Raw genomic sequence first — 243793 nt, forward strand, 5'->3', positions numbered from 1 at the left:
AGGTTTGTGTGTCCTCCCTGGGAGATAATTTCTTGCATTAACACACGTTGTCAAGTACTATCTCCTGCTTTAAGTGTTACTAATCCCTATGTGTACTCTCTTATGCCCAGTTACAGATCATGCTAAATAAATCATCTTTTTCCTCAGAGTTAATATCTCTCAAGTATTTGCAGATGATTTAGTTACCCTATAGCTGCCAGCTAACAAAAGCATACATATTTAGCTGTTTCATTCTTTCCTTCTGGATTTCCCAAAAGCTTTTCGCAGCTCTTATCCGAATTCCCTCTGGTGTTGCCGACAATGGACCAGTAAGGAGGTGTCCCAGCACCTTAGTTCTGAACACATGGGACACCTTGCCCCCTCCCAGGACAGGATACCTGTGCCTGTGCACTTCACCAACCCGCAGGGCTCAGGAGTAATTTACTACTAATGATTCCATCTTGTATTTCTCTCACCCTGCAGCTTGTTTACATCTTCCCAGGATGATTCATCTGGCTAATCTTTTAGAGCCTTTGGCTTACTTCTGCCTCTCATCACTGATTAAACAAAATGATATACACCTTCTGTTGAGAGGCTGGACACTGGGAATTTAGAAACTTCCTAGAAGATCTCTGGACAGTGGGACAGGCTCTTTGCACAAGGGGTAGCCTGCCCTCTTTCCTGGGCAAAAGGATCAATCAAAGGATTGGCAGCAACCATCTCTGGGAAAACAAAGCACCTATAACACCAGCACAGAAGAGCTGGATATCCATCCACCTTCCTGCCCTGTGATCATACCAGCAGAAGAGAAAATGCTGCCTCCACAGCTGTGCCCTAAAACACTTACCAAGAAATGGAAAATCGTTTGAATGCAGCAGATGTTTGATGCCACTTGGGTGTGTGATGCCAAACAACTCCCCTGCTTGTCCTTCCAAATTACACTGCAGATGACAGCACTGAAACATGGAGCTTACTTAGAAGGAGCACTTGTCTTGGGAGTCTGGGGTATTTATTCCTACACTGCAAGTATTTGTGAAATGAGAACATTTGAGATACTGTACTCATACCAAAACAAGACAAAGCAAAGAGATTATAATCCTCCAACCTCCAAACATTTCACTGAGTAACCCCTACAAACTTTTCTGCTGCAGTGTTGGTGTAAAATGCTTATATGTCAGAGAAAAAAGGTAACTCAGCCTGTGCTCTGTCAGTCATGCTTGTAAAGAGTCATTTCAAAAATCAGATTCTCTCTGCTCCATGCAATACAATAAGCATGAAGAGCTTCTGCAAATCAAGTTATTAGAAGTGCCCCAACCATTCCCAAGATTTTAAACACTTCAGGGCTACTTATCTGTGAAGTCACCTGGATCTAAAGGTAATCTCTTGGTGCTCATACAGAATATGCATCACAGTTTTATGGCTATTTATATTAATTGAGCAAAACCATTAGTCACCTCCTTCCTAATCACTGATGTGAGGCCAAAATCATTCCCACCACTTTCACAGAGGAAGAACAAGAAAACCATATAGATAAGAGGCTGAGAGTGTGCAACAATTTCAAAATCTTGCAATAAAAAGCCATAGTGAGACAGCTGGAAGAAGGGCCAGAGTAGTGCCAACCCCTCTGGAGGAGGGCCTCTCCTACTTGATTTGAACCTTATTCCTGCACCATTAGCAGATTCTTCCCCTATGCCAAGTCATCCAGCAGTGAGCAGAAGAGAGCTCAGATGACTGCAGCAAGGGCTGGAGAGCTGGAACATCCTATGCTCCCTCTAACAGTGCCCTTGTGCTCACAGCACGCTGCCTTCTAACGGAGCAAGGCACAGCAGGAGTGAAGAAGGCAGACCGTGTATTGAGAGGCACTTGTTGAATTAGCAGCAACCTGCCCTGTAAAAATACACCCTCCTGCAACACTGGAAGCCTGGCTGCATGCAGCCACACTGCCCCAACAGCTGCCATCTAAATGTGGCCTAAAGAAGAACCCTTAAACGCCATGTTTTTAAACAAGAAAGTATTAAAATAACTTCTTCTTGCCGAGCTCACTGCACAGCTTTTAGCACCTATTCTTAGCATCTTCACAAGTCCGTCCTCTAAGGACAAACCTGTGTCCGTCCGTCCTCTGCCATGGTGCAGAAACTCACCAGAGTGAGCACAGGTCAGAACTCGTGCTTGCTTAAGCTCGCTCTCTGAAAGACACCCTGGTTCCAGAGAGCTATCAAAAAAACCTGCTGTGAAAGGCCTGTAGCCAAAGGTCTGCCTCAAGCACGAATTTCCTAAAGGCCCAGCGGTCGAGCTGCTTCCTCTGTGCCACCCCAGATGCCCAGCACAGGATGGGGGCAGTCAGCACGAGGGTGCTCCATGCTCCGGGGCTCCACATGGATACCAGCCCCAAACAGTACCTGGGGAGCAGCAGCTGCTCTGCTGGGCCCAAAGTGGTCCCTGGGGGACATCAGAGATGGGGAAAGGTCAGCCATGGGCTGTTGCCATGTCTGTTCCCACCCCACAGGGAGTGAAGCTTACTTAACATTTTAGCTATATGATGGAATAACTCCTGTGGAGTAAAAGAAGGAAAACTGAGTTAGATGTGGTTAAAGCTGGGGGGGCGGGGGGGGGGGGGGGGAGGGTGGAAATAGTTCTTTTAAAAGGTGCGTGTCTTCTGCACTGGAAAACGCTACATTTAAAAATTCTCCGATCGGGTCAAATTCAGATCTCTATATGCCAAAGGAAAGCCAATAAAATCTCCTTCGCAAAGAGAGCCTGAGGGGAGTTTTATAATACTTTCTTACACAGTAAAAGGTGCACGGTGAGAGCACCTTCAAATTTCCCCTGAATTTTACATGGCAAACGTAGCTACTCTAGAGAGCGCGGCGAACCGGAGGGCGGTCGGGGGCAGGGGATGCCGGTGGAGCAGCACCCGGCCCGCGCCTTCCCGGGGGACGCGGAGAGGCGGAGGCGGCTCCGGGGGCGGCCCCCAGCCCTCCCCGCGTGTCGCGGACTCACCTGGGGGCGGCCCGAGGCGGCGGTGGCGGGCGGCTCCCGGCTCCCGGCTCCCGGCACTCAGCCCAGGGCTGCCGGGGCGGCGGGAGGCGGCGCGGGGCTGCTCCCGCCGAGCCCCGCAGCTGCCGGAGGAGCAGGCACAGCAAGAGCAGCAGCAGCAGGAGCAGGAGCAGGAACAGCGCCAGGTAGAGGAGCAGGTTGAGCTCCCACTCCATGCCGCCCGCGGCGCAGCTCGGCTCCCCGCGGACCGCTCGGTGCCGGTGCCGGTGGCGGCCGAGCCTCCTCCCCTGCGGCAGGAGAGGGGCACGGGCGCGGAGGGGCCGCGGAGCCCGTCCTGCCTTCACCCCCCGCCTCTGCGGCACCTCCCGCCGGGGCAGCCCCGGCGGCAGGGGGGCACCGGGGCACGGGGCGATGCGTGCAGGGGGCACCGGGGCTGCACCGCGCCCGTGCTCCGAGCTGGGGCGTCTTGTCCCTGCTCCTTAGGCACAGGTCCCCTGTCACAGGAACGATGCTCCTAGACCACCTGTCACCAGCAGGAGAAGCTCTTGGGGTGGCTGACTTCGAGTCTGAGCCTCCCATCCAGACTGAAATGCCCACATGTGCACCCATCCTCCCTGGTTCCCCGCTCCGCATTTCACACACCCGTCCATCAGCACAGGCCAAACACCTCCGAACTCCAGCGGTACCAGAAAATGTCTCTCTCCTCGAAGACGTTTAAGAATGACCCCCTTGGCCCTAAGCACAAACACTTATCAGGTATTGCCACGGCAGTAGGAAAGTTACAACGATTTTTGGCCGCTTGACTCAGATTTTGGTTAACGATACGATTGTGATGGACACACCATGAATTGTGCTTTTCATGGTACCATCTGTCCACTTGCCTGCATGATTTGTCTTGACTCAAGTCATATTCCCAAAGCTTCCCAAAGCTTCCCAAAGCTTCCCAAAGCTGATGGATATATTAGCCAGAGAAGTGAAATTTCACAGAGGGAACATTAGCACTGCTGCATATGCTGCACAAATTTTGTGAGGGCCAGAGAAAGTGTATTACTTACTGAACAAATGTATCACAAAAAAAGGCACATAAATTCTACTTCATCAAGCCTCCCAAATTCTTAACATAAGTATAGCCTTACCCCAAGTCTGAGCTAAGGAGACAAATACGCATTGAGTTATCATCTTACACCAAATCCTCTATCCTTATTGGACCTCTGAATAATACTTTACAATAAAGCTCAATATAACAATTTGAGGCAATTTGGGGGAAATGATCATCCACCTTTTCCTGAAGTAACAATACATCATTTGGACAACTTCATCAATACTGTAGCAAATATTACCTGGTGTAAAAAGGCAAGGCTAGCATCCATCATTCTCCAGTGCTCACACATCCCATCCTGGCTCTGTGTTCTCTGGCACAATAGTTAGCACTTTCCCATTTTGCTTTTATTATTACTATGAGGAATTCAACTACTCACTACAGAGTTTTCTTGTAAGCATTTCTTTGCAGGGAATGAAGAATTGGGATCTTTGGGAAATCTGGAGAGATTAAGACTTGCATGTGGTGCACAGAGAATGCTTCTTCATGTGAGACAGTCTGCTCTTGTGCATGAGACACTGGTGAGTGGCTGTTCTACACAACAGGATGCACTTCTCAACCACACTTTCAATCTTTTAACAACACCTGTGTTCTAAGATACAACTGTAAAAGCGAAATTTCATTTAAAATCAGTTGAATCAGCAAAAAGATGCATCTCCTGTTTTAAAAGGAGCATTTTAGTATCAAGATTTTGGGAGAGCTTGTCCATGCAGAACAAGAAAGATACTTGATTGAGAAAGATTATGACTTTCAGCATTTCAAGGCAGTCAAGATTAATTTCTGGTCTGTAACAGACACTTGGAAGCTGAATAAGCAGGAGAAATAATTGGAAAAAAGCCATTTTGATTTAATGGTTTAACATGATTATCTGATTATCCCCCAATTTTATTAAATGGGCTGTCATCTCTTATGGATCAGATGTGACCTATAAGCTTGTCAGTACTCTGGATTTCCTCTGTGTTGTTGGGGTATCAATATGTGGTATCGGCAAACATCTTCCATCACCTTTCCAACAGGAAAAAAAAACAGTTTCCAAACAGAAATTCACTTCATTTTCACACTCCTGAGTTCTTGTATCAAGCCAGTATTTAACCTGTTTGTCAAGCAGTATTTAAGATCAGGATAAGAGAATGTGCAGTTTTTGGCAACAATTTTGGTTAATTTTTGCTGATTCTCCATGAAAGGAAACTATAGTTTTTACTTTAACATGGACATTTGTTGCTTCTTAAGAGAATTTGAAGATGCTTCTAAAAGGTTGGAGAATCTTAAACAACACTAAAATCTGAACTCAGACATTGGTATTGTAGGTTCAGAACCTTTGACTCTAGCAGTAAGGATTCTGGCTTAGCATGACACTTAAGTCAGCAACTGGTTTCACTTGAATCCATAGAAATCATGGACACAGTTTGCCTGGAGACATGGAAATTGCAGGTTGTGGAGACAAAAAAAGAAGGGGTGTCATTTCTTCTCCTCTGACTTTGTTGCTTGCCTGGCATCCAGCCTTACAAACACTTCCCACTTTGCCAAAAGGATTGCTGAGAGCTGGGAAGTGCTGAATGCAGCACTGTCTAGAGGATCAAAATTTCTGGCAGGACCCTTTGGTGCAAAAAACTTCTTTCATGAGAGCAGTAAACCCCAGGAGATGATGTGAAGGCTTTGTGGAGGTGGAAACAGCAAGAATATTTTGGGGTTTACTGTGAAATCTAGTCTGTGGAAGATGATCAAGGAGGCATCCAGCAAGTAGATGAAGATGTTACTGCCAACTTGCCTTAAGCTGCTGTTTGGATGATTTGCTGGCAGTTCTGGGTCCCTTTTTTTGAACAAAATTACTTGAGCATATATACCAGGCAATCACTTTTCTAAATGTTAGCCTTGGAAGCTGTGACACATTCCTTCTAATCCGTAAGGAACAAAGGTACTTATCTGTGCTTCAGATAAAGAGCTTGTTTGAGTGCTTCCCTGGATCCTGGCCAGAATATCCCGTGCCTCATCACAGCAGGAGGTAGTGTTCATGCCTCACTTCTGCCAGCAGCATTGCTTGCAAGGATTGCCCATCCTCCCACCCCCCTGTGGAACTGTTAATCATAAAAACAAATTATAAATTACATTATTAATGTAATTTATACAGGTTCTATGCAGAGCCTTTCTTCCCAAATAATCTTATAAACTGGAATACTGTATGTTGTGCATGGATGTGTAAATGAGCAGGACTTGCAGCTAAGCAGCAAAGGCACATTGCAGTTAAGGCTGCCATGAAAAGATAAGGTCAATTTCTTATTTATTTTGATTAGGCCATAAAACGTGGTTGCTGGCAGCTTGCTGTCAAGATGCTGAGATTCTGATGCAGTTTGGTTTTCTTCTCCAGTCCTCAAATGAGATTTTCCCTCAAGGCTTGGTTCAGTAAGATAATCCAATTCAAGCATTTCAGCCCACAGAGCATTCAGCTCAAATGAAGAAACGCTTCCATGTGGGCACGGTAGATCATCAGGATCTTCTTTCTAAAAATTTCTGCTTCAGCCTAAGTGCCCGTGATTTATTCACTCATTTATTTACTCTGCAGGGTATGACACTCACTCCTTCCAAACACCCAGAGTATTTCCATTATTTCCTTACAGTTGTAACTCTGCCCTTCACTGTACAGAAACGCAGAAATTACTCAGCTTCTATTTCCTTAACCATTTATATTGACCTTATTTTCTATGTACCCTCCTCCTACAGATTTCCAGTGCTGTGGGTTTATGCATCCTTAACTGGTCCGTTAAATTTTTTGCCCTTCCTAGCACATGTGCAAGCGTTTGTGTGAAGATGACATGGATCCAAGGACACAGCTGATTTCCAGCTCCAATACATGACTTGTTTCCCCTGGAATAACATCCAGCTCCTCCTGAAGTTCACCATCACTTCTCTATTTTGGAAAGGGCATTTTGTCACCAGCCTGACGGATTGAGGTACATAACAGTTCACTGGGAGAGCTGGAACAGGAATTTTTCCCACTCTACCTCAAGCAGAAATTTCAACATATGCTCAAGTTGACTTTTTTGGTAATTGATGAAGAGTAATACAGTTTGGAAGACTCCCACACACAATAAAAACCCTTCCAAATTTGCTGATAGTAAATTGAAGAGTTAGAGAATTTAACCCCAAGTCTTCACTAATGAATATTGTCACCAAATTCACACAACAAAAAAGTAAAATCAGACAGAATTTCCACATAAAGATTGCCAGTAAAACTCCAAGGACTATTTGCTTATTTTTATCCTTGGAGAAAGAGTGTCCTCCTATAATCTCATCAATATTGCCGTATGCCAAATATTTGTGACGATATTCATTTATCCTAAACTGAAAATATAAATGGGAAAATCAGACAGCACTTGTCCTCACTAGCACAAACTTGGGAGTTTCAGAAACATGACTTACCTCATAGTTTGCACTAGAACTGCAGTGTGTTTACAAGGTTTGACCAGACAGCATAACTGAAATATTTCAACACTTGTTTGGAAAATGTCAGTGTCTGGGCTTTAATGTCGGTGGGAAGACAATCGATTTTCTCGTTTTAGCTCAAACTGAGCATAAAAGCCACTTGGAAAGGTCTTTTTACTTTCGGGCAACGTTTCAGAACACCAGGGAGGGATGTTCTGCCAGACTGGATGTCTTGGCTGCATTTTTGCCCGCAGCACTGATCGCCTTGTTCGTGCTACCAGCTCGGCTGTTTCCTGGGGGCTGCAGGGCATCCGCACCTTGAGGGCTGGGCACCACAATAATGTAAACTACTCGAAATGCCAGGCATGCATGTTTGTTTCTTTGCTTGTTTTAAATTCCAGATGGCTTTCCCGACGACTGGCACTCCGGCATCAGCCCTCGCAGCCTCTGTCCCTTATGTGCCGCCTCATGGCTGAGGTGCACACCCTGCAGTGGGGTGCGGCTTCTCCTCGGGTGCTGTGTGCAGTTTTGGGCACCACAACATGGAAAAGACATTGAGCTATTGGAGAGCACGAGGATGGTGAAGGGTCTGGAGGGGAAGCCGTGTGGGGAGCGGCTGAGGGCACTTGGTCTGTCCAGCTGGAGGAGACTGAGGGGAGACCTCGGCATCCTCAGGGCAAGGGAGCGGAAGGGCAGGTGCCGACCTCTGCACTCTGGTGACCAGGGACAGGACTCGAGGAAACAGCAAGAAGCTGAGACGCGGCAGGTTTGGGTCGGATAGCAGGAACAAGAGTTTTTCAAGCGGTGTTTGGGCACCGGAACGCGCTCACCGTGGAAGCGGCCGCCCTGAGGGGACACGCCCGAGGGCGGGAGCGCGGCGCGTGCGGGCTGGGCAGGCGCGGCGCGCGGCGATGACGCGCGCGCTCCCCGTCTCCGCGCGCTGCCCCCTCACGGCGCGGCCATGAAGGCGACGCCGCTCTCCAACTGCGAGCGGCGCTTCCTCCTGCGCGCCATCCAGGAGAAGAAGGTGCGGCGCCGGCGTCTCCCCTCCCTGCCCCTTTCCCTTTCCCGATCCCCTTCCCCGCCGTCCGGGGAGTGCGGCTGTCCCCGGGTCCGCCCCTCCCCGTCCCATCGCATGCCGGGCATGGCGCACTGACCCGCTCCATGTGCGTGTCCTTGTCTGTGTATTCCCGCAGCGCCTGGACGGGAGGCAATGCTACGACTATCGGAACATCCGCGTCTCCTTCGGCGCCGACCGCGGCTGCTGCATCGTGGAGCTGGGCAGGACCAGGTGAGCGCGGGGGCTCGGCCGCGGGCCCCGGGTTGAATAAAACCTGAGGTTCCCAAACCTGCAGAGATCACTGTAAACGGGTTGTGACCTTTCAAGCCTTAAAGTCGTAGTATTTCAAGGGTAGGAGCAAAGAGGAGACGATGGAAAGGAAGGAAGTGGGAAAGGGATGGGGTTTCCGTGATTTAAATTACAAATAATTTATAAAATGCAAAATTATTCCCAAGTTTTCATCCCTTTATTCACTGACCTCACATTTTGCATTCTTCCACTAACCAAACGACCCTTTATTGGCTGTGGAAAAGTGAAATACATGCACTTATATAAATATTTCATCACAGTTTCTCACATGTTCGAGTCAGTTTTTGGGCTTAAAAGACAGGAGTGTGTTCTAATTCCTACATTTGGTTCTTTCAGTGTTGACCAGAGTTTAAATGTGTATGACAGGCATTGAACAAGAGACTGTCAGGAGTGAGAATTACAAACTAAAACCCTAAACACACGCTTTTTTTCCCACATATGTGTTTCGTCTCTCGATTCTTCCTGATGCATTCTGTGACTTGGTGCTTTGTTTACCTTGGCAGGGTTCTTGCACAGGTCTCCTGTGAACTTGTTCCCCCCAAGCCCAATCGGCCCACGGAAGGTGTGCTCTTCTTTAATCTGGAGCTCTCACCCATGGCTGCACCTGGGCTGGAGCCTGGCAGGTAAAGTAGCTGTCTTAAAAGGACTAAACAAGGATGGCATAAAAGCGACTGTAACCGTGTTAAGTTTGGTTTAATTTCATTCCAACAGACAATCCGAGTTATTGGTGTCACTGAACAGACTATTGGAGCGATGCTTCAGAGATTCCAAATGCATTGACACTGAATCTCTCTGCGTTGTTGCTGGTGAAAAGGTAGGAAAACCTCATAATTCCTGGTAAAAGATACGTGTAGTCCAATTTTGGTCTGTTTCTTGTGTTGGAAAGAAGTGCTGATTTTAGGTTAAAGATCCACACATCTGCCTTGATGGGTATTTTTAACTTGCCATGTCTGAAGTACTTGGCTTTGTTGTCATGGCTTTCTGAAGTACCCAGGACCCTGCAGAATGATGCTTAAATCGTGCTGAAGTGCTACATATTTTGTCATAATTAAATCTGGCACAGTGGGTGTCTTGGAATATGCCGAGATCTCTCATCTTCTTAAGCAAAGACCTAAGGAATAGATGCTGCTTCTTTTTATGGCTCAAAAAAAAAAAATGAACTAGTTTTGAAAAAAAATTAACTTCTGTAGAACCAAGCAGTTTTGTAATTTTTGTATTTTTCTCAGGTTTGGCAAATTCGGCTGGACATGCACCTGTTAAACCATGATGGCAACATCACTGATGCTGCCAGCATAGCAGGGATTGTAGCTCTGTGTCATTTTCGCAGACCAGATGTGTCTGTGCAAGGAGAGGAAGTAACTGTGGTGAGTTGGTTTGGTTTTTTTTTTAATTTCCTCAAATTTCTTTGTCATTTTGAAATTAAACACGTTTCATAAATAACTGTATTCTGGGCCAATTCCTTTCCAAGTACACTCCTGAGGAACGTGATCCTGTCCCCCTGAGTATCCACCACATGCCCATTTGTGTCAGTTTTGCCTTCTTCCATCAAGGGTAAGATTTCGAGGTTTTATGTACCCATATAAGGGGTATGAGTCTTGTATACCCACAGTTACTAATATGCAAACCAACTCCTTTGTTTAATTAAGGGTAGTACGTTGCCTTGAATTTCTACTGTTGCCTATATTTCAAAACTTGATTCTAGGACCTATTTATTGGTGGATCCAACTGAACGTGAGGAGCGGGTGATGGATGGGCTCCTTGTAATTGCCATGAATAAACACCATGAAATTTGTACCATCCAGTCCAGTGGAGTGGTTATGCTGGTGCAGGATCAGGTAAACCTTTGCCTTGACCAGTCTTTCTGTGGTATATAAACTGGTTCCTGTGCTGCAGTCTTGATATGGAAATATCCATGGCATTTGGAAGCTAAGAAACCAATTAACTGTCTGATTTTATTGGAAAAGATGATGTAGGTTTAGTCCTAGTAGAAGAGCATAGTGTACCATGCTGCAGAAGGGATGTAGAAAATGCATAGTTTTTGGTATTTTTTTTCCCTGTGATTTAGCAGGGATTCTCCCTGTGAGAAAGCCTGCAAATTATTTCCACTTGTACTCTGAGGGAGAGCTGGAGGCTTGGATTAAGCTTTTGCATAACTCTAAGTGAATCCAGTCCCTCATAGTAAGGTGCCATACTTGGAGAGATTCCTGTGATTTAAATGTTTGTGATTCTTATGATGCTCTACAGCTTCAGTTAAAAACTTCATGCTTTCCTGGTTGTAAAACTGTTTTTTGTATGTGTAACAAACAGATTCTGAGATGCAGTAAAATAACAGCTGTTAAGGTTGCAGAAATAACAGAACTGATTCAGAAAGCCTTGGAAAATGACCAAAAAGCCAGGTGAGTGCTTTGGGAGCGGACAGAAATGGGTGCTTTTAAGAAACGTAGTAAAAACTAATGTCAGCTTGTGGTTTCAACAGCAAATTGTCTTCACTTGTATTTGTTTTGAATAGCAAGGATTTAAATTTGAACTTGGAAAGAGAAACCATTTTTGGGTTATTCTGAAATAGTGTCTGTCACTGAATGACCAGGAAAGAAGGCGGGAAGTTCGGCTTCGCAGAATCGATCCCCAACCAAAGGATCACTGCCTTCAAAATGGAGAGTGCTGCTGTGGACACCAATGACGTAGAAGAGCAAGCTGGAGAAATCATTGCTAAAGCTGACCCTCCTGCTGAAGTGTATCTTTTCCCGGGTATTACTCAGGAGAAAACCAGGCTAGACACACATCTAGGATTCCTCATACTTTAGGTAGCCATATATCCTTCAGAGGAAACATCATCATTATCATACTGGTTTTGGTTCTCTGTTTTAATTCCTTGCCTAAAGTGCAAAGCTGAGGTCAGACCTGTGATTATTACAGTGACTGGAGAAGTGGCACTCTGAACTCCCTGTTAGGGCTCTTCTCCCCCAGCTTAAAAACCACCTGGTTTGCTCAGAATACAAAGAATTTTACCAGCAAACACCAAGATTTTTCTTAACTCCTGCAGTTTTGCCAATCCAGTATTGCACACTCCTGGGACAGCCCAAATTGGGGAAGGAATAGAGAGCTCCTGGGGGGACCTTGAAGAATCTGAGAAGGAAGAAGCAGCAGAAGAGGAAGGTGACAGTGAGGCAGCTACTTTTGAATGTGAGAAAGTGGAAACTGAAGATACAAGTACAAGGAGGGAAACTAAGAATGGTAAGTATTTGTTTTTCTTAATATTGGATCTTAATATTAGATCTTGTTCAATAACAGTTTAGAATTAGAATGTGAAAGGTCCTGAGCAAGTAAAACCATGGTAGCCAATTTGCACATTTGCTAATTCACTTGACCTGGTAATTCTCTTAAAAACTTGATTGCTGTAGTATAGGGAGGGCTACAAATGAATCAGAAACCCCTCTGAATGTTTCTTTTAAAATACTGTGGTTATTAATTACAGGAGTCATTTGTACAAAACTGATCACTGGTTTGGGGGTGGTGGGGTTTGTGTGTTTTTTAGATGAACCCATTGTACTGTCTGACAGCGAGGAGGAAGAAGTTGTCATTCTGGAACCACAGGAACTACCAAGGAAGACAAGGTAATCAGCAAGTGGAATGAGGGGGGGAAAGGAGTTTGTAAGGAGTATTTCCAGGAAGGACAGGATATTGGCAAGGCCAGGAAAGGTTTCAGTTGATCAAAGGGAGTACAGATATAGCTGAGAACAAGGAAGTTTAAATCTAGGCTAAATCTCTGGCCTTCTGTCCTGGGAGGCCAGAGCCTGGCTAGTCTGCAGCTGTCTGAAATGGTTATGGGTATTTGACTCATTCTAGTCCTTCCAAAGGGAGTGAGAACATAAAAGTGGATCTCAATCAGTGGCTCCTTAGAGCTGCTGCAGAGATTCAATGTGCTGCACTAGAGCTGATGTTGAGTTCTCGCTCCAAGAAGCGCAATCTGCTGCTTTATCCCTGCACGAGCCATGGAAACCCTTGGCACCAAGTGTGGTGGGAGGTTGCCAAGTTATGGATAATCAGTCTGTGTTCTTTTGAAATAGTAAAGCTATTCAGTAAGTTTCTCTGATACAACTGTTTACTGACAGAACACAGACCAGCTCCAAACAAGAAAATCCAAGTAAGAAAGCATTTAACAAAAGGAGAAGAAAGAAGAGAACATCTCGTTAAAGCAGTCATCCCTCCTGCAGGAATGCTGTATAATACGGATTTTGGTGTATTATTACTGAGCTTATTTTTGTAGATAATTTTATTTCTTCCCCTTCCAGTATCTGGTTCTGCTTTTATATATATATGTTAAAACTATTGTACACAGATTTAAATAAAAAATGGTGCCTATAACTGAAATCCCAGCAGAACTGCAGAGAAACTCACCTAGTTCAGCTTTCTTTACAGGGGAAAAATCAAATGTGCTGTGATTAAAACCATCTTGCCTCTGTTACTCCACACCTTACCTTGTACTCAAACCGCTTCGTACGAAAATCACCAGAAATGCATGGACTTCACAAACTAGCACAGAACTGCAGTGGAGTTTGTTAAAAAGTTTAATTAAATATTACATGCAACAGACAGGAATGCTTCTCAAACTATATGCAAAGAGTTATGCTCTGAATTTAGGATCAGGCAAAACAAAGAGACAAGGAGGATTCCAAAATACCTGATCTGGGCGCTTTGTTTGCAAACAAGTGACACTGGAAACACACACATATTTACAGAGTGAAGCAGGGCTATTTTACAGGTGACCTCAGTGTTACATGAGCTGTGAACAGGAGAGAAGTTACTGTTGCAGATTTTTCGTTCCCCAAATCGGGTTAAGAACTTAATGTAAGAAAAAAACCCCATATATAATCAAATTGCTCCCAGCCAGGCAAAGCTTGAATCAAGTTGTGCTCTTTCAGAAAGGGACCAACACACAAAACCTCTTTTCTCCAGGAGCTAAACCAGTGCATTTTCTTAGTGTCAGTTCTTCCAACCCAAAGTCACTGTCCTGAGTACAAAAATGGGTGAAGATGCAGCTCCTTCTTAACTCTGTAGTACCACAAGACTGTAAACTTCTTCAGAAAATAGAACAGTATTTTTTTGTACTGCTCTTTCCCTCTTCCCACATAACATCTCATCCCTACATTCTTTAGAGCCTTTAGGTGGGAAGGCCTAGGAGTTAACCTGGATAGGCTTAACAGTAGTACAGTACAACGTGGGATATTTTGTTCAAAGCTTAGAAGGAAAAGCTGGAATTGTCCCATATTAACTTCGGAAAATTACAAGGTGGAAAAAGACAGTACTTATGAGCACAAGCAAGAGCTGCCCTGAGAAAGGAGGAACTTGCCGTGCTGGGCAGAGATGCCACCTCCTGACTGAAGATTTTTTGTTAGGCTGCAGAGGAAGTCATGTTGATAATGGTGAATATAAAGCTCAGGCAGCTTGGAAGAATTTTTCTCTGTGCTATGGGAACAGTAAGGGAACAACTTCCATTGAAACTTGAGCACAGCTCTTTGATTAAGCACTAAGTTAATACTAAAACCCACTGAAGTCCTTTCACCTAAGTATTGCTACTTTTTTTCTGGAGAAAATAATTAATAATCTTGCTTTAAATGACCCTCCAATGTTCATATTTCTCAGTGGTCTTGGAATACACAGAAAGGAAGGGGAAGGCAGAACCCAGTTTCCCAGGAAGAGCACTGTGGCCTGTTATCTTCAAGTAATAGCTGCCAGTCAGCAGTGCCAGTTACCCTTCCAAGGTCACGAACAGTGAAAAACACATTCCTCCCTGTATAAACTCCATCTCCTGCAAGGTTAAAGTGTTTCCAACCCCAAGCACCAGACATGATACACTGCACAGGCTGTCCCAAGTTGGTTTTAACATTTCAGTGGCAGCCTACTGAAATGAATCTAAATAAAGGCTGTTGGCCAATGAAATGTGGTTCTTCGCTGGCCATCAGACAATGCATAAAAGTCCAAGTGCATCCTGAGAAGCTCAGATTGGCCAAAAAGACCACTTCTGCTGCATATTTTGACCAGATTTTTGACCACCACTCAGCTCCATTGGTTTTGTAATTGAGGTGGTTCAGGGAAGGCTCCGGCAGCAGCACAAGGGTGGGGGCAGTGTAGTAACTTTGTAGTTGCTGCGGTGAGACACAGAGTTGTGTCTCAGTAACACCTGCTTCTCAGCCTGACAGATGAGGATTTTAAAGAAATTACTTCAAATAGCCCACACCCTAAGAGCTGTTGGACATCTGTGAGGAGCTTATACTGCTGGTTGCCCAGATAACCAGAGAGACAACATTGACTCAACTTCAAGTCAGAGGCACAGGTTTCACAGGGCAGCCCTTGCCAAAAGGCTTTAGAAATGAATGCCAGTTTAAGATGGCAGTACTACACCTCAGTGATTTTAAGCCATTGGCAAAACCATTAACATCATCAGATAAAAAACCTGTTTATTAGCCAACCTGGAAATGGCTTAATTCGGCCCACTTCTGTGCACTCGCTGCTTTACACACAAACAACAGCAGGTACAGGGCAGCATCACTCCATTTACACAGGCTGAAGGTAAACATTCACTTGATCTAATGCTGATTAAATGCCAGTTTGCTCATGTAACAGTTCCACAACTAAGGAAAAACATGGCACGTTTTTGTTGTGTGCCACAAGCTCCTCCCAAGCATGAGGGGTGTACAGAATTCATGCTGCTCTGCACACAGCCCATCCCTGCCAGAAGACATTCCGTGCCCTTGAGGACAGAGCAGCAGTCCACCCCTCTGAAGTTTAATCCCTCCACCACCCCTAAAGAGGTACGAGGCAAGCAGACTGAGGACTAATTTTCTCAGTAGGCATCAATGGACTTTTGGGACAGCCAACACATCAGTGGGAACTCTCCATGGGTTTTAGATTAGTATCAGTTTTACACTTGGACTAGAAAATACCGACAGCAAGACCATTTTCTGCGTAGCGGAAGTGCGAGGTATGAACTGGTGCAGGAGTTTTAAACTGTGCAGTTCCTGCAGCAGAGCATTCAGCCTTTCCCTGATGAAGAGCTGGCACTACATTATATAGCAATTGGGGCATGTCCTAAAGAGCCTCATGAGTCGGTTCCAGCAAGGAGTTCTCATGGCCATAGCTTCTTCCAGTTTTGTAGCCATTAAGGCACGTTTTGGATCTATGCTAAGTCTCAGTTTAAACTAGACAGTATAAAAATGCTACTGATACTCTGTGGAGTCCAAGTGTTTCTTATCCAGAAGGAGAAAAAGCCCTACTATAATAATGCACTGCTAATATTAACATTTAGTCTATAATTAGATAAGCAGTCTCAGACTTCATGTGGCCTGCATGGTTAATTCTGTGCCTGAAGAGAACATTTTGATAAAAACACAGCTAAAATGCTTAACAAGATTGCATGTACAGAAGATTTACATTAAAACCACATGAAACTAAACTTCATAATTGAAGTCATCAAAGTCTGTATTCATATTCTGAGTGATCATATCTAGAATCCTAAACCATGTTTAAAACTGTACATCATTTCCTGGTAATATACATCTGTTAAAAAGATCAGTCTCTTGATTATTACAATAAGTTTAGTGTGTCTGGTGGGTCAATGAGCGATACTCCGTGGTACCTAGAGAGGGAAAAAGAGAGGCAGGATGTCATCTTGCTCAAGTGCTCCCTGCCATGAAGAGCAGCATAACTCACGGCAGCGAAACACATTTCCCACCAGGCAGGAAACATTCTGGGGCTTGTTGGCTGCCATGCCCCACACAGATTTTTAGGAGCATTAGGTATCACCAACTGTAGGAATGTCAAGAAAATTCCTCCAGTTTCTACCCGACAGTTCAGACAGCCACAGAACACCAAGTACTGCTTTACAAACCACCGTGAAGAAACCCAGGGAGCCTTGTCCCCATTTCACTGAGGAGGTGGATTTGGTTAGTTAAGTCTGCCTGAAGACTCAAAAGATACACCCACACCCCGCCAGGCAGTTACACGTATGGACAACTCAGGTGTTAACATCTCCACAGATACTCACTTGGTACTCTTGTACTTTTCCCGTATGGACTGTTGTGTGTGCTGGGCTGCTCTGAGGTAGGTGTTGTGTAGGTCTATGAGGCAAGGCTTGATGTCTTCAAGGGTGTAGCCAGTTACTTTGCACAGGGATTCAGGCTAAGGGGAAAAAAGAAAGGGAGAGGGATATTTGAATGTTGCTGTTTGTTTATGCTGACAACCAGTGGTGGAGTTTTTAGCTTACTGTTGGAAACATATTACCCACCCATCCCATTTTTCAAATACCTCAGGGAGCAATCCCTAATTAACAGGCTAGAAGCACAGAGGGGCTGCAATTCCTGCAGCCCAGACCCAGCATTCAGGACTGTGTACGAATACACTGAACACACAGGGAGGCCTGTGAAGGCTCACACTGGAGTGCTACATACCCAGGTTTGTCCAGTGAGTGTGTAGTCTGCCAGATGGAATGCTGCAGCAGCAATAACTGATGGCAAGTATTTCAGGTAAGGATCAGCATCAATTAGACTCAGCTCTCCCAGGTACTACAAGGGAAATGAGAAGGGAATCATCTTCTACAAAAGTTAACAGTTGCATTAGAACCCCAACTTAAGCTTCCAATCCTGCCATCAGTTGGAAGGACAGCTTTTATTAGTTTACACCTACTTTCTCTTTAAGCATCTCCTGCTGTCAAACAGCATTCCACCACATACTTTACCAGCACATTTTATGTTTAGGGACACGTAACAACTAAAGGAAAGAGTGTGGTCAGGTCTGACCTTTGCACAGTGAGACAAAGGCTTCTGTTTAGGAGCTTTGGTACCTACCATACAGATAGGATCTATTATAACTTAAGATGAAATGTTATCTGTGCTCTGCTCTGGAAATTAGCCTCTGGATTTAGAACTTGCTGCTTGATGAGGGGAAAACCAAAACAAAAGTCCTTTTTTGCCAAAGTGTGTGGTGGGGTAGGTGTGGCAGCTATAGCTAAGAGAAAGGGAAACACCTATCCAGCAGTGTAACAACCCCCAATTTAAAGTTCATTATCTCTGCCTGCTCTGACCAAGGATGCATGCTTTAGCCGAGCAAAAGTGCCAGCCTCTGATAAGAATGGAGTATCTCAAGCAGAAAGTGGCAATAGGAGTATTAGTTTCCAGCAGTGGGGCACTACTTCTGGATAAGCACAGTTCATAAGGTGTATATATGTTATATATGTGTGTGTGTGCAATACATATCTGCAATAGAACTCTCTAATTACATGGGCTGAGCTAATAATTCTTACATACCATTGACAGGCTCTCCACTTTAGCATCTGTCTGCTGGTGTAGGAAGTACTGGGTGAGGAACTGGTTGATTGTTGGAGCCGCCAAGTCAAACGACAAAACCTTCAGAATTAAGTGCTCCATCCTTAGGACCTGCTTCTTGGTGTAGGTGTCATCTGTGATGTAGACAAACTCAGCTACTTCAGGAGGGTAGATCTCTTCAAACTTTCTGCCAGGAGAAAGATTTATGAGTAAATAACTGAGTACTAGAAAAGCAGATAACCACCAACACTTAATGAAATGCTCGTTTAAATTCTGATTTTGGAAGGAGCTGGGCACTGGTGCCAAACAAGTTTGCTGCAGTTGGTTCAGTAGCTCTTGAATCAGCAGAATTTGAATTTAGAGAGCTACAACAGCATGATAATTTAGGACTAAGGAATTTGGGACTTAGAGTTACTGAAACCCCAGAATAAGCCATTAACCTAGTAACTGGGGCAAGCACAGCTTTCTTTTCACATCCCTTATGCATATTCCCTCAAATACTCTTTAGATGCCAGCTGCTGCATCTGGAAATAGCGGATCCTCACTTTAGGGGCAAGCTACAAAGGTAAGTGCCAAGCTTTTAGGTGGATAACTCCTGATTTTTATCCCAGTATGAAGCCCTCCTGAGTCAGTCCTGCTCTAGGCAACAGAACAGCAACAGCCACAAGATTTTCATCTGTATGAAACCAGCAAGTGGAACTTGAAACGAAGCAATTTCACTTACGATGCGAGCAGCATAGCTGCAGTACCCACAAGCTGAAGTTTTCCTCTCAAAACAGACATGGAAGAAAGAAACCTATCAATGTAATTTACAGCTAAGTGCAGAGTTTCATTCTGTAATTTGTATTCTTCTCCAACTTCCACCAGCCAGTCCACAAGAATAGCCCGCATGTTGTTTGTGATATCAGGTTGCTTCTTCATGTAACCTATTTTGGGCTTGCATTTCACCTGTAGGTTTAGATGACAGATAAAGTTGAGTTTGGATCACATGCTGGTAGAGAAGCAACTGTTCAAATTCCATTTATCACAGCTTAACAAATCAGAAGTAAACACTGGTGAATTTAGGATCAGTAAGTTCTATTTCTGTAATCTTGCTTTCCAGCTTGCGCATGGCACAATCAACTTTATCACAAAAAACCAGTCCTGTGCTCTTATTTCTCCCTTTCTAGCAAGCTCTAATTTAGTCACTGTCATGATAACTCATGTTCAGATGCATTTCTCCACCCCAAACTCTTCCCCCATGGGCTGTATGCAAATAGGAAGACAGAAAGCAGCTCACCTCCATTTCCCTCAGGTACGTATGGATTTCGCTGATATAATCTGGCACGTTATTAACGTTTGGTGCTTTCTCTTCTGTTTCTGAGGTTATTGAAATATCCATAATACTTGGAGAATCTAAGCAGAGCATAACAGCCATGTTAAAATGGGCACCATCACACCACTCCCTCACAGCACAGGGAACCTTGTGCAGGCTCAGTCAGCTGGACTAGGAGTTGAGGAGGCTCTACAGAAGTCAAATATTACGGCAACAGGAAAGTTTCCCCTTCCCCCTTTCTCTTCTTCCCGCCAAGAATAAAGGGATGGAAAACTCCCTTGCAATTATGTAGTGCTCAGTAGACCCTGTGTTACCTTGTTACATAGATGCGGGTCCTGTAAGCTTAGACTGTGGTTTAAAACAGGGCTAGAATGCCAGAATTTTTTGTAGATCCTGCAGAAGTGGATCACAGTAAAATCACCCCTCAGACATTCACACGCATTACAGGAGATGGATCTGGCAGTTCTCTGGCAGTTCTAATTTTTCACATACTGGGAAGAGTTCAAAACACTTGCAACCACTACAGAGTATAACCCGGGAGAAAAACCTATTACATCTTGGGATCTGCCTGGGTAAGGCCCCCTTCTAACTCTGTAATGGCAGCAAAGGGTGAGGCTTTATGGGTTGCTCTTGTCTGTAATCTGGCTTCTCTCATGAGGTACTGATAGTTAAAGTTATAAAGAAAAAAACTGCCTAAAAGAGCAGGGGATAAGAACACAGCAGCTCAGCTGGATTGAAGAGCTGTTGTATCCTGGTGGCAGGCTCAAAGGAACCAAACCAGCCCATGTCCCAAACCACAGCCCTCCAGCTGGCTCTGGAAATCTGAAATTCCCTGGGTGAATTCCTCCACGCTTCCCGGGGGCAGGGCCCTGAGGGGGGAGCAGGTGGGACGCGGCCTACACGGCGCTCAGGGCCGGGCAGCGCTGCCGGGGTGTCACGTACCGAAGCTCAGCTCCATGGCGTTGCCCAGGGGGGCCAGGGGCCGCCGCTCCCCCAGGGCACACACGGCCGCACGCAGCCCCAGCGCCGCCTCCTCCTTCTGCCCCGCCGGGACGCCCCGCTGCCGCCGCGGCTCCCGCTGCCCATCGGGCTCGTCCACATGGATGGAGAAGGGCTGATGCTGCTGCAGCCCCGCCGCCGCTCCGTGGCCCTCGCAGCCGCCCCGCGCCGCCTGTGGGGAGAGCGGCCGTCAGCGCCCGGCCCCTGACAGCTCCCGCCGCGCCGAACCAGCGCTGCCCCTTCCACATCCCCCCGCGTCCCGCGGCTCCCCCCTCACCTGCAGCGGGATCCCGGCGCGGTGCTGCGCCCCCCGCAGCAGCCCCAGCGCCACGCGGGTGCCGGCGGCGGGCGGCGCCGCCGCCGCGGCTTTGCCGGCCGCCGGCGGGGGCACGTTCTCCTGGTTCTCCTGCTCCGCCAGCATGGCTGCAGGAGGAGCGGGGGGGCACAGCGGAGGGGACAGCGGGGCGACCGCGGGGCCGGAGCGGCGGGGCCGGGGACGGGCGCGCCTGGAGCCGCCCGCGCCGTTCAAGTAGCCCGCGACTCTTGAACCGCCCAATGGGCGCGCGCTGCGTCACGGCCGCGCCGGATGGGGCGGGCGCGGCACGGACGGGCGGACAGAGGGACGGACAGACAGACACGGGCGGACACGGAGGGCGGGGAACTTACGGGGAGGGAAGGCGGCTGCCTGGGACACCAGGCCCCGCGCCCGCCCGAGGGAGGGAGGGAGGGAGAGAAGCGCCTCAGGCCTTCCCGCCGGGAAACGTGTGTGGGAAGCGTGCTGGAGCTTGCCCAGCCGGGCTCGTGAACGCGTCCCGGCAGGAGCGGCTGAGGGAGAGGGGGGAGTTAGTCGGGAGAAAAGCTGGCTCGGCGGGGAGACCTCATCACTCTCTACGGCTCTCTAAAACGAGGATGTAGTGAGGTGCCCGTAGTGAGGGGACAAGAGGAAATGGCCTCCAGCTGAGACTGGGGAGATTTAGATTATCAAGGAATCACAGACCACAAAGCTAATCTTGTTCCCACCATCCTGCCATGGGCAGGGACACCTTCCACTAGACCGGGTTGCTCGGAGCCCATCCAACCTGGCCTTTAACACTTCGAGGGATGGGGCATCCACAGCTTCTTCGGGCAACCTGTGCCAGGGCCTCACCACCCTCAGATTAGACAATCAGGAAAAAAATTGTCACTGTTAGGGTGGAAGAGGTTGCCCAGGGAAGTGGTGGAGTCACCATCCCGGGAGGTGTTTAAGAGGTGTCTGGATCTGGTGCTGGGGGATGTGGTTTAGGGGTTATGGTGATAATGACAAGTTGATGGTGGAACTTGATGCTCTCAAAGGTCTCTTCCAGCCTGGTGGATGGTTCTATGCCATTTCAGTGGAGTTAGTCTTTTTTCCTTGTGAACAGATCCCTGCCTCCACAAGCTGCTTCATCTCTTCTAATTTTAAATAAAACCGAGTGAGAAGGTAAGTGGAGTTTTGAAATGAAGCACAAGGACACTGGGGAAGCATGGAGGAAGTTTAATGCCATCCATCCCTAAACAAGAGTTTAAATGCAGCTGTCTTCAGTCTAAATTTTAGAGTTCTTCCTCCTCTCTTCATACACCAGCTACATCAAGTCTGGTGACATTCTCATACCATATTCTCAACACAACAGGCAAAACTAAGTTAGGTACAGCTTGAACACACAGACGTCTCCCAAATCCATCCAAGTCTCTGGAAACCGGTTTCTTCATCCATTCTTGCAGCTGGGGAACAGGCTACTCCATGTAGTCTTAAACAGTAGTGAAAACATTTTTGCCAAAAGGATATTTGGTATTTACATCTGATTGTTCTTGAGCTATTAACACTGTACATAAAACCTCTGCACACAGTTAACATACACAACAGTTTATATGAAGTTTACTACTATATCCAATATGGTAATAAATATGAATAAAACCTAAGAGCTGACAGTACAACAAAAGACTGAAAGTGTTTTTCTTAAAAAGTGTTTTGGACTTGATACTGAAATGCCTTGGTTAAAACCAGAAAAATTACTCTGCTTTTTCCTTGTCAGGCAGCATCAAAAAAAGCGATCAATCCATCTTGATCACAGCCATCCAGAATTTCCAGAAGGAGAGGAACTTTGGTTTTCACATTGGTGCCTTTAAATTTAAATTTATCTATGAAGAGATCTGTGATCATACCTGCAAAGGTAAAATTCCAAAAATTATAATTTGCCTTGTTTTCAGTAGGAGGTATCTACTTTTAGCTCATGATTATGTACCAACTATTCCAGTTGTTAGAAGACTTCTTTAACCTCATGTTTTAAACAATGGTTTAATTGTAAACAAATCCAAACCATTTAACTTTTATACATTTTTAAATGCCATCCTGAATTTGAACACTATCTTTAACCATGTCCATAAAGACAAGAATCATCTAAATATAAGCAGCTGTCTATTTCAGGCATGTCTCTGGACATTAAACCCCATTTAAATAAAGCTGAATTATCAACAAACCATAAAGTCTCTCAAGATGTGCAGGTTGTCTCTTGTATTCCTCCAGCAGCTGATCTGCCTCTTCCAAAATGCTGCGGTATTTTGGGAGCAGGAAGTCCACGTTCCCTTCATGAACTTGTAATTCCTCAAAGACAGTTTAAAATGGTAAGAACTAACAGCAGGTAAGTCTCATAAGAGCAGGTAAGTGAGAAGAAATTAAGCTTAGATATGTCAGAAGGAAGTACTTCAAAGGGAAGACAATCCCCTTTAAACTATAAGTGTTATTTTCAGAGTGCCTCATTTTCTAGTCTTCTAATGAAATGCCAGATGTCACTTGTCACTTCATAGACTGGATTCTCAAAATCCTGTGAATCCTGTGTATTACAGCTTTCAGCTCTGAGCCAGAACAGGATCACACTGTACAGACTCAAGCCCTTGACCATACTTAGTCTAAAAATGAAGGTAAATTCCTAAAAAAGTGTAGCACATGCTGAAGTCTGAAGTAAAAGTAAACTCTGAAAGTATCACTCAATTTGTGACAGCAAGAAGTTTTGAAGGCCTCTTCTAAAATGCCAGCAGACCAGTGTGGGATGGTCGATAGTAGAGATCTTTTTATCCTCCAGAGAAAGACACTTCTGTTCTAGACAAGAGGTAATTATGTTGTGCACTGCCAGTCTGCTGGGATAACAGCTTTCATCAATCATTAGATTATTTTACTCCTGATCAATAAGTCATCATCCAAAAACTGAGTGACAAAATAATTTGTTGAAGATTTGCTCTCTAAAAAAAGCCTAAAACAAGCAAAATGTACAACACCATTATTATTGCACAAACACAGTATGCATTAAGAATAAATTCTCTAATATTGTTTACATCCCTGGTTTGCCAAACCAAGCCAAGTAAAAACCTTTTAGTGATAATAAAGATTCACACCGTTCTCCTTAGTAGCCAGCTTTCCTACTATCTAAATAATTCTGACAAGTATTTGCTGACCCCAAAAGGACAAGAGAGAACTGGTTGTCCATTTATCACCTCCCCTCCCATTAAATAAAAAATACCAACTTGATGATGGTGAGTTTTTAACAGCAAAATCCTAGTTGTTGGCAAAGAAGTCCAAGAACTGAGGCAAGCTGCCTAACTGGTACCTCCCAAAGACTGCTGAAGAGGGTATTAAGCAAAAGATGGAAAAGCAGATGATTCAGAAATTATGAGAGAATGGTATGAAGTTCCAAAGCAAAGGAGTTGCATCTGGCCTGGATGATCTAAAAAACTATAAATGTTAGTGGAAAGAGACAGAAGGAGATGGAAAATAACAGCGGGCTAGAAGAGAACATTAGATGATAAAGCTGGCTGCCCTCCTGCTGTCCAATTTAAGCATCTTCAGTAATCCTACATGTTATTCATTAGTTATATAGCAAAAAAGAATTTTCCTTCAAGAAATCTGTCTCCTGGACACTTAAAACACATGCTTTAATTTCATTTAAGGGAACAGAAAGGGAACAGATCCCCACACGACACACACCTGACTCGAGCCATGGTTTAGTACCTGACAGCATAATCCCCCATAAAAATCAAACCCCAGGAGTCCAGATACTTACTCTCAAAGCATCTATTAAGTGAACCTTCTTGGCCAGCAGCTGCTGATACTCTAATTTAGGGTGGATAAGCTTTAATGTGTGCCTCACAGATTCTTCATTTACATCTAGCAGGGAGTAAAAAAGAATCCCAACAAGCAAATGAGTACTACGTACTCCATTTATGGGAATATCAAATGAACGGAAGGACAACAAAATAGAGACTAAATTTTTACCATACGATATCTTGAGATTAATTTTCCTTTTAGTAGCCTCTTTGGAAAGCACATCTTTGAGGATGGATATTGTAGAGATGTTGTCAGATTTAAAATATCCCTCACCTTTTCTATAAAGGAAGAAAAATTTTACATGAACAAACTTAAACAAATATGCATGCATTACGTTTAGTAATTGTATTTTACCTGTAGGTAGTTTCAAGCTGTGTTCCCAGGAAGGTGTTCTGAAAATAAAAGGTGATGCACTCTCCAGCAGGAGTCTTTTCAGGCACCTCAGGCAAGCAAAACACAACCCAGGAGTGAATTTCAGCAAAACTGAACTGGCCTTTGAGCATCAGTGTATTCATGGGCCTATGACATTGTGAAATTAAAAGAAGAAAAAAAGATAGTTAAGAAGGAGGGACACTGTCCATGTAAAAAGTTTAGTTCCACATGGTGGTTTCCTTTTAATCAGCAGCCTGTAAAAAGTCAGGTCTCTCCCTAAGTACAGATACATATTGCAGACTACAGCTGTTTTTCTGTACTGCAAGATGCAAAGCTACATGCGCATTCAAGTTTTACCTCCCACCAGGCATGTCAGATCTGGAAAAAAAAACCAAGTTGGAAGTTTTTGATGTCCTGTTGCAAGTTGTTAAACCTGAAATTTAGGACAAAGGTGAATAACTGACAACAGCAAATATGGCTAAGACAGATCCTCAAAAGCCTCCCGTGCTGTAAACCTCAGACATAGCATTTTTATCAAGAACAAGGCACAGTGGAGCTCATTTGCACACTGAAGCTGTTGGAATCATCCCTTCAGTCTTTCAGTTTTGGTTGGAACAAGCATATCCTTGGAGGCAATACGAGATGTTAGCTGAGGGTGGGCAAAAATACATTAGAAATTGTGTAAAATACTAAATTCGTATAACACTGAGATAAAGGTAAAAAAAGTCTCGGCTCAGTTCTGGGGCCAAATTAGCTGTGAGAAAAAAGTTAGAGGAAAAGGGTGGAGCACAGAGTGAGGCTGAAACTGAAAAGACACAGTTACCTCCACAGGAGAGTTTCCTTTCTACCACACCCTCAGCTCTACACATGGGGCCGGACTATAACCCAGGGCAGCAAAATGAAAAATAACCCTAAAACAAGAATAAAGAATGGCAAAGAACCTATTTAATCCGTAATTTCTATTAAGAAACCCACAAAATGGAACTACAGGCTCAAAAGTGTAGTTTAGGGCTTAGAAATTCCATACTGAAGTTTACAGAGCAAATGTTTCAGCTGGACTGAGTCATTTTTTCCAAGCGAAAAAAGGCATTGATTTTTCTTTGCAAATACCTGTCCTGGTCAATAGAATGAGTTCTCTGGTGAAGTGAAAGTGGCTTAATTTGATATTGATGAACTTGACAGGTTTTTGGTTGAATTCTGGGAGTTACATACGCCTGAAGTGTCCCGTACTGTCCTTCAATCGAGCGAACCTGCAGAGAAAAGAAGGACCCACAGAAAAGAAGAAGAAGGAAAATATCATTTTATCACTGTTTGGAAATTTGGTGAATATTCAAAGTATGTTAAAGAATTACTGTAGCACTTCAAGAATATTTAGAGTATTATATTTACTTGGTAGTGTCAATATAAATAAAGGAGATGAGTCTTAAAACAAGATGAAGCAGTGTCCAATGAAGTGCTGCTGGATTAGATGAATCAAATATTAATAAAATAACACCCACTAACTAATTTTATGATATTCTAAAATAAAAAGCTTCAAAATTGAGAGTTTTACATAAACATGTATCAGATTAGCAGGCTGCAGTAAAAAAGAGAAAACCTCATGCCTGTGTGCACATTGAGGATTTTCTAGTCAGGATTTCCTTCACTACTTCCCCTGCTGGTTGCCATAAAATGTGTGAATTTGGTGGATCCTTAAAAATAAACTCCAAAACACCAACATGCCTTTAGTGTAATAAGCATGGAATGACACGATTTTCTTCCTCTCCAAAATACAAATTGAGTCTATATTCCCCTGTTAGTTCCCAATGTAACTTCCTTCAAACACTTCAAAGGATACACAGTGCCAGAGCTTTCTCTCCCACACCTCTCTCTGCTTTAAGTTCCACACATTGCTTTCAGTATTCTCCTAATCTGTGATGTCCCCACTGCTTTCATCTTAGGGACACTCAAAAGGACCCCAGGCTCTCCTCTGACATATTTTTAGAAGCCTTTAGAAACCCTAAGACAAAAAAGGAACACAAGCCCCAGGTTAGAAGGTTCTCAGGAAAGAACCAGAAGTAAAGACTGGACTGATCCAGGTAGAGAACTCTCCATTCCAGAGCAGGAATAACCATTAATTTATTGTGGAAGATATTTTTGAGCATTTTACCTTAAGTTCAAGTCTTGTTGTATTTGCTTGGCATCTGTAAGTTGCAAGAAGAAAGTTGCTATTTGGCTGTAAACAGGAAAAAAAACCCAGACAAATAGGAAAATAATACAAAACAGGCCTGTGGATTCACAAAATTTCTACTGGTCTATTTTAACCGTAGACATGTTACAGTAAAGTTTTTGCTATGCATGTACAGCTATTTACAAGGGTTAAATACAAAAAAGCAATCCTTTGTTCCTCTGAATGTTCCAATTAGTTTTAATTATGGTAGAGTTTAAAAAAATTAAATCTCTCTATAAGGAGAATACAACTAAAGCCTCTTACACTCTTTAGTATCTCTATGAAGATTACATAGATACCTACTTTTCATCTGAAAAATGCATGTCAGCCTGCCCCACTCATCTGCAAAATTAGTTCAACATTCAAAAACTAAAGCAGGATCAGTAAGAAAATACACCAGAAAAAGTGCCAAATTAATCATCATAAATGGCAAGAAACTTAAAATAAAAAGCTGATTTCTGGGAGCTCCAGGGCAGAACAATGATGTGCAAATTCAGTTCTTAAAACTAAAATAAAGGACTGTTAGAAGGAAAAAGATTTTACAGAAGATTTTCATAAATTGTAAAGTAGTTTCTGGATTTTCCCCCCTGGCCCTCAGTGTCAATAGTAATTCCATAGCTATTCAGGTCTGTAGTTATTATATATTAAAAAAGCATGCAAACATTTGACTTCCCACACAGCAGAATTGTCACATTCTAAAGATGTTTTTTAGAAATTAACTAAGTAACACTCTTCACCTAAATTGCTTGGAAGTAAATGTACGTGATCCTATGATACACAGAGAAGAGAGCAATACTGAATGTGTCTCTCACAATCCTCCTCAGGAACAAAAAAAAAAGGAAGAGAGCAGATATTTTTGCACATACTTAGGTTTTCCTTACATCAGGATGTGCTACTAACTCCTAATTCTGCAGTATCTCTAATGAAGCTGAGCTCTCCACAATTACCAGATGAGTAGTTTAACTGAATGTTAAACTACTCATCTACTAAATGTCCTCCAAGTTCTACTTTTACTACACAGTACTCAGTGTTTTCACCATGTAATCTCTACAAACATCATCTCTGTTTCACTCACCTCAGAATCACAGCTGCTAAAACTAACAACGGCAGAATTTTTATCCACATCCAGCAAGTCTAGGGGGGCATCACTCTGCAGCACACAAGAGAAAGGAAAAATAAAGAGCTTACGTTTCTGAGTAGCTCCAAGTGCATTTATCCTCTATCTGTCATCAATGTTTTTAATAAGGGAGAGGCAAGAAGATTGCTTCATCTGAGAGGCAAAAGCCTAACAGACATGCAGTTTACTACTTAATCCTGGAGTAACATGATGATCTTTCTCTTATTCCCTTACAGAGTCCTGAACTCCTGGGGGGCTGGCTTACCACAACTTCAGTGTAAAATCTGTAACTATCTTTCAGACATGAAAGGTAGATTAAACAATTTCGTTATTCCCCATTTAGCTATGGAAACATCAGATATTATAGAGTGGCAAATTAGCTGTAGCTTAGCATTGCTCTGTAACATCCTTAATAAAAAAAGGATTTTTATTAAGAAGTGAAAAATAAAATCCTACAGCAGTTCTTTCCCATTTGTTGTAGCAAACTCGCCTCATAAATTCCTCCTTGTCACATTTTACTCCTCATGCATTTCCCAAAAGAAGGTAATTCAGTACTGCTACTCTTTCTGACAACCAAAGATGACATTAATTTCAGCTGATACAGTAGGAGGAATAATTAACCAAGGTTGCTGTGATGGGCCGGAATATTTCTCCCCAGCTGCACACAAATCAGATGCTGATCCACACTGAAAGTGCAAAGGTGGCCCATAAGACTCTGAAATTAATTTTCCACTACAGAGAGTACTTACCTGGCAAGTGAGAATGTGCACCTCATTTAATTGGTGTTTAAATAAGGACATGCAAAAGCAAACACAAAGTTACAAAGAAATCTTCTGTTACAGCAGGCACTGTGGTTTATTTTGGTAATGTAACATTGCTCTGCTCACTAAGAGTTTGTTGTATTTGTTGCCTAACAAGCATTTACAGCAGTTAGTTCAATACTGCACCATTCAACACTTCAGCTCCCGCTTGCAAAAATTCAGACTTTTAAAAAACCAAGTACTTAAGGTGCTATAACTTGGCTTTTTGAACTAGAAAGTGTCTGAGTGTTTTATTTATGCATCAAGAAAGCCAACAAGAACAAAGCCCCACTGACCTGCACCAGGACATTATCTATGGCTGTCTGCACCTCCAAGATGAGGCTGTAGCTGGCATCATCCTTGTTCAACGTGAACTTGTCATTCACACTGAATGCAGGTACTGAGGAAACTGCAGTGCTGGACTGAGAGGACTGCTGGTATTTCTCCCGTTCCTGAAGTACTTTTATTTGCAGTTGTTCCAATTCATTCCTAGAAAAGGGAAACCACTCTAACGTCTTTAGAAAAGGCAACTATAAAAGCTACCCTAGAAATTAGGTAGATTAAACTTGCAAGACAATCATGTTTATCTCCTGTCCTCAATTTTCCAGCCAGAAGTGACTGATGACTCCCCTTCCACATACTTAGCAGAGATAAAATATAAACTCTATCACATGGACATGTAGATTTTACATGCTCCTTGACTAAAAAGCTTTCCTGAGACACAGGAAAGGACAATCTTTCTCCTTCAAGAATACAATGCATTTTGAATAATATGATAGTGACTTCTTTCCTGCCATCATTTAGAAGCTATAGAGCAGCACAGAAGAAAGGAATCTTGCTGATACTGAGGCAGAAAGTATTAAGATACCATCATGTGAAGGCAAGATAGAAAAAGAAAAGGAGGCTGCTATTCATTTCTGCTTTGAAAAGGTTTGATTCTACTTCTAGGTATATTAATGACAAAGAAAATCCAGTGAGATAGGAAGGAGAGATGACATTTCAACTTTTAACATTTCAATTCTTCCATTTAAATTTCTTTCTAGTGGAATTACCTTAAGGATGAAATCTTGCTCTGCATTTCTTGACTTAATTTTAGTTCTTCCCCTGATCCACCTTCTCTATGGACAGGTTCTGTAGTCAGTCCTGTCAGCCAGCCTAAACCAATATATGAAGTTTATATTCCTTATAAGCTAAAAAGAAAAGTCTACACTCAGCTGTTGAATGCATGGAGGGATGTTTTTTCCACACACTGGGTAGAGAGAACTGAGCCTAATTTAATCCTTTTTTGTAGGATTAATCCTAGACTCTGAGCATCATTTTTTATGGGTTTCATTCTTAAACTGGAAAACATTAGTTATTCTTTTTCATTAAGTACTTTGAGCAATAAATCCCTCTACGACAGTTTTTAACTGAGCACTTTGATTTTTTCTCACCTCTCTTTTTCTGACAAAACCTTGAATTATTGGCAGTACTATAGCTGGAAACAAAACAAAAGCTGTGCAATGTGTTTATAGCAAACTGTATGCTGCTCAGTGAGCTTAGAGACTGAATGCTGCTGCTTGAAAAAAGTTATACTTTTGCTTACTAAATTACATTTATTTATAAAAGTAAATACTAGTTGTTTACATTCTGATACTTCAGGCATGATATGCAGACATGCCAAAATCAGTCTAGTGCACATCCTACCAGAATTCACCTTTGAAAGCTCACAGGGGAACACAGGCTTTCACTTTTTCCCTTTCTTCTATGATCCATGGATCTTTACAACGTTCCCACTAAAAGCCACAAAGGACTTAGGCTGCAACAGTACTGTGGCCAATCCCACCAAAACAATTCATATGAGGTCAGGTGTAAGAGTCTTTTGATCACCCAAAAATGTTTAAAAGAGCTACTTGGAACACCATTATTTCTCAGTAACTGACTGAGGATTGTATCTTGCCAAATGACATGATTTTCATTACAAGAAGTTTTAACAGGTTAAATTTTAGAACTGAAGGTAACTAAAGAGAGAGAATTAGCAATATTTTAGCTCCCAGCAGCTGACATATGCAGCATGTTTATCATGGCCTCTGTTACAATCAGGCTAATACCTCAAGTCTCACAGAGGAGCTGCTGAGATGCCACACGTGGGGGAGCTTTATTTTCTACTGAAAGCAAAATCAACCCCATTTAAAGCCCTGTGAAGCTGAAAAGGAACAAGATTTTGTAAAAGATATGAAAACAGAAGAAAAACATGCTTGTCTATCAACATTTTTAATATATATTAGAAAATCATAAATAAATCCTTCAGACATAACATACTCAGTATTTCATCACAGTGAGGCAGCAGTTTACACCAAAGTATAGCCAGTCACTGTGCTACACATGATGAATATCTTAAAACATAAAATCCCCATAGTTTAAGAAACATTTTCTTTAAGAGTAAATATTAAATCAGAAGAGATCTTTTCAACAAAACGTTGTTCTGGTTCCGATCAGAACACAAAATTTTAAGAGATGTGAGCTGCACTAACAACATAACCTGCTTCATTTTATCACCTCACCACACATGGCATTTATTGTGTCAGTGATATGAAGCTTACCTGAGTATGTTGCTGCTAAAATTTCATCATAGCCATCTTTTCCCACACAGCCACCCTGGATTGATGCAATGCTCTCTGATAAAGCCTTCAAATAAACACATTCAAGCAGAGGGAAATATCACTGCACTCATTTTAGAAGTTTTTAGAAGATTCTACTCCACATAACGAACACATTATGAAATTGAAAGCAAAACACTGATAGACAATGTTTTTCCAGCAGGAATTAGCACTCTGACTGAAATGAAATGATCACTCTGGATCCAATTACTATTTTAAGCAATTCATAACCAAAGTAATTATGCTCAGTGAAGTCTTGAAGCTTCCATTTATTAATCTGTAAATTACACACTGTACACAACACTCTCAATTTTTTCACTGAGAGAGCAGCTCTGTATTAGGTTACACCCAGCAGTCAACTGAGCCAAAATTTTAGCACACACTCTCTACATTATCTTGATTTTTGCTCAAATCAGCACTACTTCACTTTCTGGCTCTTACATTGTTGCTATACTGATTTCAAGTTCATATTGTCAATGTTTCAAACCTCTTAAATTAAAAACAAACCACATATTTTAGCAGTAATGATCATGAGAGTTTTTAAATACAGATTATTGTTTTTAATTAATGTCTTCTTCCAGCAGAGTATGAAAGATGTAGACTTACATAATCATGTCGAAGGACAGGATCATCAGCACTCTCAAAGTTATAGATCTCTATCATTCCATCATCTCGTCCAACGAGTAATTCCTTAACTCCATCTCCCAGAATGTCAAAACTATCAATACACAGAATACCTAACAAAGAAGAAAACAAAGCCATTTGCTTCATCTTTTTTAGTTTATGACACAATAATACACAGGTCATGCTCAGTTACATGGAAAGAGACTCCTGGCCAGCTTTTAAGGTGTTAATAATGAGATTTCTGGATGAGACCTCAAGAGAGCTGAAGTCCCTCCCCTGTACTTCAGGTTCAACGTTAACTTTTATGGCTCCATATTTCATAGAAAGACTACGGACATATGAGGAAGCATTTAAAGAAAATAATGTGGTGATAACTCTTATAATTAAATAAAAATATATTTATACATTCCATTCACGATCTTCTCTTTTACAAAGAAGTATGGGCTCACAGATGCTGCAGAAGCAGCACACCAAGGGTAAAACTGGGTAAGTTTTCATCAGTTAGACCTTACTGTGGAGACATTCCACCTTCAGCCAAAACCCCTTATTGTGACTCTTTAGAGCCCTTGAAACCATTGAACATCTGATAAATCTGGCAGGTAAATTTGCCAAATATGCACACTTAGAAAAATGATAAACATCTCAATCAATCATATTTGAATCAACACTGTTTTACAGACGCCACTTTAAAAATAGTGTAAAAACAAAAGTATGCTAAAATACTGGAAATAATACGAACACAAGACCCAAAGCAAGACAAACTGATTAAAAGTATTTGTCAGAAAATCAGAAGAGTGAAAGAGACCTTAGTCATAATAGTATCATATACTGACATAATCACAATATGCCTCCAAAGTTAGCTGTGAAGAAGATTTCCTGATTATCCTACTTGTAACAAATCCTCAGGTATGCTGGGTAACTAAAGAGGGAGAGATTGAGACACATACCTCCTCTCTTCTTTTCATTTCCAATTTCCCACTTTGGTATTGCCTTGGTACCAGTAATCTGGGTGAGACCCAGCTTCCCATCAGAAGTTCCATACACAATTTCTTCCCCAGAATCACCTAAACACAGAAACTGAACTTAGAATCGATAAAGTCATGTACACTGATTTTAAAATGTTGTGTAGTTACACTCTACAGCGAATGGGAAAAGAAAACACTAAATCAGTGATGTGCAACAGGCTTTGAACGAAAAAACAAATCCATGAAAGCTGCACCCATCCCAATCATTTCCTCATGGCTATCACTATTCTGTGTATGGCTGCACCCCTGCACTGAAGTTCTGCCTAAAAACCACTCAAAAGCCAATACTTTATATTTCAGCAAAGTTGGGCTATTCAATGGCCTTTACAGGAGAAAAACAGAGAAATCCTTTCAGAACACACACCCACTATTGAATGTTGTGCCAAAATTTCAGCAATTAAGAACTACTTTTCCAAATCAGCTCTGGATGTTTGTCACACAGTCTAAGTGAAACTAAATTAAGCACCAGATTAACACCCTAAAGCGATTGCTATGAGGTTAGAGCAGATTAGCAAGAAGGATAATCAAACTATTTTAAGTTTGAACCTTCCAGTCTTAGTTTATGCCAGCTCTACTCAATATTCTCAGCCACCCATGTATTCCAGTTATGGAAGGCCATGTGTAGGAGAAACACAAACCCAAAACCTGGACATGGCCCCCAAAAGTCCAACGTGTATTTACACAGTGAGACCCCTCAGATCTCACTGCTGTTGTAAGAGGCTTTCAACTGAACATGAATATAATTCAGAACTGTCTAAAAGAGTCATATCTATGTGTCTATATTTAATGCAATGTAGAAAAATTACTTCACATAGTTTCCTGCTGAATTTATAACATCAGCTTAAAAATCAAGACAAAATAATTAACAGAGACAAGCTATAAACCTTGAAAACGTACTAAAATAACATTATTTAATTATGTGTGTATTCAAAATCTTGTTACCCCCATTTCCATTGCTCAGAGCAAGAACAGTAGGTGGTCCAGGAACTTCTACTTCATAGAGCAAATCAGATCCCTGAAGACAAAGAGAACAATCTTGAATGAATTTGTTTAAAAAACCAAAAAAAACACAAGCAAAACAACAAAAAAGGAACAACCCCAAAACACCAGCCACAAACCAAACCAAAGCTTCACAATGACAAAATTATTATGGATCATACTAATAGGTAAGATTTACTTATTCAAACCCTTATGGGAGAACCACTTCTAAGCCAAAAACAGGGTGAAGTTTGTAGAAATAAAACATAGGACTCTTGAAACGTGTTGTTATCATTAAAAATGATCCAGGAACTCATCTGGCAATTTAATTTGTTAAACCACTTAGCATCACTCAGACTTGTCACAAGAGTAATTTATGAGAGCCAGAATTCCCAAAGTGATAAAGACTTAAGGAAATTAAATGTGTATGTGAGTACTTTTAGTTAGAAGGGACCAATTTGTCATCTGATGTAGGAACCCAGAGTGCAGAGAATACTTCTCTGCACTCTGGGTTCCCACAATCTACTTCCACCTATGAATTCCAAAGCCTGTTTATAGTGGTTTCATTAATCCTTATTTTTTGCAAGTTTATGATAATGATTTTCCTTTAAAAAAACAGAAGAAAAAGATAAGGGAATGCACCAGCAGCAACACTGCCAAGTAAGGCACAATACACTGATCCTTATGATGTTTAAGCCATGCTGATATACTGATTCCCTTAATAATGAGCCCAATTCCATAGCATCAATACATAAAACACAAAGAAGGAAGCATTTTAACCTGTAACACCCTGAGGACTCTGTCCTGACACGCAAGCACCGGTGTGATGCAGTTCACTTTGTCTACAGGGAGGCAGAGAACATCACTGATTTTATCTCCTGATAGGAAGTAGTGCTGGTCCTTGCAGTCACAGTAATGGTTATAGATGTAGCTTGCACAGAGGAAGAGATCTGCTCCTGAAATGTACCTGAGGAAAAGAAAACACTTTCCTGTAGCATTTGATGCAGCAACAGTCTTTTATGCTTTTATGCCTTACTATGCTTGCACCTCCAAGGTATTATGGGGCCCTGCAAGCTATTCCAGCTTTAAAAGCCCCTTATAAATATTAAAACTACATGGTTTCTGTAGCTCTCACATTTCTACTTTGTCTTCAGGTAAATTCCTAAGAATATCTTTATAGAAATTTCATTACTGTATTTTTTATTATATTAATTCTTCTCAAGCTGATTTGTCTATTGCAGCATCTTATAACTCAATCCAAAAAAGATTTTGCTCCAGGAGGTATGTGGAAAGGACACACTGTGGCAACAACCCCAGCTCTGCTCACTTGGATTTTGCACTGCTGCGAGTGCCTCCAGACCCTGCCCAGTTCCCCCTACACTTCCAAAATTTCTCCATGATACTCCAAATTCCTGCTACAGGTCGCAGCACAAGCTGAAGCTGGACTGGCACTTAGTGTCACCTACACAATATGCTTAAAATCATTTCACACAATCATAAACTAACAGTCTGCTACAGCTCTCAAAAAAAAATGCAAAATATCATACTTACATAGCTTTGATGCTTTCAGTAAGGTTAGTTTCAAATGAAAGAAACTGCTTCCCTCTTTTTGTGAAACCTCTGACTTCTGATCCTATAGCCACAAAAATTTTCTCTTGTGGTGTGTTAAGAGCTCCTCCCAGCTCCAGTCTTGAGATTTTTTGTCCTGGCAGCGTCTTGAACACTGGCTGTAAACAGAAAAGCAATTTTCATCATCACAATATCATATTTATGGTAATTTTTTAACATAAAGGATAAGAAATTTACTTTACAATTTCTGGCAAAACTAAGATGCAATGGGTTGTACACAGACAAAAATAATCTGTACATTTATCTTCAGAATCACAGTCCAGTCAAGCATTTTATAAGTAAAGAAATATTAAAAGCTTTAAAATATAATAAATTAAGACTTCATTACTTCAGTGTTATTTATTCCTCCATGGGAAAAATTCAGCACTACTGTCAGCTGTTTTGTTTGTGGTTCGTTTTGTATTTTAAAGAACAACACACACACTTCCCTCTCTCTTACACATTACATTCTTATTCCAGAAGTCTACACAGACTTATTTGTACTGCTACAGGATCCTTATGAACTAACAATGAACTTCCTGAAGGGGAAAAGAAAACCCATGAAAGAAAATAATATTTTTTTATTGAGCTGGGCATAAAAAGCAATCAGTTTGTCCAAATCCCTAAGGTGATTTAAATGAATCTCTGCAGCTGTTTGTCCTGTTACAGTAACTGTGTATGTGTACAGGCTTAAGCCCAACTTAACTGAAGTGCAAAAGATGTGGAAATTACTTTTTTCCTGATGATCCACATTAGTGTCTCACTCTGTAACTGTGGAGGACCCTGTGTATGACCAGGCACGAGATCAGAATGCCCTCACCACAGTTACGTATCAGTCCACAGCTCTACCCAGACACCTTCCACAGGTATCTTATTTGCCGTGTCGATAAAAAAGGGACTTTCAAAGTTCACTGGGAAGAATATTTCAAAAACAAATTTTTAAATGGAACATTTCCACTTACCACAGCTTCCCCCTTTTTTATGCCAAAGCATGTAACGACCCCATCCTGATCTCCAACAACCACCTTCAAAAGTATAATACATTGTTATTTTTTATTACACACACAACTGTGTTCTTAAATAATGCTTTTCCTGTATTCACAGAATCACAGAATGGTTTGGATTGGAAGAGACCTTAAAGATCACTCAGTTCCAACCCCCTGCCATGGGCAGGGACACCTTCCACTAGACCAGGTCGCTCAGAGCCTTGTCCAACCTGGCCTTGAACACTGCCATGGATGAGGCATCCACAACATCTCTGGGCAACCTGCGCCAGGGCCTCACCACCCTCACAGGGAGCAGTTTCTTCCTAATATCTAATCTAAACCTACTCTCTGTCAGCTTGAAACCATTGCCCCTTGTCCTGTCACTACACGATATTGTAAGTAGTCCCTCTATTATAAAATTATTTATATTTTTATATATTTAAGGACTCAAAACTCTAGACTACTTAATTACATATGGGACTGTAGTTCAGAAATCTGTATAAAGTGCTATAGATAGGATATTGAACAGCAGTTCAACTAAAGGCATTTACAATCTCTTTCCTGTTTCTACTTGTGAACACTGGCAACCATGAGGTGAAGGAGTATTTGGGAAGAGCTGTATTTTCATACTGAGACTTTATTACTGAAAGAAAAAAAATGCATTGTTATTTTTATTGAGTTTCCCTGACTAGGTTTCCTTAATTTGAACTTATATTAAGAAAAACTTAAAAAGAAATATTTCATAGAATCATCAAGGTTGGAAGCGACCTTTAAGAGCATCATGTCCAACCATCAAGTTGTCAATATTACTGTAACCCCTAAACCACATCACCCAGCACCACATCCAGACACCTCTTAAACACCTCCAGGGACGGTGAGTGACTCCACCACCTCCTTGGGAAGCCTATTCCGATGCTTGACCATCCTAACAGTAAAATATTTTTTCTAATATCTAGTCTGATTCTCCTGTTTCAGCTTCAGGCCATTTCCTCTAGTCCTAAAGTGTTAGTAAAACTAAAATAGAGAAATATGGAAGAACTCCCTTGTGGTTTCAGCAATGCTGTAAACTACAAAAATTCCTTCCTGGTTCTGAAAGCTTTCCAATCACAAATTCAGATTTATTTTTCTATTTTTTTCCAAAAAAAAGCTTTTCCAAAGGCCCAAAATAGGCTTGCACAGTCTTTCCCTATGACATCCTATAGCCAAGGAAACTCTGGAGATGATTAACGATAGGATGAGGCATAGGACAGGAGAGGCAGCGAAGCCTTGCGCGGGAGCCCGCGGCACCAGGCGGTACCTTCTGCGTGGCCTTCTTCCCGGAGGCGGGCAGCAGCCTCATCGTCTTCTGCGCCGTGACTCCCACCTGTGGAAGAGACGCTCCTGAGCAGGGCCCGGAGCACCGGGACGCGCCTCGGGCCGCTCGCAGGCCCCGCCGCGCCGCCGCCCCTCGGTCCCGGGCGGGCCGTGCCGCCTCGCCCCGCTGCCGGGGCGCTGTCGGGGGGGCTGCCGGGGCACTGCCGGGCCCACCTGCAGGTAATCCACGCGTGCCAGGCTCGGCTCCATCGCTCCCGCGGGACGCGCGTCCCTCCCGCGGGCACGGCGCGACCGCCGCCCGTCACCGCGGCAACCTCCCCGCGGAGCCGGCCTCCCATTGGCTGGGCTGGCGGCCGGGGGGCGGGACCGCGGGCAGGCGGGCGCCGCGATTGGCCGGAATGCGCCGGGGGCGGGGCGAGGGGCGGGCAGAGCCGGGAGCGCCCCGGAGCGGCAGCGGCGGCTCCGCCGGGAACGTCCCTGAGGGGGATCCCGGGCTCGGTGCCGAAGCACCGGGACGCATCCATACAGTAGGAATGCTTTAATTAACAACGAAGCCAAAAATAGCAGCCCTGCACGGAGTCTGAGTTAAAAAAAAAGAAAAATCCTTACTTTTCCCAGAGTAAATACCCTGAATTAAGAAAGGGTCGGTGCGGGTACGTGTATACACAGACAAGTTAAACAGTGCTGCTGCCATTAGATTCGCACTTACCTGGTTCTCAGCAACTCCTTGTGGTCATAACCATGAGTTCTGGGCTTACACGCGTTACTAGCACCACTAATAAAGAACAAAGATTTCACGTAATCCTCCACTCATCTCTAGTTGGTTTATTGTAGTATGAAAAATCCTATTTTGTACCTGGACACTGCAAGGAACAGAGTATTACGCTGTATCTGTTAATTTTTTGTCTTGCAAATTTAGTGCAAAGAATTCTCCATATGTAGTCATAAACCTGTTAAAATATCAGCAATCAATACCATACCTTTTTAATGCATAAATGCAAAAAAAAAAAGTTATGATCGTTCTTGCTTTTAGACAATTGAACTGAAGAGAGCAATCTTTTTGTGGTGAGTTAATAAAAGTTCCTAAGACTAAATTCCAGAGAAGCTGTACATAAAGTTATTTAGTGCTAAAAATCTACAATACATTATTTTCAAGTATAAGATACTGAAATATTATTGCCAATAAATAGTTGTGCTGTAGTCGAAGCCACGGTTCCGTTGTTGAATCATTCACACCTCAGCATATTAGGATTTAGTTTCTCACTGAGTTTATGTATTAAAATTGCCAACTCTTCTGTTGCTTGGGACTTATCCTCCAACAGTTCGTAGCGAAGACTGGAGATGTCCTGTTTGATTTCCTTTAATTCACCTGTATTAATAATAGAAAGAAACACTTGTTAGCAAAGTTTAACATTCAGTCAATACTCTTCTGTTAAGTCACATCAGTGCCTATTTCAGGTTATCATCCCAAAATGTTCATGAGAGCAGGTACAGGATGGGTCAGGAGGATTTACCTCTTCTTCATTCTCAGTGAGACATGTCTCCATCCCTAAATAGTACCAAAGGAATTTTAACAGTCCATTGAGGTGTCACATTGTGCTCCACATGTATACAGAACACCAAAGGTTCACAAAGGGCTATACAAAGGTTAATGAATTAATCACACCAACATTGCTGAACAGATGGTAAATATTAGTATCTCCTTTTTAGAGAGAAAAGGAAAAGAGGTTTTTTTCTGAAGAGATGTGCCAAAATCACAAAGGAAAAGTGTGGCAGAGCTGGCAGTAAAACTCACAGCTTCTGAGTCTCTCTCCTCTTCCTTACCAACATCCTTGGAATTAGAAAAAGTCAACCAATTTAACATTATGTTACAATTTGACACAAATACAAAAAACACATTTAAACAAAGACAGCTGTCAAGTCCAGGCTTGTAATAAGCAGCACCATGTTTTCCATTGTAGGATATTCAGTTCAAGAGCAAAAGCTTTTTAAAATGTTCAAGTACATTTCTTCCAGCAAGTGTGAGGGATGTGAATTCTTACACAGTATCTGGAAATTATTTGTCATGTATGAAATACAAGAGTATGAAGAAGCACCTAAGTTCTCTAGTGATGCAGGACAGGGAAAAATCCCTAGACTTTTGTAAAAGCAGTTGTAGTACATAGAAATGCCAATGTTTTCTATTTAGGGTACAGCAGACTTCAAAAATTGTGTCTTCAGAGGCTGGGTCTGTACTTTGGGTACCAATGAGATGCTCAGGACACAGAGCACTGGTTTGGCTGTACAGCTGAAGAATAAACATCAAGGGTTACCTGCCCTGCTCAAAGTGGACTGTCCTCTACAGAATCTGGTGCCAAAGCCAGAACCATGATGTCAGCAAACCCTGATTCTTCTGCACTGTCTTGCTAATTTGAACACATCTCTGCCAACACCAAAGCAGCATCAGAGACCTGGAAAGGGCTGGCACTACTGGTGACAGAACAGTCTTTTCATCAGTCACTGGGTAGATGATTTCCTACATTACAGAGCAGGAGCAGGAGGAAGCAGTGGGAATTCAGGAGAGCAGAACACTGAGAGGATTCACTTTTAGGAGCCTTTCTGCTTTTGTCACTGACAATCACAGCTCTGTACAGACACACAGGATGGGGAAGTGTCAGGATAACAGTCAGTGCACAATGCTGCCTTTCGAAGGCACAGAGGGGGATTTAATTTAATCTTTTTTGCTCCCTGCTTCTTGCTGCAGAGAGTTATAGGTAAGCAGAGAGCAACTAAGGAGAAAAACAGAAGCTTTATTGCCTTAGCTGAGAGCTGAGCAGCCCTTTTAGGCCCCTCACATCACACATGCACACAGCTGCCTGATGCTGCCATGACAATAAAAGATCTGACCTCAGGCTGTCCATCACTGCATCACTCTATTGATAACATTCTATCTAGAGTTCTTGTCTGGGGATCTGCCCAGAGCACAAGAGTTTCCCTGCTGGACTGCAGGCCTGTGTTTCATTCCTGGAAGGCTGAAGGAAGGAGGACAACATCTGCCTTAATCTCATCCCAATGGTGAGTTAGGGTGTGCTCCTGGAGCATGCACCTCTCTCTCACAGGTGCCAGGGAGCTTAGATCCATTGTTTCTTAAAAGATCTCCCACTAAAATAGTGGTTACATTTGCCATTTTTTATCACCATGCAGCTGACTGTAGAGCTTTGTTTTATGATGGACAGCTTCACGGATGATTATTCCTCACAGCTTTATGAAGGAAGGCAAGATAAGTAGTTCATGGTGTGAAGTGGTAAATTGTGTGTAATTGTGTGTTCAGATGAATGAAACAGAGAGAAAGATCCTGCAGCTTTGATTAGGACTCTGGAAGTGTGAATATAGTTAGTGGCTCCTTCACAGATTTCCTCTGTGCATTATGTCTGTGCTCTCATTTTCTATCTGTAAAATAGGGCCGATAATATTTCTCAGTTCTACTTCTTTAGTCCTACTTTTCCATTTTTTTGATGACATGGGCATACTTCTATTACTATCTGAGCCTTAGTGCATGTGCAATAGAAATAATCCCTCTTTTCACTCAAAACCTCCATGCATCACTGTAATACTGGTTCCTAATACAATGAATTTTTTCCTAATGAAAAAAATTGTCTCTGAATATTGCAGACAGTCTTTCTTCTTACCTTCATTGACTTCATCATTTTCTTTGTCCACTTGTGCTTTCAGAACATAACGTTTTATCAGTCTCTTCATTATTTGCTGCCAGATTAAAACAGTTATATAATCAGGTGAGATTATATAATTAAACACCGTTCATTTTTCTTTCTTAGCTCTCTCTGTCCCATCTGCCTAAGAGAAAGAATGAACAGCCCCAGATGAAGCAGTTGCCTCACGTGGGCTTTTCTGGGAGCATGCTGAGAAAGAAAGGGAAGCAGCCAACCTAGTCAGCTTTCACGTCCTCTCCCCAGAAACCAATTTCAGATGTTTGCTCCTCATGCTTTCCCAACTGGGACATCAAAGACCAATTTTAAGTACTGTATGAACTAGTTTTGAAATGCTTCAAATAATGGGGCTTGAACACAGTAACTGTCTTTTTCTTCAAGGAGCATCCTAGAGTTGGATCTCTACAGCAGGTTTTCTTTATCCGGTGAAGGCAAAATGGACTTGAAACACAAAATTCTGCTAGAACCTTGTCACAGTTCTATTACTCAGGACAGTGATCCCTGTATGTAGTTACCTGATAGCGTGTTGGCTGATTGAGAATGCTGTTAAAACTGTGGGATTCAAAAACTCTGGAGTTCGACTGAGTGAAAAGGTTTAACTAGGAAGAAACAAGACAAAATTAAAATAAATTATGGAATTCACAGTTAGAATTCAGCTCCATTATTCTTTTTCTTTAGACATGTTGGGGATGTTTCCATCTTTTACTATATCAGAATATTATTTTTTTAGAAACTGAGATTGCCTTGAATTATATGTTGATTTTGTTTCGGTTTTTTTCAATGCTGATAATTTTAGCCATCCTGTTCTGAGGAAATAGCGATAACTTGGAGGCAGGGATGAGTGGCCAGAGCAAAAAGAGACCCTCTAAACTGGCTTTAACAAAGAGCTGTTGTGGATCTGCACCCTTGAGCACACTTTTACTACAAATACATGCTCAAATCAGCTCTGCTTAGTTGAAAGGGGTTTGCCAAAGAACCATTTTCAAGAATAGCAGTACAATTTTTAAAATTGATCACAACTGATCACAAAGACATCTGATATCAGATAATTTAGGGGTTTTGTAGAAGTGAGCTAGAAACAGAAGAGAAAAAGAAAAGCCACCTTGGCATTGTGACCAATGCAGAAGGTTTGTTACCTCCAAATCAGGGACCTCCCTCTTCTCTCAGATACACTGGTGGGGGTGAAGTAAAAAAAGTGTATCTATAGATTCAGCCCACTAATGTGAACCTGTCATTAATTTTGTGTGGCCAATTAGAAGTCACCAAATCACTTTCTGTTCATTTATAGCAAAACAAACACAAATTATTTTCAAAGTACTGCTTTCAGTCCTGGCAATACAAAGGGCCTTGAGCCTAACTTACAAAAAAAGCCACATGTATCCTCTTTAATCTGTCTATGCCCCAGTTTGCCATCAGTAAAATGAGTGGAATTGTTACCTAATTCTCACAAGGGCATTGAGACACTGCATTCCATTCATATTTGTAAAGAACATTTAGATCCCCAAATTTAGAATGTCATGGAAATGCTGAAGATTGCTAATCTGGCCTCCTTCCAGTTGGCTTCAGCTTGGAACAAGCTTTGACAGCAGGAAGTGAATTATCACACAGACCACACTTTTCCTTTCACTAGAACAGGAATAGGAGGAAGTTTTCCCTCCTTAACCCTCCCCCATTTTTTACCCTGAGCTAAAACATCTTCTGATGAAGGCTTAAAGCATCTTGATTCAATATTCAAGTAACTCCTTGTGGGAAGTGCTTGCATCTTTGAATACTCATCAATTTTTTGTTTTAATTATGTTTTCCCAGGCATTGGATTTTGTGTTCTAATAAAATTTATAGTGATTTTTTGTTTTATGCAGTATGTTTAGGCAGTCTGAAATAGAGATCTATTGATATAAATGATTATGTACTGTACTATCATCAGAAGCTTGGATTATAGACTAAACCTAAAAAGAAAACATGACTGCTGGAATGGACACACAATTCTTCATTGCAATGAAAAGATCTCAGAACCTACTCTAGATTTGGAGTTGCCCATTCCCATTTCAATGTCCTTCTGTAGCCGTCTCCTCCTGCACTTCGAAAAGTTAATGATCCTCATGATGAAATAGAAAAAAGATTTGGGGCTTGGTACAAGACTGAAGGGTGGAGGTAATGTTTTTCCATCATCAAAATATGACAGCCAAAGTTTAGAACGAGCAAACTTCCACTCTACATCACTGTCATCCTGTGTTAGGAAATAAAAAGAGATTATGTTCTTGGTTTCTATGAAATGCAAAGCTTCTTTCAAATGAAACTTCTTTTAAACATCTTTCTGTTTTTACATAAAATATTATTTTCTTGCTAGTAAGACTTCCAGCAGCTCTGCAAAAATGCAGCCATTTTACTTAGTCTATTTCGACTGAATTTCAGTTGTCTCTTTATGGCAACATTTCATTGAGAATACTTAGTTCCAGCACATGAAGCATTTAAACAAGCGTAATTTTTGCACTGAGTAAAAGCCAACATATAAACTCCTTGCTATTTAAAGTGGAGCTTTCAGGGGTTTTTCAAGTCTTGTTTTTCTTATTAAAGTGGTCACATGAGTTTGGTACTTGCACAAGTATTGAAGTACTAGACTCAAGGCAAAAAATGGCTTAAAATGGTAGTGCTCACAGCTTTTTACATAACCAGGACAAGTAACTCTGATTTATAATGGACTATAGAAAATACAAACTTCGTGATCATGAAGAAATTGTGTTAAATACTGACAAACTTATTTTGTCCTAATACATTCTTACAGAAGTATTCCAAGGCTGGATTATAACTAGCTTTCTCCTGCCGAATTCCCTAACATTTCCCAGAACTCATGGAAAAGACTGGGAATGACATATCCATTTGTGCACTATGTCTTAGATAATCCTTCTTCCTGTTTGTGTGGGTATGTGCCTGCATCTGTATGAATGCAGTACTCTTTGAACCCATGGTCTGGAAAGCTGGCACTATAAATACACTTTTACTTTCATTTCAGCAACCTGAGATTTATTTTTGAAATGCGAGAGTATCTTCATTACTCCACATTTTCTGATTTTTTTTTTAATTGAAGTTGGATGCCAAATATAATGTGTACATGGCACAAGATAAACTACTTTAGAACCCGTGAGGTTCTGCAGCTTGGCTGAGTTGTTAGATAAAGTCAGCCCTATTTTATACATTTTGTGATATCCTTTACTGTGGTAATCTCTTCTTTGTACTTCTGCATATCACTGAAATAATTCCTATTAACTCTACCCTTTTTTCAGCATAACAGAAGAGAATAACTTGAGAACAGAGCCCACCTCAATTTCTTGATATGAACTGTTGATCATGGCAATCAGCATGTTGAGCAGAACCACCACCATTGTGACATTGTATATGCCATAAAGAACATAACCAATGTTCTCGATGAACTTATGATCGTATTTGAGGACAACAGAGGTTACTTCAGACAAGCCAAATATTGACCAAAATAAGGTCTTGAAACTTTCTTCCACTCTACAGGAAAAAAAAAAAGAGGAAGGCATTGTTACTAACTACACAAATAAATATATAAGTTGTGTTTACAATGACTGATAAACAATCTCAATTAATTTTCCTGTGAATCAGGTTTGTAGAGCACTGATCAAAACAGCAAATATGCAAGGAAGCTTTTTTCACAGCAGTTTCCATTTCTCCCCTGTGCTCTACCTATCCATCAGAGCTAACAGAACAACAGGAACTAGAAAGGTGTTTTATATCAAGTAATATTCTCTTACAATTGGTTGCCCACAAGTCTGCGTGATTGAAATATATACAGGTGAAGTTATTTTAGGCTGAAATGAAAGCTTCCATTATACAAACAGGGAACAATTGGTCTTTTGTGTTCTGCTTTTTAAGGTCTTCAGTTTTATTTTAATGCTAAGAGAGAGCACACAGCATCTCACAGACTTTGGTACCTTAGTGAAAAACCTGAAAGTTTCATACTGGCTTTTTACTTACACTGAAACTTCATACTTACGTTGTAAAGGCTGGGTTTAGTTTAGCTCCAAGGTAGTAGGAGTACAGTATGAACATTCCAATCATAAATGCAAGAAATACCATAATGAAAAGGACCATAAACTTGAAGATGTCCTTAACAGTCCTTCCAAGTGAGATCTGCAAGGGCCCAAAACTCTCATTTGCAGGCAGGATATATGCAATCCGAGAAAAGCTGAGAACAACAGCAATTGCATAAAGGCCTTCAGATATTATCTGGGGATCAGATGGGAGCCATTTATCTCTAGCTGGAAGATACGAAATACAGGGGTTACTCATTTATCACAACATTGAAGAATAAACCTTGCTAGGATTTTTCCACTAACATGTCTGAATTTAGTTGAGACAAATATTTGAAGAGTCTAATAGTTGCTGCTCTATTCCTATTTCATTTGAGTCACAAATGATGAATATGAGTTGCATTACCTTCTGTTAGAAGAAAAGTGACTTGAAGAAACATGACATTTTCTTCTGCAGTTTGCATTTTAACCTGAACTAGAGAGTAATTCCTTATTGCTTTTCTTAACATGCCTGTATTAGCTATCTTAACAAGCACCATGCTAGAGCTGGAAAATTTATTCCTATTTGGTGTTTTACTGATGGGAAGTTAAGTGTTGCCTGATGAACAATTTCATTTATTAGTTACACCAAGCTTTTGCTTTTTGCAGGATATAACCTAGTTCCCATAGTGATCATAAAGATTTTTGCCAATTACCTTGAAAGAAATAGGATTGTGGGTTTTACACACAATGTGCACAGAAGCAATTGAGTTATACAGAAATTCATAAATTACTATGTGAATTCATGCACCATCTTAGCAGAGCAACACTGAATTAAAGTGTGTTTCATATCAAAATCCCATGTGTTTCTAAATGTGTATTTACGTATGCACAAGTTCAGATAGGTTATATTGCAATTAAGGTAAGTAACAAAACCAAGTCTGATGTTAAAAGATATTGAAGCCCATAAAACACATCCTAAAATACACTGTCAGCAGCATTTTCTTGTGTTGCAAATACAGACACACACCTTTATTGACAATCTCTGCACTGCAATAAGTATTTAGTACTTTTATTCTACTTAAGCAGACCTTCACAGGGCCACCATCCTTCCCTCAGGAGGAAATGTTGATAGATGTTGAGGAATATTAATAACTATCAAACAACTGAACAACAACAACAAAAAAATCACATCAACATTTTATCTGTTATGAAATTAGCCAAGAATAAAATATAACTTCCAAATGTTTAAAATCAAGGGGGTCAAATTTAACTCTAGGGTAAAGCGAGACTTCTAAATGCATCCTTCAACTTTCCTATGTTCAAAATGTTTCGTAGATAAACTAAGCTCACCATAAGTAAAATATTCAATTTCTGGAGGAAGTGTGACCTCAGAGAGGTCATTCTCCTCAATGTAGTTGTCCACATACTGTTGTGCTTTTGTGGCCTGAAGGAATGCCAGGAGCCTGGCTGTAAAAGCGGCAATGAAAATGGACAGCATCCCGAAATCCAGAACATTCCACAACTGCAAGATGTATTCCCTGGGTCCTTCCAGCCACAGCTCTTTGCATTCTGACCACATCATACCTGCAACAAGAAATGAAAAAGCACAGCAATGTTTGCCAAACAGTTTTCATTTAAATTCCCTGCATTCTCCCGTTTCATGGAAGTGGTTGATACCAGTGGAGCAGAGATTCACTTATTTGCAGTATCACAGCATCATTGTCCCCTTGACTAAGGTTATACTCTCTTGGTTTCAACAGGGTTGGTGGAATAGCAAGGTATTAATTGAGATTAATTAATGTAAATTTAGTTCAGACATCACAAGAGAGGGTAGCGTAGAGCCTTGACTTCACAGTGAAAGTATTGTGGCCTAACAACAAAACTTCTGTAATTCCAAAGGAGGAAAAATAAAGTGTGGGGAAAAAATGTCCTCTTACTTTCTTACCATTTACATTCCTAAACCACTTCTGAATTAGAGGGTTTAATTTTTCCACAGGAACACAACTACCCAACAACACAGATAACCAAATATAAAGGGTACAATTATACTACTGTTTTTCCACTTTGCAGAATAAGATGCTTTTCAGCATGCAAAGTGGAATTTGGCTATGTGTAATTCGGTTTTCTTACTCAAACTTCTCCTCAGAAATTAATTTATGTGGATTCAATCCAGATCACAGCCTCACCATAACCTTGAGATGTAGTTGTTGTCAATCAAGACTTTTTCCTTGATTCAAAGAAGTTTCTATGGGAAAATAAAAACCCAACAAATAACAACATCACAACCCCACAACTTTTTGTCCTTTTTTCCCTGGCTGTGTAATTCAGAGGGGCTGCTGCTGCCATCCCAACCACAGTCAGAGTAGCCACACACTGGATTGGAAGATCCCAGTCCCTGCCTTCTGCCAAATAAAGAGGCTCCTCCCCATGAGTATAAGCTGGGACTCCCAAAGGGCAGCTCATCTCCCTACCCTGACACAGTTTAAGACAAAGCAGTGCTTCAACCAGGAGATACAAATGATTAAAAATCTGTTCTAATGCCCTGTTTATTAGGTTTATCAGGGTTTATTAGTTGCTGCACACAGCAGCTGGATCAAAGGCTTGGGACCTGGGGTTCTCTCTCCCCTTTCAAAATTTCTATTTGCAGGAAAGAAAGTGACAGTAACATGATGGGGCAATATACCTACCAAGAACCCACACCATGATCAGCATTTCTGTCCAGGTGAACTGGGTGGTCTTCACCCTAAAGATCTGCTTGGGGTAATCAGTGACAGTGACATTCGGCAGTGTCGTTATGCCCTCAAATCTGTCTGAAGCATTGAACACAAGCAGGCCTAGGAAAATAATGAAGGAGGCTGCATGTGCCACAAATTTCATAAATGGGCTTCGAAGAATTCTTCCAAGCTGCAAAGGCAGAATGAAAGCAGTCACTCAGTTTTCTCAAAGAAACATCAGGCATTCCAGAAGCATAAATGGGCACTCAAAGCTCAGTACAGCCAGAAACCTTATTCCTAAAGGATATTCTTCCAAGAGCACTCAACTGTGATGCTTTGCCATGTCATACAAAAGCCTCCACAGGGAGCCTCACGGAGTATGCTGTCCTGTTAGGGAGTGCTCATGTTATTCCATAAACTCTAGATGGCAATGTTTGAGGGGAAACACTCCAAGGAATTGCAAATGAACTATGGCAGTGACCAGAAAGAGTTTGTAAAGCAAGCCCAGGGAAAGATAAATTATTAAAATCTCCAACAAGCAAAACATTTTCCCTACCAACAGGAGCTTGTCTGTGACTACAGCTCTAGGAAAAATTGTTTTCTTATCTCTGGCTACTATATTCCATCCACAGGACGTGTTCAGAGCTCTAAGTGCCAAATAAGTACCTGTGCCTATTAAAAATAATGACTGTTCCACAAAATGGACTAAGAAAAATAAGATCAGAAATACTAGTGATTTTTAAATAAATCCAGCAGGTTTAATTCACATCTGCACCTGGTAAAAGAACAAAACAGCAGCAGCAGGGGCAGTCTGTCTGCACCAGAAGAGAGGACCAGCTGCTTCCAGAAGACCATGTGAGCTTTCTTATGTCAAGGAATTGTTTTCCTTGAAATTTGGGTCAGCTACTAAGAACTAAGCAGACCAGCTCACATTAAACTGCATTTACTACCTGGGCAAACAATCTCAGGTTCCCTTCCTGCTCCTGGCCTTTAGAAAGCATTTTGTAATTGCAGTATCCAACAACTGACCTGAATGTATAGCACTTTTATTTGATATGAGCACTGAGGAAAAACATCAGATGTTTCTGCTACTGGGAATTAGAGCTCAAAGACAAATGTCACTTTTCCATATTAGACACCAGTTAAAAATATATTAATATGTTCCTATTATATGGAACTGCGAGGAATGTATTTACTAAAGATATTAATGGAAAGTGACATTTCAGAGGATAATGAGAGTAACAGTTACACTATTTTCATAAAGCTTTATCTTTAAAGTAAATAAACATTTAACCCAGAGGAAAGACCAGGTTCCCTTCAAATATGTAGGAAATGAGAAAAACCTTATCCTCTCTGAGATGAACTAAAATAATGAAATATAAAAAACCCTCACATTTCCTTGCTTTACACTTGTTAAGGAAATAAAATTGAAATACCACATTCACCACAAGAGTAAATGTACTTAAATTTTTGAAAAATGCTAATGCAACAAAGAAATCTTCCTTCAGCTGATTTACCAAAGATCTATCAATACACCTGATTTGCAAACAATTCACTTGCTACAGACTATCAGGATTTCAAAGAAACTGCTGTTCCTTTCCTTGTGAGATCATCAGGAAAGGTAAGAGCACCCTTACACTTTCACGTATTTTTAAGAAGGTAAGGGTTTACAGCTATGCTCTTTTACAAATACACCCCACTACATGGTTGGAATGATGCATTTAATTTAATTTCTGTTCTGTGGTTCAGCTGGCAAACAGACCTCCTAGGGCTGGGATAACAAATACTTTACTTAAAATTAAGTTCCACATCAGTAAAGTCAACAGATGTTCTGCTAATGGTTTATATGGGAACAGCATGAGACCTGAAGATGCCACCAGACGAGACTCAATAAAGAATCTGAGTGGTGACTTTCAAAAAATCCATGTTACTAATACAAATAAATTGCACAGCAGAGACTGTGAGGTGAGCACAACCTAGGGAAATTTCAAAAAGAAAAAAAACTCTTAGAGAAGGTTATTTTTCTTTCCTTCAGCTTAATGCTAATTTATATTCATACTTCATCATTGTGGTCCCCTCTTTACAGTGCAAATAAAAAAACCCCCATAGCATCTTTTGGCCCAAGATTAGAGATTGCTAAAAATATCATTAATTAGTTAAAATTTGGAAGTAGCAGAAATTGCATGTTGACCGCCGGAAAAGGAAAAGCAGCTCCCAGAACAGCACAAGACACATAATTTATAAAATTCAGTACCCTGCTACATGGTGCAATCCAATAACCAATGGCTAGAAAGGGAAGGCCCAATGCCACAACCAGCACAACCAGACACTTGATAGCAATGGTCTGCTCCCGTAATCCTGAGAGATTTTCATACCAGATTGTCAGTAGCTGTTGCTGACAGTTTGGATGGGCCACAAACTGCAAAGAAAAAAGAAAGAAAACCAAGACATGCTGTCATTAATAAGAAAAGTTGTATAACTGCTACATACACAATTGTGATCACCTTAAGGTCGAAAGTAACACCAGATGTTTAAGAACCATGTTTTTTTCTCATTTCCTTTAAAACAAAGGTTAATAAATAAAGAAGAAACTGCCACATCACAAGAGCATGTGGGACACCAGTTAAGTGCAAGGATGGACAGCCTGGTTTTCACAGCAGTTTGAAGAAATGTGGTAATACACTTGTCAATAACTAGTGAATCAGAATAAAGAAAGCTAGGTGTTTCACAAAAAAGGGTTTGAAAATAAATCTGATAACTGATAATTTGTGTTGGCTTAAGAGGGAGATTTGCTATCAGTTGGTTATGCTCTGGAGAAAAGAATAAAAATACTGTAAACCTTGGATACCCATTTTATTATCCCTTGTACTCTGCAGAGATCATTATGTACTACATATACTGTTGTTTGCCAGGGCTTTCTTGCAAAACTCTATTAATATTCCAAATCTCATTAAAAAGTGCATAGAGTAGTACAGCAGGACAGACTTCTTAAATAAAATCAAATTAAATCATTGGCAATGAAAACAGGGAACCTTAAACCTCTCAAGAAGAGCAACCTGAAACTGCTGCATGAAATTTAGAAAGGGAGAAAATCTTCATACTTTAATCTGCTTTGCTGTAAAATTAAAGTCCCTAAGCATTTTGGTGTGTGATGCATTAAGCAGTTAGTTCACATATTAATGCAGTTTGTACATAAAGTGGAGTGTCCAAGAGAAATAAATAAAGAGGTTGTAAAAAAGTCTTTTAAGAAATTAATGTTGACTCAAACTGCTTCTGTTCTTTTTATTAGGCTGTCATCTTTGAAGCTTATGCACCATAAAAACTGCCAGCCTGGCCCATTTGAGAAGAGGAGATTGGGTTTTTGTGTGTTTGTGCATTCTGACATATGCCCCCAGCCTCTTCTTTTGCTAAGATAAATTTCATTGTCAACTCAGGACATCAAAGGGACAAATCCCGCAGCAGATTAGCTGTGGACAAAGGCAGGAAAGTAAATAATTATTTCAAATTACAAAGACATTTTTAAAATCAGGCTTAAAACTGTAGGGAAGAGGAGAGAAGAAACACCCACATCATTCCTTCTGTTACCACAGGGAATGGGAAGAAACAGTAAAGGAACAGCTTTAAGGAAGTTTACCCAGGGCTGGGAATCAGCCCACGGGCCCTGTGGCACCTCATCCAGAGCTCTGTGCTGGTTTATTCCCCTGGTCTATCAACATTTTGATCTGACACTAAGAGGAGATCTGCTATAATTAAAAAAAAAAAAAAAAACAGGAAGATTTAGTGAATAAGATGCCAAGGGTTATGGGCAAGTTCTTCTCTGGCAGTGAGTCTAAAGGCTCTTGAGAGGATCTTAGCAACTTATTTAACTGCTGGCAACTGCACAATGTGCACCACTTCCAAGCCCTTGGAGCAAGTTGTGTCACTTCTCATCCATAAAAGCTCTGAAATTCATCCCTCCTCTCTCAGTCTTTACTGAAATACTTCAACTTATGATTGTGTTGGTTTTATTTTCAGCAACTTTAACATACTGCCCACCCCTGCTGGGTGTGTGTCTGTGTTACCTGTATTTGCCTGCAGCTTCATCTCCTCTAAGGACAGTAAGTTCACATCACATTTTACCTACTGCTCACAACATCCTACAGCCTTGTTCTTCCTGCATTTCTCCTCTCATTCTGTTTTCCATGCAGTTTCTTACTTTTCATTACATATGTTGAATTTATTATCACACATACCTAATACTTGCAGCTCCAGTCCTAACTCAAGTGAACAAAAATGCATGAGAACAGTATCTGGTCACTAAAAGAAAAAACATGCCAATTTTAATGTAGCTGCTTTTCCAAGCATAATTGACGGTAACACTTCTGATGTTTTCAGTTTCATGACTGTGAACCAAGTCATCAGTATGTAAATATTTTTCTGTATGACTCAGAGTGATTATGTTATTTATTTCTACCATCATAATGGCTGGGTTTAGATGGAGCAAGAACAGATCCTGGCACACTCTGATACACAAGCACACAACATACAAAGAGAATTTTGCATCTTCTTTCTTGTCTACCAATTCAAAACTTCAGGGTTTGAAAATTAACTCCTGTGATTTTATTCCAGCTCTTATTGATTTCACTTGGAAATTCCATCCTGATTTTTGTCTCAGCAAGAACTACATATTAGTTGGCCCAAAGTCGGCTCTTCTCTGGAATTTTGTTGGCCATCTAAAGACAGAGTTGAGACACAAAACTGAAAGCACTACTACAGCAGTAACTCAGCATACAGAGCAAGATTAATTCCTTCTTTATGTTTTGGTTTTTTTCCTTAATTCCCTTAGTCCTTCAGTTTTGGGGATGCAGTTTCAGTCTGAACCTCAGCTTCAAAATCACATCATGTTTAAAAGATGGGCTCCACTTCGGTGCAGTACCTAGGGCATTAAGTGCAAGAGTTTCTTTACTAATAGAATTAAAAACTCCTCCCTAGCAGTGAAGTTCTGAACACGTTTGGTACTTGTCACATATTTTTTCCTGCCTCTCCTTCCTCTGGAAAGGGCATACAGCTCATTAACTATTTCATGGACCGGCAGCTCTGTTTGACTGCACTGACTACACAGGGAACTGACCTTGATGGACCTGACCTGGAAGCACAGCTAGAAATATGGAAAGCTAAGGAAATAGGCCACATCCTTTTCTGCTTCCTATAGTTAGAAGGTTGAAATAACTCCATGTGGAGTTCCCACATCTGAATCTGTTCCAGTCAGGATATCACTAGAATCTGTCACAGGTCTGACAGAGCAAATCCCAGCATTGAAGGACCACCATGGCAGAGACATTTCCATCCTTGCCATGCCCTGTGTAATGGCCACTTACAGGGAAATGCACATGTATGAATATGGTAACAACTCTGCACCATCTATTTCCTCTCAACAAGATCATTACTCTTGTAGGTTCTGAACTGTTTGTCATGAACTGGAGCTAGCTCTCTGAGTTTCTCTCTTGCAAGAGAAGAGAAGAAGTTTGCTATGAGGAATTCTCTCTTCTTTTTTTGCACTATTTAGATTTCTGTTATTCTTAACAGATCTGTGTGGCCCTTTGCTCAGCAGTGAATTTCACCAGTGACAAGAAACTCATAAAAGAAAACCACAGCCTTCAGCATGAAAGCTGAGTCACAAGTCTCAACAAAGTTTTGGTACACATTAAACTGCAATAGCATAAAGAATGTATATGATATTTAGACACTAGAGCATGCTTATGCACTTCGATTTCTTCCCCCTGTTCCATTCTTTTAAATTAATTTAATGCCTGTATATATTTACCTTGATTTATTTGTAATTAATATGCATTTATCTGCTGTAGACCAGTTCTCTACTGGAAATGATGATTTGCTGCTTGGGATCTGTGTTTACAATTTTTGTGATCAATCTTTTGGGGCCATCATAAACACCAGCAATCCTCAGTTGTTCTGGCAGGGTGCTTACAATTCGTTTTATATGGCAGATTGGCTCAAGAGGTGGTCACAGAACACAGGGTTATTTATTCTGAGAGACACAAGGCTCCTTGTGGAGATGATGAAACTACAATGGCTGTAAGGAATGGAAGTGATACTAATCACGTAAATAGGTAGCTGTAAATAATACATAGGCACTGCTGTATTTCCTGGCTCCTCTCACAACAGGACACAGTATTAATTATTTTGTGTGCTAGGCTAGTGTGGGATCTTGAGGAGAACAACACAGCAATACAATAAAAACTGCAACTAAAGAATATGTATTTATGTCAAATATGTGATGCACAGCTCTGTTTTCCAACGCTTAACATCAATTCACAAAATACAAACTACTTTGAGAGAGGCATCCACTGAAAATACTTGCCAAAACACCAATAAACACAGCTACAAAGATGAAGAACTGAAATGAATTGATCAAGCAGCCACAGGTATATTCCACGCATTTCCAGGGCTGAGTTATAAAATATTTTTTAAAGGAACAAACACAGTAAATCATGTGGAATTTCTCACTATGACACACAGTTGCAGATGAGCTACTTATGGGTTGAAACCAGCACTTTCACCAACACAGCCTTCTCTTTGGATTAGGTATTATGACATTGACTGACAGGAAGAGGCAGCCCGAGTGTCACTGAGTGAAAATCTGGCTCCACGGAAATACCTTTTGGGTTAATCAGGAGAAGGATCTGACCAACTGTGCAAAGCCTTCTAGCACATCTGATTTATGTCATTAAAATCTCCTGCCACTTCTCAGCAGTGGGAAGTAGATTAAACTAAACTCCTTCATAGTCCCCTTCTGCCTTGTGAGAAAGTCTTGATTACTCACACCATGTCTCAGTTGTGCATCTGACCACGGGTTCACAACACCTGCAGAAGGAGGAGGTGGCACTGCCCTCCCACCACAGTGTCTGCGAGCTGTGAGGAGTTACCTTTTTGACTTCGTACTTAATGGCCAGCTTCACACGGCTCAGTGACGCTCGGTGTCTCTGCGCTTCCACCGGCTCCGCGTTCAAATCCCCGTTCAGAATGGCCTCCACCTCTTCCGAGTCCCGGCACAGATCCAGGACACCAACCACGAAGTCCTTGCACTGCATGGACAGCTTGCGATAGTCATTCTGGAACAGAAGGGGTACAGAAAACGGCCCGTGACAAACGTGCTTGAGGGTCAATGGTGAGGGAAAAAGGACTCGTATAAGTTGCTAAAAATGAAGTGTTTAAATTTTACTGTGTTAAGTTAGGAGTGTATCAGACATTACAGAATTTTTGTACAGCGGAATCGTTCATTCTCTGACACAAGATGAACACCTAACAGCAGCTGTTTAACAGAGCATGGGAACATGACATAGTAGTGGGATGAAAACAACCTGGATGGGCAACAAGGGGCAGCTGAAAATATAAGAATTGCACAAACAAAGCAGGACCAGCACTATCAAAAAGTAACCTCACTCTTGTAAAAACTTTGCGGATAACTAATGAAATAATTGCCTCCCAGGCTACAAATATATTTCAGCTCTTTCTACACTGCTAAAGTGGCTAATTACTCATTACTCTGATGTATACCAGATACATTTCCCTCTTTTTCCTTTCCTACCCTCTGCTTCCCACTTATCCTTGGAACCTCTCACACCCAACAATTGGTACAGTGGGTTACCAATGTAACTGCAGGACAAATTTGGACACCAATGTTGTGTGCAAAAATACCCCAAATTTCCCGTAAGTTAACACAGGAACCAGCTTCTTGAAAGGCCAGTTCAAAGATACCAGGCTCCTGGGTCATCTCTAAGAGACCTTTCCACTGTTAACACTGCTGAACTAACACAGACACACTTCTGAAAACCTGGATCCTTTTCTGTAAGAGCTCTGTCCACCTTTCCCTTCCTGCCCTTCATTTCCACCTGTAACATTCTGTTTATGACTATTACTTTTATCTCCATCCTGTTTGCTCTCACTCCATCAAGCTTTCTCTTCCATTATTGCTGAAATCAACAGCTCTGCTGGTGTTACCTTCTGAAAGCACACAAAGCACCCACTTGGTTTTTTGTTATTAAAAACATCCCCTTCCTTCAAGTCAGATTCTTTTCAGAACTAGTCTTGACTCTCTATCTTTCCTCAGCCTCCTTCAACCCTTTAACACTCAACACAGTTTATGTCCTATCTTTGAGGTGCTACCTTTAAACATCTCAGTTGCTCAATATACGTCATCAAATATTTGCAACTCTGTAATCTCCTTCCTCCTCTGACAAAACATTTGTGGCTACATTTCAGAATTTTTAGCTAACTTTGTAAAGCATGAATGTCTGAAACTTTGTTTGTACTTTTGTTTATACTTGTAAATGTCTTCCACCACCTCTGTGACATTGCCTATAAACTCTTATCTCGATCTCTGCTTCAGCAGATACCTTGGTCTTCATTTTTGTATCCATGTCCTCTCAGACAGATTTCTAGATCTGAGATTTCATATCTGAGATGTGCCCTCTGATTTCCTCACATGAGGCTATAGCTGGAGGAGGAAACTTGACTGAATCTGCCAATTTTACCTTCAGTGCCCATCTAGAAACAGCACAGCCACCATTTTCAATTACTCCACAGCTTTTCTACACTTTTTTTTCTCCGCACCAGGCCACCAAAACTTTAAATTGAGCCCTCTGACTATCCATTTTTGTGTGGTTTACTGTTCATTTACAGACACTGCCTTTTCAAAATCACTTTTTGAGGTTACAGATTTTCCCTCAGAGGTGCCTGTCTTCTCAAAAATGCTTCCTTACTGCTTCTGCTCTCATAATTTTCTCATTTAATTTCTTTTTTTTTTCTGAAACACTCACTTCTTCCTCCTTTCCTAAGTAATTTTACCTCCTTGCACTGGTAGTTCCGCTAAATTTTCAACTTAGCATCTATATAATGGGACAGAGAAACTAATGTGCTGCTCTCAGTAGTTTCAAATTATTTTGGGAAATGATGGGAAAAGAGGCTGCATCGGGTAAGTGCAAGAACCAGCCATCAATCCCATAGGTCAGATTCAGATATGAATCAAAATGAAATAGTACTGGAGACAAATAAATGCTACTAGAAGTTGTGTTATTACACAAGACTAACATCCCAGATACAGACTTGGAAACAACCAGTCCTAATCATGGACCTTAAACAGGATCCTGTTATTTCCTTTGGTCATAGAGGACAAATTAATTCAGTTGTCAGTGAACCAACAGGATGTAAGGTTATTTTAGATTTGTTTTTGGTAACCAAGGAGAACAGGACAGAAGAGCCAATTATAAAAGTAATACTGGGATGCGTGGTTAAATTCAGTGAAGGGATAAGCAAGCTTATGTATGACCAAGATTTAGGACTTTGAGAAAAGGCAAAGTCTCATAAAAAAGTTAATCAAGGGAGTGAAATATACTTGCAAGCATGGAGGTCTGAATGCAGATAAAGCTTTTAAGTGAAATGTGATTAGATCTCAGACACTACAAAAATAAAAACCTGGCAAAGGAAGACTCCAGGATGGTGGCTAGAATAGCAGCAGTCAAAAAAAAAACAAAAACCAAACCAACAAAACAACAAAGAGGAACAGTCTTTCATGACAGCCTAGTCAAGAAAGAGCTTCATCACAGAGGCCAAACTGTAAGTATAAGCTGCTAGAATTCAGGTTATGGACAATATTAAGCAAAACACAGAGGTAAGACAATGTAAAAAGAAGATGGGGATTTTATTCACTGAAAACCAAGGAGTGACTGAAGACAATCTAATAAAGCTAAAAACAATACCATGCCTTCAGTTTACTCAAGTCCTATGTTGTTTATATTGTTTCCACAACAGAGTTCTTACATATCTGTGAGAGCTCGAACACTCTTCCTCAAGATCCCATTTCAAGCAAGAGTTGCTCAGACACTTCACTACAGCTAAAGGAAGTATTTACTAAAGGAGATGGCTGAGCAAAAACCATGCTAATCATCAGGCACGGCTTAACATTAATTCAACAGGAATAAGACTGATAATCAACTTTTCACTAACAATTCAAAGTAGCTGTAAATACGCTATTCAAAGTGCATGGGAGGATACGCTTACTGCAGTGACTTCAGTAATAACACAGCGTAACTGAAAGAGAAACTACATTCTTTCTCCCCTGAATTTGCAGGCACTTTTAACTTTAACAAGAAAAAAAGGAAGTATTTGTTTTACTATTATTCATACCTAACCTACAGTCAAAAGTAGTATCTTATTAAGGTTTAATAAAGTTTAGTTTAGATGGTTTTGTATTATTCAAGTGGTTTATGACATAACACAACCCAAATTTTGTCCTTTTATTAATGAACATGGGCTGTCTAGTTGCAGGGAGAGGCTTCAATTACAAGTGTTTTCTCATTCTTTTGCTAATTGTGAGGAAATAGAAGAAGAAACAGTGGATTTCTAATAGGAAATAACAAGAGTTATTTCCATGCATTGCATGTTTGCCTACTACACAGGAGTTACCCAGATTTCTTCTAATTACAGTAGAATAACAGTAGGAACATGAATAACATGTTTCTTCATTGGTAGATACACCACTTGCTTATAAAAGTTATGCTTATTGCCAGGTAAGACTAATGATATAATGGATGAGGTTTTATTCTGTCAAATTTAAGGATTAAATACAGCCTACATTACTCACAGATGCTGTTATGAGAACGGAAAACCAGTATGTGCATTCTTAAAATCCCACTCTGGCTTTGAATCTTACAGCAGGAAAACTTGTCAGATTTCCCTCTCCAGGTCTTTATTTACCTACGTATTAGCAAATCAAATTTATCCCAGCCTATGTGATTGCTTTACAGAATTAAACAGACAAACACTACCCGATTCTCAAACAACCTTCTACCTCTAGGGTGTTGTGTGAATATCAGAAATCTCAGTCTGTGGTCCCAGTCATCCAAATCACCTCTGCTCACTCCTGAGAACATACAAATGAAGCCACCAGATCACCACTAACAGTTGCACAAGCATCTTTGTAACATCAAAAAAATATCAGCCTACACCCCGTGTTTCCCAGGTTCTGCAGCTGACTCCAACACATACAGGGCAACCGATGATGACTGGAATTGCAAAGCTGGGTCTCACAAGCAGTTTCGGAGGACTCTGGCACACATCAGCAGCTGGATCTCAGCCTGCCCAACTGTGTGTGTTCTGTTCTCACTCATAATGTCAAGCACTGTCTTGTGAATTATTCTAGAATCTTTACAAAGAACATAATGGTCTGTGTGCACAGAACGAAGCACATGAACAGAAAACCTTTGGCTGATTTCACACAAGATTTGCAAAGGAACCACTGCAAAGGAAATTTATACTGAGCAGTCACATGCAGTCCAACAAAATGCAGGGATCTGTGTCTGTTACAGGAGCCACACTCCTGTAAGCAGTTCACGAGTGCTCCCAAATGCATAAGTAGTTCACACTCGTAATACTGGATTAGAAATTTATCTGGAATATTATCTGGTAGATGGCCACTTTGAAATCACACACATGGTGAGTGTGCACATGTAACTGTATATGCAAATCAGGCACATAATTGCACTAATGATTATGGATCTGGGCCCTCTCCTTTCAAAAGCTGAGCCTAAACCTAGATTAAGCTTGAACACTCTTTGTTAGTTCAGCTGAGATAACACTATGTAAATTTACTTGGAACACTGACAGATTCCGCTTTTAGATGCACGTCCACATCTTCCGTTGGTTTAGTAGGAGCTTTCAGCAAAACTGGGAACAGGGATTTATCCTATAGAAGGCAGGAACACAACCTTTTTGACCCTTACCAGTGCAATTTCAGCTGGGAGAACTGAGCTTGATTACACAGGCCAGTATTTAGCTGAAAGCTGGTGTAAAGAGATAATCACGGGGCTTTTTAGCTACCTTGTCCTCTCTCTTCCTATGGTGACTCCAAAGGAAAGTTCCATCGGCTGTTCTGACTGCCAGAAATCCTCCCTTCCCTAGGCAGTTACAGCCCTAAAGCTCTCAGGGAGGAGGGTGAATATCAATTAACTTTAGGAACCCAGAGCAGCCGCAGTGGCCAGGATCTGCTAAAAATAGGAGAACAGGAAAACACAAAAATTGGGAATATTTGTATTGCAAAATATTTTGTGGTGCTACTGGACAGGAAAAGATAATTCTCCAACTCTTGTAATGATCACTTATTTACACTAAGACAAGATACGGTTCCAGTTTTTACAATTTGGTAGCAGTCTTGGCTGAGATCAAACTGAAATTTCTGATGTCATCTGAAATCCTGCAGGCAATCCCTGGAATTAGGAAACTAGCGGGACTAGGATTACAAGTAAAGTAAGAGAAATACTGTACTCCCTGCCCTGGCCATGAGAGAATTGAATAGAAGAATACAAGAGGATGAAAAGATCAAAAAGGAGTAAAAGTGTCAAGAAGAAATAAATAAAATAGATGAAGAAGAGTAAAAGAACAAACAGCAGGTTGAAATAAGGATTTCACAAGCAGAAGTAAGGAAGCTTGAAGATTAAAGGAGTACAGTGAAATGGTCTTTAGGGCTCCAGTTTCCTCATCTATTTTTATTAATTTTCAGTACTTTTTTTGGCTGTATTGCATCTTCCAAGAAAAATCAAGGTTCTGTGATTTCTTTGAATCTTTTCTCCTTACTTCTAAAAGGAAAATAAAACAAAACCCTAAAAATCATTAACCAGGTTTTTAACTAGTGTAATTAACCAGGTTATCTTGAGGAACTGTCTGTCATGAATGAATGTCCTAAGTCACCTTCCCACATTTCTAATTTGCTTGTGCAAACCCTGGTTTGTGCATTAGAATTGCTTAGTGTAAATGGTAAGCAAGAGGTGCAGACTGGACTTTGTATATGCAATGGACATTAAGATCAATTTAACAAGCATTTACCAGGAAACTTGGCCCTCAGGTGTTTTTAAACAGGTTCAACCTATGTTCTTTCTCTGTGGGAAAACCATACAGAACAGTATATTCTGTAGGAGTGCTCTGCATCTGGAAGCAGAGCATGCACAGGAAACGTTAATATTCCATGGATACTGAGAATAAATCATGATTTAAACAGATTTGTCCAATTTTTTTTGTTGTGAGAGAGATGAAGTATTTTCCCCATTTTTCTTCACACTGAAGCAATTCTGCTCAGTGCTGTGCTACAGATTGAATTTGAGTGGAATACTTGAGCATTTCCAGTGATGATCCTAGAGGAGAGTGCAGCAGAAGTCTGCAGGAATGCAAATGCTGGATTAGAAGCCTTCTCCTCTGGGATGTGACAAAGCACACAAGTTATCAGCCAAACACATTCAGATGACACATCTATAGGAAAGAAAGCACTGAAAAGACAGTTATGGATGGGAGGGACTCCAGGAAAACACTCAGCTCTCCTACCAGGCTTGATAGAAACAGAAGGAAAAAAAAAAGAGATGTGACATCAATGAGGAGAGTAATTATTTCACTGGAATGCTTTGACATTCATGAGAAGCTGGAATTTCCATGCCAGCAAGGAGTCAGGAACAATTTTTACTGTAGGTGCCAAAACTGAATCATCTGATATACCTGGCAAGGTTAGTAGCAATGTAAGTGCTATCCAATAATACTGAAATCTGTGAAAACAGTGAATTTCTCAGGGTTTTAGACATCCCAAAATAGCAGGGAATTACCATTTTAAAAACTGAAATAATTTTTTTAAGTTCTGGTTTGAAATGAGAAGCCCAGTCAAAGAACTTCACCTCTTCTTCTCCAAAATTTCAAGCTACATTTTTTTCTGATGCAATTTGTATGCATGGTATTAGTACCTGTGAGATGGGAGTCTCCCATGGATTTCTATTTCCACTGTAATTTTTCTATGCAGTTCTAATCATCTACATCCTTGCCTAACAAAAACACAAAGTAGCTTGCCCTAATTTAGCTTTTGGTGGCAGGGTACCTTTTCATCTGAGGAAAAAGAAAAATCTGACATTTTTCCCTGAATAAATTCATCGAGGAAGTATTCAATTAATTTGCCGGATTACACAATACACAGCATGGTATGAGCGAGTTCCTTCAGCAAAGAAAGGAGAGGAAAGGTTTAAACTGACTTTTACACTTCGTTAATGTGTGTTATAATATATTAATCCTCCTCACCACCAAACCGTTCTTTTTAAATTATATTTTAACCCACTCAGCCATATCTGGAGCTATTCTTTCTCAGGAGTCTAAAAAGATTTCTTCCTCTTCTGTTAAATTTCACTTTATTAATTTCTCCCTGTATTTTTCCATGTTGTTGTATATTCTGAGTACTCCACAGGGTAAGCACTGCTTGCTGTTGTTTGGAGAGGTTAATGCATTTTTGTCTCTCTCAGATCATTTTTGAAGATATGAACAAGCAAGTGGTACCCAACACTGGCCTTGCAGAACCCCAATAAATTTGCTGTTACATGCAGAGACAATGCTGTGAATATCACTACTCACTGAGAACAATCTGTCATTTCCCAAGCCGAGCTTTCCTCTTTACAAGCAGTCTACTGGGGTTTGATTTTTTATGGGGTTTGGCTGCAGGGGGAGAAGGGTGGACAAGAGGAAAGGCAGCTGTTATGGTCCTTTCCAAGGTATCCAACAGAGCTGAAAAATCATTAAAAAAAGCAGTGGGCACCAGTTAACTAAGCCATTAATTGTCTGATGGAGAAGCTGAAATATATCAAGAAGTCAGGGCACTGACATACGAAACCAGATACAGCTGAAAACCAGGTAAGAGGACCAACATCTGTAATAAGTTTAACAGCTGGTTTTGAACATGTGACATTCCTAAAAGGTGTGTCAAAAAAAACCTGCTTTGGGTATTCTTAACAATTTGGAGACATCGGTCAAATTAGTACAAATTAAAAAGAGGGAATAAGGTCAGTGCTGCAGTACCTCAAGAACAGCACAATGTTTCTGCTTTTTGCACTCATATTACTCAGCATTTATAACTAAGAACAATCCTTGTGTGCTGCAGCAACCAGAATTGTTTTCCATCTACTGAAAGGTTATCAGAACGCACACTTTTTCCAGTTGCCAATTTTTTTCTGAACACAGCAGGTCCAAAAGCAATTTCATTCTATTAAAAATTCCTTTTAAAGGCTTATGTATCAAGAACAAAAGAGACAATAAGATGAGAGTATTTGTAATTGAAAAAGTAAAGGCACAGGGAATCATTTCAGCATCTAAGGACAACATGAAGTAGCAGCAACTTTAAAACAATAACAAAGACAGAGAACCACAAAAACACCATTACCTTGAATTCTTTTTCAATGTTGGCCAACTTGGCAAGTTCATTGCTGAGTTCTAGAGCAGTGAGCACTGGATCTTCACTGGACAGGGACAGATAAGCCGGACTGGCCAGTCCTTTGTACGCGTTTATTCTTGACCTAGAGTGACTGAAAGAATCATGTTTTTGCTTCTCTGTACAGTCATTACATTTGCAGAAATAATCATGAGGTCTTTCTATCCTTGCTCCTTTCATCAACAGCATGTGCACGACTTCGTATTTTTGGCAGTGGGCAGCTAAAATTATGGGAGTGATGTCTGGAGAAAAGCGGGTACCGTCTTCGTCATAGGAATAAAAATCATCATCCTGGAGCTCCTGCTCACAAGGGCTCAGAGTCAGTCGCTTATTTACTGAAAACCCAGGATGATTCAAAATTGCTTCCACTATCCTAATGTAACCCTTGCTGATTGCAAGCAGCAGGGCATCTCCAATCCGTGCCAAGTTCTCTTTTTTTAACAGAAGTTCTGTCACTTCCAAATGTTCGTTCCCTACAGCAAGCTGCAAGGCGTTTTGGCCCATGTAGTCAACGCAGTTGACATTCAGTGTCTTTGACTCCTCCAGCATTTTGCGCACCACAGGGATGTTCCCGTACTCGGCAGCATCCAGGAATCGCTCCTCCTCGGCCGTCAGGCTCGTGCCCCTGTTGTTGAACATGAAGGCAGGGCCCCTAATGGCCTGTCGCCTTCCCTTCTCCCTCATCATGGTCATACGCCTCAGAGACGGACTCTCTTCGATGTACCTAAGGAGAAAGCAAGGAAAAGGTAACATATTTTCACTATGGTGGTAATTTGTAACTTCCAATGCTGTGGCCAAACCAATTTATTTTGTCCCTTGTCCTTTGCCCCTCTACTGACAAGCAGTATCCTGCATTGGGATCACTCTTGCTTGTCTGCAATCTAAAGGCACTCACAGGCCCAGTGCCTCAGGCCATTGCTGTTCTCTTAGCATGGTCAAGATTTATTAACATTTTTTCAATCTTTTTTAAGACACCAGCCCTCTTTAGAAATCCCTGCCAGCTCACTTAGCACATATATAAAATGAAAACATATCTGCTGTTCTACTTTCAGTAGTAATTAATTATTATCCACCACAGGCATTCAAGCTGATGGTGTAAGTAAGGCAATACTTAATGCTTACCATGTTGTAGATCACATAAGAGTGAGGTGAAAGCACATTTTCTTCAGGATGTCTTGCCAAGCAACACATGGTGAAGCCTGAACTCACAGCTTCTCGTGTTACTACTAGAAATGTTAAACCTGGAAGCTTCTACTCACAAGTCACTTTGGTCAAATTATAAATTTTTGAAAAACGATAGTACATGCACATTCAGCAGACTTTCTGCAACTAAACTGCTCACATGTTCCAGACACCAGGAGTCACCCAGTATAGACTGGGATCAGCTCTCACTTCAGTGGACTCCTGCAATGCTGTGGGTTATGTTGGGCCTGTTTCTACACCTACCATTTCAGGAGCTGAGAGGGTCTGTGTATACATTCTTGTACCACAATTAAAAAAAATGGGAAAGTCAAAGAGTTAATGAATGAAAATTTGGATAACAGGCTGCACTAGAAAAAGCAATCCTGGGTGTAGGAAAGTGAGATGTTTTAAAGGAGACTGAGAACCAGGGAACCTGTGAACTCTCCACAGAAACCAGTTGCAAAAGCAGAAAGAAGGAGAAAAGTGAAGGGTAACAGGTGAAAAGAATGGGTGAGCAAGCTAATTTGGCAAACACAGAAACTGGAATTATGAACCAGTGGATGTACTGGCTAAGAGAACAGGCAGATTGGATGCTGAGCTGGATCTAGCAAGGTAAGGAAACTAGAGAGGGGCGAGGAGGTTCAGAGCAGCGAGACTGGATAGAAATTGCAAAGAAAACGGAGCTGGGATGAGAGGTGGAGGAACAGACACTGCCTAGCTGGGGAAAACAACAGCAGGAGACAACTGCATGGCAAAGTCTGAAACAACAGAATGGATGGGATCAGGCTGAAGTGCTCACAGCTGGTGGAAGAACAGAAGCATTTGTGCCTGCCAGAGCAGAGGCCAAAGGCCTGAAAAGGTACTCGCGGTACCCTAACCTTCCTTCAGCATCATCTGAAAATAAACATGAAACCAATCTCCCTCTCCTTTTCTAGCCCAGCTTGATATTGAGAAAGGCTGCTATCAGTTAATCCAGTAGCTCAAGGGATAGAGATCACTTGAGATGATTTGATGGGCATGGAGACACCAAGTGCTGCTGATAAACAATATGATTTAATGGAGGGTGTGCTTTGAATACATATAACACACTATATATATATCTCTCTATATATATATACACACTACATAGAGATAAAGAGGTCTTTTAAGTTCCAAATTTGTTTCTTAGGTCCTACGTGCCTCTGTTCCTCATCTTTTGAAAAAGAACAGTTGGCTCCCATCTTACAGGAGCATTGTGAAAATTAATTTTTTTCACTTTGCTGAAAATCTCAGACACAGGAGTAAAAGGCTAGACAGAAAAACTGAAGAGGAAATTAATCCTTCTACCCTCAGTGCATTAAAAGAGATGTGAGTCCATGTAATGAATGCCAAGGGCAAACCAAAATATTAAACAGCCCTTTTTAAGCAAACCCTGTCAGTCTGCAAAAAGGACAGAACCAAGGGAAAAATGCCACATGCACTTTTGGGCACGGAAGGCTCTGCATTAAAGTGGACACAGTGGCATGGGCACCTCCAAAAGCTAAATATCCAAATTGGTGCAGGTTCAAATCCACAGACAGAGAAACAGCCTCCTAAGTGCCTGTGGGGGTTGCTTTCTGCGCGCGTGATGTTGCAACAATGAGCTTTGCTATATTACCGCTGCACAAAATACAACTGCTGCCATCACCGGATGCAGCACTGTCAGCCCTAAGAGTTTTCACTGGGCATAACTAATTCCATTCAGGTTGTAAGGATATGCAAGGATATGCCTGCCCTTCCAGCTATCTGCATCAGTTGTAATAAATTCAGCAAAATGTAAAATCTTAATCGCTTTATCACAGCTACAAACATCCTGAAACCCAGTTCAAGCCCTGAGCATTTCAGCTAACACAAATGGGCAGCTCAGTTGCACATCAAGTGATACTCATTAGCAAGGGCAGGTCTCTCCTGGGATGAAGCATTTGGTCTTTCTACCTTTTTATCTGTGGCTGGCATTTCTGGAATACCTGAAATAGCCTGAGTGGCACTGCAGTATAAGGAATGCTAACTACTATTTACTTTTTGAAAGATGTGGCAAAACTGCTTTGGCAAACATGACACGATCCATTCTTTCTTTTTTCATTTCTGTACCGCTTTTTTTAAACCTATAAAAAAGGCTGCATAACAGAGAGGATTTGTAACTCTGTTAAACACAGAATTGATTTAATGTCTTAAACCTCAGGCATATTTCCCACTTAGGAGTACTCAGAAATAAAGATTTGAGCCCGGAGTGCACATTGTGAACAGCCACAGTGAGCTGCTATCTTATTCCCCAACAAAATCGGAAGTAAAACCAGATACACTGTCTTCTCATAGTTTCTTTTTAAACAAGACCTTACTGCCTTCTGTGCTGTTACACTTCCATTCCTCCTCCACATCCAAAACTACACAGGAACAGAAATGTAGTGTTTACTGTAATGTTAGCAAGAAAAAAAATATAGCTATTAAAAATGTAACAAAGACAAAACAAATTGACTCATGCTGACTTCTTGCTTTAAGAAGACTCTAAACCGCCACTTTGAATCTCATTTATCTTTTATGAAATACACAATACATTTGTCCTTATATATTCCATTTAACTTTTCAGCGTATTTTGAAAGGTGACATTTATTTTCATTTTATCTATCTTCCATTTAAAACCCACTATCTGGGTGATCACTGAGGTGATTCATCTGACTTCCGTAGAGAGACACATGTCCTTTCAAAAGTGTCCTTTCAAGAGTGTCTTCGTAATAAGGAAGATATCCTTAACTGTAAACCTTGTGACAGAAATGATGTATCTGAAGTGACTGCAATACCTTCTCAAAATAAAGATGCACGATGCTTGGTGTTTTAATGACTAAAATATTGTCAAGACATCCCCAAATAAATGAAAAGCAAAAAATCTTGTGCAGCACCAGAGGGCCATAAGGCTGTTGTGTTCATCCACATCTCTCCCCTCTTTTCTTCCACTTTTCCCTCAGCAAATTCAAAGACCTTGAAGCCAGCATAGCTCTGGTCAGACTAGTGCATGCAAGAAGAATCAGGTACACAGTCTCCTATTCCATTTTCTGCTTTCCTTTTCTTACATCTAATATTTGTAGCTATCCCAAAGTATGAATAAAATAGTTAGAATTTTAGTTTTAGGTGTTCGACCATTTTCAGCGTATTTTATATGTATTATGTGCTGTCTGAAATAATCAAACCAGCAAAATCTCAAGTTGCATCTCTCAACATCATTAGACTGGCTTAAAAATAGTATTAAAATAGAACTAAGTGTGGATTAATTGCTTGTGTTCTATTACCAAAGCCTCTGAAGCTCAGATACTCAACCCTGTCTCTGTAAGGTGCTGACAACCTACATTAAAAGATGGAAGGAGAGGTGGAAATCATGAGGCTCCTTTTCCCAACTGTTCCAAATAGTTGAAAGAACTCACACAAAAAAATATAAAGATATCTGTAGAATGCATGGCAAAAAACCTCACAAAAGCACCAAGTAGGAAAAATGCCCAATTATTCTGTATTAATTTGTCAGTAGAGATAAAGAAGGATGGAATGGGAGATCAGTCATGTTAACTGAAGCACACCTGTCCCACCACATCTGGACATGTTTCACTTGGCCCTGAGCCTGCTTCAGTTAAGCAGCTGTTTTGAGGAACTGAAAAACTTCACTGGAAAGAAGGAAGAACTTCAGGAACTGCACACCAACCTTCAGAATCATCCGTTCATCAGCTCTGCTTTGCAGCAGAACTCCCACATCAATGAGGCCAAGGCTCCCAAAGGAGCACATCCCCTTTCAACACCTTTACCCAGTGATAAATATCACAGGCTCTCAGAGCAATGCTATGTGCACCCTGAACAATTAACTGGTTCATTACATACCTGGTAAATAAGACACAAAAACCTATGCTACATTATAACATGTTTATGCTTATCTTAAATATTTTCATCTAAAATGTATGACCTTCGTATGGGAAATAAAAAATAAAAAATTCTGCTGAGCAATCAATGCTCATTTATCTCTTGTTTTCTGCACATATCGCATTTACTGTGACCTTACATCGCATCATATCCTTGCCTGGTCAAAGATATTCCTACAAGGAATGTACAAGGCAAGACATTTGAGCAGCACAGCAACTGCAAAGGGCTGGAGAAAGCACAGCAATCCCTCTGCTTCCACCACGGGCTGTTTCAATTACAGATTTCTACTCTGTCACTCTACCTCTCCCTTTTCATGTTCAATCTAGAACTGCAGCAGAAAAGACGCGTGGGACGAAGAGTTGACCCGAGAATTCCTTTTTCCTTATCCAGCTCATTATCTACAGCAATCCAAAAGATTTATAATCTTGTTTCTAAGTCTACTTTTTAACACTGCACACGGCATAAGCAATTTTAAAGAAAAGGAGAAACAGAGTTTTCATTCTGGGCCTTCCCAGATCCATAGAGCAATTTGTGCTGGAGAACAGGCTGTTACTCTCCCTGAACTATTACATGCAATAAAAGACGGCATCAACAATTTACAAGCAGTTTACCCCCTGCTAAACTACAGTACATTAGTGATCCTGATTCCGTTCTAGCCCTGAAAAGGAAATGCAGTCCAGTGGTAACAGACAGATCTGAGAAGTACATCATGCCAACAGCGTTTAAAAGCAGCAACACTGGAGTCAGCCGAGCAGGAGATGCAGATTGTGCCTCTTATTCTGCCAAAAGTCACCTCTGAGGTCCCAGTTTTAAAATTAAAGACTGGTAATTGCCTTACAAAAGTAAGTGCTCAGACATGCACATACATTAGAGCAGCATTGTAGCTAATGACTCCTGATACCTCTCAAACTAAATGATTTCAAAGATTTTATTTGTTGCTGTTATAGAAAAAGACAGTTCTTGCATGTGAGGAAGCAGCTCCTGGCTCTGAGCAGGGCCACAAGAAATGTTGGAGGGGCAACCCCCCAGCCCCACTGCCTCTCCCAAAGGAAGGCTTTCCCATCCCTCCAAGCTCTGCTACAGCCATGCGTCAGAATGGGACACTGGTAAGTTTGTTTCTTCACCACTAAAACCAGTGTCTCCTGTATGTATGTTTGGTCATGTTCCAAAAAAATTGGGAGTCCCTGCACCAAATCTGAAATGGATTAAATGAGAGCTTCCTTTTCCCTTCTGCAAGCTACTGCCTGGGCTTTCCAGAAGAGGGAGGCTGAACAGCAGAACATAAATGACGCCAGCTGCAAGATCTGACTGAGGTCTATACTCTCCCACTGGTCTGAAACAACATAATCCATCATCCAAAACGCCCTCATGTCATCTCACAGAAGTTCTAGCTCCAAACTGGAAAGATTTAGTCCAAAAAAACAGAAAAGAAATTACAATGAGATATCAGGAGGAGGTGTACACACACTTAGGGGATGAAACAAATTCCTGCCCCATAAACTACGCAAAGCTTTTTTTGACAATTACTCTTCACTAACTCCTCAAAGGAAAATACCAACCATCTGAATTCCTGTGGGAAAAAAAGGACTATATATTGATGGCAGGAGGGCACCTATACACACACAGAACAAGGCAAATATCTCACCAGGAAAGAAGCAAGTTAACAGGTTAACTTGCACCAACAAAGAATTTTAAAGCTCCTTTGAAACTTAGTCCTTTCTTTGTGTTCTGTCACTCCAGCCAGAAAACTATGCTGTGATTGTCAGAGAGACTCAGGAAGTCAGGTATCTGATGCCTACTACATTTAATTTACAGGTTTTGTCCACCTTTTTCCCACTGGGGCATAGAGTACCCTGTGAAACAAGTATTACATCCAGTCTGCAATCTTAGTAGGAATCTGAGGTTAATTACTTTTTTTCCAGCAATATTTGGCACAGGAGGGAGCCAGCTGTACACTGATAGGCACCTTGCACAGGCTGCTTTCAGAGATTTCAAAACCCAACAGTGTCTGCCTTCTTTTGTGCAAACTACTTCACATCTTCCTGCCTCTTTCCCCTCACACCTTGTGCTGAATATTTAGACTACAAATCCTTCCAGCCAAGGATTCTCACTCTGTGCCTGCTAAAGCCTGACCTGTGTCAATCTGAGTGCATCAGGAGCAAGCTGATACTCATCTTTACTTCACTAACATGCACAATGATTTTAGGCATTAGCACCAAACACACAATGTTACTCCAGGAGAAAAATCCCATTGCTATGCCAAGGGTGACCACAGGCACATAACAAGAAAAATACAGTTCTGGGTGTTTTGCCTCACTGCCCCAGTAGTTCAATACAGTCCTACGACATTAATCCATGTCAGCCCTTTTGTCACTCCATTGGGCTCACAGACTCCCAGGATAGGGCCACAAGAATTATTCTACCAGGGAGCAATTCCAAGAGACAGAGCTCACTCCAGGCTCAAACACCTATAGCTGTGTAAACTGAACTCCAGTTTGATCCTCCCATGGTACAATATCCATTTCTTAAACACAGGAATATGCCAACCTTTCTAGAAGGACACTTGGGATCCAGGAGCTGAGGACTCACAGCTTCAACTCTGAGCCAGCTTCAACTGTCTAAAAATAACATGTCCAAGTCTCTTTTTATGGCAGATAAAGACAGGCACCTCCAAAAAAGAAGATAAATGACTATGCTTCCTTTCCCACTGCTATTTCCTCTCCCTTTCCATCATCTATCTACATGGGAGTCTAGACAAGTAGCTCAAGCACAGCTAACTTTCTGACAGCTGAAGACATGTGAAAGACTGATTCACTCAAAGGGCAGATTGCTAGGCACAGAGTATTTGTGAAGAATTTCTGCACAGGGATGGCAAACCCCGCTTTTATTTGTGGTTGTCCCATTCTAAGCACTACCCTAATTATTTCTGTATTTTACAGCTGTCTCTGGGGCGATTTTAATTAAGGCTTCTACAAATGCTGAATATCTTATCTTAAAACTCAGTGTTTGCTATCTGGTAATTAAAATATTTAATTAGGAACTAAACGTTGTCCTGAAAACATAAAATAGTCAAGCAATCCTCTGAGGTTAAGTCTACCTAAACTGCAGTGTGTTATAAAAATTAGTGAATAATTCATGGACAACCTACATTTTGCAAGTCAGGGAAAGAAAGTTAACATCCCTACTAGTAAAATTGAATGCATTTATCTTGCAGTAAGTCTAATCATAGTCAGCATCTCTTTATATACCTAAATAGACAGATAGATGTTTATGACTGCATCTTTGAAAATAAACTAAAATTTTGGAAGAGCACATCCAAACAGGATAAGGTGCATCTCCAGAACTACGGCTTTTCTGCACAGGTGCCCTACATTTCTGTGGGGAATCTGCTTTTATCCCAGCACAGATTAAAAAAAATATACAGGGATAAAGGGGATACTTTAGCAATGGGTTCTCTAAACCTTAGCTGAGCCAATAATTGGGCAATTTCTCGGCAGCTACGCTTGTATCCAGGGGGAAAAAAAAGAGGGGGGGGAAAAAAGGAAGGGATGGAATCCCCTCCGCCCCGGCATACACCTGTCCCCGCCTGACGCTGAAGAGGCAAAGCCGCGGGGCTGGGGAGGGGGGCCGAGGGCAGGCAGGGGCCGGACGATGCGCGCAGAGCACTTTGTGCGAAGTGCCCGCGGCCGGACGGCGCGGAGCGGCCGCTCTGTCTCCTGCCCGCGCTGCGCGGGGCCGGCCGGGACGGGGCGGCCGCGCCCCCGGCCCCAAAACTCGCCGGGAGCCGCATCCCTGCTCCGGGGAAGTTGCCGGGCGGCCCCCTCCAAACACCACCCCGGGCCCCACTTACATGGTGCTGGCAAAAGGAGGGGGCGGGTAGTATCCGTAGGGCTCCCGGAGGGTTTTGACAGCCCTTTGCGGCGGCGGAGGGGGCTCCGGCCCCCCATTGACACCTCTCCAGCCGCGGCGCCGGCGCTGCTGCTCCTCTTCCTCTGCCCCTTCCTCCTCCTCCTCCTCCTGCTGCGGGGGGAAGGTCACTCTCCCCTGCTCCTTGCTCTTCCTGATCTTGCTCGACATGGTCAGGGTCCCTTCAGGCGGCCGCGGTGGCGGCGGCTGCTCCCTCTCCCGGCCGGCCTCGTCCGGCAGCGTGTGCGGCGGGGAAGGCGGCAGGAGGAGGAGGTGGAAGACACAAGCCCTGCCCGGCGGGGGACAGAGCACCTGGAGAGGACAAACCCCTCACCACAAAACCACGGCCACCCCGTCGCCCGTCGGGAAGGCGGCGCGATGCGCAGCCCGCCAGCAGGAGCCTGGAAGTGCCGGGGAGGCGAGCAAGAGACAGGGCTCCCGGCGGCGGCGGCTCTGCCCTCCTCCTCCTCCTCTGCCTGTCATCATCCCTTGCTAGGACGGCATCGTCACGGAGGCAGCGGGGCCACGGACAGCGCACCCGCCTCCCGCAGCGGGCGCTCCGGAGAGGAGGGGACGCTCCCGTCCCACCTCCGCCCCTCACGGCCCGGGGGGGGGGGGGGGCGTGAGGGGGAGGCGGGCGCTCTGCCACAGGAGCGCTACAAATGTCCCTCAGCCGCCCGCGGCCGCCGCTGGCCTGAGGTAAATCCTGTTCCCGCCAAGCTGGGCGTGAGGGGAGCCCTCAGGAGGTTCCCGCCGAGCCGGCACCCAGCCCTGAGGGAGCCCGGGATGGTTGGCCCCGGTAACAACGGGAGGTGGTGGGCTGCCAGCAGCAAGGTAATTCTCGGCAGAGTGGCTCAAAAGCGGCCAACAGCCCGGCCAAATCCGCACAGAGCTCGGCAGGTACTCTGAGAAATATCCAGCCCCACACTGGAAACAGTTGAAGTTGAGATTTTCAGGTAAAAAAGAGGCACTTCTGACTGACTTACCGAGCGAGCCAAGGTTCCCCGAAGTGTTCCAGATGTCTCTGCTTTAGGCTTGACTACTTTAATTCTGCGTGGTGCCAAGCTGAAAAACAGTGGGAGGATGCTGAGACGCCCATGGCATGTTATCAGGACTAATTATGCTCTGTAGATCCCAGTCACAAAGATTCCTGCGGTACAGAGATGTATTACCTCTTCCAATATTATGAGGTGGTTTGGTTTGGTTTTTTTTGTGCATTATTTCACAGGGAATATTATTCTACGACAGAAGTGCAACCCCTTTAAAATCAAGGCAGAGCCTGTGTGCTTTTGTATGCAGAACATACAGAACAGTAGGTACATATAGAGTACATGCAACAGTTTATATATTAAAGATATTACTTTGTCTACATGCTGCTGAGATGCCATTTTTCTCTCGCTTTAAACATTTTGGAGTAGCATGTGGCTATCGGTATAAATTTGCACAAGCCTGCATTCCAAATCTGTATTCAGGTGCTGCTGAAATTAAAATTTATGTAAGCTTTCCAATTACTTCAGAGAAAGTGGTCTTTCAAACCACATATCACCACTAAGATGAAATTCTCGTTTGTATCATCAAGTAGTCTCAGTGTAAAACACTTATTAGCTCACGCTGTTTTCAGTGTTGTCCATGGTTTTGCCATTGTTTTCTGTATGGACAAAGTTTGTCCTCGTGAAGCACAGGAAAAGCCAACCAAGAGTTTCACAGAGATAATTTACTCTGCTACAGCTTGGAAGGAAGAATTGGGCTTTGTTTTTGTCAGTTTAATTAACTTGCATCTTGAACTGTTTAGGGAAGTGGTTTTTTATGTCTTTCATCACATGCAAAAGCCCTTTGAGCTTCAGTGGCATTACGTGCACAATAGAGCAAATTTTGCTCTCTAAGAAACGGATATATTGTGTAGCTACTGTAACTCTGAAGTGCTTGGGGTTATTAATTTAAGACCGTCTAGGTGTCTAACCTAATTGTACACCTGTATCAGTATTACAAATTTTAGAGCACAGCCATGCAGCAGTCTGTCTGCATCAACTTTGTATTCTTGTAGGGGTCCTTTGACTCAAAAAATGGTAGTGCCCATATTGTGTTCCTTTTATTAAAAAAGGTCCTCTGTTATTACAGGGGGATACAGGAATGGACTTTCAATTGCCTTGAGTATTTCCCTGGAGAACAAAACATAAAAGTACAGCTGAAAGTCAATGAGAAATGCTCTTGCCTCACAAATGTATGCTGAGAGCAAGGCTTTTGCACATCAAGGTTTGTTGGCTTGGGGTATTTTTTTTCAGAAATAGGTAGGAAATGGTTTTAATATTAGTTCTTTGTTTTGGGGAAGTCCCATTCTTGCTTTCTCCATTGCACCTCCCATCACTAATTTGAATTATGTCTTCTGTGAGCTGTGTTTTTCATAATTTGAGTATTGTGTAGTAGAGATTGGTTTGCTGTTCCTATAATGAAAGGTAATGTCCACTATTTTGTTATCCAGGTCACTGATAATATCTTGGAATTCATCCTTGGAAGGATGATTTGGAAGTCATCCTCGCAGAAGCCTTCCCGATATGTCTCTCCCTTTCAAGGGGTAAGATGATAACTCCATGAGTAATCTTAATACTGAAGGACAAGGGTGATGTAAAAAAGAGTTTACCAAATCCTTTTCTCTGTCTCACCATACTGCTACAAAGCCACCAAGCTGTAATACATGGTTCCTAATATGTATTTAGATTAAGTGTAATATTCCCCTTTGTTTCTTTCCATGAGATCCAACCTAAAACCAGCCAACACGGCAACAAAAGAATCCATTGCAAATTTCAAACATACTTTGTATGGTTATAGTGTTAGAAAGGATCCATATTTCTAATTGGAATGTGTAGGGTAATAATCTTGGTCACAGTAGAACGGTTTATAGCAAATTTACAGTAGTTTGAAGTGTCAGGCTGCTATCATTGGAAAAGGGATGTGAGAATTCTCCTATGATTAAACTTCAGCCATCACTGCCTTACCTGACAGTAAGAATTTAATAATCATTGCTGTGCTTTGGTGGTATGGTTGAGGCTCTGAAGTGCCAGATTCAGACAAATAAAATGCATGAAGCTGCACTTTTGAAACAGCAGAACAAGTGAGAAGTCTAAGAGTAGTGAAATTGTACCTACAAAATCCTGGTCAGGGCTGAATGTACCAGAAAACTGATTTCTGTTCATGGCTCATGTTTTTGGAAACATCTATAATGTCATTAATTCCAATGTTCTAAATGCTTACTCTTAAAAATATTTCACGTTATCATAGTATCAGATAGATGTCAACATAGCCAAGTTGCAGAAAGTGAGGAAGAAAGAATGAGTAGATTGGAAATACCAGGCAGAGCAAGGCGGGCAAGCTTGGGCTGGCTGTTGGTTCAGCCAGGTAAAGGCTTTACAGCCAAAGGCTGCCAATCCAGTACGTTTTGTGAATGCTGACTTGAATTTACAGGGTTTGGAAGTGATGTCATTTTAATCTAGAAAAATGCTTCCTGGAAGTTGCTCAGACAGGAGTGAAATAATGAAAGGAATACTACTCTGAGGACAGAGCAGGAGCAGAAAAGCCCCAAAGATTTACAGCAAACAGGGAAATATAACAGGTATGGTATTATATTACTAAAGGTGCTACATTATTCATAATTTTCTTCTAGAACATGGATTTAATGCCATAACTATTTCATTTTTGATTTGGAATAACAATCAAAATACAGTCCCTCATTCTTTTCACCAGACTGACTTGATCAAGACAGGGTGGAAATTGGAGTGGGACAGGGCTTTGTTTATATGGATCAATTACCCTCTGGCAGAATTTTTGTGTCCTCCTCAAAATTATGAGAAATACACAATTCAGATATCAAAATTCCCCTCGGCAGTGTTCTTCAACTGGAAGGGAGTGATCAAGAAATGTCTTTTCTAAATTGCAACAAAGTGTCTCTTAAGAGCCCACAGCAATACATTTCCTTGAAATATTGTCAGAAACATAAGTTTTGTATTTCTCTCTCCCACTCTTTTTCAGCTTCTTTAAGCTGAATGAATGAAGTAAAGGTCTGAAATATGAAAACAGCACAGCTAGCATTTATTATAATAAAATATCAGGAAATATATTCAGGTTCTTAGACTAACCTACCATAGCAGTAAGACCTTGCAGATCTATTCTTCCACAATCTATGAAGCACCTAAATGGGTAGATATGCACTTAAGTAAGACTGGGAAAAGTGATGGGGAAAAAGATCATTTAGGGAATTATGCCCTGGGGTTATCCCTTACCAGAACTTCTCTGACAGGTGCATTAACACTGTTAATTTGAAAATAAATCTAACCTGTTTGTTGAAAATTGGATTGGAGCCACTAAGACCTCCTTGTTGAAACCAAGCGGTTTAGATTGAAGAAACTTCTAGTAACAATTTCCCTTGTGGAACAACTTTGTATGTTACATGCCAAATTATTGTTTTCTGGCTTTATTAAAAGAAAAAGGAAGAGTACCTTCCCTCAAGAGACAAAACTGGTTTTTATTTGCTTGAAGTGATGGGTGAAGAGAAGCAAAAAGACACTCATGGTGATGCTAGAAATAGAATCCAGGTCGTGCAGTACATTGAACCCTTCTCTAACGTGTGTGTACTACTTTCACAAAAATTGGGAAGTTGGTGGGAATAGCAACAGTGTAATGAAAGCAAAATTGGCCTTCTTTGCCTCATACTGGGAATTTGCCTACTTGCCAAGAACCCAGTGTTTTCAAGGACATTTAGCTCCTACATCAAGGACTTCTATGAAAGTCTAAACAGGTTAAATCAGCATGAAGAAAAAAGGAGTGATGTGATGTCACTGATCTGTAAGCAGATCTCAGCCTCAGAACTAATATTATGGTTTAAGGGTTTTTACATGAGATGAAAAGACACATTCCTGAGATTTGAGCCTGTAATTTCAGGCACCCTGTGCAGCCATTCAGGCCCATGTGAAGTGAGTGGGTATAAAATGCTGTCAAATCACCTACTGCAAACCAGTCCCTCAGAGCTGTGCATTGCATGTGGTCTACTTTATAATAATAGAAGGCTACTGAAGTGCCAATGGTACCATTAGATAGACATTGGCTACATTTTCAAAGAGAGAATGGACAAACACTCTTTCTTTTTGGCATTAAGTGGCAACTATATGTACATTTACATATTTACACCTAATAGTTCCTTTTTTCCTAAGGCAAGCAAGGTAAGTCTTAGATAAATCCAATCTACTTTTGAACAAATCCACAGGATCCTGAGACCGTGCCAATTAAGTTTTATTCCTCTCTTTTCAGTCCTACTAGTAGAAATCAGAGATTAGCAGATATGCCCCTAGGAAAGGGAATACAGAATCAATTCCCTCATCTCTGCATTGCCCTGGGGACTGTATGTATCTTACAACCTCTAAAAAGTCTATGTTCCTAAGATTTGCCTATCATTTATATATAAGGGCTGGATTTTTTCCCTTAGATTGCTTTCCCTGTCCCTGTGTCAGCCAATACTCCTAGAAAATGTAAACATGAACCTTAGCCTACAGCTGAGTGCTGGGAACCATGTGATAAGTAAATTTATCATCACAAGCCAACATCTTTAACAAATAATTTTTCTTTTTGACAGTGATTCAAATATGGGTGGGTGAGTGCAATGTGCCTGTCTGTCCCCTTGCTGGTTGATAGCAAAAGTTATTGCATGGATATTTCCAGTGTTTCAACTAATGAGGCTGCAGGTTGCAATGGATGTATGGAGTACAGAGTAGCTCTTATTTTAGAAAGTTATCAATGATTTCCATCCTGTGCAAGTACTTAAGTCTGAGTATTTTTGGACACAGTTTGATCTTTCTCTAATTGGGGGATTTGAGTCACTGTGGGGATCAGAACAGGGGAAGCAGGACATAACAAAAATAATAGCAAGAGGCAAAAAGGTCAAGCAATGAATTAAAACAGTTCACGGTGAATTTTAAATCCAGAAACAAGGGGCTTTTTCATGCTGTTTTGTGAATTGTAATATATTTTAATTTGTAGACACATTCTCACTTGTGACACCTTAGCAGAAAGAACTTTAAACAGCAGCTCACTGGTATGAAAGACAAATCTGAGTGACAGGCATGGCTCCCTGTGGCGGAAAAATCCTTCATCCTGGTTTGCACTATTCCAAGCTCCCTTGTCCAGGGTGCCTGGGAGTTTTGACTGAAAGACTGCCTGATTCTGTCATAGTTCAGAGCCTACTTTCCTTAAATCTCATCAGAACCCTTGGATAAATACCATCTGGTCCTAGCTACCTGCCATACCTCAGAGCATTAAACATGTCTGGTTGGAAGAGGAGTAAATACCCCAGTGCACAGTATTGATTGAAAATGTAATCTCTCCTTCCACGGGCTGCTGTGGAATAGGTGATAACAGTCCACCAGAGGTGCTCACTGTTTGAGTGACAGCAACTCAGGGGGTCATCCCAAACCCCTGCTTTCCATCCTGCATCAGAGGGATGGACAGCTACAAAGGGGGAGGAGATCAAAGGAAGATCCTGCCGAGCACTGTAGCTATGCTACAGTGGGAGCACCTCCTGTGCAGCTCCGGAGTAATTTGGGGCCAAGTGAAAAAATGCCTCATTATCTGGTACAGCAAAAATCATGTTTCCAGCTCTACCAAATAATTCTTACCCTTGAGATGCTGTTCAGTGCAGAGTGAAGGGCTGAGCACTTTGAATATCATCATTCCCAGGGGAGCAGGAGATGATACTGGCAACTGGTGGGTTAGTCTTAAGCCTCCTGATAGTAAACTTCTTATGAAGAAGCCACATCTCAACTCTGAACCAAGATGCAGAGACATTCCTTAGGAATTAATCAGAATTGATAGCAGAGGCACAGTGAAGCCTGAAGTCTGATTAAAGCAGCCACAGGTGCCAACACCCCGCTTTTCCATAGCATAGAACATGTTTAACTCATGCCAAGTTGAGGTGTTCTTTAAGGTTGGGGATCCCATATTCTGTGTCATGAAAAGAAACCCAAATTTATATATACTTCTGTTGCAGTTTTTCTGCCCTGTATGTAAGAAAAACCACTTTTTAGAAAAAGGAGTGAGAAAATGCTGAAGTTTCTAGCAATTGAGAGGTGCTCAATAATAAAAAGAAAGAAGATAATCCCAAACAAACAGGATACTTGGAAAGAGACTGTTCCTGTTACACTTACTGGTAACAATCTTCAAAGCAACTGACAGAGAAGATGAGAAAGTGTGGGAAAAGGGAGATATGACATTACTATAAATTATTCCCTGCAGGCAATTTAGAATATACTGAAGATACAATATCTTTTGCCATGAAAATTAGAATAACTCTTATGTTGTCAATAACAGGTAGATGTCCAATTGAATTAATATGTGTTTTGGGAAGGAAGAGTTTTGTAGAGGTGAAAATAAGGAAAAAGAACCTCAGCACTCCTGTCTTTCACTGGTACCCCAGCATGTGACCTGGTGCTGACACAGAGGTATGGACATCACATTTCCCACTTCACTTTCCAAATTAAGGAAAGCAAAAAAGCTTTAAGGATCTTGTTCCCTTTTTTTTTTTTGGCTAATTCAGGTCAATTCCATCAATCACATTGCAATCACTTTTAGTGAAGTTTGAGATTCATATTTGGCTTTTAATAGAAACAGTAACCCCTGAAAAGCTGGGAGAAATTTTCCTAGGGTTTTAGAACAGAGCCAAATCCAGCTCTACTGGTACCTCAGACAAATTAAGGAGAAAAGGTAAAACTCAGGAGACCCTCACAGGTTGCTTTAATTTTTAAAACACCCATGTCCTGGTTTTTAGGAGTAAACTGTAACTGCAGCTCCCATTAAAACTCATAAGATGAGACCAGAGATGCTTATTCAGCAAAGAGCTTCAGTAGAAGGCAGAGTATTTGTGATAACATGACAGACAGACACAAGGAAGTGTCTTTCATGCAGAAAGCATTTATATGCCTATAATAGAGGTATTTCCATCTCCCTCTATATTTTTCATTACATTACCAGAGCTACTGTGTGGAAGCTGCCTGCAACAATGAGGGCTTTGTCTAGGAATCCCACCCTCTCGGCTTCCAGGTTCAGCTAGCAGGGATTTCTTACCAATAGAGAGCTCAAAGGAAATTCATCTGTATAACCAGAGGTAGAGTAAACCCTGAAAAATTGAAATCCTAAGCATCAAAATTAGTCCACAAAGGAAAAGCGATACAAACGGTTTCCTTATCAGATGGAACAGCTGTTGACAGAAATATGTGCCTGGCAAGTCAGAGATTTTGGAAGTCTGGGAATCTGCACATTGTGGACTTTGATGTGGGCATAGAATTCATTTGAAGAGATCCAAAGGTTATTCAAGGGCTTGTTAAAATCAGATGAGCAAATATACACTAAGTATACATCCTGTGTGTAAAACCAATATGTGAAAAGATTTACAGAAGTATTTAAAAAATTTGCATTTGGCCAAAATCGGGTCCTCAAATCAATAAAATCCCTTTTACACATGTAAAAAAATTAACTAACCTGCAGTATTAGATTCAGAAAAGAAAACTTCAAGAGCCTCACACACTTAAACTTTCAAACATTTGCATTTGCATTGTAAAAAGGGAAGGGTGAAAATTATTGTGAACACAAGCAAAGTTGTAAAAAGGCCAAGAGTGATACACTGACTTGTCCCAAAACGAGTGAGATTGTGAGATACATAGGAAATGATTGAAAATATTTTGGGGAGGAGGCAAGAGTTTGTTTCAGCCATCTTCAGAGATGACATTACCACAGAAAGGAGGAAGATACTGAGATGGAATGCAAGGAAGGTAGTGTGAGTGTATCAGCATTTCTGCCCTTTTCTCCCTGTGGCGTGCTCACAATTAAGACAACACAGCTCATTAGATCCTGAAAGGACTGCTAGCCACTGTCCCGGGCAGTGTCTCCCTGTAGCCCTATTAGATTAGATATGCTGAGCCAATTAAATAACCAGCATCCAGTTTTGTGGAAACCACAAATAAAATCCAGATACAAGGCACAAGGATGCCCTTGACTTGCAGGAACTGAAAGACCCCTGTCACACACTGAGATGTTAAACTTGACTGTACATTCCACAAAGACAAATAAGTAGGAAATTTTATGAACATAAAGCTTGCTTGTTCCCATACAAGTTCCCTACTTATACTCCTTTATTTTACCCATCTTTCCTCTTTTCCCTCTGCTGCCATCGCCCCCACAGTGCAGCAATGACTGTCAGTAGTTCTTACTGAGGCATCTGGACCCAGCTCAGCAGCAACAGAATATGATTCAAATGAAGGAAATTCAGTGGAGCACTCCTGCAAGGCTCTGATCAGTGCATCCTGTTTGTTACATTAAGTAGCTGTCTAATAGAAATATCTTCTAATGTCTATTTAAAATCAGAAGTGATTTTTTTAATACTGGGAAAAAATTGTGGAGATTTGTGAATACTATTGATTTATTCAGCTGCTGAATTGAAGTAGAAATGGGAGAGGTAATGAGAATGAATGTGGGCAGCATTGTGCACAAAAACAATTGACAGTTCAAGAGAACCAGACCCAACCAGAGCATAAACACAGCCTTAAATGTTATTAAAATATTAAACCAGTACATTGGGTCATTCATGCCATTTGATTACTTTAACATTTGCAACCACATGGGAGAAGGACTTGACATGAAGGATGGAGTGGCTTTTGCACAATGGACTATTCAAATTGAAAAACTGGCCAAGTGCATGACGGACAATTTGCCTTCCTTTGAAGCATCTTGCATTTGCCAAGCAGAGGGGACAATATTGGACTTGATGGATCATGGACTTAATGGAGCATGGCAGATCCTATGTTTCTATTAAAACTGACTGGCAGAGGGCATTGTTCCAGACACAAATTTGAGATTGAAAGTAAATGTATATATTCTTCTGAACCCTCCCTAGATAAAAAAAATTACAAGTTGCATTATTTCTCTTAAAACTTATTAATTTTACATAGCTCCATTTTTTAGTTCATCACTCTGATTTACAGATTTCTGAGACTCACGATTTAACATTATTATTATATTATAATAATGTAAGGTGTTAAAATTTGTGTAGCTGAGAGTGTGGTGGCCTTGTGACAGAAGTACTTCTAGTTAAAATGAAGGGAATAGTCTTGGGAAACCAGAGATACAATTCAGTGATGGCTATCTTTATAACCTTTCAGCCAGTGTAATGCAACGAACCTACCTAGCCCACAGCCATAAAACCTTTTATCAGAATTAAGCCAGAATTAAGAAATAAAAAAAAAAACATTTAAACCTTTTTACAGGCAAAGGCAGGGCTGGAATAGATAAGTATCTCAGAATGACATCATCTTCTTTGTGGCAGGTCCACACCCTTAGAAAAAGGACAAGGCAGGGTATCTGGTGTGGTTGCCTGGCCGCCCATTAGTGCTGCAAAATGCTCTCCCTAAATCTAAAGGGACTTTTCTTGAAAGTAATTAGGTGTTTTACCTGCTTGTCTCTTGTCCTTGGTAAGAAAGCTACTCTAGAACCTTTCATCTTTGTCCAAGTAACTCATTTTCCATGGCTGAACACCACTGCTGTTGTCTAGGGACTACATGCAGCAACACAGTGGATTTGTGCATGTCATTTTTTCAAGCTAGAAAACTATGGCAGTATTAAAGGCAAAGAGCCTTTAAAATCCATCTCCATGCAATGTACATCATAATTATGAAATTGCCTCGGAGCTCAGGTGAACATCCTGCAGTGAGCAGTGGTGGGAGCAGAGAAGACTTTCACACTGTTTGCCTTCCTACCTTCTTTATGTATCAGTAGAGAAAAGGAGCAGCTCTTCCAGACCGTCACTCGAAATGCCTGCATTAGCAAATGCAGCAAGGGAATCTAACTGGCTTTCCAGTTTAGCCACCTACATTTGGTCCCTGAGGTCAGGTGGTGCATTTTGGTCAGAGAGGGGAAGCTCTGGAAGGGATTGCTTTACCAGCTGTATCTAAGTTTTTCTGTATTATCACAGGCACATTAGAGGCATGTTAAGAGCTTTGAGACATCAGCTCTACCAGAACCCACTGCTGGAAGTGAGGCTTTAAATGCCAAAAGGGTTACTGCAAGATTTCTTCGGATTCCTATCAGACTTGGACATTTCCTTGGGGAAGGATGCAAGGAAAACACAGGTAGAGGACATGAGGGAGAAGGTGAAAATGTCCCAAGTACAAAAGCTACCTTGGCTTTCTATTCAAAGCTTGCAGGGTTCAGCTTCCTCCATCCTGGTAATCCCAACTCATCCAAAGAGTTTCACTTGTGAGGAATGATGTGAACACGACAAGTGGACACTGCTTAGCAGGGCCCGTGGGCAAAGTGCAGAAAGGAGATCTGAGTACCCCTGAATTTCATGCTTCTTAAAAGTGTTTTCATTTTAGACCTTTCAGCGTTGCGCAAGCACTCGCTTGGGAACGGTCATGTTGCTATATGAACAGATGCTTAATGCTTACAGAGTGCTTCATTTTTTCAAAGAGCTTAAAGAACATAAATAATTGCTATGGTGTACCCACTACTCACAGTGTTAAGTTCATAACAAGTTTAGGGCCAGATCATCTGCCTGCACCTCAGAAAAGGTTTGAAAGTGCTTTCAAAAGCACTCATAGCTGGCAGCTATAAAGAGATGATGATAATTTCTTCGCTTTACAGCAGCCAGAGAAGACACTGAAAAGGCATAAGCTGTCACAAATAACAACTTCCCTGTCACAAGACAGGCAGGATTTTGTGAGAGCTGGAAAATGATGAGCCAGGTAGTAGTTTTTCATGCTGATGACAGCTTGGGCACAAACTGAAGTCATCTCTGAGAACCCTGAAAGTGGAGGTAACAAAGAAGATTGTGGGTAATAAGCCAAGACAGTTATAAGAAGAGGTTTCTTCTCAAGTTTCCTGGGTTGGTGATTTCTGCTGCTTTCTGAACGTGTTTCTTTGGAGCATGGAGGTAAACAGGTATGTCCCTTGATGCTGCATATGCCTGCAAATGCCTCCTGGCTTCCAAAACACAGTAAAACCTAAGTTTTACTACATCTTTCAGCTTGAAGGGATTTATGAGAAGCTTGCCCTCATCTGTGCAGCTCTGTGCAGCCAGGGAATATGAGGTCTCAAGGGCTTTCCTTTTTATTAGAACAAACCCATTAGTTTTATGAGCTTTTAAGTAAAGCATTGGCAAAAAGCAAAAAATAGTAGTTGATATAAAAGATGCATACATCTTTATCTGTGCATGAGAAATTAAATAATTTTCATTAATTTTCAGGGATAAAAAAGGACTTTGACATACATCTAAAATCGGGCCAGGCTGGGGATAAGGCAAATAAAACATTCTGTGCGAGAGCTGCTCCCAACCAACCAAAATGTTCATTTCTCATTCACTAAGTCACAGCTCAGGCAAATATATTTGGATCATTGCCCAGCTCCTTTGCCCTGAATTTGGATTGGCCATCTTGCTGCTGTATTAGCAGTCACTGTGCTCTATTCCAGAGAATGCTTCTGGGAATACATTTTTATGTTGTGATTGCTGTAACAGTAAATACAACTGGTCTTTCAGATTATGAAATACTGAGCATGTACAGGTCACTCCACTTAGTCTGGCTGCTTCTGAAGTGCATTTCCTCTCCTGCCTTTTGAGACAGCAAGGTCAATAGGTTGGCCAAATGTGATGAGAGTTTCTTACTCAGGTTGTGGAAAATGTGTATCCATATGCATCCATTACTAGTGTACTGAACAACTTACAAATTATGTATTGAGCTTTCTTACCTAGAAAACCATTAAGGTAATAATATAATATGGCAGGGGTTGATTAGAGGATACCACATTTAAATGAAGATCTACTTTGCTACAATAGAGGTCTGTGTAACCACACATATGTAGGGCTGGGTGTAATCCCAGCCATAAATTCTGTTCTCTGGGATCAGGTGTAGTAACTCACACAGATATTTGTATAGCCTATTCTTAGGCACGCCCAGCAATGCAGATTGCACAAATTCTGTAAATTATCTCCTTATTTCTTAGTTAGAAAGTTAGTCAGAATTTTTAAAATTATTTTTCCCTTGCCATGAAAAAGTAGACTTAGTTGACAAAATGAGCACTCTGTAATTTGTTCTCTTGATGCACTCAGGGCCCTGACTATGGTTGGCTCTTGCTAACTTGTTTCCCTACTCTTCCCCTTATTATTTTAATTTTTAATTTCATAGAGCAATGTGAAGATAAAAAATGGATTTTTTGACCATTCTAACCCAATTTGACCTATTCTGAGTGCAGCCATGGCATCTTAATAACACAGTCTTAGGCTTCAAGGACAGTTTCCCTACAAAGAGCTCACACTGGGAGTGCTTTATCCACTTATTTCCATGGGCTGGTATATAAATAATTACCGATTTACTATTATATTTCTATTTTCCAGATAGAGTGCTACAGCTTCTACATGTAAAAAAAAGATATTTTTCAGAGAATCATGGAATAATATGGTTTGGAAGGGACCTTAAAGATCACCTTGTTCCAACCTCCTGCCATGGGCAGGAACAGCTTCCTCTAGACCAGGTTGCTCCAAGCCCTGTCCAACCCAGCCTTGAACTCTTCCAGGGATGGGACATCCATTTATAAGTCTCCGTTTTTCTTCCCCAGTTACCCCTTGCCTTCAACTCATCTCATAAGTAAGGGAAGTATCAGGCTGCCTCAGTATCTTTAGACAGATAGAACAGAGAGGTTGTGCACGTTCTTAAGAATAATAAAACAATTTTTGTAGCCATTAATAACAACTAAATAATGTTGAATTGGTAAAAATAGAAGATCTAGCCTATTTTTAAGCATTATTTTTAAGGGATTATAGTTCTAGCAGCATGGTATTGGACCGCTTTGCTTTTGTATATGGATTTATCAACATTTCTGGAGGTAACATCACTGCTTTAGCAAGAAAAATACTGTATGTTTTCACTGGCAGGTTGCAACGTTTTTTCACTAAAGTGAGGAGCACATCACCAGGCATGGGGTTGAATGTACAAACTAAATTAACAGGATAACTTCGCCATCTGATAAAGCCTGCAGGCCCTCATCTCCTAACCAGCCAGCTGAGGGAGATGCAAAATACTTGGCCAGACAGAATGTGTGCACATCCTTTACAGAAACACGTGAAATAAATTTTGATTAAAACAGCATTTCTGTAGAACCTGTTGTGGAAGAGGAGCCTGCCTGCTGTTCATGCTCTACCTGCCCATGAAGGGGTGGACTGGACCTATTTCCAGAACTATCAGTCAGTGTTTTCAGAACTAGGGTATCCTCTTCTTCCCTTTTCTGAGAAAAGGTGTTTGCTGAGGAATTGCAGCTTTCCCTCATTCTTTCTCCTTGTTCTGCCACAAGTCTTGGTGATGGGCTGAAATAATGTCAGTTGTCATGATAATAAGAAATGCTGATTTCCTTGCTGCTGTGAAGTAAAACAATAAGTTGCTTGACGATAATATTTGCCTCAAACCACACTTAGACAATGCTCTGAATTCCCCCTGAGAGGCTAAACTAATGCTTTAAACTCAGCTCCATGGGTTATTTATAGATCCTCTGCTGGCTGGTGATAATGATCCTCCTCAGGCTTAAGTCACAGGCAGAATAATCCCCTGAATTGGAGACCTTTTATTAATTGTTCCTGTAATTTTGCTTTGTAGGAGGAGAGCTACGTCCTACCTGCGTGCTTGGATGCTATTAACAAAACACCTCAAAGAGCATATTGTACTGTTCCAAAGGAGCCTTACCTCAGAGAACAGGGACCTGCAGTACCCTGGCTCACAATCCCAAGAAACTGCCCAAACCTTATCCTGAGAAAGATAAAATTCTCAGTCTTTATCCTGAGAATTTGCTTACTCCAAACCGTGATAAGTGCAGCATCCTCCACATGCCCACAGCAGCAAGAGCCAAGAGTAGTTGTCCCAAACCACACAGCCAAGCAGCTGTGTTGTCCAAGGTATTCAACACTGTAGAATGCTAAAATAATTATTGCCCCCCTTTTTTTTCTTTAATTTTTAATTAATTTGGAATGTAGCAAACCCTAATCAGATAAAAGAAATGACCACTCATTACTCAGAAAGAAACAGACACAGAACAAATGCTCCCTCTTCTTTAATGTGCCTCTGGGAACAAAGAAGCAGGAAAATTGGAAAATTGAAATTGGAGCAGAGAGTCTTAGAGTCTCTATAAGGCAGGAATGATGTAGCCTTTGCTATACAGTTCCTTTGACCTCCTTCACTCAAGTTTCTTCCATGATGTCCTCGCTAATGGTGCAGGTCTTGCAGAGGTACTTGGGAGCAGGAGGGGTTAATAAAATAATTCTCTGCTTTTATTCATCCCCCTAAGCCATGTGTAAGTTTGGGGAGGGAAAGAATATTCTTTATGCTGGTATATAGAAAAAGAATGCATTCTTTGGGATTTGTCATAATGTTTAGGAAGATTTTATTTTCATGTGAATGTCAGTCTGGCAAACAGGTATTTTCTGAAGTGATAAAATTCTTTTCATCATGATTTTATTTCCTTCACCAGATTTTACCCAGTTTTCTGCATGTGTATGTGTAGAAAAAGAAAACACATTCCATGAAAACCTTGAAAAAGACGGGAGCACTTGAAAAATCATTGGCATTACAGATTTTCTACCAGCAATTCCGCTTAAGTGTACAGTGAGAAAGCACATGGCAGATAATTTCCTCTCACTTTTCATGCTTCCAAAAGAGTTAGAGGTGAGAAGTAATATCATAATGAAGTCAGTAAAGACAAGTTTTACACTGCCCAACAAATTAAGAAGGGTCAAAACTTTGTTAGAGGATCAGGTCCTACACAAAAGGAAAAATAATTGTCTAATCAGACAGTTCACTGGTGACACAATGGAGCATTACTTGCACCACCAATAGAATGCAGCTCCATTCAGGAAAATGTTTTAAATTAATTTCTAATAGACCATGCTTGCTACACAAGAACAGGCAACCAGTTCTCATGAGATTTCTTCAGAGAAACATCTTACTGAGGGACCTGAGGAGAAATCGCTGGGAAAACTCTTTAAACTTGCTTTTAAAATTAGAATGTTGTACTACCAGATAAAAAGACAAAGTTAAAAGTGCTGCAGATTTGCTGATACGAAGAGTACCTACTGAAATTTCTTTGTAGTCTCCCATAAAAGTTGAAAATACACTTATTTCAAATGTTGAGGAACTGGTCTCTGTCAATCTGCTTCAGTATTTCAAGCAATGTCAACCCAGAAAGAATAAATTGCTCAAATCAGGGTTATGTGAACAACGTGGGTTAATTCTCAGAAGAAGAAATGCAGATACTGCAAAGTCAGGAACTGCCCAAAGAATGGGAGGAATATTCAGAAAAACTAAACAAGGAATACTGATAATGTTTGACTAGCTAATCCTTCACAGTATTTTGTATAAACTACACAGCATTACAGCACTGCACAGATATGTGCAACAGTTTGACCAGATGCTTATGCTTAGAAACAATTGTTATAAAAGGTAATTAAAAAATCATATTTTAACCACATTTGCTGTATCCATGTTAGCTTCCTGAGGCTCCACTGGTAAATATGAAAAGGAGCCCCATAACCAGCTGCCCCATTTGATTTCAAAGAACTAAGCTAGTAGCAATAGAGTAAACACAAAATATATTACTTCGTCACAGTTTTGCAAAACATCTGCAAAATAAGTAAATAAACAAAACCCCAGAGATTTTTTCAAAAATTCTTCAAATGAGCCTACAAAACAACACTTACCACGGAACTTCATTAAAGAAAATTAATGACATAATCTCTCTGTGTGTTTACCTCTTCAGAAAAATTACTTGAGGCAGGAAATCTTTAGATAAAAACCTTTAATGATGCTAAGTCTCCTATCTAACCTCCTTCCCGAAAACATTACAGTTAATGATGACAAATTCTTTCCTTTTATATCATAATAAAATTCAGTCTTTGTATGTGGTTCAATAAGAACAAAAGACAATTTGCCCTCCTTCTTTCTGATTATAGATTGAAACTGGTAATTACGAGGAGTTTAAAAAGGTGGAAAAAAAGGTTTTCTTCCTTTGTCACTGCAGTTTTTATTTGCTGTGAACTTGCAAACAGATCAATTTAATGAAGGACCATCAAATTTGGGAGTTCTGGGGTACAGTGAATGAAGGACTCTGCATTTGCTTTTCTCTGTCATAGGCTGCAGAGAGAATGAGATGAACCTACAGGATGCTGTCAGAGCAGATAAGAAGGATAAAAGTATAGTTGCACATGGAAGAAAGACTACCTGGTGATGTGTATGATCCTGTGAAAGTCAGGAGCTGTGAGAAGAATTTACAAACCAGAAAAATGGAAGGGAAAACAAATGCTGCCAGCCTGGAGTGTGGTATGATGTACTGTGGTGGGAAAGCTCATTTCCTGGTAGTTCTATCTAAGGGGCACATGCTGCTTGGGAGCACAAAAGTGCCAGCAGACCTGCTTACCTACTTATACTGCTAAATATATTGGGAGTTTATCACAAGTTTTCAGTTATTATGCAAAAAATGAACTTGGGCCAGTTCTGTTTGTATCTAATGAGAAAAGAGTCAGTTTTGCAGAAGAAATTATGGAGCTAGGGATTATGCAAAGAGGACTGCAGGCTTGTTCTTCAGTTTAATTATGATTTTGCATCTGAGTCTACAATAAGTGCTGTCAGTGGTGCTAGAGGCAATGAGTCCTCTGTTACTCAGAGGATTTGCAGAAACCTTTTGCCCTTTAAAGTACTCACCATCAGGGACATGCATGTAGAAAAGGCTCTGGAAAATGCTGGTACTTTGATGACATCATGTACTCCTGAGAAGGTGATAGCTAGGTTTAAATCCCAACAATAACTTAAGCATTTCCTATACTAAGGCTGTGTTCTGACAATCATTGCTGGGAAGGTGGTGGCAGCTTTAGACACATCTGTCCAGAGCTGCTTGTTACTGCTCTGCCAGAGCTCACGCTGGCAGTTCAGATGGGGGAATTGATCATTGGAGCACTCCTCATCAACACTGCCACAGAAATCAGCCCATCTACTTTGTGCTGCTGCTGTGGCTACCTGAAGTCACTCAGCTGATCTAACACTGGAGTGGCTGAGGAGAGCTCATGTAGTCTGTTGCCTGGCTGAACTCTGGGGATGGGACTGCCCTCAAGCAGCTGCTGCTGACAAATAGGAGAGACAGTGCACAGATCATCTGAAGGACACCTAATGCTGCTGCCAGTGCTACCTTTGGCAGGCTGGAATCAATACCAGTTGCTTTAGAGACTCCTTATCTGTCTGGGTAAAGCCAGAGACTCTACAGAAGCAGCATCTTAAAAGCTTGAAAAGCATAAAAGCATAAAGCTGATGTTTGAGGCAATGTAGGTCCACAGTAGTTTATTAAGAAAGCTCTTACTGAAACAGTAAATGAAATTGTCTGAGCAATTGTCCCTTAGCATTGCACATGCAAAAGAAAAAGAAATGTGCTTAATTCAACATTGCATGTCTTTGTCTTTTACAGGAGCTGGGTAACAGTAAGGCATTGGTAAAGTTCAATCAGGAACTTTAGGAAGTTCTTAGCTGAACAGAAGGTTCTGGTAGGCACTTTGTTACTGGAGCTGGGCCAGGGGAGTTGAGGAAGGACTCCCACAGCTCAGAGAATTGCTGATACTTTCTTGTAGGTCCAACACAGAATGTAAAACAATACATGATAATCTTTTGAAGTACTTGCTGGAGTTTCCACTTTTTGAATTTAAAATACACAGCACTGCAGTTCAGGCAAGGAAACAAAACAGCACACACAGGAGTGGACTCCCTTGCCTGAGTCTAAAATGTAAACAAAGCACACACCCTCAAACAAATATCCACCATAACCCCCAAACCCAAACAGCAGCCTTTCTGAGTATACTGAATTCTGCTCTTACCTACAGCTGTTACCAGCTTTTACTACCTCCTTCTCTCACTAAAAGTAAAATCATGCTCAATTTCAACTCTCAAATCACTGTATTTTCCAGGCAGAAAGAAAACACCTTTCCCAGAGGGAAACACCCAAAGAAGAACTCTGTTTTAAAGTGATTTTCCATCTTTGTGGGTGCTGGGGCTGTGCTGAGGCAGAGGTGACCATCAGAAGTGACTGGGGAACTAGGAAAGAAGCTCAGTGCTCATTTTCTCAAGGTGATTAGGTCTCAAAAAGAGATCAAGGTCTGTGCTGTGTGTGCTCACACCTCATCCCAGTTGTGTACCAGACACAGCCTTTCTGGGAAGGAGGCTGGGGTATTTTGCTCAGAGATGAGCCCAGCACTCCTGATGATAACCTCAGTTGGGACTGATAGATCAGACCTGCAAGTTTTCACCACATACCCCTGCTAGGCAGAGCAGGCATTACCTCTAAGTCCCTGGCAGAGCCACACTGAGGCCAGTGTGTCCTGGGAGCTGGAAAACTGTTAATACCACTGAAAGGCTGTGTCAAGGTCCCAGTCTGGGGCTGTTTGTTTAGAAGACAGATCAACAACACAGCTGGAAAATGCCCAGATACAGCTTCCAAGCCCTTTCCAAGCTCCCTGCCCTCATCATAACTCTTCTTCTCTATTATCTTGGTGTATCCACCTTGGATAGGGGAGCCAGAGCTGCCAAGTCACCCTGTCAGAAGCTCACTGCTCTAGCGGTGTGCAATTTCTCCTTGTCCCTGCTCTCCCTGTCTTTTTGCAGTTTGTCAGCATCAAGCTCTTCCATCCCCTTGCATATGATGACAAACACCCAGGGCTCTGGAGCTTGGGAGGGGCAGGTGGGAGATGCAGCAGCAACTATCAAAGAGGGAAACGTAGAAAATTGAGAACAAATAGTAAAAAAATAAATCAGTATTCAGGAGGATTTTGTGTTTGCAGATAATTATACTAAATCCATCACTTCTGTCATCATTATCAGGGCCCTGTGACACAGCCTGTCCTCACTGGTTTTAGTGGGCTTCAGATTAGATCTGTAATCAATATAAAGTATTAAAAGACCTGATTAAGAAATAGCTCCAGGAGTTTGGCTGGTCAGAAGCCATTTTGGTGCTTGAATGATACCTCCTGCTCAGCAGTCAGCTGCATCACTCCTGGGCCCTTTGCTTTCAGAGGATGTCTGTGGGTGACAGTGACAAAGAGAAATACATCTAGGAGACACCATTTGATCCAGGGCTGCTCCCTGCCAGAAGGGCTGACTCTGGACTGACAAAGATGCTTGTTCTTAGATTGAAATACTAAGCTGGCATCTCCATTGCACTAGGCCAAAAGAGAGTAGGCTTGCTCCAGTGGGAGTGCTGGTGCTAAAGCCAGCAGTTTTCCTTTTTGCTAAGTCTGCAAAAGCAATGACCAATATGGTCAAAGTCAAAGGAATACTGTCAGTTTAGCAGAAGCACTGTTTCTAAAGATTTTGAAGTCTCACTTGTAAAGTCTGGTAGGAGCAGAGTTTCTTACACTGCACAGTTAATACTGAAAACACTTTCCATAGTAAGTTTGATTTTCAGTTTCCTTCCCTGCCTCTTGCACATGTAAATTGCATAAAAATAAAAATGTAAACTCTGTAAACACATTTCAAAGGAAAAAATCTAAAATTCCCCAGAACTCCCTAGAACCTCATGGCACATCTTGTCCTCTGGTAGTGCTTCTAAGGGAAGCTTGCTTTAGGAAGTCATCAAAGACATTAGGAAATAAACCTGCAGACTTTTGAACAGTTTTCTACCGTTTTTTGATTCATGGAAAATACAGTATATTGTTGCTACTTGTCTGAAAAGCTGAAGTTTTCTTGTCTTGGCTCAAAAATGAGTAAAAACTCTTCTTCCTTAGCTAACAATTGGGCACCTTGGGGAAGATGTGTATTAAAAACATTAATGTTTGTCAAATTAACTGTCACATTTCCTACAATGCAGTGCTGGCTAAAGCTCAAAGAAAATATCTCTGGAAAGAATACAGTGATTTAGTGGCACACATGGCCACATGGTAGATCTGCTCATGAGAACTCACACATGTTTCTGAAGAAAGAGGTGTAGGAAAACTCACAGACAGACCCCCCTCCTTTTACAAAGCACCTGGGTTGATGCTATGCTTGTTTCATAAAACATTCTGTGTATTTCTTGGAAAAAAGCACAAACAGTTCCTGAAAAGGCACTTAGAGCAACACTTTCCAAAGTGATACTGACTCTGTCCTAGCTTAAAAGAAAGCTTTCTGGCCATCCCAGGGAGAAGGGAAGGGAGTAAGTCTATCCTATCAACAAACTCTTTCCTGTGCACGTGTCGAGCCAGGGAATTTGGATAACTGCAGCCTGAAAGGGAAACTGTGCAGCTCCTTCTGCTAGAAGATAGTGCTTCCCTATCTCCCCCATTCTGGCCACTGCCACAGGAAGCGTCCAGGATTTCAGATAACAGCTTTTGAGGGGGCACAGAAATGGTGACCAGTGTTCTCTTTTCAACACCAACAGTTTCAGTAACTTTGACCCTTAGTTCAAGGGCACTTGCTGGTGGTGACTGTTTTCAAGGATGGCTCAGGTAGACAGAGAGGACACACTGTGCAAACAGAAAATGTTGAGCTGTAATTTGCCAGCTATCCATGAGATGGGAAAAAATGAAGAGCTGACTTTTTTTGAAGGCAAAAACCACCTCAGTCTTACAGGGTGGCAAATGGCAGAATAGTCAGAATATAATCAGGGAAGCTGCTTAGTTTAATGAATGCAAATGTGATAAATTGCTTGTTTATAAATTACTTACTGCTTGTAAATAATTTGTGAAGTATTTATTAGTTAAAATTAGCAAAATCATATGTCTCCAAGGTTGTGATCTGTGTATTAGCAAAGCTAAGTGTTACCTCCAGCCAGTTTTCATCATCACATTTTATTGCCAATAACAATATATTTATTTGCACTGCTTTGTGCACTACCCAGGCTAGGTGGGATCTGAAGTGATTACACTGTGAAAGTGTCAGTAACACTTCCTCTGGGTCTCTGGGGAATATTAATGGCATGCACCCTGCCTCCATGGATGTCGTGGTCAAAAGTTCCAGTGATTTCACTGAGAACAGAACCAAGCCTTACATTTGCTGCTCTCTCCTGGCATGATCCCATTCTCCAAGCTCAGGGCTTGGGAGCTCTCCATGGGCCAGAGCTCCATGGTCAATCCTGACACCTCATTAATTAATTCTCTGGATGCAGTATGTCTTGAAGCCTTACCTCTTCTATTTCTGCTTGTTATTTTAGCAATGTTTTTAAAGTCACCTTGCTCACCCTGAAGTGTTGTGAGCATGGAAGGTAAGATGCAGTATCTTTGCAATTTGACACTCTAGCCTTTGGAAGTGGAGGTATCCACAGTGAATTAAGATGCTGCCCTTACAGCTCTGCCAATGCTATAGTTTTCCCATTTATCCTGGAAAACACAGGAGACCTGGAAAATATGTGTAAAGAAGTCACTTCATCTGTTCATAGGAGCAGGCACTCTTCTAGCTGAGTGTGGTCACCTCTGTGGCCTCAAAGTAATTCAACCAAGCAGCTATCCACAAATGATTGGAAAAAGATGATGTTAGAGATGTATCATGTGCCAGAGGATCTCCTAGACAACTTCCAATGCCCTTGGTCACTTAGGGCACAAGCATTTCAAGTGCTGAACACAGGTAAGCTGCATTGCACAGTAATTTACAATAATAAATCATCACTGTTTCCTGTGTTTAATAGCTCTCCATGAGCACAATTTTGACAGCCCTTGGTCTGGTTTTTATGCCACAATTATTACCTTTACATCTCTTCTTTCACCTCTAAATCATTTTCCTAAAATCTGCACTTAAGCACCATTATTCCCTCAGTGGCACAATTATATCACCCTTTAAAAATCATGTTATATTTGTGCATGAAGAATTCACTGTTGGATTCCTCCATCCTTTTTACTTTTAAACCAAAAAATGAACAAGTAATGAAAGGAATAAACTCCCACAAAGTCTCAGTATGATCCTGCCACACAGCAGTCATTGAGTCGCCAAGTGAAAAGTAGCCTCTTCAACAAAAACATTGGAGGAGGTTGAAAAGAAATGTAGGTGGATATTTGTTATTTAAAAAGGCTTATTGTACAGAGCTGGTATTAAACATGGGGTGATATCCCTGTGTCTGTCTTTATACACCCAAACTTCAAGTCTGTGGGAATTTCCAAAGTGCAAGGAACATGGAGTATAAGCCAGAATTATTTGTAAACATGGGATAGCTGAGATTTATATAACAGGCTACTGCAGATTTATGAATCCAGGAAAGGAAATAATTACAAAGGAAATTAAAGTTAAAAATAGTCATGAACCACCAAAAAGAATGTGCATGCACCTCTTTCTCTGGCAACAGAGTGTAACACCCACTTGCTGTGTGGCAGTTCATTCTTCTAGATAATTAGTAGTGCCAGGAATGGGGTCTCCAGTTTAAAAAAGAAACTTTACTTGGTAAATACTTCTCATTATATGTTCAAAATGGGTTTTAGATTGCCTAGACAAAAGGCTTATACTATATGCCTGTGCATCTAGCACAAAAAGTCTAATAATAGTGTGTTTCAGTATAATGCACTTCTTTTGAGAGCTGGAATAACTAAAAATAAGAGAAGTTTTAAAGCCTAAAGCTAACCTACCATCTGACGACATTTATTACCAGCAGAACAGCATAAAACACACTGTATGAAATGTAAGATATGAACACTGAAGGAGGAATGGACACAGCTGCTTCTAGTTACCCTGCAGATAACTATTTATAGGGCTGGAGACAAACAATAAAATCCAGTATAAATCAAAAATGCAACTGGCCAGAACCAAAATGGGGACAAAGAGCTCTATGATGCTGGATATTGCTGTCACCTGTGGTACATACAGTGGCACTGGGGCCACGTCAGGGAGCTGGGAGGATGTCCAGGACCTGTAAGGGTTTCCAAATACTGCCCTGAAGCCAGGCACAGGTTTTTAGTGGGTTCAGTGAACAGATCATAGGAAAACACAACAGCAACCATTTTCTTAAGAGTATGGAAGTTAAAATCCATACCAAAAAATCCATACTGTAAAAAGGAAGCAGTAACACAATTAAGCTCCACATGTGCACATCCAGCAAGTGATGTGGGGGACAGGTGAGAAAGGTGGGTTTCTAAATAGTAAATGAAGGATTTTGTGAAAAAACTTGTGCAGGTGCAACACAAGGCCACTCAAGTGTGTTTTAGTGATTGCCAAGACACAGCAATGGGATCTCATGGAATCCCTACCTGTTCACTTGTTTTCACCTGTCATTTTCTGAAATTAAAAGTACCAATTTTTCACAGAAATAGGATGTTTAGTGCTGTCTGAAAACAGTTTTGATAGATGAATTTTAGCAAGTTTGTGGTTTCTACAAGCCATACCCTAGGTTTGCTGAAATCACTGTTCATTTTGTATGGTTTGATGCCTGTTGCCTCACATGATAATGTGTATGCAATAGGTCTGAGTGAGAGGAACTATAAAAGCCTGAGAATCTGGCTAAACAATACTCACATCTAAAATGCAGATTTTATTATCAGTGTTGGTTTACCATCACACTCATTAATCACATCAGAAGGAAAGAGTTTACAGAAGTGATAGTTTGAAGAAACTAATAAAAAACCAAACATGTTTTGTTAGTATTCTCATATTCTACTCTGCTCATCAAAGTGAAAATGATATTGCTTAGTTTGGAGGAATATGACTGCATAACCTTTATGCAGGGTAAGTTATATTTTGCTTCACATTTTGTTTAGGGATTGAATGAAGAATAACTTGATCCTTCCACATTTTTCTTATATTCATGTAAGATCTGGTTGCACAGATCCAGACACCAATAAACTACTCTCAGAGCAAGGATGATTTCTTCAGCTAACCTGTTTGGGAATCAGTTTTTGGGTGCACCATAAGATGGGGAACTCCTTTTAAAAACGAGCAACATTCATGTAAAACTCCTTGAATGAACATGCTTTGGAAGTTAAAAAGACACTGTGAGTATTGAAAGGTCAAGTATGGAATAAATTAATTCTGTAATTGATAACAAGCGACTTCCAGCTCTGGCAAATTATGTACTTAAAACAAGTTATTAATATTTGTTTGTTTTCTGAACTGTCTGTTTTTATCCTCAGATGAAAGAACCAAGGAATCTAATATTTTTCCCCGAAGTTAAAGGATGTGGGTGTTTTGACCCAGCAGCTTCTGGCTTGTTGAAGTAAGTTTTCACCATGTTGTGAATATTTTGCATAAGGAATATTTATATTTATTTATCTCTAAGCTCAGCGTTTGTTTGCTTTTAATGTAATCTAGAATGAACTCTTATAGTAAATACTGATGTTATTTAGAGGAAGCATAAACCAGCCATTGATATCCTCACAGCTCCAGCAACTTCAAACCCCTCACTAAAGCAGAGCTGAAGAGAGAATTAAGTTTCATAACACACAGACTGGTAGTAATGTGCTTTTTTCTATCTTATCTATTTGCAATTGTTGTCTCAGAGCTGTGAGAAAGAGGGAAATATTTCAAATTCTGAGTTGATTACCATGCTGCTCTTGGTCCACCCAAGGTGTGAGAAGCCCATGTCTGCACTCTGCCGCCTCCTTTGATACCAAATGCAGCATCAGGAAAAGAATTGATTTTCTTTTCTGGTATTCTTAGAGAACTCCCTGCAAGAGGATTGCCTGACAAGGGCTTTTCAATCTGATAAGGCTATGGAAGGGCTCTTTACAGCCTCTTGATTAAATGAATTGTCTCCTAAAGTAACTGATGCCAGTGAATCAGCTTCCAGCTCCACGATGGTGAATGCCTGATTCTGCTTACTGGGCTGTTGCAGGATTTTTAGAGGGGTCATACCTGTGAGTGTCATTTAATGCCAGTTGGGCAGTGACTGCTCCATTCCCCTGGAAAATGCCAGGGCTGCCCTAACAAGGTAAATGGTTTAAGTCCCAGAAATGAGTAGGAATATTCACAGTCACATTTTGCTTTTGTTAATGGTGTCATGTACCCAGCAGCTTCTGGTTCTGTCTGAACAAATTCTGGAAGCCTTGACATCAGCTTGTCTGTGACCCTTGGATGGCATCACCCAAAGATAAAGCAATGAACAAATGACTTGGGAGCTTTTAGGACGATGTTCAGAGAAACATCTTCCACTGCAAAGCAGAAGAGGCATAAATAATTTAAAGACAGTGCTTTTACTCAACGACTCCTCTTTGCTTACAAAGAAAGTCTTGGAATTTCAGGCATGAAAGTAAACATACTGAGGTAAATGGGAATGCCACCCAATGTAAAACAAGTTAGAGCGTAGAGGATGATGGGGTTGTAATTTTCCTTAACTTGAAAGTTATATGATGAGACAACACTTATAAAATCTCTTTTCAGTTGCCATGCTGATAACTTGAGATGCAATGTCATATGCTGGAAAGAATTAAGGATGAAATATTTGTGAAATATCTGTTTTCTAGACCATGAGAAAAATTTGGGCAAGATTGAAAAGTTATGCCCTAGAGACAACATTCAAGCCTGGGCCATTTGTGCCGTGTGAAAGTACGTAACACCATCAGAAGCTGCCAGTTTTCCCCCAAAAAGGAAATGAGCCTCTGGTGTGTTACAGAGCAGACAGGAGTGGAAGAACCCCCTGACTTAGCCCCACCCTGCAAAATGTGAATCTAGATATTACAATCATTTTGTTACTCTGCTTTAAAGATATTGAATTGTATTGCAGTGCATTATATTTCATCTGTTAATCTCCAGCTGCCTCGAGAATAGTTCTATGTGTCAGGAGAGGCTTTCCTGGTGCTTCAGATCTGAATCATCAACTGGATTACAGAAGACAAAGGTAATTAATCAATTAATTTCTCTTATGACTTGAGCTTTTAGATTTATGTGGGTAACGTATCTTGAAGCTTTGATTATTAGTTTACCCTTTTAAAAGTAATTTCTACAAATAAATTTCAAATGCCAAATATATCTTATTGTCTGGAATCAGCATACAGAAGGAAAGGCTGAGAAAAGGAATTCAGCATCATTCCTTATTGGAAAGAAAATAAGGAAAAACTCCTTTAAGAAGAGAGAGAATGAAAAGAAAGCAGGGGGAAAATATCAGGAGCTAATTTGTAGACACTCCCCCAAAAGGTCATAGGAGGCAATGGAAGGAATGAAACTGGTGATGGAAATCAGCATCAGAGGCAAACATCCCAAAAATGCAATCTTCAAAAAAGCAGCAGGCAATCAGGCAGGGGTGCTGTGAGAATCCACAAAGCTCACGTCAGCACTAACCTACAGCAGCCACCAGCTCCAGTCCTCGTCACACCCAGGCAACACCGCTGCTTCCAGGGAGCTGCACTCAGGGGTCAGAAACTTGGACATAACACCAAGAGCCCACCTAAAAAGAGAAAATCCTGGCACCCACTTTCCATGGCCCTGGGCTTGGATGCAGTGTCTCCCTGCATTGTCCATGTGCAAGGCATGCTGAGAGCCTGAGAAGAACCAATTTGCTTGGACAGAATAAAATGATGCTGACAAAATAATTCTCAGGTGTAAGAGTAGAGGGATCTGAAAACTGAACAAATCTAAAAATTATGGAAATTGTTGGAAATAATTGCTAAAATTACTCTTTGTTACTGGTTTTGGAAATAGTTCTTATTCTTGCTGCATTAACAAAGGGACAAAGACATAGGAAACTGCAGTGCTGCTGGCTGTCCTAAGGCAAAGTGAAGCTGTTAAACTGCAGGTTACAAATACACACAGGGACTCATTTTTATATAGACATTTTGGATTTAAGCTGATCTTTGCTTAAAAATATTGCATGGAATTAACTTCTGTGCTTGAATTTATCTGTTGTGCAACGAGACTTAAAGCCTCTCCATTTCCTGCCCACCAACGAAACTGGGATAAGTCCCAGAATTTTGGCTATCCCGTCTTTTCTATTTCAATCCTGGTAACTTTAAGTTGTGGTATTACACTAAGAATAGAAATCATTTCTCCCTCTGCCTTATTTTGGTTGTTCTGGGACACATTCTGCTCAGTATTGATAGGAGTTTAAAAATAAGTCTAGTCAAACATAAAAATATTTTTGTGAGAAGAAAGTGCACGTTTCTTTTACAGAGAATGTAAATATTAGTGTCCTTTATGAAACAAATAAGTTCAAAGGTGTAGAGGGGTAAATATTTTTCCTCATGTTAATCCCATATTTCAGTTTTCTAGCCAGGCATAATGTATCAGCATTAAAGCTTTTACTTCCATCTCTTACAGCAGGCACAGGTCCACCTTCCCCAAGTTCTAGTGATAGCTTTGAGCTAAAATTTCTCCATGTGACTTATCTGTGTGGACCTCATTAAAGCCTTCAGGCACCATGTGGATAAAAACATTTGGAAGAGCCTCCCAAGACTCCATCCCTTCAGCACAGCAGGTCAGAGGAGAGTGCTGGAGTGCACAGCTCTAGCAACAGCAGGGAAGGAGGTGGAAAGGGGGGCTTCAATATGAAAACCAGGAATACTTAATATTTTTCTTACTATGTTTAGTATGATGGGAATGTAATAAAAAACAGCGAGGATAAACCTCGTTAGATAACACTTGCTTTGATGGTGGTTCATCTGCTGGGTGGAGGATGCCTGGAGCTGCTCTGAGCACGGCACTGTCCAGCAGGATGCTGGAGGGCACCTGGGGTCAGGGTTCACCTGTGGTTTGTGGCACTGCTCAAGGGATAATCCTGCCAGTGCCTTTCTGTGCCAGGTTAAGAGCCCTTGCCAGGCCCCCGGGGGTATCCATGCCCTTGTGCAGAGAGCAGGACCATGCTCTCTGCTGATCCAGCTGAAAGTTGGCTCTGCTTGGGAAACCATGTGGAACGCTTGAGCAGACATGAGGCGGGAGGCAAGAACATGTTCCTCCTCACAGAGAGGACCCACGAGCCCTCTGCTCAACTGGGCTCAGTTTCACTTTGGCCCAAGCAAATCCAGGCAGCCCACAGACAGGGCTCACTGTCAGGCCAGGGAAAGCAGCACCCTGGTTTAGGGAATTTGTGCTTCTCACCCACAGGATTTATTTTGCAGGTACCAAATGGTACGATCAGCCTTTTAATCCAGGTGCCCAAGGATGGGCACCCCTCGGGAGACACGGTGTGGTGCAGCTTCTGGAAACCTTGGGGGCATTGAGGAAACATGGAGCTCAGCACCAGAGTTGACAGTGTGCAAGGATCACATGATAAAAGGTACCTATACACACACAGAGGCACTGTTTTGGTTTTCTCTAGTGTGCTACTGAAAGTAGTAGGATGCACGCCTGGGTGATTTTAAGAAATTTAGGTATTCTATTATGCCTGGGTGATTCTAAAGAAATGTGTTTGTCTTACTTGGCTACACCTGGCAGTCAAGTCACGGCCACCCGTGCTCAAAAATGTCTAAGAATTCACTTTTTATCTGGCTTTTGGGGGCCGGTTTTCTTCACCTGCTTTGGAGGGCACAAAAAACGGGCGGGAAAACGAACAGCCCGTTACCGGGCGACTCGGCCAGCAAACCCCTCCGGTGCTTCGCAGTTAAGCGCTGCGAGGACAAGGGCGAGCGGCAGGTACCGCGGGCGCGCAGGCGCTCGCTCTCCCAGCCGTCGGCGGGCGGGCAGCACCCCTTCTCCCGACGTAAGGGGGCAACTCCATTAGCGAGACTCCAATTTCGGGGCCGTGTGTCCGCCAGCCCCACGAGGTACCAGCGCCGGCCACGACCGCGGCCGCCACCGCGCCGAGCACATCTGGCGGCTCCAGCTGTGCCCGCGCCTGCGCGCGCCGCGGAGGGGCGGGCGCGGCTCCCCGCACACACACACGGGGCAGGCGCCGCCCCTCGCGATTGGCGGAGCGGCACCTTGGTCCCGCCCCCGGGGGGGCGGACGGCCTCGCCATTGGCCGCGCGGTCCAGCGGCGCCTTTCTATTGGCTGTGGCGGCGCCGTGGGCGGGGCCGCGCCCTACCGTGAGGTGCGGGAGGACCCCAGCCGCTGCCGCCGCCGCCGGTTCCGGGTCCGCGGGGGGAGAAGCCGCGCAGGGCCATGGCGTAAGTGCGGGGGGGAGCCGGAACCGGGCTGCGCTCCGCTTCCCACCGGGATGGGCCCAGCGCGGACGGGTCGGCCCTGCCGCTCGCCCTGGGCCTGCCGGGAACACGCAGCCGCCTCCGCGCCGGGAGGAGTCGCGGTTCGGCGTGGGGCTCTGCCAGGCCGGGACGGGGAGGAGGTCTGGTGCCCATCCGTCCGCCCCGGAGGGCGGTGTGCTCACCTCCGGGTGCTGGTCCCGCCTTGCTTCCCGTGGTCCCGGCCGCTTCCTGGGGGAGCGATGCCGGGGGAAGCCCCTCCGGTGCCGGGGGTTCCGTGTTTTCCCTTTGGAGTGGGTTAACGCCGTCCAGAAAGGGTGTGAGACCAGGGGGTGGGAGCTCAGGCGCCTCCGGTTGTGTTTGGCCTGAGAGGGAAGTTTCCCTGTGCTGGTCCCTGGGCAGTGAAAGGCAGTCTCTGCCAATGGCTCTGGTCCTGAGAGCGTTTGACACGCACATAGGGATTTAACACGACGTGCACCTGCTTTTTGGTGTGTCTGAAGCTGTCATGGTAATAATGCGTAATTATGTTATCATAACGTGCTTGCACTTTGAATTATCAATAAAAAACACGATGTAATTATCAATGTAACATGTGCACGACAGATATACTACATGACATAACAGTGGTACGGTGGAGGTGTGTTTTGGAGGTGGCCATGTAGCAAATATCCTAATCACAATTTCTATCTGGATTGGTTTCCCATCTTAAGACACATCTCCCCAGCAGCCTTTACTCAACTTTGTGAAAACTTCCGAAGTTGGTAGTTTGCTGCAACATGTAACTTTATCAGGTTTAATATTCAAAAGGCCACAATTGTTGCCATGTGAGTTTTTCTGTTGTGTCACTTAATCCATTAATTCTGCTTTTCTGGCTTGTTCTTTTTATTGCAGCCGTGCAGGGTTTCCCCTCCCCCCTGCTTTTTACCAGCTAAACAATGGGGCCAGATATTTTGGCAACTGAGAAGAAAAACTGGAGTGTAGGAGTATTCCTCTTGTTTGTAAAAGTATGTTAATAGGTTATTCAAGCAGTCATTGATAAAAACAGTATTGAGTGTCCAGTTAGGCAGTTGGCTCTGAATGGATGTTCAGGGATGTTTGTTTAGGATCATGGCCTGGACTTGCACGTTTTCACAGTGTTCATGAATAGGTTTTGCTTGTGGTGGATCATCTGGAGTTGATTGTGCAAAGGTATGGACACATTTAGGGAGAGCTCTTACCCTTGTGCATGGCGTGCTGAAGTCACTCACCCTTTTGGGAATGCTGTTAGAGAACTTTGGCATGTGAAATGTGCATCAGCTGCTGTTTGGTGATTGTTCTTTTGCACCATTTTATCCTGTGGGAAATAGGCAAGAGGTCAATGCTTTTGTTTAGCAGTGTGCAGTTATCCTGTGTTTACTGTGAAGTGTAATACCTTCTCCTAGTAACTTCTTATCTTCTCTTATCACTTATCCTAGCACTTGTTGCTGCACCAAAATCGTTGTAGTGACTCCAGGCTGGGATGAACCAATACATAGTTCCCTTAAGGATGATGGTATATGTAGCTACAAGACTGATTCTTAGTTTGATTTATGGCAGGCTTCCCCTTTCCCCAAGTTGTGGTGATGTGTCAGAGGAGAAGTTTAGAGGAAGATTACTTCTTGAAAAATTCGTAGGTATGGAGTAGATGACTTAGTTTCATAGAGTATTTCAAAGGTACACTGCTGTAGCTCAAATTGGAAGTGGGGAGGAAAACAAAAGTTATTGCCTTGTCGTTAAGACCAACAGCAAAGGCTCCAAAGGCAATATTTTGATTTTTCTCCCTAAGTTGAGGAGTGTGCATGAGGGAAATTCTTATTTATTTCTACTGTTGTGAGCCTCTAGGTTCTATTGTTTGTGAGTTTTGGGCTTGGGGTGTTTTTTTGTTTTGTTTTATCCCTTTTTTCCCTCTGCAGTGTCAAAACCTGGCAATGTAAGCAGGAAAAGAACCAGCTCCCCTGAACAAGTCTGGGAGGCAAGGTTAAGAAGTATATCTTTACTTTTTAGAAGTTAAATGAACAATCATCCCAATTCAATCAGGGATTCCTAGGCTAGCAGTGGAAGTAGTGTATGTTGGTTGCCATGGCAGGAGTTTTCCTTTGATTTCCTCTGTAGGGAAACTCATGTCCTATACCATTAAAAATAGATAAATAAAAGATACCACTTGTGCTGTGAACCTCTACCTCACTGGGTAGGCTATTGTGAGAATGATTTTTATCTTACACTGACAGTTCCTTTGAGTATGCTTCAATCTCAATTTAATTAATTTTGAAGTAGACCTGTTATTTACTAAGCTACTGTAGTGCAAATTTTGTTTGACTAAGGGTGTCTACACACCAGCTCAACCAGGTGTGGCTGTGCTGGGCTCTGCTTTCAGTTCAGCTCTTTCTGCTGGAGGTTGTAGTAGGATTTCATTAGTATAATTAAAGCTCTAGTTTATTTTGTTTACAGTTTACCGCTAGTGGGACTCCAAGCACTGGCAGACAGGGAGGAAAATAGACCTGAATCTTTTTTCTTAAAAAAGCCCAGAGGTGCTAATTTTAATTTGGTACCAGTTATGAAGGCGATGCAATGTGTCCTGTGGCAGAATTGCTCTACGGGTGTTGTCACTTCCCTCGGTTTTTTGTGTGGGTTTTTTTTTTGAGAACAACTTTCCTTCTCTTCCTTCCTTTTTCCTTTGCTTGTTGACTGAAGAGTAGCTGAGTTTCCTAAGCTGTGCTGGGATGGGTTTGAAGTGTTTGACCTAGCTGGAGCATTTTGGGAGAGGTGCCAAGGTTGGCAGCTTTTTGTTTTGTGAGATGTGCCTAATGTGCCTCTGGGTGCTGACAGTGTAAGAATACCCTGAGAGGAAAATTCAGTCCAGTTATGTCTACATTTGTGAGCCTCCTTTATAATATCATTTACTTATCTAAAGCTCTGGTTTCATAACAGAAGTGCTAGAGACCCTTTGAAAGGCAGTGATGGAGTGGGTAATGCAAAAATGCCTTTTCTTTCCATTAAGGAATTGCCTTGGGTATGGCTTCTTTTTTGGAGATGTGAAGCATCCAGACATATTATCTACATACATTTATTGAGACCATGGGGATTTGCCTCCTGTCATTTAATGTGTCACTTTGGGTGTAATTGTAACTCCACTGATTTGTAATTGCTGTGGAAGTTGGGACTTGAGTATCTTCGGAATGGTAGTTAACCTCTAATAACGCCAATTAACATGTATTTGATAAACACTTGATTTCTGTGAACATCTGAGGGATATGTCTGGCAAATTTAAACTCCTAGTTTATTCCCCCCGTGAATTCCAGCAGTAATAAGGGAGTTGGCAATGTCCATTATCTCCCTACCCACTTCATGACCATATAAAAGTTTTTTTTCTCAATATGAAATTATATTTTTTCCCCTTTTATTCAGCTGTTTCTACAAGGGCATGCCAGGAAAACAGTGTTACAAAGGATGTGGTAGACAGACATTTCTTTTTCTTTCTCCTTTTCTTGCCCAGATCAAGACCCATGTTACCCTAATGCTCCCAGGCACTGAGTAAAACATTTATTGCCTTTGTCTTCAGCAGGACAAACCTTTTACAGGTGCTTGCAGCTGCCAAGTGACTGCACTCTGGTGAGGAGAGCCCAGTCATTGAGCTTGTGGTTCCTATCCTGCCAGCTCTTGCATATATGCATGCCTCCTGTAAATTTTTAACGACTTAGCTCAAGCAGAGGTTTGTTCTTGGCGTTGAGTTAATTTGCCAGGCTGAGGTTAAAACGAGTTTACCTATCTGATGTGATTGAAATGAGTTTATAAATATTGGGAGCAGCTGCTTTTGGGTATTTGGCTTTTTAGGGATTGAATATTTGTGATGAAAATTGGATTGGGCTTGTAACACTGGAAGCAGGCTGAAAATGAAGTGCATCCCCCCAGGATTATAACTTCCCTTGCATCTTTTTTGTACTGTGAAGAATGGATTAATGTGTGACACAAGTAATTAAAAGTCACTTTTTAAAGTCTGTTAAGTGTGTGTTTTTGCTATAAAGACAGCCTGGCTGACCATGAGGTCCAACTTTACAGTAATATCAAACCCTCGCATCTTCATGCCAGTCCACTGTCTGCTCTGAGTCTGCTAAGTGCTCCAAACATGCACAACCTGAAAAGCAGGCCCTGAGTATTTCAGTTTGGGCATCATAAATAAGGGATTTGGCCTTTATCTCTCCTTGCTTCAGATACTCATTTGCAGAAAGACAACTACACGATGCCCTAAAGGACTTCTGGAAAGATAAAATGAGTATAAGTGTTCTATCACCTCAGTGCCACAGAATATTCCTTTTCTCCTGTCTTCTTCCCAGGAGAAAGCTAATACATTTTGTATTTATTAACGTGGTATGTGGTAAATGAGAGCCACAAGTGACACAATGAATAGTAAAAATAAGGCAGGAGGGAAGGCAAATAAATCCAAACACTTACCATGGTTTTGAACTATATTTCAGTATGCTGACTGAGCTGTTCATCACAGAACATCAGAAACCTTGAGAGAAGATTATAATTAAACGCAGAGATACAAATGTGAAGTTCTGGGTTTCTGTTCCTCTTCGTTACATTTTCTTTTGTGTATTTGCATGGTTGGCAAGAGTCAGTTTCACACCCTTGAGTCTTATCCTTCCAAGAGTAGTTCCTTAATATTTGTAGAGTTCAGAAGAATACGGCAGGCAGCATGAAAGAACATTCCAGGCTCAGCAACCTATGGATCACTTTTCCTGGGGAGTGCAACAGTTTGGTCTGATTGCAAGTGAACATTGCACACAGGAGTAAATGTAGCAGAGTGTGGGCAGTGAGAAGCCTGCAGGAGTCAAACCTATGGTTACAGTGTATAGGATGTGGAAGGTGCAGGACTGTTGTCAGAAGGAAATGCTGGTTACTGAAAGTAGCAAATATCTGTCCTGGAAAGACTGCGTCTCTTCCTTTAAGCAATCCTGGTGATCCAGATCTTGTCCCTGTATCCTCTGGGCCTTATAAATGCACAGGGACCTTATGAACAGTGTGTACTCCTGAAGTCTCTGCTTGCATCCCCTTTCTATTACATTACACAGAATCACCAGGTTGGAAGAGACCTCTAAGATCATTGAATCCAACCCATGCTCTAACACCTCAGCTAAACCATGGCCCCAAGTGCCACATCCAGTCTTTTTTTAAACGCTTCCAGGGTGGTGGTTCCACCACCTCCCCGGGTAGACAATTCCAGTACTTCATCACTCTTTCTGTGAAAAACTTTTTCCTGATATCCAACCTATATTTCCCCTGGTGCAGCTTAAGACTGTGTCCTCTTGTTCTGTCAGCTGCTGCTTGGAGGAAGAGACCAACCCCCACCTGACTAGAGCCACCTTTGAGGAAGTTGTAGAGAGAGATAAGGTCACCTCTGAGTCGCCTTTTCTCCAGGCTAAACAACCCCAGCTCCCTCAATTGTTCCTCATAGGGCTTGTGTTCCAAGCCCCTCACCAGCCTTGTTGCCCTCCTCTGGATGTGTTCAAGCGTCTCAATGTCCTTCCTGAACTGAGGGGCCCAGAACTGGACACAGCACTCAAGGTGTGGCCTCACCAGTGCTGAGTACAGGGGAAGAATGACTTCCTTGGGGTTCTGCTGGCCACACTGTTTCTGATACAGGTCAGGATGCCATTGGCCTTCTTGGCCACCAGGGCACACCGCTGGCTCATGTTCAATCGGCTGTCGACCAGTACCCCCAGCGCCCTTTCTGCCTGGGCACTGTTATAGATTTATGATTAATTCATAATCTAAGTGGATTATTAAGCACCTGATTCCTCTGAGAGGTGTGTTGAGAGCTCACATCCAGTGCAGGCGTTGCAACTGCCTGGTTTTGGGTGGTTACACTTTGATTGCCAGCATCCTCTTCCTCAGGGGACTTGATCAAGGGCAAAGACTACCCTAACAAAAGAGGGAAAAAAAAAAAAAAAGTGGGACAGGTTGTTAAAGGGTCATCTTTGAAGCTCCAAAATGATATACTGTCACATGATGGCTGATGGGGGGTTCCTGAATTTATTTGCATGGAGGTACCAAATGCATCCCCCAAAAAAATTCAAAGTATGTGCAGTTTATGGTTAGTGATGACAAAAAAATGATGACCATTGTCTTTATTTAAGTAGCTAAGTATCAAGATTCAATACTTTCAGCCTCCAAGTTGTCTTGCCACAGTCCTATTTCATGGTTTTTAATGTCCTGTCTAAGTGTCATGTAATGCTGGGTGACAATTTCTTAGGAAAAAGCCACGGTTTGCTTCCTTGAGGAGTTCAATATTAGTGGTTGAGGCAATAGATAGGCGGTCCTCACCTATTGACAGCATTTCCATGGTGGTTTTGATCACAGCAGAGTGATCCTGTTGTCCCTTGGTAAGAAAAGGAAAGAAGTTCTGTCCTTTTATGCTGGAAGTGTTGATTTGGGTTTCTCCCTTTACCCTGTGATTCAGGGGTTAAAGGCTCCTGGAGGCTGCCTGCAGAGGCATCATCTGCTTCATCATACAAACTGACATGTGGCTTCTTTATTAAGGTACTGTGGATGTCTTAAAGCAAATCACAGTGCCATTATGTGATTTAATTTGCTGTTCTAAAGTCCCTTCTGAACCAGTAGCTCCTTTTTTAAAGTTTGTGTATGTGTGTGTGATGCTTATTTCTGCCCCCCCCCCCCCTTGTAGGGGAGTAAGTTGGTAGCTTTTTTATCATCCCTGCTGGAAACTGGTGTTGGTTCATTGTTTTTTTGTTGTTTCTCTTTTTGTCTTTGTCGCTCTCATATTCTTTCCTCCCCATTCTATTCCTTCTTACAGAAAGGGTAATGAACAAATTTTTAGCACTTATTCTTGGGACTGTACTCCTATTTTAGTTCTAAACACAGGCTGTTGGTTCAGAATACAACAGGAGAAACAAGTGCATTAAAGGCAGTTTTTTCCCAAATTCTTTCAGTTAAAATTATGAGAGTAGTATGAGTATTAAAGGAAAAAACAGATGAATTGCTATGTTTATTGCTAACATTTGCAAATACTGACTGTTCCAAAGCTGTTATGCTGCTGAAAAACCAAGGACTCGCCAGTGTTACTTAGGTTTATGTTCTAGAGCCTTGATGGGAGACCATCAGAGACTTCATAACAAAGGGGAATAAAGTCTACTCACTTTTTTTGAGGGTTGAATACTGTCAGGAAGACAGGCTGCCAGGAGCTGGAATGTGTTAGAGAATAGAAAAAAGAAACAGCAGAATTAATGCCTCTCTTTTTGTAAGAAGATTTGACAGATAACATCCGAGGGAGAAGACTTCAAATGAAACCAATGCAACAAAAATACTGCTGTATAATTACAGATGTTGCTGAGTTGAGCAGTTCCCTGCTAATCACATTTAATTAATATAACCCAGTTGCAAGGTAATTTATGGGTGGTTTGAATAAAGGTGTAAGATTGGAAAGACTCGTTTTCTGTTCTCTGTAACAGATCAACCAGGTAGTCAGTTTTTATAGGATGATGCAAATCCATCCTAAAGCAGAGTTAATGGACACAGTGGATCAGGAAGTTTTGGGAATTTTCCATAATTCCTGGAAGTGTCTGCTTTGGCCTTTTCTTCTGCAAGGGCAGGGGTTTAGTCTCATGTTGCATTTTTGCATGTCAGTAGACTTAATACAGCCTCATTTTTACTTGTATGTTCAGTTGCCTTTTGACTGCTGTGACACAACAGATTTAGACATTTATTTGCTTTTCTATGCTGTACAGGGCATCCAGGGTACTAAATTTGGAGAGCATATTCTGGTATTTTGTTGATATGTAATTTGTTTGGGGCAGTCATGTGCCTGGAAACTGTTCCAGCAGAGATGAGTGGAAGTGTTTCTGGAGCTCTAGAGTAGAAGAGGTAGCTGAGAATCATGAAGTTGTTACTGAAGGAATAAAACAAGTACATTCGTATTTGCATGAAACAGACTGCTGGAGATGATTTAACATGGTATATAGTCAGTTTTTTCCAAACTGTTCTGTGCTTGTTACTCATTTTGGCTTTGATATGGTTTTCTTTTTCCTTCAGTTCTATAGGTGCTGATGCAAAAACAGTGTAGCAATGGATCAAAGAAAAAATGATAGTTTTGTCCCAAGTATCACGCAGCTGGAAGACTTCCTGACTGAACATGACTCCAATGTGGTTTGGCTGTTAGTAGGTAAGGTTAACCTCTTTTGTTCCGGTTGAATTTCTTTTATGATACTTTACAAAGGATTAGCATGATAGTCAGCTACAATAACTTCCTTATGCCAGTATGTACCTACCTGCCATTTAATATGATGTAGTTTGGAAGGTGATCTAAAGACCATTGTGTTTAATGACACAGCTTCCAGACTAAATTGTGTGCCACAATGAGCCTTTAAGCCCAGCTGTCATGTCATTAGTTATGAGCTCGATTTGTAAACATGCCTGATTTAGGTATGCTGGCTTTCTTTTTCCTAGCAATAGTGCTATTGCTTATATTTGTGTAGGTGCTTTTATTTTCTCAGTCTATGAACAGGTGGATCAAGGACAGCAAAATAAATATGAAGTTGTACTCAGGTCCATGTAAGAATACTGAAAGTGTGCAATGAATTCAGACCTTTTCCAAAGGTAGAGAATGCCTGCTTTTCAGCCTTGACTTTTGGACTCAGAGCAACACGAGAACAACAACTTTATTTTTTCCCTTTCACTTCTGACAAGTTAAAGCAGTCTGTTGGCTATTGACATACTGGAATTATTTCTCAATAGGCCAAATTAAATAGAAAGGACATAGGTAAATTAGCTGAGGATGCTTCCTGGTTGTTACTTATTTCACTTTTAGTGTGAGTGGAAAGTTTGTACTCAACATAGAGTTCTCTGTGTAGTCAAGATGAAAATAGGGGAAGTCACTGGTAGTAGCTCACGGTAAAACGTGGAACAGATGCAAATAGATCTGAAAATTTTGTCTTCAAAAGCTTTGACTTGCTTCCTGTTATGAAGTTTGGATAGAAACATATTCAAGTGATGTTTATTAACTGACCCAGTTTCAAGCAGGCTTTCCTTCTTTGCTTTTATCTGCTGACCTATGGCATCATGTTATAAGAGAACATAAAAAGATATCACTAATTTCCTCATCTGAATGCTGAAAGAGCTAACTATTGGTCTCAGTAACAGGTGATGAATTCCAGAAATGAACATGCTCCTCAAAGAGCTGTTGCTCACTTTTGGAATAATTTCTAAAAATCACATGCAGTAAAACTTTGGAAATGTCATTTCCAAAACTTGATTTCAGTGAAGAGGCTTTAAAATGAAGAATGTAATAATGAAATGAGTGGAGTTTATGGGATTTGGTAAAGGAAAAGCCTACAATTTGTGGCAGAGGTGAGACTAGTGGTGAAGGCAGTGGATCAGGACTGGAAACTCCACTGGTTTCCCGATTTTTCTCAGTATGTGTCACCTTAAGAGGTCACCTTCTTGACTTCAGCTATCTAGCAGTGTCTAGTTAAACTTTAGTCTCAAATTAAGCATTATGGCCAGAATGGACCCTTAGTGCTTGAGTCATCCCACCTTTCTCCCTCCCCACAGAGGACCAGCAGTGAGGAGCTTACTCATCTGAAAGTGGGGGAGGTGAACACTGTCCTTGGAGTGTGCCTTCCCTCAATACCAGCTGGAGTTTCTTTCCTGGGATGTAGCTTCCACCCTCCCTGCTCTTTCCTGTATAATCACCCACACAGATTTGGTTTGTTTACCATGTCAAGCAGCTTATTGCCCAAGGGTATGAGCTGCTTGAATTTTGGTCACACTGGATCCATTTTCCAGCAAGGAAACAACAAAGTCATGGGAGTCTTTTTCACCTTCTCTTTCTCTTTCAACAAAGTATTGTTATTAAGCAGTGGAGTATCCCACTAAAAAATAAAAAATGAACAGTAAAAGAACAGATTCTTTTTGTAAATTTTTTTTTTTATTATTATTATTTATCATCTGAACTCTCTTCAAAGTGAAGGTGCCATGCCCCTATGCCTTTCTGCACTTCAGATTTTTCCATGAAAGTACAATAAACCTGTGATTTTTAGCATAAATGAGAAACTTCTGTTAATAAAGCTCAGGTTTTTTCCCCTACTCTGCTTTGGGTGAAACAGAATGGTAATTATCAGTAAAGTGAATTAGAACTAGTCCATTCCTTGGCAGTGCCATTCCTTTTGGGTTTGTCCTTCTGGAAGCTTTGAGAACCCTTGTAGTCAGAAATAGGTTACTAGCTCTTAATCAACTAAAGTAAAAATTACTTTAGGGATTAACAGACCTAATTATTTTTTTTTAAAAAAACATGCTTCTCATTGGATTGATATTTCCTATTGCTATTTCCTTTCCTTTTTTTCTATCAAATTCCATGCTTGAACCGTTGAGAGATTGCTTCTAACCCGAGGGCTGGTACGTTTCTCTCAGGATGCAGCATCGTAGGAATTGGTTCCATATATGATAACGTTTCCTGTGGTAATCCTGAAAGACTAGAAATTTAAGTTACAGTTCATAATTTGGAGAAGAGTAGGGAAGGCATGTAGTATGACTTTGGTGGTGGTGGGGTTTTTTAGGGTATTCTGAAATAAATGTCCATGTGGGACAGTGCACGTTACGATTCAATCTATAAAATTTCACTTCTTAGATGGTAAGTGATGTAATGAAATAATGTGATGCCTTCTGCAGGTCCTCTGGGAGGACAGGTTTTTTTTATATTGGGAAAAGGAAGAGCAGTGAAGAGTCTATATTTTTCTGGACTTCCCGTTTCCCCTTCCCTCCCAACTCTTCACGCCCTTTTCACACCATTTCTCTGAAAACACTCCTTAAAGTGTCCCATCAGTTTCAGATTTTTTGGAGAGCAGGAAGAACACTGTTGTGCCTTGTAGTTCTAATAGGTAAGGTTTTTATCTGGGTCAGGGTACTTTCAAAAAATGCTTTAATTCATTGTAATCTTTCAACAGCAACAATATTGTCCTGTGGATGGATTATCTACCTAACTTACTATAATTCCCGGAACATTGGACTCATTTTAACATTGGTTCTTAACAGATTATATAAACATGGCTACATCCATATTGGTAAGTTATGATTAATGTAATGCCACTCTTTGTCTGCTGCTTTTTATTATACCTCAGTTTGCTAAAAACTTACATAAACTCAGTGTTCCTTTGTTAGAGTGATTTGAAAACGATCAGTATGGAGCGGACTCATAACAGAGACTCAAGCCTTGAGTCCCGTTCCAGCACTGGCCTTGCTTTCTAAATAAGCTGTCAGAACAACTAATGACAAGTTGATCCATACTGGGACTGTGATATGTAGAATTGATACTGGCTAGAACATTTTGCATCAAAATCCATTAACTTTTTATTAAAATATTTTAAACATTTTTGAATTAAACAGGTCAGTACAAATCACTTGGGTACTCACCCACTTACAAAAATATCTGGTGCTGAGTCACAGAGGGCTGTAGCCCACAGCCTCACTGATCACACTTTTAATTTTCTTTCACTTACTCCTCTGCCTTCCTCTGTCTGCTTCACAGAACAGCAATGACTTTAGTTCTGGACTTTTTTTGCAACTATTCATCATAACTGTAGTGAAAACTTAAAGCCAAAAAATCCCAATCACACTTGGCCTGCCAGAGACACCCTTGCCATTCATTTGCAGGACATTTGCTTATGTCCTCAAGAATCTAAGAACCTTATTTCAAACCATCTTCAAATCCAGCTTTTTTTGAAGAGCAAAATAGATAAAATATTTTCTGGCTGCTACACTTGACCTATAGACTTTTATTAAAATTTCTCTGTGAAAGTGCCATTAAGTAAGGACAGCTGATATGGCTGGCCAAATACATGGTATTCTTTATAAAGCTCATCAATAAGCAGAACATAACAGTAATTAAATCCCATGATTTACAGCTTGGTTTCAGTTGTTTAATCTGATTTTTATTTTTTTTTAAATTACAGTGCACTTAACTTTCTGTGGGTGAGGTGAAAAGCCTTAGGAAAAATCTGGGCTATTGCATTAGCTGCTGGTCTTTTCAAGCTTATTAAACCTTCCTGCTGTAAACATAATTTGTCATAATAATTGGACTGAAATCCTTATAGCCATTTAAAATTTTTAAAAATAGTCCATCAGGAATCTTTATTTCTCTGATTACAGTGTTGCACACAATGGCTTGAAACTCTAAATGTTCAAAACAGCTTTTCTAACTCTTTTCACAAGCTTTGCCAGGCACCTGGATGTTTCTGAGTGACTCGTGCCTCAGGAGCTTGGTTGTATTGTTGGATGGTGCCAACCCAGCATCCTTTAGTTGTGTGCTTTGTCTTCTGTATTCTCAGTCTCTGACTTCCCTTCAAAAAGGGAAGCTCAACATACCCAGTTAACCCCTTTCAGATAGTTTAATGCTGTATTCTCTCTGTTCACAAAATCAACAACTTGAGGCTAATAAGCACTTTTTTTTAATAATTAGGTTCCTTTTCGTTCTCTGTGCTGTCTGGGAAAGTCATGGTGCGTGAAATCTATTTCATCACAGAGGATATGTCCATCAGGTACACATTTCCAAGGGAGTCCCCCTTCTAAATAAGGATTTTAAATACAGGTCTAAATAGCACAAATCAAAATGCAGCCTTCCAAATGAGCGGTGTATTTATAAGTGTTAGACTCTCTCTTTTGGTGCTGGTATTTAACACTCCTACGTACTTGTGAGCTCATTTGCTGCTTTAGTGTTATCGTTTGGAAGTGAGTGCTGGATAAGATTGTAGTTGTCTTTAATACCTGTCAAATAAACTGCTTTGGAGTGTGAAAGAAAACTGTTTTTTCATTTATGTCTTTGACTCCCTCATGTTCCTGCTCTTAAGTCTGGAAGATTCCTGTTGGCCAAGTAGTTGGCATTTATTTCCTGGGATTCAGAATAATTTGTTTCATAAACTGCATGCCAGCAAATAGTTTGTAGCTTTGATTCTTGCTGTCAAACTTGGAAAGCCCTGAGGAGGCAATGAATATGGGGTTTTTTACAAGTTTCAGCTAAAGCAGGAATTGTGTCATACACTGTGTGCTGTAATGCTTTGTGCTTTCATGTTGCTTGTACACTACTGCAGCTGCAGATCTCTGCACAAACTGCATGTAGGATGTGGGATTGTCTCTCTCTCAACTTCTGTTTTATTCCAATTTATTTGATGTAGAATTCAAGATGGATTTATCATATTTCGCTGGTGGAAGATGTACAACCCTAAGCAGAAGCAGCACGGTAGGTTTCCCAAAAAGGTTTCAAAGTTTAAATTTACAGGTAGCCTACAGAAACACTTCCTTTGCACAATCACAGGCGTGCAATTGCTTTGTTAATATGTACCTGAAGTACACTGGATCCTCAGAAGGTATGGATTTATTCACTGGTTGCAGAGTAGATGAAATAAATACAGGCTTCATTATCAGGGACATGAACCCTTCTTGATACAAACCATTCATCTTAATAGTAGCCCTCATTAACTGGAGTCCAGCCATAATTGTCTCTGTATTGAAGTTGATAACTATGATGAATAGAGATGTCTTATGTTCTGGAAGTGATTTTAGTTTTTGAGTTTCAGTGAGTGTTGTGCTTTCAGTATTTTAGCTAAAGTGTTGCGGTAAGGGATGTTCTTTAGTGTTTGACAAGCCTGTGTCTTGATGACATCTGTGATTACAGAAGTGGGGAAGTGTGAAAAATTCATTTATTTTTCTTCCTTATCTCTGGGTGAAGATGGATGATTAACACAGATGCAAGAGATTAATTGTATCAGCAGAAAACACAGTGAGAAAGCATAAGTAGCCTAGGGCTGTGTGCTTAATCACTTACAGGATTAGATTCTTGTTGGATGGGACTCGGGTCCTGCCCCTCTTGACTTTTGGAGCCATCACAGCTCCATTGCTTATTCAAGGAGGTCCAGAAATGTCAGCTATCTGCAGTTGAGATACACTAACTGAGAGGGTCATTGAACTCTGGAGGGCTTTTTTTTCCCACCTTGCCTTTGGAAGTGGCTTCTGCTGGTGTGAAGCCTCTTAGACTTGTCAGCAAGCTTGTAGAGCAGTTGCTGTGTCAGTACCAACTCAGCAGTGGCAGCAGTACTGCATGCAAAATCTGTCAGGTGAATGTGACACCACTCTGAGCAGTGATAGGAGTTTGGAAGAGCTGCTCACTTCTATTTACTGAGGCTGTGCTCACACTCTGAGGTGGTAGGGCACAATTCAAATTCTTTACACCATAAAAAAATCATTCAAAAAGTAGAACCTAGTCTTAGAGTTAATTAGATTTTCCAGCCACAGGTTATTGTCCAACAGGTTTTCATAGGATTGTCTTTGTCTGCCAGTTAAAACATATTTCTCTAGTGGCTCAGAGAATGAAAAAATGAATTGAATTTAATGCAGTGAAGATGGTTGTCTGTCCTCTATGGTGGCAGTTTTTGCTTGGCAGTATTGCAAGGCTTTAAGGTTTCCTCCTGGCATTTAAGGCCACATGATTAGTGGTCAGATAATCCAAGTAACCATAGAAGTTAGAGGTGTACATGTCTGACAACAAAGTAACATGACTAAAATGCTCTTTAAGTGTTAAATCATACTGGGGCTTTAGGTTTTGTACATACTTGAGAAATTATAGTGGTTTAGGAACAAAAGCTGGAGGATCATGTTGTGAATAGGGTACACCCCAATGACTTGGCTTAGGTGCTGCAGCACATTATCAATTTTCACATTGTGAAACAATCTGGTAGTTACTTGTACATAAACTACATAAATGTTTCTTTGAATCATTCAGTATTATAACATTCAGATTTGCTTGTCTCTTTTTCCTTGCCCCTTTTTTTTTTCTTTTCTAAAAATGTTTTAGGCAGCCAAATTGATGCGTGGAGGTTAAACCTTATTTTTGTTATTAGGAAAGAGATGTCTCTTTAAATCCCCTTCAAAGAAATGAATTAGTACATATGATTTCATTTAGTTAAGGAAGTCTAATGCTTGCCTCCAAGAATTGAAAAATTACATTTATTTGTGTTCTTGATGATATTGAGATCTCCCGGGTGAGCAATTGTGTATCCCGATCTTTGTCTATGTCATTCTTTGCCTGTGTCTTATTGATGCAAGTTAGCATTGGCAACAAATGGATTTCATGGTGTTTTTATGAAAACAGGAAGGAACTGAAGCTGGCTCATTAACTTTTCTCTGTCTCCTGTTCAAGAAAACTGTGATGTCAATGTGCTCTGGAAACTTACTTTCTATATGTATATATTTTTATAATTATATGGAAATTTCTGGTACTGTAGGTGTGATGGGGGAAAAGTGGATTGCTGTTGTTGGGACAGTGTTGCAGAGATGTGTGATTTTGGGGGACAGATGAGTTTTCTATCAAATTGGGTGCATTTAATCAAACAGGTATCTTTAAGCCTTGGCTCTTGGGCGTCTGCATTACTTCTTTTGACCCTGACCACAAGTGTTTGCTCTGAGTTTTTAATTTCTCCTGTCTTTGGGAAATGCTGCCTTCAGTTTGTACCCCTGAGTTACAGATTGGGGACTGCTATAATAACCATTGATTCTTCAGCTGCCTGAAATCTGTTTGATTTAGAAAGACCAGATGAGGTTTTTAGAGCAGCTCAGGTCTCTTGAGTCAATGTGTAATGGGCGCTCTTTCAACTGGGTAATTAGGGGGAAGTGGTGCAAGCATTTCCCTCACATTAACTGCATAATTAGGTCACACTTTCTGAGGCAAAAGTATGTCAAAGTATGTCACAATCAGCTCTCTATATGATCAGCAGATGTTAAAATAGGTTTTAAGGATCAGAGAGTCAAGATGATATAACAGTTGAAATTTTAAATTTGTGTAAATGTCAGCTGATTGTGCAAAATGAGTATGATCCTGTTAGTTCTGCATATTAATGTTTTCTGTTTCTCTGTAAAAGAAGGCTTTTTCCCACTTCAGGCATGCTGTAGCAGAGAGCCTGGCTAGAAAACAGTTTGGGTTTTGAGATTGAATTCATCTCAGTGATATCTGTGCTAAAAAGCAGAAATTTTCACCAAGGCTTCTGTTCTATGCATCAAGAGGGATATTTGTTTGTTTGTTTTCATACAGGAGACTGAAAAACTTCATTTACCATTTTGTGCAGTTTCTGTTTGGATTTATTTTTGGACTGTGACCTAGGGGTGAAATGCCTTTCAGATTTAATATTTTGTATGCAGCTGTCTTATTTGCCAAGTTTTACTGATTTGCTTAGAATGCTGTAATTATTTTGTGGAGTTTTTTACTGCTTTTTAATATGTACTTCAGCAGCTGTTCAGTACCATGTGGATTGGTTTTGCAAAATGTGAGTATTTGAGAAACTGTAAATATTCCAAGGGAATGTTGAAACAGAGTTAGAAGCTCTTTTCCTACTGTTTGGTTAGATCCAAAGGCAGAAACTCGACTGTATATTATGGTGAATGACTTTGAATTTCACGTGTACAACCGCTCTGAGCTTTATGGACAACTTCAAGAACTGTTTGGCTTGGATCCCACAATAATTCCAGCGAAGAAAGATGATGAGAGAGCACAAGTGAATGGGAGGCAGAGAACACACACCAATCTTGAAAGGTAAATAATTACTCATTTTGCTGCTTTGTCGATGCTTTGTTCTGCAAAGTGCTGAACTAATTGGGTAATGTTTTGTTAACATGTGCTCTGGAGGCCAAAAGAGGGAAGCACAGCTGAGAGGAATTGCACTGACAAGCCTGACAGTCTGAATCTTTTCCCTTTCCTCAGACTTCCTACCAATAATAATTAAAAAACACAACCAAACAAACCAAGCATTCTTATTTAATGATCAGAGATGGGCTGAACAATCTGTATGAAATACAGTGTGGAGAGGAAGCATGTGTTGAAGAGGATTATGCTGGCAGAATAATAATGGTTTTGCTCAGTAGAGCAGCTGCTCAAGACATTGAATAGGCAAAATGTGAGGATCTGTATGGTCTTGTGTACAGCTACACAAAATGTCTTCTGTTAATTTCTCTTTTTGGGATACCCCAGAAAACACGGTGTGGGTATGTAAGGAGTTTTACATGGCTTATGTGCAGTGCAGTCAGATGTTCAGTAATCAGCCTCTCTTTGGGCAGAACCACACCAGACTATTTACTGTCAGGAGCAGAGAAGATCTAATGAGTCTTGAGTCCTTCCATTGCTGCTGGCCAGTTACTAAATTACAGAGTGGGCAGCTGCAGGATGCTGTGGCAGTCCTGAGTTTGAGTAAAGGCTGTGCCTCCCAGCCAGTCTCTTTGGGTTTTTATCTCAAGCCTTTATTGACAGGCACAGGAAGGATTTCTGTCTTTGAGGAGGATGTGTCTTGGGAAATGAAAAATCCCATGCCTCTGTAGGAGTATTTAGAACAGGCCAAGATTCCCTGAGGAAGATTTATTTAGCTATTGCTCTGAGTTAAACAAGGCATGCTTGTTTCCTACCTGTGTCAGCACCCAGGCTTGGGAAGCCTGGCAAGTAGTCTGCTGGCAGGTCCCTTGCAGGAGGCACCCCTCTGGGGAAGGAGTGTTCCCCAGGATCTGTGCCCTGAAGGCCCCTAGAAGAAAGGTTTGGTTGGTTCTTCTGCAGAAAAGACAAAATAATGACCACCCTTTTTTTTTTTTTTTTTTAGTGTTAAAGTGAAAACAGAATCTCAAGACCCCTCTTCTTCGTGGAGATCACTTATTCCGGTCATTAAAGTCAATGTGAGCACGGTGAGTAAAAGAACCCCGATCAGGAAAATATTTATCAGTATTTGCTTAAAAATGACACCTGCCATTCATTTTTCTTACACTTTCTATTTGAGGTTTTTGTTTGCCTTCATGCTTTAAAAAAGTTAAAATTACACCATCAGCACACCCCTGACACAGCCACAAATCCTACTGGTGCCGTTGGAAATACAGTTATGTTCTAACTTTGGGGAAATACTTGTGTCTTAGACTTGTAATGATTTCCAGAATATCAGCAAGTAAGTAAATTGCGGGTGTTGTACAGTACGGGGTGTGCTGGGTTTTTGGCAGGTGTTTGGGGTTGTTTTCTTAATTTTTTTTTTTCTTTCCTGCATGTTTTAATAGGGATGTTTGGAGACATTCTTTAAAAGTTGATGTTACATCCCAAAACCACACCACCCCTCAAAAAACCCAAATGGACAACAACAAAAAACCCCCAGGAAAACTGTTATTGAGGTGATAGGAGAAAAAAATGGACAGTTTAGTTTATAAGGCAGTACTTCTAGATCTGCACAGAATATGGCCAGGACTTTTGTCCACACTCTTTATTTGTACATGGCTGGTTCAACTGCATTTTTATAGGTAAATAGATACTTAAATATAATAGATCAGTGTGTAGTGAGTAATTTGGTTTGCTTTTTGATTTAGGGTCGCTTGGCATTTGGGAATCATTATCAGCCACAAACACTTTGCATTAACTTTGATGATGCCTTTTTGACGTACACCACAAAACCACCTTCAAGCCACCTTGATCAGTTCATGCACATTGTGAAGGGAAAATTGGAAAATGTCCGAGTCATGCTGGTTCCAAGTCCAAGATATGTTGGTCTTCAAAATGATGAGTAAGTTTGGGGTATTTTTATATCCATTTTATTTTATTATTTCTTTTAAGAACACAAAGAAGAGAATATTGGTTGTGCTTCCATGTCTTTATTTTACTCAGTGGGTTTAGACAGTTGGCATTTCTACCACTCTGTAAGTTTTAAGTTTTGGATCTTTGAAACAATCTCATGTAGGGAGAAAAGCCCTGATTTTCTATCTCATTGTAGATTTGTGTTTTTGTGTGTGTGTTTAAACACAGAGTAGTTTGGGTTGGAAAGGTTCTTTGAAGGCCATCCAGCTCAACCCCTCTGCAATGAGCAGGGACATCTGCAACCGGATCAGGTTGCTCAGAGCCCCATCCAGCCTGGCCTTGCATGTTTCTAGGGATGTGGCATCCTGTGTCCAAGGTCTGTTTTCCTTCTCTCATGGACTAGAGCTGTACCTAGGCTTTGCCAGCACTAAATTTCTGTCTGAAATGCAAAGTTTAAGGTGTTGACATCTGTAAAGCTGATTCATGGTTTGGGAAATACTTAAAAAAAAAACCCAAACTGGGCAAAAGCTGTGTAACACTTGGTAGAGGGGAAACCATGTTATCTTTTGGGGACAGATTGCTGATCCTTTTACCTCTGTGTATTTTGCATAAGCAGGGTTAGGCAGCTTGAACAAACTGAAGTAAGTCAAACACAAGCCTGAGTTCTTCCATGAAGTAATAAAATAAACTGTACATCATTTGTACCTAAATTGGCTTTTTATCAGCCAAATACTCCTGTTTATAATATGCCTTTATGTTTTTCAAAGAATATTCTGTGGCTGTGTACAGAATCTTACTCCTCCAACATGACGACAAAGGAAATTTCTGCAACTAATATTGAAAACAAACAAGATTAAAACAAAATAGGATTAAGATACTCAAACTATTAGCTTTTCCTCCTGCTTCCTCTAAGTATTTTCTTTTTATGCTCTTACCATCCCTGCAGTTTCTGATGGCTCAAGGATGGCATCTGTGCGCAAAATGTGCTCTGATTTACTGGGTAAATTCAAAAAATTGCCCAGTTCACTGGAAATGGAGAATGTTTGACTCTTCAGAGCCTGCCCTCTTCATACTGCTTTGGCTTAAAATTTAAGCTGGGTGTTTTAACTTCCAGAAATTCCTGCAGGTGGTGAATATATAAAAAACAGCCAAGTGACTTGATGAAATTTGTAACAGACTGACTAACCAATACAAAGATCAAAATTTCATCTTGAAAACTTACATTTTGTATTACAAATATCTATCTCAACACTTCCATCATGCTTTGCAAATAAGTCCTCCAAAGTCCAAGGAAAGAAAAAAAAAATTGTGCTTGGAAAAGCAGGTCAAAGCAGAACAAGTTTGGAGGCAGCAGGCTCAAGGTGGTAGTTCAGGATAGATATTAGGGAGTACTTTAATGATAATGATCTCATTTTCATTCATTGCCATTATCTAGTTTGTGTTAAAGTATTTGATCTTTCACTGCTGTCATTACTCTCAAAGTAAACTTAGTTTCAGAGTTCCTGCTCTATTGCTTTTGAAGAGTTTCTGGCAGTACGTGGTCTCTGCTCTGCTGTCTTCCATGTTTTCCAAGGTTTCCTGCCTTTGAAAATGAGCTGTGGTAAAATGGGCAGTGTGCTTCTAACAGGTCACCCTCTTAGACTGTGTTTCAGTCACAGGAATTGTTTTTTTTGTTAAGAAATGACAGTTTATGAAAGTGGCTGAAAAGCTGCAATAGTGTCTTCTGCAGTAAACCCAGAATTTTCATATTATAATATTACTACTTTAGAATCTATTAATATGTAAATTAACATGAGAAAGGGATTGTGATATACCAATATAATAGTGTTAGGAGAAACGTTTCATCTCTTAGTTTTATCACTTAGATCCTTTTATATTGAGGGAAGTGTTATTGAGGCAGAACAGGTTTTTTTTCTATTTTTAATTAACTAATGGTCTAATTACTGAATGTCTTGTCCCTTTGGTGTAGAGGGCTATTTTAGTAAGAAAACAATTAGCAGGTGAAAGAACTATATAGGACAAGGAGAAAGGAACTCTTGACTGAAAGAAACACTGAAAGTAAAACTTCAGTAGTAACTTCTGGTTTAGAATATCTGAGAAATACCTTTGTGGAGAGGAACCTGGTATCTTCATGCTTGAGTTAACTAAACGTTTAAGTTATTTGATGTAATGATTATAATAATAATAATAGCAACATTATGATCAAGGGTTTGGGTTTTTTCTCAAATCATTATGCAAATCCATTATGCTTAATATGTTGCATTTAAAATTACTTGAATTCATGAAGATCAACCTCAGCACGTGGATTTTTACTCTTTCTCTTTGCACTCTTTCTTTGCAGACCACCAAGGCTGATGGGTGAAGGCTTTGTTGTAATGCAGTCCAATGATGTTGATATCTACTACTATATGGATGAACCAGGTACATTCTGTTAAATACAAAGATAATTTATTTTTTTTTAATGGTGAAAAATCTTTATGCTAAGAGAGTTAGTGCAATATTTTGGAGCCAATAGAAGTACCACAAATATGCTTTTGCTCTTTTTGCCCTTGAAGTATTGCCTGAATCTTGAACAAAGATAACACATTAGATAATGGTGTATACTGATGTAGGATAGGTGCCATTTGGATCATTTTTGGTCATATTTCTTGGCCTTCCACTGGAAGTCTGCATTGAATTGTGTCTTTATATGATATTTGCATACTGTAGTGCTCTCAAGTAAAACTGACATCAGGACACTTTAATTGTCTTGTGCTTAAGCAAACATTTTTCATGCTAATTTGAAGCAGCTTCCTTTAATAATGTTTATTATTTTATGTCATACAGGTCTTGTACCAGAGGAGACAGAGGAGAGTAATGATGGAGAAGCCAGCAATGAAGACAGCAAATTACAGGATCTGCCACCATGCTGGGGTTTGGACATTGTGTGTGGAAAAGGGACAGACTTCAACTATGGGCCTTGGGCTGATAGGCAGAGGTATGACCAGGATTTACAGCTTTCATCTTTAATGTCCAGTATTACTGTGAACTTTCTAAAGTTTCCATTGTGTGATTGCTCAGGCTTAATTTGTGTGGGTTAGGGTAGACTAAGTCTGAAAGAGGAGTCCTGCCACAATGGTTTAAGATTAGTAAATTCATTGGTGTTTGTCTTGTTGGCCGTCCAAAATTAGGATCACTCTCATTAATAGATTATGTTCCCTTTTTGTAAGGAAAATATTTTTACCATTTTTCAACTGTTACAGACCTAAAGGTTTAACTTGTTAAGTGGTGATCTTTAGATTTACCAAGGTCCTGTTAGCTAATATGGGAATAAGCTGCATGTTGATGAGGAAATTTTAGGGAAGAACAAATCTGACTATGAAAATAATGAGGGAGGAATAATTTATCCCTGCTTAGCATAATCACCTGCTTGATGTTATCTCTAAAGTATTTATTATCTAGTTATTTTAATGCAAAATATTAGGCTAGAGTTCTACTGTTCTTCTCTTGACCCTGGATGTTTTGCACGTGGGTACTTCTGGTGAGGACAATAGGATTGTTTAGAGAGTAAAGGACTATTAAATAAAAGTGACATAATCAGTGCTTTCCCTCTTTCCCCTTATTAATTATAGGCTGATACTTGGCCTTCACTAATTCTCCTGTGAAACTGTTACAATTCACTCCTGTCTCTCAGGAGCGTGAGGATGGCAGCCCAAAGAGTAGTCATTAGATATGATAGAGCATTTAAGAGAAAATGTCACTTTTTAGAATCCTTTGCTAGAAACATGAGGTCAGTGAATCATTAATGATACTTTTAATACTCCAAAGAAAGCTTGCCCTGTAATGGAATGCTTTTTATAATCTTGACTGGCTCAGTAGAAAGCAGTTTAGTGCAGAGTGTGTAGAGTTCGTTGATACATACCAGGAACACTTTTACATCTTGCTATGGGTAGATCGTGTGATTTTGGAAACTTCTACAGCAGTCAGGTACTGGGTGCAGGAAGGACTTCCACTCCCTGAGACCTATGTAAGCTCTGCTGTCTGTGCTTCATCACTCTACCTTCCCTGTAGTGTATTTCATGGCATGTTCACCTATAAATCTGTAGAAATGTGGTTGCCATTCTGAGGTCCTAAAGTTTTGTATTTTCTTTATTTCTGGGCATTACATCAATTATTTATGCACAAACTGAAGAATGAATAGATGACTTCCTACTGTGCTTTTGTAGCCGGTTTTGTAAAGCAAGGATTAGAAATAAGAAGAAAAACATAGCTTGTTTGCCTTCTGAATTAAAATTTATGGCTTTTGTCCAAAAGTAACTTCTTGCCATTGACAATTTTGGAGATCTCCATAATGAGTTGGAAGGCTCCCATGATGAAGATTTTCAACAAACATTCTTCCTTATCACATCCACTGGTTGTCTAAAGAGTCAGTTAAGAGGAAAGTAGTTAAATGAACCAAGTAGATGCACAAATATACATATATACTTCTTCTGTGAACAAAAAAACAATTCTTTTTTTCTTCTTTTTCTTTCCCACTAGGGATTGCTTGTGGAAGTTCTTCTTCCCACCAGACTACCAAGTTATGAAAGTCTCAGAAATTGCTCAGCCTGGGAAACCAAGACAGATCCTTGCCTTTGAACTGAGGATGAATATCATTGCAGATGCCACCATTGATTTGCTTTTTACCAAGAACAGGGTAAATAATAAAATCTTATCAAGAGATTAACTTTGTCTACTGTGATTGCACTGTGCTTTTTAGTTGTGCATAGTTTTACTTGCCTCAGGTGTTTATTACAGAAATATGGTTTTAAAAGCTGGTAGATTTTTGACTTAGTCTTTTATAATTAGGAGCAAATCTTTGAAAAAGAAATATATTCTGAGAGGCATTATTTTAATTTTTTTTTTTTTTTTAGCTTTAAAGGTGTATTTTAAGCCATTCTAGCTCCTACAGTCCTGGGGCTTCGTGATCTGGACATGTCCTTTGCAATCTTAAATTCTGATAAAGCTCACTGTGATGGAAAAACAATTTCTTCTGATACTGAATGAAGAGATTATATTGGGGAGAACAAAACTTGTATGTGTAGGAATTTGGATTTTTCTTCTTCTTGTTGCTACTCTTCTAAATGGGATACAGCATCACTTAATAGTACACCTGTTTTGTTGTTTTTTTGGGGACTGAAAGGGTTAGAAATGTAGTGTTAGAAATGTAAATTAATCTACCCTCTCAGGCCTTGGATCAGAGTATCATATGCTGGTTCTCTAACTGGACTTCAGTCAGCATTTGTTAAGGCTAAAAATGGTGTTATTTGGTATCAATGTATATTGATAGTTCATTAGTGATTTTTCTGAATTCAAGAAAGACTTTAATCATCAGGTGCTTTAGTCCAGGTGTGAGTAATGACAGCCAGAGGCATAAATAAACCTAGAAATCGTGTTTGGACTGTTTTCTTTTCTTGCAATGCAGGAAACAAATGCTGTGCATGTAAACGTTGGTGCAGGATCCTATTTGGAAATAAATATTCCCATGACAGTGGGTGAAAATGGTGAGTTAAGGCTAAGCCTAATTTGTTTCCCTAATGTTTTTCCTGAGCAGTTATCTTAATTCCTTTGTGTGTGAATATCTTCTAGTGTTCTTCCTTTGTAATCTTGAGATGTGTATTCCTATGTAAAGGAACAAAAATACTTTTTTGTGCACCTCACTGCAAGATATTAAGGCAAATATCCATCAGGATACTTCCTGGGAGTGGACTGCTGAAATCACTGGTGAAAATTGTTTAAATATTGGTGTAACTCTTGTGTCTGATCATTTGATAACTTCTGTTTTCCAGGCTATTCGCCCACAATTAAAGGGCAGCTCCTCCACGTGGATGCCACCAGCAGTATGCAGTACAGGACTCTCTTGGAAGCAGAAATGCTGGCTGTAAGTGTACATTAATAAGCACAAAGCTTCAGTCTCTAGAGGATTTTAAATAAAGAACGTATTTATTTTTCTGTGGAGCAGTCTTTAGTTTCTTAATGCAGGAAAATGCCTTTTGAATGTGTTTTGCAAGACCTTAATATATAAGGAATTTATATATACACACAATTGTGCTTGTGTGTTACCTTTAGTGACTTAAAAAGCACTGACTTGGTGTATAAATTATGTATTTACAAATGTTGCCTCATTTACTATGTAGCCATGTTTTCATACAGGCTTTGGCTTAATAAATGATTATACTCACTAGCTCTGCTAAAGGATATGTGTGCACAAGTATTTAAAAGCACTCAAGTGTGCTTGAACTACTTGAGACAGATTTTATACTGCATTATTCTTTTGTTTGCCTAATATTTCACTTCTGCAGTACTGTAGTTCTGTGGATTACCCTTCCTACAGGTTTTTAAATGACCTTATTAGAGTGGTGTTTTTAGTGTTTGAACTTGAGCAATATATCAATGGTTGAAAAATACTCTGTTCTGGGAGATTTTCTTTTGGTGTATTGTGAAAAATGATGCTTTTGATGAAAACTTTGGTACATCCACAGCAGCAGATGTATCAGAAACTCATAGTATACCTTTCTGAATAAATGAATACACTAACACTTGACCTTCAAACACAGAAGGAGAGACAGAGATTAAATTATTAAGGAACTGGAAGGACCTTCTGTTCATCCCAGCAGGAAAACAGTTTTAATTATTCAGCAGGGTACATATGTGCAAACTGCTGAGAGACAGGGTCAGGCATTGTCATCTTTTCAGGTAATGCTGATGCTTTAATTTCTTGTCCACAGTTCCATATTAATGCCAGCTATCCCCGGATATGGAACATGCCACAGACATGGCAGTGCGAGCTGGAGGTTTATAAAGCAACCTATCATTTCATCTTTGCCCAAAAGAGCTTCTTTACAGGTAACCTCTTTACTAAATAAGTTACATGTCAAATTACATATTCTTTCCTTGGGATTTCTTTTCAAATTTTGCTGACTTGTGCAAGGTCAGGTTCTCTGATTTCACATATTTAGGGCAACAAATTGTTTCTGAGGAAAAAGTTCCTGATGCCTACAAAATGTCCAAGCACATGATATTCTTACATTTGAGTAGAGATACAAATAATTTAATTTTCTAATATCTAAATAAATTTGATTTGGAGTTAACTGATCTTACATTTATTTCTTATGAAAACTCACAGCACAGCTACCGATTTGCTTAATATTTGTCATCCATGATGTTGATTTCTCTTGCTATCTCTCTTTGCTTGGCTCATTTTCAATTCCTTGGGCTTTGGATTGTGTGGCTGACAGATGATGAGGAAAAGTAATTTGCTCCATAGAATTCTGGCTGTGAGGAAGAAGGCAATACAAGGTGGTACAGCACCACCCAACTGTTGCTGGAAGTTCCAGCTGCAGTGATGGAAAGAATACAGCCCCATCACTGCGGTGCTGCCTGGGCTAATTAGCCCTGCTGGGAGGAAGCTTTAATTAGTGCAGGCGTAGTGCCATGCTAATAAAGTTATCTACTCAGTGAGGCCAGAGCCATTGTCTGGGTAGTGCCACTGTACCCAGTGTAAGCTGTTGCTGTGCTCAGAGCAAGCATGAACATCTCCAACACAAAAATCCTAAGAAATCACTCACCTGATTGCTACTAACTTACCTTTTCTTACTTGGTGTGAGTCCAGATTTGATCCAAGACTGGTCCAGTGACAGCGCACCTGATATTTTTTCATTTGTTCCATATATGTGGAACTTCAAAGTCATGTTCCATCAGTTCGAAATGATTTGGGCAGCAAATCAACACAACTGGATTGACTGTTCCACCAAACAGCAGGAGAATGGTGAGACCAATTTTTTTATCTGGAAGAAGTAGCACATACAAAAAAATCATCCACAAAATAGAGTGTGTGTGTGTGTATATATATATATATATATATATATGTATATAGAGAGAAAGTACTAGAATTACACCCAAAACCTGATGTGTAAAGCAAAGCACTGAGATATTATAGTTATTTTTATTGTTTGCCTGCAATTTCCTTGTACCAAGTACAGTGTCTTTCTAGAAAGAACAAGCTGTGGGTAGTAAATACTTCCAGAATAATTGATTACAGTAATTTATTACTCTAAGTACACTGTAGTTAAATGGCAATTTTCTGTGTCATGAGTTCTTTAATATCTTTTAATTATTTCTACCTGTATGTTTGATATTTCATCTAAGAATAAAAGGGAATAATTTGGACAAATTTGTGTTTCCTTTTGCCTCCCAGTTTATCTAGCAGCTTGTGGAGAAACCCTGAACATTGTTTTTTCTCTGCCTTTCACTGACTTTGTTCCAACCACATGCAATACAAGATTCTCCTTAAGGGTAAGTTCTTCTGTCATGTAAATGTGAGATAACTTCCCTGCCTTCAGGAATCAGGAAATTTTGAATTAACTCTTTCCTGAAAGAAAAATACTCTTTTTCACTTCCAGTTCATAGAATTTTTCTTTAAGTAACCCAGAGGTGAATGGATTCAGTTTGCTTGTGTGAAGCATTTGATCATAGGCTGTTTAATTTATATATCCACAAAAATTGAAATGTTTCTTAAAAATATATACATGCCTGTGCTTCACACATACATACAGATACACATGTAGAGTGTATATTTATTATATATACTTAAATTGTGTGTCTGTGTACGTGTTTTATCACTTGGAATTCTGTTCCCCTTTATTTAGGAAATGTGAAAATCTAATGTATGTTCAAAGATAGAATCAAATACTGTACTGGCTACCCCCAAACCATTTTGGAAAGCCATTTTTCAGATTTTAAAGAGGTTCTGTAGAATAAATAATCATCACAAAGTGTTTTTAACAGATGCAGATAATTCTTTGAATTACTGTACTTGTCTTCCTTAAAATAGAAGCTGTCTACTGCTGCTAAAAATAAAAAAGTAGTTGATGCTGATGTTGCTAATTTGGTATAATTTGATAGCAAAGAAAATAATGTTTTATAGATTTTGTTCTTTTTAAAGTGTGATTTAGTTGAGATGTGGAGTAAATTTGGTTTAGTTATTTAATTTCTGCAGTATGGTTTGAACAACAGAATAACAGGGATCACTAAAAGCTGTCCAGTGTTTTATAGATTGCTCTGGTTATGTGCAAGTTATTGGACTTGTAAGCATTCAGAACTATATCTATATATATTCAGCTCTTGGGATTGTACTAAAACTTGGTGGGAAACAGATTTCTTGTCTAACTTTGCCTGTAAAATGAAGATGGTGGCACATACGAACATGGAAATGGTGTGAACATTATGCATAAAGGGAATGTAAATTAACTTGTGTTGCTGATGTTTGATTTTAGGGAGAAGATGTTGATCTTCATTTGTATCTACCAGATTGCCATCCTAGTAAATATTCCCTTTTTATGCTGGTAAAAGATTGTCAGCCCAATAAAATAAGTCCTGAGTCTTGTATTTCTGCGGAATGTCAAAGTGGTCAGAAAACGAGCAAACCCAAGTGGAGGAACATTACTCAAGAAGAGTGAGTTTTATTGAGATATATATCTATCTATCTATCTATCTATCTATCTATCTATCTATCTATCTATCTATATATATATCTATCTTTATGTTGACTCTTCTTTTTTTTTTTTTTTTGTGATTCGTGAACTTCTGAGGTTGCTTAAAAGCTATTTAATGGCAGTATTGTACTTGAGATAAAAGTGTGCTGTTTCCTTTTGAAAGGGCTGGATGGGTTGAATGCTGGACAGTCCCGAGTGTTGTGTTTACAATTGACTACTCCTGGCACCCAATTTATCCTCAGAAGGCTGATGAGCAATTAAAACAATCCTGTAAGTGTCACTAACTTTTCCTTGTTAGCATGGTTCATTTGGGAAGCTGCTGGGACTTTGGATCACGCTGCTTCCATCTGCAGAGATGAACTTGGAACTGAACTGCTGTTTTATGTCTCAAGGGAATGTGTTGATCATTAGAATGCACTGGGATTGATTTAAAACCTGACAGCATTCCATGCTGCTGCATTTCAGAATGTGTCCCAGTTCCTTGTATAATAAAGAGGATACAGTCTGCAGTTCACTTCTCCTTGTCCTTAACAAAGTGGATCTCTTAAACGGGTTGTTGCACAAGATAAAATATCACTTGGTATATTAAACATCAGTATATTAAATAGGAAGTACAATGTTTTTGACCATATCCCGTTCCTTAGCTTTTTTAAGCTTTTTTTCCTTTTGGATGTTGTGATCTCATCTTATGATTTAAATGTTTAAATACATTACATATGAGCTATATTAATATTGTCTTGCCTTTATGGATATCAAACTCAGATTTCATTGTAGCTAGCACTGGTAAAGTGAACCATGATCATCAGAAATGAGTGTTAGATGGGTCAGTCTAACACTAATATCTAAGAATTTATGTTAACGGTCTAAAAATTTCTAAATAACAAATATGCTACAAGTATGTGCTTGCAAAAAAAAGTTATAAACACAGAGATTAAAGTAAGTTAATTTAAATGCAGAGGGAGGTATGCAGGAAGTTAGGGGGTTATGTAAAACTCTTTCAGAAGAAAGAGAAGCAGAACTGATGGAGGAGAGATGTTAGAAGAATAATGAGGGCTAATTTGAAAGGGCCACAATCAGCAGGTGTTAGAAGACATGCTGGATAGCATTTTTAGGGTTTGAGTTCCAACAATTCACATCTAAAAGAACTGAAATGTTAGAGGATGAAGCAGAAAAGGTGAGATTGATTTTGCTCATTAAGGGCTCTTGTGCGACTGTCAGCTTGTGTCAAATGTGCATTCTTCACATTCTGAGAACGTTTACTCGTAATTGTAGCTATTGAAACCTGCATTTGGAAATTTGTACGTACACAGGTGATTCATCTGCAGCTTCCTTCAGTGAATAATTCAGCACAGTCCACCTCACTGCAGCTCCATGGTGCTGATGGAATGTGTTGTAAAATACAACATCTGTATTTTATTTTGAGTCAGTCCATAAAACTGTGAGAAATATGTTGCATTACAAAAGATGTAGTTTCCGTTAAAAGTGGTCATCTCACTGCAGCATTTATAGCTCATAACATGGTGCAAGCACTGAGCAAGAGCTGTAGACAATAACAGTGAGTTCAAGCCTTGGAGGTTTCTGGCTGCAGGTGTCTGCAGTTCTGTACGTGCCAGTTCTTCCCATTAAATTGGCACCTGAAATCTTCCTCCAGCTGGAGCATCAATTTTTGATGGTTTTCCCATAGAGTTCTCTACTCCCCAGCAATCACTTCACATCCCCAAAACACTTCTAGTCACTCACTTCATTCTCCTTGCCTTTCTTCACTTAAAAAAGGCAGTGGGGCTTTCTTGTTCCTAACTCCAACTAGAAAGAAGGGGTAGGAAGTAAGATTTGAATATCCAAACTGGTTTTGTGACTAGAGTAATTCAGTTGTTGGAGACAACAACTGAATTTTGGCCTACAGAACTGCTAGTTCAGAATACATTTTTAGTACAACTTTACATGTTTGTTCTCTCTTGTTTATCCTGCAGTAGCTGTGTGGTTGTGGGAAATCTGCTCTGCTGAAATGAAAGCATGTCTTTGTGTAACTTCAAAAGCAAGATAAATACACGGAATCCTTTTTTCAGAACTCGAGGGATTGTTTTTCTCTTGCATAATTAACATTGACTGAAAGATTCTATATTTTCTTGTCTTCCCATAGTTACTAGAGATGAGAAACCAGTTCTGTAGCATAGGCATGCTAATATAATCATACAATGCAAATTAGCTGCCAAAAGTTGTATATTTAATACATGTTCCTGTTTGCTGGATTTTGTCCAACAGAAGCCTAACTTGTAATCAAAACGTGTTTTCTACTCTTATTTTGCTCCCAAGTGTCAGAAATGGAAGAAACAATGTTGTCTGTGCTAAGGCCATCGCAGAAAACAACCGACAGTGTGATTTCATCTCCCACAGCTTCCACCCGCCTTCCCCTCGACCCCTCGGAGCTGCCCCCGGATAAGCTCCACGTGGAGTTGGAACTCTCCCCAGATTCCCAGATAACCCTGTATGGACCCTTGCTCAAAGCCTTTCTCTCCATAAAGGTAGGCAGAGGAGCATGACTCGTGGAATTTATGGGTGTAGGAAAGGGAAAGAATTAGTTTTGAAATGGAAATTTCGAATTCTGCAGAATATGTCAATTTGGATGAAAACTTTTTGTAGGCACTAGTTCTAGTTTAGAATTACTTTGGTGCTATGGCATAGCTGGGATGAATTCAATTGTCACAGGCTTGTGAGAAGACTTCTTGCATGCATATATATTTATATATAAAAATACCCCCCCATCAGCATAATTTTCCTTTCAAGAAATAGTGCATGTTCTGGACATGTGCAGAAAATTGCTTCTTTCAGTTTTTGAATAGTAAAATAAAAAATATTCCATTATTATGACTGGAGCTTATCTAAACTCCAATTTTTATGCAAAGTGGTATCAGAACTCATGCTTTTGGTTCATTTTAAGTTCTGCAGTGTGTTATTTTTCTTAATTAGATTCCATGACATTTCTGGAGTTAGGATCATGGAGGGGAATGGGGAAGGACATGAGAATAAGCTTAATTTAAAAAGCTTCTTCAGTAAATATTGGAGAAGAACTATGCATCCTTTTCTTGGTGTTAGTCTCTTATGCTTTAAAGTGTATGTTCATGTTGTTTTTGCCATGTCCTCTTCCATGACTGATTTTTTTAGGGTGTCTAAGTTTAATTTCTTCCCATCTCCCTCACCCTCCCTTGTGGTAACAAAGCCAAGGCACTTGAACATTTGACTTCTGTTTGACTAAGAGTGAAATGTTTGGGATTTGGTTGATTTTTGTGGTTGGCTTTTTTTTGTGTGTGTGTGTGGTTTTGGTTTTTTTTTTTTTTTTTTTTTTTTTTGGTGGGTTTTTGCTTGTTTGTTTTTCTCTGAACACGTGTTTCAACCTGTGCAGATCTAGGCTAAGGTAATGCTTCTGGAGGCTGGCATTTTGGAGCAGAGGTTGAGGAATTTTCTGAGACAGGTGATCAATATCAGGACTCAGTGAAACAGTCATTTTCATGAATTTATAGAGTGTATAGCATGTAAGCAAGGAAGGGCAGAAAATACTGTTTTATAGAGTACAGGACTTACAAATATGCTCATTATTTTTTCATGTTGTCGATAAAATAAATAGGATTAAAATTAGGCCAGTACTGCATCTTGAAGACTTGATTTCTCCTGGTACAGAGGAAATGAACCCATATTTGAATTGTTTATTGAGCCTTGTTTTTGAAGCCCATAAATTCATGAGGGATTTCTGGCTTTTCAAGCAAAGCAATACTTTTTTAGTGCTCTTTGCCTCTGGAAGTAAATGCAAACAGTGCTGCATTAGATCCTTGATTCTATAATGATTTCATTTTTAGGTGCAGATTTCTCACATGAAATTTAGCTTTTCTATTCTAATTCTCAGGAGAAATTTTAGATTAATAGCTTGTTTATGAAAATGTGCATATATTGCTCTTTTTAGCATTTTTGTGACTCTATTTAGAATTTTGTCCAGCTGTGCTGGGAGCATCTCCTGAAAGATTTCTAGTTTTCTGGGTTTTTTTATGTTTGTTTTCCTGACTTGTGGTTGAAATGTTGTTTTCAGTTTGTTTTCATTGATCTTTTTTTAATACATGGGGTAGAGATTTCCTGGACACACGTTGTCCATGCAGCTTTGTTAAGCTTTCTAATCTTGGGAGGTCGATTTTTGGTATAGCACACCCTGCTAAGGGTTTAAAGTTGCCAGGAGTGAGTTACTGGAGCTCCTACCACCCTCTGCTGGGCCTGCCTCATAAAAAATTATTGTAAGAAAATTTTTCTTGAGAGTCCAGCTTTTTTTTTTTTTTAAGGGAGGCATGACAAATTGCCAGAAATCTGGTGGATTTTCTGTTTCCCAGTAGAATTTGGCAGTGTTACTTTGGCCTTAGCTAATTGAAGAGGATTTGCTTAGACACAAGGTGGCTCTATTTAGACCCGAGCAAGAAATGTTTATGACCTAATACTTTAGAGGCATGTTTAAGACTTTTAAACTTGCTGAAAAAAAGGTTCAGAAAGTTGGATGAGGGTGACTTCCTGCAGGAGATGTGTTTTGTGTTCTTACTCTGTTATCTGTCTTTAAAAACACAAAATCTGTTTAAAAATGTCGGTAATTATATTTCAGAACAGTAATATTTCAGTTACTTGTGTCGCATGCATCTCAAATACCAGTACTGTGAGAACTACTGAGCTGCCTTCATTTTCTGCAAGCACATGGCCTAAAGTTGCACATTTAAGCTATCCAGTTTTCATAAAATAAGGTTACATATGTTCCTTCAGCTCTACATTGTAGCTATACCACTTATTTTAGGGAACACTAACATACAGAAGATTGGATTTGTATTTCAGTTCATTGCCTACATGTTTTTCATTTGTTTTCCATATGATCATAACAATTCCTTTTCCTAGGAAAATTATTTTGGGGAAGATGACATGTACACTGATTTTGAAGAGGTTATTTCAAGCCCTGTTTTGTCGCTGTCAACATCCTCAAGCTCTGGGTGGACAGCTGTTGGAGTGGAAAATGACAAAAAAGAAAATGAAAGTTCAGTCAAGCCCGTTCACCCTCTTACTTTACGCCCATGGGATATCACTGTGCTTGTTAATTTGTACAAAGTGCATGGGAGATTGCCAGTGGTAAGTAATTTATAATCATAAAAGAATTTGCTTCATGTAATTTATTTTTTTTTTGTTTCATAATCTGGATCCACATTTAACTGCCTGGAACGTTTAGTTGGTGTGGTGCTTACCAAAATGTGTATGTATATACTCTCTGCTGGAACTGTGGCTATCTTAACAGCTTTGAGATGGGATTTGTTTTGTTTATCTGGGAGGCAGAACTGGATAATTTTTTAATGTTTGTTATTGACAGAACTTGATTTGTGTAATATTTTTGATTGCCCATTACGATTTCTCTGCTGATTAGCAAATTTGTCTTATAATGGTGCAGTCTGCTCCTGAGTTCTTAGGGAACCCCAGGAATAAAAAATCCAGATAAAACACTGGGTTCACCCAAGTAGGTTTGAATTGCTGTTTATGGAATTGTTAAAAGGTTTTTGAAGTTGCACAGGCTTCTTTTTGAGTATCCACTTAGAGGAAAATTGGCGTACTTCCTGCTCACAGATTTGCAACTAAGAGTAAAGTTTCAACCATGTTGTGTATTTTCAGGTTCTGAAACAGATGTGTTTATTTTTTATTTCAGCATTGCAGTCCAGATGGTCCAGAGTGCCCTACAGCTTTCTTGGAGAGGCTGTGCTTCGAGATGAAGAAAGGATTTAGAGAAACAATGCTTCAGCTTGTACTGTCTCCAGTGAATTTGTTTCTGAATGACAATTACCAGGTAATCAGTCAGTGCTTGTGTGTCTGTATTGTGGAAGCTGTGTTGATCTTAAAACTGAGTTCTTTTTTGGTAGGAATTTCGTGTTGTGTAAAGTTTTTATTAAGGCTTGTGAATGGTAAGAAAAATCTGATGCGTATTTTGCAAAATCTTTATTTTTGTCCAGTTTTTTTTTTTTTTTCTTCATTTTGTCAAGAAAATAAATAGGATTATATTAGGCCAGTGTTGCCTCTTTTCCAACAATTGCCTTCTGCTTCCTTGTCCTTCACAGCGCCCTGCAGTGGACGAAGTGCTCCGGGAGGGCCATGTCAGCCTGTCGGGCCTGCAGCTCCGCGCTCATGCCATGTTTTCTGCGGAAGGGCTGCCCCTGGGAAGTGACACTTTGGAATATGCCTGGCTGATAGATGTGCAGGCTGGAAGCCTCACAGCCAAAGTGACAGCACCACAGGTACTATCTAGAAACCATTCTGAAGTACTGAAGTACTAACCTTCTTCTTCCTTGTAAAACTGGTGCAGCGTGGATTTCTGGAGAGCGCATGATCTGTGCCTTAAGTAACCTTTACTTTATAGCTTTAAAACCTAATAATTTCTGTAAAGGGACAGGAGATGCCAAAGGAGCCATTGTCACAGTCATGTTTTAAAGTAGGAGGCAAACGAGGTCATTTGTGGGATTGTAGTACGGACAGGCCTCAGGAGTAGCTGCTCACTGCATAAATTCTGCTGCTTGGTCCCACTGGAACATAGTTTGCTTTCCCAGTATTGCATTTTGTTAGGTCAGTCACTAACCCCTTTTAATTTTGCCATTTATGTTACGTTTGTCTTTCCAGCTAGGTGAATGCCTCCAGGTATACAGCAGGCAGATCATTTTGATTCATTTCTGGTGTGGTCTGCCAGATCTTTAAAGAAGGGTTGCTTTGCCAGTGTATTGAGGCATAAGAAAAGTACATACATTCTATTTGGTAGTCACTATTTGCTTTATTTATTTTTAAATTTTTAAGACACTTCTACATCTTCTTGTTCCTCGAAAAATTGGCATTATTTTTTAGGATTAAACACATATTTCATTAGGAGACTTCTGCAGCAAATAAAATCAAAATAAGGCATAGAAGCAAGTTTAGTAAGTCTAAAGAATAGGCATTTTCTTGCTACATATACAGATGTCTGTGGTGGTACTTCCCGAAATGCTGCCACTGATTTAGATGATTTGTAGTATTTGCTCCACTGCTCTATGGTTCAAAATTAAACTCAGTTGATTCAAAGTACTCGAAGGTTAAAGAACATTTCTAAATGTCTAATGCAACCTAAAGATTTTCTTCCCTTACAAAGCCATTCTCAATTGTATGCATCATACAGGATTTTTATTTTGTTTTTAAGTTGTCAGCACTGTTGTGGAGCAGAACTTGAATTTGCTGTTTCAGGTTCATAAGCTTTTTTCCTTCCATAGTTTGATGTATTGCAAGAATTTGGGAAGGGACTACACTGAATGGAGGAGAAGAGATTTTGTGCAGGACAGTCATAGCTATATTAAATTCCATTCAAATTACTGCTGATTTTAAGTGCCCTTTCCTTTGGCAAGCCAAAGAAAACCCATTTCCCTCTCATAATAGAGACAGACAGTCATGAATCATTTCCTTTATGAGCACACTAACTATATAAAAGACTTAAATCAACAATAGGCTAATTACTAGATCTAGCAAGAATCAGCAGTGTTTTGTTGAGCCAGTTTCCTCCTGTGCTTTCTAAATGTAACTTTTTTGCTTTTATACAAGTAAATCTGACATTTAAATTATGAATGGTAATAAGTACCTTGAGGTATTCTTTGTGATAAAGTGTGGGGAGCTCTGTCTTTACAATGAAGTTCTCAGCTGACTGTAAGGGCAAGAGCTGCTGCCTTTTATTAAGAAACAATTTAGGAAATTGTTTAATGTCACCATGCTTTTCCATGAAAAAGTACAGACTTGCATGTTGTGGTGCAGACAAGATTAAAAATCAGCCTTGAGTAGCAAGAAGGTGCTGCAGCCAGGAGGGTGTGGTGAGGCCTCCTGCTCACGTCCCAACCCCTGGGGTTGTTGTCTGTTCTCCATCAAACACCACAAGTCCATTTTTGTGTGGGTGATGATGGACAATGTGCTGTTGTTTGCTTACAGCTTGCCTGTCTTCTGGAATGGGGGCAGACCTTTGTGTTCCACGTGGTGTGCAGGGAGTTTGAGCTGGAGAGGCCCAAATCCGTAATCCTGTGCCAGCACGGCATCGATCGCCGCTTTTGTGACCCAAAGGTACCTTTTCATCCGTCTTTACTGCTCTCTCTACATGCACAGGTTCTCTGGAGCAGTTCAGAAACCAGCCTTAACATTACTAAGACACGTGGAGTACAGTCAGGTTGAATGTCAAACACAACATAAGTAAAAGGATTGGCACAAATTAAGCTCCTAATGGACGTTGATATATTTCTTTCCTTTATTCTTTCTTTTCCCTTTTCCTTTAGATGAACTCTGTGCCTGGGCCATGCCCAACGTCTGATGACTTGAAGTACACGATGACACGCTTAGCCATGGATGGAGCAGATCTGTATGTGGTAGAACATGGCTGTGCCACCAATATCAAGGTAAAAATATTTCTCTTAACAGCAATTAAAATACTTTGTCGATAGAGATATTTATGTTTTTTGATAGAATATCTACCTTGCATGCAGTGTGGACTAAGCCAAATTCCTAAAACTTTAAGGGATAAAACATCATCATGGACTGGACCAGGAATCGGTCAATTTGGCTTCTACTTATTAATCCCATTAATTATGTTGGAAAATGGTAAGGAGGAGTATATGTCTCCCAAAATAAAAGTGGAAGCTGCAGGATTGGTGTAAAATAATTTAGAACACACCGGGCAATATAAATCATATAAATCTCAGTGTTTGTACCTGAGAGCTGCTAAGAACTTGTGCTGTGAATTAATAATTCAGCAAATGGAAATGATTGATATGGATCATGTACAAGTCAGTGCTGAACAACTCATGATCCTCTTGTGTGAATTTAGATGTATCTTTGGTATAGAAGGGAGAAGTGTTTGTGCCACTGCCTGACTGAATCCACTGTTCTAAAAGGGCTGTGCAGAGAAAAGCTGATATTCTCTCCATTATCCTACTGCACAGGAAAAAAAGGAATAATTTATTCAGTGTAGCAAAATGTAAGTTTAGATACAGTTGAGTTACAGTAACAACAGAAAAGAAGAAAACTGCCTTGCTGACATAACTGAGTAGTAATTGTGCTGTTAGTTAATAAACGCAGTTTTAAATGGTAGACTTAAAATTAAAAGTTTTGGGCGCAGCTTCACATTATGAGCAAGAATCTAACTAAAGGGCAGTGGTAATTATTTTAGATATTTTTTTAATGACGTGGTATCTTATGGTTTGAATGGCTTGCTGCCCTGTGGCAGTAAAAAAATACATTTGAGCCTCCAAATTCTTTTGAATCCAATATTAAAAAGCACCATCATAAATATTAACAGTGTCTGCAGGCATAAATATGAATGGCAGTATTTTCAAAGGCAGCTTAATAACCTGAACCACTCTAGAAAATTACATCCTGAATGTGTTTCATTCAAATTAAAAAAAAAAAAAGGTTTTTGTGGTCCTTTATAATCTGTGACAGAGATGAGAAGCAATAATTTAATATTAACCCTGGGGGTAGCTCTGCCATGGCTGTATTATCTTTCAGCTTTCCTTGTTTTAGAGTTGTAATTTCAGGTGCTTTGTGTTGACATTTTGGAGAGAACTCAAGCTGTGCAGGAAACTAGCTCCAATGTCTTCAGATTATTTGAAGACTAAGCAAGTTGGAAAGTTTCCGGTTTCTTGGGTTTTAGATGACAGTGAAGAAGTTAATGATTTAAGTTTTTTAAAGTTTCATTACAACATCTGTTGACAGTTGTTTTCTGTTTTGATCTGTTTACAAAAGGATGCTTTCTAAGTAAATGCTTTATTTTTGTTATGTACAAAGTGTCTGAGATTAATTTCTAAGTTGCCTTCTTTTATGTGTGTGCTGACCTGCGTATAAAACTGCTTCCCTGGAGAGAAGTTTACTGAGATCTTTTTGGGCTGTAGTATGTGATGTGTTAACTGGTTTAAGGCCATTCTTCCTTTGTTTCACTCACAAATAGTCAGAATTCATGTCTAAATCCTGTTTTCAGATGGGTGCCATACGCATTGCAAACTGCAACCTGCACAACCAGTCTGTTGGGGAAGGTGTCAGCGCGGCCATCCAGGACCTTCAGCTCAGACAATACGTCGAGCAGGTGAACAACTGCAGGACTGGCCTCCAGCCAATATTGAGGAGGGCATATTGGCTGGAAGCTGGCTCTGTCAACCTGGGCCTCATCACTGCTGACATCGCTTTAGCTGCAGATCATCCTTCTAAACACGAAGTGCAGAGGCATTTCTTGGAAACGCACGATAACCGAACCAAGAGGTGAGAGATGCGGTTGAGGGAGGTGCATTTCAAGGGATATCTTGTAATCTTGCTTTCACTGAGCTTCAGCATGGTCATGTTTTTGTTTTGTTTTCTGCTCTTCTGCCTTTTGTAGGTTGTGGTTTTTGTGGCCTGATGATAATTTGAGAAATAAGAGAAGCAAGAACAAGTGTGGCTGTCTCGGTGGTTGTCGATTCTTTGGTGGCACCTTAACGGGACTGGATTTCTTCAAACTTGAGGAACTGACACCTTCAAGCAGCTCTGCTTTCTCAAGCACAAGTGCAGAATCTGATATGTTTTATGGACAGTCTTTACTTCAGCCAGGAGAATGGATAATTACTAAGGAGATTCCTAAAATTTTAGATGGTGAGAATGCACTGTACTGTGTTTTTACTCTATTTTGCCCAAAAGTATAGTTTCTTAACGTTTTGCTATTTATAGTGTTTATGAATCTGGTACAACTGCTTGTGCTCTTCTGTCCTGACCCCTCCTAAGAGCAGACAGAGCTTGAGCAAGCTTTCATGTGTTGGATTTTTATATGAACATGCAACTCCTTTCTGAGTAAAAGAGTTTTTTGGCTTGTATTTGTTCTATGTATATAAAAGGCAGCCGACCAAGACAATCTGATATTTTGCTGCCATGATTTTATCAATTTTTGTCAGTACAACGTGCTAGTATGTGCATGCATTTCAAACCTAGGGCTTTTATTTAATAATGATTTTTATTTCAGTAGGCAGGGAAGAGTCCACTGCAGTTGTGTTACCAGATATTCAGTTTTTCTTTTCCGTCCCTAATCCTAGGTAAAGCAAACGGTGTCAAAAGAAAAGATTGGGACTGCAGATCTGTGGGGATAGAAATGGAAAGGAAAGCACAACACCTGAGCCTCCAGGTGCCGCTGCGCTCCCACAGCTCCTCATCCTCTTCAGAGGAAACAAGCAGCTCCAGTGCTGCCCTGCCCTTGCTTGCAGGGGAAAAGGACAGCCCCTCATCCACTGCTGAGGATCACCTGGGACAGAAGGAGTTCCTGCCCAGTGCAAAAAGGGAAGATGCTCATGGAAGGTTAGTACTCCTGTCCAGGTCGGCACATAATTCAACTCTTGAATGCTCCAAGATGTAAGAAATTGATTTTGCAATTTTTAAAGCTGAAAAATGGTGCTGCTGAAATTAATTTCCTGGTTTGAATGCCACTTTGGATCCCTAATAGGGGATGGTTATCTGATTAAGGTAGAAAATCCAGCATGTAAAGACACCAGCACTTGCTGTTAAATGTTTGGCTTTACATCCTCTGTGTGTAGACAAGTGGCAGAATTTGGTATGCAACCAGCATTATGAAGATAATGGCTACCCTAATAGAGAGTCACAGAATCACTGATGGATTTGACAGGTTGCACAGTGTGGGAAGAGAAGCATTAGTAATGCAATAAGGAAGTGAAATGTTTATTTTCGTTCCCAGTGTCGCGGTGGAGGGTGCAGAGGGCCGGCCTGCGTCCCCTGGCCCGCAGGAGAGGCCTGTGGGCCAGTCCCCCATGAGGTCCCCGCTGAAAAGACAAGCGTCCGTGTGCTCCACCCGGCTCGGCAGCACCAAGAGCCTCACGGCAGCGTTCTATGGAGACAAGCAGCCCGTCCCCGTGGGAGTGCAGTTCAGCAGCGACGTGTCCCGCAGCGACGAGAACGTCCTGGACTCCCCAAAGCAGAGGAGGAGCTTTGGCTCTTTCCCCTACACTCCGTCAGCAGATTCAAACTCGTTCCACCAGTACCGCTCGATGGATTCCAGCATGTCCATGGCAGATAGCGAGGCTTATTTTTCAGCTGCAGAAGAGTTTGAGCCCATAAGCAGTGATGAAGGTCCAGGAACCTATCCAGGGAGGAAGAAGAGAAAAAAGCAAGCTCAGAAAACTGAATACAGTAGGGGGTCTATTTATCACAGTGTGGAAGGGCCCTTAACAAGCACAATCCATGGAGAAATTAGTCAAGATATGAAAACGTTGCCAATTAAGACTCATCCTTCCCAGGCTTCATTTGTTTCAGCTCTGGGAGGAGATGATGAGCACGTTGACAACATGTATGTCCTGGACTCTGAGAAGACTGTGGAACGTGAGCAAATAACTTCCCAGCAGCCTGTAATGGCATGTTACCAAAATTACCTTACACAGTTCCAGGTGATCAACTGGTCAGTAAAGCATCCAACTAACAAAAGAACTTCCAAATCCTCATTACATCGCCCTTTAGACCTTGACACACCAACGAGTGAAGAAAGTTCCTCATCTTTTGAGCAACTCTCTGTCCCAACTTTTAAGGTATGGCAGATGGAGGAGTAGAGAAAGGAGTTAAGAATTCAAAATAACTTAAAATGGCTTAGTACCAGTTGTATGAATAAGCTCAAAGAAACTTGAATTTTCTTTGCTTTTAGTTAAGGAATGCTTTGAATTTCTGACTTCAGATCGTGGGGTTGAGTGGCTGGGAGGTTGTGGACAAGGAAAGATGGAGTTCGAATTCTGTGGATGTGTGTTCTGAATTATCACTGTTGCACTAAAAAATGCTGTTGAGTGCTATACAACTGAAGGATATTTATGTGAATTTTGTTTACAATATGTTATACAAAGTTGCAGTAACGTTACATTTAACACTGATAAAGTATAATTTAGGCTCTCAGTGCTTTATTTCAAAATAAAATTGCAACTCAGATTTAGGAAATGATTTTTTTTTTTTTTTAAATGACCTGAGCATACATGCTTAAGGAAGGAGCTGAAATGAAATACATGAAAATTAATGGAAATGACTTGATAGAAAATAGGTGTTTGAGCTCTGGAATTGAATTTGTTATCATTTGGCAGAAAAGGTTTGTGTTCATGCAAACCTTTTGTAGATTAGTATTTGAAGGGTTTTTTTTAAAACCAGTGAGTCAATGTTTATGTAAATGCTGTATAATCTGATTTTTCAAGGAATTAAAAAAGTAAACCTAGGAGTTCTTGTATCCTATATTGGAGAATCTGCTTCTAAGGGATTCTTTTAAGAAAAACAGCTTTAAGGCAAATTTTTAAAGATTCCTTGGTTGGGGAATTTTTCATATATGGAAGGAATGTAATAAATTTCTTTGCACTTTTATCTTAGATTGTTAAACAGGGTCTCACAGCTAACTCATTACTGGACAGAGGCATGCAGCTTACAGGATCAACATCCAAGTAAGTTGAACACAGCCTGACATTATTAGCATATTTTTTAAGAGTAGGATTTTCCTGATACTCCTCTTAAATATCTTGGCTCCCATTTGCCCTTTCAAAATTTGATTTACAGCAGTAGTTTTCAGTACCAGATCTATTTCAGAACAGATCATTCTATTATGAAATATTTGGGTGTGGTCAAAAAGAAAGTACACAGTGCAAGCATTAAATTATTTCACTTGTACGTTTTCAGGATTACAAATGGTGATTCAATTTAGATGAATTTGGAGGTGCTAATGGCAAGTGTCCATTTCTTTGCCAGCAGCTGAACTTGCAACTAGGGAGGGCCTTGCCCTGGGATTATATTTGTGTACTTTCTAAGTTATATGGTAGAAGAAACCTGCCATTACGTGGATTTTATTAAGAATTAAAATGACACCAGAACACTTCTGTATTTGTTTTTCCAAAGCCTGATCATGAATGTCTATTTGACTTGTTTAGCACACCTTACACTCCTTTGGATAAGAAGTCTGCAGAGAATACAGATGATGAAACAATAACAGAGGAATGGACGTTGGATCACCCGGTCTTCCAGACACGGACAACGGCAATAGTGGAAGTAAAAGGAACTGTTGATGTAGTTCTGACTCCTCTTGTAGCAGAGGCACTGGATAGGTAACTTTATTTTGATGATACTAAAATTTTCTGAAATCCACAGCTCTTCTGTTCAGCAAAAGCTTATGTAAAAGGATTGAATAATGTGGCTGATGGAACAGCAGGGCCTGGTGCCCAGTGGATGTAATTCTGCATTTCCTGTGAGGTAACTGGAAGAATGGGAAGTGCCCTTTGTGTCTGCCAGTGCTTATTTTTTCCTCTGTAGTGTTAATTACACGTGGTTGATGGTGTGCCATATGAAACTGGGAGTTTAAATGGTCTCTTGTGGCTGGTTTCCCCTCCCAGGTACATCGAGGCCATGGTGCACTGTGCCAGCTCCCGGCACCCGGCAGCGATCGTGGATGACCTGCACTGCAAAGTCCTGCGGGATGCTGTGCAGAACAGCAAGACCAGCTTCTCAGAAAATGTGAGGAAGGAACAAGGGAAATCCACATGGATTTGAGAGAATGGTCTTTTCTGTATCTTACATGGAAAGTTTGAATTGAATTTAGTGTTTTGAGATACAGTAGCTAAATGTTATATTAATTTTGAATGCATACTTACATGCATTTTTATACTCAACTCCTACATACTGTCTTTCAGTGACCAGAAATCTCTTCCAGGATTGAAGTTTTTCTGTTTTGGATGGTCTAGTTCATTGCTACAGTAATTTACCTGAGATCAAATCACACATTCTGTTCTTTGAAATTACTATAACTGATATTCTTAAGTATTACATTCATCTCAGTGAGATGTTACTTATTATTCTACAGTAGTTAGGGAGAGCTGTGGAAGTGCCTGTGGGTTTTTTTGCAGTTCATCTGAGACTTTAAAAAATTAATTTAACTTAAAAAGAACTGTATGGTAGTTCTACAGAATTAGGAGTTCTTTCTGTCCAAGGTAATGACCATATTTATATTTTATGATTCCTTAGACACCACAGTGTAGTGGACACTAATAATTTGCTTTATAGTAAGTTGTTTTATATAATTTACATGTGTAGACTTCAAACTTTGAGCTGAAGTCTGGTTGTTAAAGTTTACTGCAGAATGTCACTGCTGCCCTTATGGTTTTAGACCTACTGTACCTCTAAGTGCTGCAGCCTTTGTTCTGGAAAATCGTGGTAAATTGCCTAAAATAAAGTCAAAATCTCTTGCTGCTTCAGTGCTAATAAAATATCCTGTTACTCCTGAGCTCAGCAGCTCTTGAGTTTGTGCTAATAAATTATTTTCCTCCCCTCTTCAAGTTATCTTCGAAGCAGGACATCAGAGGAACAAAAATAGACACCACCACGACAGGACCAACAAACCAGGGACCAGCACAGACCAATCTCTCACTTAAGCAAGATAACGTGACAATTAAAGGTCTTCAGGCCAATGTTACAGTTCCAAAGGTAACAGCTTTTTTTTAGCTTATTAGTAGAAAAGTGCCTCACTTTTCTCACTTTTTTGCATCCCTGTTTGTTCCCCAAAAGCTGAAGTGAAGCTGTGCATTTGTGCTAGAGAACTAATGTTTGGAGTAGGATGGGCTGTTCTGGAGCTGCTTAATTTTATGATGGTACAATGTGCAACAGTTATGTAACAACCACTATAGGGGTAACTGGCTGCCATGTCTTGAAATTATGTTCTAGGTGTGATGGTTTTATTTTTCTTTTTACTGAAAGTATAAGACAAGATTGTATCAGAAGTTAGTGATTAATGTAATGCTTTTCTAAGTGTCTTTACTCTGATGCAATTCTGTGTACAGGTGAACCTGTGTTTGCTACAAGCATCTGTGGATGAATCCCCAGGAGTTTCTTCCAGCAAAACCGTGACTCACGTTTCCTTAGTAGCGTTGTGTTTTGATAGAATTGCTACTCAAGTTCGTATGAACAGGTAAGAATAGCTCATGTCACTATTTGTCACAACCTTTAGACATATTTCATTTGATTATTTTTGTTTATCTTGAGATTTGCTTAATTGTTTTTTCTCCCTGATACTGAAAAAAGGGGTATAGTTGAGGAGACTTCGAACAATGCAGAAACTGGGAGGAATTCTGTCACATTTGATCGTTACATCCAAACCAGCAAAATGCAGCCCCAGTCTTCTGGCTCACTGAGATCCAATTCTGGAGCAGAAAAAGGAAAAGAAATTGCTGCTAAATTCAACATCCATCGTGTTCATGGACAGCTTAGAGGTCTTGATACCACAGGTATTAAACAATATTAAAATGTGGAAATGTCAGCTTTCATAGAAACAACTGGTTATAGTTGGTCTTTATCTTGTAGTTTGGTTGTGGCTTTTTTATCAACAGATAAAAAGCCCCTTGCACCTAAAGGTTTTGCAGACATGTGAAAAAGAAGTTTGGGATGAATTATTTTCTGTGAGTCCACTAAGTGCTAGATTTAAACTTGGGCAAACTACAAACTGTCTAGACAAACTTGTAAGCAGTTTGTGTGGCAGATGTGTTGCACTGTAAATACTGATCTGCACTGCTGGAATCTGAGGCCTGAGCTCCCTTCCTCCCAGTTGATCTCTTTTCAGCTACCATTCTTTGTCACCTTATGCAGGGAATGAATTACACTTACTTGCTTTCTTACTGCTTTCTAACACTTTCAATGATGTGCCTGTTGTACCAGCAATTTCACCATGACAAGTTTTTAAGTAGGTTTTTAACTATAGTGGTTATAAAACTGAAAATGAGATCTACCCAATTGACTTCCTTCTTGTTTGTGTTAAGGAAATGTCTTAAAGAAGCTATGAATTAAATTTTGCTGTAACTCCTGATCCTGGGAAAACTAACCAGGAAAAGATGACCAAAAGTAGAGGCATTTTTTGTTGAACTGCTTCAGTTTTGATGGAATCTATACCAGTTTTTAGTCTATCCCATGAGGAACAGGAGTTTTTAGACATGAGGAAGTACTCTGTAAAGCCAGTATGATTAAAAAATACACAATAAATAAATAAACAACAAAACTCCCACTGATCTGCTAAGATGAGTGAGGCAATGAAATTGGAGGAAAACAAAAGCAGTAAGAGAAGACTAAAATGGTTACATCCATTTTTACTTAGTTATGGGTAGAATCTTAGCAAGAGTGCCCCGTATCAGGTATGCTGCAGACAATCAAGAGGGCCAGTTTTGGCATTCTAACCAAGAAAAGTCACCATCTTCTATTTAAAATGTTTGAGAAGAGCCTTTCTGCAGATTTTAGCATTTCATGTATACTTCAAAAGTGGATGCAGTTAGAAATTGGAGGCAGCGAGTAAGGATTAGAAGGGATATGAAGTGACTCAGTGTAGTTGTCTTCTTCATGTATTTGACATTTAGGTATAAAATTATTTTAAATGTTGCTTAGTCCTTGTTTTTTTTTTTCCAAATTTAAACATTTTCCTGCCTATATTAACATACAAGGAGAAAGACTTTTTTTCCCCTCTTTCTGTGCTTCTTTTTCTTGCTCGTGCTTCAACTTTAAACATTTTCTTTCTCCTTCCCCCCCCCCCCGCCTTTTGAGGAATAAATACTAAAGGGATAACTCCCCCAAAACACTCTAAACTTCAGAGAGCTGTTTGCAGATGTAAAGTTTTTTCCATTTTGTAACAAAATAGTAAATATGTTTATTTTCACAGATATTGGAACTTGTGCAATAACAGCCATTCCTTTTGGGAAATCAAAAGTTCTTTTTACTTTGGAAGAGTTGGATGAGTTTGCTTTTGTGGATGAAACAGATCAACAAGCTGTTCCAGATGTAGCTCGAATTGGTCCTAGTCAAGAGAAGTGGGGTTGGATAATGTTTGAGTGTGGAATTGAAAATCTAACTATAAAAGGTAAAACTTTTAAAGCTTTATATTATATATCATAAAGCTTTGTATTATTTTGTTTTATGAGATTACTGCCAATTCTGTTGTTAGGTCCTCTTGTTTAGCAATTACTTGATTAGAAATTGTTGAATCTAGGTGATACTGAATAGCACTTGTCTGTGGTATATAAATTTCATAGGTTATACAATAAAGACATTTTTAGTTGTATCACTTATATAGTGTATGAAATAATTTAATATGAACTGGTCTCATCAGTTTGTAAGCTTGAAGTGAAGGTTGAAATTGATGTTTTCACTAATCACTTAAATCCTGACCTTACCCACATGAAGTGCATTATAGAGCCAGAGTTTTCTCTGGGAGGGGAAAGAAGCTAGCTTCAGAAAGGAAAAAACCCACAGTACATAGGTATTTTCTATCATCCAAATTATATTTTTCAGAGAATAGTATTTAAAAACAGTCTTTATGTGAATACTCTTCATCTACTTGTGATAAACCATTGGAAGCTTGAAAGTGTAGCGATAAGTTGTTGAATAAAATGTTAATGCATCTTGTTTAACCAAAACCATGTGTATTTCTCTGCTTAAGTGCAGATCTTTTCTATGGGACATAACTTACAGCTGTTTATGTGCTGCCAGCCTTTACAGTCTGGGTACTTTTTACAGGGGGAAGACAGTCTGGGGCAGTGTTGTATAACACATTTGGAGTCATGGGTAAATCAAGAGACACAGAGAGAGGTGGATTGCTTGCATCAAACAACTCTTCAGATTCCCCAACTGGTAGTGGTTACAACACTGATGTGTCTGAAGATAACCTCCCTTGTGACAGAATAAGTCCCTCTTCAGATATTAATGGAAATTCAGTTTCAGATGAGCAGGTATGTTCATACTGGGTAGAAATGATTGGTCACTCCTACTGTCTGCTTAGACACTAAATTTCCAGCTTTCTGCAGGATCCCTTGGGAGGGTTAATGAAAAAAGAAAGTTATGAGCATGGTATAGTATGTTAGTGCTTTTAAGTGTAATAATTTTGGAAAACAATTTCCCTTCTGACTTCACAATTCCTTTTTTTTAAGGATGAAGGCGTTGAATCTGATGATCTGAAAAAAGATATCCCCTTGATGCCTCCTCCCCCTGACTCCTGCAGCATGAAGTTGACAATCAAAGAAATTTGGTTTAGTTTTGCAGCCCCCACCAATGTGCGCTCCCCAGCCCATATATATTCAAGGTATAATTTTACCTGATTTTAAGGAAAGAAAGTGGCAGTTCTGCTTGAAGTTGCATTTGTATTTGGTAGGTTCTGAATGGAATTTCAATAATTTTTGAAGCTTCTCTGGAAATGGTAATTTTGAGTTTGTCACAGTAAGACTTGCTTCAGTTTTTTACTGTTGTCATTTCTATGGAAGTGCTGCTAAAAAATTCTTAGCTAGACATGATTAAAAGAAGAAAAAAGGAAGAGTAAAAAACCCAAATGAAACCAAAAGCCCTCACTAACAACTCTGGTGAGATGGAAATGTGTGAGGGATAAAGGCAGGGGAGGGTATTTGTTTTGGGTAGGTGACATGCTAGTGAACAGAACAGCTCAGTGCTTTTGGTATTCAACCTGATATCCTCCATGATCTTACTGCCTTTGCACTGTAAAGGTCAATATACATCTTTCTAAGATTAGTTTTTCAGAGCCATATAATAGAAAATACTCTTCTGGTACTCTTGCCTCAGTCCTTTAGCTAAAGTCGTTCGTGACACGTTCATGTGGGATTCAGTCAGTGATGAGAATTTCAAACTGTATGATTTCAGTAGGGAATCAAATGGGAAAAGGAGAAGGAATAGCAGTAGCAAAAGTGGGAAGAACTGTGAGTGTGTGAGTGAGTAAAACAAAAATTGCCTTAGGTACTTTTTGCCAGCTTTTGTTTTCTGGGCAGTAAGTCTGTGTGTATTACTTTGCATCAGTGTCCCACCTCATTTGACTATTGTTCATAATAGCATCAGAAAATCCTGCTGCTGGCTGCTGCTGCCTGTGAACACCCCTTTCTCTTTGTTTTTCTCCACAGGCAGCTGAACCTCCTGAGCACTGCAACGCCTGCAGTTGGCGCTTGGCTTGTTCCCATTGATCAAGTGAAGTCATCATTAAATAAACTGGAAACTGAAGGAACCCTGCGAATCTGTGCTGTTATGGGGTGCATTATGACAGAAGCTCTAGAGGTAAATGACCTTTATAAAATCAATGAGCATATCAGAACAGGACAGTGTGGTAGGTAATATATAGTTTTTGGAATTCTGGATATTTTCACTGGCAAACTTACAGCATCTCATGTGAGCCTTTGGAATTGGTCACAACAATTCAGTAGCTGTGCTTTCTGTACACAGTCTAAATTTCAGAGCTGTTACTGCTGAGTAAAATAAGACTAAGAAATATGGCTGCAGTGCCTGGTATATTTCATGAAATAGATTTGTTTGCTGTTGGTTTGATTGGCACCATCTAGTGGGAGGATTCTGATGTGATACCTACGCCGAGATCCTGTCTTGCATTGTGAGATGGATGACCTGAGTGTGACGCTGGTTTTCTGCTCTACTCAAAAATTATCCTTTGCAGCAGTCTCTTATTCTTACCTCCCTTCCTATTTATTTTTCCTCCCTTCTTTCTACCATTAAACCAAATTAGAAGAAGTGCCTGTTTTGTCTTTAACTAGGAATGAAAAGTTTCTTTGGAAATTGCAGCTGGCTTTGCATATGTCTGTTAGTCCAGAAGTAACTTTATAAGGTCTGCAATTTGAATCCAGACTTTTCTTTTATTGCTTCATATAAATAAATATGCATCAAGAATGATTTTTCACATACATTATTTCAAATAAGGTAGGTACCCATGAGGCGGATCTTTGTTGCAGAAGTTCAAAATAGGGTTAGAAGTTTGTTGTATCATAGATGAAGTCTTGTCATTGATGCTCTGTTTGCAAGTATGTTTATATGTTGAAAATGTTTTTATTTTAATCTAGAATAAAAGTGTGCACTTTCCTCTGAGAAGCAAGTACAACAGGCTTACCAAAGTGGCTCGTTTCTTGCAAGAAAATCCTTCTTGTTTACTCTGTAATATATTGCACCATTACCTTCATCAAGCAAATTACTCCATTATTGAGGATGCCACCATGGTGAGTTACCCGGGAAAACCGGAAATATCTCAGTCCTTTAGTTCCAGTTGCACCAATTCGAATGTCTTAATTTTGGCAACAGTTTAAAGAAGGTTATCAAACAAGAAAATATAACTCAAATTCATATGCACCTTTAAATTGCTAAGTAGATATTGTTTCTCTCGTTTCATTTTCTTTGGCATCTGCTATTTTTGTTAAGGCCTATATATATGCATCATGTTTATCAAACTATTTTATTAGTAAATACATGAGAGATCATAAACCAAAAAGGCATGCCTTTAAAACTATATGGCTTTTAAAATCAGATTTCTTTCCCTCTCTATTATATTTCAATAGCCTTTTTATAAGATTTCATTTTTCGTGGTTTTAAAATTGAATAAATCTCAGTTCTTGAGGCAGGTGCATGAACTGGTTAGTTTATTCCAAATTCTCTCCTTGGAACTAGTTTTCATGTCTTCTAGAAACACTGGGAGAATGCAAACAGTTTAAGGAAGGAACTAGAATTGTACAAACTTCAGGGCTTAAGAATCAAATTTTTTTCGTGATGGCTTTAGAATGTAAATGTCTAGATTGTAGTGGGAAATAGTTATTTGAACAAACATCAGGCATAAGGAGGAGTGTTTATTCCTGATTTTGTGTCGTTTTCATAATCCAATTCCACAGCTGTCAGATTTAAACACTTTGGTTTACAGTATATTCAGCTGAGAGCCAGTGATCAGGAACAGCACAGTTTGTGGCACAAATAGCACAGTTTTATTTGTGGTCAAAATAACAAGCTTTTGTTTTCTTTTGGACAATTCAGTGGTGTAATCAAAACAATCCCTATATTTGGCCTGAAATTTATGTTCTTAAAATACTGCTTATGAACAATGGATAAAATATAATCTTTTCAATTTCAGTTCTGTTTGTACAGAGTTGCTATGAATCTTAGCCTGTAGTTCAGAGCCTTAAAATTACTCAAGTACTTTTAGCTTCATATTTAATAAACCTGCTTCCTGTTTATTTTTGGCCCCTTGGGCTAGATCCTCAGGTCATGTAGATAAATGTATTTACTGTGTTCAATAAAGCTGTAATTTTTATCTCTCAGCTTTTTGGCTTCTTGCTTGATGTGTTGTGGTGCCAGCATGTTTGTCATAAGCCTCTTAAGCACAGAGATTTAAGAGAGCTTTGACTTCTTCTCCCCTCCAATTTACTTCAAAATGCTGTGATACCAATTTTTAATTTTTAATTTTTTTTTCTTTAAAGAGTGATGGCCTTCCTGCCTTAGTGACCCTTAAGAAAGGTCTGGTTGCCTTAGCAAGGCAGTGGATGAAATTCATTGTGGTAACCCCAGCCTTTAAAGGAGTCAGCTTGCACAGACCAACCCAGCCAATGAAACTGCAGCCAAATGCCTGCCATGAGCATGAGGATGGCCTTGGACTGGACAATGGAGGGGGTCTTCAGAGTGACACGAGTGCTGATGGAGCAGAGTTTGAATTTGATGCAGGTATTTTTGTGTTATTGTCTCCATAAAAAAGTCATAGGGACAAGTAGCTCCTTTCAGGGCATTTATATCATCTTTAGTTTTAATGCTTGAACACATTATAGTCTCCTTTTTTAGAATTATCAAGCTTCTTTTTTTATATCACCTTCCTTCCAAAGCTGCTGCTAACAATGGTAATTATAGTTTAACAATAATTAGTGCTTGTTCAGGGAAAAACAAAATAGGAGACCTCTCTTTTTTCACATCTTTTGTCTTGCCATTTCCTGCACAAAATAAATCAACTTAATGATTTGCTACCTTGCAGTTAAAAGGCAGGCAGCAGTTAAGAGAGTGAACCCAAAGATGTTTGTGTGTGAAACTTGTTTATAATCATACAGTATAACAGAAATTTTTGCCCCCTTCTCTAAAATATCTGTTTTAGTTGAGCAGAAACACTTTGGATTATTAAACAAAACCCAGCAGACCCATGTCTGAGGTGTTCTTATTTGTAAATCAGACAGCTCTGTGTAGGTGTGTGTCAGCACTTGGAAGTTCATGACCGCTTGGAGATAAATACACCTGATAATAGATAATCTTGGTTCTCCAAATGTATCTAAATGAGGAAAACTGTTTCCTTGGGTGCAGCTACTGTGAGCGAGCACACCATGCTCCTGGAAGGAACAGCCAATCGCCCTCCCCCTGCCAGCGCTTCCTCCGGGCCTGTCACTGGTGCTGAGATCATGAGGAAGTTGTCCAAGACACACACTCACAGTGATTCTGTGCTGAAAATAAAGGTAAGTGTGCAGGGCTGGGCACCTGGGCAAAGTGGGCTGTAGCTGGCCTCTTCAGGAGGGATTCCATAGCTGCAGATAATAAATGCACGCAAAAAGTAACTATAACACGTGGAAGGTCTGCTCCTGACCCTCCAAAAGGGATGCTCCATCAGTTGGCCTATATGCTACATCTGTTCTTTATTGTTTTTCTTGCCAATTAACTTCATGTGCATCCTTCATTTACGGATGTGCCTTTACCTTTATAGGCTTTGATCTTTTATTTATGGCAGCAGAAACGAGGATTTAACTATCATGATACAAAATCTAAGACTGCCAAAGCTCTCCAGTAACTTGTAGTAAAATTATTGTGTTCCAACCTCATATTCAGACCAAATGTTGCTTCCTTTTTGCAGTTTGCACAGTACTTTATTAATTTCTTTATTTTCTGCACACAGGGCATTCATCCATATCATTCCTTGAGTTACACCAGTGGAGATACAGCTACAGATTCACCAGTGCACGTTGGCCGCTCCGGGATGGGAGTCAGGGAAAGTCCAAGAAAAGAAAGTCTGCTCAGCTATCTGACTGGGAGTTTTCCTAGCCTGCACAATCTTTTGGAAGGGACTCCTCAAAGAAGTACAACTGCAGTTAAAAGTAGCTCTTTAACAAGAACAGGTATGATGTAGCATAAGTAAGCCAGAGGGAGAATTGCAAGTGCATCAGGTTGGGAAAAGAAATTGCAACTAACAGAATAAATAAAATATTTTTCCTTTTCTTAGTCTTGATTTTACTTAGCTTCAATTTATGAGTCTTTTTGAATGAATAAGGTCATTTTTTTCTCGACCTTGTAAGTAGCTCAAAAAGACTAATATTTCAATAACTTAGTTTGCTATTGCGTACGATAATTTGCAGATATTTAATAATGGTCTTAGGAACAAAAATTTTAGAAGTTTGAAACATTGAAATGTTTATGCTCTGTATTATTTTTCAGAGTGTATTGTTATTGGGTTTTCTTTATATGTAAATTAAATACTGTATATGATACTGTATTTTCTCTAAAAACCTCTCTCCTTTGCTGTCAGGGACTAAGATATTGTTCAGAAAAAGAGGTATTTTGGTTTCTTAATGACTCCTTTCCTCTAACTAATGGTAGAGATGAGCAAATGCAAAGCCATGTGTAGTGCAACATCCATTAGTGCCACGTGTAAACTTCTGTGGTAGCACTTGTAGTGCCATTTGACACATAATTTAGTGGAATAAACCTTGAGAATTAGGCTTATTTTTATAGTAAATTGGTGTTGTCAGTGAAATTGTGCCGTGTTCCTTGTTTTTTGCTGACTTTGATGGAACAAATGCTGCAGCTTCTGCTTTATCTGCACAGGAAATACTGTGGCCACAGACATGTTGTCTGAACACCCTTTGCTGTCTGAGCCCTCCTCTGTGAGTTTCTATAACTGGATGTCCAATGCTGTGGGCAACAGGGGGAGTGTTGTACAGGAAAGTCCAGCCACCAAGTCTGGACACAACAGCCTTCCAACAGGTATTGCTAATTTGCAGCTGAGTTTAAGATGGTTCTGGGTTGGCTGTGCCTGTGTTTGCCATATTCTGACTAAAAGTAATTGAGAGAGTGACTTAAATTCAACAGAACTTAATTGATTCAAAATAGTATTTGTGGGACTTCCCAGCAAACTGGAAAATGAAAAGATGGGATTTAAGCAAAACTCTTGTTTTAATTTCCCTCACCCTGCCTCCAAAAATTCAGCTTTTTTTTTTTTACATTTGGAACTGTCAGTGTAGCTGCCAAAACCATGTGTAGCTGCCAAAGTTAAGCCATAAAGTAATTTTCTGTTGGCTATTTTTGATCCAATTTGCATATCCTTATTTTGTAATGTGTGCATTGGAATCCTTGCTCTTTCTCAGTCCAATTTTGAGACTAAACATAAACATCTATTTTGAGAGTGACTTAGGAATGGGACGTGGTTAACTGGTGTAAGGGAATGGAGAAAAATCTATATTTCTGAAAATCTTAGGTGTATTAAAGAAACAGATGTGTAACAATTTATTGCAGCCTTATTATTTTTCTTGCCAGCCTGTCATCATTCAGACTTTTCAAATGTGGGTCTTAATTTTCTTTTTCACTAACACTATACTTGAATCTTTTTGTATTAACACTCCTTCAGCTGTGCTATATTAATCTTAGGCAACAAGAAGTTGTTTTAGTTTGTTTTTAATATTGAACCAATAGTCTGATCCTACAAACATCATGGTGCTGTACATATTGCTGAACTACTGTGGCTCCTTTATAAACTGGAATGTGTTTCTCTGCTGCAAGACTCTTTCCAAATTTGAGTTGGACAACTTCTACCAGTTCCAGCAGTATCAGGCTGTTTCTTTATCCTGAATGCCACCTTTGTGAGGTTACAGACCTCACCGTGGCTTGTGTATCTATATAATTAATGTTGCTGAATTAATAGAGTCGGTGGTGGTAAGATTTGCTGTGGTGTTAGTGTTCCATGGGTATTTATTTTTCAGGTGTGGCACCCAATCTTCCTACTATCCCCTCTGCTTCAGACTTCAACACAGTTTTGTCCAGTGACCAGAACACCCTGGATGGCACCCACTCTCAGCACAGCACCAGCCAGGATGATATTGCAGGTGTGGAAGAGGGCAACCAGGGCTTTCCTGCTGTCCAGCTGGCAGATGCACAGGTAAGTGGGGTTGCACATCACCAAATGATGAGTAAGAATATGGAAAATATTAAGGTCTTCATAACTGAATAACTGGGTTTTGTTTTGTAGGTTGTTTTCAAACCTCTGCTAAGTTACACGGGAATTCAGTCGCAGGATGCGATGCCCCTGTGCTACAGGATGTACTTTGGAGAGTACCTCTCTTTCTCAGGAACTCTGGACTGCCTCAGAGCAGATATTGTTGATTCAGACACAGCAAAGGAAAGGAAAAGCAAGCGAGCCCGAAGGTGTGCCCTGAGAGATTTTAAAATATGTGTATTGGTTAAAGAACAGAAATTAGACTTTACATGACAACAGATTTCCAAAGCACTTTAATAGGATAAGGAGCAGCCCTTTATTCTTTTAATCTTTAATTTTGTCTTCCTGTTAAAGTATTTTTTAAAATCTTCCTATGGAATGGTTTGGGAATTCTATTTGACTCTCAGCTGCCTTTGAAAATTGGAGATTGGGGAAGGGAGAGAGCTGGTGGGAATAATAGTGGGGGGGAATTTGAGTGGCTCTGAAATGGTGTTTAATAATTAATCCTGTAAATAATGATGTGGCTTTTTGTGAAAATGCTGAATCTTCCCCCAGACCAATTTTGGGCAAAGCTTTAGGATATAATGGAATGATTGCATGCCAAACTAGGTTTCATAGAAGTGGATGATTGCTGTGTTAGTAGCACACAGTATGAAACTGTAAAAGTTCATTTTATTGTATTTAGAACTGTGGTAAAAAGGTGATATCCTAAGGGAAGTAAAAGGCTGGATTCAGTAAATTGGATGTAGGCTGTATAAAAAATGTATTTGACTCTCACTCTCATAAAAAGAAACAAAGTAGTAACTTGTACCTTTCCTTTCCTTAGGCAAGGAGCTGTCAATCTTCCTCCTCTGGAATTCAAACCAGCTTTGATGTTAGAGACTTTCAGTATTAGTGCTGTGGTGATGGAGAAATCCATGTGCACCCCTCACAACTCCGCCAACGCCCTCTCCTTCCATGACTTGAACAAGCGCTATTACAACACCTTCCACTGTAATTTCACCATTTCCTGCCAGTCCATCAGCCAGCACGTGGACATGGCCCTGGTGCGGCTCATCCATCAGTTCAGCACCATGATTGACGATATCAAGGCCACGCAGACAGACATCAAACTGAGCAGGTACACGGCTGGCTCGGCCTCCCCGACCCCCACCTTCAAAACCCGCAAGCACAGGGACTTCCGCTCCTCGGATTTCAGCCGCAGCTCCCGAGGGAGCCTCAACGGAGGCACCAGGGTGAACAACACCAAGAACAAGCGAACAAACAACGACAACAACAAGAAAGAGTCTCGGAACAAGAATTCCCTGGGGAGGTCAGAGCGAAGGACTTCCAAAGTGTCCAGGAAAGGCTCCAAAGATGTGGTTGACCACGTGGCGATCCATATGGATGACTCTGACTCCATTACCGTGTCAGAACAGAGCGAACCCTCTGCAGAGTGCTGGCAGAATATGTATAAACTACTGAACTTCTATTCACTCATTTCTGATCCAACTGGCATCTTAGAAAAGTCTTCTGAAACTTTTGGGCCAACAGGTAAACTGGTTCATGAATCCAAATAATTGAGTGTGTGTGCTTTTGCTCAAATGTGGCATTCTAGAGCTTAGTCACAAGATGGTTTTTGAAAGTTGCCCACCACATCTAACTTGGATCAGAGGGGTAAGTGGTGAGGATGGAGGTGAGCTTTTGATTAGTTCACCAAGATGACGTACAAAAGAAAAGCTTAACTTTTCTCACTAACTGTGTAGTGTGGATTGAGTTTGTTCCTTCTGAGGTGCTGTTTTGTGTCCAAGGGGCTACCAGAAATGCTGTTTATTATCATTCTGTGAAAATGTGCAAGCATGTACATAAGCCACTTAGAGGGAGACAATTTCTGCCTTGAGAATGACTGACAGTAAGAAAAAAAAAAAAGGGAACCCTGAGAGCAAGAAAGGTGAAATACTGGTTTTGGTGAAGTACTACAGAGATTACAGGTGTTTTTGCTATAATTTCACCTAAAACTTTGAGATCTGGTGTAATTATTGCTATTTCCAATGTATTTGAATACAGCAAAGTAAATTTGAGAGCTGACTAGCGTGATTATTTTTGTTGCTGAACTTAGGTTGCTGTAAATATGCAGGGGATGGTATAGTTGCTGTATTAGCCATATTTTCCTTGGACTTCCTTCAACTAAAGAATAAAAAACTGAGATAGTGTTAGATGAGAACTTGTATTAAATAGATACCAGTGTCTTTCATGCATAGAATATCATGCATAGATATAATGATATCTGCACAAAATGTAAATTTTCTTCCATTGCTTTTAGCCTCTTGAATGTTGAAAAGGAAAACTTGCTCATCCAAAACAGAATTATTAGAACCTTTGCCTGTGGAATGATCAAAAAATAAACAGGACAATTGGAAACTGTCAGGGCATTTTTCTGGTATAACAATAAAATCAGATAATTACAATTATTTGTATAAGGAACATAAGAGCATGTCTATGAATAATAGTGAAACCACATCACTCATTATTGTCTTCATTGTGTCTTGGATTTGGTTCAGTTGCAATGGTATTAGGGTGGAGTGAGCGAGGCACAGATAATTTTCCTGAGGAGTTTTGTTGACATGCAAGCTACGTGAGCCTTGGTTTCAAATACAAATATATATGGGATATGCCAAGGATTTATTACAAATAAACCCTTAAATAACTGCTGGTGTTTCTGTAGGTGTTCGAAGCCCCACTGAGCCTGCCTGCAGGGTGGTGTTTGAGAACGAGCAGGACAACGGGCGGAAGCGCAGCCTGGTGACCTCGGAGCCGCAGCACGTGACCCTCATCGTCTTTGGGATAGGGATGGTGAACAGAACCCACCTGGAGGCTGACATTGGTGGCCTCACCATGGAATCCGAGCTGAAAAGAATCCATGGCAGCTTCACCCTGAAAGAAAAAATGAAAGGTGGGATGAGTTAAAAGTGTTCTCCATAGTGAAATTCGCTGGCAGTTTCACAGGTTTGTGTGCGTGTGTGATATGTGTGTGAAATATAATAATATTCAGTAAGTTCTTTTAAAAACTATTATGAGGATGCTGAAGGATTTTAAAAGGATGCAAGATTTTCAGGAAGTGCCATGGAGGAAATTCTCTTAGAAGATAGTCATTAATTTCTAAAAGCTTCCTTCTTGTTACAATTTACAGTTGACATCATTTAATGTGACTGCTAAAGCTGTAACTTTTCAGTTATTTTTCTGCTGCAATATTTTTAAAAGCAGTAGGCATACCTGACATATTTTATTGACTGAAATGCTGTCATATATCTTTTTTTCCTAAAGATGTGCTACATCAAAAGATGACTGAGACATGTGCCACTGCTCACATAGGAGGTGTCAATATCGTCCTGCTGGAGGGAATTACCCCAAATATCCAGTAAGTAGGAAGTCTCACAATTTGAAATTGTTCAAGTGCATAGAAGTGGTATAAGTTGTGTATTTTCCCTCTTGTGCTTCTAATTGCTTTTTGAAACTTACAGGTTCAAACCATACAAGATTTTTAGGGAGTAGTTAATCTACTGATGCTGATTATTCCTGTTTAAGATCTATAGTGTTTCTTTAATAGATAGATTTTTTCAATTCTCATAATGCATCATTCTTTGTTCTCTCATGTTATTTTTACAGTTCTAATATCCCTTCTCCAGCCTTTATATAATTGACACAACCTGGCAGTGGAGGGGGAGAGAATAATTTCTTGTGCATGAACATCATGAATCACTTGCTCAGCATCCACATTGTTTTGGGTTTTTTATTTTTGCCAGGTTCACAGACTCAAAAAGGCCACATGTTATTTTTCTTTGTAAAGAGCTGCATCTCTTTCTGTTTGAGTTGCAGAACAACAGCTGAACCACGACTCCTTGTAGCTCAGATCACCCTCACACAGTTTGGGTGTTAGCTGGGTAACCCTCAGTATGTGGACTGGTCTTGGAACCTGACTCTTGTAAGAAAGGAGCTAAATAATGTGACTTGAGTTTCTCTCTCTCCTTTCAAGTCTTGGTTAGTGTGGAAGATGCTACATAGAACTTAAAACATATAGAATTTTATAATTTCCTCAGCGAAATTGATTCCAATAAGTTTTTCAGAGGGATAAATCAAAGTTCCAATCTAAGAGTCACAAAGGGTTTCTTAAGGTGACTGAAGCTCTTCGTGTCTGTACATATAGGGAGGGTACAAAAGGAAAGAGGGAAAATAATGATAAATCTTTAAAACAACAAGAGCAAAGAACAAGCGTGAGTAAACCCAAAACCTTCAACTTGGTAAATTTGAAAATAAATGTCATATTGTGGGTTACAAGTAATTAACTGACTAATTTTGCATGACTGTTTATTCTTTATTTGCTTTGTTTTTGTTTTTCTTGCTTTCTCTTCAATCTTCATCTGTAGACTGGAGGATTTTCCTACATCTCCTACAAGCACAGCCAAACAAGAGTTTCTGTATGTCATATTATTATGTTTAATAGTCTTGGAATTAACTGTGTTGTGTACCTAATGGCTACATTCCATGTGTGATTGTGTAGGCAGATGCTGCTTGAATACATTTTGGTTTAACATCTTGTGTTACCTAGATAAGCTGTTTTTAATGAAGCCTGCTAAATACCTGCCCAAAAAAGCCCTTGTAAATGTTAGCAATATAGTTTTAGGGGCTGCTATTGCACTGCACTTACTACTGTAATGTTAGAATGGTTTCACTGGCCCTTAAGTTCTTCAGATCTGGTCCTGTGCTTATTTTAATGAGCTGAAATACTGTTGATAAATGTAAGGGAGCACACAGGTGAGATTTGCTTTGGAGCTGCTGTGCTTGGAGTGATAGTCCCTGTTGTAGTGTCATCATGAACAGGGCCATTCCTTTCTCTCTGTATTTACCTGTGTGCTGAGTTAACTCCCAGGCATGCTGCAGATCTGTGTGTGTGGGTGTAGGTCTCCTCTCTGTGTCTGTGCATTCAGTGTTGTGGTAATACAGGATTAACTTTAAAATGTCCTTATACCTCTGGAAGGACTGTAAAGCTGCAAGTGATGTACAGAGAATATTGGGATTTGTGTTCTTTTTTGTCTGGTAGCAGCATTAAACCAGTGCATCAGTGAGTTGCTGAATTCGCTGCCATGTGATGTGGTCAACAAAAGTATAAATTATTAAAGGGATTGGATAAATCCATGTAGGATAGGTCTGGTGGTGAGTCATGAACACAATACAGCCTCTGGCCTAGAAAGTAAATTCCTGATGGCTGAAATTAAAGGAAGGATCACTTATTTACACCTCAGGTATCTGCTGCTGCCTGAATTTTCAGCTGACTCAGTGTAGTAGTTCCTGTGTGTTACAGGCCTCCTGCTGACTTATCCCCCCACCCGTCCTCACTTTTTACAACATTCCCAGAAATCTGTAGAGTACTGGCCTTGTAGTCAGTTCTATAGCAGGACAAAGACTTTTTGTCACAAATTTGTTTGGAGAGTGATTTTTTTTATGGTATTGATGCGAGAATATAGAGTTCTTTCTGGAAGCATTACTGGTATAAAACCTAAATAATGATTAATGATTTTAATTAGATACAACCAGATCTGTTGTAGGCATATCACTGTAGGTAAGCAAACTGCAGATCTTTAATAATAAATGGATAGCCAGACAGTTGTTCCACATTTCATTCTGTCATGGAAGTAGGTTTTTTGTAGGCAAGCAGCAGAGAAATTAATTAGTTGCACGAAATATGAAAATACCTTAGGAGAAAAGCACAGTTAATTTTGCTGAGGTTTTTTTCTCCTGCAACAGCTGTATTGGTGGAATACTTTTTTAATTAAGGAAGCATTTAAAATGGTTTGCATGTAATAGTATTTTGTGTTATAGATGGGGGTGGAAATGTGTTCTTGATTGGCTTCACAACAGCTGAGTCAGAATGGTAGCAGGAAGATAATAGGAAATAAGCAAACATCAAGAGAGAAATAATTGTGGTTTTCTTTTAAAGAGGTGGATTAAAACAAGTCTGGCCTTTTCTTAAGTAATGTTTATTTGTATAATGTTTTTCTGAAAATTGTTGTGAATTAAGATTTGTTTCCTACATCACATATTTTGAAATAATTTCTACCTGATGGTCTGCCCCAAAGTATTAATTCTGAACTGCTTTAGGTCACTTGCATCTCTTGCATAGCTGTGAAAATCTGAGAATGTTCCTTGAGTTTCAGTCAATTAATTTGCTGTTGATAGGCCAGTGGTTGTGTTTCAGTGCTGTGTATTTCTTGATTATAAGCAGAAGGGTGATGTCTATCTTTTTTTGGTTTGTATTTCCACATCTGGGTTGCCTTGGGCTTGCTGATATTTTGACATAAGAATAAGAAGAAGCGTTACTTAGAGAGTGGAGTTCACAGAATATTGTATCTTTCACAGTTTATAGAGACAGTTTATAGACCAAACTGTTTTTAAACAAATAGGATACAAAAAGTGGTTTAGCTATACTTCTTGAACTAAAGTACTTGAGAAACTTGCATTGAATGTTGCAATTTTATAGTCTATTTTTAAGCCATTTCAGCTGATGTATTGCATCTTGACAACTACATGTCCTTCTCTTTGAGGCTGCAATTCTGTGTTGGCTGCATAAAATACTTCCATTGGGTAACCCTCCAGGAATTGACCATAGGGACATTAATGTGTTATCCCAATATCTTTTTAATAGGAGTTTAATGAACTCTGCTATGCCAAAATTCTGTTACGACATCAAAAATTGTCAGCTTTGTGCAGTTGCAGTTTTATCTTGGGTAACCACTGTGAGCCATATCCTTCTCAACATTAAAATAAAGTTTAGATGATGTATTTTGGAATAATATGTTTGAATTAAACATCAGTATTGATTCACAAATTCATTTATCAGTTGCTATGTTTTTAATATTGAGTATTTCCTCCATTGACTTTATTTGGATGCTAAAATCAGATTTTACTAAGTCATTTTACTAAAAGGATGATTCAAGATTATTCCTGAACAGGAGTTGAAATGGAAGGCTCTTTTTTTGTTTCTGTGTGTGTAAATTTGTCTGTCTATGTGCAGCCTGGTGTGTATGCACTGAAATGACCTTACTTTAGGCAAGAATAGCAGTTTTTAACAGGTATTTTTGGTATTTTTGCCATGCATGACGTGTAGTTCCTTTAAGTGTAGCATAGTTGTTTGTGGCATGTAGTGCATCTGTGTGTAAAGTGAAAGAAAAAGGAATGTGGGTGTAGTTGACAAACAAAATTACTTGGAAATTCAGCTAACACTTCAAAACTCAGTTTAACCTACAACTGGGAGGACGTGTGAGTGACTGCTGTTCCCTTTTGCTGTCAGAACTGTGGTGAAGTGCAGCATTGCCAAATCGCAGGCCCTGTACAGCGCCCAGAGGGGGCTGAAAACCAACAACGCGGCTGTGGTGAAGGTGGGCGCCATCAGCATCAACATCCCGCAGCACCCGGCCACGCTGCACAGCATGATGGTGCGCAGCTCCCACCAGCTCTCCAAGCAGATCTCCGACCTCATCCGGCAGCCCTCCACCGCGTGAGTGCTCCCAAACCCCTCCCACTTCCAGGATTTTGCCACCTCAGGTGTCTGGGGGAGAGCCAGGCAGAATAACAGGAAGGGTTTTCCGCTCTTTGTCTTGGTCCACAGGCCCCAACCAGCCAAAGAAGATGTGGCGACTCCTCTGCCCTCAGAGAAGACTCCAACAAGTATCAATCAAACTCCAGTAGAAACCAATGAATTCCCACAGCTGCCAGAAGGCTTGGAAAAGAAGCCCATAGTGCTGAAGTTCAGTGCCATGATAGATGGGATAGCTATTGGAGCAGCGCTCTTGCCCTCCCTGAAGGCAGAATACAAGATGGGAAGAATGAGGAGTCATGGAATGACAGGTAACAGTTCTCTGGAATTTTAAAAACATTATTGCTTTTAGTTTGGCCTTCCTGTAAGCATCCAAAAGCACTCAGTGTTTGTTGAATTATAGCTAGAGCTTTGAATCTGTTGCCATCAGCTTGAGTTTTTTTTAATGTGGACTTCAATCAGGTGGCCCTGTAGAGAATTTTCACTGTGGTTGTTACACACAATTTGCAGAGGCAGAATGGAAGAGCAGGTGAAGACTTACATACATTCATATATAGCCTCCTCTCAGGATGCTTCACTCTGACTGCTGCCATCAGTTTATGATCCTTGATTAATTAATTATAATCTGTACTGCTACTTGAGAATAGTCTTATAAGGTCTCAGTACACCTGAGTAGTTTGTATGACTCCATTTATTACTGTGGAGCCTTAGTTTACTTTAGAAATTAAGACAACCCAGAATCATGTGGGTAGATATATATATAGCTCTTTAGGTCTGCGTACCTCAATAACATTTTAAACATCTGAATTTTTTTTTTATTGTTCAAAAAATGTTCTTAAATTTAAGGATAAATAAGAGATTCTTTTGCCAGTTCATGCCTTTTCTTTTCCCGCCTTCCTTTTGCAGGTGCCCAAACCAGATTTAATTTTGAGCTTCCAAATCACAGACTGCGCTTCACTTCAAAAGTTTCTGCCACTGACATGTCGACCATTCCTCCTTCGGCCAGTCTCAACCTGCCTCCTGTCACCATGTCAGGGAAATATGTCATGGAAGAGCATGACACTTACTCTGACCAGATCTGGAGCATAGATGAACTCCCTGCCAAGCAAGGCTACTACCTGCAGGGGAACTACCTGCGCTGTGTGGCTGAGGTAGGTGTTCAAGACTGCAGTCATCTTGATAACTTGCTGTTTCCCTTCTCTGTCTGTGCCATCTTCATGTTGTTTTAACAACCTGGCTCCTCCAGAACTCTCAGGTTTATAGGTTGAATCCAAATACTGAAAATTTGGAAGACAATTTTATTGTTGTATAGCTGGTTTATTTTTTTTTTGTGATTAGACAGCTCCATAAGTAGAATAATGACATGACATAGAACCTTAATGACAGAAAACTTTCTGCTCGACACAGAGTGTTCTTTTCACAAGTTCTAGTTGTGTGCCAATTTCCATAGTTAATTTTCCCAGAGAGAAAAGTGCTTAAAACAAACCTGCCTGCTGGGGAAAAGCAGGGCATTTCTTCTAACTGTATTTCTTTAGTCAGAAAATAGTCTGGCATGTTTGTAATTGAGACTTCTGATGTTTGCAGCTAAAAAAACCCCCTAAAAATCCACTGTTTTTAAAACTAAGTTTTGTTCTAAAATGTTCTATTTCTGCAGGTTGGTTCCTTTGAACATAATCTCACAACTGACCTTTTAAACCACTTAGTGTTCGTGCAAAAAGTGTTCATGAAAGAAGTAAATGAGGTCATACAGAAGGTTTCAGGTAAGCAGAACACGTAAAAGCAGCTTTAAGCAAGATCCTCAAACCTTGTTTGATGGTAACATTATTAACAACTCTCAGGATCAGCTCTTTATTTTACAGACGCCATCATTTCATGTCTATCATTGCAAGCAGCAGCAGGAAGCAGAGCAGGACTTTGAAATAATAACAGAGGCTCTGGAAATTATTCTAGGTTGATCATAAGCAGGAGTTTTTTTGGGAAGCAGGATTGTGTGGCATTCTGGACATCAGTCTCTGTGTCTATCCATGGCATGACCTTGGCTGGGTTACCTTCTGTATTCCCTTTGATTTAAACCCTTTTTGACTTATCCTAAAAGGCTGTTACAGAAATGCAGCTAATTTTTAGTGCAAAGATTCATCAATAGTTGGAAACAACATGGGGAAAGAAAGAATAACAAGTGGTAACTAAGTGAAAGGAATGTCTGTGTGTACATCTACCTCTTTTCAGGTACCTCTGTGTGTGTGTATATATATTCAGGTATACAAACGCAACAAAAGAACTGTGCAGGTCCACGTGACATGCCCTTGAGGCAGTTAAAAAAATGTAGTGGAGAAAATGGAAAATGCTAAATTCCCTGAGGGATAACAAGAAACACCTTGATATTTGTTCCAGCCAAAATATATTAGTATTGGGTAGTAAGAAAATGCTTAGGGGGAGAATAATTCTTCTGACATCTGTCATTATTCTATTAGAACATTTTTTGTAGGGGAGCATACAGTGCTGAGCCAGGAAACCTGTATTAGCTTTTACAGTGTTCCTTAGACACTGCATTTCAATCTCCCCTGCATTTTTATGTGAGAAACTTATGGCCAGTGCTAGTTCTTTGCTTTTCCAGACTACAAATTTGTATTGCAAGTAGCAGCCTGATGGTTTTTGAAATGTGACTGTTGCCTTCCATATTGGGGTAATTCAGCAGGGGATATGGTCAGGTCAGCAATCCGTGGGTCTGGGTGCTCAGTGCAGAACAATGGGGGCAGAAACTGGCTTGGTCCCTCTGGCTTGGAGCAAAGTAATTTTTTAAATGGCTTGAAAGTACCAATTAGTGTAATGTGCTACAGTGTTTTTTCTAATTATGGCTTGTGTTGCACTAAAATATCATTTGCATATTATCCTTATATAAAAACTGTGTAAGTACCAATTACTTGAGGTGAAGTTCCACAGATTGGGAGCTAGTTAATGAACAGACACTCCATAATAATTGCTTCTAGAAATTGAAGGCAGTGCTGATTAAAAGAAAATTATCCAGATACAAAATGGAATGATAAAAATTTACTGTTCTTGTTTGGGGTTTTTTTAATCCATGATTTAACTGCCTGTTCTTACCACCAAATAACTGTAATTAGAAGAATTGGCATATTTGGAGAGAATTAACGGCTTAGCCTTTTCCAGCAGCAAGCTCTTCCTATAAACTAAGTTGCAATGTAGATAAATCTCAAGGAGAATTAAAGCCAGGATTGCTTCAAGGGCACATAACTTGGGATGAAATGTGCCAGGATGAGGAAGTAAACCCAGAACCAAAATAATTGTAGAATACTCTTTCCTCCTCTCATTGAAAAATACTGATATCATTTTGATTCCTCATTTCATGGAATTTGCATGGTATTTGGTCAAATGTTGAGTTTGTATTGTCAGATAAGTAGGAGATACATTGGTGCAGGGGACAAATAACATGTTTTTTGAAAAGTAGGTGTTACTCCTTACAGGCTTTGAGACTTCCTGTGGAAAGTTTCCCAGGAGGGAGGAACATGCTGCTCTTCCTTCATTCGCAGTAGAGAGCTATTAATGATATGTAAGAAAATGAATCTGCCCTGATGTCTTCAATCCTCATTTATTATTATAAATCTTCAGCTAGTCACTTTAAAATGAGGCTTCATTCACTGTCACCTCTTTATATCTATCGGTTTTTAAATGCTTTCTTGGTTAAAACTCTGACTGTGTATATTTAATGTATACAGGAGGGGAGCAGCCAATACCTCTTTGGAACGAACACGATGGCACAACAGATGGAGATAAACCAAAAATTCTTCTTTACTCATTGAGCCTGCAGTTTAAGGTAATCTTATGATGACAAAACAGTGGTGGTTTTTTTTTTTTCCTTTCTCATCATGTGTCTGAACCAGATGCTCATAACTTTGTACCTCCCTTATCCATTAGGGAATTCAAGTGACAGCTACAACTCCCTCAATGCGTGCTGTGAGGTTTGAAACGGGATTGATAGAACTTGAGCTCTCCAACAGACTGCAAACCAAAGCAATGCCTGGAAGTAGCAGCTACCTCAAACTGTTTGGAAAATGCCAGGTGGATTTGAACCTGGCACTGGGACAGATTGTTAAACATCAGGTCAGTGCTCAAAACCTTTGCATGTAATGTTCTTAATAGTGATTAAAAAATTATATAACCAAACCAAGAGGTTGTTGTACCATACTGGTTTTTTGTTTTGGGGTTTTTTTTTTTCCATACTATTAATGTCTTACAATGTCTTAGCCCTTTGGAACAGTGATAGCCTTTCTACTGAGTCAAACTCAAAACTTTTGTTGATATTGATATGTTTTTTTAGAATATTTGCATGAAATAATAAGATCAGAGAAGATCCAAACTTTGCTAGACCTACATTTTGACCTAGTTTGTCTGTCTTGGTTTGACTGTTGTACCTCTTGTATTCTTAAAGCTGCTGTTACCTGGAATTACTTGTTCTAGGATATGAAAGTATTTTGTGATGCCTAGAAATATACAAGCAAATAGAAATCTTAGGACCTATAAATCAGCTGTCACAATAGAGGATCTGGATATATAAATAGTTACGTTAGTTAACAATTCATGATAAATAAGGAAAATAATGCTGTGATCAGAACTTAATGCAAAAATATTGGAGATCCTCAAATGGACTTTGGGTAGAGAAGAAAAAGAGCAAAGAACACATCTTAACTTGCTGTTTTAATTTTATGTTTTGTCAAATGCAGTAATTTGGGGTTTTTTCCTTCCCACTCCCCATCCCTGAACTCTCCCCTGCTGCAAACCTCTCCCTCTTCCCATTTTTTGAAACGTTTTAAGGTTTATGAAGAAGCTGGCTCAGACTTCCATCAAGTTGCCTATTTCAAGACAAGAATTGGATTAAGAAATGCTCTCCGAGAAGAAATCAGCGGCTCATCAGACAGGGAAGCTGTGCTCATTACTCTGAACAGACCCATTGTTTTTGCCCAGCCCGTGGCCTTTGACAGAGGTATTGTAGAGAAAATTGCTGCAAGTTAGTGTTCATACTGAGGAAGAGATTTTTTTTTTTCCCCAAGAGGCTTGATTATTTAAGATTCAATATGTTTCATGTTAAGTAGATGAGAAATTTGGGAGATCTCCATGCCCAACAGATTGATAATTCTGTCATCAAACATCAAAAATGCCATTTGTTGAGGGGATTAGTTTTCAGATGGTTTGGAGGAAGTTGCTGTTGTAAATTTTCACAGACAAATAATGCTGAGAACAGCAGGACATTTTAATATATTAACTCTGATGGTAAATGATCAGGTTTGTTCATCTTGTCCTTTGAAGCACGAGCCCAATCACTGCACCCTGAACACATGTATGCCCATTGTTATACATCCTCTGACTTAAGGTAACAGAGAATTGTAAAAGGGAGAAAAAAAAAGAATTTATTTAGTGAATATACATTAGTTTTTTAATAAGCTGTGGATTTCAGTTAAACATTTTTGGTTTCCTCATCAAGCTGTGCTATTCTGGCTGAACTACAAGGCTGCATATGACAACTGGAATGAACAGAGGATGGCTTTACATAAAGATATTCATATGGCCACAAAAGAAGTGGTAGATATGCTGCCTGGAATCCAGCAAACCTCTGCACAGGCTTTTGGGACCCTATTCCTTCAGCTGACTGTCAATGACTTAGGAATTTGCCTGCCCATCACAAACACACCCCAGGTAGGCAAAAGCGTGACTGAGAAGTCTGTTAAAATACCAGTTTGTGTGTGGTACATATACAGAACCAGGTGATGCATATTTCAAAAGAGGTCTAGTTTTATAAAAGGAAGTATGTGGGCTTTTTTATAGGGAAACATAATTGTAGATGTTCGTAGAGCTAGAAATTAATCAGTCTGTACACCTAAGTGTATGTAATTGTACATATCAAAATAAGCACCAAAAAATCACATGAGGATTGAAGCTACTTTTTGTCATTGTTCAATCAAGTCCTGTGTGACCCTTCTTTGAGAAAAGAATCAATCCTGGACTTGTGTTCTCTGGTCATGGGGCCATAAGGATTATAGCCCTCGATCAAACATGGACTTTTGTTCTTTTCCCAGATGAGCTTGACTCCCACTGCCCTAATAAATTTATAATGTAGGTGTTGCATTTAGGAAATAGCAATGCAAGGCATTGTGTGGGCAGAGGTGATGCTTTTGAAGCTCTGCAGAGAAGGAACAACACAAGGAGATACGATTAGGGATCAGTTTTCTACTAGGGAAAGATAAATGGCATTTAGTAAATGTACAATATCACTTTGACATCGCACTGATCAGTAGATTCTCCCTGTGATTTTATTTTCCAGTCTAACCACTCTGCAGATCTTGACACTGGCTCTGCTTTAGTCCTGACTATTGAAAGCACACTCATCACTGCCTGCTCCTCAGAGTCTTTAGTTAGCAAAGGTCATTTTAAAAACTTCTGTATCCGCTTTGCTGATGGCTTTGAGACAAGTTGGGATGACTGGAAACCAGAAATAAGAGGAGATCTAGTCATGAATGCATGTAAGTGAGGATGATTTCATGCTGGATAAGAGTATTTCAGATATAAATCCACTTTTGCCCTTCCCCTTGATCTGAAAAATGGCTGAGCTTTCCCAAAAAACCTAAAGAAAAGACTTCGGCCTTTTGAAAGCAAAATAATATGGATCTAAAAGGTTATATTCCTTTGTTGTTGTTTTCCTTTATTAGTAAACTTTGCTGCTTTATATATCATTGTAATAATTTAAGCTCTGAGAGATGCTGGAAGAGTTGGATGCATTGCTTTTATGCAATGTCATAAGATCCCAGTAAGTTTTTAATAGTGTCATATAGAAAATTTTTTTATATGTATATAAATATATATAATGGTGAAAATTCTAAAATTTTATGTAAGTTTAAATTGATTCAGTACATATATGTATTTATACATAATATACATTCAGAATTTTGTATCTTCCCAAATAAATTCACTTTACTAAATAAGAGAAGTCCTCCAATGGGAATTAAAACTAGAACTTCTATCATTCTTTAATTGTGGCAGGCAGGAGACTGAGGATGGGATTGGGAAGGGCTGGTCTAAAGCAACTTTTAGTGGCTGTGTAATCAGTGTATTTGCTTTGTATGCTTCACGTAGGTGTTGTGCCAGATGGTACCTATGAAGTGTGTTCTAGGACAACGGGACAAGCTGCAGCAGGTAATGTGTTTGTTTTAATAAATTAAGTCCTACATAAATAAAACACTCATAAAATATGAAATTTAAGTCTTTTAACTGTGTTTTCATTTAATTGGTTGGAGAAAGGTCAGCAATAGTTGCCATAACAGTAATGTTGTCCTGTTGCTTCCTGCCTTAGGGATTGCTAAATCTTCCAGTATTTCTCATGCTGAAGCTTTGTACCCTGAGCTTCCATCCCTCTCTTATCTCGCCCAGAAAGGGCTTCTATTTTTCCCAAACTCCCTCTCTGCCCAGTCTAAGTAGTCTGGACATTCTCCAGAGCACTCAGAAATAGATGTCAGTCTCTGTATTGGTCATACTTCATTTAGAAAGAAAACCAGTATCTTGTGTAGTTGTGCTTAGAGCAGGGTCTGTATTTTGATGGTGAAAAATCCTGGGAAGACAGGATATTCACTAGGCACACTGTACACATAATACAACATCTTCCAGCATCGTTGTTCAAGCCCTGAATAAATAGGTCAGCATTTGTACATGCAGAAAGACATGTTTTATGTTTCTTGCTGTTAGAAATTCCATCTTGGAATAATGTACTTGCCTGCATTTGTAAGAGCTGAAGCTTGAGATGCTCTCTCCTTGTCATCAGCTTGGCTGAACAGAATGTGTTTTCAATTAGGTCTGCCTATGTTATATCACTTGTTAAAGAAATACTGGGAAGTATTTTCATCTGGCATTTCAGTTGTGGAAATATGTTTTTCTCAGAATGAGCAGAAAAGAGAGTTCTTTGTAACTGACAAACAGTTAATTAGTACATAATTCAGTGTGGGGGATTTTTTAGAAGAGGAAAAACGGGTTAAACTGATTTTTTGTTAACACAGAAAGCAGTAGTGCTGGAACCTGGACACTGAATGTGTTGTGGAAGATGTGTGGTATTGACGTCCACATGGATCCAAACATTGGGAAAAGATTGAATGCTTTGGGCAACACCCTCACAACATTGACAGGAGAGGAAGATATTGATGACATTGCTGACCTCAACTCTGTGAACATAGCTGACCTTTCAGATGAGGATGAAGTTGACACCATGTCTCCCACTATACATGCAGTAAGTGAATCCACCAAAATAAGTCCTACTGCTTGGAAAAAGTCTTCTGTCAAATGGAAAGGTCTTAGTCTTGAGTCCAGCATGCAAGTCTTTATAGCTCATACAAGTCTTGTTGCAAGTTAAAAATGTTTGTGTGTGTGTGTTTTCTAACTCCATATTTCAAAGGCAACCCATGACAGATCATATTTCTACTGGTATAATGTGGAAATATTGATCTGGATTTGAAAACATGGAGGAGACACGGTACCTAACCTCAGGTACCTGAATTGTAAAAGCTGTGGATTTCTTCTAGGCTTTCTTCACAGGAGAGTAAGTTACTAACATGAACAAATTAAAAAAAACTTACTTCTATGCAATATGCTGCTGACTTTGCTTTTTGATTTTCTACAAAACCATTTTAACAGCTGTTCCTTAATGTCTCTTGCCTGACAACAGTGGAAACATTATCCCAGCACACTAATGCTCCTGTTTGTTGTTCAGAAATCAGGTGGAGGCTCCTTGGGTGGAGATGCACGCAAGCTCACATTTGGGCAGCGGATTGTAAATCACCTGCTGGGTTTGAGTCCCCCAACCCACCGATACTCTGTTCCTGTAGAATATCTCTTGGGCTCAGCGAAGCAGGATTTGCTCCAGTCTAGCAGAGCACATATGAAAGCAGGCAGATCCTGCTCATGGGGACATGTATGTAGTAGTTATAGTGTGTCTAACTGAATGATGGGCTTTGGATCACTGGAAAAAATCCAATCAGCTGCCTATTCACATGAATTGATTCTTTTGCATGCACTAGTCCAAATCTGAAGGTGTGAAATTCACATTGCCTCTTGCCTAAATCGTACTGATGTCGAATTTTTGATGAGGGCATTAATGAAATGTTTACTTTAAACAGGAGATCATTGATCACCGGCGGCAGGGAGCTTCCAGTATCCAAACTGGAGAACAGCGAGGAAGGAAATTTATGAAGCGTTTAGTTGATATCAGAGAGCTCAATGAGCAAGCAAAAGTCATCGATGACTTAAAGTAAGTGGGGTTTGCTTTATGTTCTTATCATACATCTTGTGGCACTGTTATGGTTAAGTGCAAATTGTTGCCTTTATTTAAAAGTACAAAAATTGTCCTTTTGGATTCCAAAAGCAAAAGCTATATATGCTAGTACTCTCCCAAATCTCTCTGGTTGTTCCATAAGTGTCAGATTAGTCTGTATTTTTCTGACTCTGCATTTTAATGACTGATTTATAATCCTTTTCCTCTTGATCCAAAATCATTGTTCCATCTTGATTTACTATCATGCTGATTACTTTAGCAAAATATATTGCTTTGAAACTGTAATAAGCTTAGGAAGAAGAAAATACTTAAATTGATCTTTTTTTGCATCTTGTACCTGATGTTTTCAAGATAAATCTTATACTGTACTTGAGAAAACCCTTTAGAAAAAATTACTCCAAATTTCATCTGAACTTCTGTGAATTTTATTAATGGTATTTGCAAACATAGTTTTTTTGGGTTGTTTGGTGTTTTTTCCCCCCTTTTCCCCAAGACGGACGTACTATGAATGGATCTGGCTGGGATGGGAATACAGAGGTTGGTAATTATGTGTTAAATAATGAAGAGGAGACAGGTTTTACTGTTTGTACTTATAGTGAAGCTGTTGTCACCATTCAGAGGGAAATTTTATTTGAAATTTGGATTTTAGGTTAAATGTTTGTTCTAATATTTCTGCAGCTGTATTTGGCCCTGGTCGTAAGTATTGGGACAAAAGAGAAAATGGGGTAATTCCCAGGGAAAGCATTCTTACAACACAGGTTTTTGAAATGGTGGAAATAGTATCTATAAGATAACTCAACCATGCTTTATCTCCAGAAAATTAGGTGCGAGTGAAGGGACCATAAACCAAGAAATTCAGCGCTACCAGCAGCTGGAGTCAGTGGCTGTGAATGACATCCGCAGGGACGTCCGCAAAAAGCTCCGTAGATCCAGCATGAGGGTGAGCAGCAGGATTAAGCTACTTTGAGACTATTGTAGCACTTGTGTCCCAAAAAGCCTTTTACTTTGCTGGCACTCCCATGTGCAATAGCATTTTAGCTTGCCAGAGTTTTTCTCTGTGTTCTCAGTTGTTGCATTTCAATGTTGTTTCTGGTTTAGGCTGCCTCCTTGAAAGACAAGTGGGGTCTGAGCTACAAACCCAGCTACAGCCGATCTAAGAGCATTTCGGCATCAGGGAGGCCACCTCTGAAGAGAATGGACAGAACAAGGTGAGCTTCCAGGAATCTGGGATCTGTGATAACAATAACAGCACATGGAATGGGGGAAATGTTGGACTTGGGCCTGAAGAGTCCTTTTACTACAGGCAGCAGCTGTTTGTAGTGGAACTGGATAGGAGGAGATCATTTTGCAAGACAGGCATGTTCTAAAAAGCACTTTTCTCATTTTTTTGAAACCTCTGAGAAAATTCCACTTTTACAACAACTTGGGGTTTTCTACAGAATCCTGCTTTCAAAACATACTGAAGAAATGTATATAAGGAAAAATGGCATAGTGTGATACTCTTGTTTTCTACACTTGATGTACAAACATCTACCTTTTGAAAGGGCTGTTGTAATGAGACAAAGAAAGGGAGATGCTTTTTTGTGTGAGAGTAATTGCCCTGTGTGGTAGATTACAAATACCTTGTTTTTCTGTAATTTCTGCATGTTGGCTCAGGATTGAAAAGCTTCCATACAGAAATTAGCAGAGATAGGTACATTAAAAGGAAGGAGGTGGAGAAGAAAAGAGAAAGAAGGTACACATGATTTGGCCAGTATTCTAAGTGCTTCAATTATGATTTAATATATTCCTCCATTACAAAGTGATAAAGATGACCTTATATTTGTGTAGTTAAATGTTTGCATGACCCTAAAATCTTGCAGTACAACTCAAGAATCTGTTTGGGTTTTGTTTGGCTTGCAGCTCTCGACTGGGAGACAGTGAAGACCTCCCAGATATCCGTGTAGATGCTGCATCTCCTGGGCCAAGAGTAACCTTCAACATACAGGATTCTGTAAGAATTACTTTATATGCCATACAATTGCATTCCCTGTGCCATTTGGTCACAAGTTGATGAGATTATTACATCCAGGCAAACCTTAATTATGTGTCTGCTTTTGTTAGTGTTTGCCTCAATTACAGATGTGTTTTTGGAAGATAGACTTGTTTTGTTAGAAGACAGATGTATTTTGGTTTCTTAGCACAGAAATTAATTGAATCATGAGCGAAAAATATTTTTAAATGGTTTGATTTGGTTTTTAGGCTCACACAGTAGAGATTTTCTTGGAATTCTTGTCAGAGGTGTGGAAAAAAAATCACCTAGGTTTTTTTTGGTGTTTGAATCTATTTAGAGTTTTGGAAATGGGTATTAGTCAGTTTGGTATAGCTCTACAGGTTTATCTTTCTCAGTGTTGGAAATGGATTGTTGAATTGGTTTTGGGGTGGTTTTTTTTTTCTTTTTTTTGTTGCTATGTTTTCTCATTTTCAAAATGTTGATTTTGCACGGCTGAGATTATTGTAATTGTTTTAATTTCTATATTTTTTTCATTTCTATTAAGTTGAATCAAACAGCTTTGGGGATTGCACAACAATCCAGCTGTCCAGGGGAAGGGTATTTTCAGGTATTTCTGTGCAGAAACAAGTATTCTTTTCCAGAGAACTAATTTATCTCATAGGGAGCTGCTTTTCAATATTTCATCTCTTTTGCACTCAGCTAAACAGAATGTATATTGAGTTTGAAAATATTTAAATTAAGCAGAACAGTTGTTGATGACAACAATCAAAGTACTTCTATACCCTTATGTAGACCTAAAACCTCTTGTAAAATGAATCATTGGGGTTTTGCCTAAAGAGCAAGGCTAATGTAAAGTGACCCAAGTCTAGCCTTGAAATGTGCTTTATGGGATGATTTTAGTGTATGTGCCTTCACCTGTTACATTGTGTTCCAATGTAACAGCAATCAACACCAGAACAAAATAATTACCAGGTGGGAGGACATCTTCTCACACTCTTATTTCTGTTAAAATTCATATATTTAATGCGGAGTGAGACATTTTCAAATAATAGCAAGTAGGGAATGTTCCAAAATTTAATATCCTGAGAACTAACAGAGTTTTTTAATTGCTCTCAAAAACATGTTTAGGGAACATAGTAGAGTAGTTTTCTTAAAAAGAAATGAACAGAGCAAACCCAAAACTCAAAACAAATCAGGAAAGGTACAACTAACAAAAAAAAAAAAAAAACAAACTGAAGAGACAGTAATTTACTTTTTCTCTCTTCTAATTATTCTCATGCTCCCAGGAAATAAATTCCTGTTTCTGAGAGAATGGTGGAAATGACACCTGGGAATGTGCTTTGCACATTTAAATATGTTCGCATTTAAAAGCTATCCTCCCTATTGTTGTTGTTACGTAGAAGCCCAGTTAGCTTAGGTTCTGTTGGCATAGCAAAATGCTATCAAACCCTTAAAGGTATCAAATTCTGAATATTTTTTAAAAAATGTATTTTCCTGGTGTCATAGTGTCAGTTGTTCAGCAGAGCTCTAATTTGAATTTGCAGACAACAACTGTGTAGCTCTACAGTAACACTGCATAGGAAGTGCTGGTTTTTAACACTTGTAGATACTTTTTGCAGGCATTTTAAGAATTTAATGTTGGAAAATTGCTTGTGCCATGATTTCTGTGAGAAACAGGAGGCTCCTTTAGGACATTTGGTTCTGTGCTCAGGCCGGGGTGCCCAGGGGCGGTGCCGTACATTCTGTGTAGTGCCCTGCATGCCCTCACTAACGCTCCCTGCAAGTCATGGGCATTTGGGCTGCCTTCTGTCCTTTTCTTTCAAAATAGTTGTTAAATTTAAATGAAATCTTTCCATTCCTTCTAAATTGGTAAGAGCATGATGAGTCTTTATCTAGCAGGCTGAGCTCAATCACTAGGCAATGGCGAACATCTCCCCACCAAGCTTTCATTCCCTTCTTTTTCATAATCCCTCTTGCAATTCCTTTACCTGCTCTCTCCTTGTTATGAGGAACTCAGAAGTAAGAGTTTCTCATAGCACTCTTGCTTCTTTATTTCCAGATCTATCTACTGCATTCTCTTTGGAAATCATACCTGTGGAAATTTACTATCTTTTTGTCTTTTCACAATCAGTTTCCAGAGGAGACAGAAATGGACCTTTTGTCCGTAACTATTGATGGTCCCTCCCATTACTCATCTACTAGTGAAGGCTCATGCTCGGTATTTGGTTCACCCAAAACTCCAGTAGGCTTCTCACCCGGCATTCCCTTCCAGCCTGAAGAAGGACGCCGGGATGACAGCTTATCCTCCAGCAGTGAGGACTCGGAGAAGGACGATGACCATGAAAGGGAGAGGACGTATTTTTATAGGAAACCACCGTAAGTAGCGGTCCTGAGGAGCAACACAGAAACGAAGAAGATACCTCAATATACTTTCAGTACTCTCAAACTTGAAATACTGAATTTAAAGCCACAGAATCTGTTGCTGATGAAGTACTGAATACAGTCAAGCGTGTGTGTGGGAGGCAGGGGAGGTTGTGTCCAGCAGAGGTGACTGTGTGGGAAGGAGGGATCCTGATTGGAAAAGGAGGCAACTGTTAGAAATTTCAGGGCTTGGAAGAGAATGAAAGAACTTGGAAGTGAGGTTTTTGAGGCACAGAACAGGAAGTAATGATGTGGGTATTTACAAATAAGAAATTTATTGTATAAATATTTGTGTTCCTTTTTTGACTGAGAATTTAAGAAAGGCTTAGTTTTTGTAATACTCTATATTAAGAAATGTAATGTGTCAATGCAAGATGGGTCACTGTACTGCTGCATATCAGATAAGGTTTTTTCCCAACATGTTTTTATAAGATTATACACTGAGTGTGGGCGTAGTTTGGGAATGCCTTGTAGCCCCTGCTGAGGTAAATGTCCTGCTGATACCTGCCCCCCACCTGTGCCTGTGCAGGAGCACCTCTCGCAAGAAAGCCACGGGCTTTGCTGCTGTGCACCAGCTGTTCACTGAGCGCTGGCCAACAACACCCACCAACAGGAGTGTCACTGGCACCACCACGGAGAGAAACATTGACTTTGAGCTTGATATCAGGGTTGAAATTGATTGTGGGAAGTGTGTGTTGCACCCCACTATGCTCCAGCAAGAGCACGACGACATTAGTTTGCGAAGGTAAGAAACGTGTGCATTAGTTCATTACCAGCACTTTATTTGTAGCAATTAGCACTGCTTAATAGCAGAACCATAAGTTGCAATTGTTCTGGCCCAGTGTGACACAGCAAATTATTTTAATAACATGAGTAAATTCATTTTAGGAGCTATGATCGCAGTTCCAGAAGTTTGGATCAAGAGTCTCCTTCAAAAAAGAAGAAATTTCAAACTAATTATGCATCTACTACTCATTTACTTGCTGGCAAGAAAGTGCCATCATCTCTACAGACAAAACCCAGTGATGTGGAAACAACAGTGTTCTATATTCCTGGAGTGGATGTAAAGGTAAAATGAAGGGAGAACTCACAGGGAGGCAATGAATATGTTTTCTCCTGAGCACCATCAAGCTGTACACTCCCTTGGTTTTTTAATCATTGTTTCTATATCCTAGCATGAAAGGGTCTCAACAGAAATGTCCTTGTATGTCATGATTTAAAAATCCTATGGAGTGAGAACAGGGAAAAATCTGTCACTGCTGAAGGAAAACTTCGTGCAATTCAGTTGAGGCAATGCCATAAATCACATGCTCCTCACCTGAAACAGCTTGGCTTCTCTAGTCTTTCGATGTGCAAGGACTATGTGTGTCCCTTTTCCAGTTTTGCAGGCTGTCTTCAGGGATAACAGTTATACCTGAGGTGCTGCCTGCTGCTTTTAGTCAAATTTAGGAATAACTAAACATTCTCTACAGCTTTTGTTATGTTCTGTGTTTTCAGTAATAGTCTATTGTGCATGTAGAGGAGGTGTGAACTCTTGGAGTATCTTATTTTGATTTTTTATGCCAATTTCTGTATGCCTGTGCTCAGTAGTGGAACAGTCCTACCCCACATTAAGACAAGAAAGAAGGCTGTGTGCACAGGTGGCACAGGATGCATGATGTAACAGAGAGAGAAACAAGCTTTAGACATTGTTCCTAAATAATGAATTTCCTCCATTTCTCTCTTTCACTGACTTTTTAAAAATATTTATTAATTTATCTATTTTTTTTTTGTACTAAGTTTTCAGTTCTTAATATGTGTAGGACATGAATTGGAATGTAATGTATCTTACTGTGGTGGTTTAGCCACACCTACAATGATATTTCTGTAAATAATGAGAAGAAATAAATTTTGAAGGGAAGGAGTGACACCAAATGGCTGTACAGAAATTGAGTTCTTTGTGTGAAGTAACTTGATCTTGCTTTGCTTTCCAGTTGCACTACAATTCCAAGACTCTAAAGACTGAATCGCCAAACACTTCTCGAGGATCCTCTCTGCCACGCACCCTTTCCAAAGAGTCCAAGCTGTATGGTATGAAAGATACTGCCACATCTCCTCCTCTATCTAGCACTATCCACAGCAAGACTAACACCTTACTTCCTCCCCAACCCCCACCCATCCCATCAGGTACTTATAGACAAACTTTCTGAACCTTTCATGGATATATTTTTCCTTGGTGTAATCTACTGCCTTTAGATCTGGCTGCACCTTACCTGGAGCACTGTATTTATCCAGTCTTGACTTTGGCTGCAGAAACCTGACCCCAGGAGCAAGAATGCAGTTCATAAAGCTGCATTTTTAGACATTGTTTGCCAAACCAATCTCAGTAATATTTCTGTCGTAGTCACCATATCCCAGTGATGGGCTGTCACTGCCTTCTCCCAGTTTTCATTTAACAAAAGAATGTTGGAAAGCAAAATGTAAATATCTCACCTGTTTCAGGCCCTGGAATAGCCATGATTTAGAGTAACATGAGTTCTGATACAAATTCTGATTTGTCTCCAGTGATTCCTGTTTTGAAGCAGGAGGCTGTTGTTACCTCATGTCAGATCCAGACGCATGTAGATTGCACCTCCAATTTCTGAGACATTCACTCTTCTCTCCTTTGGCATTTGAATATTGCTTTAAACACAAAGCCAAAATTTTGTCAGAATTTGATCACCAGGCAAAATGAATAACTGAAAGTTGTGCTTGTGGGTTTTGTCTTACAAAATCACCGGAGATGCTGGGAGAGAACAGTGAAATGGGGACACCTTCCTCAATTCTCCATGCTGTTGAACCATTAGCTCTTACTCCTTTAGGTGGCCATCCTCTTTATGATTACCAAATGTCGTGTAGTGGTTTATGCTACTTCACTTTTGTTCTCTACTTTCCTATCTTCTTTCTAATCTTTGCCTTTGAATTCTTACCACATCATGTGCAGGTACTGAGGCTTGCTGGTTTTATGTCTGTAAGCTCTGCATTTAGTGTGGAAATTGCACTTGTATGACAATATAAATGCCTCCCAGACTAGAGGTTGGCTTGTAATTGCTTTATTTCTTTATGAACTGTATTTCTGTAAGTATTTACTAGTCCTGAATGGTTTTGAAGCACATTTATTGTCGTTTATACTACTTTTTTTAATAGTACTTTTCCTCTGGAAATCATTCCTCTGGAATGGAGACCAACTTGTTGTATCGCCTTTGGCTTCCAGTAAAAGTAAGATAGGACAATGTAGTCAGAGACACGAGGCAGAATAGTTTGCACAGAATGAAAATTCAGTGCTTGCTTTTTTTTTTTTTTTAAGCAAATAAAAGGATTTTTAATCTCATAGTAGTTAATTTTTTATATTTTTCTTGGAGAATTTTAAATCCATATCACCGTTTATGTATATTCATTCCAATAGCTATATTTCATAGAGACAGTTATTGAGCTGGTACTAATATCTTCTCTGCATATTTATGTTTTGGTGAGCATTGATTCAAGATTCCTCTTCCACAGATTTAGAAAACAGTAATCATTTTATTTGTTTATACTCTGGCTAGTTCCAAGCTTTCAAAAATGCTAGTTTAGAATGTTCAGTTATTCCTTGCACAAATACAATAGGACTTGCCATTTACAGTTTTAATTTTTTTAATGTATTTTCTGCATTTAAAATGACATTTTTTCCAGACTAGTGCATTTATTTTTCCTAATTCCACTTTCATTTCCAGTCAGCTGCGGTTACTTTGCACTGGGTATTTGGAGAAGAACTCTGTGTGTTTGCTTTCAGTGCTATTTTCTAAAAAGTGAGGTGGTGACAATGACAACAGAGTGCTTGGTCAAGAACATGAGCAATGGAATTACTGCAGTTAAACATTACAAACTAATGGAGTTAGTTTTGGAGTTCATAAGTGTAAACTTAATGACTTAATTTTCTCTAGCAGACCTGATCTATGTCTCTTCAGATGATGGAGAAAATTAGAGGGCACAGCTTGATAAGTTATGAAGTGTCTTCTTACGTTCAGCAGTTACTGCTCAGTGGTATTACCTTAGACAAATGTATCTTTTCAATGTTGCAGCCAAAGGGAAAGGGAGTGGTGGAGTCAAAACTGCTAAACTCTATGCGTGGGTTGCACTCCAGTCACTGCCAGAGGAGATGGTGATCAGCCCCTGCCTCCTGGACTTCCTGGAGAAAGCCCTTGAAACCATTCCCATCACACCCATTGAAAGGAATTACACAGGTCAGTTGCATAATTCTATTCTGGCACTCTGTGCTTTTTATGGTACTGAGCTGCTTTTCCCTTCAAATTCCACTTTCTAATGAATTCTTGTACTTGTTAAAAGCTGTTAGTTCCCAGGATGAAGACATGGGACAGTTTGATATACAAGATCCCTTGGAAGAGTCCACAACATCCTTAGTGTCATCTTCAACATCAGCATATTCCTCCTTCCCTGTGGATGTGGTGGTTTATGTACGAGTCCAGGTGAGGTTTTAACTCAACATTCAGGGTAGTAACTTACTTTAGTCACTGTCTTTTAAACAATCAATGCTTCTAAGTGCTTTTTAAAAAATAAAACTCTTTTCAAGTGTCCCTTCTGAATGCTTTATTTTTGTCCTGCCTGTCAGCCCTCTCAAATCAAGTTCAGCTGCTTGCCGGTATCCAGAGTGGAATGTATGCTGAAGTTGCCTTCCCTGGACCTTGTTTTCTCTTCCAACCGAGGAGAACTGGAAACTTTAGGCACCACATACCCATCAGAAAGTGTGTCCATTGGTGGCAGTACTTCACAGAGTGGCTCAAAGAATTCAGCTAGTAAATCTGGAGCACCAGGTAATATGTGCGTGCATGTTGATTCTATACACAGAATATTAAATATATATTGCTGCTAGAGGGCATAATTCGAAGTGCATTTGGTCTGTTTAATACTGCTGTTAACATCAAGTATTATTTCATGTTTGAAAATGTTTTCAAAATCTGATTTTTGCCCAAAACAATGACTCCAGGTTCATCACCTGCCCTTGGCAGTCCTCTCGGCAGGACGAGGCACAGCAGCAGTCAGTCAGATCTGACAACTTCCAGCAGCAGCTCTTCAGGCCTGAGCTTTACTGCCTGCATGTCCGACTTCTCCCTTTACGTCTTCCATCCCTACGGAGCTGGAAAACAAAAATCAGCTGTTACTGTGCTAACCCCTGGATCCGGAGCCTTGGGTACGGAACAAGCTTCTGTTTGCTTCTATGAACATTATTCAAGTGTGGCACAGTTTTCTGAACTGTAGATTTGAAAGGATTCTGAAGATGCAAATGTTTCCTTCCTGCTTCTAGGGAATGTGGATGAGGAGCCAACTTCGGTCACTGGCCGGAAGGATTCCTTGAGCATCAACCTGGAGTTTGTGAAAGTCAGCCTGTCACGGATCAGGCGTTCAGGAGGCTCCTCCTTTTTTGAGAGTCAGTCTGCGAGCAAAGCTACCAGCAAGATAGACACCACATTGATCAACATATCTGGTAAATGCTGCTTTCATTTTAATCCCAGCTAATTAGAGAACTGCTGTTCCAGTGATGGACTTTACTCTTGGCAGCTTTTTGGTTTTTTAAAAGATCTATGTACTTATTTTTTTGCCCCTGCACATGGGACCCTGACTTACTGGGCAAACAGCAGGAATGGTTGTGATTAATCTGCCATTAAAATCCTCCCATGAGGAGTCTGAGGCGCATCCAACACAAGCAGGATTCAACATAATCTGTATTCTTGGGTTCCATCTTGCCTTTATTTGTATCTAGTATTTGGACTTGGAGAAATGGCAACACCTCAGGAAAACTTATTTTTTCATGACAGCAGAGATGATACTACTAGGTGAAGGAGAATTTGACTTGGTTACCAAAACCTGTTATTCCTGGGAATTTACAACTGTGTGGATGTGCTTTTTCTTTTTCAGCTGTCTGTGACATAGGATCTGCTTCTTTCAAATACGACATGCGCCGCCTCAGTGAGATCCTGGCCTTTCCCAGGGCTTGGTACAGGAGAAGCATTGCTAGAAGGCTTTTCCTGGGTGATCAGACAATAAATCTGCCAGGTAGGAGACTGCTTCTTATCACAAAACAACTTGTTACACAAAGGGTTACAGTAGGAATTTTATAAGCATTTATTACCCGAAACTTATTACATGTATTGTGATTTGCTCCATATGCAGTCACTCAAAGGAGTTTAATAGAAAATCCTAGAAGGAAGAAGTGACAAACTGCTGAAGTAGGTCATTGAGTAATTTAAACAGCATCTTCCAAGACCAGGCTGGATGTGGCCCTGAGCAACCCAATCTAATAAATGGTATCCCTGTCAATGGCAGGGTTGGAACCACATGATACTTAAGGTCCCTTCCCAAACCATTCTATAGTTCTATGGTATATTAATGAGAACAGTAGAAAACTTTTAGTTATGTTAAATGAAATACATTTGAACACTCTCCCAATTACTTCTTAGTGTACGGGAGGATATGGTTAGACACGAATGAAACGGTTTTTCTGTGTTTCCTGTGCCGCTTTTTCTCCAGTAGCATCGGGCCCTGGAACACCAGATTCAATTGAAGGGGTGAACCAGCATCTTTCTCCTGAATCCTCAAGGAAAGCATACTGTAGGACGTGGGAGCAGCCCTGCCAATCTGCTTCCTTTACTCACATGGCACAGTCACCCAATGTTTTCAGTGAGCACAGTGCCAGCAGCAGTATGTCACCTGGGACAGCATCTCACAGCCTCAAGTCTCCAGCTGTCACAAGATCCAGGAGCGTGTCTGACTCCTCAGTGCCTCAGAGAGGTGAGTAGATAATGACTTTTAAATTTTTTTTCTAAAGTATTTCCATCAGTTGTATGAAAGAAATATGTCATTACTGCTTTGAAAGTACTCTTTTCCACAGTGCCTGGCACTGGAGAGTCAATGGCTTAGAGAAGGGAAAATGTCTGAAATGGATGAATGAAAGTTGTCAGCATATTTTCCATAAAATTGCACTATCTCTGTGTGTATAGCGAGTCAATTTCTATGACAGCTAAAGCAATGCGTATTGTAAATCCTCTAGTTCTCACTTATCTTCTCTCATGGTTTTGTGCTCTTTAAATATTGTGCTTGTCAGTCCTTTTGTAATATTCACAATAGATATATTCTGCCAGTTTTTCCTAGCATGTGGAATAATTTAAATTTTTGTGGGTTTTCTTTGTTTGTCTGTTTAGATACTCTCTCAAAAACATCAACTCCATTTAATAAGTCAAATAAAGCTGGAAGCCAGCAAGGAACACCATGGGAAACACTGGTTGTGTTTGCTATGAACCTAAAGCAATTAAATGTTCAAATGAATATGAGCAATGTAATGGGCAATACCACGTAAGTATAAAACAAGATCAATCATGTTTTAACAAGTGGTGGTGTTTTGGGGGCAAAACCCCATTTTTTTTCCACACAGACTGTTAACAGCCTGTTGTCTTTTAGCTTTAAAATTCTACCCTTTTCAGTTTTGAACTGAGAATCCCCTCATGAATACTGTAGTTGCTTAATCCTGAAGTCACATATGCCTAAACCACATTATTTGTTTCTTTCCAGTAGATAATATTCAGTTTCTCTTTCAACAGCCTGGAAAGTTGTTGTCTATTTTCAACTCTGTTCTAGGTGGACCACCAGCGGTTTGAAAAGTCAGGGCCGTCTGTCTGTGGGAAGTAGCAGAGATCGGGAAATCAGCATGTCTGTGGGCTTGGGAAGATCCCAGCTGGACTCCAGAGGGGGAGTTGTTGGAGGTACCATAGATGTTAACACCCTGGAGATGGTGGGTAAGTTGGAAAGCCTGCTGCTGTTAGCATGTGCTCCAGTCAATAAAGGCGATATCACTGGAAAAACTGATTTTCATCTCGTTAATTCTGTATTTCTATACTGATTTGATTCTATTTCAGCTCATATTTCTGAACACCCAAACCAACAGCCCAATCATAAAATTGAAATTACTATGGGTTCTACTGAAGCACGTGTTGACTATATGGGATCCAGTATCCTAATGGGAATCTTCAGTAATGCTGATCTTAAACTGCAGGATGAATGGAAAATTAATCTGTATAATAATCTGGATTCGAGCATGACAGATAAAAGGTAATAATATTTCCTGTGTTTAAAATGTATGATGTTGGATAATGTCAAATGTCTTCTGTCCAATATTGCTAACCAAAAATGTAAGTGTCTGCTGGAATGCAAAGGGCTCATTGTTTGGTTTTAGGTTTTTTTTAAATTGTCAGTAGGAAGTATATTAACTGCTAATTTTCTTGCTATTTTTAATATCTAGTGAGATATTTGTCCATGGGGACTTGAAATGGGATATCTTCCAAGTGATGATTTCAAGGTCGACTACGCCAGACCTGATAAAAATAGGAATGAAACTCCAGGAGTTCTTCACTCAGCAGTTTGATACAAGCAAGCGAGCTCTGTCCACCTGGGGCCCCGTTCCTTATCTCCCTCCCAAGACAATGGCAAACAACTTAGAGAGAAGCTCACACGAGCAATGTAAGTGCTACCAAAAAATAATATAATTCCCAATTAGGATGTTTTAATTGCAAAAATTACCTGTGAGAGATTGTCAATGAAATAGATAAGAAAATATCACTCATAATTCCATCTTTTACTAAAAATAGGGCAGCAATCTCGTCCTGTATCTTGCCTGAAGTTGTTGTTCCTGTTTGCTCTGCAGTGTTGGATGCAGCCCATCATCGCCACTGGCCAGGAGTTCTGAAGGTGGTATCTGGGTGCCACATATCCCTGTTCCAGATGCCCCTGCCAGAAGATGGGATGCAATTCGGAGGATCCATGAGCCTGCACGGGAACCATATGACCCTGGCTTGTTTTCATGGACCTAATTTCCGCTCAAAATCATGGGCCTTATTTCACCTTGAAGAACCCAATATTGCATTTTGGACAGAAGCTCAGAAAGTTTTGGAAGATGGTAATTTAAACTAGTTCTGTAAATTTCTTTAAATTCGTTTTTAAGAATGTATTATCACATAAGAAGAAATCAAAGTTATTTTCTTTGTCTGAATCAAGGTTATTTCCCAAAAATATACCACTTACCTAACAAAAAATCTGTTCCCTCCATATCTTTACCACAATTTGCTTTATCTGTGGAATAATGCAAAGTACATTTTCAAATATACTGGATCTGTCTCTGATAATAAGCCTACCAAGTGGATTGTCTGGCTTTTTAACTGTGTGTTTGTGTAGTCCTTTCTAGCTGTAGGATGAATTTTGATGATCTTATTGCTTATATTTGTCTTAATATTGAGAAGTTTTATTGTCTGTAGCTACTGAGGATTTAATTTCTCTCTTGTTTGTAAGCTTTATACCAGGTTTTATTCCACTGGCACACTAATTATTCATGTTAAATACCTGTAGGAGAATGAGAGAACTCCACTACCCTCACTAAGCTGCTTTTACTTTTTTTTTTCCTCTCCCATCCCACGCTGCCCATACCTTCAATGCAGGTACCAGCGAACACTCCACATACATTGTCCAAACCCTGGACTTTCATTTGGGCCACAACACCATGGTCACCAAGCCCTGTGGAGCCCTGGAAAGCCCCATGGCCACAATCACAAAGATAACCCGGCGCCGCCATGAAAATCCTCCCCATGGAGTTGCCAGTGTGAAGGAGTGGTTCAATTATGTGACAGCCACGAGGAATGAAGGTTAGAGTCAGGTTCATTCAGTTTGGGGATTGGCCTGCTTGCACATGGAGCTGTTGAAAAGCTGCTAAATCTCAAGAGTATAAACAAAAAAATGTGATTGACCTTTTCGAGCCATGCTTTTGGGAGCAGAGTAAAAGATACAATCTTCTCAGTAGTCACGCACCAGCAGTTTTACAAGTGACTCTTCTTAACTTTTTTTGCCTTGTCACAATTTAACATCTCCCATTGTTCTGTAGAGTTGAACCTGCTTCGGAATGTTGATGCCAACAACCCAGAGAGCAGCACAACAGTGAAAAGCTCAAGTTTGTTAAGTGGCTTCAGGGGTGGCTCCAGTTACAACCATGAAACTGAAACCATCTTTGCATTGCCGAGGATGCAGCTGGATTTTAAATCTATTCATGTTCAAGAGCCCCAAGAGCCATCATTACAAGGTGCAGTAAAACATAATTTGTTTTTTTCTTGGTCAAACACTATTTCTCACAAATTAGGAGTTAAAGGCAAAGGTACTGTGCTGATAAAAGGATTTAATCTGAGAATTGCTCAGATCTGCAAGAAGAGATAACATTTTTTAATAAAGTATAGAGTGAAGATCTAGTGTAGAGACTGATCACTATAGAAAACACTAAGAAATTAGTATGAGCATTTCAGCTAGGTTGGCTGTTTTCAGGGGTTGGTTTTCTTCTGTTTGTTAAAATGTTAAAGAGGAGGGCCATTCTTAAAAAGGGAATATGAGATAGGAGCCTAAATTTTATGCTTTCATTTTCAAAATGGTGTCTTCAGATTGCAGTTAGAACTGGTGGGAAAGAAAACTTCTCAAGGTTTAAGTAATTGATTTAGATATTTATCTTGGCTGAGCTGGGGTTTTATTCCATACCTGCTCTTGGAAAAAAACTGATAGTTAATTCAACCTGTTGGGTTTTCCTTGTTATTTTAAGAGCCAAGCAAGCAAAATATGCTATCAGCTTCTCTTACTGTCTAAAATCCTACATTGATAGCATAGCACAAGCTGGTGATACTGCTCTAAGTTGATTTTCCACATAGAAGATGATCAAGGTTTGTTACCTGGTCGTATGTCTTTATTTTCAATATCCCTTTATTTTCAATATCCTTTCTAAAATACCAGAGGTGACTCTGATGGGAAAACTGTTCAGAAAGTGCTAAACACAAATGTTAACTGTGGTACTTCCTCTCAAGAGTTGCTGGTTCAATGAAAGAAATACTATTTTCAAATGTCTTGCATTCAAATTCTATGTACTTTTTACATGCACTGTATGTACTTGTAAGTGTATTGATACTATTTTTATCTGACTGTAGATACAAGTGTTAAACCAAAGGTGGAATGCAGTGTAGTAACTGAATTTACAGACCACATCTGTGTGACTATGGATGCTGAATTGATCATGTTTCTGCATGACTTGGTGTCTGCTTATCTAAAAGAAAAAGAAAAAGGTGAGTTGTTGTTCATGAAGTAACACTTGTCTGACAATCTGCAGTTGTCAGATTATTTGACAATAAATATACTTCAAGTCATAATCATGCTCCTATTTTGATGCCTGGTGTTTAACTTTCTCTTTGTAAGATGGTATAGGCAGATGAAAATTGTTTTAGGAAGCTTTATTATTGTTACTTTCATCAGTGGAGTCCTTTCAAGACATGCATTTTTCTGATTTCAGAATGATTTACTTTTCTACCTCAGTATATCAGTTGAAGCATTCAAATTTGGCATGTTCATTCTTAAGCAATATGTGGTCTTTTGCAGAAAATCTGTAAAACTGAGGTGGTTCTTGTCTTGTTGAGACTTGGGCTTTTGTTTTATTTAAATTATGTACAAAAAGAATCCAAGTGAGCTGCTCATGACTGACTGGTGTTTTTCCTCTCTCCCCATTGCAGCAATTTTTCCTCCTCGCATTTTGGCCGCTCGTCCAGGGCAGAAGAGCTCTGTTGGTGTCCTTGAGGACAGCTCCACTGACAAAGAGGCAGAGGAAAGCATTACCTACACTACAGTCGACTGGAGGGAATTTATGTGCAATACTTGGCATTTGGAACCCACGCTCAGGTAAGAAGCACCTTTGGCTGCAGTCTCTTTGGCTGTGCATTAACTTCTAGATTAGAATTTCTGCAGATTAAAGGCATCGTTGGAAGCTCTTCAAAATTAGGATACAGTAAACTTAAACTCATTAATTTCACTCTGTCCTACAACAGCTTGTTCACTTTCAGTCATACAATTTTCATCTTCCAGTTTTCCATTCTTAGCATTTCAGTTTTAGTTTTTAAACACTCACCTTGAAATGAAAAATGCAGGATCTACTCAATGCCATATGTTTAAACTTAGCACAAAATAGTGTGTATGGCAGCAATTCACTATTTTCTGTGTATAATCATTGAAACTGAGAAAAGTCAGTGTGAGTTTGGTTTTTTTTTAACCTCTGCTTACACGGCTGGAGGACCTGAGTGTTCATTCACATATCAAAACAACACATCCATCCAGGCCAAACAAATCTTGACACTTGGCATTTTGTGCTAGCAATAAATCAATTTAAACATGATCTGTAGGCAGCCCAGTAAGGTTTTTCACCTCCTTAAACATCCTCTTCCTTTGAGAGGATGTTCCATTGAACATCTTGAGCTTCTCTGTCTAAATTAGGTTCAAAACAATGCCTGTTAGATTTAAGCAACACTGGGGAAAATGGATTTTTGTATATACAAATGCCTGTTTGCTATATTTATATATTTAAGACTGAGTCTTCTATTTATTGTTTTTTTAGATTAATATCCTGGACTGGGAGAAAAATTGATCCTGTTGGTGTTGACTACATCCTCCAAAAGCTGGGCTTTCACCATGCACGGACTACTATCCCTAAGTGGCTGCAGCGTGGTGTCATGGATCCATTGGACAAAGTTTTGTCAGTCCTTATAAAGAAACTTGGTACTGCACTACAGGATGAAAAAGAAAAGAAAGGAAAAGACAAAGAAGAATATTAAAAGTACAGTGTGACAACCCTAACTCCATTTGATTTTATCAAAGTGTTTTATTATATTTTAAGAACTTAAATATGGTTTAAAGAGAAACCTAACAAGCTTTTTGCTACTCTATTTAAAACTTACATTGTGAGTAACTGTTTACTGTGGTACTTGATACCATTCTGTATTTGAAGTTATTGCATGATGATGATGATGACCAATGTATTCTGTGAAGGAATATCTGGAACACTGTAAATCTGCTCCTCAGTGTCCATTTTATGATGTGCAATATGATCCTGCATCTTTACAATACTTGCAGATTAACTGTGAATTTTCTTAAAATTTTATTTGCCATAACACAAACCCCTTGTTGATGTGACCAGTAATTGATTTGTCAATGTAGACCGGTGTAAATTATATATATATGTAACTTATGAAACTGTGATTGCCTTAGTGCTAAAAAATCATGAACTTTATTACACTTGTAATAAAATTTAACTACTGTACAGGACCTTTTTTTTTGTATTAATCAAGTAAGTTGAACAACAAGAAGAGTGTTTTAAGTGTAACTTTGCAAGGTGTGATTTAAGTGAGGTAAAGCCCAGAGGCCGGGCGCCAGGAGCTCGGGAAGCAGCCGGAAGGCGGGGAAAGAGCGCCCCAACCACAAGCGGGGACGCGGCGCTTTCGCTGGCCTCGGGGAAGCGGCTGCTCCCGGTCCGTGACGGCTATGGCGACTTTGGGTGCCGCCCTTGCCCGGCAGGAGTGGCCTGGGAAGGCTAACAGGGGGCGGGGAAGGCGAGCAGCTGCCTGGGAAGCGCTCTTGAAAGCCGAGCAGGCAGCCCAGGGGCAAAGCCGGGTAGCGGCCTCGCTGCTCCTCCCTCAGCCACAGCTGCGGCTTCGCGCCTCGGCCGCGCCCCGTTGGCGGGGCGTGCCCCTCATGAAATGGCGGGAAGGGCTGTGAGGGGCCGCCCCTGGCTTTGAAGGCTCGGCGGGCCGGGGCGTTAGAGCTGCTCGGAGCCCATCGCCTCAGGGCGGCTGGCACCTCCCCAGCACCTCCACCCTTGCGTGGCCTCAGGCGGTGCTCCGCCTGCCCGCGGGCAGTCAGCGCTGAGAAACCGTCTACGGCCGGACGAGATTTGCAGGTACCAAACCCTTCAACTCCAGCGCCAGCTTGTCCTGGAAACTTGGGAAGGAACAGCGTTGTTGCTTTAGTTCGCCTCCCTCCCTCAAGAGAGGCTGGAGGAATCGGTGTGTCCCTCGAGAGGGTGGCAAGGCGAGCGGCATAGCCGCGTTACGCGTGAGGGAAGGTGGTTTAACAAAAGGGAGAAGGGGCCACCCTGCTGGGAAGGACATGGGGTCTGGGTTCTACCCCAGCCTGGGCGAGTTGTTCCTGGTGTTCTTGTGAAACAGCTTGGCCAGGAGAACTGCGGGGTGTTTGGCAGGGTGTCTTTACTATTCGCAGCGTTAGTGTTAAGCTTCCTGAGGTCGGTCGAAAATGGCGAGCAGCAATGGCTGGTTTGAGGGTGCAGCGATGCTCACCTCCCACTCCGCGCCTGAGAAGATTTTACCACCCGAGGTTCTCAGACATCGAATTTCAAAGGATCTCTCCGGGCCTGTGACTGCAAAGCTGAATCCTCCACCTGGTATGAGGTGCAGTGAACCGGGGGTGATGAAAAATCCAGGTATAGTTTCCAGTTTATACAGCGGGGATTAGCTGTTAAAGCTATTGAAAGTAACTTTGCAAGCCTCTGCTACTCTTTCTTATCACTGTATTTTCTTAAGTGCCTTCTTTAGCATCTCTTTGAACTTGTTCCTCTTTTAAAGTCTTTTTGTGCTGGAAGTTTGTTAGCCGTTTGTTGTGGGGTGGCGTATGTAGGCTGCAGCATTACCTAATTATAAGTTAAACATTAAAAGTACTGTAGATTGACAAAATATAGAATATATTCTGCTGCATGAATTTTCATAAATAACATTGTGAAGGGTTCTAACTGCAGTTCCAGATGTCCCAGGATGTATTTTGAATTCTGTCACTTTGAATAATTGTACTGGGATAAAGGTACCTGTGATGATACTTATAAACAAGGATTTTAGTTCTTGGCTGGGAAGTGCTTGTGCCTGTGTATATCACACCCCTGAAGCTGATGATTTTATCCATTTAGTGGTTGCTGAAACTTTATTATAGTGTCTTACAACAGGGAGTCCCACTGCTGCATAGTTTTGTGGGGAAAAACCACGGGTTCCACTGCTTGGTATCTGCCATCAGCATCTTTGCTTTGATTGTTGGTTTGCAAGAGAGGGGAGGGGAATGTATGTTGTATATTTTTGTAATACCTGTCTATATTTACTACAAGTAAAAGCTTGGATGCTTTTAAAAGAGGACGCATGCACAATTTTGGAATTGCTGTTGTTGTTGTTAACATAGGGTTCAGTACAAAGCAGTCACGCGTTACAGTGAATTTGTTTTGGTGTTTTTAGAGGCATCTAAAATTTATTGTAAGCAGATTTTCAGAGAGTGTGTTCAGTTCTCTCCTTAATTCTGTTTAAGGACCTTTCCTTTTCAAAGGAGTAGACACCACCACATTTTCAGCCCTTCCCTCACAGGAAGACCTGGATTTGATTGAAAGATACAAACAGGGAGTAATAAACTCAGTATCTGCCTTGCATCTGTTTGCCAAAATACACCACCTGCAGCTTGAGTTGAAAGAAACGAGTGTGGCAGGTAAATACTTCTGTTCCTAGATAAAGTAGTATTTGCTTGTCCTTGAGATGATCTGAGTTGCTGCAGTTAGTATTTGATGGCACTGGTACAGCTGAAGTTTCTTAACTGCTGATTGCACTACCCCCCCACAGGTTGGGTTTTGGCTGCCCTTTTATTGCCTCCACAGCTGTTTCTCATCATGAAGTGCCACAGAAATAGATCAGGTGAATTGTGTGTAATTAGTGCTGTTACCAGAACTTAGTGAAAACTGCATGAAGCAACAGCCACCAAAGTTCTTGAGGAGGTGGAGGATGAGAGTTGCACTTTGCCAAAATTGTCTTTTTGTTTTGTATTTGTTCTAGGAATTAGTGTAAGGACATAAAGCTATGGATAAAGTACCTTAAAATAATTTCACTGATTGTGTCTGCTTTTTTCTTCTCCTTTAAAGGCGGTGTCATAAGGCCTTATTTTGCCTTTTGTGCTGTGATAAATGGTGTGTGCTACAACACTGGGCTGGGAAAGAACAAGAAGGAATCTAAATTAAATGCAGCTAAACTGGCTCTTGCTGAGCTACTTAACTTGGAGAATACAGGGGCAAAGTCTTCTGAAGGTTCAGGTAAATATTGTAGCAACACCTAATTAGAACTTGAAATGCTTGGCTTAACAGTGTCCTATGCAAAATATCCGTGGTTTTATTAAATGCTGCAGTATCAGGGCCTCTGCCAGGTTTTTTAGATGCTTTGGGCAAATCTGTACTTTGGTTCTGAAACTGTTTTTTATTTTTGTCATTTTTGTATTAAGAGCTGCATCAACTGATGCCAGGAATATTGAAGGAATTAATTTGTTCTTGTTGCACTTGGTTTGCTACTCACTAGGTACAGCAACATGAAGTACATCTCAAGTGGGTTTGACTTTTTATGATTAAAAGGGTTCCCCACTGAGTTACTGCTTTCAACAGAATTCATTTGCTGTAGTATTTTATTTTCTTTTGAGTTTTGCTGTCTGAATAGTTCTAAGCTCACAAGGACTTTCAGAATCAGAAAAGAAAATTGTTAGAGAATTAGAAAGTTTGACTTGTTGGAAATAGTGCGAGACTCATGTTTAGAAGTTAATAATGTCCATCCCACTTTAAAGTGTTGTTAAATTCTTAGATTTTCCCTGTGTGCCTGCTGAGCTCCGACCTCCAGCAAACTCTGCTTGTGTTTCAAGGACTGGTAAGGAATAGTCTTGTTTTTCCTCTGTTGATTCAAATTGCCTAGCAGATAGGGGTTTTTTTAATTCTTCTTTTAATACATTTAGTAATCTCTCTGTTGTTACTATTATTTTAAACATCTTTGCAGAAGTCTGGAAGAACTAGAATCACAAGGTGGGTTTTACAAATGGACACAACTTCAGTAAATTGCTTGAATTTCTATGCCCAGTTCAGGTGATAGAAATAGAAACAGTGTTCTGTGTCCTTACTTGAACTAGTAGGTGATCAAACTTGGTCCATATCCTGTTGTTACTATAATGAATGATAAAAGCATCAAGTGTTTAGGTGTTCTTGAGCTTCTTTCAATCCTGAGAGTCTTGAGAATCCCGAAAGTATCGGTGGTTGTGCTTTTAAGGTGTGTTCAGGTTTATGATTTGGCAAGTTGCTCATGTCTGTTTTTTCCCCCTACCTGCAAATTTGTGTCTTGCTGGCTGCTGTTGTTTCATTTAGGAGGAGAGCATATCTATCAGAAACTCTCGCAAACACTTGAAGAAGTGTTTAACCGCCTGACTACCGAACACCCTGAGTACCAAAGCTGTGGCAGTTCCCTGGCTGCCTTCATCATTGAAAAGGGCAAGTCTGGTTTGATTGTGAGTTTTGGCGAGTGAGAACCTGTTCCCACAGAGCACTGAGAGTGTGGGGGCAGCTTGGTGGGCAGCAACCAGAACCTACCACCACCCTCTGTGTTTTTAGGGGGGCATCATGAAGTGGTAGCTCTGGGGACAGGAGAATGCAACTACAGCCGGCGCTTTGAGTCCTGTGGAAGGCTCTTGCATGACAGCCATGCCATTGTCACTGCCAGGCGTTCCCTGCTCAGGTGAGAATGTCTCTGCAGATCGTTCCCTTGCAGCCAGTTTGTCTCAGTTTTACTTATGAACTTGCATTTTATAGTTACATGAACTAATAAATAATATATAATGATATAAATATATACTTAGATGAGGTATATATTATATAGACTATATTGTAATATTATACAATATTATTGTAATTAATTTTTCTTTCAGGTATTTATATAGGCATCTTTTGCTGTTCTATAACAAAAATGCAGCCAAGGCAGAGAGATCCATATTTTGCGCAGCACCAGGCTCAAAGCTGCTTACCCTAAAGCAGAATATAACCCTCTCTCTCTACATGAACCAGCTTCCAAAAGGAACTGCTCAGTTAAAGTCAGAGGTGTAAGTACCATGGTATTTCCAGAGATAGAGAGGAAGACTAACTTTTATCTTGTTTTGGGAATGTTAATGTACAGGGTAGTAGTGATAAATATGAGATACAGCTCAATGTGATGATATGAAAACTTCTGTATGGGTTATAGGATGAGCTTTTGTTTATTACAGACAATAACCTGTTAACCCCCTTCCCAAGACACTATTAAAATTCTAATAAACCATGAATTTAACTGCTGAGCAAGTGGATGTGATGACTTAATGTCATCCTTTGCACCGCAAGATTGAAGTATAAACAGCCTTGAATTGAAACAAAAGGCTCTGCTTTGACTTCTTAGCCCTGTGTAACTAAGGGGAAAAACTGTTCCTTCAGGAAAACCACTGGTTTGTCTCTCTTATGCATTACATCCTCTTGTTTAAATATTTTGGAGAATCACAGTGTAAGTTCCGTTTTAAAGGAGACTTTTAAGAACCTTTCCGCTCCTTTTTCACAAGTAACTTCTGTTAGAGTGTGAGTAGACACAAAGTGGCAGCTCGTTTGCAGCTGGTCTTTTTAGTGTGTGCAGGAGTGGTAGCTAAGATTAGATTGAGTAGCTATTTCCTATTTAAATACTGATTTCAGTGTTCTGGGCACTTGAGCAGCTCAATCTGATGTTTCTAAGAATTACAAACATTGAAGATAATACAAGGCCCCGATCTACTGATGATTTTTTTCTGAGAAACAGCATTGGATAGCACTTAACTGTCATCTCTGATCAGAGTGCTTTCTCTCTGAAATCCCTTCTCTTGTCCTGCCTGCAGGCATCTTGGGCCCCAGTCTATATCTGCTTATGAAGCCAGTGAAGAACTGAGTCTGCACGTTGCCCTAGAAGGCAGGATTTACCTGGCTGTTTGCTGTCCCCGCAAGACTGTCAGAGTGAGCAGCATGTCAGCTGGTGACAAACTGGCAAAGTGGGAGGTGGTTGGTCTTCAGGGAGCCTTGCTGAGCCACTTCATCAAACCCATGTACATCAGCAACATTCTTGTGGGTATGTTCAGTGCAAATTGCTGTGGGGGGGTTGTGTTTTCATATTCCAGTTTGATTGCCTTTTATAAAACATGAACTAAACCACGAATTCTTTAAAGAAATACAGCATTGTTCCTTGAGCTGCAGTGGACCAAAGTGTATTTATTTAGTAGCCAGTCAGAAATGCTGTTGGATGTGGAGTAATGTGGGCCAACTCCTTAGCATATTTTTTAATCTGGAATACCAAAGCTCTGTTTTAGTGGTGTCTTCTGCAGGGAATATAAAGAGTTGATGAAAAACAATGGTTCAAAAAAAGAAGGCATCCAATGAAAAGAATGATGTCTCTGGAGAAGAAAGGGGGGAATCTTTTCTGTTCTGCAAAGTGAATGTTGCACTGGTCTACTGATCTTTCCAAACGTTAATTTTATGTGAAGGAATTGCTGTAATACAATTTCTAAGAATGCAGAAACATCTGCATTCTTAACTTCGTTTTTTTTTAATTTGATGTACTTCTGTGTGACTGATCTTGTCCTGTTTACTAGGAAATGGAAGTTGTAAGGATACAAAAGGACTGGACATAACCATAAAGCAGCGTCTTGATGATGAACTTGTATCAAAGCTTCCCGTGCCTTACCTGGTCAACAGATCTCATATTTACTTGGTGAAAGCTGCACTGCCAATCCAAACAGATTTAAACCAGTGGTCGCTTAGTTTGAATTGGACATTGTCAGATGCATCTCTGGAGGTTGTGGATGGATTAAGTGGGAAAACCACTGAAAGGTCAGCATTTATCTTCGTTTTGTTGGAAATGATGAGTTTGTGCCGGTTCATTGGAGTATTCAGTTTTTAAGCTATAGGAGAGATTGTCCTGTGCTAGCTGAGTGCATCCTGTGATTAGGTGTGCTTTTAGAGACCTTGTAACTTCACAGTGAGATACCAGGATACCAAACAAAATAGTTCTCTGAGAGGAGATATCTGTAGTCCTGTTGTCTGTAGTAGCGAAAACGTTTTAGCTTTCACAATGCATAAAGCTAATTAGGATTCTAATTGAGATGGACTGTAATTGAGGTGAATTCCAGCTTGACTGAATCCACAGAGTCTTAGGAGGTAGGGCAAAACCCCTGTAACGATGAAAGCAATCTCCCTGTGGTGTGCTTGTTCCTGAGTTCCGTCCCTGTTTCCCTGCTCCCGCTGCAGCTCCCCATTCCGCAGCGGCACCTGCTTGGCCAGTCGCCTGTGCAAGGCCGCCATGTTCAGCCGCTTCAGTATGCTCGCCAGGGAAGCTGGACGGGATGATTTGCTGCAGTTTGCAACATACCATGAGGCAAAGGTGAGCTGGCTCAGGGAGGGGGAGTGGGAATAAAGAGTCTCTTAGTGGCTACTCTCAAACCGAGTTTGATACCCAGGGGTGATTTTCTGTTTTGCTGAAGAGTTCACCTGAATAGCTTGTATAAAGTAAGCATCTTTCTTTTTTTCTTCCTATCAAAACATGGAAGAGAGAATTTTTTAAATTATTCAGAAACTACTTTAGAGTGAAATTTAAAGCTTGCTAATTGACTATTCATGTGTTCAGATTTGCACTGAATGATAATTACTGTTTGTTTTCTTTATAAAGGTATTACTAGAATTAAAAACACTGAAAAGCACTCAGAGCAATTTTTCTTTTCCCAATAAATGCCCAAAAGGAGTATGTTTTTAGAGTCTAAAACTTCCCCTCATTGTCAGCAGCTGAGGGAACTGTAAGATTTATGGGTATCATTTTTACAGTGTTTGCACTTATGCTTATTACATGTTAGTGGTAAAGAACACACATCTCTCTAACCATCATTCTTGAGATATTTCAAGGTCTGCCTTTTTTCTTCTTTCTAGATTAAATCTCAGTTGTACCAAGAAGCTAAAAGCTTGCTGCAGAGCTACTTAGAGGAGCACAGTTACGGATCATGGATTGTAAAGTCTCCACATATTGAACAATTCAGTGACTGATGGAGGTGGATTGGATGTGAAGTCTGTTTGAATGATCTGTTTCAGTAAATACAGTTCTGATTAGCAAAATATTCAACTTTAAGTTCATAGTCATAGGAAGAAAATAATTCCAGAACTGCTTCTTGCTAGTTTAAATGCAGTTAGTAAACCACATGTAACAGTTCAGTCTTTTCCCAAAATTGGTGTTTCTTCATAGGGTGGGCGTGTCCAACATCTTTATAAATCTTTGTTCTGCTCTGCCACCCCAGTGCCACCTCATTTCAGCTCCCTTACCCCCACTCCTACAAATCCCCACCCCATGGAATGAACATGTTTTTTTTCCTGATAGTTTCAGGATTTCTGCATATTGATTTTTGCTTTTTCCTGCCTTTTTCATAACTTTAGAAAAATATCAGTAAAAGCTGGCTTTCTTACCAAAAAAAAGCATACACACAAGAGTCTTTCAGAAACGAAAATTGGCAATCTGTGCTTTATCTGTAGGCATCCATCCTTTGCTAAGAGTTTTGTTTAGTGTGAATTTGCCAGGTGGCTTGTAGTTTATGTTGTTCTAGAAGAGTTAAAAACTAATTTGTGTACTTCCAAATGTGCAACCTGGAATGACCAGCTGTCACAAAACTCAACTGTTTTGTGACAATTGGTGTGTTTGATAGTGGATTTAAAGCATTATACAGGTGTCAAAGCTGTAAATAAGAAAATAATGCAATGTACTACAGCAGTCACCATAAACAAGGTTTTTTCAGCTTTTGTGGGTTGCATCAAACCCCATCAATGTTAATGCTTGTGGATGAGTTGGACTCCTGCACCCACAGATGACTTCATCACTGCACTGACAAGGCCTTGCGAAGTTGTCCGCGTACACAGTAACCTGGAAAATAGTGCCTGTCACAAGGGAATTTGCTTCCTTGTAATTCTGGTAAGAACATGGTAGTGTTGGGAGGGTGTTAAGGTGCCATGGTTGGAGCTGGTGTGATGCTGTGAAACACTGGTGTGTTCAAGCTAGACAGTACACCTGGATTATGTTCCTTGATTTCTGTAAATCGTGCAAGGGTGGGAAGTGTTCTTATACATCAGGAATAGCAAGTGTAGTGCTGTAGTCATGTTTTGCCTTATTAGTGTTGGAGGATTCTAAAACAAATTCCTCCTCCTGCTTGTTTTTTTTTTCCTTAATCTGGTTTTCTAACTAGTATGTGGAGTCTTCTGTGGAGGTGATAATAATGCTGATTTACAAGTTTTTGAAACTCGCTGACTTGTTACTACTTGATCTTCGACCTTTTTTTGGCTTACCTGCTCTCTTGTTTTCTGTTACTTCAATTTGGGAGGTTGTGTGGTGGTTGTTGGTTTTTTTGTAGCATGTGCTACACAAACTGCTTGTTCCATGTAATGTTTTCTTTCTAAGAATGCTTGGGAATGGCCATCATATTCCAGGCTAGAGCACAGTGTTGCCTTTTTGTAGGAGTGTTAAAAGTTCAATAAATGTCCTTGACAGTGTTTTAGCTGTACCTGCATTCATATACATGCTGGAAAGTGATACACATGTCAAGTCTGACATACCCATAGCATACCACTCGTGTGTTTGCATTCTGTACAATTCTGGACTGTTTTTCTTTATGGACTTAGACCTCTGCTGAGGTGTCAGCACCAAGGTATTTCTTGTAGTTAACCCAGAAGCCTTAAATATGTACAAGTATTGAGATTCTTTTGTGTACTTCAGCCATTTTATTAATTGAACAGTGAACTGAAATTTCCATGAAACTTAGGTGCTGCCTTAGGAAGAGAGAGGTTTGTTAGTGAAAAGGATGTGTTGTCCTGGACACGATCACTATGTCCTTGAGAAATGACTTGGATGACACCAGTGTAGATCCAGTTCTTGTATCCAGATTGTTCTTTGATTATGTAACAGCATGTGCAGCATGCACTCAGCTAGTAAATGAAAGCATGGAGGGGTTGCATCCAGATTTTTCCTCAGCTACTCAGTAATTTCAAAGCATACAATCCTACAGACCTGAGCAAGGCAAGAGTGCTGCAGCTCCAGTGCTGAGGCTGAAGCTGTATTCCCAACAGGTATGATTAACAAACTGTATGGGCACAGAGCAGGTGTGCATCATACTGATGTGGCACAGAGCAGACAGAGGCATGGGAGCAGCAGCAGCAGCCTGTGGCTGAGCTCAGCCTCTCTCCTCCCTGCTTGAGAAGAACTGAGCTCCAGGGGGAAGAATGAATGTACACATGGATATGGAGAAGGGTGGGTTGGTGTGTAGGGGTGTTGTTTCCACTTCCAGCCGCTCTACCTGACTCACACATGCAGAGTGACACACAGTGACATTTAGGAATGGTACTTCCCAATTCCGTGCCTGCACTGAGACTTTCCACATGCTGCTCTCTCTCACTTGGCTATTTCCCCCTTCTCACCTCCCTTCCGCAGTGGGATGGAGAGAATTGAGAGGCAGAAAGGCAAAGGTCATGGGGTTCACTGGAAGCAGCAGTGGTTCATGTGGGGGAAGAAAACTCCCAATAATAGGCAATAGTGGACAGCTCCCTCCACCATTTTCTCAACCAAAAGGAACTCCTCCTTGGAAGAGTGTCCCTTTCCTCCATCCCTGGTAATGATGTGCGATGATACAGAATGACCTCTGTGGCTTGGCCATGCCCTCTCCTGGATGCTGCAAAAACTTAACCCTGTCCTGACTGGGACCAGAACATTATTCATCCTTCCTACATACGAGCACAGGTATAATTCCACAGTCAATGGCCCTTCTTCCACAATGTTGGTTTGAGTTCCTTTGGTCCATCACTGTGGTTCTATCCATCCTAGATGTACACACAATGCATATGATACTACACAATCCAGCATTACAGACTGTTCTCACCCAAAAATCAAATCCCCTTGAGCTACACATCGTGTTTCCCCATCTCTCTGCATTACCCACCAAGTGCCCCTGGGTTTTTGGGCAAAAAGAATCCCACAGATGGTTTTGCCGCTGCTTGAGGCAGCACTAATAATAATGTTGCACATTGTATCATGTCACACCACGTCTCAGACTTCATACTCTCAGATGTCAGATGCATGTCACATAAATGTCACATGCCATGTATGTATACACCCATGTCACATCACATGTGTGTCATGTCATACATCTTAATTTCATACTAGAGCTGTGCAATCAAGCAGGAGAAGGCAGCTCAGGAAATCAGTTTTTATAACTATTTTAAGGGATTCTGCTGAGGTTTTTTTATAACTTACAGGGGCAAGGTAGGTCTAATAAAGTTGACCTTGTTAACCATTTTCAGATGCTTCTAACAACATCCTTTTTCTCTAAAGACATCTTTTAGAGCTTGGGCAAATACAGGAGCTGATCCTGCAGACATTTTAAGTATGTGAACCTGCCTCTAACTAGATGTAAATTTGACAGACATAAGTGACTACAACCATGTGTAGCACAAGCACCTTCCTCATGCCTCAGCTAGCTCTATGTATTAGTAGTCTATATGCAAGTATTTCTTTGAAAAAGTGTCTTGATGTGCTTGCTGGAGGTGCTACATGGGGAGCAAGCCAGCCTGAAAATGTTTTGAAAATCCACAGCGGAGTGTGGAAAAGTGCAAAAGTGGTGTGGTAATCCCCAAAACTAGAGCTAGGATAGGCAAAGCCTCCTCCTTCCATGACTGTAAATCTACAGCTGTCTCAGAATAGCCCAACTCCAGAGCAGTTTGTGCCAACCAAATGCCAAAGAAAGTATATGTTTTTATACTGCTTGTGTTTGTGAAATAGTGAGCTCCAGCCTCTGCCTTTCCTTATGAGTCCATGGGTGAATATCTCTTTACCATCCTTTCCTGCTTTCTGAACTATTTGACTGTTCCTATCTTACATAATGCTTACTGTTTAGGGACTTAGAAAATGTCTTTGTTATTCCACGTGGGATGTCCATCTTCACAGACTGACTCCAGGGTAGGTTTTACCCGATTGCCAAAGTTGAGGGCTCTTGTGCTTAAGGAAATGATAAAGGAAGCCTCATTTATAAAGGGAATTGTGTTTCATGAGAATGGCTCCTTCACCCTCTCTCCCTCTGGTTGTTGAGACCTGGGACAGCACTGCAGACAAATGTCTGAGCTGAGACTGGAAGAGGTTTGTTTGCAAAGCCATGTATTGCGTGTGATGCTGTTTCTTTCTGCATGCTACTTTTAAGAATTTATGGAGTAAGAAGGAATCTGTGTAAAGAGGATTTTTCTACAAAGATTGACAAGGTAGAAGGAATTCTTACGCAGAAGTTTCTTGCCTGTTTTCTCATCTTCTATGTCCTACTGTATTCAAGTATTTTTGTTATTACTGTCATCTGATTTGAAGAGAGGGTGGAGCTTATCTGTTTGTGGCTGAAGTGACTGACAGAATTTACTTTCCTGAGTCCTTGTGGGTGGGGACAGAGCAGTCCGTGGGAAGAGGAGTAGAGAAACAGACGGCAGTGCTGTGAGTATTTTCCCAGTTTTGGCAGAAAGCTGTCATTAACGCCTGTCTTCTCTTTGCAGCATGCAAGGGAACTGCTGTTTTTTCCATTGTTAGTCTGGTTTTAAGTGTAAGGTGAAGTACTCCATACCACACCCACCAGGAAAACGCATCAAAGTCTAAACGATAGCTGATAGCTGTTGTAGTAGGCTCACTCTCATCAGTTATAGCCTGCCTTGTTAGCGTTGATTTGGGGCTTTTGTATTGTAAAAGATGCTCTTACATTATCTCTTCCTGCATAAAATTACAGTGTCACATAACGGGGTCCCTCTGCACTGGGAGTAAGGACATTTCTGAGGTTCCACAGAAAGCTTTCTGACAATCCAGTGTGTTCACATGGATTTATACATTGATCATTAATTTTGTGTCAGTTGTTGTTCTGGGACCTCAGTTACCTTCACAGTTACTATGTCAGGTGTGTTACTGTTTTCATAATGTTTCCTTATTCTGAAGAATTTTGAGAACTGTATGTTTTGCTTACTCTCATGAGAAAAGCGTGTCCTGCAGAAAGCTGGTGTAGCTAAGTAGTACAGCTCAGAAAAAAAAAAAGATGGTTTTGGGTTTCTTTTTTGTGGGAGGTAATTTGGTACTATTGCTGTATACCTTGTGCTGCATGCCAGCATAAACTGGCATTTTTCTTAAAAAAGGTTATCTGCAGGTTTCTTGCTTTGAGTCTGGTACCTACACACTTGCATGCTGCTAAATGCTTCACTAGGGGGTTTTGTGTGTTTTTAAAAGAATATTTAGTCACCTGTAAAAAAGACACTATCATGTAACAAAGAAGACTCTAGACATCATTTTTATACGTCCATGCGATTTATTAAATATAATCTACAAGTAACTTTTAATAGGTTTTTCAATAAATAGTCATCTCATGTTGCTGACAAAGTGACAATGAGTTTTCCAAAGAACGTTGAGCCCCTAGGGCTTACAGAAAGGATCAAGTGTGATCTTAGACTGTCTTACCACCCACATTAAGTACATTCAGTGGTCCCAAAATGGACAAGCTAGTAGTATGCCAAATGGCAAAATACATAAATTATTCATAATTAAATACTTCAATAAATAATGTAGCAGTAAAAATAAAAATAGTTATACAATTTCTCTCAGCATAGATTGCAGGAAGCTCTCCAGTTCTTGGCGAAATTCAGGGAACTTTTTCTTCTCGTTGGATTCACACTTCTTGCATGTTGGGTTTGAGGAATTACCGACCTGCAATACAGAGAATTACATTGATTGGGGATAACTCTCTTGCTAGCTGGTTTTAACAATGATACATCAACTTCTGTAAAGATTTTACTTTAGCAAAAAATAACCCTTAATATTTGTAGCCTGAAGAGTACCCCTAAAATGCTACAAGGATCTCTAGGCCATGGATTTTATTTTAGTAGTATGTCAGGGTGTACTACATTCAGCCCTGGGCCCTCCAGTCATAAACTCATGGCACAGTTTTCAAAGCCATTGCTGTGTAAATAGTTGTTATGCTCCTAAAAGCAAGCTTTTGTCAGCATAAGATGCTTTGCATGATTCAACAAAGAAAACAAATGTCATATTTTGTTAAATGTTGGCTTGTATAACCAGTAGGGCTCAAATCTATTTTACTATATTACATTACCATGCAAATAGCTGTTTTCATGTAGTTAATTTTAGCATATTTTTGTATAAAACCCTGTATTTTCATGAGTTGATAACACAGATCTTGATGCATAAACACAGTGAAACACTTATTTCTTTTTTCATATCCTTTTTTTGGGTAGCACTTGTAAAAGATTGCCTACCTTCAAATTGTTAAGATTCCTTTCAATATTTGTAATATGACTCCAGTTCTTCTCTTCCACATCTTCTTTCAAGACTTTCAGTTCTGCCAGGTAACATTCTAGAGTTGCCTGATTGCACTCCTAAGAACAAAAGCAAAATTGTTATACGTGTGACTTGTTTTCCTTGTTCCAGTTTTCAAAATCTCAGTTCCCTGTTGTTTTTACTCTCATCTGGGGAACTGAGCTACTTGTTTTCTGCAGTGTATTACAGTTCATTTGTTGCCCTCAAAGTTGTATTGGGGGATGTTATGTGTGGCTTTAATTCTGTAGCTTTTGAAAAGTGAGTAATCTTTACAAGACACTTGAAGTGTTGCAATATCTCTTGGGGACAGAAAGCTGCAATAGTTACTCCTAGACCGAGTTTTACTCCTGGTTGCCATCGGAAAATCATGTGTTAGCAAACAGGTGGCCTCTCCTAGAGGCATCTTCAGTTGATGCACTTTAGTTGCTCTATCTAATGTCTGCATCAGAGCTGGCTTTTGAACAGGGTAAATTACTTTATGCATCACTTTTGCAAGCTATTTCAGGCACTCACTGACAGTATGTTACTGATCAGCCCCAAACATTTGCATTTAAGCCCTGGAGCTCTGAGGTAGTCAGGTCTTAAAGCTGCCAGCACATGAGAAAAGGGACACAGATAAGGAAGTGGTTGCAGAATCTGACTTTAAATCTGCACTGAAACAAAATTGTTGTTAAGTGAGAAGTCTTCTGAATTAGAAACTTACCAGAGGTTCAAAGCTGCTAACAGATAACTTGTGTAAAGCTTTTAATTAATTCCCAGTACTGAATAATTCATGCTCTTGTTTATTAGGCTGTTTGCATGCTGAATGAAAGGTAATACAAATCAGCAGCCTGTCTGCAGTAGAGTTGTACTTGGAACACTCTTTGCACGCTGATGTGCAGTGTTTTAGAGAGTGGTGACCACAATGATGGTATTCTTGTGGAAATATAAGTCTCAGGTATTAACTCAGTGCCATAAAACATGATTTATAGCTTATGTATCCAGAAGGGCTTGGTCAAGTTTTGTTCCTGAAGAGAATTAAGTAGAGCATAACTGAGTTTCATCAGTGGTGGGATATAAAAGACTTAGAACATCTTAAACAGAACCAACCAGTGGCTCTGCCTCTAGTTTAGATAAAATGTGGGTGATTTCATGTGGATACTGCTTTAATCTACTTCGAAGTCTGGTTTCATTCTCAGAATTGTTCCTGTCTTATTGCCTCCTGCAAATCTTATACCATCTCTAAATTGTTCATAAACCACTTTTTTCCTGTGAATTCAAGAATGTTTTAAGCAGGATGAATATGAAGTATTCATTTTATGTTACTTATTGCACAGAGGCAATGAGATAATATGGCATGTCAGCCTTTTAATGTTTGAGAATAAAAAGCAAAAGGAGAAGTTTCTTTAAGAAATTGCACTGCCTAAATTGAATTAAAACTAAACAGAAAATTCAAACTCACCTGTTTGTCGTTTGGTGTGTAAAAGTCAAGAAAATTCTGTAGAGAAGGGGGGGAAAAAAGTTAATTTTTCTGAAAAAATTACGTAGAAAAAAAGAAATACAAGTGAATTTTCAGATAGAAGAAAATCACCACTTACGTTCTCAATGTTTTTCAGCTGTTCTAAATCCATTATTGCATGGCTAAGAAGTTGAGCGGGCGGTGTTGGAGTCGTAGTAGGTGCTCCATAAGCTGCAGTCATGAGAATTACTGCTGCAATACAGCCAAAGATGAGGACTTTGCACATCATGTCAGTGTTGTCTGGATGCCAGTATTAGAGTTGGGATGGATGGTGAGAGCTGATAAGTTGTCATTAAGCTGTTTAGTGTATTTATACTCTTCTTTCTGGGGGGGAAAAAGATGGGGGCGTCACGAAGAAGAGGTTTTATTACACATTTTTTCATATGTTCTACCTGTATGGCAAGAATCATTACTTTTGTTTTTCCTCCCCTGATGACACTTTGGAATTTTTATCAAGCAGGAGGGATTTTACCTACATTCACTGGTTTAAGAGAAGCCCACACTTACTTTTGGCAGCCTCTCTTTGTGCTTTCTGCATGAAACACTTTTTCCCTCATGCGCTGTGCTACTCCCCCATAGAATAGGCCATAGAATATACTCCTGCCATACAAAATGTTGTCCTAAAGATGTATCATTTAATCATTCAGTTTATCTGTATACATCTACCCTTTCACAAATCCTGGGCTATTACTTTAGTGAAGAAGAAAGAAGCCTTCTAGTCTTAGTAATTGTTAATTAAACAACAGGAAGAAAGTTGACTTCCTGTCTGAAGGTGGTTTTTTTACCTGTCATCTTTCGCAAAGGCGGTGTAAGCTTAGGTGCCTAATTCAGTCTTTATAGCATCACATTTGAAACATTTATGAAAAAAATCCAGTTTGGGGAAGATAAACTATTTATTCTATTTCTGTTTATCTTAATGCTGTTCTTTTTTCATTGTGTGCAACTTTCACTTTTCTGCAGCTTAGAATGAAAATGCACCACTCTAAAATGTTTACAGATTTTATTGCTGATACCTAACCCACTGCATCTTGTGGTGTGTATCACAGCACTGAAGTTGAGAATAGGCAGTCCTTTGACACTGAACTCTGGCATAAATAGTATTGCTAAATTGTTTATCTTTTCTGCTTCAGGTGTCTTGGCTGATTTTTTCGGGATATGAGGTGTTTAAAATTCATGGTTTCCTTCATTTTGAGTGTAGTTCTGAGCCAAATACTCCCCCTGCTGCCCAGCAGGCTCTGACATTATATGAAACATGGTTCTTCTGCTCAGTGTGTTCAGCTGCTGAAGCTGTGTGGAATAAATTCTGGTTTGCACACTGCTGTGGTTTGAAGTTTTGTAGCATTTAGGATGTGCAGGACTGGGTGGGTGACTATGTTACCCCCGTTGCATTATGGAAACCCACATTACCTGTTCTGATCGTGTAATCAGAGTGGGTGTGAATCTGCTGGAAGTTGGTTAGAATACACTTTGGCTTGGATTAAATACAGCCATTACTATCATTCTTTTTATTAGTGTGTGTCTGTCCCTTAATCATTAACTTGGTGCTAATTAGCAGTGCAATCCCAGCTCTAGAGAACATCTTAATTTCCTGGTTTTGAAACAAATACAAACATTTCATATGTATGGTCATACAGAAGTCTGAATAGCTATTGTAGCTTGCAGTGTGTAGTATTTGTGCAGTCTGAAAACTTTTTCTGGCACCTTATATTTGTATATTGTATTTATTCTTGATAGTAAACCAATTTGTAATGAGCAGAGCTGCTGAGCACTGGCTTGTCAATTTTTCTTCAGTTTTCAACTGTTTTCTTTTGCAGGTCTTGGAGAACTTAGAGAAAAGAGAAAGCCTGAGTATTCTGTCCATATTTTTCAACGAGTTTGCAGCCAGGTCTGTACAAAATTGTGTACAAAACTGCACAAAATTGTGACTCTAGTCACAATTGTAGTCTAGGTGTAATTGGAATCAGCTTTTTATCTGTTCATTCTTTTCAAAGACCAGGCAGGAGGGTGGAATCTGAATATGCAGCATTTAATAAATTGTGCACAGGAGTTTGAGTGATGAATTTCTGCTTAATATGGTGCTGCAAGATTTGTGGCCCAACAGGAGAAAACAGCAGATCTTGTTTTGACCATTTTTATTGGATCTACCAGGTGAGGAGGAGATGGCTTGGAATGTATTGGTGAACTGAGGAACAGGAAACCCTCAGTCAACGTTAACACACAACTTGCTGTGCTGGTTGGATTTCAGTTATGCTCAGTCTGTGCTCATATTTATTACTGGGCAAGGAATTATTTGGGCTTTTATTCAGTGATTCAGTCCTCTCAGCTTCACCACAGAGCTGATTGCACTTTAACAGGAAATGAAGTTACTCTTTTAAATTGCCTTGGAATCACAGAGGATAAAGTAGTGCTACAAATGCTGACCTCGCAAAATCCTGCTTTTAAAAAGTATAGGGGCTAGGTACCAGTGACCATGTCTTACTGTGGGTGTTTTTATTTGGTTTTAATGCACTATTATGAAAAGTTAGTTGCTTTATATCTAATTTTATCTCTACATTTAATATTATTATGCTAAAACAGTGATATAAGAAAATGCACCCTACCTGAAAAGCTTTATCAAACACTTCAAAAGCCTTGCCTAAATTTTGAAGGAAGATTAATTAGCAATAAACACATATTTTAAAGGGAAACAGTATTTGTGGATCAGGAATTTGGAAAGGGAGAAGGTTGTGTCCAGCTGCTGTTTTAGTGGATTGTTTATACTTTTGGTAGTACTTTTGCTTAATTTAAAGGATAAGGGCTCATTTTCTCTTTTACAAAATGACTAAAAGTAAATTACACGCACTGACTAAACCCCTAATCTGTACAACTTCAAAGTCTGGAAAAGTTTTTACATAGGATCTGTCTTCTCTCAGTTCAGACTTATTTTTTGTCTCTTTCTAATCTGAAAACTTGCATCTTTCTTTTTGTCTTTTTTTTTTTTTTTCTTTTTTCATTTTCTGCCCTTGCAAACCTGATGACTGGTGAATTTTGGGGACAGGTTGTGGTTTCATTGAGGTATTTGGCATCTTGTTGATCAAGGTGCTTGCCTCCGCTCTCCATCCCAGAACAAAGCAGTATTCAGCTAAAGTGAATGTTTTGTTGGGTACTTTAGTTCATGTGCAGGTTTTTTTCAGACTCCTGCTATAGTAGCATACTGTACAAAATTACTGTCAGTAGAGACACAGGAACCACAGCAGAATTCAAATGTCTGACAAAAGTGATAACTAATTTTTTATTATGGCCTTTTGATTTAACTCTTTCTAACTGTGTGTAGAGAATTTTGGGGTAACAGAGGTTGGCTTCTGCTTGCAGATCTCATCATTCTAAGCAATTACCTGTAGAAAGTAAGCCTTTAGTATTCTTATTCTGCTCAGTAGGGAGACTCATGGAAACATGTTGAAGATTTGAATAAAGGATTGAGTGACAGTTGTTCTTCATTTGATTTTAAGCCATCAAAAGGAGACATTTACTGCTTTTTTTCTTCAGCCTTTTCTCAGTGTTTATCATCTTTTTGATAGATGCTACAAGTAGAATAGCTTCCAGATAAATGCAGTGGATTCCATCATGTATTAGAATTTAAATGTAGGAATGAAAAATGGATTTAGCTAGTTGACTTTCGTCCCTGATTAGGGCAAGTACCTGTTGTTTCAGGAGAAAATGCCAAAAAAACCCAACTCCAAAGTGAGTAATTCTTAGTGAATTTTTCCTGCAAGGATGTCAGTGGGGATTTTTTTTAAGAAAGACTTTTGGTTTTGGAGGCTTAACTAAAATGACCTGGAAATAGTTGACAACTGGGAATCTCTTCACAAACCCAATGTCTGATGTAATCTTCCATTGACAGGACCAACATTAGCAGGGAACACTTTAAAAATAAAAAATGTTCTAGTTATAAATGAGTCCATCCTTGAGAAAAGTAGCTTTAATCTCTCCTTAGGAGTGTGACACATGAGTTTCATCTTTCTAAAAATCTTGTTTGTAATTGTTGAATAGGTGTGGATTTAGTTAAGATATGGGGAGCCCGGGTGTTTCCTGTCACTGTAGTCTACTTTACAGAAAGTAAGTTTACAAAGGTTATGAACTTCAGAGTTGGTGTTTTTGTTTTCTGGTAAATGAAATGAAATGAAAATGAATTACTGTGAGAGGTATGGCTGAATGCAAAGTTGGGAAGGTTGATCAACAAAGGGTAAGAATTAGGGCTGGATGTTAAGATGGTGTGTTGTGTTTACACAGGAAATAGTTTATTTGTTGCATAATTTCCAGGTGAACTTGAACGGCTTTTTTTTTTGTCTAGGAATAATCTATCTCCAGGAGGTCCATCATATATTTACAAGGATGATTGGTCCTGTTTATTCATGTATTCCTTTTACATCCAAATGGACTTTTTAAGACTGTCTCCACAGTGAAGTGTTAGCAAAACTTTAGTTACCAACTTCATCTTAGTACAATATGCACCAAACCTGCTGAAAGTGTTCTTGGTATACCCACAAAATCATGCAAGTGTTAACCTCTGCTAGTTTTGGTTCACACTTCTTTTTAGGTGCAGAACTGTAGAGACCAATACAGATGCACAGTTGATGAGGCACAAATTTGTGGGGGAAAGCCAAATGGAGGTGTCCTGAAGGGAGGAAATCAACTGAGAGCATCCTGGTCAGCCTAATAGAAAAAGAGGTGCTTTGTTGTGGCTGGAAAAAAACCTGAGGTCTGTCAAATACTCTAGGGAGCTCGAATTAGAACAATGCTTGTTTTCATTTTGGAATGAGAAGTGGAGAGAAAGCCCAAAGGCAAAAGGTTTCTGATTTTTGATATTATTGTTTTGCAGTGGAAAAGAGGCTGCTATGTACACTGACAAGCCAGATTGTTGCCAAACTGTTCTCAGGGTTCAGATTTAAGAAACGTATGATAAAAAGCAAGTTGAACTTGCCCTCCTAGGTCATAAGGCCAGTGTCAGGTTATAGCCATACAGGATGTTAACAGACCACAAAGAAAGAACTGTGTTTTGCCTTGCTGAGTGCTGTGATAGTGCACGTGCTAGACAGATGGCCTAGATTTGTCACTACATAGGAACAGAAGATGTTCAGATACCCCCACAGTGCTGACTGGCTCGGAATTGTGCATAGGCATTGTTACGACATTGTTCCCATTTTCTCAAAGTTCCCTTTCTTGATTCCATTTTCCATTTGCTCACCTTTCCCACTTGCTTCAGACTGGATGTGGAATTTACTGGGGAGCAGCAGGGGCTTCCCCACACGTACTATTTGCTTGCTGTTGTACCCAAGGTATGATATTCCTGTACTTTCTTGAACCACTCCTAGGACCCACAGCACAAATGTTTGGCAGGTTCTGCACATCAGCCCACTGTGGCTGTGCGTGCTCTGATCGTGATTCCTGCTAAGTTTATTTGATGGTTTTACCTCTTGGTCCTGGAACTGGAAGAGGTTGTGAGTCTTCCTGTCTACCTCTGCTGTGACACTCAAAATCAGGTGGAACTTCTTCCACAAGAATTGCCTCTTTTCTAGCCTTTCTTTACTGTCCTATTTTTTTGCTGAACAAAACAACAGAAGTCTTGTTGCTCTTGCTTGAGCCCTTTGAAGTTCTGCTGTTCTTTGGAAATGTATCCCTTTCCCTTCTTCACCAAAACCAATTAGAAGTTGCCATTTGCTTTATTTTTGAGTGAGAGTTTTAAGAGATATCCCACAGAAATAATGACAAATGCAAATTTAATAGTGATTACAAGGGCAAATTTCCATACTAGTGACCTGGCACAATGTGAATTTGAACATAAAGCTGGAGAAAAAATATCTTTTGCTAGGAAAATCCTCTGTGTCAGTGGGATTCAGAGCTAAGGAAGGTTCCTGATTCTTTCCCTTTTACTCATGCTGAAAATAATTTTATTACCATAGATGGAGGAGAGCCGTCTTTGGTCCTAATGCAAATGCTGTAGTAGACAAGCTGAATTTCTTATATGTCTACAATGCTTTGTTGCTAAAAAAATTATTTTTCCCTTTCTGATGGCAGTTTTTATGAGTTTACATGTCTTCTATTAGGCACAGCAGTTCAACATCTCTAGTTTATTCAAAACCACTCAACACAAGTGTTTCATGTATAGAAAATTATGTTCAGTTGATTTGGCACAAGAACATCAGTACAGTGATCAGAGCTAAATTTATACCCTGCCCAAGGTCTCAATAATATGTGTGAGACACAATGAAGTTTATACAGTATGGTAACAGCATATTTCATAATTCAAGTCCTGTGGTGATTTTAGAAGTGCCTGCCCCTAGAGCTGCATGTCTGCCCCAGCCACGTCATGACCCCGTAGCCAAGTGAGCCCTGTGTGTGCGTCACCCTCCCTCCTGCAGCTTGGTTTTCTCAGAAAGGAAATGCATTTGCGTGGGCTGCAGAGGAGATTGGGTGTTCTACCTCGTCTCTGATCTGGACGATTGGGGTAGCACCTGTGTCAGCTCATGCCCAGCTCTCAGCCTCAGTGGAGAAATCAGATATTACAGTGTGGTTCTTCCCTTTAGTCTCTAAAGAGCGTCATAAAAGGCTCCAGAAAATCCATGGATCTTGGTAGAAGCAAGTTTTTCCAAGGTTGTGTTGGAATGGGGAGGGTAAGGTTCTGCAGCACTCAGCCAATTAGGAAACTGCGAGTGTTAAATTCCAAACCAGTGGAGACTTCCTGGGTGGCAAAATTGCAAGAGGTGTGAAACACTTCATACCTAGAACATATTTTCCGTCTAAATGCATGCACCATTATTGTTATTCATGTTATAACAATGCCCAGCCATGACCAGTGAAATCCCTTCTGGATCTTTCAAAATCCTTTCTGTTCACTGTATAAATACAAAAGGAGAGAAGCTGCTGTTGTGTTACATTGAACATTCTCCTAAGTAAAGATAAGTAATAATAATTCCTAGAAGACTTATGTTGAGCAGGATTAAGGTGTGAAGTCTTGCACATCAAGGTTTCCTGGAGTTTGGGAAAGGTGCTTTTACATTTCTGTGGCTCTGGAAGCAGCTTACAGCAAGGCAAAACTGAACAGCACAGTAGCAGAAAGAATGTGACTGATTTTCATGCTTGCTCTTCTGAAGCAATGGAATGTACTCTAAGGAAAGTGGGCTAAAGTATCCAAATACCATAAAACCACTTGGTCTGTGACCTCATCACGTTTCTTACCATTTACTTTTGCTCACTAATATTAAAAAGTGCAGGAAATTGAAACTTTGATCATGTAGTTAGAGGTTTCATAAGGGACCACAGTGATCTGATTAGAGTTTATAGTCATGCTTGGTTTCTGAAATCTTAATAGAATAGAAGTCTATTAAACCACAGAGTACCAGTTTCAATTACACAATTACAATGTGTTTTGGATGATTTGCTGCTTCAATAGCCAGATATGAAGGTCAATAGAATGTACTGTGGAAAGCGAGGTTGAAATTCTAGTGCTGAGTTCTCACTTGGTCTCTGGACTTTCTTCATGACAAATTTGGCAATGGAAGCAAAAGCAATGGAGAAATTTGCTGGGGTATTGGTCTTCCCACCGTTATTCAAATTACTGTACTTTTCATTTTCCATATCTTGCCGAAGGAAAGATTGACAGTGATTTATTGCTGGCAAGTGCATCATAGCAACTTCAGTCATATATTCCATAACCAAATGCATGAGAGAGTACGCATTTGGGCCCCCTGCGCTGTCCAAATCCCAGTTTAAAAATTTTAGTAATATAAAGGGTTTGATATCAGTGAACAGGAGCCAAGAAGTCCCTGAATGTGTCATTTTGTGCCTATTCAATTTCAAAGCTTTTTAGAAAAGATTGGATTTGGCATATCAGAAGTACAGTGCATGACAAAGGCTGCCTTCCATGAGGAAGAGTGGGGACCAGCGAATGTCTGATCAGTGAGAAGCTCCCTTTTTAAGCACAGAAAACACCAACTGTGGAACCAAGTATGAAAATTACTGTGGTTTATTCTACTGCAATCACCTAATTATGCTTCTGGACATTGGAGTGACATTTGCATCCAAATGCTAAGGTGTTGCTTTCTGGAAGGGGAGAGACAAAGGTGGGAGAGGAGGATGGGATGGACCAAAGGAACCAACGTGAAAACAGATAACATGTATGCACCTTCCACCTGGGGACAATAGAAAGCAAAGGATTTCAGTCTGCTGCAGAATGTAGCCCATGGATATCACAGAATATTCTCAGTTGCAGGGGACCCATCAGGATCGATTCCAACTCCTGGCAATGCACAGGACACCCCAGGAGTCACACCATGTGCCTGACAGCGCTGGCCAGATGTTTCTTGAACTCTGTCAGGCTTGGTGCTGTGACCACTACAGCCCTGGGGAGCCCGTGCCAGTGCCCAGCCACCCTTCAGGTGAAAAACCTTTTCCTGAGACCCACCCTAAACCTTCTCCGGTTCACTTCAGGCCATTTCCTCAAGTGCTGTCCCTCGTCATAAGAGTGAAGAAATCAGTGCCTGGGCCTCCACTGCCCCTTTTGAGGATGGTGAAGAACCCAATGAGGTCTCTCCTCTGTCTCTGCCAATAAAAATAGGATGTAAATATCTTGGGACATTTGAGGATTTCCTGTAGGGAGAGTTACACCTTAGATGCTCAGTACATGGAACTGCTACTACGCATTATCACAATAATAATAAAAAAAGGGCTTTTCAGTGTATTTGTTTCAGATTTAGGCTACAGGAAGAAAAAGAAGGTGAACATGCAATTTTGTCATTATTTTTATTCTAGAAAACTGCTATTATATTTATGCTAAATTTATATAATTACTTCTTATTGCAAAACATTCTTTTTTTAGCCTTTAATGATGGCTCTAATGCAAGCCATTTGTTTCTAAATTGAGGTATAAAGATTTGAGCCAGATACTGAAATAAAGTATTGAGCTTTTGTCACTGGTTCCTAACCCTTACTTCCCAGAAGCCTTTCCTGGTAATTAGCTTTCCATGCAAAATAGGAGCCTTTTATCAGCTTTTGAGTACCCCAGACAAAGCTCTGTGTATTTCCAGAAGGAAATTAAATATTATTGCTAAGAAACATCTTGTATTCAAAAGATTTTGTGATTATGTTTTGATGTAATTTTTTTTTCACTTTTTGACATGCAGTTACCATCAGATTTTGAATCTTGTTCTTCTAAAGAGATTTAATGCTGATGGTTCTTTCTGATCTTGTCAAGATAGAGTAATTAGTTATGGAGTATAAGCATTAGCCATTGTTAGCACGAACATCTGAAAATTGAAGCTTATTGATAGACTGATATGTTCTTTTGGTGATCTTTTTCCCTTTCTGGTGAGATGTTTTTCTTTTGGAATTCTGAGTTGGTAAAACACTTCATGGCTGAAAATTATATCCCCTGATGGCAGAGGCAAGTCATTATACACTTTGAAAAGGGGAGATGGTACCAGCTGATATTATTAGACATTAAAATCTCTTAGAAATACTAAGAATTTAAGAAAATGAGAACATTTACTGCTGAATTAACTGGCCAACTCTTTCCTAAAACAAAGAAGTAGAGGCAAGAAGCACACGTAATGGATAGAAAGGAGTTCCTGGGAAGATGTCGCTTTTTAGGATGCCAACATGTAAGGATAACAAGAGGATTCTCTGACTTTTTAAATCCAAGAATCCATTTCCTATTTTTTTAGGAGGCGTGAAAATGAGCCACTGAGTTTTATTGAGTTCTGCTACACCTCTTCTCTTCCATTTTTGTAGGTGTAATAGCAAAATTTTTACTGTGCTTTCTGCCAAAGTCATCAGAAGTGACTGAGAAGTGATCAGAAGTCACGTCAAAACAACTGTGGTTTGGATTTATGTGGAAAAGTGCTCAGCTGCTCTAGAAAACAGAGTAATAAGAGATGTACAGACTTTTCTGAGCCATGTTGAGACATCAATACAAAAGTTGCAAAAGGTTATGGTAGATTGTTTGTTTGTTTGTGTTTACTCCCAAACCAGAAATGTCACTCCTTATAAAACACTGGTCCAGGCTTAAAAATTCAGGAAAAGTTCCCTGCTTTTCCCCTCTTTAAACCTAGACTTGGGCTATATTGCCAGATTCATGGAAGAGCCCAATTATGTTGAGAAATTCTAGTTGATAAGGCACAGGGTAGTGGAAATGCAGAAATGGCACATAGTAGAAATTTGGATCAGATTTCAGGTGGAGTTTCTCAGCTTGAATCTTTCTGCACTTGAGTGCATTTGTCTGTGAAATAAAAGATTGTGGCTTATCTCACGCTATTCAATGGCTGTAATTTCAGGAGGCTCATTTAGGAAGTGGATATGCATATGGGTGGTGTGTAATATAGGTAGCTCTAGTACAAGGAAAGATTTTGGGGGTTTTTGTTTGGTTTTTTGCACATTTATTATCTTTTGAGCAACCTGGTCTGGTGGAAGTTGTCCCTGCCCATGGCAAGGGGGTTGAAACTAGATGATCTTTAAGGTGCCTTCCAACCCAAAACCATCAGTGAGTCTATGTTCCTTGACCTAAACACCAAGAAAACCATCTGTTTAAAAGTTTGCTTCATTCCAAATACTTATTAGTGGAAATGTTAGGTTATCTTCCTGTGCCAAAACTGATCTCCCAGTATCTCACAATCTTAATGTGCAAAGCCTGCGTGATTGAGACAGATTTCTCTTAGAGCACGAGAAACAATAGCAATTCTGACCCCATTTCCTATCTTCCTAACGAAGAAAAAGTTAGGATACAGAATATCTTTTGTGGTTTGGATTATAATTTCATTAGTAACAGATGTGATTCATAGGTAGAACATAGGGGTTTCCCCCTATGCTATGTAGTAGATCCTTGCTTGTGGTAACTCAGGGTTTTCCCTCTCCTGGTTTTTTTGCTGTCTTATATAGTCTTAATTCTTCCTGTTCTTCTGGATGACTGTATATTAATTTCTTCCTTTCTGCCCAATCCTGATGGGTTTTTGTAGGATTACCTAGTGTGGTAAAGCATGACCTTCAGCAGGGCTGTGGTTCAGAGGCTCCCATGTTGTCATTCTAGCTATGACACTGCCTCCCCCAGTGCCTGGGGAAGTTGCTGACTCTGCTTTAATCTTCATGAGTAAATGAGAGTGAAATTTCACTGCTGCATTTTTCAGGAACTTGGTGCCTCCTTCTGAATAATCCAGTGTTAATCCTGATCTCACAGAAACCAAGAAGTGATTTGCATTGATGAATTTCTTCATTTTGATGTACGGCTTTGAAGCACTTATACATTCTGTCTCTTGATTTTGGCTCATTTTTTTCCCCCCAATGGAATTGGTCATAAAATAATTCACTTTGGCTGAATAATAGTAGTAAGGATGACACATAGTTCTGAAAAAATACATTCATCTCCAGAGTATATCTCCCTTCATTCCCAAAGTAATTTTATTACTATATTAAAATTAACTCCTCTATTGTCATGTAGCTAAATGATTTTTCCCTAATGCTGGTTTCTATATCCATATAAAATTTTACAAGTGGTTCTTTGTCTGATATCTATGAAAATCTATACATTTCATTTCTACATTCAGAGAAACTAGGGGAATATTTTATGAGATATTTTGTGTTTTATCATGTATCTCATAGAACAGTATTATTACTGCCTCCAGAACTCTTAGCTATGTGTGGCTAAACAAAAATGTCAAAAGATTCCACTTAAATGCCTAAGGTAAAAACAGAGTGTGAAACCAAGATCTGTGGGAGAGAAATTTCTGATGTTAAACAGGAAGCACAAATATTCAGCAAGAAATGTTAGCAGAGGCATCATTAATAACTCTACAGATGTACACGTGTTTGTTTTCTTACTCATTTTACCCCAAGGATTATTATTTTATTTATGGGAAACTTAAAATTATTTAAGCCACTTAATTTAATAATTAAACTGGAAGTTACATCAGTGAAAAGCAATAATAATAATCATCATCTTCATGTGTGTTTGCTAAACAGCTGATAGGAATATCAACCAGTCCTGTATCCAGGTAGCTTAACCAATGTTAAAAAAAAGTTGTGTTTACTCTTCGACAACTTCAACACTAATATTATATGAAGCTTGTGCTTTATATGGAGTTTCTTATTCTTGATGTTCTGTAGTAATACCCAACTCTTAAATATCAGTGTTAATTGGACAATTAGTAGTGGTTTTCCGGTTTTCCATGTGTAGAATATGGACACAAAGATCCAAATACTCATTTTAAATCTATGTGTGCCTGGACTTCCTCTGCAAATCAGTAGGAGCAGAGAGGGGAAAAAACCAAACCAACAAACAACAAGTTCAAGATCACTGTATTTGGGAAAACTCCAGACGTGCTAAGCAGTGTCCTGAAAATGAAAAGCATTTCCTTTGCTGCTATAGATAAAAGGATTGTGTGGGGCCTCTTGCACTGCAGTACTCGTGAGAATCCTGAATTCTAAGTAGAAGTGAAAGGACTTTTACTTGTGTTGAGAAACTAAGTTGATGTTTTTTTCCATTCAGAAAATGATTGAAAGGTTGTAAGGACAAAACAACAAAAGAAAAAATCAGAGTAAGAATATGAGTAGGCCTTGACTCAATGTTTTATTATATTTAAAAAGTACAGGTGCATTAGTCATATTCTCTGAAGGATTTCTTGTAAAAGAACTTTGCTGTTTGTAGGCTTTTCCTGTGATTATTTTTTTTTTTAAATAAAAGTGATTTTAAATTAGATGAATTGGTACTTTGGAAATTGATAATGATGAAAACTGAAATTATCTGCTCCTGACTTTCAGGGACACTTGACTGCTGTGAGCAGCGTGCAGAGAGCTGTGCAGAGGAAGCTGTTTCTACCAGGGCTGGGCCAGTGTGTGGTTCTCAGGAAACCCCAGGAGGTGACACGGGACCTGTAGTGAGGCCCCATCTGCTGGTGTCTCCTCCTTTGGCTGCTGCCTGTGGCCATGTGTCAGGTACAAGGTGCAGTCTGTGCTCTCTTTGGGGTCACATCCCTCTGCTTTCAGTGAAGGGGACCTATTCTCACCATTTAAATCTTGCAGGATAAGGTAGGAATTAAAACCCATGCAGTGCAAAATAAGGGAGAAGTACAGAGTAACAGGGAAGCTGGTTCCCTATTTGTTATGTTGCAAAGCAGCTAAACTACATCAAATATGTGTAAATAATAATAAAGAGGTGGGCCACTCCTGGTATGATTTTGGGTATCAAAAGTCGGAGATCTAATCACTGTCAGACTCCTGTTAAGGTCATGTAGAACCCATCAACAGTGGCCGATTTTTAGTTGGTCACCTTTAACAGCTGGCAGCTGGCAGAACAGTTTTTTATGTATAATATTTATTTATATATAGTTTTTTATATATATATATATATAAATTCAAATAGAGCAACAGAAAGAAGTGGAATTTTTATCATAGTTTATGATGACAATTATAAAATAGTATTTTGCAAATGTATGGGGCTACATATCTGTATTAAACTTAGTTTAAAATATGTTTGTCATATCTTTTAAGACATGGATCATTGTTCTTTAACTGAAAAACTGAGCATGAATTATCCAAAGCCATGTGACTGCTGATATCTGACTGTTGGTACAGAGCAGTTTCACTGCAGTGAAAGTGTTGGTGCTTTGTCTTGATGGAAAATAAGGAGATCTGTGGGGCCTGGGAAAGCACCCTGGGTGCTCTTGATTGTGAAATGGGTTATTGATGGATCAGTACTCATACAGAAACTTTCACTGAGGGAGAAGTTTTAAATGAAATTACTATCCATCTTTGTTCTCCCAGTGACTTTTCAACCTACGGTTTCTTTCATTCCACAGAGGGATTTACTGTTTGCTGTGTACCTCTGCTGCTCTTCACCTGACCTTTACTGCTCTGCTGCCCACTGAGCTGTTCTTAAAGCCTAAAAAAGGCTTATGTGTCAGACTGGGAAATTTGCCGGAGAATTGTCTCAAACACTGAGACGATCATATGAGAACCACATAGAACTAGCTAAAAAATATTTCCCCATCTCACAAAAGTGTCACCTTTTCAATTTTGATCTTTATCCCCCCACTCTGAAATGATGAAAACTTTCAGCTGTTTTAATAAAAAAACAGTCAAAGAAGTGTGAGACTGATCCCATAGCCATCAGTAGCCACCTTTGGCACCTTGGTGGAGTGTGTCCAAATGGAGAGGCCAAATCAAGCAGAGCAGAGGTTGGAGCCCAACTCCAGCGGTCACTTCCCATTCCAAAAACCTGCCTTGTGCTCTGCTCTTACTTATATGCTTTTGTTTTTAGCAGAAATTCCGTCCTGGACCTGAGAAATGGTTTCTGCTTCAAGTTTTACAGACTGTTGCAGTGGAAGTCGTAAAGTTTCAGTTACAACAAATTGTTGTCCTCCAGTGGAAAAACTTGCACTGAAAAATTCCCAACCCAGTCTGCTTCTGAGTTTGCCTTATAACACATCTTTTTAAGGGAAGCCTTCTGATGCAGAAGTTATGCTTCAGGAGGATGTGTTTTAAAATGCAGAGAGACTGGGTCAGAGAACTGACGCAGAGCAAATATAATTTGCCTCCTCACTCTCTTACCCCCCAAAATGCAACTGTTGGGGACTGGTAGGGGGAAGAAGAGGGAATGGTTTAAGCCAGCCCTGTCCAGTGCAGCAGGTGGAAAAGGAGCTTGAGGCAGTATTTTGTTCTTCAGTGCCATAAAAAATTCTTAATGCTGGTCAGGATTTTGGGAATTTGTACTGCACCTTTCCCACCACCTCCAGCTGCACTGGGTGTTACCTGGTGTTTGTTCAGCTCTTTGTAGGGTGTAAAATAGGAAATGGAAAGAATTGATAAAAGTAAAATAGGACCCCCCAAAGCTATTTTTAACCAGAATTATTTCAGGTTTGAAGATCTGTTGCAGTTAAACCTGCGCAGCTAAGACTGTGAACCCAGGGAAGGGCTGGGATTGAGTGAGTCGAAAGAGTGGAGGAGGGTGGGGAAAGGAAGAAGAATTTCTGAAGAAATTCTCAGCAAACAAAGCCTATTCATGTATGAGTGAGTAAAAATATTCCTGTAAAGGTAGGGATGGAAAAAAATAGGGAGGTAATAAAGTATAGCAGCTGTCTAACAACATACGGGACACCTGAAGGGAGAGGCAGTAAGTCCATAAGGAATGCTTGGAACTGTTCATCTGCAGGTACTGGGTTAGCAATTTATAAATGGGCCAAGTGCTCCATGCTGAAGGGAAGTGTAAATCTTCCAGGAATAGCACAGATCCTGTAAATTTTTTTGCTTGTTCTTTGTTTTCAGGTGAGGCTTCTTGTCATGGCCTCTGGGAGATAAGGTGGGGCAAGATTTACCAGTGCTTGTCCTGTCTGGTGTTAATGCAAGAGCTGTCGGTGTCAGGCACAACTAAAGTGGCTTCCCTAAAGGAGAAAGGGAGGGTAGAAGGGAGTGAATGAGGACTAGATTGTTTGGGAAGGAACAGAATATAGGAAGAAGCAGAAATTACTGTGTAGATGGCATTTGAACCGTAAAAGAGAACACAGAAATGGGAGTATTTTTAGTTAAGTCCCCTTTTTGAACAATATTTCCCTACATTTGAGGGTTTGTAGATTAATTTCTTACGAGCTGGGTGGGGCCAGGAGGAGGAGGAGGGGGTGAAGATCTCCTTTCCTTTCTCAGCTGCCTGCTGCCCTCTTGTGCAATGATCTGCTCTTTACACTTATGCATTTCCTGACCATCCCTAAAGGCTGTGATAAACTTGGATTTGCTTCTCGATTTCATAAAGTCCTGGACTTGGGGTGCCAACCTCACACACTTTTCAGTATTTGACCCCCAGCACATCCTGTCTTCATATCAGCTGGCTCTGGCCTTGACTCCTTTTTCATTCACTATCTCTACATTTTTTAAAAGGATTTAAGGGAGGATGGAGAGAGCTGCTCTCTCAGAGTGTTTGTCTGATCTGTTGTCATAAGCTTGGTGTGAAGCATACTGTATCATCTGCTACAGCTGGTTTATGAGGGCTTCTCTCACTTCTTTGGCTTAGAAGTGAAAATCTTTCTGACTTCCTTGTAGTCAGGATGTTCTCCTGTGGATGGTGAGGAATTAAACTTTATACGGGCCACTAGCATTATGTTCAACTCTTCTTCCATTTTAATGGAATTGTGCAGCTGATGATCATGCACCATCTGAGTGTCTGAAAACTCCCTGACAACAGGAAGGAAGCTGGAGGAAGTGTAAGAGAAGGAAGAAAATGAACTGGAGTTGGGAGAACAACCCAAGTATGGGAAATTAGAATGGGAGGAAGATGGAGAATCAGGGATTGGCATGGAGGGAGGACAGGAAACAGTTGAGAAGTTTAATAATAAAAAGTGAAAAGAGGTAAAAGTGAGGTGGTCCTTTACAAAGAATCTAAAAAGAGCAGGGGAATTCCTGATAGGTTGTTGGACAGTTAATGAAGGGACGGACACATGGACACAGTATCCATTTGTACAGCCTTTTGCAAAGGAAAAGGAGCTGCTGAAGAGCCTAACTGATGTGGTAAGAGATAGTTTTAAACATGCTCTTCATGATGTTACAACAGCAACACAATTAGACCTTCAGCTGTGTAAACAGGAAAAGGGAAAACTAAATGGGAAGTGGAGAACTTAGTTGTTATGTCTGTGTGGTATTTCAAAGCTCACTGTCGTGACAATGATACTCAGCTTGCTTGTTTAATGTCTGGAACCGCTTTGTATTTCCAAACTGCCATCAAAAGGTGGCAGTACAGCCGTGGAGATCAGCAGCTTGGGCCAAAGGTGTTCGAGTAGGAAATGTTCTCTTTCACCTTTGCTCCTGTTACCGCATGGATCATCCGCACAAGTGCAAACAGAGAACACTATAGGGAAGTTTTGTGGTTATCTGGGAGAGCTATTCCCTGTGCGTTTTCCACTGGGTGGAGGGATCCCTCCTGTCTTTGGCAGGGATCACGTATGCTGGGATTCATCCAGAATTAACTGTTAGTCAAGTCTGAGTCATCTGCTCACTTGGTGAGAAGCAGAAATACTCAGGAACAATTCACGCCACTCCAAACCAGGTATATGGTACAGGTGACTGGAAGACCCACTGGGAATATTTTTCACACACATAACTTCAAAAATAAGTTTTTAAAGAAAATAACAAGAGAAAATTGTGTTGGCTAAAATTGTTTAATATCATAGGCATATAAATTAGTCAGACCACACAGTCCTTAGTACAAACATTCCCTTTACAGAAATGCAATAAATAATTAAATTAGATTAGTCAATTGGTATAAAAATAAAGAATCTTCTCAGGAAAAGTAAATATTATACAAAATCATATATACCATGCTAAAACACATCTCAAAGTGCCTACAAAGGGCGCTTATGATCAAAATCATAAATATATTGTAAAGCCTCCCTGGGAGGTAATGAGCTTTTATGGCTTACACAATGTACTCTGTTAGTGAAACACACATTGTTTCTGCAGAGTGCACTTAGTACAAAGACAGTTCATCTCATGTAAGGAAATAAAGCAGGAGGGTGTACACATTTGGATTTGGTCCTTCCTAAGGTCACAAGTTCCTCCTTTGGGCATCTTCATTTTTCCTTCTGAGAATGCTGGTGCAGAAAAAGATGAGGTCTTCCTGAACACTGGTTTGTCCTGTTCTTCATTCGTCCTGTTCTTCAAATAGCACACCCTGAATAATACACTCAGTCTTTGATAAGTCTGACAAATCAAAGAGTGAGCATGAGGCCACACATCTTGTAAATCAAAGCATATTTGAAGCAGACAGAGTTGCCCACTGTGATTGTGCTGACACTGCCCAGAGGTGTGATGTTGGCCAAAATCTGCTGTGCTAATTTTGTGATTAATATTCTCCACACATAGCTGGACTGGATTGTCAAATAATTTCAGTTTTCAGCAAGATCTCAGAGCAATTAACCCTCTAAAGTTACATTTGTTACCGTTTCTCACTAGTTTTTTGAATACTACAAATGAGCGTTTTAAATTAAGTTGTTCTGCAGGTACAAGAAATAGCTTCAATTAATAAACAAGCATATTATGTTTAAAACAAGAAAAAATAAGCCTTAGCACTATGCTTGGTGTGATAAGATCCATAGTTCAAAACAGTGAAGCAAGTCACTAAACAGAAATAGGTGCATTACTTCCTGCATTACATGCTGCCTCTTGGACAAAACCCAGACATTGCTGCAGTGTAGGCAGGAGTACCTAGTTAGCTTATGACATTTGTGTAGGGAATTGTTTTTCATTCATAAAATGTCCATCACAGGTACAGTTCCTTCTCAATGCTTTATAATGGTTGCTAATAAATATGTAATACACAATGTTCTCTTTGTCAGGGCATGCTAATCCCATTTCATCTGCGCAACAAGGATTTTAACAGGCTCTTTTAGAACAGGGATTTCAATGCACTTAGTTACTGGAAAAGGCATTTACAAATAAAGAAATACATACTGTATTCTTAGTACAAAAAAATAGCTCTTTCTCCAAAACCCTGCACATGCAAATATTCCATGGAACTGCATGAGAAGTGCTGGTTTATTTGTTGGACTTCTAGGACTCACCTAAAAAGGCACTTAATTCATGATAAAGGCATTCAGTTAAACCCCTCCATAAAAATATAAATGTAGAAACATCAGCAGGCACACTGCAACTACAGGACATGCTTCAATGTTTTCCCAGTTGCTTTTATCCAAATCTGGAATTGAATTTTACCCTGAATACTACTTCTGTAACTTTAAAATCTGTTGCAGTAGCAGCTTGCATATTGCTCACCAACTGGTGATGAAGGGACTTTATGGGTAGGTGAGTCAGAGAAATGGGGATAGAAGGTACAGAAAGAACATCATGTAAACTCAGTACTTTGATTACTTACATATGAGTGGTAGTTCTTTTTTAGAATGTTAATTCTGATGCAATAATGTGGAAACATTGAGGTATGAGATAGAATGTTACACAGAGGAAAAGCAGGTTTTGAAATAGAAAGAGAAAAGGAGAAGAGAAAGACACTCTAAATCAAAATGGCCATGACCAGAAACAAGGAGAGTTCCCTTAGTTAGTTCTGCCCTGAGGATCTTCCTTCCTCTTTCTGATGTACATTTTTGAGGAGGTTTATGTTTCAGGACAGTATAAATGTGGAGGCAGCAAAGCTTTTTGTATTAGTTTTCCTTTAGGCTGACGACATTGGTAGGAATGGAAATATTTTTAATACTACCTTATTATTTTTGGAGGTAACTAACCTTGTCATTTTCCATCCTAACACTAGATGCAGTTTTCCAGTTTCCTCTCTCTACCACATTTCTACTAAGTAGAGAGAAAATTAGATTAAAAATTAATTTTTACTGGAAGGTTCATGCTCTTTTCCAAGATCAGTTTCCTCATGTGGGGCTAATATCTGTTTGGGGTAAATTAGCAGTTACTGCTCAGATGGAAGAACCCAGAGGTTCAGAATCACTGCAAGCAGAATATGGTGGTATATAATTAAGCTGCTGAAATTAGTTTTAAGTGCTGTGATAGTCACTTCCATTTAAAAAAAATTCAGTGATGTTTCTGGCCATAGTCCCACAGAAATGTTCAGGATTCAGTAGCTGTCCAGGAAGGTTTCCACATAATAAAAATCTTGACAGATTTTTAAAGAAAAAACGGCAAATAAACTGTTACAATTAATCAGGAGGAGAGACAATGAATAGTGTTAATGGTACATGAATATGAGGGCGCTGTCCTCTGAGAAAGAGCAATATGCATTAGAGCTGTTTCACTCTTGACTAATCATCAATTACTCTACTTATTGAACATTTTGTAGTGGCTGGTTGTACTAGCCAGTCATGCCTCTTCTGCATCTATCATGTTAGTCTGGGGGAGTGTAGATGAAATTCCATTTTCTGAAACAGGATTTTCCCCCCAGAGTCCTGTATCTCCACTTAGAGCATGTGAGTTACATTTCTCCCTATTGAAACCCTTGGCAAATGTGCCATTAACTTCAAGATGTTAATCACAGCCATACAGTATGATTTGTAAATGTTTTTTTCCAGTACTTAGAAGACAGTTAAATACAGGATATTTTCCCATAGTTAGCTAAGATACAATCAAAGAACTTATGAATAAATCTCTGTGTGTGGTATTATGGTAAATAAGGAAATCAGTCCAAGTAGATTCCTTTGAGGCTTCAAAGCCTCTGATAATTTTTCTGTTGATTTTCTTAGAAAAGTTGCAGAAATCTTTGCACGGCATTCAGTTAACATCAAAGCAAAAATACAAAAGTAACCATCTCATGTATTTCTAGTTCAGCAGAAGGTGACAGTTAAGTCCCTTACAAGAGCCTATTTTTGTGAAATTAGAATTTAATTTTCACTGTACGGTGGGGCTAGAATCACTTCGAAAACAGCATCCATCTTACAAATATCCATCCAAATAAGACTCCTTAATGTTTTGGGAGAAGCTTTCACTTACCACACACAGAGAACACATCATAATAGCACTGGAAAGTATTTACATTTTTCACATCTTAAATATAACATAGTGTCTGCTTTAAAGAGTAGATTTTCAGTAGCCTTCAGCTCTGGCGTGTCCTATATTAGTTCTTGAATAGCTGTAAAAACAACACACTGTTAGTAAGGATGTAAAATAAAGATATCTCTGATGGTTTGCAAAATGTTGGGAAGCACCCAGGAGGAATCAACTCTGCTTACCATTTTCATTAGGTTTGCAAAGCCCCTCAAAAACTCTTTGGGGCTTTTCTTCTCATAAGATTCACATGTAGACTCACACTGCTGGAAGATAAAAGAGAATCATGGTTCTTCTAAACAGCACATCACAATCCTAAATCAAAACTCAAGCTTTCTCACTGAAAAATCAAGAGGGTTGTAATCAATGCCTTTTCTAGCTGGAAAAGCTTAGACACAAACTCTTTCAAAAGGGAAGGAATTTAGTAATGACAGCTTTCAGTCACATTGTTTTGCAGTGATCCCTGTCCTTCTGCCAGCACATCATGTGGTTGCCAAGAACATGCATGCGATTGACTAGGATCACAGGGAATGCCTCTCCCAAAAGTGCAAAAATTGGACTTCTTTATTTCCAAAGTAATGAAAGGCAGATTGCTTTCTCTAATAGATTTGCTTTCTACAATTCCCCTATTGCAGGGGGCATCTGCTATAGGAAATAAGGAGCAATGATCACGATTATGAGCACTGTGAGGAAATCCTACCTCTCCAGGGTCTCCGTAGGTGAATTTGTTCATGAGTCTAATGGCTTTTTTGAACTTTGTATTCTCCTGGCTGCTCACTGGTTTTAACTTCTGGATGCCCTTCTTGAAGCAGGTCACAGCTGTGTACAGGCATCCCTCCTAGGGCAGGAAAAGAAGGAGCTGTTTTAAAGTTAATGTTGCGGCGCTTTTTCCTGCATGCGTTAAGTTGTGGTCCATGTGCAAAAGAAGGTATCCAGGATATTAACTGAGAATATTCAACTGCACCTTTTTATTTTATTTTTTTAAAGTTACTTTTACATATGCAAGAGATCTTGAAGCTTTACTTTGCCTGTTCTTGCATAATTACTTACGTATTTCCTAACAAAATGAATGTCCACTTGGCTATTAATCATGACAGCATTTGAAAGAAAACACTCCTGAAGAGTAGATCAGTTATATGTAGTAGGTTTTCACCTATTAAAGCACAAGCATTTTATTTTTTAAAAATTGCAAATATCTCTCAATGCTATGTCTAGGAATATAATATTTCTCTTCCTAATTTTTGTTCCCTTTCTAATATTGCCTAGTCAATAATTATAATTGACATAGAACTGCCTGTTTTCAAATACTATTGAAATGTTCTTACACAATAGCATCAGAAATTATATAGAAACTATCCCCAAAACTAACCTAATAGTCAACAGAGAAGGAAAAGCAATGTTTACTGAAGCCAATTTCTAAGTTGCTTCCTGTTTTCCAAAGAAGGAAGCATTTAGAGCTGCTGATTACACATATTAGAAAGGCTCCAAAGCTATCATCCCTGTTTTGCATACCAACTGCTACCCAAGCTGAGTCTCATCCGCCTTATGAGATGTTGCTGCAGTTTGCTGCTTGGGCAAGGACAAGGCTGCCTTCAGGGACGTTGCTTGTAGCAAATTTTACTAGCAACATTCTATGTTCGCCGGATAAAACATTTTATTTTCCTTAAAAGCCGCACATTTATGTTAGCTTCAAGCATCTTTACCGTAACCGGCCGTGCTTACTGGAAAAAAAAAACTACTCATCTTTTAAAGAGATTGATTTTCCAGCTGAAACTGAAAACGTTTTCGGTCTCATCCGTGCTGAGCTGAGAAACAAGCATTTCTCATCTGTGCTGCCTTTTCTGTTTTGCTGAGCTGTCAGTTGTAGCTGAGGCAGCCAACGGTCAGGGCACCACAAGGATTGTGGGGCTCGGCGTGTTGTCACAGGCTTAGCACTTTGGGGATGAGGCATGAAAGGGCACAGACCATTGGAAATGTCTGAGGGGAGCTAGAAACATGTAAAATATTTGTATCAGAGGCAGTTGGCAGCAGTACTCTGCATCTGACTCAAACTAACTTTACAGATGAGCCCATAGAGCCCTCACTTCTGGAATTAGTTATCAGCAGGGTTAGATATGGATCCGGGGTACATCAGAATTGTGTCACTGAGTGCCACTTCAGCTGCAGTGCCAATCACCAGCAAGAGAGCTCATTTGCCCTCCAGGCTGGAATCACCTCAGCCTTAACACTGTATTGTCAGCCTCAGCCTATTATCCCTTGAGCTGATGTCCACTTCCCTCTCTTTATTCAAAGGAAAGAATACTTCACTGTTGAGGGTACAAGGAAATTGTGTGGGATTGAATTGGGACTAAGAGACCACGCAAAGGAACCTCAAGGAAGCCAAAACAGATAGGGATAAGCCACCTGATTCTGAATGTTATAATAGGTAGTTTTCTCTTTGAATATTCAATACCAAATACAAATCTGGCATGAGCAGGTTATAATAAAAAAAATTTCAAATATTTTGATACTTGAAATGCAGTTATATGAGTGACTTTTTATTAAATTGAGTTTCACTAGGGTGATGGCACCTAATCACCCTGCGTGCCACTTTGGCACACTGTAATTCATATCTCAGTCACCCTGTAGGATGACAAGTTTGTTCATTTGGTTGCTGGTGATAATTACTATTAGCACACTAATATTTTTTACATGTTTTTCATCAAAAGCTTAACCTGTATCAACTTAATACCTTCTAAAAATGTGAATTCTCCATCTTCTCTAGTATTTAGCAGAGGCACGTAGGACCTCCCAGAATCAGCCAGTAAAGCCCTAAGCTGCAAGTGAACTGCTGTCTTCCTTCCTGAGGTGAGCATGACTTTTTTTAAGAAAAAAACCCCAACAACCTCATTAAGCAATTAGTCACTAGTTGTATTTGCTTAGTTTCAGAGGCAGCAGCAAACACTGGAGTAAAATGACAGCTAATAATCTCCTCCTTTTCACTTTGACACCACAAGTTAGAAAGAGTGTTAGTGAAAAAAGTCCAGCAATGAGTCTGTGCACTGCAGTTGTTTCTAGCAATGTGAAGAAATGTGTCTGCTTTGGCCATGGTTCTGTATATTTTTTGGCACGTAAAACATGCACCCAGCTGTAAAGCCGAGGAGGAGGCTAACCAAAACCTGTGTGAAATGAGGTGAGTTTTTTTCCTTTCTTCTTGTAGTTGCTTTGCAAGGGAGTTTACAGTCCTGAGTAGATACATTTTGAAGAATGCCTGCAGCTTTACAGAGTAGTAATGCATAGTGATCATTTTTATATGTCAATCAAAATTGTTTCTGCTACGAAATAGTTGCTAGGGCTCAAAAATTTAAGACAGCTGATAATACAAGTATAATATTAGATAGCCACAGGTTGCTCTAGACCTTAGTTGCATGTTGGGGGATTATCAAAGTAGGACGTAGTTGCCCTCTAAGCTTGTAAGACATGATGTTACTGTGACTGGCATTTAATTTCACAGTACATCCTGCATCCTGGCACTTTTGAGAATGCAGAGGCTTGGTGACTGCTACTGTATATCAGAAGTTCTTAACCTTGGAAGATGCCAAATATCAGCACTAAACGATGTATAAAGAATGTATCTGTATTAAAAAGTGATTCACAGGCAGCTGCTCTTGTATTTTAACTAGTTATGATCTGAAGACAATATTTGCAGATGCAGTTTTGTCTTCCCGTTGACAGCACAACCCCTGCACAGATAGTCTCAGAGAGAGCAGTGTGACTGCAAATGAGAGGAAGCACTCTGTGACATGGCCTTGCAGTGCCACTCTTGGCATTTAGCTGCACTGGGAGGCAAGGGGGTCAGCTCAGCCATGCTGGAGCTCATGGCAGCTGAAGGCACTTCCACTCCAAATACCTGCATCCCCAAAAGCACTGCTGTTTATCTGGCTCTTGTATGAATCCTCACTTTTAGCAGTATTCCTTGAGTAAATGGAATATGTGCAGCTCTGGATCTATTGGTGGGTTATGGTACACATACAGTAGCAAAATAGTAATTGAGATGCCAAAATAGAAACACTTTTGCCATTAAACATCCAGAAAAAGGAACTTTTATGAAGTATTTTCTTATTCAGTCTAGCTTGCATTAAGAGTACTAGGTCAGAGACGTGAAGAAGAAGATATCTGCCATTTGTCAATGGAATAAACCAGTACAAAATCAAATTGATATAAATAGGAAAAAAATGTTAAAGCAGTCTCACCACAGGGTTTTCTGGTGTATGCAGGAATTCGGCATCCTAAAATAAAACAAATCTAAGTTAGAAAAGTTTTAACATTTGAAAGTGATGTCCATCACAAGATATGTACTAAGCAATACATAATGCTTGAAAGAAATTTCAATATTATGACAAATACCATCACTTACCTTATCTTTCACCATGGTTTCTAATTGCTCAATTGTCTTGAGAATCTGTTTGTATTTTACTGTTCTGGGTGAAGCTGCAGTCAGCACCATACTGGAGCAGAAGAAAAGCATGCAGAAAATAATCATCCTCTTCATCCTGATAGGTTCTGTTTTAAAATGTGCTGGGAGCAAAGTTGTGCTGTTCAAGTGTAACACTCCAGTTTGAGCTGTGCTCAGGTATGCTCTGCACCTACCTATATATTGCTCCCTGCTGGAGATGGAGAACCCACCCATTTCAGTTTGGAAAGCTTTGTAGAATGGATTAATGAGTAACCCTTTTTTCTTTTCCACTGGCTAGATGCCTGTACGCGACCTTGTGCGTGGGGGGACAGGGATTGATGGAGTGAAAGAAAATGTGCCCGATCTGCACATTGGACAGGAAAAGAAGAGAAAAGGGTGAATTCCCATTTTCACTTTGAGTCAAGAAATGAACGTACTAAAAAGTTGGTACTTAGAAACCACAGGCCTAGGTAAACAAAGATTCTGCATTTTTTTTTTCCTGTGTCATACAGCAATGAATCTCTTCAGTCCATCTGCAGCTCTTCTGTACTGTTCTGGAGAAATATGACAGGACTTCTTTCAAAATGTAAATGTATTTATCTTACTTTAGGGCTCCAAGGAATGTTAGCTAGTTCCTCCTGACATCTATGAACCTTGGCTTTTTCATTCCCAGCTTGGATTCTGTTAGAGCTGTAAGTAAAAGCTCATCTTAGCATTTAAATCAGCTGAGATCTGCTTTATACTTACTTGGAACCAGTAGCAGATTTATTAACAGCATTGTGGAGGGCATGTCCACTGGGGGTGAAGGTTGCAGGGAGAGACATTGTTCTGGGAGAGATGAATCCCTGAATGACGCCCATTACCAAGATGGGAGCAATACTGGAAGAGCAGGGACTAAATCCTGGTGAGTCAGTCCCAAGGGACACTATTACTTGTGACAGCTAAACACATTCAATTACATCCTTCAGCAGCTAGGTTCGAGGTTAGTTTTGGAGTTTAATCTCTTCAAAGAAGATGTGATACTGAGACCTGAGAATTCTCTTGGGAATCTAGAAGTGCACTTGTTCTGGGTGAAATCCATACAAAAGTCTCTGCAGGGATAGGGACTTACTGGACTGCCAGCTCTAGGAATCAGTTGATTTTAAAATCACTGATTGTAATATTTTATCACAAAGAGGAAAAAACCAACTTTAAATGCCTCTTACATATTATCATTAATTAATTATTATCAATACCATTAAAAGGTTCCTGTTTGGAATTAGCAGAAGGCAGTTAAAGTCACTTTTGCACCTTCACTGTGGGGAATAAAAAGATGGTCATGTGTCTTTCAAATTAAATCTTTGTCTCTGAAAATCTGAAGATTCCAGATGGTTTTGGAGATGCTTTACAAAAATCTACACAGAGTTTGGACAGCAGCTCGGTGTGTGGTAATCTGTGTAATATGCTGACATTGTATCAAATGCACCTGCATCTGTCTGGTGGGTGAATCTGAGCTGTCAGTCTGGGTCACTCGTTCATTGTTCATTTAAAAGTGAGTGCTTAAACTGGTGAGAGCTGTATGTGACATACTCTGGCACGTTTGTTCTCTGTGCACAAACAATTATTTACTCTATGCTGTTTATGTACTTAAGTAATTTTTCTTCTTTCAGAAAATGAATAGCTTAAAGGAATGGATTTTACAGGTGTATGTAGGTACACATATGGCACACAGGGTCTCATGCATGCACACACACAACCTCTCCTGGTGAAAGGGGTAGCTAGTCACACCCAATAGAACAGAAATCCTGAAAAATGAGAACTGAAACAAGTAAGAAAAAATACTTTCTTCTATCACATAATCTGAAATTTTATTTCCTGAAGAAAATGTAGTGTGATGATTTTTCAATCTTTTTTTTTTCCTATAGATGTGTTGTGAAATAATGTTAGATAAGCAGCACAGCTGCACTGTGAAGTACAGAGGATCTCAGTAGGTTTTATTTGAAATGTCTGTTAATTTATAGCTAAGGTTCATTAAAGGAAATCAACAGCATCTTTGGTTTGAGCAACCACATGGTCACCAGTGCTTCTTTTATCCCCCCTCCTTCCATTCCCATTCCTGTGATGCTTTGCAAAACTTTTTTCGTCTGTTATCCAACAGCTCCCTGAGGCTGCTGAGAACATGGAGAGATTATTTCCTATAGTGGTGTTCTTTACATGAAGAGGGTACTTGTCTCTGCTCCTCTTTACTATAACTTTTCTGTAGGTTGTTGCGTGGTAACGTGGATGAATATTCATTTATCCTCAATCCACTTTTTGACTTGCTGGTGGAAGTGTTCATAGTAAAGGAACAGGCTGGTGATAATGCTTGCTTTTACTTCTTATTGTCAGTATTTCAACTGTGGATTCTTTTGGGAAACCTCTGTGAGCCCAGCTCCAGTAGGTGGTTGTGCTTGCACTGTCAGCCCGTTATGCATCTTTATTTGGTTGATAGGTTGGGAACTTTTCATTTGGATGTGTAATATGACAAAAAATATGACAAAAAAAATCTGTGTTTTCAGAAGCACAGGACTTGAAGGGACAGAGGCAGATCTCCACCAAAATCATGGGAGGTGAGACGGCTCTGTCTGAGCTACTCCAAATTAAATCAGTTAGATCAGAGATCAGTTTTAAAGCTGGTGGAGTAAATGGGAAGTTAAACAATGGGCATTTGACAATGTGGTAACTTGTGTTTGCATATCAGGTCTCTAAAACTGCTGTATAGTCTTCTGGTTTGTGTTAGAGGCTGTAAGGCCACAATAATTGCTTCAAGGAAGGCATTATAACAGAGAAAGTGAAATGCAAGGACAAAGGAGGACTTCCTCTATTGTCTAGGCAGTGGAGAAAACTCCTTGATATCCCTCTTATCAGATAAGAGCGAGCAGCAAGTTTTTTATATACGTCACCTCTCTCTTGTGGCTTAGGAACATGCTGAGTCAAACAATGACACCCTCATTCACGTTGTCACCGGCTCAGCCCCACAGGGATGGCTGAGAAGTGGAAATGTGAGAAACCTCCCAGCCCAGCCCCGCCAGGCCGAATCCTCCTCTTTCCTCTTTGCGACGGTGCCACCCAGGAGATGCATGACTTCGACCCCGAAAGCCCGGTTCCCCCACCCACATTTTCCTTTACAGGAGAGCTGAATGGAGGCTTTTCCCATGGCTTAGTCATTGCTATGGCTCAGCCAAAAAACTCTGTAATGTACAGGGCTGCTTTCAAAGAATTTTTATAACTTAGGTCTGTGAAATTTTGTGTACTATCTGTGACTTGGGGGGATTGTAGGAAACAAGGGGAGAGAGTTATGCTGGAAGATGGGAGACTTAGGAGGAAGATTCCTGTAAAACACATTTAGAAAAACTAGTCTTTGAAATATTTCTGACAACTTTGTAAGTTAGTTCTACCCCCTTCCATCTTATTTTCCTATTATAAACTTTGGTATAATTCTTTGGTCTTTTAACTTTGCTTTGAAAAGGGAAAACCTAACCTGGGAAAAAATCTATTCTTAACTTGTATTTGCACTAACAAGCAGAGTAAATATAACTCTGAATGGGGAGACATAGGTACTAAAATAATACTAGGCAACGATATAAAACCATTTACATTCTCCATAATGTTCCTCCAGAGTTAACTTGTAGCTGATTTCTTTCCCATCCTGCTCCAGGTAAACCCAGTAATCCTTTTTAGGCACATAGTTCAATGTATTTGTGTTCTTCCCAACCACTGATAACAAACTGTACTGAGAAAACTTCCTGTTAACACCCAGAGCCTGAGACAAGCTTAGACCCACCCTGCACAGAGCCAGATATTCAGAACTGTCCTCTTGTGGGCACATCCTTTTAAGTCTCTTTTAGTGCTGGGAGCAGCCTCCCGCCTCCTGGGTCACACCTTTCTCTGAATGTAGGATGGAAGAAGCCTCCCTGGGTCACCAAGTGTAGTCTTCTGTTACTGCAGGCATCCACATCATGCAGTTCCTTTCATATCTCAGCTAAAAACTCCTGCATAAGGCCTGAACAGTTTGATCTCTGTAACTAAGAGCTTAGAGCTGTGCCTGGGCTGTGTTCCAGCTTTTATAGAGAGCTTCATTCTTGTTAGCATTGCAGTAGTGCTCATAATCTTTCACCACTACCAGAGGACAGCCACGTTCAGAGGACAAGGCAGCAGCTGACAGGATGTTCAGCTACCACAGTTCTCTTAAAAATTTGAGGGCAGAAAGGAGTTGCTCAGCTGAAAGCCACAGGAGGGGAGAGGTTGGGGCAATGAGTGAGACAAGTCATTGCTCCTGCTCTGTGTGGCAGCCAGGACTTCTGCTGCTCAGGGGTTTGATGCATGGCAGGTCTGCAGGTCTCCTTGTGAAGGATGGCCCACAACCTTTCTACCACAGAAGTGTTGTCTGTTTCCCAACATTTCCAACACATTTCCCAATGATTCCACTAAGACACAGGCCTACAGTGTGAAAGGCAGCAATGTGGTAGTGTTGAAACCCAACAGTGTGTGTGTCATGTTCATCCTAAATGTTGAGAAAGAAAAATCAGAAGAGATACATGTAGGTGTTGGACTGTGAATGGAGGATGCAGAATGGGCACAATGCAAAATGCTTGCTTTTTTAATTTACTAATATTAATGAACAGAAGGAACAGAAGTCAGAAGAGAGTCACTTCTGTGCTACAACATCAATAGTACAAAACAGATAACCTGCAAAGCATTATAGGCTCAAGATGGATGTGCACAGTCTACTGTGGATGTGCAGCCCATGGGAATGCACTACATAGGTAACATTCCACTGGCAGCTGGGGCTCCTTTTATCCTGTCATGCTTTGCATGGTGATCAGCATGACACTGCAGCTTGAGTTTGATAACAGAATTAAAGGTTTGATGTTACAGATTCTTTTAGAAGTTGCTCCCAGGGTTTTGTGAGGCTACTGTGCTGGTGTGGGATCTCCACAGCAGTGCAGTTGTTCCCCTCTTACACAGTCTAAAGCTGAATACAGGGCACAGCCACTGAGGGGCTGTGGCCCCTTTTCCCTCCTTCAGCAGATCTGTCCTGATTTTGCCTTATTAATACATTCTATATAACTGTATCTTCAAAATAAAATGCAAATCTCTCCTTTTTATTATGGTTATTGCTGGTAGAAGTAGATGACTGAATGCTACTTATTTCTAACTAGTTCTGCTTTCTGGTTCTCAGGTACTACCACAATACTGCAGATCATATTCTCCTTCATCTATGTATATGTGTTTACTGTTTATACACAGTTTCTATTAGAATTATTTTTAATTATAGTGTTGATTCCAAATCCTATAAACTCAGTCACATTGTTCTCCTGCCCTTTCTTTTGTGTCTTCCCAGGGACAGTGTCCTGTCTTATGGTGCTGGGGCGCCTCTGGCACAGCAAGAAGTAGTGGGGACAGAGGAGCAGCGTGACATTGCACTGGAGGATGCAGCCTCCCTTTGGAGTGACTCCATGTCCCTGCTTGCACACCGACTCCTCAGCTTGCCCTGAGCACCCCCCCGTGTGTGCCGTAGACCACTGGATCAGCCTCCAGATGTGCTGTACTTCAGCTCCTGCAGCAGAGAAGAGGCTTTGGTGTCACACTGTGTAGCCTAAGAGAAGGCTGAGGCAGAAGCCACCTCTGCAGTTCTCAGGGTGTAGTAATGCAGGTTTTTTCTTCAGCTGCAGAGCCATTTAAAGAACCTTCTCCTCAGGTCACTGCTACTCTGTGTCACAGTTTGTCGCCATCTGAGGAACCTCTGTTACAGGGCTTTGGGTCATTAAAGTGAAATCCCTCTTGCAAAGGCCTTGAGAGCTTGTTTGTTTAGCTTTGTTTTGATTGCAATCATTTCACTATCAACCCTACTTTGTCCTTAGCACATCTGACAGATTTGCAAATAGAAATGAGTTGCCAGAAGTCCAAAACTCCCCTTCTACTGCCTTTACTACTGAACACAACTGTGATCGCCTATGCAACAAGTGCCTCCTTAGCACGCGAGGCTGAGGGGGCCAGTGGCTCTCACTCAGCATCATTGTTCCAGGAACAGCAATCTGGTGCCAGTGCAGACAGCATTCAGGCAGAATCATTTTATGGAAGAGTATTTAGGGGAATCTTAACTCTGCACCCTGGTCTACATGTAAGACTCCTGCAGCTATGATGGTATTGTGCAAGCAGGATTTGTTGTACTTTTCAGGCAGTTTTATCAATAAAAGCCTTGCTGCAGAAGTAGCTATACCCATCTGGAATTCTCCTAAATAGGAATACTATTCTGTTTCTCATACATTAATTGCTCTGTGAATGTAATGCTCTTTGTTATGACTTTTAACTTCATAAATAGATCTGCTATTTAGTTGTTTACAGAAGGTTAAAGACTGCTGAGGTGGCTAGCTCATGCTATCCTTAACAGATAAACCTTCAAGCTAGTAACTTTGTAAAAACAGCTTTTTGTAATGACCTTTTTTTCCAGATGTCTCTGTCTTCATCTCTAACTAGACATATCTAATGTAGGAATGTGTGTGCCAGTGCATGCAGGTTTATCTGTTATGTGCACACACATACAGATTTGAGAAGCTATATAGCACAGTTGTTTGCATGATGAGTTTCATTTCTCTTCACAGGTCAGCACCTTAAGCGAACTTTGGAAAAACTACTGTGTGAGCAGTCAGCACACCAAGGCAGCAGCACCCGTTGGGTAGAGGTTGTCTTGGATAAAAAGCTGAATGCTGTGGTTTCAGTGACTTGTCGTTGAAACCTTGTGGTTTCTGTGTAGGAGGCTGTATAGGCTGGACACGTTCGACATCCTTGTTTCTGAGCTGTGAAATCTGTACATCTAATTTATGAAAATTATCTCTGGTTCAATTTTATTCTTTTTTTTTTATGAAGTCAACATATTTTCCTTGCATTCAGTGGAAACGGTAATGGAAATGTTTTAAGATGTACTGTGAGCATGTTTTGACCTCAAAAAGCGAGACAAATCAAGATACTCTTGCTTATGATTAAGGTCTAGGAAGGAAATTTTAAATTAAATACAGAGAGCCAGATGTGAGAGGAAAGCATTCTCCACAAGTGTGGAGACAAATAGAGTAAGTAAATGTGGGAAATGACAGAGGACTTATAAAATAAAAATCTTCCACCTGAGAATTTGATATAAAAAACCCCAAACAGCTAAGTAAGATAATTTAGAATAAACTATAGTACTGGTACCATTTAAGGTAACCAGCAGTATCTGTAGTCTTTCAGGTGGCCTAAATAAATAAATTTACATGTAAGGTAAATCCAAAACTAAAGAATGTGAAGGTAGGACAGAGAGGGAGCTGCAGCAGAAGTAGTATCAATCACAGCAAAACATAATTGAACCGTTGATCAGTTATTTGCTTTTTTTCTTTTGTAGTTGAGTTCCATGCAGAGTTCAGTGAATTGATTCACAGGATCACAGAATCATCACTTAACTGGAGCCAGGAAAGTCATGGACTCATCTGTATGAGCCTTCATTCCTTCCCTAACTCTCCTCCCTTCTGCTCTGGTGAGTGCCTCCCATCCTGTAACTTCCCAGAAAGCTGAGCTGTAGCAATACAGGACACCTGAGCCTCTAATAGTGGCAAATCCCATTCCCTTCACTCTCAGGACCAGTGACTGCCCAAACTTTTGAGTTTTCAACAACAGCAGTTTTGCCTCTGCCACACAAGTTCCCAGAAGCATGTACACCATTCCCTCTGAGTGAACCTGTGGGAATGTATTAAAAAGGAGCAACGACCTCTCACTAGAAAACAAAGGAGAAGAAAAATAACATTCAAGGTAATATAACAAAGTTTCTTGCTGAAATATAAATGAAATTACTATTTGTGTGAAAAGAATTACTTAATGTGTTTGTGGGAGTACCAAAATCTGTCTGAAAACATGATTCAACGACTTCTGTGTGAATAAAAATTGAAAGTGTGATCACCCACTTAGCTATTTCAGAGGGGTGACTGCAAGATTCATCTTAATAATTTTCAGTAATTTCCATATCGAAACATCAATAGAAGACCATCGATTTTAATTCCCTATTACTATCTCATTGGTCCTATCAGGAGAGTTCCTTTTCAAGGAAAAAAAATAACCAAAAGTATTACTCTAACATTGTACCTTTGGAAAATTAAGGTGTCTTGTCCTGCTTGTGTTTTCTTTTCAGAAACCTGAGGTAGTAAACATGATGACTGCATCTGTAGATGAATATACAAGAAAAGAGTACAATTGGTCTCAAAAATACTCTTCTGGACAAGGACATTTTTCTTGCCTGTTACTTATGAGCTTCTTTCAGATTTTACAATTGATACCCATCCCTTGAGCAGGACAGTGCTGTTTCTCTGAACTAACTTGAGGGAAACCAAAAGGCAAACAAGGAGGCACTGAAGATCCTAGCCCAGAATAATGGAGGCTTTTGAAAATCACATTTTTCCCATTATCACTGCAAGATATGCAGGTAGGCAGATAACCAGGGATTAACTTTCTTTTGAAGCACCCAGACTTTACCTAGAAGCAATATAGGATTCATAATTCCTTTCCATATAGCTCAGTTTCCACTCCTGGATCCTCCTCTTCTGATTATCATAAGGATTACATAATTACTTTGTTATTCAACCCATGGAAAAACTCTGTCAATGCTTCTTTTACTTGGTACCTAAACCTCCCAGGATAGTTCCATCCCTTAAATCTTGCCTTCTGCAGGTTTGGACCCTGATGTTGAGGGAACAGCTGAGAAGTCAGAAGAGATGCTGATGGCACTCCAAAGGATGCAAAATAATTGTACTTGATACTGCTGCATAAAGGGCAAAAACGTGAAGGGAAATGGAAACATTAAACCTGAGAACAGGAAAACTCATGAGAATCTCAGAAACGGCCTGAAGAAAAAAGGAGACAAAGATGTAATTTCCAAAACAATACCGGAGATCAAAGGAGGCTGCTGTGCTTTCAAATACCGTTTGTGGCGGATCTGCAGGGAAAGGTTAAAGAACATTGTTTTCAAAGGTGCTGGGAAAATGCAGAGTGTGGCAGAGAAGCATTAGACCCTGTAGATTTTTCTTGTCTCTTTTCCTTGCCATTGCCCTCTGCACGACTGATTTGGCCTCACTGAGAGAAATGTCACCGTTCACTTCACTTTAAACTGCCTTTAAATTGAGCAGAGATAAACAGTTCTACCCTCTGATATAATCATGTGCCATGGAAACTCTCCTTACTGGTTGTCTGAGCTGCCTTGTTTTCTTCTTTATTGCTAGACCTAGTTCAGTGCACAAACTTTCCCTCTCAGCTCTGTTCATCATATCCTGATTGATTTTATTAAGTTTGGCCAATTTCTGTCAAAGCTAATAAATAACTAGAAATATTAAAATGTTCTGTGCTGACACGTTGATATGATAATTTCAATTTTCCATTAATGATATTTAATTATGACATTTTATTTGTGATAGTTTTAAAAGCTGGGGAAAAAACCTTTCTTCATTGTTTGATGTAGAATGTCCAACCTGAAGTGAGCTTTCTTTTCTTAGCCATCTCAGTAATTGCAGTGTGTTTTGCGCCACTTCATATGGTTTCTGGCAAATTAAAAAAAATCAGATGCTCTCCCTTTTTTAGGTGATCAGTCTAACATTTATAGTCATTCTCTGTGCTTCCTTAGATCTTTATGATTCAGTATACATGCTCTGAAAAGTTTTTGTTTTTTCACAGGTGAGAAAGAGTGCCAGGATTATATACAGTCAGTAACCAGTATTCCAGAAAATGGAGGACTGAGGAAGTAACTGTAAAAGGACACAAGTAAAACCAGACTTTCGGCATAAAAAGGCTGAAGTTGGTCCTTGTCCTTCCTACTTGATGCAGGAGGGTTAAGTGATCTGACATAAAAAAAGAAGGTCAGTAAGCCAGTGTGCCAAAATAGAACTACCCAGGCACTTCAAGGCAGTTCATAAGGGGCAGGGATAGTGTAGGTTAAAGGTAAAGGAACTTCTGTCTTAATAATTTTTGTCTGCTTCTAACAGGGCCAGGGCAATTTTAATTAACTTACCAGGCTAGGGAATCCGGATTTGCCAGCTGTTTGGACAGGTAGTAGTTTCCTTTTTCTCTGACAAAAAGATAAGTACTGGAACTTTTAGAATTCAAACTGTGTCTTTATATTTATGCTGCTCCTTGATGTTTAAAGAAAGAAAACTTCAATGTTTTTATTAAGGCTAGGAGGGTGATCAGGAGAAGCCAGTATTTTATACATTGTCTTCTCTATATAAAATTGTATTTCATACGATACATTGTCTTCTCATTAGTGTAAATCATTCTTCGGTGTTACTTAAAGTTTTCCATAAGTTAGTGAAAAATGGCCTAATATGGGTTGCTGTGGACTGCTGTGCCTTAATAGTTCTTTAGACCTACACAGCACTTTATTGCACCTACTGAAAATGGGGTAAAATAGCCTTATTTAGCTATTTTTCTGTTCCCATTTTATCCATTGACTGGAAAGACAGTCCCTTTGGCTGCTTCTTGCTCTAGACTTTTTCCAAAAAATCTGTGTATTCCTTACTGAAGGAATTTAAGGCAACTTTCACTTTCAGGGTGTTGATTTACTTCTCCTATGAGCTAAGATTTCTTCAAGAATGACACTGTGCGGGAACAAGAGCAGCTCAGTGCCAAGGCTGAGCATTCACATACTCAGCTATGAATCAGAGCAGCTGAGTCCACACCTCCATTGCCTCTCAGTCTAGTACTGAGAAAGCTTTCCAGGGCTGATTAGTCATTTGAGTGAAGTGCAATAAATGTCAGAGAAATGAATTTAAAAAGAGCCTTGCTGAGTGTGAGGCATAGCTGCTCTCTAGTGGACTTGTGAATAGTGTCAGCAGCTCTGAGTACAGTTATCCCCAGAAAATAATAGTGTAGATACCCTGCTGAGAGACAAAAGATGAAAACTCCCTACACCTGTGAGTTCAGCTGCTTCACTTTTTTGCCACCTTTTCCCTCTTTGTAGCTGACTTACACTAGAGCTACAGTGAAAAAACAATGCAGGAGCAGCTTTAAAAAATACCTCCTGTCCAGTGCTGTGGAGAGACAATATTTCATTGTCTCTGTGTTGTGGGTTTGTTTGCAGAGGACAGTGTTTCCATTTAGCATCGTGTGAGAGTGACAAGTATCTTGAAGCTAAGGAAAACTGTTTTATTGGAAAAGGGAGAGGTGTTCAAAGTACAAGTGCTTATTTCTTGAGGCGGCACGGAAAGCAGAGGAAAAAATATCTGCTGCACAGAGAAACTTCACTTTTGGGAACATGAGATCGTCTTGGGCTTTCTCAGGAGAAAAGTTAATGATTTCCATGGGATTCAGGTCAAATAAGTGCATGCACACAGAGGGCCTTGGAAAGACAGGTGCTGCCCAGCACAGTCTGGGGCTGGATGTGGTACAGAGCAGTGCTCAGCCTCCAAACACCCCCAGGGAGAGCACTTCTATTCCTCACCTTCCCAGCAGCTTCATTGACTCACTGTTTAGCCTGCTGTCCACTATATGTCAAGGAACTCTCCTACATCCACCAAAATTCCCCAAGCAATAATCTTCTGCCTCTATTGATTTATTGATGGGTAATCTTTAAAAGAATTTCAGAACAAACCCATCAGTTACATTCTTTTATTGCAATAATTTCAGCAGAGTAAGTGACACATTTCAT

General features: G+C 40.2%; 8 protein-coding genes and 1 long non-coding RNA gene across 22 annotated transcripts; 5 read left to right on the forward strand and 4 right to left on the reverse strand.

Annotated features, from left to right (window-relative positions):
• Window positions 1–8412: 8412 nt before the first annotated feature.
• Window positions 8413–13235, forward strand: EXOSC9 (exosome component 9). The gene is made up of 12 exons (XM_069012591.1): window positions 8413–8522; window positions 8692–8786; window positions 9368–9487; window positions 9576–9678; window positions 10091–10228; window positions 10333–10415; window positions 10567–10699; window positions 11172–11260; window positions 11452–11598; window positions 11908–12098; window positions 12400–12478; window positions 12977–13235. The coding sequence occupies exons 1-12, from the start codon at window positions 8457–8459 to the stop codon at window positions 13056–13058; spliced, it is 1326 nt and encodes a 441-aa protein (XP_068868692.1). The 5' UTR covers window positions 8413–8456; the 3' UTR covers window positions 13059–13235.
• Window positions 13236–13414: 179 nt separating this feature from the next.
• CCNA2 (cyclin A2) lies at window positions 13415–21009 on the reverse strand. Its single transcript, XM_069012592.1, has 8 exons — window positions 20776–21009; window positions 20442–20670; window positions 19464–19579; window positions 18909–19132; window positions 18167–18371; window positions 17312–17425; window positions 16909–17042; window positions 13415–16500 (listed from the first exon to the last, which is right to left on the reverse strand). Exons 1-8 carry the CDS (start codon window positions 20917–20919, stop codon window positions 16449–16451), a joined length of 1218 nt encoding a protein of 405 aa, XP_068868693.1. The 5' UTR covers window positions 20920–21009; the 3' UTR covers window positions 13415–16448.
• Window positions 21010–21282: 273 nt separating this feature from the next.
• On the forward strand, window positions 21283–27128 carry LOC138109354 (uncharacterized). Its single transcript, XR_011150427.1, has 4 exons — window positions 21283–21957; window positions 22550–22687; window positions 23044–23138; window positions 26170–27128. It is a non-coding gene; the product is annotated as an uncharacterized lncRNA (long non-coding RNA).
• BBS7 (Bardet-Biedl syndrome 7) lies at window positions 21996–38592 on the reverse strand. Its single transcript, XM_069012590.1, has 19 exons — window positions 38501–38592; window positions 38271–38336; window positions 36950–37012; window positions 35931–36106; window positions 35160–35346; window positions 34344–34416; window positions 33324–33440; window positions 32359–32489; window positions 31696–31780; window positions 30166–30268; window positions 29410–29602; window positions 28272–28346; window positions 27137–27202; window positions 26098–26237; window positions 24970–25134; window positions 24784–24893; window positions 24572–24675; window positions 22995–23118; window positions 21996–22679 (listed from the first exon to the last, which is right to left on the reverse strand). The coding sequence occupies exons 1-19, from the start codon at window positions 38534–38536 to the stop codon at window positions 22546–22548; spliced, it is 2148 nt and encodes a 715-aa protein (XP_068868691.1). The 5' UTR covers window positions 38537–38592; the 3' UTR covers window positions 21996–22545.
• A 505-nt stretch (window positions 38593–39097) lies between these two features.
• On the reverse strand, window positions 39098–74082 carry TRPC3 (transient receptor potential cation channel subfamily C member 3). 3 transcript variants are annotated; one of them, XM_069012595.1, is made up of 12 exons: window positions 74015–74082; window positions 63975–64746; window positions 55666–55851; window positions 50997–51161; window positions 48716–48932; window positions 47379–47612; window positions 46010–46274; window positions 45312–45507; window positions 44012–44221; window positions 42510–42593; window positions 41956–42031; window positions 39098–39656 (listed from the first exon to the last, which is right to left on the reverse strand). In XM_069012595.1, the coding sequence occupies exons 2-12, from the start codon at window positions 64713–64715 to the stop codon at window positions 39514–39516; spliced, it is 2517 nt and encodes an 838-aa protein (XP_068868696.1). In that variant the 5' UTR covers window positions 64716–64746; window positions 74015–74082; the 3' UTR covers window positions 39098–39513. The 3 variants fall into 3 exon arrangements, with proteins under 3 accessions (XP_068868696.1, XP_068868694.1, XP_068868695.1); XM_069012593.1 differs by lacking the exon at window positions 74015–74082 and adding an exon at window positions 72973–73459; XM_069012594.1 differs by lacking the exons at window positions 50997–51161; window positions 74015–74082 and adding an exon at window positions 72973–73459.
• LOC138109228 (uncharacterized) lies at window positions 73407–91682 on the forward strand. The gene is made up of 4 exons (XM_069012305.1): window positions 73407–73862; window positions 75508–75600; window positions 87701–87996; window positions 90226–91682. The coding sequence occupies exons 1-4, from the start codon at window positions 73407–73409 to the stop codon at window positions 90239–90241; spliced, it is 861 nt and encodes a 286-aa protein (XP_068868406.1). The 3' UTR covers window positions 90242–91682.
• An 11294-nt stretch (window positions 91683–102976) lies between these two features.
• BLTP1 (bridge-like lipid transfer protein family member 1) lies at window positions 102977–191747 on the forward strand. 10 transcript variants are annotated; one of them, XM_069012606.1, is made up of 87 exons: window positions 102977–103054; window positions 111155–111284; window positions 114064–114180; window positions 115575–115653; window positions 116287–116351; window positions 119507–119693; window positions 120745–120826; window positions 121490–121683; window positions 124036–124115; window positions 124521–124671; window positions 126213–126369; window positions 127138–127216; window positions 127502–127593; window positions 128441–128558; window positions 129325–129480; window positions 129910–130007; window positions 130988–131166; window positions 131370–131476; window positions 133520–133728; window positions 136124–136351; window positions 136917–137054; window positions 137323–137499; window positions 139199–139327; window positions 139537–139656; window positions 141234–141511; window positions 141627–141877; window positions 142312–142570; window positions 142965–143808; window positions 144623–144693; window positions 145174–145347; window positions 145633–145753; window positions 146573–146719; window positions 147073–147200; window positions 147314–147516; window positions 148932–149129; window positions 149786–149997; window positions 150196–150347; window positions 151171–151321; window positions 152113–152265; window positions 153511–153751; window positions 154373–154521; window positions 154956–155175; window positions 155882–156040; window positions 157033–157208; window positions 157299–157474; window positions 158092–158798; window positions 159970–160197; window positions 160569–160662; window positions 161669–161719; window positions 164590–164796; window positions 164908–165146; window positions 165742–165986; window positions 166490–166595; window positions 168570–168667; window positions 168769–168954; window positions 169666–169834; window positions 170333–170544; window positions 171170–171368; window positions 171979–172038; window positions 172893–173119; window positions 173600–173800; window positions 174006–174136; window positions 174977–175100; window positions 175259–175368; window positions 176063–176153; window positions 176698–176760; window positions 178285–178529; window positions 179104–179319; window positions 179463–179643; window positions 180548–180740; window positions 182654–182815; window positions 182919–183058; window positions 183202–183403; window positions 183577–183780; window positions 183895–184074; window positions 184506–184643; window positions 185121–185378; window positions 185789–185939; window positions 186222–186379; window positions 186500–186692; window positions 186883–187100; window positions 187285–187536; window positions 188072–188275; window positions 188512–188706; window positions 189590–189724; window positions 190166–190331; window positions 191041–191747. In XM_069012606.1, exons 2-87 carry the CDS (start codon window positions 111188–111190, stop codon window positions 191255–191257), a joined length of 15258 nt encoding a protein of 5085 aa, XP_068868707.1. In that variant the 5' UTR covers window positions 102977–103054; window positions 111155–111187; the 3' UTR covers window positions 191258–191747. The 10 variants fall into 10 exon arrangements, with proteins under 10 accessions (XP_068868707.1, XP_068868698.1, XP_068868699.1 ...); XM_069012597.1 differs by lacking the exon at window positions 161669–161719 and having other exon boundaries at window positions 185118–185378; XM_069012598.1 differs by lacking the exon at window positions 161669–161719.
• A 353-nt stretch (window positions 191748–192100) lies between these two features.
• ADAD1 (adenosine deaminase domain containing 1) lies at window positions 192101–241493 on the forward strand. 3 transcript variants are annotated; one of them, XR_011150428.1, is made up of 16 exons: window positions 192101–192378; window positions 192699–192918; window positions 193782–193955; window positions 194383–194550; window positions 195086–195148; window positions 195637–195759; window positions 195880–196003; window positions 196194–196364; window positions 197157–197383; window positions 197904–198141; window positions 198559–198691; window positions 199231–200257; window positions 237479–239644; window positions 239746–239916; window positions 240293–240583; window positions 240829–241493. XR_011150428.1 is itself a non-coding variant. In XM_069012607.1 (12 exons), exons 2-12 carry the CDS (start codon window positions 192732–192734, stop codon window positions 199342–199344), a joined length of 1722 nt encoding a protein of 573 aa, XP_068868708.1. In that variant the 5' UTR covers window positions 192101–192378; window positions 192699–192731; the 3' UTR covers window positions 199345–200832. The 3 variants fall into 3 exon arrangements, 1 of the variants encoding a protein (XP_068868708.1); XR_011150429.1 differs by lacking the exons at window positions 237479–239644; window positions 239746–239916; window positions 240293–240583; window positions 240829–241493 and adding an exon at window positions 207274–207292; XM_069012607.1 differs by lacking the exons at window positions 237479–239644; window positions 239746–239916; window positions 240293–240583; window positions 240829–241493 and having other exon boundaries at window positions 199231–200832.
• Window positions 227701–232212, reverse strand: IL21 (interleukin 21). Its single transcript, XM_069012608.1, has 5 exons — window positions 232078–232212; window positions 231914–231949; window positions 228382–228519; window positions 227867–227947; window positions 227701–227766 (listed from the first exon to the last, which is right to left on the reverse strand). The coding sequence occupies exons 1-5, from the start codon at window positions 232210–232212 to the stop codon at window positions 227752–227754; spliced, it is 405 nt and encodes a 134-aa protein (XP_068868709.1). The 3' UTR covers window positions 227701–227751.
• Window positions 241494–243793: the final 2300 nt, after the last annotated feature.

This window comes from Aphelocoma coerulescens, chromosome 4 (assembly GCF_041296385.1).
Source record: "Aphelocoma coerulescens isolate FSJ_1873_10779 chromosome 4, UR_Acoe_1.0, whole genome shotgun sequence".
NCBI classification, from domain to species: Eukaryota; Metazoa; Chordata; class Aves; order Passeriformes; family Corvidae; genus Aphelocoma; species Aphelocoma coerulescens.

Bases quoted from the DNA above. Each gene is read 5' to 3' on its own strand.
- EXOSC9 (XM_069012591.1), top strand. From the start codon at position 8,457: ATGAAGGCGACGCCGCTCTCCAACTGCGAGCGGCGCTTCCTCCTGCGC. The intron at 10,229-10,332 runs GTGAGTTGGTTT...TTCCTTTCCAAG, and splicing joins AAGGAGAGGAAGTAACTGTG to TACACTCCTGAGGAACGTGA. The intron at 11,599-11,907 runs GTATCTTTTCCC...TAACTCCTGCAG, and splicing joins GCTGACCCTCCTGCTGAAGT to TTTTGCCAATCCAGTATTGC.
- CCNA2 (XM_069012592.1), bottom strand. From the start codon at position 20,919: ATGCTGGCGGAGCAGGAGAACCAGGAGAACGTGCCCCCGCCGGCGGCC. The intron at 20,671-20,775 runs GTGAGGGGGGAG...CTCTCCCCACAG, and splicing joins GCGCCGGGATCCCGCTGCAG to GCGGCGCGGGGCGGCTGCGA. The intron at 19,133-19,463 runs GTGAGCTGCTTT...CTAAACCTACAG, and splicing joins CGTACCTGAGGGAAATGGAG to GTGAAATGCAAGCCCAAAAT.
- BBS7 (XM_069012590.1), bottom strand. From the start codon at position 38,536: ATGGAGCCGAGCCTGGCACGCGTGGATTACCTGCAG. The intron at 33,441-34,343 runs GTAACAAGATTT...TTCTGTGTTTAG, and splicing joins TCTGAGCAATGGAAATGGGG to GTGATTCTGGGGAAGAAATT. The intron at 31,781-32,358 runs GTAAGTCTACAT...GTTTATTTGAAG, and splicing joins CTGTCCTTCGACATGATTAT to GCTTTATCAGAGAGCATTGC.
- TRPC3 (XM_069012593.1), bottom strand. From the start codon at position 73,199: ATGTCGAGCAAGATCAGGAAGAGCAAGGAGCAGGGGAGAGTGACCTTC. The intron at 64,747-72,972 runs GTAAGTGGGGCC...CTTTCTCCTTAG, and splicing joins CCTCCTTTTGCCAGCACCAT to GTACATCGAAGAGAGTCCGT. The intron at 42,032-42,509 runs GTAACTACATAC...TTAATCTGGCAG, and splicing joins ATCAGCCAACACGCTATCAG to CAAATAATGAAGAGACTGAT.
- LOC138109228 (XM_069012305.1), top strand. From the start codon at position 73,407: ATGCGCAGCCCGCCAGCAGGAGCCTGGAAGTGCCGGGGAGGCGAGCAA. The intron at 73,863-75,507 runs GTAATTCTCGGC...TTTGTTATCCAG, and splicing joins GGTGGGCTGCCAGCAGCAAG to GTCACTGATAATATCTTGGA. The intron at 75,601-87,700 runs GTAAGATGATAA...TTTGCTTTGTAG, and splicing joins ATGTCTCTCCCTTTCAAGGG to GAGGAGAGCTACGTCCTACC.
- BLTP1 (XM_069012606.1), top strand. From the start codon at position 111,188: ATGGATCAAAGAAAAAATGATAGTTTTGTCCCAAGTATCACGCAGCTG. The intron at 144,694-145,173 runs GTAAGTTGAACA...TGACTTGTTTAG, and splicing joins CTTACAGGATCAACATCCAA to CACACCTTACACTCCTTTGG. The intron at 184,644-185,120 runs GTAGGAGACTGC...TTTCTCCAGTAG, and splicing joins TCAGACAATAAATCTGCCAG to CATCGGGCCCTGGAACACCA.
- ADAD1 (XM_069012607.1), top strand. From the start codon at position 192,732: ATGGCGAGCAGCAATGGCTGGTTTGAGGGTGCAGCGATGCTCACCTCC. The intron at 193,956-194,382 runs GTAAATACTTCT...TCTCCTTTAAAG, and splicing joins GAAAGAAACGAGTGTGGCAG to GCGGTGTCATAAGGCCTTAT. The intron at 194,551-195,085 runs GTAAATATTGTA...TTAAATTCTTAG, and splicing joins AAAGTCTTCTGAAGGTTCAG to ATTTTCCCTGTGTGCCTGCT.
- IL21 (XM_069012608.1), bottom strand. From the start codon at position 232,212: ATGAAGAGGATGATTATTTTCTGCATGCTTTTCTTCTGCTCCAGTATG. The intron at 231,950-232,077 runs GTAAGTGATGGT...GTTTTATTTTAG, and splicing joins AAACCATGGTGAAAGATAAG to GATGCCGAATTCCTGCATAC. The intron at 228,520-231,913 runs GTGAGACTGCTT...TTCCTGCCCTAG, and splicing joins ATACACCAGAAAACCCTGTG to GAGGGATGCCTGTACACAGC.